The sequence below is a fragment of the Zeugodacus cucurbitae genome, chromosome 5 (assembly GCF_028554725.1).
Source record: "Zeugodacus cucurbitae isolate PBARC_wt_2022May chromosome 5, idZeuCucr1.2, whole genome shotgun sequence".
Classification (NCBI taxonomy): domain Eukaryota; kingdom Metazoa; phylum Arthropoda; class Insecta; order Diptera; family Tephritidae; genus Zeugodacus; species Zeugodacus cucurbitae.
Window position 1 is genome coordinate 57,764,319 of NC_071670.1, and position 270,830 is coordinate 58,035,148.

At 34.9% G+C, this 270,830-nt stretch overlaps 18 protein-coding genes and 2 long non-coding RNA genes across 27 annotated transcripts; 11 read left to right on the plus strand and 9 right to left on the minus strand.

The window, feature by feature from the left end:
• Positions 1-1,724: 1,724 nt before the first annotated feature.
• On the minus strand, positions 1,725-5,369 carry LOC105210036 (uncharacterized). Of its 2 annotated transcripts, none has more exons than XR_008471444.1 (4): positions 5,067-5,369; positions 4,158-4,970; positions 3,803-4,092; positions 1,725-1,896 (listed from the first exon to the last, which is right to left on the minus strand). It is a non-coding gene; the product is annotated as an uncharacterized LOC105210036 (long non-coding RNA). The 2 variants fall into 2 exon arrangements; XR_851622.3 differs by lacking the exon at positions 1,725-1,896 and adding an exon at positions 2,648-3,729 and having other exon boundaries at positions 5,067-5,367.
• A 257-nt stretch (positions 5,370-5,626) lies between these two features.
• On the plus strand, positions 5,627-111,347 carry LOC105210035 (DENN domain-containing protein Crag). Of its 2 annotated transcripts, XM_011180754.3 has the most exons (19): positions 5,627-5,953; positions 6,533-6,837; positions 6,894-7,440; positions 7,505-7,655; positions 7,715-7,816; positions 7,881-8,050; positions 8,120-8,333; positions 8,401-8,556; positions 9,180-9,582; positions 9,657-10,959; positions 11,034-11,330; positions 12,009-12,089; positions 14,314-14,683; positions 14,774-15,190; positions 15,256-15,434; positions 15,500-20,144; positions 76,201-76,314; positions 107,547-107,590; positions 110,686-111,347. In XM_011180754.3, exons 2-16 carry the CDS (start codon positions 6,537-6,539, stop codon positions 15,816-15,818), a joined length of 5,010 nt encoding a protein of 1,669 aa, XP_011179056.1. In that variant the 5' UTR covers positions 5,627-5,953; positions 6,533-6,536; the 3' UTR covers positions 15,819-20,144; positions 76,201-76,314; positions 107,547-107,590; positions 110,686-111,347. The 2 variants fall into 2 exon arrangements, with proteins under 2 accessions (XP_011179056.1, XP_011179058.1); XM_011180756.3 differs by lacking the exon at positions 12,009-12,089.
• Positions 20,760-29,336, minus strand: LOC105210031 (uncharacterized). Its single transcript, XM_011180745.3, has 9 exons — positions 27,653-29,336; positions 27,356-27,568; positions 27,107-27,292; positions 26,515-26,580; positions 26,088-26,452; positions 24,574-26,029; positions 24,005-24,508; positions 23,022-23,942; positions 20,760-22,571 (listed from the first exon to the last, which is right to left on the minus strand). The coding sequence occupies exons 1-9, from the start codon at positions 29,144-29,146 to the stop codon at positions 20,853-20,855; spliced, it is 6,924 nt and encodes a 2,307-aa protein (XP_011179047.1). The 5' UTR covers positions 29,147-29,336; the 3' UTR covers positions 20,760-20,852.
• LOC105210032 (uncharacterized) lies at positions 34,351-41,798 on the minus strand. Its single transcript, XM_011180746.3, has 3 exons — positions 40,922-41,798; positions 35,735-35,929; positions 34,351-35,233 (listed from the first exon to the last, which is right to left on the minus strand). Exons 1-3 carry the CDS (start codon positions 41,642-41,644, stop codon positions 34,895-34,897), a joined length of 1,257 nt encoding a protein of 418 aa, XP_011179048.1. The 5' UTR covers positions 41,645-41,798; the 3' UTR covers positions 34,351-34,894.
• Positions 76,218-142,035, plus strand: LOC105210033 (homeotic protein ocelliless). 2 transcript variants are annotated; one of them, XM_011180748.3, is made up of 5 exons: positions 76,218-76,314; positions 107,547-107,590; positions 125,227-125,465; positions 130,321-130,475; positions 140,851-142,035. In XM_011180748.3, exons 2-5 carry the CDS (start codon positions 107,574-107,576, stop codon positions 142,033-142,035), a joined length of 1,596 nt encoding a protein of 531 aa, XP_011179050.1. In that variant the 5' UTR covers positions 76,218-76,314; positions 107,547-107,573. The 2 variants fall into 2 exon arrangements, with proteins under 2 accessions (XP_011179050.1, XP_011179052.1); XM_011180750.3 differs by having other exon boundaries at positions 125,227-125,456.
• A 43,970-nt stretch (positions 142,036-186,005) lies between these two features.
• LOC105210026 (antigen 5 like allergen Cul n 1) lies at positions 186,006-187,092 on the plus strand. Its single transcript, XM_011180741.3, has 3 exons — positions 186,006-186,272; positions 186,347-186,735; positions 186,804-187,092. The coding sequence occupies exons 1-3, from the start codon at positions 186,150-186,152 to the stop codon at positions 187,057-187,059; spliced, it is 768 nt and encodes a 255-aa protein (XP_011179043.1). The 5' UTR covers positions 186,006-186,149; the 3' UTR covers positions 187,060-187,092.
• A 1,679-nt stretch (positions 187,093-188,771) lies between these two features.
• LOC105210027 (antigen 5 like allergen Cul n 1) lies at positions 188,772-189,850 on the plus strand. Its single transcript, XM_011180742.2, has 3 exons — positions 188,772-188,984; positions 189,043-189,431; positions 189,495-189,850. Exons 1-3 carry the CDS (start codon positions 188,862-188,864, stop codon positions 189,730-189,732), a joined length of 750 nt encoding a protein of 249 aa, XP_011179044.1. The 5' UTR covers positions 188,772-188,861; the 3' UTR covers positions 189,733-189,850.
• Positions 189,851-192,578: 2,728 nt separating this feature from the next.
• On the plus strand, positions 192,579-193,574 carry LOC105210028 (antigen 5 like allergen Cul n 1). Its single transcript, XM_011180743.3, has 3 exons — positions 192,579-192,781; positions 192,844-193,232; positions 193,300-193,574. The coding sequence occupies exons 1-3, from the start codon at positions 192,659-192,661 to the stop codon at positions 193,535-193,537; spliced, it is 750 nt and encodes a 249-aa protein (XP_011179045.1). The 5' UTR covers positions 192,579-192,658; the 3' UTR covers positions 193,538-193,574.
• Positions 193,575-197,715: 4,141 nt separating this feature from the next.
• Positions 197,716-198,829, plus strand: LOC105210030 (antigen 5 like allergen Cul n 1). The gene is made up of 3 exons (XM_011180744.3): positions 197,716-197,926; positions 198,017-198,405; positions 198,482-198,829. The coding sequence occupies exons 1-3, from the start codon at positions 197,804-197,806 to the stop codon at positions 198,735-198,737; spliced, it is 768 nt and encodes a 255-aa protein (XP_011179046.1). The 5' UTR covers positions 197,716-197,803; the 3' UTR covers positions 198,738-198,829.
• A 3,690-nt stretch (positions 198,830-202,519) lies between these two features.
• Positions 202,520-203,664, plus strand: LOC105210050 (antigen 5 like allergen Cul n 1-like). Its single transcript, XM_029038857.2, has 3 exons — positions 202,520-202,782; positions 202,873-203,261; positions 203,333-203,664. The coding sequence occupies exons 1-3, from the start codon at positions 202,660-202,662 to the stop codon at positions 203,586-203,588; spliced, it is 768 nt and encodes a 255-aa protein (XP_028894690.2). The 5' UTR covers positions 202,520-202,659; the 3' UTR covers positions 203,589-203,664.
• On the minus strand, positions 203,447-210,965 carry LOC128922023 (uncharacterized). The gene is made up of 2 exons (XR_008471292.1): positions 210,810-210,965; positions 203,447-204,733 (listed from the first exon to the last, which is right to left on the minus strand). It is a non-coding gene; the product is annotated as an uncharacterized LOC128922023 (long non-coding RNA).
• LOC128922022 (antigen 5 like allergen Cul n 1-like) lies at positions 206,761-207,864 on the plus strand. The gene is made up of 3 exons (XM_054231301.1): positions 206,761-206,996; positions 207,076-207,464; positions 207,533-207,864. Exons 1-3 carry the CDS (start codon positions 206,874-206,876, stop codon positions 207,786-207,788), a joined length of 768 nt encoding a protein of 255 aa, XP_054087276.1. The 5' UTR covers positions 206,761-206,873; the 3' UTR covers positions 207,789-207,864.
• A 3,288-nt stretch (positions 210,966-214,253) lies between the features above and the next one.
• On the minus strand, positions 214,254-215,545 carry LOC105210024 (antigen 5 like allergen Cul n 1). Its single transcript, XM_011180739.3, has 3 exons — positions 215,211-215,545; positions 214,753-215,138; positions 214,254-214,677 (listed from the first exon to the last, which is right to left on the minus strand). Exons 1-3 carry the CDS (start codon positions 215,331-215,333, stop codon positions 214,422-214,424), a joined length of 765 nt encoding a protein of 254 aa, XP_011179041.1. The 5' UTR covers positions 215,334-215,545; the 3' UTR covers positions 214,254-214,421.
• A 448-nt stretch (positions 215,546-215,993) lies between these two features.
• LOC105210023 (glycine-rich selenoprotein) lies at positions 215,994-217,383 on the plus strand. 3 transcript variants are annotated; one of them, XM_011180738.3, is made up of 3 exons: positions 215,994-216,169; positions 216,912-216,996; positions 217,056-217,383. In XM_011180738.3, exons 1-3 carry the CDS (start codon positions 216,151-216,153, stop codon positions 217,297-217,299), a joined length of 348 nt encoding a protein of 115 aa, XP_011179040.1. In that variant the 5' UTR covers positions 215,994-216,150; the 3' UTR covers positions 217,300-217,383. The 3 variants fall into 3 exon arrangements, with proteins under 3 accessions (XP_011179040.1, XP_054087278.1, XP_054087277.1); XM_054231303.1 differs by lacking the exon at positions 215,994-216,169 and adding an exon at positions 216,189-216,603; XM_054231302.1 differs by lacking the exon at positions 215,994-216,169 and adding an exon at positions 216,636-216,811.
• A 27-nt stretch (positions 217,384-217,410) lies between these two features.
• On the minus strand, positions 217,411-227,352 carry LOC105210022 (zinc finger FYVE domain-containing protein 26 homolog). Its single transcript, XM_011180737.3, has 8 exons — positions 226,955-227,352; positions 226,084-226,889; positions 224,962-226,018; positions 221,422-224,523; positions 221,101-221,359; positions 218,693-219,867; positions 218,504-218,634; positions 217,411-218,443 (listed from the first exon to the last, which is right to left on the minus strand). The coding sequence occupies exons 1-8, from the start codon at positions 227,024-227,026 to the stop codon at positions 218,017-218,019; spliced, it is 7,029 nt and encodes a 2,342-aa protein (XP_011179039.1). The 5' UTR covers positions 227,027-227,352; the 3' UTR covers positions 217,411-218,016.
• Positions 227,353-227,582: 230 nt separating this feature from the next.
• LOC105210020 (glycine-rich selenoprotein) lies at positions 227,583-228,636 on the plus strand. Its single transcript, XM_011180734.3, has 3 exons — positions 227,583-227,759; positions 227,820-227,904; positions 227,972-228,636. The coding sequence occupies exons 1-3, from the start codon at positions 227,741-227,743 to the stop codon at positions 228,192-228,194; spliced, it is 327 nt and encodes a 108-aa protein (XP_011179036.1). The 5' UTR covers positions 227,583-227,740; the 3' UTR covers positions 228,195-228,636.
• A 112-nt stretch (positions 228,637-228,748) lies between these two features.
• Positions 228,749-231,850, minus strand: LOC105210021 (alpha-(1,3)-fucosyltransferase C). Its single transcript, XM_011180735.3, has 2 exons — positions 230,691-231,850; positions 228,749-229,335 (listed from the first exon to the last, which is right to left on the minus strand). Exons 1-2 carry the CDS (start codon positions 231,449-231,451, stop codon positions 228,879-228,881), a joined length of 1,218 nt encoding a protein of 405 aa, XP_011179037.1. The 5' UTR covers positions 231,452-231,850; the 3' UTR covers positions 228,749-228,878.
• A 544-nt stretch (positions 231,851-232,394) lies between these two features.
• LOC105210049 (putative sugar lactone lactonase YvrE) lies at positions 232,395-236,098 on the minus strand. The gene is made up of 4 exons (XM_054231300.1): positions 235,833-236,098; positions 235,010-235,447; positions 234,800-234,950; positions 232,395-234,726 (listed from the first exon to the last, which is right to left on the minus strand). The coding sequence occupies exons 1-4, from the start codon at positions 235,942-235,944 to the stop codon at positions 234,534-234,536; spliced, it is 894 nt and encodes a 297-aa protein (XP_054087275.1). The 5' UTR covers positions 235,945-236,098; the 3' UTR covers positions 232,395-234,533.
• Positions 236,099-237,948: 1,850 nt separating this feature from the next.
• On the minus strand, positions 237,949-243,424 carry LOC105210018 (regucalcin). Of its 2 annotated transcripts, none has more exons than XM_011180733.3 (4): positions 243,280-243,424; positions 238,507-239,092; positions 238,305-238,443; positions 237,949-238,238 (listed from the first exon to the last, which is right to left on the minus strand). In XM_011180733.3, exons 2-4 carry the CDS (start codon positions 239,090-239,092, stop codon positions 238,046-238,048), a joined length of 918 nt encoding a protein of 305 aa, XP_011179035.1. In that variant the 5' UTR covers positions 243,280-243,424; the 3' UTR covers positions 237,949-238,045. The 2 variants fall into 2 exon arrangements, with proteins under 2 accessions (XP_011179035.1, XP_011179033.1); XM_011180731.3 differs by lacking the exon at positions 243,280-243,424 and adding an exon at positions 241,439-241,687.
• Positions 243,425-247,435: 4,011 nt separating this feature from the next.
• Positions 247,436-263,437, plus strand: LOC105210017 (zinc finger protein hangover). Of its 2 annotated transcripts, none has more exons than XM_054230817.1 (9): positions 247,436-247,694; positions 247,748-247,980; positions 255,516-255,809; positions 257,615-257,758; positions 257,826-258,924; positions 258,987-259,388; positions 259,569-260,536; positions 260,600-261,166; positions 261,512-263,437. In XM_054230817.1, exons 2-9 carry the CDS (start codon positions 247,834-247,836, stop codon positions 262,913-262,915), a joined length of 5,025 nt encoding a protein of 1,674 aa, XP_054086792.1. In that variant the 5' UTR covers positions 247,436-247,694; positions 247,748-247,833; the 3' UTR covers positions 262,916-263,437. The 2 variants fall into 2 exon arrangements, with proteins under 2 accessions (XP_054086792.1, XP_011179032.1); XM_011180730.3 differs by having other exon boundaries at positions 247,770-247,980.
• The last annotated feature ends 7,393 nt before the right edge of the window (positions 263,438-270,830 follow it).

Consider the following 270,830-nt stretch of genomic DNA (forward strand, 5'->3'; position numbering starts at 1 on the left):
AGGAGTATTTGTGCCAAGTTTCGTTAAGATATCTTAATTTTTACTCAAGTTACAGCTTGCACAGACGGACAGACGGACGGACGGACAGACATCCGGATTTCAAATCTACTCGTCACCCTGATCACTTTGGTATATATAACCCTATATCTAACTCGTTTAGTTTTGGGTGTTACAAACAACCGTTATGTGAACAAAACTATAACACTTTCTTAGCAACCTTTATTGCGAGAGTATAAAAATTTGCTGTGCTTAGTTTAATATAAAATTATTGAAAGCACCATTTTTTTATAGCTTTAATGCTTTTAAGCTCCTATTATTCTTCACATATTTTTATTGGCTATTGACTATAAAAATATTCTATGCATTTTTAATGCTTCCAAGCAATTTTTAGTCTAAAAAATATTTCATTTTCATACAACAGACTCATAAATTTTAACATTAGACTCATTGTGTTCATGCCAACATCCTAATAATACTAAGTAGCCTAATTGTATTTCATATTTATTATTATCCCTCACACATGTTTTACGACACTACGTATATCAAACGCTTTAGTTTTATTTCTTCAGCCATTTTAGCTTTTACTTATTACGGACAGCGTTTCATTACGCTGATCCTTTGTGTTTGCGGTTTTATGATACGATTTTCGTTTGCTTTAATGTTGCGTATACGCCTAGTGGTCGTCTATAAAATGCACCGACGCGGAATTGAGCTAAGCGAAGATAGTTAAAAATGCGAAATAAAAATTGTTCATCGTAAAAAATATTACAACAAAAATGTCTCAAGCATTTTCTACAGTCTTTAAATTTTTCTTCTTACAACCAGAATTAAATTGACACTTCTAAACTTCAAGCAAAACATATAATAAAAATTCTTGTTAATACCACATACTCTATATAAATCTCAAACCACAAATTTAAAAGTCGCTGGCACTGTCACTTTGGTGGCAATAAAAATCGTATTAAATACCTTTCACATGCCACTTAAGTGTGTTAGTAACCATATGCATGTGTATGTGTGTGTGTGTGTGTTTCCAAGTAACTCCCATCCTTTTATCGCGGTGAAAATGCTATTAGATAAATTTGGTGCATGTCAGATTGGATTTATTGCCAAACACACATACAGACACATTAATTCAAAGACGCGTGCTTCCCGGTAACTTAAAGCGAGCAGTCAGTCACACCCCTGCACTCAAGTTGTCGCCAATTGTTGAACCGTATATGAAGCGAGAGTTAGCTACAGCGTCTCTTTAAAGCACTCGTGTGTGTTACAACGGCGTGTGAGTGTGTGTGTGATTGTGGGTGTGGGTGTGTCAGCTACTGTTGACTTCTTGCACATTTGTTGGTTATCAGTTTTTTGCCAGCTTGCTGTACTCCCTTGAGTTGTTCCGTCTCTTCTTCTTCCCTCTCTTTCCACCTCTTTTGTAATGCTGGTAAATATTTTTTTGTTTTTATTATTATTCCGTTTTCCTGAAATGAGGGTAAATGAGGGTACTCTTCAAGGACGCCATTGCGAGTAACATAGCAAACTTTCGCAAAGTTTGATTTTCTTTTTATATACATACATACAGACATACATACATATCTACGATTATTTGTATGGTTACCAGTTTTTGTTTTTTGTATTGTCTTCAAATATTTACATATATTTTGCTTTCTTTTCAATATACTATATACATATACATACAGCTACATCTATATGTATCTATTTGAGCGACAAATATATATATATATACACTCGAAGTTAGCAAACTTTGCTAAGTGCTTGTTTTGCTATTATTTATGCTACTGCAATTGTTGTTGCTGCTGTTTTTGTTGTCTGGCTGCTTTGGTTGCCCTCTGGGCTTTGGCTGGATGATGAATGATGCGGTTCCGGTTGCGGTTGTTTAGCTCCCAGCTGCACGTAAGGACAAATATAATGGAAGAAAAGGTTTTCCCAGAAACATTGTTGGTGTAAATATATATGTATATCTGCAGAGACTTATAAGGAAATACATATATATATTTGTTGATATTGCTTACAAGAGTATACAAAATATTTCCTTTCACGCTATTTAGCTAGTATTATCTTCAAGTTTTGTTACGAAATCAATAATTTATCTCACTTTAAAAGGTAAATTATACATATTATGGACAATGGATACTCAAAAATTATACTAAAATGATTAATGGAAAATGTAAATAAATATTTTGAAATAATTCTGCTCATTTTTTCAGTTTTGTTGTAAATTTCGGTCAGCAATTCATTGAAATAGATTAAATACACCTATATTTAGCTCTATTGCTTTTATGTTATCAAACTCGATATTTACCATGTGTGTTCAAAAAATAACGGGAATTTTGAAAAAAATATTTTTTGAAAAAAAAATTCTTTCTTGTCCAGCCTGAGGTTAAATACACCTACATTTTGCTCTATTGTATTTATGTTATCAAAACCGATATTTACGAGGTATGTTGAAAAAATAACGGGAATTTTGAAAACAAAATATTTGAATTTTTTCAAAAAAAAATTAAATTTGTGTCCAGCCTGAGATTAAATACACCTACATTTTGCTCCATTGTTTTTTTGCTGTCAAAACCGATATTTACGAGGTGTGTTCAAAAAATTACGGGAATTTTGAAAAAAAAAAATGGATTTAAAAAAAAAAATATATTTATTCGTGTCTGGACTTATACCTGCGCTTCTTCCAATAGTCGAAACACTTCTCAAACTCGATTTTTGGTATAGTCTTTGGCTCTTTAAGCGACTTTTCATAGAACGACGCCCCTTTAAGGTTCTTCTTATTTTTGGAAACAACACACGGAGTCATGTCTGGTGAATTAGAAAGCTGTGCCAACGCCACAGTATTGTTTTTAGCCAACAATTCAAAAACAAGAAGCGAAGTGTGAGTTTCCAACAAAAGACTACTGGAGACAATGTAAGCAATGAATACAGCTGAAAATTTATCGTACCTCAGGAGATCATAATTAAAAAAAAATTGACAATTAGACTCTCCAAAACCGTGAAATTATATTTAAATATTGCTATTCCCGTTATATTTTGAACGCACCACGAACTATTTCAGAATACAACCTAACCTAAATCAATGCAATCTAATCTAACCTAAACTAACTTTAAACAAAAAAAATAAATTTTATAGAATTCATAAAATTTCTTACATAAATGTCTTTCAATGTCCTACCCACCATGAAAAGCTTTAATATTAAATTCTTTCAAATCCTCTCACATTAAAGCACATATGACATGCCTCAAAAAAAAAGACAAAATTGTAACCACGTGTGTTTTTGTTTTCAGGCACATATGTTGGCATAAGTCATAATTGTTTTCTCCTCCCTTTTTTGGGTGGGTGTTTGCTGTTACTGACAAGCCTTCGCCTACAATTTATTGCTTACTTTTCATTACATATGCTTATGGAAGTGTAACATAGCCCTAGGCGCGGTCTTTTACTGCTAGCCTGTCGCTTTGAAAACAAAACAAAACAAAACACGACTACACAAACATAGCGCACACACAATGTCCGCTTAAATAAGTAATTTAGAGACTTGCAGTCAACTGTGCTGGAATTTCAACCATTTGCCTGGGGCTAATGAAGCATATTTTTCGGCGCAACACCAAGGGAAGGGTTGTGCTGTGTTATGTGCCAATTTATTATACACCAATGGGTACGAGCACATTAATACTCGAGGCAGTTGCCGCTATCGGCTCATCGGCAAATTTTCCAACCTTTTTCTGCAATTTAACAGCGCAAATTAAAAAGTTTTCATTTTATTGCTTTAAAAATTCTTTTAAATTTTACACTTACCACTTATTGCATTTGTTGGGTGCATGCTTTTAATATTTATACGACCCAAAGGTATCATTTGACGACACCTCTCACTGTTGTATGCTTTTTATTGTCAGGAGTGTGGTAAAGAATTGTCGAAGATTTTATTTGCTTTTCAGAGCTTTAGTTTCCTTTGCCGCTAAAATTTGCGCCAAAATCTTCAAATCGTTACGTAAAAATCCCTCAGTGGAATGTGTTTACGTCTGTTACGCCGCATATATATATATATCAATATAAAGTCCAACGACATTATACGCTCCCGTGACCTGCTGATAAAGGATACAAAATGCAACTAAAGGGAATAAAATCAATTTGTTTTGATAACAGCTCTTACTTTTGATATCTTGGGACAGTTATGTGTGGGTTGTAAATCTGCCAGCCAAATTTTATACTCTCAAATATTGAGCAACTCAATATTCGCTGCTCATACTCTCTCTCTCTTTACTCACTGAGTGACTTTGATGATAGGTAAAAGTCCTACACACACAATTACCTTATGATTGTCTGCTGTTCTCCCTCACCCACACAGTTTTTTATTCTTGTTTTTATGTGATACCACCAAACACTTGTTAGCCAATGTTTTTTGCGGAAATTTCCTGCATCTCTTCATTGCTTTATCTTTTTGTGCTAGTTGCAGCTGTGCGTGTTGTGGTTATCATAGGAACACACGTGCGTATTTGTTCGGACCGCATGTGTACGTGAATTTGTCACAGTAGAAATTAAAAAGGCTCGGAGGTGGAAGACAATGGAAAAAAATTTAAATTTGCACATGTCTCACTTGAATTTGTCAGGTAGGTTTACGTGATAGCTTATAGCGCACATAAATTGGGTAAACCTCAAGATACTCAATAAGTCAGGTAAAGTAGCTTTCACACCGATATAATGAGCATTATGAGACGAAAACCGACCACTTAAATTTTGCACTTTTAGAACTTATAGAAGTTTAGTTGAACTTCTCCTACTAACAGAGAACTTCTCCTACAAGTTTTAAACTGCCTTGGAATGGTTGATTGTGTTTCTTAGAATATATTATTTTCGCCCGCTGATTTTCTATTCTATTATATTTTGTCTTGGGCCATCTCTTGTGATGTTCTTTTAGCGCACGTTCCTTAATTAACCGATCTCTTGATATGATTACTTACGCGTGCTGATTGTTCACATTTCGATGCGGTAAAGGAGAATTCAAAGAAAAAAAATATGTACACTTTATTAATAAAAAATAACAATAAACTTATTTACTTACTTCTTACACAATAATGTTTACTAATAATCCATTTTGCGTTCTTAATTTAACATTTATTCAGAAAGTTGCAGCTTCCAAACAGTTTCTTTGTTGCAACGAATTCCTTATATACAAAAGAGTAGTAAAGAGAACAACGATATAATCATACACGCATTCGTATTTTATATTATTTTATAGCAACAGTAACAGAAAATAATGAAAATGGAGCGCAAAAGTAATTTGTAATAATAATAAAATAATTTATTGACGACTCAACAGCGTAAACTGATTTTTGACAAATTTAAATGAATTCTGTTCGAATTATGTCAGTTCCGGTGCGTTTAGTACAGTTTATAACAGTTACCAAACAATGCAGATGACAGTTTGTAAAGGGTTGCAACGAGTAACACAAATATATTTTTAAATTAAATAAATTCTTTAATAAATTCATTAAAAATTGCAAGATATTTTACCTTGTTTTTAAATTTATAATAATTTATAATACAAATATTTATAATGTTTAACTCTAAAGTACACCAAGCATTACATTTGACATTTCCGAATTGCCACAGCTGGCAACACTCATTGCATTTGGCAGTCACCGAACCAATGGATTTTGCAAAGGAAAATAAATTCCAATAGTGAAGCATTTCTGAATTTTATTCTTCATTAGAATATTTAAATAATCATTCATTAATCATTTATTTATCAACGGCGATTAATTGTAACAGTATTTAACTGAGAAATGGTGATGTAAAACGTCAAAACATTTTTTACGCAGTGCTGTGAAAATTTTTCTACTAGAAGCACACGACGAAAAAAGGAGTACAAGGCAAAAGTAAAAGGCAGCAGGCTAGTTAATGAGCAAATTGAATCGTAAATTGCAAAGCCTAGCAAAATCAATTAAAGTGAGTTGTGTTTTTTAACAATACATAAACAAATTGTGTGTTTGTAATAATAGTAAATTGAGCCGCAAAGTAGAAATTTTCATTGGCAACGGGTGGTCTACGATGAGGCTAATAGCAATTTGACCCCGACAGCAAATTGTAGCAATACTAGAAGAGGAAGTGACGGGGCGGTGATTCATATGACAGTGCAAAGCTGCAAGGGCGAACTTGTTTGAGCCCGCTCCTTGTAAGAAACTAGATTTAAGGAAGGCGTTAACAAATATACATATATTGTACAATGTAAATCGAAGGATTTCATTAAGTGGGAAGAACAGGTTGTTGTGCGTTAATCAAAAAAAAAAGTGTTTTGACTCAATAAACAGCAATTGCAAGTAAATGCATTTTGTGTGCACTATTGTGAACGGTGCATAGCAAGATCTGATTGGATTGTGGTTGCTGTGTGTTCGTTAGTGACCAAAACAAAGGCGATGAAAACGTCAAATGAAAACAAAGTGCAATTGTTATAGATATAAAAAAGCGTTGTATTCTTAGTTACACGATATCAGTGTTTGTTATTCTGAAACATTTTATTATCTACAGCGCAATGGAGGAGAAACGGATTGCTGACTACTTTGTAGTCGCTGGCATGCCAGAACAACCGCAATTGTTGCAGGAGAATATATTTAGCGAATCTGGGCATTTACGTGCCGCCAATACTATTGAACCTATCACAGATATTGGTGTATACTTTCCGTTACTCGATGAGGAAGTGCCCGAAGGTTATGAGGTGTTGGAGACAACGCCTACAGGACTGCCTGCGAATCTCAATCATGGCTCAATGCGTTCAACAGAGTGTTATATTTATTATAAGCGTGGTAAAGATCGACCGCCTTTGGTGGATATAGGTAAATACTTATATTTTTCTATTAATGCAATAATATAATCTAAAAAATCTATATAGGTGTACTATACGATGGACATGAACGCATCATGTCTGATGCCGAAATCGTCGCCGAAACACCGGGTGGACGTATCGCAAATGTGAATAATTCTTCATCGAAAATTTATCTCACATACCGACGTGCAAGACCCGATATGCCGTGCAACGAGCTGGTCGTTACCGATTTATGTGTGATCGTACAAAGTAAAGGTGAAAGACCACCGCATGCATTCTGCCTCATCTACAAAACGCTGAATAAGGGTTATATGGGCAGTGATGTATATTTATGCTACAAAAAATCTATGTACCGTCCGAAATTAATCAGTTATCAACCAGAAATTTTACTGCGTTATCCGACTGTCGATCATAATGACTTTCCATTAAATCTCTGCCCAAGTGTGCCGTTATTTTGTCTGCCGATGGGTGCCTCCTTGGAGGCTTGGCCACATGTAAAAGAGGGTGAAAAACGTAAACCCACGAGTCCTGTGTTTAGTACTTTTGTGCTGACTGTTAATGATGGCACATACAAGGTGTATGGTTCTGCTTTAACATTCTATGAAGATTTTGAGTGAGTGGCAATAGTGTGTGATTAATTTGATAAAAAAAAATAATAATTTGTATTTGCTTTTTAGGGAAGCCGCTTTAAATGAGAAACAGCGTGAACTATTGGGTTGGGATGAAGCGTTTGGCAAGCAGCACTCATTGCATATAATCAAATCTATTTGCCTTTTATCACACTATCCATTTGGTGACACTTTTGATAGATGGCTGCGTTACTTGCATGTAAATATAATATGAATTATATCTAATGAAGGAAATTTTAATATTTTTACAAATTTTAGCGCTTAGCGGTGCATGGTGTCGATTTACCAGTATCAATTGAGCGTTACGTAACGCAATTGTTGGATGAAGTACAATTTCCAGCGCCCAGCATACATTTACAAGTAAGTTTTTGTTAAAAATAATATTAAATATTTATTAAAAAAATATTCTTCTATGAAGCTACAGCTTTCCAGCGAGGCGAAAGATCGCATATTACTTACGCAACCCGAAGACTCGCCTTTACCACGCAGCGGTGCTGGCTTTCACATGTTACTGCAGAATTTGGGCACTGATAACTGTTTACATGTTATGCTGTTGGCGTTGATGGAGCAAAAAATCTTAATACACTCCTTAAGGTAAACATATATAAAATTCAACTAAACAATTAATATTAAAAAAGAATTAATTTAATTTTACTTTCTTAGACCCGCCACATTAACAGCAGTTGGTGAAGCCATCGTTTCGCTGCTCTTTCCCTTCAAATGGCAATGTCCGTACATACCATTGTGCCCACTTGGCTTGGCGGAGGTTTTACATGCGCCATTACCGTATTTAATAGGTGTTGATTCACGCTTTTTCGATTTGTACGAACCGCCACAAGATGTGACTTGTATCGACTTGGATACCAACACGATCAGCGTAAGTTGACTACATACGTTGATATATGATTTTGTTATCTACCCCATGTATTTATTTTGCATTACAGTTGTGTGAATCACAAAAGCATTTGACGATAAAATTATTGCCTAAACGTGCTGCGCGCATTTTGCGACAAACACTCAACGAATTGGAAGTTCTAAAAGCCACACACATCGAATCAACAAATAGCCTTGATAAGGATCTAAGAAAACGAAAGCGTGAGGTATCTTATCTATATCGTATTTAAAATAATTACTTCATTTAGTATTAGTATGTGTTAAATGAACGCTATTGATAACTGATAACAAAAAAAAACAAACAGATAATTTTATATTTGCATATATTTTTTTTTTACATATATTTTTTTTTAATTTTGTTTAATGTTTTGATAATTTTTTTTAATATTTTGATCATTTTTTTTTTAATTTTTTATAATTTTTTTTTTTAATTTTTTATAATTTTTTCTTAAATATTATTTTTTTTATATTTTTTATTTTATTTTTTTTAATAATTTTTTTTTTAATTTTTTTTAATAATTTTTTTTTTAATTTTTTTTTTTAATTTTTTATAATTTTTTATAATATTTTTTTAAATATTATTATTTTGTATTTTTTTTATAATATTTTCTTAAATATTATTTTTTTTGTAAATTTTTTTTTTAATTTTTTGGAAACATATTTTTTTAATTTTTTGTAAATATATTTTTTTTTATTTTTTTTGTAAATTTTTTCTTAATATTTTTTTATTTTTTTTTTTTTGTAAATTTTTTTCTTAATATTTTTTTATTTATTTATTTTTTAAATATTATTTTTTAATAATCTTATATTTTTTCATTGTTATTTTCAGCTAGATCTCGAGCAACGAATTCAAGAGGCCTTTCTACTATTTATGGCATCGATTTTACGCGGCTATCGTGACTACTTAACGCCCATATCGAAAGCGCCCTCTGTCGGCGCCACTGATCCGAGTGCCTTATTTCAGTTGAAGGCGTTCTCACGTTCACGCGATAAGGCGCATCAGAGATTCTTTGAACTACTCATGAAAACACAAATGTTCATACGTTTCATTGAGGAACGTTCCTTCGTCTCGGATGGCGATCATGGTCTGACATTCTTCGATGAATGCGCGGAGAAGGTGGGCGCCTACGATGACACACCGTCGGATTTGCGTTTGGTTGACTGGGAATCGGGGCAGAATAGTGAGCGCACGAAGTATATATTTCCGCCCGATAGCGTGGGGCCCAAACAAGGTGGGAACTACTAAATTATAACCTCAAAATATTTATTAATTTTTTTTATTTTATATCTTTTTAATATTAAACAGACACTTCGGGCGCTGTTTACAACTATGCCAATTTCACACTGAACCCCAGCCTTCTGAAATTATCGAAGAAGACTGCGCTGAACCACTTTCTACAACAGCAACTGAATGGATCGTTTGCGCCCGGTTCGCCAATAGCGCGTCGCACAAAACACGAAATCAAGCTCTCGCAGAAGATGGCGCGCCGCTGTCAGATGCATCCGGAGGCGTGGTCGAAATATCTACTAGCCACTTGCTATTCGATTTACTTCCTCATATTACCGTCCATGGTGAATGAGACGCGTCAGACGCACAAGGAGCACGATACATTGCGTGCCGCCTACGATATGCTGGTGCGCGCCTCCAAACTGAAAATCACCTGCGATGAGTTTTGCTACCGCATCATGATGCAGCTGTGTGGCATACACAATTTGCCTGTGCTGGCGGTGCGTCTGCACTACTTGATGAAGCGCTCGGGCGTGCAGCCGAATGCGCTCACCTACGGCTTCTACAATCGCTGCGTGCTCGAATCGGATTGGCCCAGCGACAGCACGACGCTCAGCCAGCTGCGTTGGAATCGCATTAAGAATGTTGTACTCGGCGCTGCGCAATTCCGACGCGCCGGCAAGCGGCATGCCGCGAAGAAACCGCTCTCCGCCTCTTGTGAGAATAATCTCAACACGCTTGAGACTGTGGATGGCACTTCGCGCACCAGCTTGGATTCATCGACATCGTCGCATGTGGAGCGTGGCGCCGGCGATGCGCATGCCTACAGCGCGACACTGCTCGACTTCTCTGCGTTCGACAAGCTGCGCGGCAAGCTGGGTAGTATTGTGCGCCAGTCAGCAATGGCAATGAGCGCGCAGGATCCAGCCGGTGATGTGATCAGTTCAACTGCCGGTCTTTTGATATCGGGTGAGAATAAAGCGAGCGGTGAAAAGTCGACTGGTGATAAGAGCGCAACGCCGGCGAGCACATCGGCGCCACATACACCGAGCAGCCCACACAGTCCCGGCTGTGATCTGGGCGTGGTAGGCGCTGGCGGCAAGCTGCAATTGACGAAAACGGAGAGTTTTGGCGGCGACGCGCAGCTGCTGGACAAATTGCAGCGCAAACAGTCGCTGCCCAACGAAACGAGCGGACCGCGCTATAAGATAATGAATATCGGTGATGGCGAAGAGTACATAGCGGATGATGCAACGACGCTGAAAGAGCACGAAATGGAGCATGAGATCGCGAGTTCGCAAGAGGAGCTCGACTTTGTGGCGCACAGCGCCGATATGAGTGCGGAGCAGGAGCAAATCAGCAATTTGCAGAGTCCAACGAAGTAAGCGCGCGTCAGCTGTTATGACATAACCTCAAATTTTCATATATTTTTTTAAATATTTATTGTATTTGCAGAATATCGCCACGTACGCCAGTCACTCAAAACGATCCACTCGGCGCTTTAAATGAAGAGCTGCAAGATCAGACCACGCCCACAAACACCAAAGAGCCAGCCGGCGAACAACCGAATGCTGGCGCCAATAACAGCACTATGTACACGGATAAGCCGATATTATTCAAGGGTCAACGCAGTGCCACCTTTGACGAATCGACGCATTTGAGCAAGAGCATGCAGCGCTCGGAGACAATGCCGGGCTCAAGTGTCGCCTCGAGCTTAGCCAATTTTGGTTCATCCATCAAATTCAGTATCGGGTAATTATTTGCACAACAACAAACAAACATACATACAAACTTGTGTAGCTTGATTTGTAAGTAGCAAAGCGCTAATTAGCTTAGCCATAGCAAACTAGTTGTTTATCAATGAAAAATTCGATTTCGATGAGCCGTGCCAAAACTGTTGACACAATCAAAAAATACATACAGACAAATTCAGTACAAATTCATTTTTATTTTTTTTTCTGAGTATTTGGCAAAACATACGTGTCTATCGCAAATTTAATGCATGCAACAGCAATTTTTTTTGATTTTTCAAATAATTTTTTTTTTAATAATTTTTTTTTTATAAATTTTTTTTATAATTTTTTTTTTAATAAATTTTTTTGAAAAAATTTATTTTCTTAAATTTTTTGAAAAAAAAAAAAGTTTTTCTTAAATTTTTTGAAAAAATTTTTCTTTCTTAAATTTTTTATTATATATATATATTTTTTTTAATTTTCTTTTTTTAATTTTTTTGCTCTGCAGTCATTGCTACCTCTTCAAATTTTTATATGTATTTTTTTGTAAGCTATTAGCGCGCGCTCTCAATTATTATTATCTCTATATAGTAGTCTACTTTTATTTGCTACATTATCATTTTATTATTATTATAATTTAATTCTCACTTCCCCTCAATTAATTTTAATGATACAAATTTGTACCATGTTTTCGTAGACGTTATTCACCTGCACGATTCTCATTTAAGAAAGACAGTTTCAAGCCCAACATTATTATAGAAAATATTTCGAATATAAGGTAAGTGCCACCCGTCGCCAAGTCACAGTTATATGTGTATATAGTATACATACATATATGCTGTGCGGTGTGCGCGTTCAGTTCAGTTGTTTTTGTTCGAGTTTTATGTTCTGTTTTGTTATTTTGTTACGTTCGGTTACGGCGCCACACACTATCCTACTTTGGATTTGCTTTGTTATGGAAAAATTCCACTTTGTTTTCTAATTTTCTCTACACAAACAAACATACAGACACATATACAAATGTATTTTCGGTGATGGTTTTCTCTCATTTCTCGGCTTGTTACGACCCAAAAGTTCTATGTTGGTTTCAAATTAAACGTCAAGGTTTTACTGTTTTACTTCTGTTTATTGTGTAACTAATTATTGCAAATTTAAGTGCTAAGCGGTGTTGGTTACCATTTATTTATTAGTTTTATTATTTATTTTATTGTTTATTGCAATAAAAATACCGTTATTTTGGTTTTGGAGACAAATTCTCGCTTAGATATTTAGTTTGAGAAATTTCGAAATCGAAAAGAAAAGTTCGAAATCGAATAAAAACTTCGAAATCGAAAAAAATAACGAATAATATTGAAAAATGATAATTTTTGAAAATTTAATACTAATAAATTATTACTTACTTCATATTTTCTAAAATTTACTTTACTACTTTTATTTTTATTTTCTAAAATTTTTACAAATTGTTCTTGACATTCTTGGTTTAAAGATAATCTGAAATCTGTATGGTCAAAAACCATTTTAAAAATTTATTTCTGCTGATACTTTTTAAAATAAAGATTTTTTAAACATAAATTATATATGTAAAAAAAAACTGGAAATATTCGAAAATAAAAATTTTGAAATCGACAAAAAAAAAATTTTTAAACATAAATTATATATATAAGACACGCTAAGTCGAAAATAAAAATTTCGAAATCGAAATAAAAAATTATAAAATTCATCTTGGTTGTCCGAAAAAAATCGGAAAATATAATTAGATTTTTTGGTAATGAAATATTTTATAATTTAATTTAATATTTCTATATTTTTTTATTTTTTCGATAATTTTTATTTTTTTTTTTTAGTAAAAAGTTTTCGAATTTTAATAATTCGAAATTTTTGCAACTTATCGTACCAGCACCCATTCCTTACATTATTTTTATATTGTATGTAAAAATGTATTTGTTCTGAATTCTTTTTCACAAATTGCTTTATAGAAAATCTTAAATTATTTTTGTCATTGTAGTATGGTAAAATTCTTTTTAAAATTCGTTTCTGCTGTTACTTTTTATAATAAAGATTTTTAAGCATAAATTTTATATGTGGGACACATTTTGTAATCGAAAAAAAAAATTCTAAATCGAAAATAAAAATTTCGAAATCGAAAAAAAATCTAAAATTAAATATTTTATAATAATTTATTTCATAATTTCGATATTTTTTTCATTATTTCTTTTCTAAAAAAATTCGAATTCCAGTATTTCGAAAATTTTCGACTTACATTTTCATAGTCTCTTGACATGTATTTGTTTCAAATTCATTTGCACACTGTTTCTTTGTATTATGGTCAAAATTATTTTTTTAAATTTATTTCTGCTGATACTTTTTATAACAAAGATTTTTTAAATATAAATTATATATGTAGAACACGCAAAGTCGAAAATAAAAATTTCGAAATCGACAAAAAAAAATTAATTTCTTTTTGTCCGAAAAATTTTGAAAAAAACTGGAAATATTCATAATAATAATTTTGACTTTTTTGAAAATGAAATGAAATTTCATGATTTCGACATTTCTCCACATTTTTTTAATGACTTTTCGAATTTTCCTACAATTAAAAAAAAATTGTTTCTTCATATATTTTTATAATAAAACATTTTGTAAATATTATGCTTAAAATTAAAAAAAAAATATATTATTACATCTTTTTATATCTCTATTATACTATTTTTAATAATGCACTATAAAAAAATTCGAAATTCATATTTTTCGAATTTTTATATATTAATTTATATATTTTTTCTAATCACATTTATTTAATTGCTTCTTTTAACAAACAAATCTCCTTTTTCCTACAACAAATAACGCTCCAATTACAACAATTTACTAATACAAATACACCACTTTTAACAAAACTTACAATTTGCTTATAAAATTACATTTTCACTGCGCTTTAAAGTAGTCTTTTTTATACTTATAAATAATTCGCATATAATTTTTACCCGCTTGCTAACCTCTTTCAGTCCAAGTTTAACCAGTAAAAAATCGAATGAGATCATACAAGGTAGTCTGAGTAGCATAAAGTACGCCGCCAATTCGTTAACACGTAAATTCGATGAGATTAAGGGCGCGTTCTCGACCCAAACGACGCCGGTGAAAACGCCCGGCAGCGTAGGACACGCCGAGGGTGCGACCGATGAGGATATGATCGCACATGAGGATGGCACACTGAAGATGCGACGTGTCTCCAGCGATTTAGATCCCTGGGGCAGGCTGAGCGAGTCACGCAAGTCGAGCTACAACAATTTGGTGCCGTTGGGCGAGAATTCTTCGGCGTTGAATTTGAGCGCATTTCCAGTGCTGCCAGAGAATTTATATACAACGTTGACGGATGTGAGTTTCGAAATTGAAATTATTATTAATTGTTGTTATTGTTTTTATATTTTTTATTTTTAATTAACATTTAATATTCCTCAATCACAGATAGTGGAGCGTCCCGACTGTGATGTACTCATACAAATCACTTCGTGTTCGCAATGCCACAACTGTTCGGTATTACTCTACGACGAAGAGATTATGTCCGGTTGGTCGGCGGAGGATTCCAATTTGAATACAACCTGCCATGCATGCAATAAATTAACCGTGCCATTCCTGAGCGTACAAATTGTGGTGGACGACTCCTTGAAGGCGCTGAAGCAATCGGATAGCTTGACAATACCATATCTAAATCCGTTGGTATTGCGTAAAGAGCTCGAAAATATACTGACACAGGAGGGTGACATAGCGCTGGTGAAGCCAAACTTTGTGGAAGAGCATCCAATCATCTATTGGAATCTATTGTGGATCATGGAACGTATTGAAAGTAAAACGCACCTACCGGAGCTTTGTCTGCCCGTGGCGGTGAGTAGTTTGCGATTGTTGTCAACTATGCTTTTTATGTATCTACATCTTTTCGCCATCCACAGTCTGATGAGGAATGCGATCCACTCAGCAAGGTGAAGACTGTCAGCATCCAATGCTTGTGGGATAATTTGCGTCTACACAGCGAAGCCGGTCCGCCCATGTATATACTGTATAAACAAAATCAGCCAGCCAGTCCGCTGTTGAAAGCGCTACTCACCGATCAGGCGCATTTGAATAAGAAGTAACGGATGCTTTATTCCGTTTAGTACTATCTTTTATTAATTAATTTTTCCTATTTCTCTTCAGCGTCATTCAACAAATCATTTCGGCCATACGCTGCAACGATCTATTGACGCCCGTCAAACGCTTGGCCAACGAACGCCACAAGTTGCAGAATAACGGCGTGAATCGCACACACTCCATCTATCGTGATATACTCTTTTTGGCGCTCACCGCCATCGGCCGCTCCAATGTCGATTTGGCCACATTCCATCGCGAATACGCTTCAATCTTCGACAAGTTGACCGAAAAGGAATGTAAAATGTTCTATCGCAATCAAGATTTGCCACCATCGGCGGCTACCATCTTCTGTCGTGCTTATTTCAAACCGTTATTGCTTCCTTGACGTGAAATCAATTATTTGCAACATGATTTCCACAACAACAACAACAATGCGAAGACGGCAAATACAACGCATGCGAGTGAAGACGATGCAGACGTTGTGACGGATGTGTTTGACGTTGCTGCAAATGAGCACTCTTTAGAGTAACCGTTACATTATGCATAATGAGTGTAAGGAAGGAAGCGCGCGCAGTTGCTGTTGTGTAATACGAAATTGTAAATTGATTTATGATATATGATATGATAATAACGTTAAAAACAAGTAAGATATACAATGATGCTGTGGATTTACATAAATGGAAATGGCAAACTTAAAACGGTACATATTAACATTTCAGGCTTATGTTCGATGAATATGTGTGTATTTGGTGTGTGTGTGTAAGGTGTTTGTGGCGCATGCGTGTCTGTCGAGAATTCATGCATACACTTTGAAAGTTGAATATATAGTTTATGCCACATACTGAGCCATAACGGTACTTTTCGCTCATCTTTACTGTATTGAAATTAGTTTGAAATAATTGTTTTGAAACGCTTAGCGGGTTTTTAATGCTCGGTATTTTTATGTATAACATAAAGCAGTTTGTTAGAAAAGACAATATTAATATAGAAGCTGCATAAATGAAGTTAACGGAAATCTTTTTTTTATTGTTTAAAAATTTTTTTTTCAAACAAAAAATTGTTTTTAAACAAAAAATTTTTTTTAACTAAAATTTTTATTCAAACCTTTTTTTTACAACAATTTTTTTAAAACAAATATTTTTTTTTAACTTTTTAAAACAATTATGACAAAATTTTTCTCATTAGCACCGCAATCATTATTTTGTTTGAAGTCTCGAAAGCTCTAAAATAAGCTAATTACAATTTTTTCAGTAACTTTGTTGCACATTTACTTAATTTAAGCTATTTTCTTTGTCTGCTATAATTTTTTAATTTGTTCGAAACATTTTAAATGTTAAAAAATAATTTCATTTTTTACAGAATTTATTTTCTTAATAAATAGTTGCTTAGTTGGTTAATTTAATTTAAAACTGCAAAATTATACACTGGTGTTCTTGTTGAATAGAAATTTAAAATTTCTTCAATTTTTTAATACATTTTACCAAAAAAACACTTTGTTGTTGCTTTTAACTACATAATTTTTGTATTGCTCAATGTTCGAAAATAGCAATATTGTTCAAAGCTCATCTATACTAAATTTAATTTAGCATGAATGCTACATATTTTTCGCATACACTTAATATGTATAATTTCTTTTTATAAAAAAAAAAATTAATAAAATAGAAATTTTCTTAAAAAAATATAATAAATATGTATTTAAGCAAGTTTCGTGGTGTATGGAGTTCGAGTATGAATGCACGTTAATATTAGTGAATGAATAATAAATTTACACAAAAAAATAACAAAAAAACACAAGCTGGTTATGGTACGATTTTCGGTAATGGTACTTAAGGAGCATTAAACAAAAAGAAAGAAATTCCTTCACGTAAACTTAGCTTTAAAACGCACTATGTACTACGTCATTTCCTACACAACTAGCAAACACGCCGCAAAGCGTTGACTGCCCCCAAACAGCAGGCTAGTTTTAGTGACAATACACTTTCGTGCTCATTTTGGTATTTTGTACTTTTTCGTAAATATGTAGCATGTACTCCGTATGTATGTATGATTATGTAAATGTAAGTGTTTTTTTTTTTTGTTTTTGGAAATGCACTGATATCACACTCAGTCACTCGCTAAATACCCGTAATCCGTTCATGCGTAATTTGCCTTATTATGGAACGCACCAGACACTAGCAGCCGAGATAAGAAAGCACTTATATAAAACTATATACTAATTAATTTAGCAATACAACTTGTGTGTGTGCTGCAATGTCCTGAAATTTGATTAAAATATAATTAAATATGAATGCAATGAAATCAATCAACCAAATGAACAATATTAATAATAACAAATTAAAAATTGATTTATTGTTAATTATTGTAAGCATAATTATGTATTTTAATATCATATACAGATTAAAAAAAAGCACGGCGTACATACCTACATACATTTATAATATATTAAAAACTAACTTTGGTCGCCCAAAATTTCGGTTAATAATATACTTGTATACTATACAAAATAAATTAAATTATGTTAGACATATGTATGTATGTATCTCCAAGTTAGCGTTTATGAGCAAAAAAAAAAACAAAAAAAATCAATAAATCAAGAAGTTCATACTTATATTACAACATTAACAGAATGAATATCCTTTAGAAATGTTTTACAACTAAATACGTTTACATAAAATAAATAAAAATTGTCACTATACGAAAATTTCAAATTGATTGTAATTATTGAATGGGAAGTAACCATACATTTCTATATTAATAATGATACTAAAAGAATTTATTAATGATAAAAATACTTCCAAAGTCGTTGAAACGTTGGAAGGCGTCAAACACAAGTCATGTTTAACCTGCCTACATTTAGTATTTCAAGGTGCCAGCATTATATGAACCACATAATTTTTAATACCACAAGAATACAGACTTTAACGGTGTCATCCCATGTGACTGCCTGTTTGTTTGGTGATTTTTAAGAATTTTTTTCTACAAGTGTTGCGCGCTGCGATCAAGTGAATATGCCAAAAATGGGATTCTGGGTAGACTTTTGAAAAAGTTTTTTGCTATAAAAAAATCGAAATTTTTGGAATTTTTAATTAATTTTATAGCGTTCCATACGTTTACCTGTGCTGAGTGCACCCAATAAATTTCAACTCATTCGGTCATGCCGTGTTTGCGATACGATGGAGGAAAGTTTGAAAAACAGTTTTGAGAAAAACGCGGTCAAAATATCCAGCTGCCAACTGAGTGCTTCGGACAGATCCTTCTTCTAACTGCTAAAACTTAATATTGCTTCGAATTTCTAAAAATCACTACTACCGATTTCTAGACATGTTAATAAAGCAATTTATGATAAAAGAATGTTTAATTTTTCACATACCCCTTCAGTCATACATGATTATCAATTACACTAAGCGTGTCTTAAAGGCGCACTCACTGCACAAGAACCATACTTATACATACATATCTTTAAATGCAAGACGTCTTTGTAATTTGAATATTTTAACTAAATAATAATCATCAGATGTTTTCAACACCGCGCCGCTAAAACTTAGGCTCTCAATAAGGTATGAGTATTTTTGAAACACGTTTATTAACTTCACCTGTAAGTTATTTTAAATTCATTTTAAAAATCTTTATACATATTAACAAAAATTAATTAAATTTTAAACTTTAGTAAATGTCAAAAAAAAAAATCACGACATTTAATTTTGACAATAGCAACCTTACTCGAGGTCAAAGCTTTTACGCACGGCAAGGAAATTCGCACAGGGTGATACCGGATAAATCAAAATACATATCCGTACTGTCAAGCGGAAAACATATTTTCATAGTAAAAGTTTAATGCTGTTTCAACAAAAACTAATATTATTAAATTTAATTTAACAACTCCAATATAAAACTTTAACACAATCATTAAAGAGCGCCACTAAAACGAATGCAATAATCAAAACAAAGAAAAAAACCAAAATAACTGGAAGCTTAGCATAACGGAAGTTAACATCTGACATTTCATTTCCATTGATGCGCAAAATTTTCAGTTTGCCGGTCAACATATTAAAATGCGGATGCTAAAATTTAGTTGTGCTGTGCGCGTATAGTTTTTAGAGGAAATGTTTTATTAAACGCCCATTATATTAATCTGTGTGTTGATAATCGTTCAAACGTTTTGTTTGCGGCGGTAATAAAATGAGAATATTTGCAAAAGCCATATCCAAAGCAAATTGTAAAATCGTCATCATTTCGCAAAATAAATATAAATGTTAATGAAGCTATCGTTTAATTTACAAACATACAATATATGTATACAAATTACATATAAAGTGTTGGAATCTACTTTTTTCCTCAACGGAAAAAATTTAAAGACTTCCACAAAACTCATAACCAAAGAATTAACCTCAAAATAAAATGCTTTAAGAAAAGGGAAATGTTTGCTTAAATGCTAAATATATGTATGTGCAATACATTTGTGTTTTAGTGTTATTTGTGCATAGATTCCTTTTTTCTTTGATGGCGTTAAAAATAAGTGAAATATTTAACCAAAAAAAGTCGCCTACTACAAAATGGAATGAAATGAAGTGCTACGCCAAAGAAGCGGTGTCTATAAAAGTGATCAGTGATTAATATTTTTATGAATGAAAAAATTGTGTATATAATTGTTGTTTGAGAAAAATAGCTGGCAAAAAAGAACGCAACTTTGATAAATACAAACCTCACGTCGGTAAGTTTAACAAATTTCTAATTTATTATTAAATAAATATGTACAAATGTCGATCGTGTGGTGGTCACAATGAAATTTTTTATAGTGAGATTGGCGTGAGTTATCAAAAGTAGCTGCTCATTAAGTCTATCTATGGTATTGGATATATAAAGCTCTACTCCTCTACTCCCAGCATGAAACCAAAACATTCACCTAAAATATTTAAAATCAACTTTGCATATCCCTCCGTTTCCTATTAGCTCCAGTAAAAACTGGTCGCATGTCTACTCTTGCATTAACATAAAAAAATCCACAATAATTAATTAAAACAAACAAGTTTTAATAAAAAATATATACACTTTCAAAGTATTTATTTGTAGTATTACAGTTTTTGATAATTCAAGCACTTAAAATCTGCATTCTAAGAATATAGTTATTTGCTTACATATGCTTTTAATTTAAAGATATTTTATTCAAATTATAATGTTCCTTTGTGTACCTATGTCTAAATATAAAAGTTTTTAACAAATTAATCTCTTTAAAGTAGGAATTCATATGAAAAATTTAATGTTGTTGTGTAAGAAAAATGTGAAATTAAAAATAATGCATGTTAAGTTTTTAAAATTTAGGAATATGCAACTTGTGGCATTTGAGCGCGACCAACACCACGCCTAAGCCAACAAAAAAACAGCACAATTTATATGGCTTGAGATTCGCTACCACACGCGATCAAAGTAGCTCCACAGTGGGATCGTGCAAATCCTCACTATTTACTATTGGTGTAAAGGTTTGGAATAAATTGCGCTCATCATCAGAGTCCTCATCGCTGCTATAACTGTCGTGTTGATTCAGTGTGGCTGTCTTTTGTAGTATCATTTCTAATTGCTGTTGTGGCAACAATTGCTCCACTTCGGCTAAATCTAACGCATTCAAGTTGTACGTAAGCCACGGATAACGCAACGTTTGTTGCAACAAACGTGGCCATTTCATAAAAACACCCTTAACCAAACGCACAACCACATTAAGGCCGCGTATTTCATGTGAAACTAATGCGGGCTCAACTAAACCGATAAAGTTGAGCACTAATGCATGTGGCACTTCTTGTATATTGGCGCAGAATATCAATGTATCTGCTGTTACCTCTAGATAGTAATCGTCAATATCGGGCGCATGTATAACGAGATAAATGAAACAGTCTGTATCGTACCAGCTGACTTGCGGACGTTTGTGTTTCGCTTGTAATGCCGGTGGTGGCGTAGGAGCATTTGTCGATGTTGAAGTTGTGTCCAAAGCGGTGGAGGTTGAGTTAAGCGTGGCATTGGTATCGCTAGTGCTGCTTGATGTTTTGGTGGACGATAGTAGTGGCTCTTCATCACTGCCGCTTGTGGCTGGTATGGACTTCGATTTTAATGGTTTATATTTACCAAGCGGTTTGCTAATGCTCTCTTGAAATTCTGCAAAACTTCCGACCGCTTGCTGTTTAGCCGGTTCAATTGCTTGTAACGGTGTTTTAGTGCTCGCACTATCTAGCTCACCCATTTCTAACTCAAAGGAACGTTGTATGCATTGTAAGAGCTCATCGAAATTACATAAATCCTTAGACGCTCTTGGTACGCGTGTATGCTTTTGCAAAAAATCTTCGTCTGTATCATCCGCAGTGGCAACACCATTATCTATTAATTTAGTGTTAAACAATTCTAACGTTTGAAGATTTTCCTCCGTTTCATTCTCATACAACAGTATTTCATATGAGTTTATATTGAAATCCGCTATAGTGGCCGATAATGCACAATCGCTCGGCTTTACTGCATACGCGAATAGATAATCTTTGCTGACTTTAAAGCGTTTTGCAAATTTATTGAAATTTATGCCTGCTAGCCGGCAGTGTACGGCTTGATAGGGTGTGAATGTCACAATCTCATTGGTGGTTGGATATAAGAAATCCTTGTACAACTCATCCGGTTTAGCCATGACGAAGCAGGCGTAATCACACAAAAAGAAACGATAAATTGTTGAAGTTGCGGCATTTGGTGTAGTGCTATTGCTGAAAATGCCATATAATTTAGCGCGCAAGTAACGATCATCATAATGTATTATACAATTCTGCATTGGTTTGAACCACGAGGCGGGGAACGGCATTGCCGGCTTGTTTTTCATTTTGACGATGTGTTTATTAATCAACGCCAGTAGTGCATCGAACTTATCCAAATGTTCGGTGTCGATGTTTTGCAAGTAAATATCACTCCAGTTGCCATTCTCATCCTCATTACCGATTTCCACTTTAACAATTTGCTCTAAAGGCAATTCCAACCAGGTTTCTTTAGCCATTGTAGAGGTTAGTATGTCTGTTGAAATGTTGTTATTGTCCGTTGCTTCCTGCGCTGTTGTTGTGTATGTGGCCGTTGCATCTGTTTCGATCTTAATTGTTGTTTGTAGCGGTAAATAAATCTGGAAAATGTAGTGTATTAGTGCCTTGATCGTGCGTACTTCAAATGTAAGGTTATGTGCTAAGGCTCCACAGTCGAAAATCACTAGTTGGAAGTACTTTGTTGAGTATTATAGCAAAAATGTTTACGTAAATAATTATAGCTATTATTGAACATAATACTTTGAGGAATTTTATAAAATTCATTACACTTTAATAGCTTTCAGTTCAGTTATATTACGCTAATTCATATAATGTTATGTAATATAATGTAAATTATTTTTATAATAATAATGGAATCTTATTTCGACTGTGTCGCACTAATTCTCTGCAAATTCTCATCAAATTGTGTGTTATGTTTTTGTTGTTGTTAAAAAACAAAAAATGTAAGTGCATCACTTCTGATTGAGTAAACTCCTTCTTTGACGATGCCGCAACACACGTTTGCTAAATGGCAAGCGTTGCACACTAACCTCATTATCGTTCTTCTCATTATCATTCAACTGCGCATCCCAATCCTCCACATCATCCGCGTCTTTAGTTTTCTTCACTTCTTGCATGTTTGCTGCATCTTTCTCTACTTGCTGTAGCTTCGCACTGTCGGCGGTATCATCGTTCGAGGAGAATTTTATGAGATTACTCATATCATTCTCACTGAAACTCTTGAATTCACCCTCAGAGTCACTGAGCATGTCTGCTTCGTCGTCATACGCCAACAAACCCAACTCTTCGGCTATTTCACGTATACCCTGCCGCTTGCTATCGCATACATCGGCTATATTTTTCTCCATTAGTGAACGTTTCAGGTTCACACGGTAGACATATTGTCCCATTTGCGCCAGTTGCTCCATCACAATCACATTGTTCACCCAAATTGTATCGATTAGCGTGAAATTAATGCTCACATGCACACATTCATTCTTCTTTATGTCGGTCATTATCCATTTCTGCACCGTTTTGGTGGACTTAGTGTCCCACGAGCGTTCGTTGTCGAAGGGCACGACGCCGGATAGGCGTATATTAATGGCTTGTGCGGGGAAATCTTTGAATCTAGCATCGCAAACGTATAGTTCATCCGATTTAACGCTCGATATAATGCTGCCCTCATCGATTAGCTTGAGAGTCAGCTTTACCGCCTTAATAAGCGCGGTATTTGTCACCTCTGGCAACTCAAGTATACGCGCACGTTGATAGGTATCCAAGTATTTGTAGACACACAAATCACCGATGTGTAACGGCCAGTGTAGATTCCAATTTTCTTGCTTCAGATAGTGCAAATTCAATTGCATGCTGAAATTACAGACCTCCTTAGAGCGTCGAATATCATGCCATTTGCTAGAGTTGGCTGAACGTTGTTGCAGTAGACGTGCAGCATAGTGTGTAGGTGAGAAGACCTGAAAAAATTGGTATAATTAATATTTCATTTTCAATTTTGTTGCTGCGCTGCGAGATGTACCTTTAATATGAGTATGCGCATATCGCCGTTTGTCGGTATATTATCCTTTTTGGCGATGGCATCGAAACGAGTGAGGTTATGTCGAAATTCACAGCGCGGTTCATCACATTCACCGAATTCCAAGACATAAGGACACATGCGTGCGGCTTGCAGAATACGCGCCTCTTCGCGCTCGACCAAGACACGTTTGGACACGGCCAAAATGTCGGGATGTATAAATTTCAATTGATCATGTTTCTTCATAAAATCCATTAAACGCGGCAATTGCATGCTATTCTCCTCATCAAGCAGTATGAGTGAGCGCGCTGTCGGACGGTCAATGCCGGTGGGCATATCGAAATTCGTACTCACATAATTATCATAAGTTTGCGCTAAAGCGGAGAAGCGTGCTGTAAATTTGGTCCAAGAGGTGGGCATTGAATAGTGTATGACATGTGACACATTCTGTATTTGTAACTCCGGAAACGAGGAGTCGGCGCAGACTAGTATACGCGATGACATAACCTAAATGAAAAAAAAAAAATTATAAATTTTTGAACACTTCATCACTTCAAATATGCTTTTGCTACCTTCTTCTTGCGCCACTCTTCGATTATTGTGCGCACATCTGCTGAAGCGTGACTGTCGTAGGCAATGCAGACATACGCCGAAGTGGTTAGCGCATCCACTACCTCATAGACATCGTCATCGCTGTTGCACAGCACTAGTATGCGTTCGTTTTCAAGCGAATTCTGTTCGATGAATTCCAAAATGGTGTTGATCTTGCGCTCACTTGGACACAGCTTGATGGATATCATAACTCTGCCATAAACGGCGGCTTCAAGGAAATCACCAATTAGAAGTAACGGTTGATTGGATTTACGCATCAGCGCCACAAGCAAAGAATCCCAATCGCGTGACGTCACCACCAATTGCCAAATCGCTGCAGCTTTCGCTGAACCTTTACTGGGTTTGGATAGTTTAAATAAGGACTTCAACACCAATTCGATATCCGCCTGTGAACGCGAAAGCATTAAATCCAAATCATCGATGACCAAATGCTTCAAACGCTCGATGTCAATCAGCGATTCCTTCTCATTGTCACGCAACAAACGCAGCAAACTAGCCGGCGTTGCCACTAAAATGCCACAACTGTTGAGCAATTGAATTTTAGCATCAATCGCATTGCGCACACCATACGAGGCAACTGTTGTCACTGTCGGACGTACGCCTAACAGTAAACGCTTGCAATAATTCTGCACGACTTCCACATGAGCCGAGGTCGGTTGTAAAATAATGGCTACCGGCCCATACGTATCGACGAGACGACCACTTTGTATGCGATAAGCAACGAGACTACAAATGGCCGGCAAATAACTCCAAGTCTTGCCCGTCTTGTGTGGATTCACAACAAACATTGAATTGCCACGTAGCAGATGCGGCCAGGCGTAGGCTTGTATGCGATATAGCTTTGTGACACGCATATTTTCCATTTCATCGTGTATTTCCTTTAGAAAGAATGCTTCCCTTATGCTTGTGAGCGCTGTGAGTGGCACATTCGAATGCGCCAACACCAAGTGATCGATGAATTTCGTTTTCAACTTGTGTTCACCCTCAACAATGCGCAGCTCTTTAACTTCGGGCAAGTGTATGCGAAATGTTTCGGGTTTCGGTGCATGCAGTTCGTTAGTTAATTTGTCTTCGATTTGCTTCAAATGTTCCTGTTGTGCTGTCAGCTTCTTCAGCAAACGATTTTGTATGAGTGAACGTTTGTTGGATGTAGTATTGTGTTCGAAATCAACATCTTCATTATCCGTTGTAGTGCAGCCATTGGTGCCATCGTCGGCCGAATATAACTCGGTGGTGTCGGATTCATCTTTACAACCGCTCGAATTGAAATTGTCCAAATCGAGTATGTCACTATTCCCGCCGGCTTTTTCATCATATGCCGAACGTAGTATCTCATCGATTTTATTCATTTGTTGTGCGGGCGTTTTCAATGAGCGATAGCGTCCATATTTCTTCGGTGCCGGGGGGCTTGAAAAACTAGTGATTTATTAGAAGATTTTTTTTTAAACTGTGATGTTTTTTTTTTTAAACTTACTTGCTACTGCTGTAGGGTGACAGCTCCTCTGACGTAGTAGACTCTTTGCTTTTCGACTCCGCAGTTATACGCAAATCCATTGGATCTTCGTGCAATTCCGGCACTGTTGTGTCTAAAATACTGGCGTGCTTTGTTGTTGTGTTTGCTTGAGTTTCAATTGCTTTGTTGTTTTGATGATCCTTGTATTGTGGACTATCTTCCTTTTCCATTACTGCCACATCCGCATCGTGGGGCATGTAATCAAAGCGCGTACTCGCCTTGCGATGCCAATGATTTTTCTCGTCTTTGTAGTGATTTAGATTTGTTAAATCAAAGCCGGCCGGTATCATGCGCAAACCATGAAAGGTGTTGCTTTCTTTGAGAGTCTTTAAGTATATAAATACAAATTTAAATATTTTCCATTTTCCAACATATTTTTCGTACGCACCTCAGCAGCCGGACGTAAACGTGTATTGGTTAATTCGAAATAAGAATCTGGCTTTTCCTCCCTAACCTGAAATAGATCGTTTCATATTTTTACCCTAGTATTACATTAAGTGCTTAGCTACTCCAGCATCAAAATCAAATACGGACGATATTCAATTTTTTTTTTTAATTTATAGTCATACACATGTGTGTAGGCATATTTATTTAAATTAATTCGTAAATTTTATAACATTGCGTTAGTAATAAAATAAGTTTATAGTTAAAAAAAAAATCATATATATTTATTGCTAAACGTGCTTTTTGTTTAAGAAGATAATATACTGTATTTCAAGTATTTTTTTAATTATATTTTTTTTAGAAAAAAAATTGATTATGTGAAGACGAACAGTGCGCTTAGAATATTGCCAAAAGTTAATAAGTTACCTCTTTGTTGAGTAAAAATGCGCGTTTAATAACTATTTTCTGTTTCTGTGCCTCGCTATGCTGCACAAAGTGAAACCAAATCATACAAATGCATTATTTTATATATATAAATACTATTTTCTTTAAAGTCACTCAAATTAGCTTGACTGTTGAACATTTTGGAGTATTACCTTTTTGCGTAAACTCAACAAACGCCCAATATGCGCGCTGGGCTTAGCAGTAGCTGGCGGCACTGCTTGTTTTTCAATCAACTTATTTGAGGGTGCTTGTTCTTGCGTTTTGGGAATGGGTTCTTCAGCGGAGCTCTCTTCTTTGAGATTTTCACTCTTTTGCGCTTTAAGCTTTTCCAAACGTTGCTATGAAAATTTATAAATTTTTGTATTTTACGTTGAGAAACAAAAAAAAATTAGTTAAAATACCTTTCTGAGATATTCCATGCGTTTGGATGCAACGGTTGTGGTTTGTGGTGTAGTTTCATTGGTGGATGTGCTGTCAGTGGTAGTCTCTTCCTGCTGCATCGACGCACGCTGACGGTTGAGTAGATGTCGTTTTACGCGCGAATTGGTAACGCTTGCAGAAACGACGCTAACATTAAAATTACTGTTTTCGCTTTTCTCAAGTGCAGATTTTCGCTTAAAAATGAAATAATATAATTAAAATATAAATATATTACCAATATATACAGCATAATAAAAAATAATTTCTTCTACACCTACCAATGAGCTATCAATATCAGATTCCACCGTAGTACTTGCATTGGATTTTAGGTCAATAAGATTATTACTATTCTTGTTATGTGCTAGTTGTAGCGACACCTCTTCCGGCTTGTTGTGTGTAATTGTCTCATCAGTTTGTTTATTGTTGAGCTGTTTGCGTTTTTCCAGCAACTTTTGTTTCCGCGAAACTCCGGTTTTCACCGATACTAATGATTCAACACCGCTGAGCAATTTTTCTTTTTCATGTGGCTTCACATTTTCTTTATATAGCTCCTTTTCGGAATCTGCGCTCACATCAAAATCAATAATTTTTGGTATTGGCGGTAATTCCTTTTTACCATACTTTTTCTCAAGTGATCTCGTCAATGTACCCGCCATGCCCAATTTCTGTTCAGTCATTTCACAATTACCTATAGAATTTACCGATTCCTCGTCACTCAGTAGTTTTTCAAATGTTTTCACAACACGATTCATTTCAAAATCGTCACCATTCGCGTGTTTTTTAGTAAGTTCCCCGGTGTCAGCAATATTTAAGGTGCAAACTTCAAAATCTTTATTCGACACTGAATCGTCAAATTTGACACTGTCCAGCAAAATGTCCTCTTCGAAATCTGCGGTTTCTTGCAGGTTGGCTAGCTCATTTCTGGTACACCAATCTTCGACTTTTTTCTTTGCATAAGCATCCAATCCGGTGTTAACTATTTGTTGCAGCTTTTTATCATCACGCACTTTACCTTCACACAAGAAACCCTTATTTGCACTAAATTTACTATTACCACTATTTGTCATCCAGGGCAAAATTTTGGTGGCTTTTAAATTTAGACATGTCTCACGAAAATTCGGTCCAGCTTCAACGGCCAAACTTATGCCAATCAAATAATCACGCATATTACATTTATAACCCAAATGCGTAGTCACTATCAGATCACCCCATGCATGTTGATCGGTCTCAAACTTTTCAACAAACACAACCGACTCCGATTCGTTCAGTAGTTTGTCCATTAACTCACATGCACGTTGACTCCAATTCTCCTTGACACTCGTCACGGCGCAATTCATGCGAAAGTCAAAATCTTTCTCGGCCGGTGTTAGGTCGGCCAATCCTCCGCGTCGTATATGTTTCACTGTATGCGATAACTTGTCAGGTAAACGAAATATTTGTTCAGATTTTGTTTGAAATGGAAAGCCGTAATCAATGGCCCACATTATAAATTCACCACCTTGCGTATTTTTACTAAAATTTGCAATATGTTCAACACGTGCTCTTATCATTTTATGCCAGGATAGGAATTTTACAGCTACCAGCATATCAACTGCCGGCTTGCGTATCGCCTGTGTCCATGGTTGATGGCTCTGATAGTATTGTTCGAGTTGATCTTCCAGCTCTTTGATTTCATGATAAGCGGGATTGGGCACGCTAATTTCGTGAAACCAAAACAGTTGCGGATTAATGAAGTGCGTCACAGAGACATGTTTATCCTTTTCCGCAGCCATGTCGTATTCTTTGCCACAAAATAGAACACTAAGCTTTTATAAACCTCATCGGACACCATAGAAGTTTTTGCAAATAAAATTAATGCTACTGGCTCCAAATGCCGTTAGTACAAGAACAAAGAAAGGATTTTTTCACACAGCTTCCGAAAATGCAATAACACTCGCCGGTTATGATGCGCATAAATCGATTTATTTGTTTTCGATAACTATGTTATCGATGCCTAGTACATTTAATATGTGTTTACACTTGAATATTATTGGTCAAGAAAAATTTAAAAAATAAATAAAACGGATAAATAAATTAAATTTTATAGAAAAGAAGAAGAAGAGGAAAATGCTTGTATTACAAGAATTTTAGGAAAAAATTGTTTTCAATACATATTTTTAATAAATATTTTTTTTTTTTTTAATTAAAATATTTTGCATTGTTAGTTTTCTTACAATTTGCATGCTGAAAATCTTCAGTAACTAATTTTACAAATAATATTAAATTTTTTTTTTTGTAATTAAAATCAAATATTGAATGATGGCGACTAATACTTCATAATCTACAAGAGTAATCCACATTTAAGTATCAGTATTAAAATAACTAGCAATATAACAAAATCAGCTGTTTTACTTAACATCACAGTAGTTTGACTCAACTACACCTTCATCTGCTCTCTCTCTCGCTCTTTCTCTCATCAATGTCACAAATTACTCTTAATTACACTTCATTTGACAGCTGAGAGAGATAGAGAAAGTTTTTTAATGCAAAATGGTATTAGCAACACTATTTGAAAATACAAAAACAAAAACTATATTCAATTACATCACTGATGTTGTTTATACTCTGACATTATACGCTGCTTGCCTATATAAGCAATGTGAAGGTGTACAAGCTCAGATGTTTAAAGGCGTCATATGTGCAATTCGTGCGTAGCTATAATATTTGAGCAAATTTATTTCGAGTATATGTTTTTTTGGCAATGTGCTCCACTTTACTGATCTATGTTATTTATTTCTGATTTACATTTTTCTAGAAAAAAGTTAAAAATATAAATAAAGAGTAAAGATTTTTTTTCACAAAATGGCGGCTCTGTAGAATATTTCTTTAAGCGTCTGCTGTCAAACACTGTAAACTGCAGTAGCTGTCAAAATTATTCTGTATTTCTTAAATAAAAAACTCTTGTATTCCAATTATTGATTTATTTAAGCTTAAAAAATTAAAATGAAATATTTAATTTATTCGAGATTTTTGAACATTTTTCAAAATTTTTGATTACAAAAAAACAAGAAAAAACGTTAACTTCAGCTGTACCGAAGCTTATATACCCTTCACAGGTACATTTATTTTAGTAACTGTGTTATATTATTACATTAAGCAGTAATCCATCTCAAATTTCGTGAAGATACCACGTCAAATACGAAAATATTCCATACAAGCCATTTATTCCGATCGTTCCGTTTGTATGGCAGCTATATGCTATAGTGAACCGATCTGAACAATTTTTTCGGAGATTAAATTATTTCTATGAACAATAACTCACACCAAATTTCGTAAAGATATGTAGTAAAATGCGGAAGTTTTCCATACAAGCCCTTGATTCTGATCGTTCAGTTTGTATGACAGCTATATGCTATAGTGAACCGATCTGAACAATTTTTTCGGAGATTAAATTTTGTCTATGAACAATAACTCACACCAAATTTTGTAAAGATATGTAGTAAAATGCGGAAGTTTTCCATACAAGCCCTTGATTCCGATCGTTCAGTTTGTATGGTAGCTATATGATATTGTGGTCCGATATCGACAGTTCCGACAAATGAGCAGCTTCTTGAAGAGAAAATAACATCTGCAAAATTTCAAAACGATATCTTAAAAACTGAAGGACTAGTTCGTATATATACAGACAGACAGACGGACGGACAGACATACAGACAGACGGGCCTCCGACGCTTCCTTTTGGGTGTTACAAACTTCGTGACAAACTTAATATACCCTGTTCAGGGTATAAAAATTTATTGTGGAATGAGGCATGAATGTGTTTCAAATGAAATGGTATTGAAGTGTCTTAAAAAAACAATTAATGAGTAAATGATAATCACAAAAAAAAAAATAATTTAAAATAGTGTCGCAATGGCAAGAACTACGGTAAATGAATAAAAATTCACAAAATGGCGACTGCCATTTTTTTTTGCTTTTTCGAATTATTTTAAATAAGTTCCATCGTTGGAGACGTCTATAAAGAAGACTCTCCAAAGATTTTAAGTAAATCAGATCGTTTTGATAATAATTTAATAATAATAATTTCAAATTGTAACACATTTCTCCAATTAATATAATATTCAATTTTGTTTCGTGATGGAAAACTCATAAATTGTTTACAGAATGACCAACCAGGCGTATGAGTAACATTTAGTTCATTAACAAATGTATTGTAATTCTGTACTCATATTTATGTCTGCATATTTATTTCATGAATAAATTACTATTTTTACAGCGTACTGACCTTTACTACATTTCATTTACATGGACACATACCATAAATATCAATATACATATAAACATAAGTACTTGCGCCGGCTAGCCATTGCAAATGAAATATGCTAATGGTTGCGTGGCGATATGTTGCAATGAATGAATGAAATTTTGAATGAAAATATAAAATCCCAATGCAATTTGTATTATGTGTACAAGAGTGTGCGCAAATTTTAGTTATGAACATATCATATTGCCAATGAAGTAACTTAGATTATATGCATACATATATTTTATATAAATATTATTGAATATTCAAAATTAAAAGCACCTTTATTGGCAATCAAAATAAATTTGAGGAAGTGAGGGCATGCAAAATTCTGCTGTTTTGCGTTTTGTAAAATTTTGGGTTTGAAAAACGGTTTTCGAGATTGCAAGTAAAATATATTAGAATATTGTTAAATAGTATTGAAAAATTAAATAAAATTTTTTCGAAATCTTTACTACTCAAGGTCTGCAACGTGTGCCTTCAAGGCACAAAAATGCTATATGAGCGTTAAAAAGCAAATAATTTGCACTTGCCAATGAAAAGGCACAACAAATATTTATTTATATTACATTATTTAATGCATTGAGAAACAATAAAAATTTTATATATACATATATATATTGTAAATATCACAATTTTCAGCCTTCTAGCTGATATTATCGATGTTTATAGTATCTGCGCTTTTATGGTTTACTTTCATGTTTATATTAACACTGTTGTTGTTCTTTTGTTTTTCGCTTTTGTTGTATTAAAGTATTTTTATAAGGCGCGGAAAACTTAGTGCCTGAAATGTTGAAAGAAAAATCTTCGTGACTTGCATATAAAAACATTTACAGCTGTGGATGCCCAACTCACTGTACATATAATACTATATACATATATATATATATACAAATATATTGTACTAATTGTATATTGTTTTCTGTGGAGCAACAAATGCGTTCGATGGGTTGTTTCTATTTTTTAAGAATTTGCTGGCGCAAGTACGATTTTAAAATATATATGTTTGTTTAAAAAAAATAATGCACATTCTTTGTATATATATATAATTCTTTATATACATATATAAAGTTATATATATACTTTTAATTGAAAGTAAATTAATTTAAAATTGTTGCTGTGTATTTTTAGCTAAGTACATGCGCACTTGTTGAGAACTGTGCTTTTATTGTGGGCGTGAGAAAATGAGAAAAATAATAATATTTTCCGTTTTTTTTTTAATTTTTTAGTAAAAATATACCTCACTAATGTTGACTAGTTAAGCAGTTGAGCATAATTCTTCAATTTTGATTTTCTTAGAAGAGTTCCATAGCTTTCTGACACCTTGAGTGCTTTCTTCAAGTTAAAGATGCCTAAGATTACTACGGAAATATAATGAGGACCCTTTTTATAGAACAAATGGTTACCATATATTGGTATTGCTTTGCTCTGAAGTTCGGATGGTTTATGAGATACAGTAACTACCCAAATAGCTTTCGGGAGAGATAGAGAAAAAATTTATGTTTAATTCAAATACAGATTATGTCAGTTTATCAAGCGGTTTTGGAATAGAACATCGAACATGTTTCGGTAACTGCTCTTTTGGTATAAATGTTGTTGTAGCTGTTGTAAACATTTCCCAAATAATATTGAAGAATACTGTCGGAGTCACAATCCTTAGGTTTAATCCACCAATCACGCTATGCGTGGACAAAATTATTTGATTAAATTCCTTATACTCCTGACGGATCTCTAAGACCCTTATGATACGACAAAGCGCTTGGACTCTATTATAAAGTTCATTAAGTCGGCTAGTGTCGATTCAAGTCACTTCACTGGATATCTTCCTATCGAGGTGCTTTAACATAAGTCAGGCGAAAGCTGGACATTGAAGGAGGAAGTGCTTGGGTGATTCCTCTTCGCCTTCCTCCAAACAGCTTTGGCAACTAGCGTCTGGCCAATGATTGCGGACAGATGAGACTTGCAACGCGACAGCAACTGGAAAAACCGGCCAGAAAGACCTCGTTACTGCACAGATGCTGGTTGTTCTCCAGCGTTTGGCGAGCTCACTCGAAGTCAGTGTGCTTAGTCAGTGTCCAGCGCTTTTGCGCATGCGGCCCACGTACTACCCACACGACTCCACTCCGGCGTCAATGTTGCTAGAGTATCTTCTCTTGCAAGTTGATCCACTTTATAGTTTCCAGCGATTCCGCGGTGACCGGGTACCCACACAAGTCGGATTGCACTACTTGATCTTATCTCTTTTAGTAGGGACCAAAATCAACTTTTATTGATTTCTCGATATTTTTTGCAATATTCTACGAGATATTAGAAAGAAGTTTTTTGATGTTTCTTTGATAGGAGTTTAAACCCACGGTTCACATTTGTTAAAAAAGAATCTGCAAATGACCGAAATTTAGAGTTTTTGTTTAAAGGTTTGTCCATATGAGAATAAAAAAATTGATATTGGACGGGATTTAAGATTCTGACCTTTAGCTATTACACTACGGTGACCACCCAAAAAATTTGGTCTAAAATTATTTATAAAAACATATACATATATGTATACTATTTATAAAAAAAAATATTTTTGAGTATATTCAATCCTAAAAAACACTTCATATACTGTATTAAAAAAATACAAATACATAAGCAAATTTTATATAAAAAATTTAAATTTTATTTAAAGAGTGTTTTTTTTTTTAATATAGAGCATGTAAACATTATACATAGACTTAATGAGTATTACTAAATTAGCATTACGTCTAAAATTAAAAAAATAAATATTTTTTTACAAAATTATGTACATGAGTGCGTAGAAAAATAGCATAAAAGTGTATAGAGCGCAAGACAGCCATGAGAAGAGTCATAAAAAGGACGGATTATTATAAAGTACAAAGTAAATTCGATTTTCACACAAAGGAGATATAAATAGTTTTAAATATTTACTTGTTTTTGTTTGTTTAAACTTACATACAAAATAGTTTTTGTGTTTATCCAAATAAAAACGGCATAATTATGAAGTAATTAATGAAAAGGATACATATATAATTACATACTATTTAAGGCAAAACGCAGTGTAAACACACTATTTTTGAAACATACCGCCAATATTTTCAATAACATCGTTTCCTGTCGTACAAACGTTTTGCACATTTCCTGTTTATATCAGTTTTCTTTTGTGTGTTTGAGTGTGTGTTGTTATTGTATATGTGTATTGTGTTGAAAATGTAGTACCGTTATGTTTTACGTTTCACTACTACGGCGCTGAACCGGTACGTATCGGTGGATGCGGCAGCACCAATGCATCCATGCGCTCCAACCGCTTCTTCTTGGACTCGACAACAATTTGTGATGGCGCCGCTGCTGTGACGGCGATCGTTAGCAGATTCGCTGACGGCTGCAATGCCGGCGTACGCGTACCGAATAGTTTCTCACGAAAACTGGGACGATGACCCAAACGATTTAGTTTGGCCGCTTTCTCTTTCTTCTCTTTCTCCTTCCGTTGTGCTTCCTCTTGCTTTTTCTTTCTGAGCAATCGCGCCTTTTCGGCCAATTCGATTTTGTTGCGTTCCATTACTTCTTCCACGTGTTTCTCCTGAAATGAAATGAAGAAAATTATTATGTTAATAAAATGCAGAAAATAATATTAACAATAATAATGAAAAATATTTTAAAAATTAATGGGAGAAATTGAAAAATTTACTTTGATACTAAAATTGGCTAAATAAAGTTTCTTCGGAGGTGTTTGAACTTTTTTCGCATTAAAAAAAAAATTAACTAAAAGTGTTTGTTTTTAAAATCATTAAAAAAAAATGATATTGAAAATTCTTTGTTTTCTAATTTCATGTGTATTCTTCATTATTTAAATATTATATATCGCCAAAATCAATGTTTGAGATATCTTAAAAAGTAAGAGAATTTTCACTATGTTCCAGAATTGAATATGATTTGATGCCACAAATGACGAAATCGGGTATTTCTTTGCCTCTTATAACCACCATAACCATATTTTTTGTTATTGTTGGCTGATATATAGACTAAAATGCGATTTCGAATTGTATATAATACTCGATTGTATTTAAATCCTAATACTTACATATAAAACTTGACGTTGCTTATCGCGTTTCGCAAGCAACACCACCCAGCCGCCATAGGACACCATAATTATCGCCGGCACCAGTATGCCCGCCAGGCCATTTGCTTTCTTTAACCACATATTATAGAGTCCCACAAATATAACCAGAAATGCTACAATGACTGCTATGAGACGTCCATTCGCTTTACGCTCTTCCTGTAATTAAAAAAAAAATAATTTTTAAATTAAAATTTTCAAATTTGATAATCTGAAATATTTATTATTGGTAAATTGTATATATAATTAAAATATAGATTTTTAAGTGACTTATAGTTGAAATTCATTGTCGTATTATTTATACCAGTTGTTTGTTCGATTAACCACTCTCTACTTATTGCCTATTCGAATAAAACTATTATGATTATTTGAGGTCGTAAAGACTTGTACTCTATACATCTCTCGGTTCATATTAGACAGGTTTTTTCAGCTTACTATATCCTATGGTTCCATATTAGTTAGTATATAGATCTGTTTAGAGTTGTCCTAGGGTTATAATATCTAAAATACATATATCTATTAGCTATAGGCAAATGGGTTACTTGGTTGACCAGCATTCAGTTGGTTGTAAGCTCGAAATCTGGTTGCGAGAATCAGAAGTATCTCAAAGAACATATTGTAGATCTAAATTTTGCTCTTTAGATTCGGGATTAACGAAGTAGATGTTCCAAGGTTCATTGTCATCGCTGCCTACTTGATTTTTCAGAAGATAAAGCTAATTAAGAGCTTCAAGAAATAATTTTGGAATCACCGAATACACGATTAAAAAAATGAGTGTTTTGTATCAATAATTCAAAAAAACACACCCTGCTTTTTTGCAATCAGGAAGTTAAAGAAACCATAGGCGAAATGGAAACCCATTAAATAACCATTAATTTCATTTGTTGAATGCCACATGCGGTCATTGATTTTCGCTGCCTGCTAGTTATTGAATGCGTATAAACAAATATAAAAGTACGGAGCATTTTAAAATCGCTGAAAACCGACTAAATGGTGACTAATCACCCACATCAATTGCACACGTAACCCAATCAGTATTACAAAGAAATTATTTAGTGTTTAAAAATGTGTGCTTGGTGATAGAAGTTATGAATAGGCCACTAGTTCTTCTAGCCAAGCGCAGTATTGGCTACCGTGTATCGGACATGAATCATGCAAATCTATGCTACTATACTCACGCCAGTTTCACACATTTTATAGCTTCAGTTTAATGGATAAATAAAAAATTGAAAATTTATAAATATTTTCGGAAATTACTTAGGATGGGAATGACTCAGAAATTATTAAATGTATTACTTTTAGCTGGTAGACTAGTATGTATGAAGTATCGAAAATATGCTGTTGTTGTATGTGCTTAACCTCGGAAATTTTACAAAAGATCCTATCTCGATTTAGTCGTTTTATAATTTAAGGCGAGTTCATGCTTGTTTTTTGATTGCAATATTTAATTGATTTTTGAAATACAGTGGAACTTTTCACCATAATCCACAAAAAAACTTCTAGTTAGAGAGACTTCCGAGTTACAGAAGGTAATTTCTATGAATTTTGACTTCTATTGCCAATTCAATAGCTCGAATTATGGAGAACTTCGAGTTAGAGCAGTTCGAGTTATGGAAGTTCAACCGTATTATTTTACATGGTAAATAGTTATTTGATAAAAATCCATACAATACTTTTTTGGGAAAATTCTATTTAATAGAGTTGCCAACTGCGTTTAATAAAAATTAGTTGAAGATAAATAATAAAATTTAATAAAAAATTGGCATATGCCGTATTTTTCAAAATTTTCAAGCATTTTTTTGAATAGGGTTGCCACATTAATTAATATTTAATTTAATTAAATAATAAAATTTAAACAAATAATTTTAAGCAAAATAATTTATGGTAAATATAGACACTTTCAGGAATAATTTTGGGGTTGCCACATTATTGAACTTTTAGTTGGTTATAATCCGCAAAATTCAACGGAAGAATATTATTATGAAATAAATGATATTTCAAGATATTATTAAACATTTTTTTGATGTTGCCACCTAATTTGAAATATAAAAAATAATAATTTGAAATAATAATTTGAAATGTGCAATAACGTATAATTTTGAAAGGACTAAAAATTAATAGTCAAAGCTTTATGGTAAATATAGATAGTTTCAAGAATAATTTTGAATAGGGTTGCCACATTATTTTACTTTTAGTTTGTTATAATCCACAAAATTCAACAAAAGAATATTATTATGAAATAAATGAGAATTAAAGATATTACTAAAAAATATTTTTTGATGTTGCCACCTAATTTGAAATATAAAATATATTAATTTGAAATTTTGCAGCAATGTTTAGTTTTTAAAGTATTAAACATTACTTTTCAAAGCTTGGAGTTTTTGAAAATATTTTTTTTCTACTGAATTTTTTTAAAAAGAATTCAAATAAAGAGTATTCGTAAGAGTTGGATACTTTTTAGCTCGGAGAAAATAATAGTATAGCTGGAATGGAGCTCAGGTGAATTCAATGGAACGAATATAGTACGTGTGCCTTAAAATGTATCGTCTCTTCATTCGACATATAAAAGCTAATATGAAAATTTTGTTCGAATATTCGGTGAATTTCCGACACGTACGAATTTTGTATCAGACAAATTACATTTCTTTGTAAAAACTTTTCCCACTAAATATTTTATGTGCTAGTTCAAGGGAAACCTATAACACAGCATACTATAAACAAATATAATATGCATATATGTCTGATCATGTATGTATGTAGAATAAATAATTAAAAATCGATTTACCCATAAAAGCCGTGAGGAGACGTAAATAATAACGAGCTCTTTTCTGATTGATGAAGAAGGTCATATTTAAATCGTTTCCAGCAACAATGTCAAAAACACATCAACAACAATTACACATGGAAATGGAATTGTAAAAATATATATCCATCTCATATATACAGATCATACATATTTATTCCACGTGCATATGTATATGAAAAGATACTTAAATTTTTCAAAAAAACAATTTTTACGCAGAATTTTAGAAATCGCACTAATTTAATTATCTGCACGCGGTACAAAATACATACATAAAACGGTAAAATGATCGAAATGTGAAGCGTAACAACGCAGTAGAGGTACACATGTATAATTGTAGGTTTGCCGTTTTTCATGCTTTACTGCTTCACTTTCATTATCATAAAACAATGATTTATTATTTAAATCGAATTCCCCATTATATACACACACACACCGTTGTTGATGTTATTGATGCGCTCATACTAAATTTATGGCTTACGAAAATAGGTATTTTATTCTCTATATGTATCTAGTACAGTTGTTGGAAAAGAAAACAACAACATTGCAAGCAAATCAATTGAGTTTTCAATAACTGACAGCTTGCATATCTTAATCTTAGCGTTTTTGACTGGTCCATCATTTTGAAATCCTCCAGACATGTGAGTGCTATTTATTTACTGTATGAAATGATATAGTGCGAGCGATGTCTAGCATGTGTACATATGTATATATAAATAGATAATAGGTATTATAATTTGTTCGTCTGTTCATACGTACTCGTGGCCAGTACTTCATATAGCTGAGCAAGCGTTTAGAATATTAATTTTAGCAGAGTCTCTTAATATTTGGAAAAATAACAACATTTGTTATTACATGGATATACATATGTACATGTAGGTGTATATATATAGATATTTTCAATATTTACACTCGTGCATCCGCACATTTTTATACCGGATGGGCGCTGATTTTCATAATTAGCACCTTTGATCTATAAATTGTGAAATCGGCGTGGCTGCAAACGAATGTTGTTGTTGTATTAATAGATATTATAGTCTGTAGAAGTTGATCAAGCGAATCCAGCAGCATTGCTTGCCAATTTACTTAGATCACTTAGAGTGTAAATCTCTAAACTCTTCAATTATTTTCTTTTTTACTTTCTCAAAGTCTAATAGAACCCATATAGTATTCTCCAAGACCGTTCCCTGATCAGTTGAGTCTATGTGACAGGAACGTACATGAACTTATGCCCACAATTGATAGAGCTGAGATAGTAGTAACCTCAAGAGGTCGGTTGGGTTGTATCGTGCATGAAACATTGTGCTTAAGAATGCTGTCGACACAACAGGAGTGTCTTTGCTCACACCACTTCACAACAGTCTTTAAATCTGTTTAACTGCAATAAGATGCAGTTTCTGCATCATACATGCCTGTCGACGTGGAAACATGGATCTACTGGTACACACCAGAGGCCAAGGAACTGTCGAAACAGCTTAGAAGGACGACACAACTATCCAATCGGCCGTAAGAGTGATGGTCTCTATTTTGTGAGATTCACAAGGTGTGATCTACATTGACTAACTGGAGAAGAGCGAAACGGGCACAAGTACTAAGCACTTATAGGACTGTCTTCTTAGTTCGTAGTCCTAAATTTCACTTAGAGCATTTTCTTTCAGTTTGATGTGGAACTATTTGGCTAATAGCTTTCCAAGTTTTTCCTTTGTGTGTGTGGCATAATTTTTTCAGGGACTCCCTAGCCAAATTTTTTTCAAAAGTAATGATATAAAGTTACTACATAATACCGAGACATCCTTTTTGCAAAATTATACTCTATTCAGTCTTTTTATGGCTCACAACCGCTATTTCTCGAGGTACAACTTCGACTAAACTAATGGTGATCTTTATCTCAGCACACTTTCCAATGACTAGTGGTATTTTCGGTCCTATCCTCCCGTAAGAAGACGAACTTTTTATCTGTGTCATCCATATTCGGTACCCTATCCCTAAGATTAGCTAACCTCACACTTGATAAGTACATCTCTTAGATCTTAGTACACCTCAGCACACATCGGCTCTATCTCAATATCCGTAAGAAGACGAACTTTTTATCTGTGTCATCCATATTCGGTACCCTATCCTTAAGTTTAGCTAACCTCACACTTCATAAGTACATCTCTTAGATAGACTAGAGTCTCAAAAGATTAAAACGAGTATAAAAAACTTTAAAGCGATTTCTTGACCCATTTCTATCTATCCTACGACAATTAAGGGGTTGTTTCTTCATATTGCTATACACGTATACTCTCTTTATGAAAAGACTTTGAAATCCACTTAATTCATTAACCCAACTTAATTTAAAAACTCACTCGATTTTTGTTTTCAAGTAACTCTTTTAGATTCTCCTCGATGATCTCCTCATCTGTCATCGATTCCAAACTTTTCTTCGCATGCGTGCTGCCTGCTGTGCTGCCGCTTGGAATGTCTGTCGTTGAGATCGTTTCACTTCGCAATGTCGCCTTGGAGTCACACTTATGCAGCGGTTTGCCCAAATTGTTACTTTTCAATGTGCTGTTCGACGCGTGACGCGGCAAAGTGCCCGAAAGTGATTTCAAATCATTCTTTGAATCAGCGCTGCGTAAAGTCGATTTCGAATCGGCTTTAATAAGAATTCTATGATCGCTTCTCAGCGAAGTTTTCGATTCGGCCTTCGAGAGCGTTGAATGTATGGGTACACCATTTTTTATATCTGATCTTCGTCGATGTTTTGTATCGTTTTTAATTTGTATAACAAAATCATTATTTGTGTCGTTAACGGTTAAGATTTTTGAAATGTGTTTGGGATCACTTTTGGCGACAATTTCATTAAAATGCTTTACACCATTTTTTGGTAGAGTTTTGGGTAGTGTTCTACTATGCGAATGATGTGTGGGCACTATAACGGTATGTATATTATTTTGAAAGCGCACACGATCCTTTGACAGATTATCACGTTTTTGCGCAAGTATATCATGTTTCGCATTATTATATGGTTTCACTAAGTTACCGTTATTTTTCTCATTTTTCACCTCGAATTTGATGTGTCCAGTCATTGTTTTTTTGTTTAAAGAAATATTTTTTTTAATTTTTTTTTTTAATTAATTTACAAAAATAAAGAAAACAATTCAGTTAAAAATTTATAATCGCTACACAATCCGTTTTTCAAAAATGTGTATTGTACGCGCCGCTTACTAAATTGCTACTGAAATCTTTTCGAGATTTCCAAACGAAAAGTGCCGATCTTTCGCTAATTTGCACACTTTCTCGTGTACAGCTTCGGCTTTTGTTTTTTTCTTATTTCACTCTCCTTTAACACTTGGCGAATTTCGCACGGCAAAAAACTTTTGTAAACAAAACTGGTGAGAAAATCGAAAAAAAATTTCGAAAAATTAAAAAAAAAATTTTCGAAAAAAACAAAAAAATTAAAAAAAAATCGGAAAAAATATAAAAACAATCGAAAATTTTAAGAAAACATTGCAAGCGCTCACTGGCATATCACACTCGTCTATATTCAATGGAGGAGTCCATGAAATTCGCTTGTTTGTTTACCTTTCAATAAATTAACCAAAGAGGGATCGGCTGTGCGATCGTCGCCGAACAGTACATACACTTATATAGTACGTATGTATGCTTTGCTTGTTGTTGCTACTAATTGGCATTCAATGGCAATTTGCGAAGCAGCGGGTGTCGTTTATGCTTTTAAGTGCTCGTCGCTGCCACATGCATGTGTGTGTTTAGCAAAGCATGTGCAGATTTATTTACAAATAAACATGAATGCGTGCATGTGCCTGCGTGTGCACAAGTGCGTATACGCAACCAAAACAGCGTTGTAATACAAGAATTTGAAATCAGTGGGCATACTGCTACGCACGATTTCCTTTTTTTATAAAGTATAGCATTACTTTTTAGTTTGTGGCAGTTTAATCAATGAAACATTGCCTACAGCTGATTATATGTAATATATAGTTTAAGTAAATGTACATATATGTACAGTGTTGGGCAGCTAAATGTTACCACAAAATTTTATTATCTATTTTTTAGCTGATTTTTTACTATATTGTAAAAATATTTTTATAGATACACAAGCTTATTTCATAATATACAACTATTTTTTTTCTCATCATTTCATTATATTCTTTCAAATTTTTTTTATAATTATATTCGAAATTAGTTAAAGTTTTTATATTATGTTTTTATAGACTTGTAATACAGTTCAATTTGTTCATAAAATCTCCAACTTAAAAAAAAATCAAACATTTTAACAATAATTTAAATTGATTTTATTTATACTTTTATAATTGATTTTTTGATATTTTTTAACATATCGAAAGACATATTCTTGAAAAAATATATAATACATATAACAAATCTTTTGAAACTGATATACAATTGAACTTCCTTAAGTCGAATCACCATAACCCACAAAAAAACTTCGAGATAGAGAGACTTCGGAGTTACAGAAGGTAATTTGTATGACTTCTATTGCCAATTCAAGAGTTCGAGTTATGGATGTTCAACTGTGTGTATATTTATTAAGAAGCTATAGCAGTGGAATCCACTAAAAATATACGATTTTCGAGATTTTTTTAACAGGAAGTACTCGAAACAAAAAATATATATAAAAGTGTATTGAAATTGAAGGTATTTCATATATTAGGTTATCAAATATCTCCCTTCCGCTTTTTTTGCTCTTTATTCAATGCTTTATAAAAAGTGTTAGAATTAAGCGTGGGAGCAGCTCATAGTGGGTGATTCCCTTCCGATCCCACCAAACACACCGCAAAACCTTCCTGGCCGTCACTCCCGGCTTGGTCACTGTTTGGGACGATTCACCGGCCTTTGACCACGACCGTTTTCGCTTGATATTGTCGCATGTGTCCGCTTCAAAAATGAGTCGAGTTCGTACGGTTTCAGCAGCATATCGCAGGCATTGATTCGGCCCAGAATGTTTTTTTTTCGTAAAATTGTGCGGCACCCAAACATCAAGCTTTTTTGTGTATCCAGCCTTCTGCAGATGGCTTGAAAAGGTTCGGTGACTTACTCCCATCTCCTGGGCGATGTCACGAGAAGCCACATGTCGGTCTAACTCGATGTTTTCCATGTTTTGAACGGTATTCGTCGTCACAGGTCTTGCGCCGGCTGGATTATCCATGGTATCGTTTTCACCCGCTCTGAATCTTCGAAACCATTCCTCCGCAGTTCGAAGTGATAGAATAGCATCCCCAAAACTCCATTAATCTCTCGGAACGCTTCTCTAGCGAATTTCGGCGTTAGTGAACTCCATGTTTACACGTCTATAACTGTTGAACGCAATATCCAAACTAACCATGCATAGCGTGGTTTTGTAGGTTATGTTAAGACATTTCAAAGATGTACAGTACTGCCAGATACGGCTCTGTAGCGATTTATACATAACCGCGATATTCAAAAAACAAAATGGCGGAAGGGAGATATTTGCCAACGTAATACAAGCACCTACGAGTTTTGAAAAATATCAATAATTAATTGTTACACTGCTACATTAAGGTGTTTACATTAGATTTGGAATGCGATTTATTTTCACATTTACCCATAGCATGCCTAGTCTCTCTCTATTCATCGCTCAGTTTTCATCAAGTTTTACTGGTTATTAGCTGAACATCTAATCCGAGTCCACGCCGAGATTGAAAAATATTTCAAATCTTATTTAGTTTAAAGCATTTATTATACAAATCAAAACCATTATTAAATATTTTAGTAAGAATAAGGTTAGGGTTTCCATTTAAAAAAAAAAAAATATTTTAATACTAAGGTGAAAGAACTATAATATTTTTGTCTGAGGAAATTTTTAGTAAATATTTTTTTTTTTAACATTACAAAGTATTGTGCGGAACAAACAACAAACAGATCAAAGAGAATACAAAAATGCAAAATATGTACATAGTATGTATGTAATTATAACTATTTTTAACGCATAAACATTAAACTCGTAATTTATGCCTTATAAACAATATTTTGAAAAAATTTTACCACCTTGTTACACCCGTTGTTTTACATAAGTGTACATACATAAGAGGTGTGTTCAAAAAATAGCGGGAATTCTAAAATTTGAAATTTCACCTTTTTTGAGAGTTCAATTATCAAAAAAAGTTTTCAGTTGTATGCTTACTTTGTCTATAGCATCCGCTAAGGTTAGACGTTTGTTAAACGATATTTCGTTCTTGCCAAAAACAATACTGTAACGATGCCCCAGCATACATATTCGCCAGACATGACTCCGTGTGACTTTTTCCAATTTCCAGAAATAAAGAGAATCATAAAGAGCGGAAGTTTAACAAGCATACGAGAAATCGCTGAAAGACTAAAGGCTATACCAAAAATCGAGTTTGAATATTGAATGAGGACTATTTTAATTGCAACAAAACTAATTTAGAAATTAATAATAAAAAAAACGAGAAATCCCGTTATTTTTTGAACACACGACGTACATCCAAATAAATATATAAAGTAATTTAATGTATTTTAATTGTTGCCTTACTTAATGTTTACAAATGAATATTTGCTTGAAATGTTGAAAGGTGTTTTCGTGTGTGGAAGATTCCGTTATTGCGGCTCTCCAAAGTCTGCAACATGCCTTTGTTTTCATATTTGTGAGTAATTTACGACGTAAACAAGAAAGGGCCATAAAATAGGCAAACATGAAATACGGTTTTTGCGAATTTTCTTTTCTCTTAGCTCCCGTTATTCGTGCGGAAATCTTAACAGAATTTAAATGCATAAGTTATATCCATGCAAGTGCATGGGTGTGTATATAGGTGTATGCATATGTATGTACGAGTATATAAAACATATGATTTGTATATCTACAGCTGTTACCGAAAGTTAAACTTACTTTTGTTTATAGCAACATCAAATGTGTGTGTAGGTTTGTAGAGAATTGTAAGATTTTAATTGATTTTTGGAATTAAATTTTCTGACAAATTATTGAAATTGTTTACCCGTATTTAAGGCCTATCTAATATATATATGTAAATATACTCTCTTACGATTCATACTCAAAAATAAGAAAGAGAATATTGTGAAGAGAATCCCTAAGGAGATATTAAATCATGTCAACTTTAGCAAAGTAATATCATATTGCCTTTGCGGTATTTTTAAATCAAATTCTCGATTTTTTTTATTCTTTTCCAATCAATACAAAAAGTTTATTTCATACATACGCTTGAATACGTGCGTTCAGTGTTTAGGAATGATTTCCGGTTTATGTGGAATCTAATGTTATCTTCCAAATGAAATTTCGAAATAATCAACATACAGATGTCGCTAAGATGAACATCAGATGATTTGTATGCGCACTCAAAGATATTCATATAATTGTTGCATCCTATAAGTATGCTACGGTATACTGCTGATTCATGCTATGAATAAAATTGTAGATGGAAGTTTTATCAATATTCTATAATAATTTTGAAAATTTTAATTTTAATTTCAATTATTTACAAATACAACATTTTATATGTTGTAAGAGCTTACAATATACACATTTACTTATAATTCGCATTTCTTCCATAAATGCGGAGTGGAGGTCTTCATCTTCCTCTGCTTCTACCAGCGGGTACTGCATTGAACACTTTCAAAGCTGTTGTTTTTTCGTCCATTCAGAAAAGATGACCTAACCACCGTACCCGTGTCTTTTTATTCGACGGACTACGTTTATGTCGTCGAATACCTCATACAGCTCATCGTTCGATCCTCTGCAGTGTTCAAAGATTCATAAATCTTCCGCAAAACCTATTTCCCAAAAACACCTACTGCCGTCGCATCGGATGTTGATATCGTCCACGCTTCATCACAAAGCAAGACGGGAAAGATGAGGGACTTGTTGAGTTTGGTTTTGGTTCGACGAGAGAGAGAACTTTACTTTTCAATTGTCTGTTTAGCTCTTTGGCTTTTATTATTTTCTCCAGCATTTGGACAAAGAAATCGTACGATAAAAAGTCTCCCTGTCTGAAACCTGGTTTAGAACCAAAGCGTTCTTTCCTAATTCTAATTGTATTCAATAATTTAAATAAGTCTACTAGTTTGCGAAATATAACGAATAGCTCCATATGAAAGTTAGCTAGAAATTGTAAGCTTACTGTATAAATTTATCATCTCTTCTGTTTTAGCATTAGTAAAGGATACATTGGAAGTTGTTTATGTTGTTAAATTTATTCCTGATTTAACTTTAAGGAAAAGTTCTTTTGAGTTCTTTCTTGTATTTCTGAGGCTTTAGAGCGATTGTCACAATGGGCCTCCCAAAGGTCTAGGTGCGTCGATTGTCAACCACTTAACCTAACCTAGAGCGATTGTATTATTTTCGATTGATGAAATTTAAATATGATCGGCAATAAAAGAGAATACTAAATATCATTGGTAGAAAAACTTTTGAGAAAAAAATTAGCTTCTTGTTGTTTTTGCAGTACAATTATTATTAAAACCACCAAAATTTTCTTTTAAAGATAAAAGTTTAATTTTTTACTTCATGATTTCTAAAAGACTTATCACTATATATTAATATCGTCTAGATTTTTATTTAAAAATGTGTACTTAAAATTTATTTATTTGTATATAATAACTATAAACACTTTATTCATATTCTTATATAAATTCTATTTTGTCCAACATAACTTATTACAAAGTTGAAACGAAGCATACGTTTTACTAATGATTTGAATAAAATCTACTTTTATTCGTCTTCAATATATATTTGTATATACACATGGATGGTTAACACCTCTTTCAATTTATACTATATGCGATATGTTTATGTCAACGAAAAAATATACACAATTCAAATCAAATAAATACCTTTATACTTACTCCTTTGTATACAAATATCAACAATAAAGACACGAAGCCGAATCATGGATAATAACTGAATTTATAAATGTAAAGCTATCTATCTACACATAAGTAAATATATTTGTGTAAATGTGTATTATCAATTCAATATAAATTTATTACTCGAACAGCATAGAAGTAAATAACTTTTACGAGATTTGCAAATACAAGCAGTTATACAAAGTTGCATGCAAACATACAATTGATTGCATATCTACTGTACATATGTGTTTATAATATATAAATATATATTCACCAATATATAAAATAACAAAATCTAAATGAATAGGTGTTAGTGATTATGACCGTCAAAATTAATAGCTAGTACATATATACCGATATGTGTTTACAGCATTTCCATTAAAAAAATTTTCCAAATAAAATTCATGGGAAAATTGGAAATAAATGAGGGGCAATGTAGTAGCAGCAAATTTTCACTGGAAACCCCACTATATAACACATCTTCCACGTATTTTGGGGGTGGATTTCATTATAAAAACTTTGGACTGCTAGCTACTCGCATATATTCTTAAATAGATATAAGAAAAACCAACAAATACACACAACAGAAAATTTACCTCCAACGGGGTCAATGGATGCTCGCAGCGCAGACACCATATTGTCAGGCTCATCGATATGTTCCACAGCTGCTATTGGATAGGCAGTGTAGCGGTGTTAAAGAGCAGTAAGAATAGCTGCGACGTTTGCTCATGCAGCAAACACGCCCACACTAATGCTTGCTCACTCTCACTGATGGGGGCGACTATGTGATATGAGTGCAGCAAGACCAGGTATACACCAAATGACTATAAGTGCTTATACACAAATGATGCCACACCGCATGTACATATGTATATAAATATATATTTATAAGGTAGCTCCAATGTGCCACAACAAACATAATGTATATATATATATATGTATTTATATATATTTGTACAATCAGGTATCTATCAACGTAAGATGGAATATATAAGCATACATATATATACGTCTTGAAATTTACTGAACCAACTGGGACTGGGATTAATGATGAGTCAATTAACTCTACATTCTTGGAAGCCATAGTTACTGTTCCGACTACACGTACACTTCCTTCTCATTTGCCAGCAGCGCTCGCAGCTCATCTGCTTTAACTGTTTATTTTTTTTTTTTTTGCTTTTTGTTTTTTGTCTTTAATTAAATTGAAAAAACGTTGCTTTAATAGAAATTGTCAGAGTCAGGGAGAGTAACGTAACAAATACGAACAGGTGTTTATGTGCGTATGGCAGTTCTGGCTGGCGACTGGTGGCTCCCACTGTTGACCTGCAGAAGATCTGTCAGTTGACAAATAGCTACGAAATTTTAATTTCTCAAAATGAAACTTGACAACTTCAACTTTTTTGACAACATACAGCCTTGAAGGCTAGTGCCTACATAGTATGTATATAATTTTGTTGTTTGAAACTATGTGATTATGAAGCACACAAACTAACATAATTGCATATATATGTAAACATTTATGTGTATATAACCATTTCATTTGCTAATTCTACTAGTTTTTTTCTGTTTGTAATTTTAATTACAATGTTTACGTCTACTTGATAAGTTGGAAGAAGAAGAGGTCAGCATTGGGTTTGAGTGACGTGTTGACATTTGAAGGTGAGCAATAATATGTGTCTACATAGTACAAATGTACATTTGCATACATGGATATGCAGATATATAAATCTAGGCATTCATCATTCATTACAAATAAGTTTGTTTTCAATTTTATGTAGTTTTCACAAAGTACGCCTGAATGACTTAAAACAATTAATGAGTAAGGTTTAGAGCTAAATTTTCTCATATCTCGTTAGATAAAATAATATGATAATTAAAATTTTAATTTACTGTATATATTTAAATTTTTTATTATATTTTGCTTCTCCTGAGCTCAAGTCCTAGCAGAAATAAAAAAGTAAGAATCTTTTTACCTAAATCCGAACAAAAACTAGTAATTTATTTATTTATTTTTTTGAATCAACAAAGTAATGTAAATATAAAACTCCAATGTGGAATTGTTCTTGCCAACAAGTGTTCATTAGGACTGAGTAGCCAATTGATAACTTCCGACCAACAAACGGGCCGCTCCGCACGCCCTTTCTAATATACATATTGTGAAGAAGCATTGACGATGGTGTATGTATGTATGTGATTGGAGTTGAAACCGTTAGCCGATTATAGCCGAATCGATGATAGCGCGCCACTTCTCTCTTTCCTTCGCAGTTCGGCGCTAGTTGTAGATCCCAAGTGTAACCAGGTCGCTCTCCGCCTGGTCCCTCCAACGGAGTGGAAGCCTTCCCCTTCCTCGGCTTCCTACGGGTTTTCGTCCATTTGGACAACATAATCTAGCCAGCATAGCCGCTGTCTTTTTATTCGCTGAACTATGTCAATATCGTGTTATAACACGTACAGCTCATCGTTCCATCACCTACGGTATTCGCCGTTACTAACATTCTGAAGACCATAAATCTTGCGCAAAATTTTCCTTTCGAAAACTGCTAGAATGTTGACATCGTCCAAGCTTCTGTGGAGTTCGATTTTGGTTCGTCGAGAGGGGACTTTACTTTTCAATTGCTTACTCAGTCCAAAGTAGCACCTGTTGGCAAGAGTGATTCTGCGCTGGATTTCGAGGCTGACATTGTTAATGTTGTTGATACTGGTTCCCAGGTATACCTACAACTTCAAAGTTTTGACTGCCAAGACGCGAATGCGCCGACTGTTTGCTTGATGACAGGAGATATTTCATCTTGTCCTCATTCACCTCCACACCCATGACGATGATACCAGTCAATTAAACGGAGCTTTGGAGTGTTTGAGAAAAGATTACAACCGAATCAATTAAATTCATTTATTAGTTACTGAATAATGCCATGAACTCCAATTAAATTATAAAATATGCGCTCCAGTCAGCGTGAAGACTACTTGAAGTACGTCTTACAGCACAGAATCTGGCCTTGTTCACTGCCTTAACCAATACCGAAACATTTTATCTAATAGCAGGGTTGGTACTATTTCCACTCGTGCACTCCTCAGTCGGATTGAAGCGCTTTTTGACCCGTGTTTTAGAAGTAGGAGAAGAAGCAAGTTACAATCAGAAAATATATTTTTTTACTTTTTTTTTTAATTTATGTTACCGGTTTTTATTCAATCCAATTTCTTTTCTTACAATTAAAATTTTAATGATAGATTCAAAGTAATTTATTAAATTAACTTAATAAATTTAAATTTTTTCCAAATCTATTACTACATTTAAAAGACCACTTTCAGATTTATGAAATAAAATGAAATCGAATCTAAACTAGAAAAATTCATAATATATATAAATTTTGTGACTTTCAATTCCATATGTATGTATTTTCCGATTTTAAAAACATTATTAAGTTCATAAGAAAAAAAATAACGGGTGCTTTTTAGACGTGTGCTCTCTAATAAGACAATAACTTTTTCGAAGTTGGTCTTTTTGACTGCTGGTATTTGATTTATATTTAATTTTTTTCTATTTCCATAGCTCCAATTGTTGCAAAAAATTGTTGGTCAAAAATTGGGCCTGTCGACTGGAATTTCTTAGAGCCAGCCGCGACGGTCATTTGCCAGAAATGATTTTTCAAAACATAATGGCAAACGCTTATATTTATACTAAAGTTTGGCCATAACATTAAAATATTTGCGTTTTATTTCTTCTCGAAACCCACATGTCTAAAAAATTATCCTTTATAAATTCAGTTTTTCATTTTAAAAACATTATTCTAATTTACAAGTACCAATCTCATACCGTTTGCAAAAATCAGATAAATTTTAGTTTAACTTATGGTGCGATTCACTGTTTCGGTTTCCATTAAGAAACTCTTGCAGAATAAGCTAAATAAATATTTAAAATTATTATAACGTTATATTTACACGATTTTTAATTTAAAAAATTCGGTACTCCAATGATCTGCTGTGCTGCATTCTTATACACAAACATATCTACATATGCATGCATATTTCAATAAACTTATGTATGCACACACACACATGTATGCAAGCTCACTTCAATGAGTGTATGCTTGTCGAAAATCACTTTAAGGATTTCCACTTGATTGCAGATGAACAAAGAAATCACAACCAAATTGACAGGCAACAACGAATTACAAAAACAAACAGCACACACAAAAATATTATATGTATGTATGAATGTCTGTATGTATTTACATACTTGTTTTACTACTTAACTACCTACAAATAAATAAATATTGTAAATGCAAAATAAGAATAAGCCGTTGAAAAACAAAAGACAGGACAGCAATGCTTTTCAATTGCATGCCAAATTATATGTACACAGAATGGACAAATGCCAAAGAGGATGCACGCAAAGCGTTCATGTGTATGTATGTATGCACATAAGCGTTGATGGGCAGCACAATTGTCTGCGAAAGGTAAAGTCCTGTTGGCGAGTAATTAAGACCGCATGCATTCAATATTTCTGCATATGTGGCATGTGTGTAGATGTGTATGTTGCGCTGAATGGCAAGCCATCGAATAATGAAAGTAAGAGAGAAAAAAATCGCAAAAATGAAAATTCGCCAATGCCCAGCGCAAATAAGTGGCCTTATTGGCATTCAAGTGAAATTTACCATGGTAAACAATGCGCTGCAAATAATTTTCATAAAACAACAACAAACGACAGTCATACACGAGCGGGGAAATTTTGAGATAAAAGAAAATGCTGAAATTGAAAAATTATGGATAACACTCAAATGGTTTGTTTGTTTAAGAAAATAAAAAAATAGAAAAAAATTAAAATTAAAAAAAAAAATGGAAATTTATGAATAACACTCAACTTCTTGGTGAAGAAAAAAAAATTAAAAAAAAATCTAAAAAATTAATTTAAAAAAATCAAAAAATTAAAATGCATATAAATTATATGTATGCATGTATATATATATGTATGTATGTACACCCGCATGCATTTTATTCAATCACTCCAATCAAAATAAAAAAACGCTATGCAACACAATGCCGCCGCCAAACAGAAGCGAAATTTCATAGTAACATTAGACAACGAGACGCGATATCGTCGGCTGAGGGATCGGCTGACTGGCAATGCATTTTGGATACGCGATGGTGCTGGCGATAGTGATGGCGGCAAACACTCCCAAAATGATTCTAATTGAAAGCGATGATCTGGAAATGTCGAAATAGGGTGCAGTGCAGCGGCGGTGCTGCGGTGTTGCTCCAAATGTGGAAAGGTTCCACGCTTGTACGTGGACATACATACATATAAATACACATGCATACACACATACATGTGAATATATAATAGTAGTACTGTTGTGCGTACGTGGCGGTTTTTTTGTTGTTGTTGTGCAATGCTGTGCAACAAATTATCGGCATTTCGGTTTTTGATAATTCAAGCTGAAGGAAATTTGAAATTTCTACCTTTAAAATTTCTATGCTCCACTATACATACATATGTATGCATGAGTGTGTGTGCGTGTTTATTGAGTATATGTCTTTGATTGTCTCTGCTACCGCACTGCCGCTGCTGTTACTGCTTCGCGTATGAAATTTGAAATCAAGCTGATGAAGGTAATTTCATTTATTACATAACTTCATTATATTTATGCTCCTTTTGATGTCAGTTAAGCAATCGAAAATCACTTTTCATTTTTCACCGCCTTAAATCGTGGTAGTAGTAGGAGGAAATTTCTAATTATTCGATTTATCCTTAATGAATGGTTTTCCAATAGGGTTGTTACGAGGGCGTGTAAATATATTTCTGAATATATGCTGATACTATTTGCTAGAGAATATGGAATAAATATTTTGAGTGAGTCGACTGGGGTGCATATGACTAACGATTTGGTAGATGCAGTTATGATTTTGTAAATTAGTAATTATTCCACGCTTGTTTCTAAATTTGGAAATTTATTAATAAAAAAAAACAATATATATTAAAAGAAATTATATTATTAAAAAATTAATATTATTTATAAATTAATATTATTTTAAATAATTATTGTTATTTTCAGTTTATTTTTATTTTAAGAACATCTGAGGCATATTTTGGTATTTTTATTCATATCCATATACTCAAAGGGTATTTTTTTATATCCTTTCACATACTTTGAAGAAATATTATATTACATATTTACAGAACATCAATAATTTTTTAGAATAATTTTTTCAAAAGCAAAATCTATTCTCATTTCAAAATATTTACTCAATTAAAAATAATTCTCAAGCTCCTCAGAATAACTTTTCAGTTCACTGACGTCCTCTTTATTCGAAGAAACACTTCCTCAATATATAGTTTAAATCTTATATTTCTGTGTGCATCGTCATGGCCTTGTCGTTGTTCTCTTGAATTTTATAGAGTAATCGATAATTTTTTAAAGGTTTGTCGATAAGGTCCGAGTGTCGCCAATTTGATGCTGTGATTGTATACTCGTTTTTGTGGCCTAAAAACGTGATTACGACTTATCTTCCCTACTTAATCATTCGTCCTTTCCAAATCGACCAGAGCAAAGGTTGTTGTAGAGATCTTCTTCTTAGTATTTCTATAATTCTTATATGAAAATGATAGCTATGTATAATACTAATCGTAAAAAAGTATGTTAACTTCTTGGTGATGTTTGGGGCATCGGAGGATACTATATAATATATTTCTTAATGAAAGATAGAACATAATTGTTTGGCAATTTGACATTTACTGGGTAATGAAATACAAACAAATTTTAACCAATGTTCGAATTAAATTGCTCTTTTATATAAAATTTAAAATGTTTCATTATCTTCGTGGCTGAGTTGGGATTCCGCATAAAACGCATAAAATTTGCAAAATCTCATCGGTTCTTTATTTGAAACGTTAGATTGGTTCATGACATTTACTTTTTGAAGATAATTTCATTTAAATGTTGACCGCGGCTGCGTCTTAGGTGGTCCATTCGGAAAGTCCAATTTTGGGCAACTTTTTCGAGCATTTCGGCCGGAATAGCCCGAATTTCTTCGGAAATGTTGTCTTCCAAAGCTGGAATAGTTGCTGGCTTATTTCTGTAGACTTTAGACTTGACGTAGCCCCACAAAAAATAGTCTAAAGGCGTTAAATCGCATGATCTTGGTGGCCAACTTACGGGTCCATTTCTTGAGATGAATTGTTCTCCGAAGTTTTCCCTCAAAATGGCCATAGAATCGCGAGCTGTGTGGCATGTAGCGCCATCTTGTTGAAACCACATGTCAACCAAGTTCAGTTCTTCCATTTTTGGCAACAAAAAGTTTGTTAGCATCGAACGATAGCGATCGCCATTCACCGTAACGTTGCGTCCAACAGCATCTTTGAAAAAATACGGTCCAATGATTCCACCAGCGTACAAACCACACCAAACAGTGCATTTTTCGGGATGCATGGGCAGTTCTTGAACGGCTTCTGGTTGCTCTTCACCTCAAATGCGGCAATTTTGCTTATTTACGTAGCCATTCAACCAGAAATGAGCCTCATCGCTGAACAAAATTTGTCGATAAAAAAGCGGATTTCACATTTCGAACCGAACACTGATTTTGGTAATAAAATTCAATGATTTGCAAGCGTTGCTCGTTAGTAAGTCTATTCATGATGAAATGTCAAAGCATACTGAGCATCTTTCTCTTTGACACCATGTCTGAAATCCCACGTGATCTGTCAAATACTAATGCATGAAAATCCTAACCTCAAAAAAATCACCCGTTATTATATATTTCTTTATATTAGATTAAAAGCTATACTATAGTGCCGGAAACCATGAGCTGTTGTAACAATATTGATTAAATTGGCAGATTCTCCGATATTGTATGACAGATAAAGAGATAAACAAGTAAGGAAGGGCTAAGTTCGGGTGTAACCGAACATTTTATACTCCCGCAATTTATTTATTTAACTTTATTTATATTATATAATATTAGGTTAGAAGCACCGAGGTCCTCGTGTTCGATATATGGGGCCTTAAAAACCTATGGTCCAATTTCGGCGATTTTTAGAATGGGGCTGCCGCACTATAAACATAGTATTTGTGCAAAGTTCTGCAGTCAAGTAGTTCCTGAGATATGGTTTTTGACCGAAAAGTGGGCGATGCCACGCCCATTTTCCATTTTGTGTTTCTGATGTGAGTTAACCCACTTTTAGTAATTTTCAACCTAATCATTGTATGGGAGGTGGGCGTGGTTATTATTCGATTTCTTTCATTTTTGGACTGTATTAAGAAGTGGCTAAAAAAACGACTGCAGAAAGTTTGGTTTATATAGCTCTATTGGTTTCCGAAATATGTACAAAAAACCTATCTGGGGGCGGGGCCACGCCCACCTCTCCAAAAAAATTACATCCAAATATGCCCCTTCATAGTATGATCCTTCATACCAAATTTTATTTCCATAGCTTTATTTATAGCTTAGTTATGGCACTTTCTGTGTTTTCGGTTTTCGCCATTTTGTGGGCGTGGCAGTGGTCCGATTTTGCAACCGAAAGCAACCTTTCTATGGTGCCAAGAAATAAGTGTGCCAAGTTTTATTAAGATATCTTAATTTTTATTCAAGTTACAGCTTGCACAGACGGACGGACAGACGGACGGACATTCGGATTTGAACTCCACTCTTCACCCTGATCACTTTGGTATATATAACCCTATATCTAAGTCGTTTAGTTTTGAGTGTTACAAACAACCGTTATGTGAACAAAACTATAATACTCTCTAGCAACTTTGTTGCGAGAGTATAAAAAGTATACTTGGGAAAACACAAAGTGTATTCAACAAAGTGAACTAAATATTTGACATACCCTTGTTTGACAATAAAACTGTGAATAATTTATGTATTTGTTTACATTAACCCGTCTTTTTTATCTCAAAATATACATTGATAATTTTTTTTGCAATTTGTCAGTTGAAGCACAAAACATTAGTAAATTGCTTACATGAGTTGTTTTGCACAAGCAGAAAGTATTCGACATTTGCTTTTATTCATTTAAAAAGTATTTTCTTTGGTTTGAAATTTGTTTACTTTTGAATTTCAAAATTTGAATTTTTGAATAAATGTAAGGGTTAAATCAATGGCAACAAACATGTCAAATGGACTTTGTTGAATACACTTTGGGAAAATATAGTTCCAATTCAAAAACTTGACAATTTTATAAACCTTTTTCAAGAAAGAAAGTAGGTGTTTAGGGGTAAATTGTGGGCGAAAATGTATTATAAAAGTAATGTCTTTGTGAAAGTGTTACTCATCAATTTATTGTTGTTTTTAGCATACCAATCAGCTCAATAGCACTCCTGATGTTCGGTCTTTGGAGTTCTGTTCAAAACCGTCCCAGCTCTCGTTTAAATATGTGAAGGAACTATGATTGTGGAGTTCAGAACGCTGTTTTTCTATCCTTATTATATTAGCTTTGTTTGACTGATCATAAGTTGAATTGAAACCAGTTTAGCTATTAGTTACATAGTAACTAATTGTGACTTTCCGAGTTTAAAATAATAAGTGGAAATAATTTCGAAAATTTTCCTTTAATTGTAAAAATTTACAGTTATTTAATATACATACATACATATGTCTCAGCAAATATGCTACACACCTATCCATACAGCACAGCCTCAGGCCGCTCACTTACACCGGAAGCTGCCATTACAAAAAAAAAATAATAATAACAATAGAAAATTCTTTGTTTAGTGTGCAGCGAATGTTCTCTTCTACTCCTCTTAACCACGCATTCATTTATTTGTATGCTTTGTATGAAATATATTTTATTTTATAAGGCAATGTCCCGAAATGCGACCATAAAACTATATTAACTTCGATGCATGCAATAAAAAAATGCATATTAAAGACAGCTACCGACTGCCGTCTACCGCATAGCAATGCCTAATAAATGATGCATTAAAGAGAAATTGAATTTATACACAGTAGGCGCGCGAAGGTGAGCTGAGAAGCAAATATGTGTGGAAAAAAGATACAGACAAAAATTAATGAATATAAAAGACCAGCGACATTGTTTACCAGCTAGCTGCTGGTCAGTTGAGAATGGCGGCGAGGCATACCAGGAAATTACATGCTAATTCATTTTTCTAATTTTAAAAAGATTACAATTATGTAACGCATGCGCAACGCGGCAAGCGAAAAAGTGTTACAAACGAAATGTTTGAAAATGAAAAATACAAAACCAAAAAAAAAACAGAAATAAATGGAAATTGATATAAAAATTGTAATTGAAATGGTAATGGAAAGCGCTTGAAGCTGGGAGAAAAGTGCTGTGAAATTATGTAGATATGCACATATACACAAATAAACATACAAATATACATGTATATACGTAGTTCCAACCTAAATTCATTTAGAAAATAATTTATTGACGCTGTCAATTGTAACAATAATGCGCTGCAACTGGTGTTCAACGCGCAACAACAACAAGAAACAGCTAATGCAACTCAGTGCAACAACAATGAGTGAACTCCAGAAGACCTGCCAGAGGTCACTCACATCTCATATCTCGGGCAAAGACTGCATCACTTGTATGCGCATGCGCAGCGCACGGCAGGGAGTATCCACGGCGGCGACTACCCAGTTTGCGTGTTCTAAAGCTACACTTTCATTCATATTCTTATGCTAGCATTTTCATTCAATAATATTTCCCTACACATTTCTATTTTCCTATTTTTTTATTACAATTTCGTCGTTATTGTCTCGTTTCTTCATGCAATCAGGTGCAATTACGCAGCCGTCAAGGTATTTTCCACTAATTTGGGAAACGATTTTTCTTTGATGGCAAACAATGAGTATGGAATTTCGTTTGTTCGGCAGCGGGTTCTTTTTGGTAGCAGCGACGTTGTTGTTGTTGCATTTTTAAAGGCTAGCAGTTAGTATGCGCTGGTCGGCAGTAGCCACTTAGTCTGCTGTTGCGCAGGCGCACACACACAGTCAAACTAAAAACATACAGCGTAGACAGAGGAGCATGCATTAGACACTTTGAAAGCAACAATAACAACAAGAACAACATCATAAATTATAACGCCAATTGATTTCCGTTTAAGCATCGTTTTTTGGGCAGTCTTAATTGTACTCGAAAAAAGCTGGCTTTGACCACACAGCTACTTCCTATATAAGAAGGAAGCGGGAATCGCTACTATTCGGTAGCTGAAATGCTAACTCCGCCACGCTTCGTGTGACCTTTCGCGCTACCAAGGTCTGTCAAGGTCCGTCCGGCAGACACTCTCACTGCACTGCTTTGTTCTTTGTTATAAAAACAACAACCACTCTGTACAGCGCTACTGTATAAAGATTCTTTGCTCTTCATGCCTTCTTCTCCCCACAATTTGCTTGCCCATGTGGTTAGGTGTGAAATTGCTCGGTTGCAAGGGCCCTAAATCACATTCGCTTGCCGGAAAACGCGTAGCCAACAAATACAAATAGCTGGCCACAAATAATGTGTAACAAATGAGTATGTCCTGACAACAGCGGTGAGAGGAAGCGCTCCGAAAAAAACTGTCTCCGTCGTTCGAACGGATGTATGTGCCAATTTTTATTGATTTTTTTTCTTCTTCCAATTCGTTCTTTAGCTATTTTTTACTTAATCTTTAACGCGTTGATTTGGTAGCTTCCTGTCTTGGTGGTCCAACATCGGTTCCATAAATCTTCGCTTTATTAATTAAGTAATTTTATAAGCTTCAAACACACACATAAACACTTAATTTCGATTTGAACTCATGGATGTTCATTTTTTGATTTAGACTCGGATTAATGCCAGACAGACAGACAGACAAATAAATAGTTATTCAATTACTAAGTCAGCTGCAATTTTTATATTTATTCAACACTTATTTAATGCAAAGTCTGATTTACACCTGGCACGAGCTGTTTAATGTCGAGGGTCGTCTGGTATTATTTTTTTTAAATACAGAGAAAATAATGATAATAATGAGTAGATATGTAAGTAAAAAATAATAGGTTAATAAGTTTTTGTATGTACACACATACTCACTTATTAAATAATTGATATTGTAGTAATGCTGTTTATATGTACATATGTATGTACATACGTGTAAATATGTAGGAGTCACATATAATCTTCCTACGATTTATTTTAAAACTACTGAACTTGCTGAATAAAAATTAATATGTGTGGAGGATACGGCATTAACTGATTTCATTTTCGAGTTTCGCTAACCTTTTACTACATATGTGAAAGGACATTTGCTTTCCTAATTTGAACAATATATGACGTAAAATGCCCTCTACTGGAGAAGTTAGGATCTCTATATTCATGGTATGGGACTTAGGAGTGAGCAGATATTGGAAGATGAAAGCGTAAAGTCAAAAAGAAACGAAAGAAGGAGTTATAAGTTAAAAAAATGAAGGACTGTCTATCTCGGAATCAGCCAAAAATATACCAACAATCTTAACCTGGAGCTCAAGCGAGGAATAACTCTTGTCAAAAGGTTCTATTCTGGGATAGGTTGGTTGAGAAGCGAATCCCTCTCTCAACGAACAAAAATGAAAAAAAACTCAAACGATGATAAACCTCGATGAGAAAGCACTTGGAGCATTCGAGAGAACAGTTGTTGGAGCCGCCTCAGTGCCGAAGGACAAGGAACCATAAACTGTATGAGCTCTACCGAGACGGATATATTTAAGCTACAATTTCAATGAATGCGCTGGTTCGGACATGCTGTACGCTTGGAAGATGTTGTTTTATGACAAAAATTTTCATGCCAGAAGCCGACTCGGAGTCCTCAAAGTATTACCCTAACTAAGACTGACTGTTATTTCAAGTTTTTATACTCTCGCAACAAAGTTGCTACGAGAGTATTATAGTTTTGTCCACATAACGGTTGGTTGTGAGTCCTAAAACTAAACGAGTTAGATATAGGGTTATATATATCAAAATGATTAGGGTGACGAGAAAAGTTCAAATCCGCATGTCTGTCTGTCCGTCCGTCTGTCCGTCCGTCCGTGCAAGCTGTAACTTCAGTAAAAATTGAGATATCTTAATGAAACTTTGAAGACGTATTTCTTGGCATAATAAGAAGGTTAAGTTGGAAAATGGGCGTAATCGGACCACTGCCACGCCCACTAAATGGCGAAAACCGAAAACACTTAAAGTGCAATAACTAAGCTATAAATAAAGCTATGGAAGTAAAATTTGGTATGAAGGATCGCGCTATGAAGGGGCACATGTGGATGTAATTTTTTTGGGGAAGTGGGCGTGGCCCCGCCCCCTACTAAGTTTTTTGTACATATCTCGCAAACTACTAAAGACATAGAGTGATTTCTTTTAGGTGCTACCTTATACAGTCCAAAATTGGAGGAAATCGAATAATAACCACGCCCACCTCCCATACAAAGGTTATGTTGAAAACTACTAAAAGTGGGTTAACTCACTAACGAGAAACGCCAGAAACATTAAATTTCACATAAGAAATGGCATATGGAAGCTGCACTCAGATTTTTTTTTATAAAATGGAAAATGGGCGTGGCATCGCCTACTTATGGGGCAAAAACCATATCTCAGGAACTACTCGACCGATTTCAATGAAACTTGGTTTGTGAAAATAGGCCAAATCGCTTCACAACCACGCCTACTTCCTATATACCAGATCTTTGAAGACGATCTGAATCGTTTACATTACAATATAACGGGTGATTTTTTTGAGGTTAGGATTTTCATGCATTAGTATTTGACAGATCACGTGGGATTTCAGACATGGTGTCAAAGAGAAAGATGCTCAGTATGCTTTGACATTTCATCATGAATAGACTTACTAACGAGCAACGCTTGCAAATCATTGAATTTTATTACCAAAATCAGTGTTCGGTTCGAAATGTGAAATCCGCTTTTTTATCGACAAATTTTGTTCAGCGATGAGGCTCATTTCTGGTTGAATGGCTACGTAAATAAGCAAAATTGCCGCATTTGGGGTGAAGAGCAACCAGAAGCCGTTCAAGAACTGCCCATGCATCCCGAAAAATGCACTGTTTGGTGTGGTTTGTACGCTGGTGGAATCATTGGACCGTATTTTTTCAAAGATGCTGTTGGACGCAACGTTACGGTGAATGGCGATCGCTATCGTTCGATGCTAACAAACTTTTTGTTGCCAAAAATGGAAGAACTGAACTTGGTTGACATGTGGTTTCAACAAGATGGCGCTACATGCCACACAGCTCGCGATTCTATGGCCATTTTGAGGGAAAACTTCGGAGAACAATTCATCTCAAGAAATGGACCCGTAAGTTGGCCACCAAGATCATGCGATTTAACGCCTTTAGACTATTTTTTGTGGGGCTACGTCAAGTCTAAAGTCTACAGAAATAAGCCAGCAACTATTCCAGCTTTGGAAGACAACATTTCCGAAGAAATTCGGGCTATTCCGGCCGAAATGCTCGAAAAAGTTGCCCAAAATTGGACTTTCCGAATGGACCACCTAAGACGCAGCCGCGGTCAACATTTAAATGAAATTATCTTCAAAAAGTAAATGTCATGAACCAATCTAACGTTTCAAATAAAGAACCGATGAGATTTTGCAAATTTTATGCGTTTTTTTTTTTAAAAAGTTATCAAGCTCTTAAAAAATCACCCTTTATAAAGAAAGCACTAGTGAAGATAGCGATGCAGAACTTTGCAAAAATACTATGTTTATAGTGTGGCAGCCCCATTATAAAAATCACCGAAATGGGACCATAGGTTTTCAAGGCCCCATATATCGAACATGAGGTCCTCGGTGTTTCTAACCTAATATTAGGGTTTCCAACTTTCAATGGACTTTATATGACGAATATGTGGGTCAAATTGTGTATTATATAAATAAAGTTAAATAAATAAATTGCGAGAGTATAAAATGTTCGGTTACACCCGATCTTAGCCCTTCCATACTTGTTTTTTTTTTATGTTTTTATTTTTTTTTAACATCGCAATTGTTCAATTATCTATTGGATCAAGATATTTCGACCCTATCAAGGACTTGAAAAAACACTCAAGACTTGAAGACTCGTCCAATAAAAATGCCTGTAATTTGTACAAATATCTGGCGATTATGCCACTTCGGTAGGAGAAGATTTATACGAATTTTAAAAACTTATCTGCCTTGCAGTTTAAGTTTGGGCAGAGGATAGCAGCATGTTTTATGTGTTTATAATCGTTACATTTTATGATATTTTAGCTAGTTATGCATATACCTCAGCTCTAAAAGAACAGCAGTAAAAAAGACATTTAACGAGCTTTCTACAAATTTTATGTGCGTCGGAATTTGCATAAAAACAGAAGCTACTAATTTTCGTCTGAATTAAGAAATAAATTTTGTATGTAAAAAATCCAGGGGAACATACATACATTCAAAGATAACTATAAATATGTATATATATATATACATGCATACATAAAATTATACATGTATAGGCATATTTATAGCCATAATGGCGAAAGCTATAAAAAGTACAATAGCGAAACGTAAAAAACGAAAACAACAAAATGTTGATTTAGGAAGTATAAAAAAGAAGTTCATACATTAACAAACACATGCATATATACATATTTAAATATATATGTATATGTATGTATGCATATACTTTTTATATCATTCAATGCAACTGCTGCAACGAATTCGATCAAAAAAAGGGTAGAAGGTGGTAATGGAAAATGTCATTGTTATCACTAGCTTCTGTGCGGCTGACATGTTTGTCTATATGTATGGGTGTAAGTATCTGCATTTGTGGCACTGCGGCAATCAAAGTGTCTGCGCTCACCGAAGTACAAACACTGCGCTACTGTATGCTGGCTGTCCATCTAACTGTCACTTTATTGATGCGCAACGATTTTTATATCATTCACCAACCGAACTAAGATCTTACAATGCAATCAACGTAAACAACAACAACAACAAAGTTAACAAAGTTACAGTGGCACTGGAAAAAAAGACAAGAAAAAATCTCGACTGACCATTTATTAAAAAAAAAGAAAACATATTTTTTATATTCGGTTGTTGTTGTTATTTACTCCTTTGTTGCCACTGCGCGTAGACTGACAACACAAACTACAGTTCTTAACGCATTATTACCACCGACCGACCGAACTGACCGAGGTAGCAATGCAGTCAAGTCGCCCAATACACTTCACAGCATAACCACGCAGAGCCATGGAAACACCACCAACACAGCCACAACGCGTTGCACAGAAGCGCATTAAGCCACATTTCAATGTTCGTCGATAATTTATTATGCGAGAAATCTGTGCTCGTGACTTATTTGCTTCTTTAATATTGTTATTATATGCACACACACTCATGCACGCACACTCACGAATTTGTAAGAATATTTTTTTTCGGCCTCAACTACCTAACGCAGCAATAATTCTTAGTTACTACACAAATACCAGTCATCTAAAGTGCCACCACCACCACCACTCCTCTCGCGCACTAAAAGTGCTCATCACTGCAGCCCCTCACACCCCTCACTGTCGTGCAGCCCACCCGACGCATTGCTAATGTCAAACAAACAAGAGGTAACAGATGTTAAACTGCTGCTGCAGCAGGCGGTCGTTGTAGCGCAGTCAGCGGTCGCGGTATGCCCGCTGATCTGTTGCTGGTCAACTCCCCATACACCAACCACACTGCTTACCTTACCATCAGCGGCCACCACAAATCGAATGGCAACGAATTAATACCGAGATTTCTTGGACTTGCTTCCATATATACTCGTAGAGTTGGCTATACACACATCCAAGTACAAGCCAGCAAGCCAACAACAAGCACGGCAATCACGGCCTGTCCGTCCATCAATGAGTCAGTGTTGATGTGGGTCCATGCTGTGTTGCTCAAATTAAAGTCGGCCAACCACACCTTTTCTACTTCTGTTTGTTGTGCGGCAGACACTTTAAGCGACTTCTGCTGCTGCTAATGCCACAGCAATGTGTTTGTGTTGTTGTTGTTGTTATTATTATTGCTTTGTTCACTTTTTCGATCATATTTAATGGTCGCAATATAATTTGAATATATACATAGCTCATATTGCGCTGCAACGTTAGTAGGTCCATAGTAATACTATTTCTGCTGGGAGTGCTTTGGAGTGGAACTTGTTAGAGTGTAGTTATGATAACTTATAACTTTTTTGTACTTTCAAATATGTACTTTTACCACCTTGAGGTTCCTGAGTCACAACTATTACTAGCAAATTTGTAGCTCCAGCTTGAGAAAGCTTAATAGTATAGAGTTCTTTAAATGTGAGCTTGTTTCACGAATAATCAACTTGTTAATAATTGAGATATCATGTTAATATGGGTTGACTTCAGCAATTATTAAATACGCGAAAATCTATGAGATTAAATATAGTTGCACTCTAGACTCAGCGACTTGAAATCTTAGAGAACCCATTCCGCAGACAGTTTTATTAAATATTTTCTATTGCAACGAATCAATCACATTATTTTCGAATTTGATACCTAGACTCAACATAGTCCCTAGTTATGACTTTGAGCTCTTATCACGTTTTTATTTTCACTCAGTGATTGGTGGACGTAATCAATAATTTCATACAATTTTTGTTTTCCATAAGGAATATTCGAATACTCGTAGGTTTGTTAGTGTTTATTTTCTTGACTTCCTACAGTAATACTACTACTTTAACGACTGGGGATAGACTCAGAATCATTGTCGAATTCGAAACTCGCACAGGATCTCGATTTCTATGTAGAAACCCCCAAAAAGTGGAAGACTGCCTCAAACTCATTGACTACAACTCTGCCGTTTAACCCTAGATTGTGTGTATAAAAGAAGGTTCCAAGCCTTCTGTTTAGTTAGTAAATCCATTAACTTTCTAGCTAGATAACAATTTAAGCGTTCCAATATGTCAACATTAATTCTTACTGCCATAAGCAATAAATTCTTGGAGATAGTCCACATTTTTTGGGACTCCGCTTACATAGTTATAAAAGGTTCGAAAAAGGCTGGGTCCGTTTAGGTGAAAGTTCCTCACACAAAAAGCTTTGAGGTGCTCGGTATCACTTGGCTGGCGTCCTCAAGTTAATTGGCAGATTTCGACCAAACTGGACGAAGTATCTATATCGCATACGCTTGACGGAGATTGTGACATCTATAAATGGCAGACTGCTTTGTTTAAATACACCGTAAATATAATTTTGCCAAAGCAAAATTCCCCAAGAATTGTTTTCATCCCTTGTAGTACAGTGCGAAGAAGCTTTCTTCTTATTATTATTTGTTTCTACAACCTTGGGTGGGTCTTGACCTAGAACACAAAACTTCGCCAGTTGTCTCTATTATTTGCGAAGTCACGCTAGATGTAAATCTCAAGCGCTGATAGATCGCTGTGCACTTGGTCATTCCATTGGATGCGTGGGGGTCTTTCCTTCCGTAATGCACCCATCGATCTCGAGTATAAGGAACTTTTCGCTGGAGTCTCATGATTTGTTTCAGTTTTATGCCTTTAACTATATCCATGTCGCCATAGATCTCATACAGTTCATGATTACATTTTCTTCGGAACTCCTCTATCACGGGGATCTTCAAAGATCTTCCGGAGAACAGTTCTCTCGAATGCTCCAAGTCGAAGTAATAGGACGGGAGTTATGAAATGGAGCGTAATTTTTATTCATCGAAATAGGGATCTGCCTCTTAATTACCTAATGATCCCAAAGTAGCATCTGACAAGAGTTATCTGCACTTGATCTCCAGGTTTAGATTGTTGGTGGCATTTATGGCCTTTGAAGAAGCTTTACTAACTTAATAAAGTGGATCGATTGATGCTCATTGACATCAGAATTTATAAACTAATAAGATTTATTTTCCGAATAATATATAACTCTAGGCAGGATTCATTTAAGAGACTAGAGAAATATTTAGGAGTACAGATAAACTAATAAGATTTATTTTCCGAATAATATATAACTCTAGGCAGGATTAATTTAAGAGACTAGAGAAATATTTAGGAGTACAGATAATTATGATAAAATCTATTCATAAAATTTTACTTTTGAAAACGTAGTTTTTATTCAATAACTTACTTAGGTTTTTTAATTACACTATCTTCATATTATTTTATTATTGCTATTGCCATTATCTAGTGAATTCACACGTATTACTAATTTCAGTTGAAATGTTGAAATTTCTCAAAAAGCAACAACAATTCAACCACACGACAGTTATGCGCCGCATTAGCGTTTGAATCAGCAATCTATTGGGCAATGAAGTTTTCATATTTAATAGCTAACCAACAAATATAAACTATGCAGGCACGTGTTGTTGTTGTTGTTTACTGCTATTGGTTGCCTGAATGTTTAGTGCTAATTTTGCGGCATCGCCTGCCAACCACACCCCCTGTCAACATAAAAAGCATGTATCATGGCTAACTAACAGATTCCAAGTGAGGTGTGGAACACACACACATATATACACATACAAACATATATTAATATTGAAGACTGGCGGTGGTCTCCGGCATTGAAGCACGACTAAGGGCTTCATTTCATTATTATCACTTGCTGAAATTTATGCGCATTCCTGCCGAGGTACACACACACACGAAGTCGCAAGTAGAAATCGCTGCGAAGAATCTCCGCGCGTCGCCACCCCGCTGCTATCAATAATATCGGCAAGCAGATGGTGAAGGATGCGCTGCGCTGCCTCCACCAGAGGCTACAGTGGCCACTTTTGGCGTTAATAAAAGAGTCAAAAAGTCGATAAACCGCAGCGTGGCTGTGTGTGTGTGTGAGTGTGTTCAGCGCTATGTATATTTAATATTGTTAATTTTTTGCCGCTCCTGCTCCTTGTTGATTGTTTGCTGCTGGTATTCCTTTCATTATTATTGTTGTTGTTGCGCCATTGGTCATTATGGTTGCGGCCGTCGCCAGAAGGGTTATACCATATTCTCTGCCAAGCAAAGCAAATGCCTTCTGTGCAACGGTCCGTCCGTCCATCCACTGTCTGTCCGTCCGTGTGCCTGCCAGTCACCGCACTAAAAAGGCACCGCCACACTGTTGGAGCTCTTAACAAATTTGTTAAGCAACACGCCCGCCTCTACTTAAATGCGTAGCGGCATGGCCCTAATTACGAGCGTGCGCGTGTATATCACAAATGACCATATGTGTTGTTGTTGTTGTTGTTATTGTAATACATGATATTATTGCATTTGCGCTTCTCACTTATGAGTTGTGTATTATGGTCGCTGACTTGACGCTGATGGTGACACAGTGGCAATGCGGTCTTTGGCTGGCCGTCCGAATGCGCCGTCGTCCATACGTTGCATCCACAGCAATCGTAGCTCACCGCCGCGCTTCCTCACCCAATCAGCTCCCCACCTCTCGCTCTCTCTCGCACACCTCCACGTCGCAGTGTGAAATGCGCGCGCCTGCGCAGCTGTGAAATTCATAAAATATTCGCAGTCATGTTCGTGCCTTTCGTTGTCGTTCGTCGTACGTGTGTTTATGACTTCGATCTGTTTTGTTACGCTTCTGGTTTTTTCATGCCATTCCCATTATTCTACGCATTCCCATTTGGTTTTATTTATTTATTCTTTATTTTTTACAATTTTTTGCTTTCTGGATCTGAATGTGTGGACACACCGGTACCCACGATCGATCGCTTGTTGGCCACTGTTGGCTTGATCAGACTGCCTGACTAGCTGCTAGTCATTTGTTAAACACGCTTTTATTCTTCTTCGTCTCTTTAAAGTCATTTCGGTATACCATATATTTGTTTTTGTTGTTGTTGTGTTTTTATATCGATCGTTTTCGGTTGCATCGATCGCTCTGAAAGCGACAAAACGTTCACCCGATATGCCAAGCACACAATTCACAACATTTTTATTATTATTGCAATGAAAGACATAAAATGATGAACAATCGTATAACATTCGCATTGAATTGAAGAACTCTTTCGGTTCATCTTTTATTCGTTTCCCAAAAAAAGAAAACAAAAAATGCGCATATAAAAAATGTAAATTAAGTATAAAATGAAATGTTTTGCAAATTCGCCGAATACAAGTGGTAGCACTGGCTTAATGATGCAATTTGTTGCAAGCCATATTTGGTTTGACGTGGAATTTGTGGAATGTTGGGTTCATGTCACTGTGTGCATATTTGGGATTAACATCAATATTAGCTTGTGGTTTCGTGAACATAAAAAATGTATTTCTAATCGATTTCCATTTTTAACTCTATGTGAACTCTGAGTTTCTAGGAATAAATCTAGTTGCCGACAAAGAGAACTAGGTCAGCAATTAATTGTTTCGTAAATTTTTTATAGGACCAGGAAGTTTTAGTATAACAAGGAATGTTGGGTATACGAAGATTTCGAGAATCTTTGAGAACTTTATATGTTCTTGGATAAAATCCTTGATCTCAGAATTTTTCGTTTTCGTGCCAGAAAATGCGTCAAATTTTGCTAAGTCATCGGTTTATGAAAACTTGTAGATTTCGATGTCAGAAGCTACGATATTAGACGTTTCACAATAGAAGGGTTGACTTATGTTAGGTTAGGTTAATCTGGTAGGCCAGTGAGCCACACATATACCGATTTTGTCCGTTGCGATACCAGATGGAGTGTCGTCACGTAGTCTATGAGAAGTAGTCATCGTTTAGGATGCCTGCGCTTGACGAGAATTTCAAAAGGTGATGTGGTTTCACTAACGATATCTCTTCCAGAATATCGTAATGTGAAGCCTCCAAGTACTGAAGTCGTTACCCTGACACTGCTGGACTAGCACATAAGAGATGATCCATTGTTTCTCTGGAACCTTGCTCCTGACATTTCCTGCATTCTTCGCTATCTGTCAGCGCCACACGCATGCCTACAAGCGCCACCACCAAACTGTGACCAGTGAGTATACCAAAGGTTGACTTAACATTAGAATTGAATATTTGTATTTTAATATTCGCGTAATGATGGAGGAACTCCAGAAGACATGATGGTCATTGAAAGCTTGCTTGACTATTTTATAAGGTTGGTGATGACTTTCTTTGATCCTTTGATATGTAGGTGGTGTTGATACTCCTACAAGATAATAATGGGAGATAGTAAATATTATTAGCTAATAAATAGGAAAATATTATAAAGGATTAAGTTATTCAAAAAGAGTTTCTTCAAGAAAAAATAGTAGTAGTAAACATAAACATATATATGCTCTTTATATTGTTATGGTGACGATTCCAAAAGAATCGCAGCAATTGCTGAAAAAATAATAACATTTGGTTTTTGATGTAGCCGGAGGTGTTCACAGCTTCGACGTAAAATTGATCCTTGATCGCCAGTAGGTAGACCCAAGAAAATCAGTTTCAAGACATGATGATGTTCGGACAGATAAAAAAGTATTGTAGAGTTTGGTACTATCTACTGACTTCGATGACACTAAACATTCGGTCAAAGCCCGTGCTTTCTTTCTATTGTTTGTGGAGCGCGAGAAATCATTCCCACAATAATTTTGAGAAATGTTGCCAAATTGAGTTCCGTTCCTGGTCCGGCTTTTAAAAAAATTGTAATACTGATCTCCAGACCCACCTTTCGAGTTAGAATAATGAGCTCTTTAGCTGAGTAGTAGGGTAGGTCAGTTTAGTGGATGTCGGATGAAGCACCTAGACCTTTAGAAGGCCCATTTTGAAACCGCCGGACTGGAATACCTACACACTTCCATTTGGTTCCGAACCACTATGTGGTCTTGATAAAGCTTATCAATTCAAAAAGTTGAATATATGCAACATCCGATACACCTTAGGCAAATCGTGATCGATAGTTACAACTCTTTTTCTATACAAATCCTTGCAGCCGCATAGAAGATGTACTACATTATCTTCTAATCCTTTATCGCTTCTACAGTAGTCATTATAAGGTATCCCCTGTCTACTGCCATGCTCGAGTTTTCATGATATTCCCAATAAATTTCAATAGTCAAAAATGCAATGTCATGGATTGTCTCCAACGGAACTCAGCCAAATCGATTACATATTTATCAATTAAGTGCCTACAAGTGGTCAGGGGCATTTATATTCATTATTTATTGGAATTTAATATAGTTTATCTACTTCACAGTTTTCTGGAATATCACTGTGTCCAGGGACTCATTACAGGTTGATCGTGAAATAGGAATCTTGTCCCACTAATTGTTGCAGGCATTATTTCACTATATTAGAGGATAGATTCACTATCAATCTACATATCTCAAGAGGAGTCTGAAAGAACTACATATATGTAGCATGGTGTATACTAAGTTAAAGAGACAGGTTATCTATCACACGGAGCTCTCATATTGGTTATTGCGCAACGAAGCCGAGTCTATCAAATATAGCGAATTATGTATATACATATGTAGGTCTCGATTTTCTATGCATTGGGCTGTTAGGTTAGAATCATGTAAGGAATCTTTAAAAATAATCTCATTACATTTATGAATAATTTGCTATACACTTTATTTAATTTAACCTAACCTAACATTAACTTTTCCTATTCAAAAGAGATTTGCAACGATTTACTTATAAAGACATGTTTGCATTTAGTTTCCGTTAAGCAAATATTGCAGATTGCTCTTTTATATACGATATCTCCCACCTTCTTGCAAATTGTGGGAAAGTTACTGAATTCCTCGTTTACCACGTCATTGTCTTAGGAAATCAAAACAACAAATAACCGTTGGCTATAACAATCACATAGCATTGCATTTGTAAGTAGCTAGTCTTTGGAAATCCGGTGAGAAACCCTGATTAAATACATTTAGAAACACTTTAACGCTAGACTGAGCAGGGTAAATAGCAGTCAGTGCTCAACGCACTCGAGTTGAATTGCGCAGTTGCAACGCCAATCTAAACAATTAACATTTTTTAATAGGAAAATTGAAATGTGTTTGAAATCTTAGGATACGCATTGGTAAAGTACGGGAGTCTAATGCGACTTATAAGCATATGTGTACACCTTCCTGTAACAAACAAACGCCCATTGTTGTGTAACCATTTGATTGACACAGCAGCAACAGTGTTTGGCCATAAAAAATGATGAAGAAATGTTGAAGAGGAAGCGAAAAGCAGATTGCTTCTGTTTTCTCAGTGGTTCGTCAAAATATGAAAATAAAATTTCTATTTAATATGCTACCAACAAATTGGTTTTTTATAGCAAACACTACACACAAACACACATACATGTATACAAATATTGTTCAGTATTCATATACTCACAAAGGTGTGCTCCCCCCAGCTATTGATCCCGTTTTGCGTCTTGAGTTCAATTTGGAAGTATTGACGTTCGCATCTTGACAGCAAATAGATTTTTAGGCCACACCGTGTTCAATGATGGCAAATAAATGTAGCTCTGCTTTTTCCCATAACAAAAAATGTTCGCATTGCATTGGCGGCATAAATACAACCATGAATGTGTGCTCCTCACCAATATGTCTGTTGATGTGTTTTCATTCCATTGGTATTGATTATTGCTAGGATAATCCTTCTTTTCAAATACTCGCAGGCACACACACACATAAAGCAACCAACAGGCGTAGCGAGTGTTGGCCAAGCCAAAAGGCAGTCTGAGAGACACGGTAAGGGCAGGAATTTGTAGTACGAATAGTCCAACAGGCTGCAGGAACTACTGAGGAACTCACAAATGATCGCAGACTTAAGCTGTCGCTCACACATACGAGTACTCAGAAATGTAGCAGAAAATATCGCCTGAACTCTTGTAAATTGGGATTGACAATACTGTGCGACGATTGAAAGTATACACTTGCATTTAATGATAACACAGTCACATAAAAAAATAATTTTTGCTATGATTTTGGGATCTTTCTATGAGTACTATATGTTTTTGGGGTCGCTGAATCCGAATCCGTCCATTTAAACCCATCAGATAAGAGTTTTGACATAACCCCAAAAAACTAATATGGCGGACAGCGTTTTTGAAAATTCTTAGGTATCGCTAGAAACTCGTCACCCAAGGGTTTTCGGGGTCGCTGATTACAAATCTGCTGTCGGTTTTACATAATTTGAAATGGCGGATCCAATATGGCGGACAGCATTTTTTAAAAACTCATTGCAATCATTGATAGAAATCATAGGAAGATAACCTAGTTCAGTATTTCATATTCTGTATGTCGCCTTTAATAGTGGACTATTCCATGATGTCGATCGTTTTGATAGACATCTTCGTACAATGCAAAAACAAAAAATGATGAAACCACGACACACTCGGAAGTTGACGTTCATCAGATACTACTTGATTAAGAATACTTCTTTTCAAGGGCAATGCAGAAGATCCAAACTAGTTTTTTGAAAGTCCGTGATTGGAGATTTGCAGCATATAAAGCTTCAATCGATAAACCAGAAATTTTATATTATTAAGGGGAACTCAAACACAGCGGTACCTAGGAGGTGTAATTATAGACTTGTGGGACCGGATAAGGGACCATAATTTATATAACCGAGGAGCAGATCCCTCATGATGACTTTCTTCACATTCTTTGCCAACAAATGTAAATATTCTGATGTTTCTAAACCTTTAAGTATTAACTAGAGTAAGGAACCATGAATGCATTATATTGTCAGATATGATATGAGTGTGTTACCCAAACAATATACTAAATACTGAAAAAGAAATCAAAAATTCGTTATAAAGCGAGAAGAAGCCGTTGGCTACTTTGAATTGCGTAAACGCAAACCGTACAGTATGATAATGAGGGTAGTAGATAAAAAGAAAGACCTTAAAATACTATATCTAGGTATATTCCAATGTCGATAAAGATATCAATTGAAAACAAGTAAAGCTTTCGGGAAACCATACTGTTAATATTTGCCCACCATTTTATACATATATGATTTATGAGTAAACCATCAATTGACGCGAAGTGTCTTCCTGTACACATTACTCATATCGGTATGTATTTATGTACTCTCTGTTGTTCAAATAACTACAACATTACAGCGTTGGCGTGTAGCAGAGCCATGGAAGATGACTACTTAGAAAATTTTGAAAACTTTGATGGCAATACAATGTTCTGTTGAAAGGATCATTGGCATATTGAGACAAATGCATTGATTTGTTATTTCCATTGTGTCCATATGTACATATGTCTGTATGTACTCACAGCATTCAGTGCATTCAGTTGTAGTTAGCTATTTCGCATTGTAAACTATTTCAGTTGTTTGTTGTTGCAGCGGCGTGTTCAACAACAATGCGTAAAGTATACCAAACGGTAGCAACACTTCAAGAACAAAAGTGAAAGAATCGAAATGCAAAAATAATGCAATTGAAATAAAAGTGGAAAAATGGAAATCGTCGAACATGCAGCTTATAGAAAATAACAACAACAAATACAACAATATGGAGGATTTCAGTGAAATTGTATTTTTTCGTTGTATAGTTTTGTGCGCCAAAGCAAGTTGGCTGTATGTGTCTCTTCATTCTACAAGCCGTATGCCTTCGATTGTTTATTGCGATTCTATTGAATGTAGTGCAATGGCATGGAATTGTTTAACCAACAACAAACAACAACAACAATATCCTTGCGTGCATACAAATTTACAACAACAACAATGCGCCAATATTCCTTTGCAATCTTAACCTTTTCATTGCATTCAGTTTACGCTACCACTCACACACACACTTTCGCTTACTGCTTTATCCCCATCCTCTTTTTTCAATATTGCCATTCTCCTATTGACCTATTCTCCTTTCATATTTTTTCCTTCATTGCCATCTGCAGCCGCCTTCAGTTGCTATTGTTATTTTTGGCAAATTAGGCTACGCCAATTGCCAATTGACGATCGTCGGCTTCGGCCGATGTGAAAGATCAACTGTGGCAACAACAATAACAATAAAGTATTCCTGTTACAATTATTAAGTGAGGGTCTCTTTGATAGGCATCGAAATTGAGATTGAGCTCAATCGACTTTTACGCCCCAAATGCAAATATAATTAGGCATTTCATTCAAATTTCTACTCCCTCTTCTCGTCTTGTTTTTTTGGCAATTTGAGTGTCTTAAGCGGCGTAGGCACTAGTTTATTGTGCGATCTGCGCCTCAGGTGGTAGATTGGCGCTAATCATTTAAGTGATAAAGTGTAACTGAAAAGCGCAAGTGACTTAGCGTTTGTGGTTTCTTATCGTGGTGTCATTGAATTAGGAGTTGTCTGAATTTACAAGGTTAATGAGACTTCAATTTTTGAATAGAAGATTACAAAGTGACATTTTCATGAGGTTGGAGGATAGGAAAAAGTCTTTGTTGGTCAGTTTCGTATAATGTGGTGCATTCCGAACGATTTTGGTGGAATTTTTATTCTTTATAGTGCTAGAAGAAGAATCGATTTTATCTATTTTAAGGAACAGGGGACATTATTTCTATCTCTTTTTTCGGCATAAAGTAAATTGTAGCTCCAGAGCTTCTCATATTCGGTGTCTGGGAGCTAGTAAAGTTATAGACCGATTTCGACCATTTTAAAGCTGAGAGATGTCACACCTCGTCACTGTTTATCCTATTTCAATATCTTCATTAATGTTTGAGTTATCTAAGTCAAAGAATCGGGTGATTTTTGAAGTTTAAGAGAAGTAGGCGTGGCTGAGGTGCATTTTTCCCACTCTCAAACTGAATCAAAGGCATATCAAAAGACAGATAAGTATCAAATTTTTCTCAAATTGTTCGAGTAGTTGCTGAGATAAGAAAGTTAACTTAAAAATTGATAATGCCACGCCCATATTATTATTTATATACCGATTCACATACAAACTTACTATAAACTTACTTACCGTTACAGTTACTTATAGTGTATCATAATCATACTGTTAGTGAAATCTAAATTTTTTAATCCAGTTATATTATCATAAAAGCTATAAATATTTTATTCACATTTATTTTTAACTAAAAACTGCACCTAGCGTGTAATTGATCGTTTTAATTGCAATAAATGTTTATGAGTGCCACTAAAAATTGCGCATGGTAAATTGCATGCAAAAAACAAGCATTTGTGAGCGGGTGCCAACATAGATTCATTTACGCTTCGTTTGCTGCTAAAAGAAAGTATATATAGTCAATCAACCGTACAACCGCACCGTCGGACAGACCGACCAATTACGCCGACAATTCACCAAAGCTCACATAAAATATACATACATATGTATATGTGTACACTTGCAGCTATATATGTATGTTTGTATGCTGTAGAGGTCGTTATCTCTGGTCCAAACAGGTCATACGAATTGGTATTACGTGAGCAAATGCAGAAAATCCGTTGCCAACAAACAATCATTACATCGGCGTAAATTGCACGAGTTTCAATTACAGTGGCTCATAAATGTTTAGATGCCTTTTTTCGTTGGTTAATTAAATAGAATTATTGTTGGAAATATTAAAACTGTAGAAAATAATATTTTCGCCATTATAAATCATCGAGATATTCTCATAAATTAAATCATAACTTATTTAATGGTAACTTGAGACTTTGTAAAATGGATATCCTTACCAAATAACATTGAAAAATATGGATTCAATACTGGAAAACTTTGTTTTGAAATGGACTTCTAATAAATTTATTTAGAGTTTATCTTAAAAATATAAAATCTCTTCTAGTGGTTCATATATAAGCTTTAGATCTCTCCAGAATAATTAACTCAACTTGAAAAAACATAATTTTCTTTTTCAAACTGTTAATCTTCAGTTAGTATATGAATAATATAAAGGTGATATATATATTATAAACATATATTATAAACAATCTGTTTCTAACATTTACTGAAGTTTTATTCTAATATCACTTTTCAGGATCGGCATCGTATTTTATTGCTGCTCTAAATGGGGTTCGTCGCTTTCAAGAGTGATTCATTTAAAATATATAATAGCAAGAAGATTATTTTATGAATCACTTCTAATAAATTGGTAAGTCATTTTACATAAATGTAGTCTTTAAATTTCAAAATAGTAGGGTTCTCAGCTTGATTAGATTGGAAACCAATATGTGATCTATTTTCTCAATCTTTGACACAGTTGGCGTTCAAAGGGTCGCTTGTTTAATCTGAAAACCTAAAGAAGGGCCACATACTAGGCGTAAAATATCGAAGTAGTAGTACAAAGCTCTCAGAGATTAGAAATTGGTTAGGATATAAAATATTTTTTTTTTTTTTTAATGAGAAAAGCAAAAATAAGGAAAGGAGCGTAGTAGAACGAAAACGAACAGAATTCTCTCAGAAACTTTCAGAATTTTTATAGGGTAACAGGAATAGAAAGTCTGTATACTAGACATATGGAACCTTGACGAAGATGTTTAGCGACTTCATCAAGTTAGGGACCAAAATTACGATATTTTTGGAGTAATATGCTCATTTTGACATAAAAAGAACTGAAGCTACTGAAAGAATATCTACGGTAGACACGAGACTAGTTGAAATGGACTGATTTTGACATTTTTGTCACCAAACCACAATGTTTCAGCCGGTAGAACAGGGAACCAGTTCAATTTTAGGCTATATTTCCCGTATTTCTGGCAGATAGTTGTCAGATGTGAGGTAGACTACATATGACTAACCTTAATAACTATAATACATAACTCTCTCCACTCAGAATTCCATTTATGTCGTTATTAATTAAAGAATATTTATACTGTTGGTAATTTGAACTTTCTTCAGGCATCATTGGTCAACAGAGGTCCTCAGTAAGTCATTAGTTTACTTATATTCCTTAATTCGAATTATTTTTCAAATATCGCCACGAAAAATTAAATTATTAATTTTCAAATTAAATTCATTTAAGAAAAAATAATTCGTCAAATTTTATTATCTCAAGAATTCTAAGAGATCGGACTCAACCATTTTCATGTTCATTACTCCGATTCACTGTATCCTCAATGGTATTTGGTCATGTGTTGGATGGCTTTTAATTAACTTGTTTTCTGGCCACTTAACGTCGTTACTGCCTATTTGTCAGAGTAGTATTTAGTAAGTACTCACAAGTTGTTTGCACATTTGTCTATTCGCACATGCGCGCTTACGCACAAACAAACGCACATAATTGAAGAGAAAAAAAAACAACAAATAATGAAGAGTTTATACAATGGACGAAAAAGTTGGCGTACAAAAAAAATTTAGTTGCTTTTTGAAGCAGAATAGAAAAAACAATAATAATAGCGTCAAGACCAGTAGCCACTCAAGCCACAATAAGCACACAAGGCAGGCGGAGTATGTAGTAGTGTTAGTGTCCACCATACCATACGTAACCGTAACCATAACCTCTTCTACGCCATAACAAATACAACCAGTCAACAACAAGTTTTTTTTTTGTTGTTATTTCTACTTTTTTGTTTGTGTGTCCACATTGAGGAAGTGGGTTTGCATAAGTTGTTTGGTATGAAGTGGTGCTTGTGTGCGTGTGTGTCTAATTTGCAGGCGCCTTGCCTAATTGGAAAACTGTTTTTGACCACTTTATACATTTTTTATATGTAGTTAGACACTGTAGTGAAGCTTTTGTGAAATCTTCATAAATATTTTTATTAACTTAAAACAATCAAAATAAATTAATTATTAGCAATAATAAACTCTACTATAATATCGACTGTCAAATAAACTTGTCGAAATTAGTGAAACCACACAAAATAAACATAAAAACTACAATTCATTATTTTCTTTTGTTTTCTACTAATTTTTGAAAAATTTGTTGTTTTTGTTATTTTTTTAATAAAAAAAATTTAGTGGAATTTCGAGTCTTCAAGTCAGGGTCGCACAGTTTTATAAATAGTCAAACATATTTCTGTATTATATTTTACATATTTACCTGCACATATAACGCTCAATATATGCTTCTTTATATGTATATACAAACACACATTTCCAAAAATATTTTTAAACACAACTAGTCTCACTTTATCAAAACGCTACTGATTTGTATTAAACACATACCGGTATTTATTAATAACTCATGTCGCTGCAGTCTTCTTTCGCCGCGGGTGACTGCCACACCAACGCCCTCCACTATTTAAAGATAAACACACACACATCTGTATATACTTAGGCACATAAGTCGTCGCGCTTAAACAGTAGCCATTTCTGTCGCTATAGCTGTCATAAAATCAATGAAAAATTAGAAAAATCCCTTTTGTATTAGTTTCGAAACAAAAACCACATCACATTTATTAGTGAAACTATTTGAATTCAAATTGTTATTGTTCTTCTTACTTATTGAAACATACAACACAGCTACAACTACATCAATAAAAGCTTTAATCTTCATAAATCACATATGTTTTGCGGTGTATCAAATCTATTTAGTTCCAAGTCAATCACAGCAGGTGAATAAGTCCGTATAGAAAAAAATGATGGCGAATATGCAAATGCAACTCAGTCTCTTGTAGTCGCGCGTTGGCATAAAGCAAATAATTTAAAAATTCGTGCTGGAACCGGTAAATTCTTATATATAGCGTTCAACTTATATTATCTTATGCCTGTATATATTTTATAATATCGGAGCGGTATATGTAAATACATATAATCTCTATATATGATTATATATGTATTTGGAATAGAGCTGCAGTTAAAATCGCTAAAAGTTAAACTTCTCTCCGTTTATCGACAGCTCCATCCTGATAAGAATACTGGTTTCTCACTGAAGTCAATAGCCAATAGCGGTCAATTGTTCACATGTGTATCCGTTAGTCAAATATGTAGAGGCTAAGAGAATATATATCAACCGTTAGGTTGTCTATACGGGCTAGGTGAACTCATTTTAAAAGAGCTATATATGTATCAGTATAATTTTATATCATAAGATTCAAAATGGGGTCTTATGGTAAATTCCGTACAACCGAGGAGATAATTTTATGGTTAAATTCACCATAATGTGGTCTTTCTCAATTTATGCGATTTTCACTTTAAACAAAAAATATAAAAATATTAAACGGACTGCCCTTGACAACAACATTTTAGCAATGAACCGCTCAGAAATGTCGCTCATTAAAAACCCACATTCCGCTCAAGGTCACCGCTCATCCGCTCATCGCTTTACCGTCCTTTGCGTGGCCTTAGCCATAGAGTACCAATCTTAGTAAGAAGAGGGGTTCATAAGTTATTCATCTCGATGTCATGATTTCCTGATGGCGAGCTTTATAAGTATTATGAAAAATATTTTTCCTCATATTCAACAATAAAGTTGTGGTCTGGTGAATTTCGTCGAAATCAAACCAGCACAAATGATAAACCCCGCGCAGGAAAGTCGCATAGGGAAGAAACGCCAGAGACTTCTTGAAACTTTGTTGGTCAACCATGAAATGAAATTAAGTGAGTTAGTCAATAGCGTTGGTATTTCAAAAAAAAAACTTGTAGGCCATATCATTGACCGATTTTTATAAATGAAAAAGCTTTGCGCGTATAGTTGCCTCGTTGCCATGCGCAGAGCTTGCCACAGTATAAAGACTGGTTTCGAAATGTTGGATCGGTACAAAAAAATGTATGTGTACTCTAGGTTTTAGGGAATTTAGCTGAAGGATAAGTCATATGTTCATCCAAAAACTTTCTCACATTGTTTGGTCAAAGAGCCATGGATACATTTATACTACTAAATATGTAAATTCATCTTCTAATTTTTAATGAGATTTTATCAATAGTTTATTCGCTATTTCTAAACCTCTTGTGTAGTGAAATCCTGAAAATCGTCGTTTATTTATTGAATATGGTCTTTAAAGACTAACAATAAGTTATAAAATCTTAAATTTATTTAAACTAGACTAGCTCAAGAAAGTGATTGGGCTGTTTTGATGGAACGTTGCTCTTTAGTACCCAGACATTTATCTTTATTTTAGGCGTGTTTGATTGCGAAAATGTACTAAAGCATTGACCAATGGGTTGTAATAAAATTATTTGGACTTCATATAAGATTCATACCTTATTTCAGTTAAGTTGTGCAATTTTTGGTATCTCTAGTTACCAATTTCAGGTCAAATAAGCATCGATCTATCAAAACTTCTTCCATTTCTCAAACATTTAAATCTGTTCAAGAGTGTCAAAGAAGTTCCCTGTCTTTTTGTGATTGATATATTATTCTTGTTCGCTTAGTTCTTTATCGAAGCCAGATACTTCTAAAATTTAGTTTGGTTTCTAGCCCAAAGGTCGAGTTTCTGAATTTTTACTTATACAACTAACTTTCTTTGGTGCCTACTATGAAAATTCTTCAACGGGTTTCCATTCGAAAATAGCTTTAATTGTTCAGCTCTCTTATTATATTATGAAGAAAGGATGAGTGAATGTTATCGTTCTTCACCATTTTCATACATAGACCCGTAACTACCGCTTAAAATAAAAACTCTATACCAACCAACACTTTGAATTGAAAGAATTGACAACCTAATATCACTATCCCAGTGATTTCATAAAAAAATATTCCTGATAATTAATCAAAAAATCTTAAACTAACACCTTATAACTCTTCAGTGATAAATGTTCTAGTACAAAGCAACTACGGTAGCCTTCGAAAGCCGCAGGAATCTCCGTAATAAACTGCTACATGTTTTACATTTCGGTGTGATTAAGTCTATCTCAATTAGAAAGCTTTCCACTGTTAGACATGGTCGAAGGTAAGAGCTGTGAACAAACAGTGATTTTCTAATTAAATGCAGGCCAATAAAAAAGTGTCCGACATCCATAAAAATTGTTGACAAACGTTTGGCCACTAAAACAGCTACTGTATCGGCATCTAACCTAAACACATGTTTATGGATGTATGTACCATAGATATCATTTGCATATGGCATCACAACTTAATTGTAAATCAATTCATACCAAAATGTTTATTTGACGCTTTTTTATGTTTATTACACGCTGCATACAACAAAACAACAATGGAGAAGATATACGAATGAATAAAATTGAGAATAGAAAATGTGTGAATGTGTATGTATGTATGTATATGTTAAAGCTGTAAGTATGAGTTTAGTAGCAACTATGCTGGAATATTTAATTTTATAAGCGAGCATTGAGGTAATTGAGAGGAGTTGGAGTCATTAGATAAATATGTACACCCATATATGTATATATATGCATAGAGTAGAGCTGTATAATGTTCGGATTTTATTAACAAACTTTGGTCAGCCATCAGGTGCATATACACACTTGGCTGCATGCATATAACTGTGTCTAAAAATATGCTTACTGCTGCTTGCCACGCATCTTCCTTGCCTTGCTACATACATACATAATTCAATGTGCATTATTATGGAGCGTAATTAATTTTACTGTGGTAGCCGGCTCAGGCCAATAAAATCGCCTACCGTACGCTAACACACACACTAACACACACGCACATCTCAAATGCTTATATGCATTTAATAAATGGTTAAACGCTACGAGAAGTCTGAAAGTTGTGTATAAAAAAAATTTAAATCACAAAACAACGACAACATCAACAGTAGCTACTGGAACAACCAACACTGCACACACGCAGCAAGAGGAAGCAACACTAACAACAACAGCAACAACGAAAGTCGAAAAAAGCATATTGAACAAACAAACACACATTTATCGGTATTTCTATATGTATATATGTATGTGTGTGTGTACCGAAAAAATATGAAAATTTTAAATAATGAGACGACATTTCGAACGCATAAAATCGTCATAATAATTTTTGATATATGAAGCAGCACAGCAATTCGAGCGAGCGCTAAATTTCAAACGAATTCTTTATAAGATAACCGCTGACGTACACGGTTGGACAAAGGTTTTAACAGTGGTGTAGGTTGAAGACTTTTTCAAAGGGGTTATTGTGCTCATTTCTAACATAGAGTTAAAATAAAATTGAGGTTATAATATAAAAATAGTTTTTTTCGTTGAAGAAGCTTATTCTCGATAGTTTGTAGAAAAATATAGAAAAAGGAAATAAATAATTTTCGAAATTTTTGTAGCTCTAGGAACGCTTTTAGAATTTATTGTGATTACTATAAGCAGATCCAGTCTTTATATAAGTAGCTGCAAAACTTTCGAAAAAAAAACATTGCCTACATTTTGGCGCGTAGCCGTAAAGCTGTCGGTATAAGATGGGTAATCAAGTATAAATAAAATTCTCTGAAATTTTTTTGAGCACATTCTCACACTCATAATTGGCTGTAATTAAATCTAGTTTACTTAGAAGTAGTGAATACTATTTGAAGGTTTGAATTACAATTATTTGAGAGCCATTGACGACCTAGCTTAATGGCATAGTTTTAGGTGGACACTGATTCTGATTTTGATTCCCAAATCCTTTACCAGTTCCATTATGATGATTTCAAAATTTCTAGAGAGATAATCAGTAATCTTACCGGAAGATCGTTAAGGATCTTTTCTCTTTTATGATTATAGTGTAGGCGTCTTAAAAACTAGATTCTGTACACAATATTTCGTAGAAAGACCTTTATGAAAATTTTCACAAATGGTTCTTTTTCTCTTTGGACCATTACATGGGTCTGAAAAACTAAATAACTTGGATTTTGTACAATTTATTTCATTGAAAGGCCTTTATTGAAATAAAATGGATTATTTCGGTAATCTTCAAAATTCGTCGATACCGATATTTTCAAATTGGAACGATACTAAAGGGACGTCATTTGGTAAATAATGGCGAAGATCTCCGAGAGAAACAATACAACGATATATTTCGTGAATAAGTATCTCAAAACAATCATCCCTGGGTCGAATGACGTCATCAAAATCAAAATTGTTGTAAAATTCGAGATTAACTAAACCGGAATCGATCGAATCACTAACAATCGATAACCCTCAATTTTGATTCACTTTCTGTGCCCATATTCTTTTAGTCCGGAGCTACGAGACGGTCAACTTTCGGGTAGAAATCGGCTCCAATAAACTCCTTATAAACATTTTAGCTAGTATGAAACCCTATAAACCTAAAATGGGAGTTCACTTAGTATCGACAACCCTCCGTTATGTCTCCCTTACTACGCCCTTGTGCTCTTAGTCCAGAAGTGAACTTCCAGAAGGTGGACACTGTAGCTAAAACTGAAAATTTACTTTTGTTAGTTAGTCAACTGCTGAGACACGCTGCCGCCGCCTTCTACTCCTTACTCGACTTCACAGCAAATAATCAACCAATACACACTCATACACACACACGCACACACACACACACAAGTAACAACGAAACTTTCGAGTCGAAAACAAAAAAATATCGAAAGCGTCAGCAAAAGGGAATATCCACACATTTTAGGTATCGTCAATATGTAAATATGTATGTATGTATGTGCGGCTAAACAAATGTAAATATGTACGCCTCGAAAGCTGGTAGCTGACCACAGATGTTACTTATAGCTTTGTTGTTGTTACTGTTGCTTTTTATACTTTTTACACGCTTTATGCAGATTTGCTGGCTGGTCGGCTGGACGTCGGTTAGTGGAACTGTCGATCCACCGCTTGACTGCGCTGCGCATCATCGCCGCCTCTGTCGGACTGCTACAAGTGATTTTCCGCTTCGTCTTGTTCTTGTTCATAAAGAGTAATGAAAGTAAAAGAATCAAAGAAAAATAAAAATAATAAGCAACAGCAATGCTTACAATAAGCATAAACAACAACAACAACAAAAAAGACAAAGTAAAGCTCTTCTTCTCACATAACGATGAGCATAGTTGTACATCTGTGGTGTTTTTACATACATATGTATGCATTTTGTTATTGTTGTTGTTGTTGTTGTGCAGCATACAACGTGGAATACAATAAAAAAATTAATCGTAACAATGTTATTAGTCGTACAACAGGGGATTAGGCTACTGGCGATTTTCGTTTTGGGCGACTTTATGGACTCCGTCGGCAGGCAATACAAACGCACAAATATTCCCTTATATACTTACAAACATACATATGTACGAGTGTAGTTACCACTGGTAGCTTCCCAATCGACAGCTGGTTGGACCACGCAACTGCACTGCGGCATATTGTAAATCAAGCATCGAAAGCTAGTCTTCTACAATTTCAAACTTAAAGCGCAAAGAGCAGCTACCAACACTCAGCCCATAAGTCTAACCAAAAGGCAGACGCTGCAGCAACAATAAGAACAAGTGATAGTGTGTTGGCGAGGTTGTGGTGCGGCGTGGTATGTTCTAGTGTACGCTACGCTTAAGCCTGCGTGCATATGGCATGTAGCTTTTCGAATCACATTACAACACAGCAGTTTTGACCACAAAATTTCTTTAAGTCGAATTTTATTCGATCGAATGTGTTTTCTTTTTGTTGTTTTCCATTTTCTTTTGCTCATCATGCGCTGTTGGTTGCCTGTCATAACTTAGCGTGACGAAAGTCAACTTTGTAGACATAAATAAGTACATGTACATTAGTAATGATTGTCTGATTTAGTTACAAATTTTGCAATTTTTTTTTGAAAAAGTTCTTACATTATTAATTTGGTTCAGTAGACATGTGCAGTGGAAATTAGAAGAATGGAATGTTGTCTAGCGCTTAATAAGGTATACGAAGCAAAGTTCAAGAATGATAAAATAAATACAGTGGAACTTCCATAACTCGAACTTCTATAACTCGAAGATCTCCACAACTCGAACTTTTGAATAGACAATAGCGTTTAGAAATCAAATTTCATACAAATTTCCTTCCATAACACAAACTTCCTTAACTCGAAGTTCTCCATAACTCAAACTCTTGAATGGGCAATAGAACTAAAATTGCATACAAATTTCCTTCCATAAATCGGACTTTTTGACCAGGGCATAATACAAAATTTAAATTTTACTATCGAGGCAAAATTTTAAAAGAGGCCCTCTTTATCGTATGGAGGAGAATAAAAAATATGATATTACAGTAATGGATTTAATAAATCATGTAACAAAGCCTTGGGATACAGACGTCAAGAGCCAAACAATAGCAAAGTGCAACGAATAAAATTACAGAATCCCTGTTTTAACGTATTTAAATAAAACGTTATGCGAAGTAAATAACTAAAATAAAATACTAAAAAAACGATATTTTACAGTTTTTTTTAACAATTTATGTTTTAATGAAATTTTCTAACTCGAAGTTTTTTTGTTCAGTATGGTGACTTGAGTTAGAGAAGTTCCACTGTTTGTATCTTTAATTTAGCAATTTTGTGTTTGAAGAAAATTTCCAAATATACCCTATCATAAAAGAATCACAACTCATGAGGAACCCCTCAAATGAAAAAGTACTCTTCTTGATCAATTTTTTCATTCACTTGTTATAGACCTTATGTACCACAATCCAAATGGATCATTAAAAAATATGCGATATATGGAAAAAAGTGAGAAAAATGTGTGTGTTGAATATTAAAATTTTTTGCCCTCATTGACCATAACCATTGCTAGTAAATATTTTTCGAGTCATATGTCTGAATATAAACTTGTTGATTTAAAGGAGCAACAAATCAGCTGATCTGGAAACGACAATACTATAAAATCAAGATGGTTCGAAAGACCCAATTTTGGATGGTTAATATAAGTAGCCAAGTTTATACGATAGAGATTTTCTCCCTATCTCGGAATCAGTTTTTTTTACCAGTTTCAACCTGTTGTATGCTTAATGTTTCTAGTGATGAGCTGGGCGAACAACTCCATATCAATCTTCGTACAGTGCAAGATAGTGTTATAATGAACATTGTGGCCGTCCTTTTCGATTTCAGAGCGTTAAATATCGGAATTTCGGAATTATAATTTTACGTATTTGTTATAAATTGTGTGCCGACTCTCACTTTCACACATGTTTCTGAGTATATACATTGTATGTTCAAAAAATAACGGGAATTATGAAATTTAAAATTTTTACGGGTTTGGAGGGTCAAATTTATTATTTTGATACACATGCATGCCCATGAAGTACGATAAAACTTTCAGCTGTATTCATTACTTACTTCCGTCTGTAGTAGCCGCTAAGCTTGGGCGTGTTTTTATGAGCTTTCCGATTTTCGTTTGGCTCACACTTCGTTGCTTGTTCGTGGATTTAACGATGCCCGACTCTCCATATTCGCCAGACATGACTCCGTGTGACTTCTTTCTATTTCCAAAACTAAAGATAACATTAAAAGCCCGTCCTTTTACAAGCAAACGAAAAATCTTTGAAAGTGCCAAAAGTTATCCCAAAAATTGAGTTTGGGAAGTACTTCCATATTAATATAATAGTATAGCCATATGAATAAGTAACACTTAGCTATTTAAAACGTTACTAGAATTAAAATTAACAATAAAGTATCACACTGTCATCCTTCCCCATCTCCTCAGTCAAAACCTTTCTTCATAAATAAGCCAAAAAAATCAACTTATTTATATATGCATAAAAAACTATTGATGTTTTGCAATTTTTTTTCTGTTTTTTTGTTCATAAATACACTCTTGCGTTAGCCCGTTTGATTAAATTCATAGATTAGAATTACTGTTGTCACCTTATTAAAATATTGATTTAACGTCTGTCAATAATAAAGCGATGCTTTGCAGCGATTATACTAATGTACGAGCACAATATACTCGTATCTACATAAGTGAATGCAAATCAATTTAATTGAGTGATTTATTTTATTTGAATGCCAGAAAAAAATGGCAGCAAGCAAAATGCAAGTTATTATGTTTTCCCAAATATGGCGATTTAAGTAAATTTGTATGTGTGTGTGTGTGTTTATTTATGTGCGAGTTTGATTTCACGCAAATCCAATTATTGGCTTTATACATGCATTTATACATGTATGCTTATATACTCATATATTCATAAGAAACATTTGAAATATTACTAATAAATTTATATTTGCTCAAATGATGATTTTATTCGAGTATACACAATGCAAATGAATAGTATTAAGCGAATTTAAAATTGTAAAACAAAATAAGCAACCAATTAGTTTGTATAAAATATTTATTTCATTATTATTATGTTGTTATTATTATTATTAATTTATTTTTTCATTTAAATACTCAAGGTGGTCAGGTGAAGCAGACAAATTGCTGGTAATCAAACAAAAACTTTAGAAATCTATATATATATATAAATACAGATATACATATATGAGTGTATATAACTAAAGTAAGCTGACAACCTTTAATTCTATATTAATTTATATATGTACATATATGCAAGTATATATAAAGACGTATTTTCATGTTCAGTGATCCGTCAACTAATATTTTCGCAATTTATTCTCGTTTGTAATTGAATATGTCGTTGCTTAAAGCACATATGATATATTAATTATAGTTGAGATTGATATTTTCTTGTGTAAATTGCTTAATTGTAGAATGACAAAAGTATTTATTTCATTTATTTATATATTATATATACCCACTGAATTAGTTTCAACAGTAATTTCAGGAAATGCATTTAATTAAATTTAATTGTTTCATAGTGAACAATATGAATTTTTTCCTTGTTCAGGTTGTTGAAACATATACTGTTGATTTTAGATTAGAGCTCTCTGCTGATGTTAGGCTAGATTATTGTAATTTTTTTGTTAACCCATCTCTATGATCTAACAACGATCCTGTTAACACTAATCTCCTTAATTTTGAAACACTTCGGTTCGATAGTAGGAATATGGTTTTTAAATTTTTCATCTTAACCTTTCGGAAAATCAATTTCAGTAAAGTTAATCCCTCGACTAGCCTTAATTTTCTTAGCATCTATAGCATCTTACAGTTCTGAAGGAAATTTGTTTTGCCACATCTGAAAACTACAAACCTGAGCCACAAGATGGATGGATGGAAAGTATATGGAATTCAAAAATCATCGAAATATTAAGAAAAATATAACTGAAAATAGGTCACCATACATCTTCAGCGATACCATTGTTGATCCACCTTGACTGTTAGAAGTATTACCATAGAAAGATTAAGAAATAATTCACGACCCCAAAATCCATACTCTTTGAGGATTGAGGATCCGTATTATTTGATATCGTATCCATCATATATAGCAAAAAAATGAAAAACCAAATTTATATTTCAATAATTATAAAAAAAATTACTCTATAACTCAATCTTACATTTCTCTCAGATACGAACTTGGGATAGAGCGTTTCGCCGAAACATTCAGTTGGCTTAATTCTGAACCACTCAGATGCGATTGAGAGAAAGGTCCGATGTTTCCCCGATAAGTCTAAATTTTCAATAGGTTTTTGTTCATAAAGAGATCCATATTTTTAGGATTCTTATAATATATTCGCTGAGTTCTTACAGCTTTTAAATTATTTTATATTAAAGAAATGTTGCATGGAAACAACAATAAGGATCAATATATTGCGTTAGTACCAAAATACAAGAGATTTCGAGTTATGGAAGGTAATTTCTATGAAATTTGATTTCTATTGCCAATTCAAGAGTTCGATTTATGGAGAACTTCGAGTTATGGAAGTTCAACTCTAAAGAGGAGAGCAAGATTTCTTCATTTATCACGATCTTGTGCTAGCTTCTATAGCTGCTATATCCAAATTTCTTCTCCAGGTTAGAACGGGTCGGCATTTTCTTGGCCTACCTTGTGGATTCCATTCGGTTGATCGCGTTCCGGGTGATTGTATCTGGATCTCGCCTCAGAACATGTCCGAGCCAGCTCCTTTTTCTTTTGAGAATCTCGGCCCATAGAGGTGTTTGGTTTGTACGTGTGTGACGAATTGTTTCTAAGAATTTCTCACTTAAAACGCCTAAAATAGTTTATAGGAATAGTTCCAAAAATATGTAATAATTGCTTTGTTATAAAACCCATTTTGATTTCGCATTAATGCAGCTGATCAACACTGTCAACTCAAAAATACTAATAAATATTTCCATTATATCCTTTTCTCCAAAAGTAGCACTACCATAGTAACTGAAAATAGTTGCTGATATACATAAAAGTACCACAAGAAAACCGGCACGTGCACTTGTTGCCGCAACGGCTATCAAACCTGGTCCACAGCCGGTGGCAAGATTCGCCGCAAAGATAACGCCAAAAGCATACGAGATGACAGATCAGGCAAAATAACTGCAAGTCAGAGGCCAACGGCCAACACAGCCACAGTCGACAATGAACGAGTAGTGCAAAAAAAAAAGATATAAATAACAAAAACAATAACAAACAAAACGATGAGTCGACTGACGCAGCAAGAGTGAAACGTAAAGGCCACGGAGTATTATGATGGCAAATAAGCAACAAAAACAACAGCAATACTCATATAATTCTGAACAGCTTTGACAGTGGCACTGGCACTGACTGCCTCCGTCCGACTCAGCGACTGACAAGACTGGTGATGACTACGAAAATAAAACAGCCGCTACATTGCGGTGTGCACTCATGCAGAAGTCCATGTGGTGGTGTCTAAGTTGATCTTTGGCGATCTAGTTGCTCCACTTGTTGTTGCATTGATGGTCATTTGTTGCTGCTGCTGCGACAAGGATACGTTAAAGCTAACGTCTGTACTTGCATTAGTTTGTCTAAGTTACGCATGCGCATTTGGACAGCGATCATCGTGGCACCCTTCTATACATATATTTAAATATATTTTTAACTGCGCATATTTTTGCTTCTGCTTGCGTCAGCGTAAGCGGCATGCAAATAAATCATGGCCGCATGGCCTATGGTGTGTGCGCGCATAAAAAAATTAGTTTCATCAAGACAGGATTAGTGTCAGAAACGTGTTAAATGGACTGAAGGGTATGATGGACGGCTCTTCTGCAATACACACTCACCAATATATGTATGTTTGCACGCTGTCAGTTGCAATGCCATGCGCACACTTACACGAACACAGAAATATTTACGTAAATGCAGAAGCTCTATAATTTTCGGCTAAAATGCTCGGAGCCCAATAAAGTTTGATCGCATTTAAGCGTGTTTTTAAAGCGCGCTTCCACTGCTATATCAACTGAGTAAATAAAAAAATATACTCTAATATATTTTTGTAGTCGCTATGTGTTTGTGCACCGATCCGTGGCGGAATGAACTTCGCGAACGGTTGTGCAACTTGCCGCCACCAGTCATCAGTGTTGGTTACAACGCTTAGCGCTTTGCCTTAGCTATAGCAAAGCAATGTTCAGAAGTGTTGCTCAGGGTATTTTAGCATTGTTCGACAAACGGTGGATTTTAGAATGTCATATACCTGTTTATAGATATACATATATGTGACCTGGTCTATGGAAAGGGGGCTTAGGTGTCAAAAAATCAATTTTCACTTTTTAGTTGATTCGGATGGAAGATGAGAGTTGTTTATTTTTAACAGCTGTTTCCAGGAAAACTAGTTTTCGCACGTTAGCTCCCTTTTCGTAGGCCAGGTCACATATATTATATTTAAATCCAAATATTCTGATTCTTTGATGATTGTTAAAGCGATCTGTCCTTTCATGTGTCAATAACTCAACAAAACCTTGACAATTTTTTAAGAAGAAGAGTGAGAATTCTAAAGACTACCACCTCCGGGTCCCTTATAATAAGATTCTCTAATAATGTGACTTTTAAATACCAAAATCTAGCAGAATGATCAAAAGAAATTGTGAAATTTTTTAGACAATTTTTTGTCGGTGGCAACTTTTCGACCGAGCTCGTTACAAAATCGTTTTGAAATATTCTTCAAATGTTAACATATGTTATAAGTTGGAAACCACGCCCATTTTTCATTAAATGTGATTATTTTATAAAATGCATTATATCCCTCAATTCAATTGCAATTCGGCTAGACGCTGAATAAAAAGCTTAACTGGGTGATAACCACGCCCCCTTCAATATAATGGCACATTTTAATTACCACTGAATGGATTATAAATCAAATTTATTTTTATACATAATATCTCAAATTGTTAAAATAACTTTTTTGAACTCAAATACTTTTTTCGGTGCCACTCGAACTTGACCCCACCTTGCTTGCATGATTTCGAAATTTTTCTTATTTTTTTCGTTGCTACTGATTTATTTACCTTTGTAATTTCCCGTCATTTTTATTATAAATGAATATCTTTTGTTTACTCTGAGCGGACAGTCAGCCACTTGTGAGTTGACGGATTGCCAAATTGCTCAAAAGGTAGCAAGTGGCTGTCAGATCGGCGGCATTTGGTTAATTAGAACTGAAATAAATGTGCTGCTTGCCCTTATTAATACTAATTACACGTTACTTTACAACACAAAGCCGCTGATGTATGTACATATATACATGTGTAACTGTAAATATACAGTGTTGCCTCGATTATCGACATTAGTGGAAATTTAATTTCATAGATTCCTATTTTTTAATTAAATGGCTACAATTTGATAAAATTTTGTACGGAGGATACTTGAGAATCTAGGTCAGTAAGGAATTTATTAAACGAGGTGCGTTCATAAAAGAACCATTTTTTCATTTTTTGAAAAAAATATTTATTCATTAGTCTACATTAATGTTGTCGTCTTTAAAATAATCCCCTTTCGATAGTATGTACTTATGTCAGCGCTTCTTCTAATCCTCGAAACACTTCTCAAACTCAATTGCCTTTGCCTCTTTCAACTATTTCTCGTATGCTTGTAAAACGACGGCCTTTTAAGGTTCTCTTTATTTTTGAAAATAAGAAATATCACACGGATTCATGTGATACCAGGCTGGGGTATCGGCACAGTATTGTTTTTGGCCAAGAATTCACGAACAAGCAACGAAGTGTGAGTTTTTACCAAAAAGAAAATCGACAAGTTCATAAAAACACATCGAACCTTAGCGGCTGCTACAGAAAATTTTGAAAATGTTATCGTACTTCAGGGGTACTTTTGAAAATTGTACGCTCCGAACACATAAAATTTTAAATTTGACAATTCCCGAAATTAAAAAAAAACACCATGTATATTATAAAACTTAATATGATGTGTGAAAAAACGAGGGAATACTGTACTGTAACCAAACCCAAAGCTTCGTTTTGTGTTTAAACATATAAATACATTCGAGTATACATATATATAAACATTTAACAAAGCGATGGGAATTTCTTTAAATTTTAAATCTACTTAGCCAAAAATGAAGTGTGAAATCTATAAATTAAGTGCTTAAGCATTTTTATTTCTTAATTTATTAGTGTAAATAATATAATTAAATGAAATCCGCGGAAAATTTAATAATTTAATTAAGAATTTAAGCAATTTAAGTAAACAAAAAGTATAAAAAAAATGGGTGAATGCGAGATTTGGTGATGAGCAAATGTCTGTGTGTTTATGTATATGTTTCTGTTAATATGTATTTACAAGTATAAAAGTCGCTGTCATAAATAATTTATTATATTAAAAATATGATTCGCCGCATTTACTAGCTTTTCAACCATTTAAGTGGTTTTGGCAATTAAAATATTAATGCCTGAGTATGTCACTTAGTTTATCAGCAAATATACATATATGTAGCATATGAGCGTACTCTTTATATATATTTTTTATTTTAAGAGTACTGTGCGAATATGTGTGTGATATAAATTAGTAAAAGTAAACCAAATTGTGCTATTAAAGGAAAAAAGGAGACACTATTGTAAACCACTCTTATGTATATATTCTCTACTACTCATACTATGTACTATAGATCAAGGTGCTTTCGAGATCTTTATTAATTCTTGATTTACACATCAAAATCCACTTAACTACATTCAATTATATATATTTTTTTGTTTGAAAAGATTTCAAAGGTCCCTTCTCTAAGAGTATATTGCCAACCAACACCTGTCGTCCAAAGAGGTCCAAGTCAGTATAAAATATTAATGATCCATGAAATCAAATTGCTTCTCATTAAACAGTGCAATTTATAAATAAAAGTTTCTTTCAATTATTATTATAAATATTTTTAATTAGAAGTAATCAAAGCTGCGATTTTAATTGTAGTAAACATATTCTTATAGTGACTTTTGTGACCTAGACAGTTTATTAACGCTTGGCAACGTGAGAAAAGTGGAGTTGTATGAGAGAAAGCTACACTGCAGAATTTCCTATATATACTATTGAAGGATCCACTTTATAAGTCTAAATTTTCTGTTCATAAAATATGCCAAATTTTTTTACATTTATTTGTGTTCTCGAGCGATTTTAATGGCCAAGTTTGTGGTGGAAGAAATGCAGTATTATTTAAAATATTCTCTAAATAATTTTGGACAGGGACAGTTCTGGGTCTGAAAAAAATGCAACTATGGTTCGCGTTATTCGAACTAAAAATCTTCGAGCTATTTGAAGGATCGCACCGAAATATACTATTTTAACAACTGAGGAAAGAAATATGCATATCTACAAGGCTCCCTTTGAATCGAAGAACATAATCGGCTAATTTCCAATCCCTTCTGAACAAACAATCAAAACATTATTTAATGCATATTTTCCAGTCAAATCTCGCTCTTATATGAGTAGAGAAGGAGACGTTTTATTTATGCTCAGTTTATGAAATAAAAACTGCTTTAAAATTTGTGAGAGATGATGGAACCTTACTACTAACCAAAGACTGAGACGATGAAAACATTCATGTAGAATGCAATTACGTAGAAAAAGCACAACAAAGACGTGGGCTCGTCAAACTTAAATTTTAGAAAATGTGACGTTTTTTAACAATCAGTTGAGAAACAACTTTTATAAACCTTTCCTTGTGATGCGAAGAGAATGACTTGCAAGCGATTTTCAGTTTCAGAGTTTTTTTGATACCCTCCCCTGGGAACACTTTCCATAAAGTTAAGATTCTAGCAAAATATGTTACTCAGGGTGGACATAGCTTTCCAATGGTGAAAGAATTTTTGACATAGGGGCAGTAGTTTTTGAGTTTATTCAAACATACATGCAAAATCTTTCCTCTTTATAATAGCAGTATAGATTATTACAACAACAACAACATGAGAAAGTAGTTCCAAAACGTCATCGATTAGTTTTAAACCTGTCATCGGCTAATATTGTAATTAGAGTTCTCAAAACATGTTGAACCTCCAATACATATATATATCGTAGCAGTATATTAAAAAAATAACTTTTCCCTTAATTAACTGTTGGAAAATCAGTGGTTTTCGAGATTTTGTTACCGCCACAGTTAATTAGTAGATTAGACAGTTCAAATTTCCAGCAAAAAAATATTCAAGTGAATTGTCTACTATGTATATCTGTAAGTACACCAGAATGCATAAAACCACGCGCGGGCACAATCATAATTACATCAGTTTAAAAGCCATTTACAATAACAGCACTTTACTTGGAACTGCATGAATGCACAAGGATAACACAGAGGATCATACAGGACTCGACTGTCGACTGCATTGAGATTAAGTGGGTATTTGCAGCGACTAAATCGTTATATTGTAATCCGTTAAATGTAAATGATGCGCAGTGCCATTCTTCGAGCAGACAAACAAACACATGTATACACATGTACACAGCCCGTGCAACCGGTGCAAGTGGCTGCTGCTTAGCGCAAGAACGCAGTTAACCCTTTAACCCAATACAATAGAGCTGCTGCGGCGGCGCGCGTTTTCGCAAAAATGCCGTGAAGCCGCAACGAGCACCTCTGCGGCAACACCCACTGCTTCCCGGACGCGCGCTAAATACCCTCGCACTACAAAGGTGCTCGGCGATTCGTTCCTATTTAAGCGCCATTGTTTCGCGCTGCTTCGTTGCAAAAGGCACCGAGGCACCAGTAGCAACCAGGGCGAAGGTTATCTCACCGATGGCGGTAACGGTTGCGGGGAACGCGCACTACTTAATCTGGGGCAAGCGAGTAAATGCTACGTTTTTCCATTTAATTTTATTATCTATTGTTTGCGAAAGGCAAATTTTCAAATTTCTGTATGTATATATTTGCAAATCTAGTATATATTGTATATTGTATACATACAAACACATAACGTTTGCATACATACGTGCATATATAGATGTGTATGTGAATAGTGGCCACTAACTTGTTGCCTGTTGTTGGTATTGTTGGCAGTTGCTAAGGTGTTCAATAATAAAATCTTAATCGCTTGGTCTTTTCTATTCTATCTGAGTGAAGTATAAATAAATTAGTTAGATATAGATATATCCGAGAAGGATTTTTTTTTAATAATTGAAAATTTCATCCTTCTGCTTTCAAAAATCGTCGTGAATCTTCATTACCCGAAGTCAAAAATATTTGAAGATGAGTAGTACACAAGTATCTATATTTGTATACTCTTACAACATGTTTCACAGATTTGTAACGCTGTTTCTAAGTCCTGAATTTAAATAGTTAGATATAAGTCATATCTGGATGATTTTTTTAGGGCGTGGTCCCTCCCCATATCAAGTGCTTTGTACATATCTCGTAAACTACTAAAGCTATATCAACCAAACTTTTTAAAGTTATTTCCTTTAGACACTTCATTATGCAGCATGAAAATAGATTAAATCGGTTTATAACCAAACCTGTTGAAAACTACAAAAAGTGATTTAATCACGAAGAAAAATCACCAGAAACCTTAAATGTAGTTTATGGTAAAGATGGTGCAGAAAATATACACTGAAATTGGTACAAAAAATGGCCAATAGGCGTGGAGTCCGCCACTTATGGGTCAATATCCATACCTAAGGAACTACGCAACCGATTTCAACAAATTTCGCTTCACAAAAAGTCTCTGATATCCCAATGGTTTAGTTTGAAAATGATCGAACTCGATTCACAATCATGCCTACTTTCCCTTATGCCTTTCCTTATATCACACTTTTGAAATCCATCTGATTCGCACCAGTGAACATGTCGAACCAAAACTTTGCGCAAATACTGTTTTTATACTCTCGCAACAAAAGTTGCTAAGAGAGTATTATAGTTTTGTCCACATAACGGCTGTTTGTAAGTCCTAAAATTAAACGAGTTAGATATAAGGTTATATATACCAAAGTGATCAGGGTGACGAGTAAAGTTCAAATCCGGATGTCTGTCTGTCCGGACCTCGGTGCTTCTAACCTAATATTAGAGTTTCCAACTTTCAATGGACTTTATACAATATATATGACGAATAGGTGGGTCAAATTGTGTATTATATAATATAAATAAAGTTAAATAAATAAATTGCGAGAGTATAAAATGTTCGGTTACACTCGAACTTAGCCCTTCCTTACTTGTTTTAGTATGACATCGCCTGTCTAAAAATCGTCGAGATTGGACTTCAACATTTCAAGGCCCCAGATATCGAACATGAGGACCTCAATGCTTATGGCTAATTTTTTACCGAAAATACCAATAAATCTCTCAGATATTCTAAAGAAATACAAAAGAGATGCGTTTCCTATAATAGTAGGCCTCTGTGTCAAAAATGAGGCAAATCAATAATAATGATCTCTGATTATCCAAAGTCTAAGTATGCATTAAACTTTTTGTTATGTTTTCTCTATCAAATCAGAACCAATTATGTTTCGGGTAATACCATAACCTCATGATGGTTCTTGTTTTGGCATTCTTCAAGTCACTACTCTTTAATGAAGATCAAAAAGAGATCTTTGATAGCATATATTTATTCTAAGAATCGCACATAAGTCTAAAAATGAGCTAAAGTCTCATAGATAAAAAATCGAAGCAAAATTATTAACCATTTTTAAAGTTGAGCTGAGGTTCTGTGGTAGTTTGTACCGTCATATTCCCATATAGATTAACGAAGTACTAAAGCACTGAGAAGCTTAAAGGAGATGTCAGAGAAAGCTAGCATCACTATGGTTATATACTATAATTCGTTTCTAATGTAATGAAGTCCAGAAGACTTTGTGTAAGATTACTAGTGATTTAACGAGGTTACTTTGAACTAGAGTTGTACAAGAAATATTATACAGACTACCATTACCTATGAAGAAGTAAGATCGAACTAGCTAAAAAATACGAAATCAATTACTTTTCATTCGAGAATTATTCTAGGAAACCCTTAGGTAAGGTTTGAAAATGTCTTGAGAAATACAATGATGAAACCACACGTAGTATTAAGTTCGCTTACACGACATATAAACTCTTTACTGGGTTAACATGCGTTAAAATAGCAATTCAAAATTTGCATGCCTACTAATATAACCCTTAGCATAGCTATAAATACTATTTATGGCAATATATGTCGACAACAACGAGTTGGGCAAAATTTGAGGCTGGAAATTAGGTTTCGCCTCAGGCTGGAAGCACCTTTCGAGCACACTTGCTTACAAACTCTTGCATGGCTACATAACTCACGGGCATTCAATCCTGGCGAACTGTGTTCACTTGTTGTCAACTTGTTGGTGGCCACCATCGCGCACCAGTCAGAACATAGCATGGCATGACTGCGACGTCCCAGATTAATGCCGCCCAGGTACTGATGTTCAGTTGCTACTGTTTTTATTTTCAACACACGCTGAAACAATGCCGGCGATTAAGGCGGCAATTCCGTAAACCGCAATGCACACACACTTACACACATCCATACACTTCTACATAGTGAGGTTAAGAAAGGAGCTGCAACAAAGGCAAGCGAAGCGACGATAACGGCAATGGTAACGGCGGCTGAATGCGGTTAATCCCCTTGCTGCTAATTCGGCTGTGCATATTTGCATTGCGTTGTACATTTACGCCGACATTTGCATGTGTGTGTGCATGTGTTTGTATGCAGTTTGCTTTTGTTTGGCTTTTCATTTGCAAGCATGCAACGTTATGTACGCGTACCTACTGACTCTGGACCCGTGCAGCCGACAACCGACTCAACTCAACTTCATTGTCTTTGCCCATTGTCTTTCACCTGCCCAGCGGATCCGCCCGCCAGCGGCAGTGTATGGAAATTTACGTGGCATATTTGACTGAAATTAGTCGGCACAGTGGGTTGTTTCAGGAAGAAAATTGGCAAAAAAATGTTGTGGGCTGGTTTTGCAGCAAGTTAGACATTTATTCGTTACATATTATATTAAGGGGAAAAGTAATTCTGTCATTAAATAAATTTAAAATATTTTAATTAATAAATAATATTTTTAAAATTAAATACATATGCATAAAATATATTAACCAAAATATAGTTACATCATATAACAAATTATCAAAATATTTTATCAAAAATCAGAGGTTTTAAAAATATAGTCTTATGGGAAACTCATATTTCAAAATTATAAAAACAAATAGATATCTACCCAAAATGACTTAAGTGACCTAGCGCCCTAAAAAGGCAAATATCTTCCTTCCGAACTCGACCCATTTTTAAAGCGGATGGTGACTGGCGACGAAAAATGGATCACATACAACAGTATCAAGCGAAAACAGTCGTGGTCGAAGGCCAGTGAATCTAAAACAGTGGCCAAGCCGGAAAGACAGCAAGGATGGTTTTGCTGTGTGTTTGGTGGGATAGGAAGGGAATATTCCACTATGACCTGCTCATATATCTACTGCGAACAACTGGACCGCTTGAAGCAGGCGATCGACCAGAAGCGTCAAGAATTGGTCAACAGGAAGGATATAGTGTTCCACCAGGCCAACGCCAGACCGCACACTTCGTTGATGACTTGTCAGAAGCTACGGGAGCTGGGATGGGAGGTTTTATCGCATCCACGTATAGGCTGGACATAGCGACAAGTGATTACCACCTGTTCTTGTCCATGGCGAACCCCATTCTTAGCAAATAAGGAGGGGGCTTCTACGAGGGGGGTATTTTGAAGTTGCCGTCTAGATGGAAATAGATTATCGAACGAAACGGTTCATATTTGAACTAAAACCAATCACTGTAACACTTTTTATAAAGCATTGAATAAAGAGCAAAAAAGCAGAAGGGAGATATTTGCCAACCTAATATCAACTGAATAAATATAATATTAATTTTGGATTCCACAATCATTGACTGGCATAGGCTAAATAATAAACACGGAGGCTTGTTATCAACGTCTCAATAAGGCCAAAAAAGGGCTTCAAAACTCCTGATCTCAACAGTTTCCATAATATTTTGAAGAACTGAAGCAAATCGGGGATTAGCAAACAAATAATATAATAATATATATCCATATAACCTCATAATATTGGATATCTTAATATTATGAGGTTAGGATAGTAAGTAGGTGTTTTTATTAAATTTCGATTCATTGAATTATAGACAATGTATTCCAATGACATTAACAGGTTCAAACAGCTTAAAGGTTAAAATTCTCCGCCGTTTTATATATATAATAGTACAATATACCGTTATTCCTTCTAGCGTCGCATTTTGTAACCGAGTGAGTGGCTTCTTATAGGTTAGATGTGGGTTGATGGACGAAAGTGAACAAAATAATCAGTAAAGAAGTGATTTTCCCTTCTAAAAGACACATTCTATATATGGGAGATAGAGTTAATCCTTTTCTCAAAATACAAAGTCGGTTGTAAAGTTTCTTAAAACTGCTCAACTGATGTTGATGAGTTTCATATAGGTTATCGAAAAAAGATTTACACCTATTCTGGGCAAAGTTTTTTTTTTCAATTTTAAATTGGGACCATTTTTTTCATTAAAGCCTTTGCCAAATATTCAATTCTCTTCTTTTCTTCCAAGTTTTGGTTTAAAGTCTTTACCAAGTATGTATGTATGTGTTTTTCGCTTAATACGATTCCGCTAATAGTTATGCTGTCAACGCGCCGGGCCCATTTCTCGAGGGTGATGTGACAGGACAGGGCATTAATATATTTTTTTCAAAAATTTCAATAATTTCTCATTAAATGTCTATTCCCGGTTTTTTTTTTAAGAAATATTGAAAATATGCCGCTTTTCGCGGCCATCATAAGTTTGTCTATTTTATATGCAAATTGTCCCACTGTACCGCACACTCCTTAAACGAGCGATGTGTTAGAAGGGATTAGTCGCAAAAAATAGGTCGTTTGGAAGAACTACGTTGCACGAACTATACGCTAACTCGGTCTTTTGCAAACACAATACTGAACTTAATCAGTCGTACATACGAGCAAGTGACCGACGGTGACAACGATAGTCAACGCTTGCATATGAGAGGCACAGGCGGGTAGACCAGTCAGTCAAACTGGAAGTCAGTCAGTCGGTTGTTCGATGCTACATGCAGTCAATGCAAAAAATAACAACAAGTTACTGCCTGTCTACCGGCTTTCCATCAGCTAGCCAGCGCGTAGTATGAGTAAGATTTGCCTTGATGACTATCAGCAGGTGGTTGATGAGTTCGGCCTTTTGCATGCCGGTACTTGCGATATTTCCCTATTGTGTATGTACACAAGTAAGGTAAAAACAATAACAAAAACAAAGAAGTTCATCGATTGATGGGCATTGCAAACTGCGAACTGTGAACAGCGAAAAGGTAACGCACACTGTTGAGTAGTCGAACGCTTGGCGGCTGAATGGTGAAAAGCGCACCGCCAACCGGTCAACACGTGACTCAAATCTTCCAGAAGTAGTATTTTGCGGTTTTGCGCGTTTAACCACCACAACAAGGCAGCGGCGGCAACCAGCGAGCTCAGCCTATGCGCCCAGCCGCGAGACGGACTAAATAAAAACAGCATGCAGCTAAACAAGAAACCATACAAAATCGTCATTCTTCACCTTTCTATTATGCTGTGCACTTGCTTTTACTTCTTCATTATCGCCATAGCGCTCATAAGCATTAGTGCGCAGAAACTCCCAAAAACGCCTCGAACGCGGTTGGCTACGATTGACAGACTGGTCTGTTAGTATCTTAATTTGAGAACTCAAAATTAGTTTTTTTCAGAAAATGTTTTTTTTTTAATATTACTGCAGCTCGAGACTTGTATTTAATATATATTTCCTTAACCCTTATGTGACCCACATAACATTTCCAACCTATTTTTTCCAAATTCTTATATTAAATGTCAATCAATTTGCCTTCATTCCAACTAATTATTTGTTTTCATTAATAAACTCTCATTTTCTTCATCAGCTTTACAAACACCGCTATTTGGTTGACACATTAGACATTCTGACGTGCAAATATGTATACATAAGCGCTTATACATATATACTTTCGTCCATCAACTATCTGCCCTTGTGCCCATCTTCATGTGCAAACAAAGCAAATTATCAAATTGTGAGGATTAAATTTGTCTAATCCTTGGCGAAATATCTTAATCCATTCTTACATAAATATTGACTTCCGCTCATTGTCTGGGAAAGTATGACATAAAGTTTTCCAGCAGCCTCTGTTACGAAAAAATCATATGCCACTGTTGTCAAAATAGTTTCAAATTTCAATCGTCGGGGTCCAAAGATTATGAGATGCAAAGAAAACAAATATAAGTTCAGAAAAAAATCACAATAAATAAATAGTAATGCCACAGTAAATTATCACTGCATAAATTGGTTTTTGGTTATATACTTGGTTGATTAGCGATGTGATAGAATTCAAATTGCAAATTCGAAGATTGGAAGGTTAGTTAAAAAGCAAAAAAAACTAGAAGTCTATATTTTAATGGAGGGGTATTGTGAATTGAATGTGTATTGCTTATGTGAGTAATTCTTCATCTTAATTATAATTTGAAACGCCTTTTTGTTCCAGTCCGAGCTTGATTTTTCAACTTTTTGAGAAAATAATTCTTTATAATATTATTTAAACGGAATTTAAATTTTCGAACACCAAGGATATTTTGATACTACGCATAAACATTATCTTTAAACATATCGCTCATTTACTTGAATAGTGTCACAACTCAAAAAAGTCGATTTTTCAGGAGAGCGATTTAAAGTTTTCAATTGTCTCTAATTTAGCAAATATAGAAAAAGGCCATCCATCGTTTATTGACAAATCTAGTGGCCTGTAATATATTAAATACAATGTTCAGCATAAATGGACCAAATAGAGGATACTAATGCTTTTTCTTGGGCACAAACGTGACCCATTTTGAATTGTGTCGTTATTTGTGAAAAATATAAATCAATTTCGCCGTCATAAGTCAAATATGTCGTTTTTGCAGAAAAAAATCAATACGAAAAATTTAATTACTTTTCACCAATTTCGTTGTAATACAAAATATGTCGTTCTTTCTGAAAAGAAACCCAAATGCACTCTATAACAATATGTGTTGTAACACAAAATATGTCTCTCTTTCAGATAAAAATCCATGCCTAATTCTGGCACAACTGAGTAGTGTCGTTATTGTAGTTAAAAAATAATGCAACATAACAAGTTTAATAAAGGCACATTCTTATTTCACGGTTTATTTTTCTACGCATCGGATTGAAATTTTTATACAATATGGACGCTGAAATTGTGCACATTTCTGCATATTCAACTCAAAAATCGTGATTTTTGAGTTGTGACACTATTCAAGTAAATGAGCGATATGCTTAAATGGCATCGGCGCGTCTATAAGTTCCATAGGAAAACAGAAGCGTAGACCTTACTATAGCAAAAACATTCTTCAGCTCAACTATATAATCCTAGGAACCATAACTCAGGTTCTTTGCGAGCTACAATTCAATCTCCAAAAATTATTAATTTATGGAAGACCAAGGCCCCTATTAAGATTGTATTCCGTGTATGCGGACATTAAAGATACCAAACTCGGATATGCTAAAAGGGCGTATTTGAAGATTTTGTTATTCCAAAGTAAAGGTGTTATGATTTAACATAGGCTTAGATCACATTAAAATTATCTGTGTAAAAACATCAGTTTAAATATATATATATATATATATATTTAAATATATATATATATATATATATATATTTGGCGTAGGAACCGCTTTAAGCGATTATAGCCGAATCCACCAGAGCACGCCACTCGTTCCTCCTTTTTGCTTTTTGGCGCCAACTGGAAACACCAAGGGAAGCTGGATCACTTTCAACTTGGTCCTTCCAACGTCCTCTTCCGCGGCTTCCTCCAGCGGGTACCGCATCGAACACTTTCAGAGCTGGAGTGTTTTCATCCATTCGAACAACATGACCTAGCCAGCGTAGCCGCTGTCTTTTTATTTGCTGGACTATGTCAACGTTTTAAGGACCATAAATCTTGCGCAAAACCTTTCTCTCGAAAACACCAAGAGTCGTCTCATCGGATGTTGCCATCGTCCACACTTCAGCGCCATACATCAGGACGGGAATAATGGGTGATTTGTAGAGTTTGATTTTGGTTCGTCGAGAGAGGACTTTACTTATAATACAGTAGAGTACAATAAATAAGCTATACATATTTGGTTCAAATTATTATCTCAATATTTTTTATCAATACCCTCTCTGGAATAAGATCTGATATCATTTGGAATAACTTGGAGAAATGAAAGTACCCGCAAAATTAGAAACTTATGATGATGGGAGAATTGGAATATTTACGGTTTATTTTCCATATACATAATGATAGGATGATAAGAAGGTAATACCGTAGCCAGAAATGGCATTATTTATTATTTCTATCAATTTCTATATCAATTTCTTAATACAAAAGTTTGCTTATTTTGTTGAGAAATGTAATAGAACAGATCTCTGACCTCATCCAGTATAGTATCTAGGCGGAGGAGGATTTACATTGAAAAATCATTTTAAAAGTTTTAAGTTATAGATTTTACATTTCTTGGACTATCATCTTCTCATTGTATTTTTACGTCTTTTTCGTATTTTTCATTTAAAAATATGTACCCAAGCTAATAAGTAATAACAGATTTTGTTCGACATGACTGATTGCTGCTAAGAACACTCAAATATTAAAAAAGGACATTTATAAAAGTATATATTTCATAACTATATAAATTCTTAACTAAAATTGTATGAATTACAAATGACGGATGAACTTTTGTGAACTTCTCTCAACTAGTGTCTGCACCAACACCTGAATGTTCCGGTTGTTAAAGCTTTTGTATTAGGATATGTCATACCAAGAGACTAAGGTCCCTATAAAAAATGTCAACCATAGCTAAGAAGTTTCAAAACATAACTATAGAGAATACTTTGGACTATAATAATGGAGAAGAATATATAATTTCCTTTCATGTTGGAAGCATCTGTCGTTGGGTACTTCCAAGCTACAGATTTAAGCAGTTCTTTTCTAAGTATGTTCTTAAACCTGGTCCAAGTATCTTGAACACAAATTAAATTTTTAGGAAAACTGAAGAAAATCATATTTTTCTTCGTAGTAGATATCTGTAATACTATGTAGCAAATTCCTAAATTGTATTATATAAGCATTTGTATATGTGTGCATTTTGGCTTTGTGTCCAGGCATATAACAATATAATACATATGTACATATACATAAAACCTACAACAATAATAATGTACACTTCTGTACATATGTACATGTGTTTTTGCAAACAATGCGAAACGTATAAATAATGCTGCGACAACAATCCAATAAAAGTAGCGTCCACAATAACTACAACAACAGCAAACAAAAGATTGAATCACTTTTGCGTTGGAAGCTTGCATTTTCATTTCGTTGCCATATTTGTAGCAAATTTCGCTTGTTGTACTTTATTGTTGTTGTTGGCTTATTTATATTTTCACTCACGCATTGTGTGTGTGCATGTGTGTGTTAAGTGTCTCGTAAGTTATTGTTTTTGTTGCATTAATAGCATGCATTATTTATGCTGATGTTGGCGACAACATTTGATTGCCAGCAACTGTGGGAGTTGGCTATTCATGCAACAACAACAACAACAACACTGAAAGTGATAAAAACCTATGATATTCACTAGAAAACAACAATCAACACACACTTACATACATACATATGTGTGCGTTGGTAATAAAAGTTGCAATTGAAAGGACTTCCAATTCGACTTCTGCTGATTACATTTGCTGTTGTTGTTGTTATTATGGCGGCAATGTTGTTGCGATTTTTCATTTCGTGCTTTGTGTGTCTGTGCGTTTGTGCGGTTGGTCGCTGTGTTTGCTATTTCACTCGCGACTTCTGCGCCTTCTTGGTTCGCTGCTTTTCATAGCTCGTTTATTCCTTTGTCTTGTTTCTATACACACTTTTGTTTTTTTTTGCGTTTTATTATTATTTTTTCTTATTTGTTTTTTTTTTGCCACATTTTAAACACAAAAAAAGCAGAAAAATAATAGCGTAAAAAATGCAAACAAAATGTCTTCTCAACTTCTTTGTGCGGCTGTATCGCCGTCTTGACTTTTGCTGTTGTTGCATTCTGTGTTGGTCGAAGATGGTCCGCGCTGCGCAGCCATTCGAGCAAATATTTGCAGTCGCGCACTTTTTATGCGCCCGTGCATCTGCCTCACTCATTTCCGCCCCTTTTTGGAGTGCTTAGGCGAAACTTGGGGTTTTTGGCTTTAATTTCGCAAAATTTTAATTTTGACTTTAATTTGGCGTACTTCAAGACGTAATGAAATTTTAGGCCAGAAAAATTAATTTGCGCTTATTATTCGTAAGAGTTTGACTTCATGTCAACTTCTAGGGAAAGTGAAATACTTTCAGATGTATTGAATAAATTTATTTATTTATTCTATGACTTAGCAAAAGGTTGGCTATAATTTCAATTTGATTCAATTAAATTTTAAAGGGAAAACCACACATTTTATATTTATTATTTTTTGTAGGATCGATATATCGATTGTTGTCGAGTTAAATCGACGTTGAAGCCGATTCCGTTTGAAGAAAAGAGTTAGTGTTTTAGAGTGAACGTTATAAATTCCGTATATTGAGTTTATATAAAATACATTTACGTAAATGGTTATATATATATGGGTGTGTGGGTTGACAATATTTGTAAATTGTTTTTTATATTAATTAGTTATAATTTATTGTTAGTGTATCGAAACTATGTAGTTGTGTTATTCACTCGTTCTTCTTTCTATGTTGTTGTTCACAGGGTAATCAGTGATTAGCGAAGTTGGGGCGGTTTATATCCTCTGCATTACCTCTCTATCACTTTTTGGAGAGTAATGAAGAGGAGTATTTGTTTGGACTAAACAATGGTGTTGTTAGGAATAAATTACTGTCATAATTAAAAATATTTAACAACAGTTTCTATTTTATCGCAATTTATTCATATTTTTAAATTTATTGGCAATTATTTTTATTTGAGTGTCTTGCATTACAAAAGTGAAATTAACGTTTATCGAAAAAAACGAATCCTGTAAATTTAATAGAACAATTTATATTGAATTTTAAGCCCCTCAAGTTGTAAATTAATGGGTTCCTAAATAACCTTCAACAGTTGCCTTCGAAGAATACTATGCAGACGCACGCAACAAACCCCACTGCGTTTCGAAATTCTCAAACGTAAGTGGGCGTGGATCGGGCACACTTTGCGCAAACCGAAATAAAGTGTATGGCATGTGACAGAAATGATTGAAACTGTTTTACTGTGGTCCTATGCTCCTTGCAGGAGTAACAGGAACTATATATAAATAAGTTTATTAAAATCGATAATATAATGAATCATTTTCCTAAAAATCTATTTAAAACATTTAAAAAGTTAATTAGGTTATATATGTATGTAAGATTTTTTTTATCAATAGACCACATAACTAACTAACTAACATAACTAAATAATAAACTATTAACTTTAATTTAATTGACCAATATAATAGCAAGCCACGTTTTCGCAGTCCAATTACAAAAAAAAAATAAAACAAAACGAATTTCTTGAAGAAAGAAATGTCTTTACATAGAATTACTACTTTTGGTTTGTTCGACTGAAAGTGAGATGCGCTCTATAACAAAGTATTACGACAAAAACTCCATAATCCGCAATTTTTCGTTTCTATTGAAGTCACTCAAAAATAATGACACTTTTTAACACCCGTCATATAGTCAAACGCTTTCTGGTTTACCTGCCTAACATTTTAGCGCTAAGTCATAAAAACGAGCGCAACTATAACGGCTCTGCAATGTGCGTTCTGCCAAAAGTCAAGGATATGTTACATATAACATGCCTTTGTACCTCCCTCTTTAGAACTTTAAATGGAAAATGGTATACAGTAGTACTTTTATTATTGACTTTGCTGTTTACATACATACATACAAACAATTACATACAATTCATAGCTATGCAAACCATTAAACTTCAGACTAGCTGTCTTGTCTTTGAAGACGGCGACTTTCTTAGTTCTAAAACAGGTATTTTTGGTCGCTATTAATTTCGCAATAGTTACAACAACATTGACGTTATGGCATTTGCCACAACTCTGGTTAAATGCATGCAAATTTACATCATACAAAAGAGGTTGCTCTAGTTACTAATTTATGTAGAGCAAGAAATTAATTTTTCCGCTGTTAGTCAATAGTTTGCGTGGCAAAGAGTCAACTGAAGATTATACATAGTTTTTCAAGGTCTTTTTTTGTTTCTTTCATAGGTTAACCTCCTACGGGGTAAGCGTGTAATGGAACATGCGTACAGGTATGTATACATTTGTTTCTTTTATCTATGCATATGTATGTTTGTATATATTGTATTAATGTCATACAAAATATTATTTTTAATATCGTTGTTTAATTTCTCTTTATTTTAGTTGATTGACAACAATATCTTTTTTATAATTTTATACATACAAAATTTTAACATTTTCCAATTTTCAAAAGGTTCTATAATATAATATTCTATATTACATAAATTATAATAATATTTTTAATAAATGCTCGCTCCGTTTATATAAAATTAATAATCGCGTGCTATAGAAAAGAAAGCGCAAAATCAAACGAGGAATATATGTATATCGAATCAACATATATATACACTAGAGCATATAAACATTCTCAAAGAGATTAGATTAGATACAATTATTTACTTCTGCCGATACCAGTAGTTTGAAAAATAGTTTAATATTCTATATAAACTCGATACATATGACTGTAAGATGATTAACATTAAAAATCGAGTCAAATAGCAACAAAATATAGGGTTCTGTACCTATATATATTTTTAATTTAGGGTATTTTCAATATTTTTACTCTTTTTATATTCTTAAACAATGTTGGCTAAGTGTATAAAATAAAACTACATAAAATCAGCTTAATAGAGAATAATGAAATTTCGAAAAAGCACAAGGGTAGATCAGGATAAGTACTATCAATGAGTTTTAGATTACCCAAGATTTATAAATTGTATATTTTTTGTTATTGTTATTATTTTCTAAGTCAGAATTACACTCTGAAAATGAGAAAATATAATTATTATTATATTTAATATATAAATATCATTATTATGAGAAAATATCATAGACTCAGTTATTTTTTGAGGTCATTGATAGGAATACTTATATTTTAATCATATATTGACTGTCGCCAAAAAGTGAATCTTCATCGAATCCTTCAAAAGCTTAATTTTTACTTTGCTTTTAATATTCTTAACATAACTTTGTTATAGAATAACTGGCGTTTTTAGTGGAAATTGAATTCAATTCTTCTAATACAGAATAGAAATTTGAAAATTAATTTTTTTTTTGAAGTATTTGTATATAGATTGTATTATCTTGACCAACGAAAAGTGATGATCCCGGTTTTGGAATCGTTTTTGAATTGTTTTACAAAAATGTGCAATGTTTTTCAACATTTTCGAAGAGTCATGGTTTTGTAATAATTGCGAAGAAGAGTTCTAAAAACGCATTTAACGTCATTAACCAGCTTCCCTACATTCTTAGTACACATCAAACGGTAAGTAACAAGGTCTAAATTTTGCTACGTTTCTCATCATATTTCCAGTTCACAACATATACATTTAATGTGTTTAAATTACAATTGTAATCTCTTGATTTAATCAATCACATTCAGTAGTTGTCTATATACACATATTCATATTAACGATGCTCAGCAAAAAACAAAATCTGTGAAAAACTTCCAAATTTATTAGCGCCAACTATTCGATTTCGCTGCAACGTAATTCATGTGTATTTTAATCAAAGCTCCATTCAGCTTTTCACGGTAGCTGAAGAGCCTGCGTGCATATTTTATTCGCAATTTTTTTTCGCTTTTATAGCAAACAAACATACATACTTGTATATATGTAGTTAAAATAAGTAAAATAGTCGAGTGTGGGCGCGCTTGCTTGCAGACTTTAGCTAGAGATCCTTTGCATACATATAAATATGGAGAAAATATATATGTATAAATATATACTTGAAAAGCTATATGCACATATTTGTAGGCTACTTGACTGTATGTTATTTGTATATGTATGTACTTATCTGTATATGTTTTTGTGTATGTAAATCGAGCCAAAGCGTCGCAAGATGGCGCGTGCTGAAATGCATAAAATATAAAACAAAAAATGTTTCAGCCGACATTTGTGATGCTATAGGAAACACACACAAACATTCACAAACACATGTCATAAATTACATACATAGATAAATTCATACAGCCATATGTACATATATACAGTACATTTTGGCTGGGCTCCAATCCTGTGTGTGACAAACTGTATGACACCACTTGAGCCTTTTCTAGCCCACCACAACAGCGCACATCGATCGACGTCGAGCCAAGGCAAAGCAAAGCAAAAGCGACAGCAACAACAATAACAAAAAAAAGCAAATCAGCAACATAAAAACAGCGTTACTGTTAGTGATGAGGTGTACCTACAATAGCGTTGGTAGCTACACACATTGAGGTGGCTGTTCACAACCCACTCGTCCTATGCGTTTGTGTTGTTGTATGTATATATGTATGTGTTTGTTGTATAGGCGACCATTTGCTGCAAAACAGTGTAACTACAAAGTTTTCGGCAGAGAGTCGCGCTTTTTGGCTGCTACCGCTGCTGCTATTGCTGATGATGAGGCGAATGTACGGCTGTTGAACCGACGTAGGGGGTGTGGTTATAGGTGCTTTGGCGCATAGTACTCATGAGTGTGTGTGTGTACGCTAGCTTTAAGCTTGTGCTACGCTATTTGCTGGCATGCTTATATGTATGTAGGTGCTTGATATACCGCTGATGGTGGGTGGAGCGGTGTGGGTGAGCATAAGAAATGTATGTAAGTAGGTGGTTGGTGGGGGGCAATAAATAGCAAATAACCGCCAACTGGGCTTCCAAATGAATACATTCATGTGTATTTACATCTGCAAAGCATATCGACGAGCTTATAAATATTATCTACAAACAGCGATAGCAACAACAACCATACAAGCATTCATATTGCTCAAGTGTTGAGTGTATAGCGTAGCGCAGTAATAACAACAATTTATGCCAAGCAAGGCAGCCATCTACAGATAGACATTTTATATAACTAGCTCTTTCTAACACATGTGCAGTGCGCTTCCTCTACTCTGTGTCGTGTTGCTTGAGCGCGTACTCAGTCGCTCGCTGCATATTTTGTCGCTCATACACACACTCGATGACGCTCAATTGAGTTACTTATCTCTTTCGTGCACGCATTTGCTAGGCGTTACTCAATAGGCAACACTCTAATGCGCGCTCTTTCGCACTTCCGGCATAGAGTATATAGTCAACCCCTCTGTTATGTATAGAGCTCCGCCACTAATCGTTCATTTCGCTTACAGCTCACCTTCGCTAACGCACTTACGTTCGTTCCCTGAGTCGGCTGTGACTACTACTGCACACAACACGCACACAGTTGGCAAACACACAGCAAACAGCAACAACAACAACACTCATGCACGCACACACACCGGTTTAAAAGAAATCGAGTTTTTCCACACCGACACACACCAACACCAGCCACACACACATCAAGTACAAAGGTGTTGCTGACTCGTAAGCCGCACCACAGTCAGTCCAAAAGTTACGTTCATTCAGTTCACTCGGTCTTTGTGAAGCGTTTGCGTCGTAGTCGTTGTCGTGTTGTGCGCTACGCTTATCCATCGTCTTTCGCCTGTTGCCGCAGTATATCCGTAGTGCTAATAATAATCAAAAATAATATTATTTTGTATACATTTTTGAAGAAACGTGTTCGCGCCTGTAATTTGCAAGCAAATTGTGCAGTTTGCAGCGAACTTGGCGTATAATTTTCGCAATAGCATTATACTAAATCAATTGCGCATGCAAATCAATTGTAAGAGCGTCTGTATAGCGCAAAAAGTGTGAAAAAATAAAGCGTGTGGGATACGCAAAACCCATTGAAAATAAAAAAAAAAAATATTGCAATAAAAACAGCAAAAAATAATTGCAAAAAATATGTGCAAAGAGAAATGAAACAGTAACGCAGAAAAACAAACAACAATAAAGCTTAAATGCAGTGCATAGCAGTTTAAAAAAAATCATAAAGCAGTTGCTTCGTCTACAATTGTGTTCAAAAGCGTGCAAAAAAAATATTTTTTGAAAAATAACAAATCTTTGTGTACATTTCAAAAGTTATATAGACCAAATAAAAACATAAACGAATTTCAATCTAGTTAAAAACTCAAAACTATCAGTGATTTTCATATATACCATTGGATTACAAACATATGTATTTACTTAGCTGACTTATAACTTGGCTTGAAATCAATAAAATATACCGCAAAAACAACATCTACATTAAGTGTATTTGTATCACAGCGCGTCAAATAGTTGTGCTATTAAAATTTGCAAATAAAACGGTTTGAAAACTTATAAATTCTGTGTGTAAATAGTGGCATTTCAGTCATTAAATCAGTGCACTGATGCTACTAAATTTGGAATACTCATAAGCTATTAGCCGTCGCAACAACAAGCTACAAACGCTATCAGTTAGCCAAGTGCAAGCAAAGTCGCTTTAACGCGAGACATAAAGTTTTGGTAAGTAATAGTTGATCATATAGTTCATAAAAAGAAATGAAATAATTTCATTATTTTGAGTTTTTACTAACTAGATGACACAAATTGGCATTTTTGTTTACTAATAGTTTTCAAAACATATGAAAATATTTGACTGATTATATACTATACAAATATTAGGTTGGCGACAATATTTATATTGAATTTTTGGCCCTTTTATCATATTCGTGCTGCCATTTGGCCGATTTTCTCGATTTTTGTTAATCTTATGTTTCTTATAAAAATAATCTGCAAATATGTCCAATTCTTTTTTGTAATTTTTCTGAAATTTTTTTCCCATTCAATTTCGAAAAATATTTTCAAACAATATTTGTACGTATACTTAGAGCAATTAGCCATATCCATAAATAGCGGAGGACATACAAGGCAATTAGGAAGATCCCAAGTGGTAAACGATTCCATTTTTGCAAATTATTATAACAAATTCTCTAGGAACATAAGCGCATCTTTGAGATATTTTGCGTGGCATACAATTTTTATAATAATTTTAATTCAATTTTAAAAATGAAGTTTTAAGCAACACTTTTAATTTAATATCTTCATATATCGTGGTTACTACAACATTTGCCTGCAGTGAAAAGAAGAATTACTTTAAATATAGCTTCAACATCCTATTTAAATTCTCAATTTAAATTATTGGGATAGATAAAATCCTACAAAAACTATTCAAATTTTAAATTGAAGACTAATTACAGTTTTTGAAGCTTGGTATGTTTGACTTCTGCTCTAATTATATACATTCAACACTAAAGCGTTTATTTCTTCTTCAAAAATAATTATATTTTTAATTATTAAAATACGTTTAATATTTCTCATAGAACTAACCTTCTGTAATCAAGTAATTAACAACAACTATTATTGACTATTTTATTGATTTTTGCAACAACCTGTTTCATAAAAAGCATAAACATATAACAAATATCTATATGGTAGTGCAGGCGGTTAACATTATCGAAAACGAGAAACAGTAACACTTCAAAACTTATGATCAATAATTAAATTAAATTAAATGATTCAGATAAATAATAAGTCTGAATATTAGGTCTCAACTGATTCCAACTCAGTGATAAGACTGAATATTGGAAACTTTCATCAATATGAAAACATTTTCGTGCTATCGATATGAATGAGAGCTGTTTCAAATAATATAAAATATAGTTTTACAGTATAAATGGAATTACCTTTATCTTAATTTGATTTAATTTAAAAATGTAAAACAATTTCCTTCCCTTGTACCTGTCAAAGAAAATGTATTTTTCCAAAGAAATTAAAATTTAATAATTTTGAAAATAATTTATTTAAAAAACATAGTTTATTATTTTGCTACGCTATACCGTACTTTTACAATGTCAAACATAACATCAAAATAAAAAAAATTTTGCATAGTCTTAATTTTTAACATATTCCATACTTTTTTTCACTGCACTACATTTAAAACTAATTTTAGCGCATTGGGTTATAAATCAATTTGAAAACATTTGTCATTTGCTGTACGCCAACTATTGCGGCTTCAACTTAATTAATAGACGCTTTGGGACGCAAAAATTCACAAATACCCATGCTGTGTGTGTTACCTTCAAAACAGTAATAAATAAATATAAATTAAGCGCCGAAAATATTAAAAAAAGGAGAAACTGGCAAAAAAATAAATTAATAGCGTTTACGCATGACCATCATAAAGAGCGTGCGGACTCATAAAATAAAATTTGAACGCAAAAATATGCAAATCTGAGCATTTGCAATGGGCAATTAGTCATAAATATTTCGAAGATTTTCTGTACCAATTAAAACAAAAACGAAAATGAGCAATGCAAATGAAATGATAAAAAAAGTATAATAATAATAACAAAAGAGAAACTATAATAACAACAAAATATTATAAAATTTAAAAATTTATTTATTATTAAATTTAACAACAATAACAAATTTACTAAAATTTAAAAATTCATGTTTTATCAAATTTAACAATAACAACAAAACGTCAAATCAGAAAAAGCACAAAACAATACCGTTCGTTGATTTTTCGCCTTCACCCGCCGCCGCCGCCACTGCGTTCACCGCTGCTGTGCGGCTGCGGTGCAGCATTAAACAAAAATCCAATAATATTAACTAACCATCGCTTAACATATTAAAATGCCGACACATTATTCACACGTTTTTTGTAAGTAGCAGAGCCGTCCGCAACGCTTACCAGCTACACCACAGCGCTGCCACACAAACAACAGCAACGTCCAATGTCCGTCCGTCCCCCAACCGCTGTGCGTTTCCTACGTAGGTCCCACACTACTCTTCGCTTAACGTGTTTATTTCAAAATGTGTGCTTTTGTGCTTTCATCTTTGACTGCATGTGTGTGTTGATCACACGGCGCGTTGTTGTTGTAGCGTTGAACACGCTGAATTCTTAATAGCTGCTATAAATTATTTCGTATATTTCTGCCAAAGTTACAATATTAATGTCTTGTAGTATTTTGCTTAGCAGCCGCCGTGCGAGCACAAGCACCCAACCAAGTTCACAAGCGCCCAAGACAAGCTTCCAAGCAAGTAAGCAGCCGACAAACACGATCAATATATTCTTTGCTTTATTAATTATTGATCATGAAAGCATAACAGCAGCAGCAGCATCACTGCGCTTCCTTCCCCGCGCCCGCCCGCTGCTCCACTTCACACTTCTCACTTCTTACTTCTGTCTGTCTGTCTTATTACTTGTATTATTGCTCTAACTTCCACATTGTGCTGCTGCTTCTTCTACTTTTGCTGACCGCCGATTTGCATATTGAATAAATTAAATACAACAACATGCCCATGATACACATGTTCGACGCGCTACAGCTTCAACGGCAACTTACAAGCGCACATATTAATATACATGCATACAAACCGATCTTTATAATGACTACATACAACAAAAACAACAAAAAACAAGCAAACGTACAAATTACTCTCAGGCATTTGGTTATTCAGTGAGAAATGTTAATTTTCATAAGAAGGGGTTTCCTAATAACATTTCGAATTTCGAACGCTTTTGGACATAACAATAAAACTGGTTAAACACACGCACACACACTCATTCACAGTTAGTTAAAGCGTTTTGGCTTCTAAATACATATATTTGTATATTTGTATAATATTTTATTGTTTATGCGTTGGCATTCTCTCTATTCTGTAGTTCTATCTAACTAATTTACTTGTATTGATAAGAATGAATTGTGTGCTGGGGAAAACCGCAAGCCACTCTGCGTTATGTTGTTTGTATATTGGTTCTAATAGCAGTTTGACTTTTCGATATTTATGTGTTAAAAATTTATGCTGTTTCGAATAGGCCAAATTTTGTTCGGTTTTGAGAAAGTTGTCGTTTTTAGTAATGTTGGTTGTAGAATGCATATACAAAAAAAATAATTGTTGAGAGTGTCAAGTTGGAATTTTAGGAAAATTTTGAAAATTCATTGAATAGAAAAAAATTGTTAAAGAAATTAAAATCGAAAAAATTCGAAAAGCTCAAATTATGTGACAATTTTTGTAAGAAACAAAATTAAAAAAAAAATAGATAATTAAAATATTAAAAATCTATATATTAATTTTCAAATATTCTTAATGTAATTATAATGCTTTTTTAATAGCAAAAATAATTTGCTTTAATGTTTGGAAACTTTTTCAACCGAAAATTAGTTTTGACTCAAATGAGTTTCAATTCCGTCGCTTCGGTTGCGTAAACCAGAAATTCTATAAAGTCAGGGTCGTATGATTCTAATTTAGAAATTGGAAACAAAAAATATTTTTTCTGAATATCAAACGATGTTTTGAGTTTCATAATATTATTTTTTTTTTTAATTTTGAAAAATAATTATATTCAAATTTGAATTTGTTTTTGAAGATCATGCGATTTTTTGAGTTTTACAACAACAGAAACAATGAGATTTTTTTTTGAATTTTGCAACAACAACAACATTTTTTAATTTAAAAAAATGTATTCTTTAAAAAAAAGAATTTTTCATTCCAATATTTTCAAAAAAAAAAAAATGGTTTGCTAGTTACTGTTTCAATATTTTTAATAGAACTTCCACAACTCGAACTTCCATAACTCGAAGTTCTCCATAAATGGAACAATTGAACTGTCCATAGTAGTTGAATTTCATACAAATTACCTTCCGCAACTCGGAAGTCTCTCTAACTCGAAGGTTATTTGTGGATTATGGGGATTCGAGTTAGGGAAGTTCGACTGTATATTGTTTAAAGGTAACTTATCTTTTCGTCACCTCATAATTTTCCTTAGATTTGTTACGAATCCAAAAGATTAATATTTAATTTCCAATTTATACAATATGGATGAAAATACATTTTTTCAGATGTTTTCCAAACATTTTATACCAATAAATAGACCTTGCTTTTCACATATACTCGAATTTAACTTTTTGTTTATATGTTTTTTATATTTGCAATCAAAAAACTCATATTTATTGCATTAATTATACATAAAACATATTCACTTCTTAAACTTTATACTGTGTCATGTAAATGTACTCAACACACATACACACCCAAGCAATAAGTTTACCACTGAACTTTCTCAACTTCAAATCAATCAATCAGTGCACAAACCTATTGAACTGCAAGCTACTCAGCCAACAACAACAACACACACACTCCCACAAACATATATGTACTTAAGCAACTACAAGCCAGCAAGCAAACGCTGCGGCTAGTAGTAGAATTCCAGCGGCAACCAGTTTATTGGCTGTCAAAAGTGCTACAAACAGCCACCCACGCACATAACAAAGATCACAGATTTATTGAATGGAAATTTAACAACAACAACAACACCGATATACGAAAAAATAATGTAAAGAAAACATATTCATTCATCGCATAGATACGCATATGTATGCTCCGTGAGAGGCCATATCCGGTACCACAAGCAGCAACAATTTTTTTTGCCGCTTCATAAAAAAGCAAACAAATTTGATAAAAATGCTTGTTATTGAAAAAGCTGGAAATCTTAAAATAATAACAACAACAACAAAAAAATCGCATTATCTTGGGCTGGGCTTGAAAACGAAATTAAATTTGAATCAATGATTTCGAGCGCGCACCAAAGCACATAACCACTCATACTGCGCAGCATATAAGTGGCAACAACAACAACGCGCGCTGCCGCGAGAATAATAAATAAGTGAATTTTAAAATCATAAGTCAATCAAGTGATTGAAGGCTTGAAGTGAAGCTCGATATTTGTTTTTTTTTTCACATTGTGCCGTGGTTATATTGTAGCTGTGTGAATATGTGCCTGTAGTCTTACCCGTACTTAGCTTTTTTGTGTTGACTTTTCTTTATCAGCCAAATGGCTAGACTTGTGACGCGTCGCAACTTTAATTGAATTGATAATTATAATTATTATTTTTACTTAATATTTATTGTAACATTTGCGCTTAATAGCAGCAGTACACCTTTGAAATTTTGTGCTTTAAGCACAATTTTTTTGTGATTTCCTAATAGCTTTTTTTATTATTTATCGCTTATAATTCTATAAGATTTGCTAACACGCTATTGATGACAGTTTTTCGAGTTTGAATTCAATTTGATTATTTTTTTTTGTAATTGTTGTTGTTGCTTGAATCAATTTCTTTGCTTTTGCTCGTGTTTTTTTTTGGCTGCCAAAGTCTTTCAAATAGAAATGATCATTCAAGTGTAAAGCGTAACACTATCAAGATCGTGCAGCAAAAAGACATAGCATACAAAAATAATAGATATAGAACAACAACAAATAATTACACATACAATCATAAGTGAATTGAAAATGAATGGAAATGACGCAACGTTAACTTGACTCCACTCGCCACAGTCACTGTTGTGTTTTAGCTCTGCGCTGCTATGCCGTATATACAGATATGGCAGCACTGATATGCATATCCACGCAGACGTTTGTCTTGAGCCGGTGCACAGCGCAGCAATGTTGAGCCTGTGCGCTAGTCAGCGCCTGTGCGGCGGCGGCAAGTCCGCAGCAGTCGGTTCAGCACTCTTTCTAGCCTTCAATGCTGATGTCTTTGCGATATATTTTTACCTTAATTATTTGCTTGGTAAATTGTCAAGCCGCGCTTTGGAGTGCACAAAAAAAATTAACAAAGAACTGTTGGCGACACTGTCATGTAATTTTGATTTGTTTGTTGTTTTTTCGTTTGCTTTTAGCAAAATAAATAATAACAAAAAATAGAAAAATATTAAATGAAAAAAAAATAATATATAAAAAAAATTAACATAATCACGCTTATGAGCGCTGGCGCATATAATAGTCAAAATTAATAACCTGAAATATCAACAGGAAATCAAAAATGGAACTTATTTGTATGTCTCTTCTATTTTTTATATAAATTTATAAATAAAAGGTCTTGTATGTAAACGAGATTTATCATATCTGAAGTAGAGTCATAGTTTTTGAATTGCTGATTGGCGTTGAAAATACTTCCATAGCTGGAGGTGTAAGAAAATAAATAAATAAATGAGCAGAAAAAAGTCGATAAGGAAAAAGTTAATAAGACAATATAGCAACCTTTGTCGAGAACCTTTGTTGTGAGTGGGCGTTTAAGAAATTTGATATGAAAAAAAAAATAATAATTGCTAGGTGTAGTCTACATTTCCAGCTGAAATCAGCTCTTTTTATAGATACTATAGAATAGAAGAAGAATAAAAGAAATAATTATTATGTAAGCGTAATAACAATTTCTTGGCTTTTTCGAGATAAAAATCTAATAGCTCAATTTCATAATTTTTTATTAATTAAAGAAAACTGTATTTTTTTGTTGTCTTCAATTAATTTTTTTTATTTCAGCATCTACTTTATTCATATTAGATGCAAAACTGTCAATTATATTTAATTATTTTTCTTTAAAATAATATTTAAAATATATTCTTCAAAAAAACGAAATATATTCAAATCCTGGACTGGTTAAAAAAATGTTGGCCAAATTGATGTCAAAAGTTCCAGAACTATAATACAAAATTTTTTTATTTGCATTAGAGGGACCTTAATCACATATTAGATATAATCCCATTGAAGTGAGTGTCTACCAGAGTCTCATGTACCATCCAAAAATGTAGGAAACTCATGAAACTCCTTTAAAATTCGCTCAATAATCGAAAACTAGGCTTATATAAATAGAATAAATGGTTTTTAACTAACACCGTTATCGTATAACTTTTCTAGCGTGAAAACATTCAAAAATCATACTCTACAAAAACAACAAATTCTCAATAAAAAAAAAATATTTTATTGTTGTAATTCGAAATTTGCATTTAATATTTCGCAATTTAACCAGCTTGCCAAATAAATTAAGGCTAATAATATCACCAAATGATGAACTCAGATCACAGCGCCTACCTTTCACCTATACTAAATAACTGAAATTTTCAATACACTCCCCAACGCTTAGCAACACAACACAACAAATACAAGAGCAACAAAAACAAAACAACAAATACATGAAAAAAGAAACCAACTGTCTGTCTGTCCGTGCATTATTAATGAATGCACTTAAGCAGATATTAGAGTCTGACTGCGCGCTTGGCTACTGGTTTAATATACACAAATATTTTTCAACTTTCGTGGACGCGCTGCTGCATTTTCCGCGCCACAGAATGCCACTGCAGTAGTGCGGCTGTTATTTTTGTTGGCTGGCGCGCATAATGAGCTGTGGTGCTCCCACTGTTAGTTGGGGGGAAAATAATGCGGCTTAATAAACTTAGTAAAACAGCGGGTTATCACAGCGGAGGCTAACACGGACGGCTGGCTGAGCGCATAAATACATACATATAGATTTACATTTGTAAATGTTATTGCTGTTGTTGTGTTATTTGTACATTTCCATGTGGCATTCGCATGTGGCATGCAACATATGCACCTTTTTGTTGTTGTTGTATTTTTTTGTAAAATTTTTGTTGCATAGTTGTTGACGTTGCTTTGGCTACGGGAAAATGATTTCATCTTGACCAAGTTGCGGTTTGATTTGCTGTGCTACAAATTAGAAATGCTCGAGTGTATGTATTTATATTTGCTTTAAACGCTTGTTAGCTGGCATTTCCACATTTCCTTTTCAGTTCAAATGCGTGCTGACATTTAATTCGAATTTGCATTTGCAACAAATTTATTATTATTATTATTCCATGTTGTTGTTGCTGTTGCAATTGAAATGTTCAAATGCCCGCTGACACTGACGATTGCATGCCGCATGTGGCAGCGCATAGCAATTTCTATTTATAAAGCAATTTTTCACAATTTTCACATTGAATGGTGGCGGTGAAAAAAGTGTGTGGCAGTTGAAGCCGCACTCCTTGCAGTGTGTGCATTGTGCGTTGTGCGCAGCCGCAACGGCATTTGCAATCGAAACTGCGTGATGAATCTGTTAGAAATGCAACGTGAAGTTTAATTAAGACTCAAACCGAAAATGCGTAAAATATTTAAATACATACAAACACACATACGAACGTAAGTGAGTTTGTTGACGATTTTGACAAGTTTAAGACTATTAACTGTACAAGGCATGCAGCAAATTCAAGGAAAAATCAAGCAAAAACAGCACATATGCCAAGTAGATGAGTTGGCCTAGAAATATATATAATAACACAGGCTGCAATGCGGCTACTACTTAGTTACTAACTACTTAATATACACATATGCATATATACATATATGTATATCAAATATAGCTTCATGCACTACACACACTTGCCGCTGCCGCTGCGTCGCTTGACTTGCGCGAACAAGTTGTTTGGTTTTAATTAGTTTTTTGACATATGCAAATGCATAAATGCAAAATGCAAATGCAATTTTTCCACGCCGCTGCCTAACGGCTGTCTGTCAAATGCGTTCGCCTCAAACAGTTGCTGACGTTTGCGAATTTTCACATTGCGCCGCTGTCTTAGCCACACAACATACATGCTTATGTCTGAATGTGTGTAGTTGTTTGTGTATTGACACTCACTATTGCATTGCAATAAGTCATAAGTTGATAAATTAAAAACGCATTAAAAATAGCAACGGTACTGGCATTGAATGCGTCACTTCTTCGGTAAAGCTGCGCCAAAGCTCATTTGATAAGCTGTGGATTTTGGTGGCTGTTTACATATATTTACATATTTACATACAAACACACATTAAAAATGCGTAAATATGTAGTTTAACCAGCTTAGAGCGCCATAATTGTCGCTGATACGCCCAAAAGTGGCAGTTAATTTTTTTCGGCTAGTTGGGGCTTAACTTAAAATAAATATAAGCACACTCGCAGTAATAAAATTGAAATAAAATTAATAAAAAAATTTTAAGCTATTTTTGAAAAAAAAAAGTTATAAAAAAAATATTTTTAAAGATAATAAATTTTTGAATTTAATTAATTATAGAAAAATTAATAAATAAATTCGTAAAATAATATAATATTTAAAAGAAATTGTTTCTAACTCCTGAAAAATCTAAAGAGCTAATGTCAAACGTCTAAGAGTATTACTAACTAAAAATAGTGGTCTTAAAAGGCCATGAGCTATTTGTACAAAAATAAAAATTAAAATAATCCTAATAGAATTTATGGGACCAGAAATTCTACCAAAATTCTACTGTATATGAAAATATCTGATTTTTATATAGTCAAAAGTTAATATTTTTGAGGTTTTGAGTTTTTTAATTTTTTTCATCTTCGAACTATTTTGTCTAATAAAACTTGAATACTTTATTTTCGTGAAGAACTCACTCTCTTAATCAACAAAACTTAGTCTTCAATGTTACATTTACCATTTCCCATATTAGTCATCAATATTGATTGCTCTCCACCAGTTAATGATGCTGCTGTAACAACAACTACTCCGAACAACAACAACAAATAACTCGTTTTGCTTAATGATGTCTCAAAAATAAAGCATATCTCTAATATATTCCCATATAGCGCCGTGCCATTAACTCGTTGACTGGCTGGTCATTTGCCCTGACTTCCAATGCTCCGACGCACACATTTCCCAGGCATGTATATTAGTAGTATTTTTCTTAAACGCACACTCGAGTGCCACTCAAGACATTTTATCATTTGACATCCTCATCTCGCGGCAATGCATAGCTAGGAGCATTGCTCCAGATGGCACTTACAGCACCAAACCAGCTGACCATTAGTTAACGCACACAGAAACCGAAGCTCAAGTAAATATGTATGCAATAAGTGTTCCAGTGGAAGAACTGATTGACTGACTGTCTGCTCTTTTGGCGCTGTGTTTATATTTTCCTTAGGCATTTTTGTTGATGTTGATGTTTACCAATAACGCTATTGCTACCGTAAATAAATACAAAATATTATTTTGACCGTAATTAATGAAAATGTGCTCAAGTCAATAAGCGTGTGAGTTGGAGAGCGTGAGTGTGTGTGTATAGCAAATGATTTGGTAAAAATATGCGGGTGTTGAACAGCATAGTGACCGTCACTGACCGCCAAGTGGCGTGTGCAACTTAATGATTTCATATGATTTGGCAATTTATTGCATAGTTTTTGTGTAAATATAACTTCGTTAAAAATGTGTATGTATGTATGCTTGTATGCTTTTAATCATTTGAGCGCAGCAGAAGTCATGTCTCTCTCTCTTCTATAAATAAAAATATAAATTTTTGCTTAATTTATTTACCGTCACAATTACAGCTTCTGCCGCAAATAAAATTATAGCATACATAAGTGAATGCCTACATTTTAACAACTCGTTATGGTTCATTTGTAGCAGCCAACAACACAATAGGCAACATGAGCAGTTGTGATTTTTCTCGACTTCATTTTTTATTTTGCAGTTTTTGTTTGTTACACCGGAAACTGAAAGTGAAAACTTACATACAAACATACATTTATTTGTTGTTTTTGTTTTATTTTGTTTTACAACATACTGTAATGCGCATGCGTACGTGCTAAAGTTGCACTAAAACGATTTAGACGCAAACAAAAAGCCAAAAATAAAAATAATCGAGTGCCATTTCTCTTTTTATTACAATTTGTATTGTTGTTGTTGTTGTGGAAAAAAGACAAATGTAGTACGTACGTTGATTAGTTATATGAATGTCTGTATATATTTTATGCCTTTGATTACTGTCATTGATGGTTGCTTGCTGTGGCATATTCATTACTTCCGAAAAAGTTGCCAGTTGTCTTATGTCAAATTATATACATACATATGTAGGTACATGTGGGCAATATATGAATTTTCCGCCAATTTCCGAAAAAGTCACGTACATTTACTAGTGTCTACAAATGCTCACTTTTTCCTACAGCTATTTGACACTAATGAACTATATCATTGTGATTGAAAAAATGAAAGCGTGTTATTTTTTTGTTGTTGTTGTCACATTTCAACTTATGTAATGCGATATTTGCTTATTTTTTGCTCTCACTGTATACTAGTGCATTGTATATAGAAGTAAATGGGTGGTTATTAGGGTTGTTCGATTTCTTTTACTAATTTTTAGTTTTTAGTTTTTGTCCATAAACTCATTTTATTTGAAATATTTTTGCTATTATTTATTATTTTCATACATTTCCACCTATTTGTTATACCTTTGCTTGTAAAACCCTTAAACTACAGATATTCATCAAATTTTCGGCTTGTCTGCCATTTAACAATAGCATGTCTTCAGGCCGCAAGAGCATCTTCAAATTTTCATCATCAACACTTTGTCGCCTCATTTGCGGTGGCCTTTTTGATCTTTGGCTCATCATAATTTCACATTCCTTTGTGCGCATTCAAAAAATCAACCACATAGATTAGGCATTTCACACACTAACTAGACAAATAGTGCATACAATAAGCATATACTGCATAATCTTGCGACCTGGATTAATTTTCATGTCTCCACTCATACCTGTAAATTCCAATATGCACAATAACTGCAAAAAATATATTGCACATGCAGCATGCTACTTAAATGCATTTTTAAAATAATCATATGGTTGCAACAAATGTCCTGGCATCCTTTCGCACATACACACACATTGTTTGCGGCACGGCTTTGCGATTTTCCATTAACTTAAAATATACACTGTGCCACACACACACACAATTGCCGGCTTAGGCTGTACGTGCAAATTACTTATGTCTTACGCTCGTGCACAAACAAATATGCTTGCCGCAATTACATACATATATACATACATATATGTGGGAAATTTTCTTTCGCATCAGGTATGCAAAAAAAATCCATATTTTAGACTGAAAGCAATTGCACTTCACATATCCACACCTTCGTTTCGCATATGCGATCACTATTTGCCGCAAACGGCAGTACTTTTCATTTTTCGTCCGTCCGTCCGTGCGTTCATCCTTTCGTCCATTGTATTGCATACGGCTGTCAGTTGGTTGATCCTTTGCCCTGATTTGGTCTACCGCATGCATGCACGCTTAACATACATTTCGTACCCTCAATGGGTCTACGCCTCTAACAGCGGTAACAGCGGCTATAAGCCAAAGCAACACCCTACATAGTCTACATGGACTATATACATATGTAAGTCTGTAAGTATTTTCATATTTTCCCTACTTTTCCGATGAAATTTGCGCTTTGTTTTGTCAGATCGTTTTCACGTTTCATTGCATTCAAATGCATCGGTTACACACACGAGTGTACCTACATAAGTATTTATGTACATGTGTGAGTGTGTGTAGTCGGCATTCCACTCAACAACTTTCGTCACCCGAGAAATCAGTCAGTCACCATTCTCATCATCAGCACCTCATCTACATCATCATTAAGCATTATCAGCCGTAACAGTGAACGTTAGCCATTAGAGGTAACCATATACACTCGACGACCCCAAATTACATGCTCACGCGCACACGTAAATTAATAACACATCTGTCTCAAATTTAAATTTATGAATACACAACAACAACAACAACGACAATAGTATATACAGCAATTGTTGCAAATACAACGAAACACACGTTCGTCTGCACATAGTTAGTAAATGCAAGCATTCGTAGCGTACGACCACCCCTCGTGTAGTTAGTCTATGCCGCTGCATAGAATTCGTGCGCAAAATACTTTACATTTATTCGCTCACGCAATTCCCAACGGGTGTCACATTGTTTGGCTATTTGTTGCAATTCGTCGTATGTTACTATTTGTCGGCTGCTGACCAATACAAAAGCGCGCTGCATAGATTGGCGCATATATTGGTAATTAGTATGAATTACTGCGTTAATTATTTATTTGATAATTTATTTTTAATTCACACTTTTATTAGCAATATTTTTAACACATTATTTTCTACTTTCTCTTCCACCAGATTCCCAACCGTTACACACACAGTTATCACAGTGGCGCTGCATTCGACAGAAGCCTTAATGGCTGCGGGTTTCTTGAAATCCGGCGATTTGGGCCATCATCCGCACAGCTATGGCGGCCCACATCCACATCATTCGGTGCCGCACGGGCCGCTGCCACCAGGAATGCCAATGCCATCGCTAGGACCCTTCGGATTACCTCACGGTTTAGAAGCTGTTGGGTTCTCCCAAGGTATGTGGGGTAAATATCGAACCGATTTTGGTAGCAAAACTTAGCTTGATTTACAAAAACAAAAATAAATGATAAAATTGCGATTTGAAATGTGTGGATGTGGGTAAAGTGTTCCAAAAAAGTTTTTAAAGTGAATTGTTGAATTTGAAATAATTTTTTGTTTCCAAAAACTAAAAAACATATTTAATAAAAAAAAGTTTTTATTTTTTCAAAAATTAGAAAAAATTTCTTCTTAAATTAAAAAATATATATTTTTCATTTAAAATATTAAAATTAATTTTTATCTTAAAAAATTCCAAAAAAATTTTTTCACTCAAACAAATGTTATTCTAATTTTATAATGATGTCAGCAACACTTTGCCTACCAACAAAGGAATGCTAAAAATATATTTTTTTCAACAACCAAACATCTGTATAGTCTCATTAAGAAACTGAGCCCCTTTTGATATAGACTTTAATGATACCAACAACATACTATTTTTTATTTAACTGTCAATTTATGTTTTGATAACAGTTTATTTGATTTCAAAACAAACAATGAGTTATAATTTCTACAAATATTTCAAAAAATTAGCCACTTTTCTTTAACTATAACTATTCATGTACCTTTTGGAGCATCATCCCTCTCTCTCTTTCTCACACACAAAAAATCCAAAAACTGCATATCATTGAGGCAAGATGAAATAATTTAGATATGCCAAAAGATATACCACAAACCGACAATCAGGTGCATTAACCCGTAAAATCATAAACAAATTGGCTGCATTTGACACGAAACGAATACACAAAGCACCGCTACAATAAACCGTTGGTGGAATTCTATTGAAAGCGATGGGCACATTAACACAAATATTGTTACCAAAAACTGATTTGACAATGTCAGAGATATAGCCGATACCACAACAAACACCACAAAATGCAACAACAAACTGTAAGCAATAAGAAAAAACAACAAATACAATACGGTTAATAATGACAACAAAAACAAAACCTCACCTTACAACAGAATTTTATTGAGTTGCTGCATTTGGAGTGAAAGAAAACGAAAACTTGAAAATCATGCACATCGCAAGCATTGTGATGCATTTCTGGTGAAGAGTGTAAATCTCAGAAGAAGAGATAAAAATAAAAAAATTAAAATAATAATAACGAGCAATGTGAGATACTACTGAGAATCGAATGAGTATGGTTGCAAACGGTAGATACTGTTCGATATATAAATATAGACAGTAAAAAACAGCAACAACAACTCGATACAACAGGCAGACAGTCAGTCGTCCACTTCGACTGGCCGGCAGTCACACATTAGTGTTTAGCGAGCAAGTCAAGTGTAGTGAAACTGATTCGCAATGAAATTGAGACGCGTACAAGAAGGCTTCAATGAATGGGCCAAGCACGCTTGCTTGCATTTGCACAAGTGTAGATAGCAGCAAGCTTCCCTTTTCACTATAGTATATAGTACTGTAAACTCGCAAGCGTGCAAGTAATGACAAATGAGCTTGAGTCTACCGCGGCCGGCTGCAGTCAAAGCGCTCTAACTCAACCATGTAGTTGTAGTTGTCTGCAAGACTGAGTGAATTTTGTGCTACTGATATGCCAGTGATAACTTAATTTAAATAAAAATGACAAGAGGATTTCAACTGGAAAGCAACACCAACTGGCACGCCGAGCGGCCGTAAAAGCAGAAGAAACTCTGGCCACAACTGTGAAAAGTGTTTGTAAGTATGTCTGTGTTTATGAATATATTTTGTCATCACATCATGCAAATCATTGTGGCAAGCAAAAGCAACGCAAAGCAAAACAAAAATGAAGAAAGCAAGTAAACACACAACAATAAATGTTTTCAATATTTTACTCACGCCATTCACCGATCGACATCATTATCAATAATATTGTCAAAATGAATAATGAGCAACAGCAAACTGTGGCAACTAACCAAGCCTACAAGTCATATGTATGTTTATTTTGAAAGTGGCCTAAGTCAAACTTGATGATTTGTAAAGGCAAAAATAACACAACAACTAAATTTCCTTTAAAAAAAGAAGTAAAAATTTGGATGAAATTTTTCGAAGCTCGTCAACATATTAGATGATCATGATATTTCAAATTTCATTGGAAGAAGACGTTGAAATAAAAAATAAATTAATATTGAATTCGAGGAAATTTTCATTAAAAAAATAGTCAAAATCTTTATAATTGACTTAGTCCCTTTTAAATGTTAATATTTCATATGCACTACATGCACTCATTCGCGTATTGAATACATACATACATATGTCTGAAAATAAGTGTGTTACAACGAAAGAGTACAACAGACGACTAATGATGATAAGAGAAAAACTTTTTGAACGCTCAAGATAACAAACGACAAATTGCTGAGCAAAGTGGAGAAAAGTTAAAAAAAATTATATTAAAAAACGTTTTAGCTTTCATTGCATATGAATTGATAAATGTTTGTTGACTAAACAAAATGTAAGAAATAAATAAGTGAGTATACCTTACATGGAAATCGAAATTCCATTTACAAAGGCAGTTGAAGACTATGTGATATTGGTAAAAGAAACTTAAAAAAAAAACATGGGAAACAGTTTCAGTATCGTAAATAGTTAGTCATAAAGATGCTCAAGTTAATTATCTTATAATTTTTATAAAAAGAAATCGTCAGCTGTAAAATTTGAAAAACCGACTTTCGCACTTTTTACGAAAAAGTGATGAAAACACAAGAAAATACTTTAATTATAAAATAATTTCATTTCGTTTACAATATACATTCACGAAACATTGAATATATTGATTCATGACTGACTCCATATGATGAAAAAGTCAATCTGTAAGTCATTTCCCAAAAGCGCATAATAACGCAATATACTATTCACAGCCACTTTAATTAAAACTACATAAGCTATCTTAAATAATTACATTTTTTTTGCTTGCATAAGCACCCTTTAAGCGACGGCCATTTTTCGTGGCAGCTGCAACTGCAATTGAATTAATAAATTCAACATTTAACAAACGGGATTATAGGCAGTGATCTTACGGCATATACATATGTACATATATAGCTGCCAGCCACCATATACATATAAAAGCAATGACTTTCACATTAACAGTATTAAAGCGCAAGATCCTCCATTACGAAAATTGAAAAAGATCGCACCCTCCCGCTAGCAATAATATTTGGTAATTTTGCCTTCGTGTTTTGTTGTTGTAACGGAGACACTAAGGTAGCGTTAAAAAAAACGTATAAAAAATAGTGAAATAAAACCAGCTGGGAAGTTAAGGCGGGTGAAAAGGGTGTGCAGTCGCAAAAAGAGAAAAACATAAAAAATTATAAAAAAAGCAACAACAAAAAAATGTCGTATAAAACAAAGTATTAAGTATGTAACGTGTATATCCCCCTCCTTACAATAAGCATACAAACAACAGCCCGTCAGCCAGCCAGCGCAAAGGACACAAAAGGACACGCATACAAATACAAAACTTATCTTTAATGTATAACGAACAATAGCCGAACGGCTTAGGACTCGCATACGTTGTGTTGTAACTGCACAATAGAGATTGGGCGCAGCATAGTCACACACAAACACACACACACTTATATATGCATATAAATACTGTAGTATATAACAATAGCATGACTGCTGACTGCTTTAGCGAACGAACCAGTCAACCAACCAACCATTTGACTCGTTTCGGCTGTGCTCGTGCACCACCCGATTGATTTATACACGCATGCAGAGGAGTGCTTGCGTGTTAGACACAGCAACCCAATTGAGAATTTCACAAGCATGCTGGCTTACATACAAACATACAGAATACCAAAGTAGTATATTTTCTAATGTCGCGCTAATAAGGGTTGCTGGGTATAATGCTTTCGCTGACAATTCGGGGGTTGCAAATAATAGAGACAGCTTTCTAATGCTCGTATATAGAGGGCTATATAAAAAGTTATAAAGGCATATACTTTTTGTATGAATATCGCCTTATGTACCTACTTTTGGTTTGTATATACAGTGTTGAACACAAATATAAGTTCCAAGTAATATTTGATTTGAAAATATTATTTTTCTAATTTTTGTTAATTTCAATTTCTAATTCTGCATCGAAAAAGTTAATTTTTTTTTTGTAATATTTAGGACATTTCTTATATTAAACGCCTTTATGGTCTATAGACTTTTTGTTTTGCTTTATATACAAGTATCTTTGTATACAGTTGAGTTTAATTAGTTAGCTTAACGCCTTATGATTTTTTACTTTTACTTGATTAATTTTCTTATAACATAATCGTTTACAATTTTTTTTATAAATTTTTTAATATTTTTGAATTAATGTAATTTTTTTCATTTTATGCTGAAAAAAAGTTATTATTAGATATTTAATAAAATAAAAAAAATATTATTATTTAATATTTATTATTCATTAAAATTAAATAATAAAAAAATGTAATTTATTTAATTTATTTTTTTGTGCTAGAAAATATTTTAATAATAGATTTAATTTGTGCGAGGGACATTGAATATGCATAATTAAATATACATAAATGTTTAGCATAAATTTATAATATCTCAGAAATTCTACAAAACTCGCATCCAGCCAGGAAACATTAAATTGAGCTCAAAAGAAGGCTATATTCTTATTCTAAATGCAGCTATAGTAGCAAAATAATTTTTTTTAACTAATTTCACTTGAAATAATTTATGTTTCATTGAATATTCAAACACTTTTAACCTAAAGCTAATTACCCCAAATTAGAAAACAACAAATTATATACCAATAATAAAAGCATTCCTTGACACATTTCAACGCAAACCATAGGCAAATTTTTTACACCTGAACAGCATTTACTAATCATACTCGTCCACAGGTGTGAATACAAGAAAGCAGCGACGTGAAAGAACCACATTTACACGCGCCCAATTGGACGTGTTGGAGGCATTATTTGGTAAAACCCGTTATCCGGACATATTTATGCGAGAGGAAGTGGCGCTGAAAATCAATCTACCCGAATCCAGAGTACAGGTAAGCAAACAAAACCAAACACATTATATAAGTATATAAGCTTACAGTAAGTTTAGTGTAAAAGTCAGTTAACTGCAAAAGCAAATAAACCAGCAAATATACACATATGTTATGTAAGCACGTGAAAGCAAATAGATACTACAAGTGCAAGCATTCAAGCTGTTTTGATTTGAAGCATAAAAACATATGTGACTGCATATTAGCTTTTGGCGGGTGTTACGCTGGTATGCGCCTAAAAGCAGACAACGCGCAGTTAATGGTATAATCTAACGACTTTATATCGTTAGCTAGATATATGCGTAATGCGTAACGCATGCATGGTAATTATTCATTTGTAAAGTATTTTTGCCTTCTGCGTAGCGAAGAGCAAATAATTTCCAACAATTACGCTAATGTCAAAAATCCGGAAAATCCATTCGGTAAACAAGACTGGGACTGTGCACATCTTGATATATGTATATATATAGCCTTCAGTCATTTATGTATATTGAAGATAGTTTTCTAACGCATTTTTGCAATTTAACTTCAACTCTTCACTCGCCGCCCTCCAGCTAGCGTTGTGGCAGCAGTAACTAAATGTCGCTGCATATCCTGCTGTGCAAACAAGGCATACACACACATTCACAATGACATGGGCATACTGTCAGCTTGTTTGCGGGGTAAATGCGATTTGTGTGCCACTGCCATTTGTGATATACGGTAGCGGAAAGCTACAAATTGACTGACAGCGCAGGAAAATCTACGCTGGCATCGGTGACAATAGCGGCTTGAAATCATTTTTTTTTCGCTTGTTGTTTTTGCATTTTATTTGTGTGATGACATATTTTCCTGCCTACTTTTATGTGTCAAGCCAACCCTCTCCCATACATTTGCGTACGTTCATTGGTTTTCCAATGCGTGTGCGGGGTTCGGGGGTATTGAGCTGCAGCATCAGCATTGCTCGTTTGTTTGTTTTCATTTCATTTTTGGGCTTGTTTGTTTTGTTGTTTATACGGGAGCGTTGACAAATTTTTTGGCTAACAATAATAGCAATAGTACACGGAGCGGGAAAATTGAGGCGGGTTTTGTAGTAAGAGACGGTTTGCTTTGATGAGTTATGAGCAGAAACAGCATACCAATATTTGAATAGTTAGATATCTATAATTTGAGTTATTAGAATAGAGTTATTCCTATGTTAGACTCTCCTTTGGAGCCGCACCTTGAATCAAAATGAAATTAAATGATAGATACTGAGAAAAAATGTCCTTAACTAATAGATTATACTAGATTATAAATTAAGAAACTACTAAGAAACCCCATTTATTTTATTACCAAATCTTAAAAATCACTTATGATATTTTACAATAGCTTGTTGGGGAAATTTGAAACTTTTTTAAATTTATTGAAAATTTTTTAAATTTAATTTTTTTTTAATTCTGTTTTAATTTTTCACAAAAATATAAATCTTTAAAAAATAAAAAAAAGTAGATTTAGAAAAATATTCCAATAACTTATAAAGCAAATTTTTTAATTAATTTTAAATTTAATTTAATTTTTTTCTACTTTAATTTATTTAAAATTTCACATTCAAATTTCTCTCAGTGTAATGCTCCATAAGTGCATTGAGTTTGCAACAAATTGTCACACAACTTATGTATATCGGCCGCTATGACCTCTGCCCTTCTTAGGTCTCTATACACCCCTCAAAGACATGACTACTGCCGAACATCAGTTTTGCCATTTTTCTACGCAAACAACGCCACAAAATTATGTTGTTACTTCCACCATTTCCGGCTGTTCCGTCTATTTATTTAGGCTTGTTTGCTATGATTTCGGCAACTATTTGCTTTTGTATTCGACGTTAGATACATACACATACACACCAATGCTGTTTACCTTTACATAAATTATTTGTTTACCATTGAAGCAATTGTCACCGATATACAAATGTATGTATGTATGTCAGTCTCTAATATTGATATATCACATTATGGTTGTTAAATATGCCCAAATGGGTGCTGGCAAATTTTCGCCTTTGGCTCCAACAAACAAACATGAAATTATGCAACCGAAAAAGAGCAAAATTTTGAGCGTCTCATAACAAGCAACTCATAGTGTTTGTATGTATGTATGTATGTATGTGCCAATTGTTTGCTCAAGAAATAAAATTGATTATCAACACAACGGCAGGCTGTCACAAAAGCAAAATCGTAGAATCTGCACGCTTAACGACTCATGTTGCATGCAACCTTAGAAGGCTAGCATGTTGACAGTCAGAGGCCGGGGCCAATATAGTAAGCACTATGTAATTGAATGCTCTTATTGCTGCAAGAATTTCTATAGAATTGTGGTTGTTGTTGTACATTTTGGTGTAATAATGAAATATCATTAACTGAAAATTGAGTTGGCAACTGAGCTGAGTTGTTGGTAGTTTTCTCAAATATTGTTGTTGTTGTCACTGTTATTTGAACTGCGTTTTTGCTTGCTGCTGCTTGCCGGTTGCATGACGTGCAAAATATTGCAGGCCTTAAGCAAACAATCGATCAGCAAATGTGCAGCACGAAGTTGACACCGAGAGAGTTGTATTAACAACAGTTAGATGGACGGACAGATAGGCAGTTTGTTGATTTTGTTAGCGTGATTTACGACAGAGCTGACAAATACTTTATGTAAATACAGCCGGCAATAGGAAGCGGCTACAAATTTACGACAACATTATTATAATGTAAAATATTTTTAAAAAAAGGTTTCGAGCAAACATGGTTTAGAAGAAAAATTCAAAAAAATTGTGTTCGCAAAATAGTTTTTTAATAAAATAATACATAATATTTATGATATACATATGTATGTATATGTACATAATTGCAAGTGAAATAAGAAAAAATATTTAGAATTGTTGTTGTTGTTATTAAATTTTATTTTTTTTTATATACATATGTAAACTAAAAATAAATTTAACTATCTTGATAGTAAAATATTTGTGCAACAACTTGCATTTACAAGCAAAAATTCGCAACAAAGCAACAACAACAACAAAATTGCAAATATTGATTTTCTGTAATTTAAGGACGTGACATTGAATACAAGAGGAAAAAAGAAAAGCAAAACAATCAGAATGGCAAACATACGCCTGCATATGCAATAACAACAACAACAATACACCAACTGCATGACAATTGCAATTGCACATTTCCACAACACTGCTGCCGCTGTTGCTTGTTCTTCCTCCGCTTACGCTTTTACTTGTACGTCTGCAGCAGGTTATGTCTCCAAAGGAAGCCATTTAAGGCGTACGACTTGCTGCCGACTTGAGCACGTACGCGCGACGGGGTGGTGGTGCATGTGGGGTTATTCAAACTAACAGTAATTGTATAAGTTACTAAACACATGTGTTCGCATGTGTGTGGATGTGTGAGAGTGCGGCGGGAACGTGGCAGAAACAAGTGAAAAATGACACGCCGTACAACATGTGGAGGTGGACAGCAGACAGACGCCTCCCTATTGTCGTTGATTTTGTTTTGTTTTTTTTTTCAACTTTTTGTGGCATTTTTAAAAATTACAAACAAGTGTGCGTGTGTATGTGTCTGTCTATTTATGCAACATGCATACTAACGTGCGTCTACAATTATCAGTTACACCAGCTAGTTGTTGTTGTCCGTTTTTGTAATTTTTTCTTGCTGAATTCCTACACTACAAATCAATACATTTTCGCTGTGCGCTGGTTTTTTCTAAGGTATCCGCTGCCAGCATTTCTCATTTTTCCCTTCACACACACACATATACCCACGCGCACTTTTCTTTCAACGCATTGACTGCAAAGTGACTTGTGTTGTGATATACTTTTATTTATTTTTCTTGTTTTTGCTTTTCCGCTTCATTTGTTGTACTTTCTTCTGCACATTTGCGTGCACATTGCTAGAAAAATATTAAATTACCACGCAGTCAAATGCATATATCAGTTACTGTCTGTCTTGCAGTGCACCTTTGTACCTGTACGGGCCGCTAGTGTATGAAGGCAGACACGCGGCCGTCGTGAGCCATTGGCCTTGACGCGCCGCCAAACGAGCGCGCACGAAAACACCTTCAACCGCAAAGCGCTGGCCGTACGGTGTTTGAGGGACAAAATGTCTTAATTTTCGTTTATTATAGAATTCTATGAATGCTTAGGATTTGTTCTATATCCATTAATGTTATCCTTTACTTTAGCGCGTTGTCCCTGAACTAGAAATTTAAATGGTCATTTTGATGGCAATGTCCGCAAAGTTATTACTACATTGTTTGTCAAACCATTATAAGGGACTTTTGGTAGAGTTAATATTTTTTTGTCATTCGCTTGACTGCAGAAGTCACAAGGATAATTGTTGTGTTCTTTGATTTTTGCACAACGTGGCGACAAGGTCAATTTATTTTATTTTTTTTCGTAAAAATCAAGGTCTAAATGTTTTGAAGTTATTTATTGAGTATATTTTAAATTAATAACTGCAATTTATATATTATTATAAATATTTAATTAATTAAAATAATTTTGTTTGTACTAAATTTCAGAATTTCATAAGATTATACAAAAAACAGAAATATTTTAAATATCTATATATACTTACCGTAAAATATTATTTGACCAAAATATGTGTCCAAAAATTATCCTGGAATCAATTTTGCTCGCTAATTATGTTTCTTATAATATATTTTACTAATTAGCAGATCGCTAAATCCCGACTATTTACTTGTAACCTCAGTCTATCCCTTTCTATCATGGGTAATGCCTATCTACTAGTACTCATAACTCCTCCCAGTGGGTTTTATTAGAAGAGGATGAACAGTTGCTATATATTAATATGAAATGCAGTATATTATTATGAAGAAATATAATTAAATTTATTTCTATTTCAAAAAATTATTTTTCTTTAAAGATAATTTTTGCAAAATATATTAAATAATATAATAAATTTTATTTATTTAAATTTCACATTTCACTGATTTTTTTGTAAATTACAAATCATCCACATTTTAGCGCATACATTTCTGATTAAACTGCTGCACGGACATGAAATTGAAACATTCATTCATGAATATTTATGGGGCAAGTCTGCGCGTGCATTTATATTATTTTCCCAAAAATCATATTCATAAAGGCCATTCCCATAACCAGCAGCAAGCAACCCCTCGCTGAATATTGAATACTTTTTGCTACTTATGTGCATGTATACATACATACATCTGTATATGTATAATTCTATCAGACCGCAGCCGCCAAGCCGAGCACACCAATAAATAATATAACACAAATCGTTACTGTAATATTAATTGAATGATATTCATCTTACTAACCGAAAAGGCAGCACACACACAAACACCGAAACATGCATACAAGCAAGCGCACAAAGTAAATCCGCAAATCAAAGTAAACGTATTCCTTTCATTGCATAGCGCAACTACATACACAAATACATATGTATGTATATGCAGCGTGTGTTTGGCTGACATTATTGATAGGGCGGGCGCACATTTTGGCCGAAAATTAGAAAGGTGGAAAAAAATGGAAACTGACATGAGAGCGATATGTATTGTACGCAATGAAAACTGAACGTGCTAAAATGCAGTGGTGCTTGTTGTTGTTGTCATGCCTAGCGACCAATACAAATAATGTAATAATTTTCCACAGCTTATCTGCACCAGCGCAGCGCAAACATTTACGCCCTGCCCAACAAGCAAGCACGCACCTCATGTACATACATATATGCATGTATATATTCTTACATATATATTAAAGTACCGTAAATGTTGGTTTGTGCCTAATAGAGGTATAAATATGAAATTTTAGAGGGTTTGCGCGTGCTAGGGGTGGCCAACATAGAGAGATCTGTTGAATGGATGCTGAGTCGCCTGATCATAAATCAAAATTAACCGTCGGGTGCTGATAACCGACCCACCGAGTAGAGAGCTGTCAACCGAAAACCAACGGTGTACAAATTGTTGCGGCAACTGTGTCACCCTACACACCGCTATTTTTATAAATTTCATTCAACAACATTTACAACTGCATTTCAACGTTCTCTCACTTTCTATGGCTGTGTGTGTACGCGCGCTTAACTCTTTTGTTTGTGCGCCTGTAATGCTGCTACGCATTTATGCACACTGCACATGCACATTGTCAACACACACACACCAATACATACATTGACAATTTATATTGCTTAAAATAAATGTGAATATATTTCGTCAACGCTGTGCAGCTGTTTCCCGTTTTAATTTTCTCACTGCGGATTAAAAATTTTCGCTCACTGACTCCGCTCATTGCATAGCGCTCTGTGCGCTCGAAAATTTCCAACACCTTTCCAATTTGGTAAATTTGGATTTTTTTTTTTAATTTTAAATATACAACTATGTAATTGTTGTTGTTGTAAAATCATTTCCATCACTTTGCGTCGCGTTGTCACAAATTTGCTGTGTCGTCAGCGTAATTAATTGGCTTAGCGTTTATTATTATTAATTGTGTACTCTGCAAGCGTCTTTTTTCCTTCCGCTATTTTTCTCTTTTTAATTTTTTTTTAATTTTTTCTAAATATCATTTTATTGATAATTGATTTTACTGTTAATTGAAATTCATTTCATTGCTATAACTTTTTACATCATTTCCCAATTTATGCTTATTTGTTGTCTGTTTTCTTTTTACTTCTATTGCTTTTACACAATTTTGTGATTTTTTTTTTCATTTTTGTTAAATTTCTTTCTTTTTGTAATTTTACAAAAATAAATTTTCTTTTTATGTTCTCTTTTCCAATTCGCTTCATCACATATTACATAAAATTGCAATTTATTGCCGCATTTATCGCTTTTCTTGTTTTCATACGCACTTTGCACGTCTGCCACAAAGCTTTCGAAAGCTTTTCTTTGTTTTCTTTTGTTTGCGGAATCTTGCCTTGTCTGTTGAATATTATTGCTGTGCGTAAATTCATTATTTACTTCCTTTGTGATTTCTTGTTTTTGTTGTCACTTAGCAACAATTAATACGTGTGTTAATTGTGAAATGCTTTATTGCAAGAATACAAAAATATTTCATATACTTCCCAGACACCTTGTGGTTTTAATAATGTGCTTTTGTTGTAATTGTTAGTGAAGTAATTCTTCTATTTTCGCAATTAAATTTATTTTGTTGTATTGTTCTCATTGTTGTGGTTGTGTCATTAGCAGTTGCATAATACTATTAAATAATTTTGTGTGGCTACTGAAAGAAAATCGAAATTAATGAGAATTGCGTAATTCAGTTGAAAAATTTGTGGTTGTTGTTAATAACCAATTTAAAAAAAAAAATTTGTTGTTGTTGTAATTGATTGCCATTTTTTAAGAAGAATTCCTTTTATTTAAATTTTTTAATATCAAAAAAAAATATTAGAAAATAAATTATAAAGCTTTTCTTGTTTCAAAAATATTTTTTTAATATCTAAAAACTATATATTTTTTAAATAATTTGTTCAAAAAAAAAAATATTAGAAAATAAATTATAAAGCTTTTCTTGTTTCAAAAATATTTTTTTAATATCTAAAAACTATATATTTTTTTAAATAATTTGTTCAAAAAAAAAATATTATCTTTTTTTTTAATTTAATTCCGTTAATATCACATAATTAATAGCAAAATATTTTAAGGCGTTTTTTTTTCTTATAAAAAATAGTTACTTGCACTAATCATTTTAAAAACATATTTAATATTCGAAGAATATAATTATATTAGTGGAAAAACTATCTAGCTTTTTAAAATGACAATTATCGTTAAAAATGCTTCACAAAGGTTTGCATTTTTTAAATTAAATTAAAAACAACAATAACAACACTTTCATAAAAAAAACCTAAAAAAAATCCATCAACAACTCATCATTTTGCCATTTTCCCACAGCAATTACCATTTGAATTTTGAATGTATCAAAATGCAGCAGGCACTTGGATTGCTATCCACTTATGTACATACACACTCCCCCATTAACCGCCACAGAGTGTCGAAAATGTAAAGTGTTCGCATACAATTTGTTGCCAGTGTGTTTATTTATTTAGTGCGAGTGCCATTGTTGTTAGTGTTAACGCAACTATAATAAAAAAGGACGAAAAACCAACAACAACAACAACAACGCAAGAATGTGAGCACTCTCAACGTCAAGTGTTAAACAGCAAATAGCAGAGGCCAACCAAACGGAAATGGCATTAATGAATAAATTATAGCGGTACACTCTAGCGAAGAGAATATAAAAAGTGTTTTCTTTGGAACGCCGGCGCCGTTGGCAGTAGCAGCAGCAACAGCAAGTGCAAAAAGTCACGCGCCACATTGCGCCGCAAGCAAAACAAATAAACAAGCAAACAAACAAGCCGCCGACAAACGCCAAACACCAACTTTTTCGCAGCACATTGATGAAGTTATTCAATCAGCTCACGGCTAAAGGATAAAAAGCACTGCTTTAACGGTGCACTCAATTGTTGTGTGTGTGGTTGTGCGCTCGAGCGCGTGCTTAAGAAAATTGACTCGATTATATTGTTGAGTGCGCCCTCGCCATGCATACATACTGACTAGTACCCCACCCACCCACATATTTGCACCCTCTTGTGTGTTGCTTGCTTCGTCAACATCCCATTAACTTCTGTAACAGTCATCAAGCGGCAGGCGGCGGCATTCACTTATCCTTATTTGTTATGCTAAAGGGGAGCTGCTGCCGCTCGCGCGCTGCCAAAAAAAAAAGGAAAAGCGAAGTGAATATCCGCAAAGTGCTGCGCTACTTGTGTCCTTGTGACTGATTTCATTGCTGTTGCCTGACCACACGCTCGGTTCTCAAGCATTCACCACTACTCATATACATACATACATACTCACGCACATGAATAAATGAGCGCTTAAGCAGAGGCAACGCATGAAATCCTCTTGCTTCGGTCCGCAGCTGTGCTTTCAGCTTGCTGCTTGTATTATTTCTGTGATTTTGGTATACTTTACATCGCCAAGGCACACACACATGTACCTTTATTGACGCCCGTTAATGGTTAGCATTGGTAAACAACCGAATTTATTACGCATCCCCCACACCAACAACCTCTACTTGAGGAAGGAAATGAGTTCACCACTTACGCTAACCAATACTCAAACATTCTAACTACAAGGTATACATACATCATACATACAGACACATTATCACCCGGCCTTGTGAAGTTAACACTTGCTGTTACCTTAACTCCATTCACCGCACACCACCCACCACAGTCCACCGCACGCCACAAAAAACAGCACTTTTTAGCGAGGAATCGTGTGCACTCGAGCATTTCATTGAAAACGGTAAAATAATTGAGGGCGTTTTATTTGACATAGTGTGTCTGTCTGCCTGCCACAAGATTACCGTTATATGAAGGTGTGTGTGTGGAGGAAAAACGCATTAAACAAGGCGTATCAAATTTCATTACCCTCTTAACGCCCCACCACATGCGATTTTCATGCATTGTTGCCGCATAAAATTTGTTTAAAGATACAACAACAACAGACACAACAACAATAACTCTTGCAATGATTGAAAAGACTGGCAAATTGCTCACATCTCATCATCGTCATCACCACTATCACACCATCACACCCACTAAGCCCCCCCCCCCCCCCATGAGACGCGCTGACAAAGACGAAACGCTAAAATACGAATTATATTACCGTTTGCTTTGAGTTGGCATTCCATTGTCAAGTGTAATGCATTGATTTTGAGTTTTTTTTATTATAAAGGGCTCGGATTTGCTGCTTTAAATGTATGCGAGTGTGTTGATGAGGGTGGCACCCTTCTGTCGGCTTGCTGTGTTCTCGCCATATTTCCGAAGTTAAATTTGCGTTTAGCCTCGTTTACTTGAAAGTAGTCACTTTTGAAATGATTTAATGAACAATGAAATTGAATTTTAGAATTGCATAAAACCGTAATTTGCTTTCAAGTTTTGATTTTTTCCTTTACGTTGAGTGTTCTTTGCTTTTGTCAGCGAAATGAGGCCATTGAAAAATATTAAATTGACATTTTGCGGATTTTAATTATTTTAGTTGCGTGTGAGTGAACAATAAATGAATGAAACTGGGTTGGGAAATGTTTTCGAAAATTTTGAAAATTAAAAAAAAAATAAAAAACTATGTAAAAATGTTTTCGAAAAATTTTGAAAATTTTTTAAAAACGTTTTCGCAAAATTTTGAACACTTTTTAAAAACGTTTTAGAAAAATTTTTAAAAATATTTCCAAAATTATTTTGAAAAATATTTTTAAAAATTTTTTAATCTTTTTTTCGAAAAATCGTATGAAAACACCATAAAACCACTTCTCAATAATACCGTTAATTTAAATTCACCAATCGAATAACTGTAAACTCATATTTCAACATCGCACCTTTATCTTTTCCAGGTTTGGTTTAAAAATCGTCGCGCCAAATGTCGCCAACAACTGCAGCAACAACAGCAATCCAATAGCCTTAACAGTTCGAAGAATGCCAGCTCCGGCTCTGGCTCCTGCTCTACATCGCGCAACACATCGAATAGCGGCAATAGCAGCAACAACAATTCCAGCTCATCAAATGCCAACAAATCGAGTTCACACTCCTCGCACTCAACGTCTGGCGGTAGCGGCGGCAATAAGTCGGGCAACTCATCAGGCGGCGGCAATGCGAATAACTCGAATAATGCCGGCGGTTCATCAGCAGCAGCAGCCGCTGCCGCCGCCGCCGTCGCACAGTCTATAAAATCCCATCACAGTTCCTTCCTAAATGCATCCGCCTCGGGTTCAGCGGTAACGCCCACCTCCGGTTCGGTCGTTTCGTCGCACGCACACTCAACACATCCGCATCATATGTCCGCTGGCGGTGGCATAAATTCGTTGGCGTCCGGCCCGTCGGTGGCCACCGTGAACTCGCTGAACGCCTCAGTGGCTGCGCATCAAAACTCCTCACCACTGTTGCCCACACCCGCCACCTCGGTCAGTCCCGTTAGCATTGTCTGCAAGAAGGAACACATCAGCGCTGGCTACCCCGGCGGTCCAGTCGGAAATGATGCCTCCTTGCGTTCCACCTACGACACATTGAAGGATGGCGGCGGCGATATCAGCAGCAGTGCCATACATCATCACAGCATCTATGGCACAGCGGCAGCAACGAATCCACGTTTAGTGCAACCCGGTGGCAATATAACACCGATGGATTCGAGCTCTAGCATCACCACACCATCACCGCCCATCACACCCATGTCACCGCAATCGGCCGCCGCTGCAGCACATGCCGCACAAAGCGCACAGTCGGCGCATCACTCGGCCGCCCATTCGGCGTACATGCCCAATCATGATTCATACAATTTCTGGCATAACCAATACCAGCAGTACCCGAACAACTACGCACAGGCGCCGAGCTACTACTCACAAATGGAGTACTTCAGCAACCAGAATCAGGTCAACTACAATATGGGCCACACCGGCTACAGCGCATCGAACTTCGGCCTCTCACCTAGTCCCTCCTTCACCGGCACCGTATCCGCGCAGGCCTTCTCGCAGAACAGCCTGGACTACATGTCGCCACAAGACAAATACGTGAATATGGTGTAGAATCTGCTGATGCAATATTGCAATAGCAATAGCAGCAACAACAGCGCCGCAAGCGGCAGTGGCAGTGGCAGCGGTAGTGTGGGGGCTGGTGGCGGCGCAGGCGTTATGGGTAGTGGGAGCAGCAGCAGCAGCAGTAACTGTGTTGGTAGCGGTACGAATGGTGGCGGCGGTGTGAGTGGCATGTGTGGTGAAAGCATCAAACATTTCAGCGGCAGTGGCAATAATTACATTGGCGTAGGTGGGCGTGGCACTTATGGGTTGCTCGATGGCAACGAAGATTATGCGATGATGCCACACTATGCTGGCGGTGGCGGCAGTGGTGGTGGTGGCATTTCCAACAGTCGTGGCAACTTGCAACATCAATATGCGGCAACACATCAACCGCACCAGCAGCAACATCAACATCAACACCAACAACAACAGCTATCCAATCAATATCAACAACAGTATCAGCACCAGCATCATCAGCCACATCAATTGGCTATAAAACTATCGCCCGGCACCACACCACCACCAGCAACGACACCTGGCGCCGCAGCAACCACAATAACAATGGCAAGTGCACCGCCTCCTTTACCGCTGTTGCATTTGCCGTCGACGTCCGTTGCAGCAGCAGCGCCCTTATTGCCGCCACCCGCACTGCCATCACACTACTACGAGCCAACGGACGAGTATGCGTGAGCTGCAGTGGGATCGGGCGGGAGTTGGCAGCACTCGAGAGACATATCCGTTAGTGAAAGTGCGAGAAAGCAGTTCGCGTATGATCAGTGCGCGGGGTAAGAGAGAGAGGGAGAGTGTAGAGGAGTTATTACTGCTGCCCGGTGTAGTTAAGTGTAGTTATTAAGTAGAAAGCAAAGAGCTAAGCAGCAGCAAGCAAAAGCAGTTGCAGCCAGTATCAACGAAATAATGAGTGATAAATTAGGAAAAAAAAACAAAAAAAAAACAATTTTCAAAAATCTCTTTAAGTCATGAGTGTACGTATGTGTGTGTGTTTGTACAGAATTTTATCAAAAACAAAAAATGTTTAAACGAAAATATATAGTAAGTGAAGTACACAATTATACCGTTATGCGCCAGAGTGTTGCCCCTTTATTTATTGAAATTCTGACAAATTTTCCGTTTCTTTAAATAATTAAAGTATTAATTGATTAAATTTTTAATTTGTTTGACTCCAAAAATTAATCAAAAATACTCAAAAAAAAAATAATAAAAATTATTTTGTTTTCAAAATTTGTTAAATGGGGTTATGCACTTTATGAACAAAATTATCGTTTTTAACGGGTTTTTTCAACAAGTTTAGTTATCAAATTTTAAATGTTTTGGAGTTCTAAAAACACTCTTTTGAAATTATAACTGTAAAATAGTTCACCACAATCTCCGCTTGCTTATCATTTATATGTTAAAGGTGTACATAATTTAAATTAAAATATATAAAAAAAATATATTAAATGATAAATAATATAATAAAATATTTAATAAATAAATAACATAAAATAAATAAATAAATACATATTTAATTGGTAAAAAATACTTATTTGATATAACAATTAATATGAAAGTGTATTTTATAAACTATTTAATTTTTGATTTTCAATATATTTGCGTGTAATATAAAATTGTAATATTTTAAAATGATATCAAATAAAATAAAACAAAAAAAACTTTAAAAAATTTTGTAATTTTTTTTTTTCAATTATAACTTTTAAAATTTTTTTATAAATTTAATTTTTTAAAAAATAATAAATTCTGCAAAGATATCTCAAAAAATATATTTTCGAAAATCGTTAAGAGAGTATAAGATATTTCTGAATATACTTTACTGATTTTTGGCATAAAGTTGCCACATATCTGTACCAACAAATGTACCAAGTTTCATTGCAATATATGCATATCAAGTCGTTCGCGTATAGATTGCTAATTAAAATTAGTTCTTGAGATCTTGAAACTGCATTAAAGAATTAACCTTATATAACAAATTTAATTGGGATTCTTTAAATGGTTTTCGAAATAAATTTCACCAAAAAGAAGGCGGTGCCACGCTTATTGTACATTCTTCAAATTTCTAATCTTTCTGCTTGGTTTAACGAGTCTATGGGATACCCCATAGAATCACAACTCCTCTTTATTACCTTTATGAGACAGACGACAATTCTTCTTCAACACTCGAATAATTTTTTTAGCTATCTCGATTATTTTTACTTGTTTAAGTTAACTAAAGTAAAATAAAGTAAAATAAAATAAAATAAAATAAAATAAAATAAAAATAAAAATAAAAATAAAGATAAAAATAAAATGAAATAAAATAAAAATAAAAATAAAATGAAATACAAAAATTATAATATTAGTTAAACCTTTAACATACAAATCAGTTACCATTTTTTTTTAAATGTGCAGTTTTCATACACCTAAGACCTTGTATAAATATTTTATGTATATTTATTTATAATATTGTTCGGAATTAGTTGATTTTTTTTTTAAATTTCACTTGTTGCAACCACTTTGCATATCATTAAAAAATATGTTTAGCATGCTGCCACCACATTAAACTCCCTGCCACACAAAAAAAATAAATATTTTAATTTAAAAGCATATCTTTTGCTGCATTCTAGTTTAGTTTAGCATAATTTAGACGGTAAGTTGCAAAACACAAATTGTATATTTAAGTCAGCACACCGAAAAAACCCCGCCACCCGTCCCACAATTACCATGCATTGTAAAATAATAAAATATAAGCGTTAAGAAGAGCGAGAAGAAGAAAAAACATTATTGAATAATTAAACAATGTTGTATAAAGTTTAACTAATATCGAAAATATTTCATATCAAAAATTCAGATTTTGCATATATTTAACGAAGAAAACGAAAGAAGTAACTATTTTATAAGTGCATTTCTTTAGCAGTGTGTGTAAATGAGAGATATATACATATATATATTGATTATATAAAAACCAGACAATGTAAATTATTAAAAATAAATAACAAAAAACCACAACAACAACAAAAATCAATTTAGGCTAGTAAAAGCGTTGCAAAGGCGTTTATTGGTTGTTTGCGCTCTGCAAAATGGCCTCTAACAACCGTTATAACAGCGTTAGCCGTTAGTTAATTTTATTTAGACAGCTAAGTGATTAAATTAATTGTTGCCCGTAAGCAAAACCTCCAAAATTAAATTAATTTGTAAATAGCAGGAAAAACAAAAAATTTAAAATAATAATAAAGAACAAGTAAAAAATTAAAAATAATTAAATAAGTTTGAAATATATATAAAAGAAAACAAACAAGTTGTAAAAACATATGCATAATTAATGCTGTAATTAACAGTAAATGTAATTACAGTAAATAAAAATAAAAAAAACAACAACAAACTATACATATATACATATATAATTAGCTAACTAATAAGTTGTTTAATCTGTGTACAAATAATTAATGAAAAAACAAAACTTGTAATTATTATTACTTTAACAATTAAATTAAAATAAAACAAAAAAAATATTATATATATATATAATTGAAAGCAAATAAATAAATATAATGTAATGTGTATTGAAAACAACAAAAAATTGTATTTGTTTGTGTATTGGTGTATATTCGTACCTATTATTCTATTAGGCATACATGAAAGCTATAAATAATAAAATTAAATTTTTATTTCCGTAAATTTTATGTTTTTGCTTTGTTGTTGTGCTGTTGTATTGTGTTTTAATGCGCTTACGTTTTTCGCAAGTTTGTGTTCTTTGATTTTATTTTTTTTTTTCAATTTTTTGCAGTTAAATACATTTCTGTGCATGAAATTCGCGCGAAATAAATTTAATAAGAAGAAAAAAAACAAAAACATTATTAATTTCGCATTTTTGCGGGCAAAGAAATATGCGCGCAGTTCGCAATTTATCATCATTAAATTGTTGTCTTTTTGTTTTATAGCAAAAGGCATTGTGTTTTTGTTGGTAGCGCAGAAGGGAAATATTTGTGTTTCAAATGGCAGCCAGCAGAGATTTATTAATTTATTTTTTATGTTTTTGGTGTTCATATTTTATTTTCAGCATTCCAGTATATTAAGTAATATTAAACATAATATTTTTTAAATTTGGTTAAGTGAAAATTGAGGAAACATTTTCAAGAAAAATTCTAAAGTAGCGAACGGAGAAAAAGCAGATGGTATTTTAATGAAAGAATTTTTATGTTTGCAATTCAATATTTTTTTTAATTTTATTGTTTTTTTTTTTAATCAAACAATTATTAAAAATATATAATTTGAAAAAAAAAGTATTCAATTCCAAACATAAAATTCAAAGGTTTTTCATTTATGTAAATAATATGTTTTTTATAATTATTTTATTGAATTTTATTACTTTTCTTTACTTTTCATTAAATATTTTATGCGTGATTAATTATATTTATTATTATAAATATTAAATTTTATTTATTTTTTTTTATTTTTATTTTCTTTTTTTAGTAAAAAAATTATGATTTTCTTAATTGTTAAAGAAAATAAAACTAAAAATATTAATTTTCATATTATCTTTTTTGATTTAAAATTTTATATTTAATTAATAACACTAATATATATTTTTTTTAAATGCAAATGATTTTTTGGAGTGAATGTACGAAGTTACGAAGTATGGAGATTGACTGTATTTCAATTAACAGTTTTACTATTATTATTACTAATGCCATATTTTACATTTTTTATTTATCTTTTACAGACTTTGCTAGACTTTTTAATATTATAGATTTCACTGTTTAAAACCAGTTTTATTTCTAGTTTTTATTTTTTATTATTTTTGGCTTTTAAATTAGAACTGAAGTTTATTTTTATTACTTACTATCGTTTGATAACTCGTTCTTTTGCATAACCATTTTAGCGACTATGTAGGTACTCAGAAAATATTGACTTTTTTGTTTTTTTGTGATCAAACAAAAGCCCTTCTGTTCGGCGGCGCATGTGAATTCCGCACACTGGAATATCTGAAACCAAAAATTCCAACGGGATTGGAAGGAGTATGAACTAGGATTATTAATTTCGCACAAAAATTAAAAAATTGGCGGACCTTTAAACATATTTTTTTTTTGAAAATCGGCTTTTCTCAGCCACAATCTTCAGTAAAGAAGATCCTCACCTAGTTCATACCATAACTATATATGTATAGAATATTGTATTAAAATTTGGAACCGACTGGATTAATAGGTTTTTAGTAACCTTATGCGCCAGTCGTGAAAACACTGTTTCGAGAAAATCGCCTACCTTCGTTCAATCTTCAATCGGCTATATCTTCAAGGGTTTTCGAAATTTTCACTTGAAATTTTAAAGGAACATTATTCCCCTTAAGAAAGTCCGGGGAATTGATGTATACCATACGCAAATTGTTTACCGGAATTTTTTACTCCGTTCGCTACTTTAGAATTTTTCTTGAAAATGTTTCCTCAATTTCAACTTAACCAAATTTAAAAAATATTATTTTCAAAAATTTATAAATGTCCATATACATTTTTTTTTACTTTAATTTTTCGATTTTTTGTCCACTGAATTCTATTTAGTCATCTACCTCTACGCCAAAATTAATTACAATGTCTATACTGAACTATTATGAATTATTATTATTCTCTTCTTTAATTTTTTATGCTTCTTCTAACATTTAGAAATAGTAAAAAAAAGTATGCTGTTTGCAGCCTTACTCCCTTCTAGCTGCTTCCCGCTTAATTTGCTTTGCATCTCAGCTGCCCCACACGCCTGCACACCCCGCCCACACTTCAAACATCTTCCTGTGCTACCGCCCGCCACCAAGCCACCAAAACTCCTATCATCATTGTTGTTGCTGTTGTTATTTTGACTTTGTCGGCATGCCTGCCAGCGCCTTTACGTCACATTCTTCACGCATTCTTCCGAATTCCCTTTTAAGATAAAAAATAGTAGCAACAACAAAGATTTGTTGACCGAATTCGCAAAAAAGTAATTAATGTCCGAAATTATGTGACTCTACACATTTTCGGCATAAAATCGTTGGAAAGGAAATGCCATGCCGACGGACTGCGCGGCGGTAGCAATCGCTGTGGGCCGGTTTCATTGTGCAGCCACCTGAAATGCCGCCGCCGCCGTTGCCACCACTTTATGGGAGCTGCTGATGCTAAGAGCTTTAACGCTGACACCTTCGGCGCGCAACGCACTGTGGCGGCTTCGTTGACTCCGGTTGATTGGCTGGTTCAATGGTCTCTCCGTTACCTGTAGCAAGCACATACACATGCCCATCTATATGTGTGTGTGTGTTTATTTAGTAGTTGCAGTTGGCGAGGCCACCCTGTATGGCTGACTACCGCAGCGTAGCGAAAGGTTTCGCCACTAGTGGCAGACTTTGTTTTTTATTTTATATGTTGTTGGTGTTTTTGTTTCTGCTTCGCGCTTTCGCGGGGTGATCGTCGCTTCCCAATATTCATGTGCATATGTTTTCTACTTTTTTTCGTCATCATCTAAGACCGGTTCGGTTTGGTTGTCATTCAACTGCCGCGTTGCTTTCTGTTTTTGCTGTTACTGTTATTGTTGTTGTATAGAGCAAGAGCAGCTGCCGCGAATTCAGTTGGACTGTTATGCCATTTTGTTTTGGTGATTCGCTGAGGTTTAAAAAGAAATATTAACGCTGTAAAAAATTACCGAAACTATGGCGTTATGTCGGCGGCACAGTGGGGCAAGTGAGATAAAAAAAGTGTTATCAACAAAAATAATTTAAAGGGTGTAAATAGCAAAATATATATGTACATATACGAAAATATACCCAAGCTTAAGATTCTGAAAATGCAGTTAAATTTTATCTAAAACTCAGTAGCATTTCCTCGATCGGTTAACCGTTATTAAATTATTCTGAAAAACTCAGAAATATCTTTTAAATTATTACAATATTGAGATTTGCCATTTCACCGAACTAGATTTTCAAGACTGTATTAGTCCAGGTTTTCCTTTGGTAAAGGGGACCCAACCATTCTCGGTTTCAAAAAATCAATTTTTTTAATCTAATTCAAACCTATAACTATTCAAGAATGTTCCTTTAAAATTGCATGTGAAACTTTCAAAAAATTTTGAAGATTAGCCGATTTATGCTGGAAGCTTCAGGCGACGGCGAGAGCGCCTCAAAACTTTAAACACGTTTTTCTTGAAACAGTGTTTTTACGACTGGCGCATGAGGTTACTCAAAACGGTTCCAAATTTAAATTTGTTATTCTATACATACATATATGGCTATGGTATGAACTAGGGTAAATCAAATCGGTGAAGATCTTCTTTACTTCTCAACTTGATTTGTGGCTGAAAAAAGGCAATTTAAAAAAAGTCTCAAAAGTCCGCCATTTTGTTAATGTTTGTGCGAAATTAATATCCTAGTTAATACCAGAGCAAAATATGTACTTTTTCAAATCCCGTTCGATTTTTTGGTTTCAGATGTTCGCCTGACGTTCATCAAGTATCATGGCAGCGAGATCAAAATTAAGAATTATTAGCTTTCGACAACTCCTAGTAGGCTCAAAAGAAAACATGGCCTTTCTGATTTCTGGAACCACCGGTTTTAGTAGCAGCATTAATTTGCAACAGTAGAAACACGAAGCCAAAAGCTCAAACGAAGCAAAAAGGAGGCAGAAACTAGCCTTCAAGAACCTTTCACAAAACTTCCCCTGGTTTTACAATTAAGGGTTCAAGTAGTCATCTGGGAAAGTCATATAAAATTCAATCAAAAAATTTCTCTATTTCTGATGTTAGTTTCAGAGGTTCATCCTGATGACTATGCGACTGTAACATGTCGAAATTACTACAGTCGATCGTATTGTGAAGAAGTATCATAGTTAAATTTAATGAGTTCCCGATAGTTGCTATGCTGTCTGAGCCCTTCAACGACAAAATGTTTAAGGATAAACCGATTTTCTATTATTTTAAGATTTTTTAAATTGGATAATTTTTCTTCGCCTTGTATACAAATATTATGACAAACCCTCCCTGTCCTTCTGATAACTTTTACTTGATTTATATTTATATTTATTTAGTTTGGTTTGCCATTTCATAATGAACAGACTTACTCCGGTATAACGTTTACTGCTGACATACGGTCTCAATTTTTGTAAAAAGTTGACGACAATTGGACCTATCGGCTGGAATATATTCGAGCCAGACGCGGTTATCACTTGGCCGAAAAACCGTATCTTTATAAAAAAAGCTATATTTTTAGTCTACTAATAATCTCCAAAATAATTTTCATTGTTCTCCAAGTTAAATAAACTCAATGAAATACATCTACGAATAAGTACGTATTAAGCAGTATATCCTTGATTACTCGCGCTATAAATTTATAAGTCAATACTGCAATAGACACATTTTTACCATTTAACTATCATTATTTAAAACTTTTAAATCACGAACAAACAATACTTTAATACTAAACGCATGTAAAGTGCCAAAACTACCCACGCGTGTGCACAAATATCTATGTAAATATGTGAGTGCATGTACTTATGTATGTGTGTGAGTGTGTGTGAACCTTTCAATTCGCCTGAAAGGATAATCAACAGCAATAATCAAACGGAATAAAAATAGCAGCAAGCACACACCAGTACTAACAACAACAACAAAACAAATCACTAGGGAACCACAACAACAACAATGCTCTTGTCGACGACGCAGGGGCGTACAATTGGCGCGTGTTGCTTATAGAATTACGTACTAATTTCGTATTTATGAGGCTTCCATTTGCTGTCAGTTTCTTTTCACAACGTCTTTTTTTCGCTCTCTCTGCTGCCTTTTGCTTTTTCATGCGCTTACGCTTGCCTTTTTTATGAGTGACTCTTGTTGTTGTTGTTGCTGTTGCTGGCAATTTTTCCTTGCTGGCAAAAACTTCTTTTGCTACGAAGCAGAGAGCAAGCACATTTATATTTTATGCCACTTTGCAAATGCACGTAAAAATGGGCAATGAAATAATAATAGCAACAACAACAATGCTGGTGATGTTGATGATGATGATGCAGCAGCAGTGCTCATGCAGCAAGTAAGTGAATAAAGCTAGTATTTATCTACTCGAAAGTAAGAGTGCGTGCATATATGTGTGTGAGTGAATGTATGTGTGTGCGTGTGTGTTTGTTGGTGGCAAATAAATATGTAAGTAGCGGAAAGTGCTGAAATGTGTCCGCCTGCTTGGCTACTGATTAAGAAGCCTCAAAATGCCTTGAAATGATGCAGCTGATTGTGGTTGTTGTTTACCAGTGTTGTTGTTGTACGCTCACGCGCCCTCCTGTTGTTGATTGCATGTCGCCGGTGTTCGCCACTATCGCTGCTAATAGCTTTCAGCTACTGCATGTGCAACCAACAACCTTTTTATCTTTGGGTCTTCTTCATCTTATTTTTTTGTTGTTGTTGTTGTGGTGGTCATAGTAAACAATTTTATTTTTCGGTCGTAAGCATACGAGTATCCCATTAATTTGCTATTTATTCATAAGCGCGATCTATCAGTACGCTCAGCCAGCCTTGTTCGCAGCGACTAACTGCCAATTTGACGCCGCGTCGTTGTGGCACGTGTCGCAACGACGTTCTCACACAGCAGCAGCAGCACCGTGCGACCGCACCCGCACACCAATAGCACACACACAACGGTCGGTGAACAAAGGCGAAGCGAAGGTTGCAACCAACCAGCCGACCGACCAACCGATCGCTGGCTAATCGGCAAGCGGCAATCGCCTGCAAATATTCACACACACTTATATATTTATATAAAGCTAATAATCGCACTGTCAGTATTCAAGGAATTTGTGGATTTCATTGTTTTGTGGTTTCATCTTTTCACTGCCGCTCCGATACCCTTTACGGTGTTGCGGGCCAGTGCGCTGTGTTTATCGCTTATCGTCCATCTTCCAGCTACCGTCGTCGTCGCACATTCCATTCCTTTTCAATCTGCCACTTATCTTTTCATTTATTCGGTCGGCATATTTGCTATTTGTTCTCGTCCTTCTTGTTGTTTTTGCTTTTTCTTTTGTTTTTTTGGTGGGTCGCTCAACATTTTTGGTGAATTAGTTGAATTAATTTGTTTTGGGGAATGATGATGAAGTGAGATTTGTTGTTGTTGTTGCGCGTATTGCCTTCAATTCTATTAATTGGCTGCATCGTAGTGATTTTTTGTTGCTCGTAATGAGCATGAAAAATGACGGCTAATGAATTTGTGTACACACCCCTCACACAATCACAAGCACACACTCACATGGACACCCTCATTTTCTTTGGCACTTTGACGCTTGGCGTTTGCCTATGAAAAAGTATCGGATTTCCTAAGTACCATTTGACGGTTTCGTTACAACTGACATTTGACAGATTCCTGACTTGGAAAACCACTTGTGAAACGAGATTAAGACGCAATGAAAATTATATATGTATATTAGTGCGCTAAATAATGATTCAACTCAGGGTTATTAAGGATAATTTAATTGCTTTGTTATTAAAGGTTGTATTTAGGCAAGTGTTTAAGTATAGTGTAAATACTTGTAGGTGAGTAGGAAACGGAGGAAAGGTGGAAAGAAAAGTAATAGGTATAATTACAAGCAAAATTTTTTTTCATAAATTTAATAACAATAATTTCTAAATACTTAAATATCTTATAAATTGGTTTTCATGAATTTGAATTTTAAATAAATTGACTTAGTCATCGTTAGTAAATAGTAGAAATGGCGAAACTGTTTAGTGTAGTCCACTGAAAGACATTGTAACCAATCGTGAGTCATATTCTTAGGATTGTGTTAGATGTCATAACTTAGTGCTAGTATGTTTACATCTACCATCCCCTTCGCCGATTGAAGGGATTTAACAATTCTTCTTCAACTTGACATTGTTAGATGAGATAAAAGATAGGTCAGAGAAAAATAGTGGCATATTATTCAGCCCTGATATAATTTTTTTGAAAACTTCAAAGGGTTTTAAATATGAGAGTGTCGAAAACTAGAGATTACCAATGATTTCAAAAAATGTATAATTTTTGCTGCACCAAAATACTTTCTTTTATTTTTTTACTCAAAATACCAGATATAGCATCGGACAAAATAAAAGTATCCTCTATTCTGTTTTTTGAAATTGTCATTTTTCTTAAAACTTCATTTCCTTTTTTATAACTATACATTTTAAATATTTAGTATTTTGAAATCAAATAGGAAAAATATATTTTTCAAAATACTTGTATGAATTTCTCCAAATATGAGAGGATTATTTCGGGAACTTTGGTCTATGGTATTTTATATACTTTTCAATCGAATCTTATATTTTATTATATTTTTAGTTGAAACCATTGCGGCACAAAAATCCATTCTTCGAATCCAAAATTCACCACTGGAATTGATGTTATGTTGATGAAACCTTGGCTTCGGAAGTAAAAATTGCATTATTTTAAAATTATTAAAGTATACCGTCGAAAGCTTTTAGATCTTCCCTCTCCAAACAGAGTCTTATTCAAAAAAGTATGTCTTGTTGAAAAGTTAATTTTATTTTATCATCAGGGTTCTCAAATTGCTCGTGGAAGAGTTTAGGCTGTTGGGATACATTGTTTTTTGGCTAGACCGTCCTGATGACATACAGCATAGATATGTATAAAAGTATATCTCATATCGTTCACAAAAGTTAGCAAAAAGCAGTTTAACGGCCTTGATTTCCAGTTCCCAAAATCAAGGCGTGCTTGTATATTGTATTTCTCGGTTATTACAAGTTGGCATCAATAAATTGATCAATATATGGCTTGTTGCTCTATTCTACTGTTACTATTTAGCACTTGGAGGATTAATATCCTTGAACCAAAAAGTCGAGAATTAGTAGTGCTTACTATATAGATAATGTTGACTTAATCTTCAATTTAAAAACCGTGAACATTATTAACTCAAAAAATAACCAGATTTAGGGGAGCTTGACAATGTTTTAGGATTGTATTTACTTCAATTTATTTAACCCGTTAAACCATTAATGAAAGCTCATTATTACGTTCGGAAATAATGTTCTGATGTTAGTCTTTAAATCAGGGACCGTAACTCTTATGACTTTTATCAAAAAAATCAAAAAATAAGAGTTATTTTTGATTTTTATTTTTTTAGATCAAAAATAAAAGTTATTTTTGATTTTTATTTTTTTAGATCAAAAATAAAAGTTATTTTTGATTTTTATTTTTTTAGATAAAAAAATAAGAATTATTTTTGATATTTATATTTTTAAATCAATAATAAGAATCAATTCAAAATTTTTATTTATTTATTTATGCCGTATATATTACAATATGCTGTATCATTCCAATTTTTATATGTCACAAATTTTGAATTGATTTTTATTATTGATTTAAAAATATAAAAATCAAAAATTATAACTTTTATTTTTGATCTAAAAATATAAAAAATAAAATTTAAAAATTATACAATGTTTCGCATATAGTTCACCTAAAAATCATGATGGTGTAATCAAAACTTTTCTACGATGTTCCTTTATGTATGATTTTTTTTATTAAAAATTGTAAAATAACTATTATTTCCGGTCCCTGCTTTAAATGGAAAATGTGTCAAAGAATCCTAAATATTAATATCAAACACATCTGTTTACTTTGAAGTATGATTTGTCAGCTATACATCTAAGAAATAATATATGTGTATGTATGTATATGACAACAATCTTTTATAACTTCAAAGCTTCTGTTTTACTTTAAACTCTCTTCATTTTGTAATTGCGTACTTCATACAGAAGAGATCGCATCTGTATTTCTGCATGATTCCCATCCTTCCTATACTGACAATATGTAGAGCAATCGTGAAAAGCTGTTTTCCCCCCAACTACAAAATCGCTCATCAAAAATCAATAAAGATTTCGTAATTAAAATTCCATGTTAGCAAGTCGGTACTATGTACTCGATACACTCATTGCAGATAGTACGCTTATGAGTAAGTAAACATGAACGGTTTTTCGGCAATTCGAAATAAATGAATTGAAAGCAAAACACGATGCCATCAAGCAGGTGCCTATCTACTGCACAACTGCAAAGAGATGGCATGGAGTTGGTACAGATGGCCAGAACACACGCTAAAAGTGATTTGCTATGCAGCGCAACGGAGCTCCGTGCACTTCCGCTACTTTAGTACCCTCACGACGCACACAGCCAATTCAACGCGACGCAAAGTTACGTTCCACCAATTCCAATTGAAAGGGGAAACAAGCTGGCGTACGAATCGCTTCACCTTGTCTTCTACTTCCAGTGCAGAGCAGCACGGCAGCTGGGTAATGTGCTACAGCGACTAGATCGCACCCTTTCCTGCCACCCAAATCTGGCGCTGCGTACGCTCGAACATTGAAGGCGGAGCCAAAGTCGCTGCCGAGTAAACTTGGCGCCATTACACGCACACGGCTCGCTGCCGTGAGTGCAAATGATATGGCCTCGGCTGCTGTGTTGCTGTTTGTCTCTTTCTCGCGATCAAGTCTTGCCAAAGCGTGCTTGTACATTGTCTGCTGAATTGTATTGCGTTTATATGAAGGCGCGCGCGTGTGTTTGTGTTTGCATGCAGCTGCTTTCCGGTGGGTTTGTTTGTTGGTTTAACGTTTGTGTTTTTTGTTTCAATTATTTTCGCCTCCCTTTCATGTCCACGCCTGTGCTGCGCTGCTGTAGCTGGAGCGTAGTATAAGAAAATGTCCGCTTTAAAGTCAAAACGTCGCGTTTCTTAGGCAACGTCAACGGCAGCGAGTCAAATTGGAGTCTTTAAGAGCAAGCAGCGCAGTGTTGTGGTTGTCGTTGTTGTTGTTGTTGATAGTATGCTGCTGCTATAGTACCTTTTCAATTACAGGGAAGCGTATGCACATACATATATACATACTTATATATGAGTTAGTATGTATGCTCACAATCGAATGAGGCTCCTATAAAATTACTAGGTTTGTTGCAGTGTCGTAGCGAAGTTGCTTGCAGGATATGTGGAGGCACATACAAACTTATGTACATACTTATGTGAGATACTACCTAACTAATTTTATGCCTCCATGAACCAATATTACATTTATAATGTAATGCAATTTTGCTGGTATATCCAACAATGCCACTAATTTCCTAATGGAATGCTGGATATATTATACAGGATTGCTTGGGGCACTGCTAGAGGCTGTCAAAAGTCACATATTTTTTAAGAAATGAACAATCCGATGTAGTTATTATATATTTTTGTATTATATTATTACATACAAATTTATAATATGAAACTGGTCATAATTTTTTTCATAGATTTTAATTTTTTAATGGGTGGTAACCTTATTAACAATATTATTTTGAAAAATCTATAATTAAAAAAAAAATTAGCTCCGTGTTTTTGGTTGAATATTTGAAAAAAAAATGGTTTTTTTTGCAAATTTTTAATATTTTCTTCGACTGTTCTCTCAAAATATTCGACAATGAGTTTCTGGGAATTTCTGAAAATGGAAATATCTAACATATAGCTAAATCTTTTCGCTATGGTTTCATTAATATATTATATTTATATAAATAACATTAATGTAGTAATATTAAATTAAATATTTTTAGTTTTTAAGACAAAGTAACTCAGTTCAATTTGGTAAAAATTAAAAATAATTAGTTTTTTTTTAATTTTTTCTTTGATTACTTAGAGTACTCGATACCTCGGGACGGTCATGTCTATACATCGCAAGAGCAAGCAAATTACTGTCCTTCTGAGCCATACTTAAGGGATACACTAGTGGAAGATGTCTTCTATTGAGCATAGTTTTGTAACCCCCCGGTAGTTTCGGTAGATAAATGGGAAAAATTCGTAATATATAACACTTCATTTCAAGAACTCACGAAAAATTTAAAAGATATTGGAAGAAATAAACTGACATCTTAGTGGAAACTGGCAGAAATACTGTAGATGATAAGGTTTTTTTACTAAAGACAGCCTAATCCATTGTATCTTGGACCTAGAAATAGGAATATTTCAGGTATGGCAAGAGTTAAAGCTTTGTCTTGGAGGGAAAAGGAGGAGAGCTTTCCTCTTTTATTAAAAAAATAGACACCATTCGGCGATTAGTTGATGAATTGAATAAACAAAGTTCATCTAAAATTCTCTAAACAATGTATGAAAACACAAAATATAAAATAAATTCAAAATAATAATAAACAGATTTTACTACATTGTTTTTAACCGTCTGCTCTTTTCCGACCAAAATTTTTTAAAATTATTTCCTGTTTTTTAGTAACGAGAGTGGACTCGATCATACAGTTTCTCTAAAAAATTTAGATTCTAAATCACACGAAAAAGATGGTTTTTTGATTGTCGAATTACTTCTAATGCAATATATTTTTCAATAAAAATAAAGAAATGTAATCTGTAACACTTTAGGTGATGCCAAGGGCAAAAGATACAATGGAGAAGTGAAGTATTATTTGAACGGAACTTGATAAAAAGAAACTAGTAAATTAAAATAGATAGATGTAGTAGAAGGAATTCTATATATAAACCTCGTTGGATCACTTTCTCGGCTCCATTTGCTAATAAGCTTTATGAAGAATCAACAAGAAATATTAACAATGTATTCACAGAAAGTTTAGCTCTGGAGTGCAGCAAAATACACTAACGATCAGATCCCAAGCAAAGCCTAGTTCGACAAATCTACGACTGAGGCCGAGGTATGTTTGTACTATATTGGCTGTGGTTTTTAAGATAGTAATCAACAGATATCAGCCGGAATAAAAATTTGCTTATTATATAGAATTATAAAATAAATAGTTTTAACCACATAGTTACGAATTAATCATTTAATGCATATTAAATTGAATTTATAAAGAAAATAGCAATTAAAGGTTATTAAATTATGATTTGTAGCAATAGATTATAACAAAATATTTTTATATGTATGTATTATATATCTATTTCATTTTATATGAAAAATACGCGTATTTGCAATATATTTTCCTGTTTTGATCTGTTGAGAGAATTCGGGAACGAAATTTAACTACACCCCACAAACACACAAAATATATTTGGAGCAAGTACACAGAGAATACACGCTTATATGCATAAATATGAATGTCTGTAGGCATGTATGTATGTATGTATTTGGTATGAAATACAAAGTTGTGCTGACACAGCGGTTGTTTGGCTGAGTGCTTATCAAAATGTACACACGCACACAGTCAAAAAATTCGGCAACAGTCAAAACGCTGCCATTTTCTTTGTACAATTGTAGATATACATATATGTTTGTATGTATGTGCTTATATAAATGTATGGAAAGTTTGCGTTAGTTGGGGCATTGTATATCATGCTAGTAGATATATACATATGTCTGTATGTTTACCTGTGGAGGCAAACCTTTGTAGCAGTTGCATAATGTTACCGAAGTTGGCAACGCAAACAACGCGTAGCAAGTTTACCAACTGCGCACTGCGAGCATACAGCTCCAACTCGGGTAGTGTTGTTGGTATATGGTCGCTATGCGTATACATATATATTTGTATGCATGCATGTATGTTTATGAATTTATATTTTATGTATGAAATACATATTTGTATGGAGCCATTTTTGGAACACATTTTGAACAATTTTATTCGTATCTATGTATGTGTTGGTCTTATTTTGGCCAACTCATGGATACATCCAATTTTGTCCAAATATTTATGCGTTTACTTGAACAGAAATTGTGTTCTATCGCCACAACATTGAAGCGAAGCTTAGCAGCAGCCGGGGTATAGAATTGAATCGCGGTGGGGTTGGGTTCAACAAGCATGATTTAGAATTTATGATCATATTAAATTAAACTTCAACGCTTGTGCACCTGTACGCGTTCTGCTGCTACATACACACATACATATACACATTCTACTTTATTTGCATTTAGTTTTAGCTATATAAACATATATTTATATGAATGGTTGTACATTTATATCTACATAGAAATATGTATTTGCAAAATTGTCATATCCACGGGGTGTAGTCTAAATTATTAATTTTATTGAGTAATTTCTTAATATTTAAATTATTAAATTTGAACTTAAATATTTTTTTATAATATAATTTTTAAATTTTTTTAATATCCCGGAGTATCTTATTTTTTAAATGTACAAGAAAAATTATTTTTAGAGCGCTAATCGTCTGATTACTTGCAAAATTTTTGGCTTCTCGAACATCTTAGAACTTTGGAGTGGTGTTTAGTGGAGTTAATTTTTGCCTAACCGTTAATGGGGAGGACAAATTCATACTAATACTATTTTGCAACTATCTCTCTATACCTGGTTCCTTCGCAAGATCCATCTGGCCTAAGGTAAATCGCAAGAGGTCTAGGGAACTCTTCGCCCTTAGTAAGATCAATCTTTCCCTAGTCATAAGGGATCTAACTCATACGGACAGACAAAAAACCTGCTTCGAGGAGGATGAGAATCCTCCCAACATTTTCTTCTGAAATTCCCCGCCTTTGCGAGATCTAAGCAATATTTATTTATCATATTTAGTCCACAATCGGAGTGATATTTACTATACTTCCGATCTTGGAAACTTTGATCTATGAATGTAATTGAGAAGTTATGTTTCCACTCGACAAACAAAATGAACACTTTAAGTCCTTCTGGATAGAATTTATGATTGTGTTCTTAGTAGCGAAAGTCACATAAGAAAGAATGATGGAAAGCAAAGCTTGCTGAGACATAAACGAATGGATGTGGAGTCTTAAGCTCTGAAAGTAGTCGAAGAAGTGAAATTACGATATGAAGAATATGACTATTACAAATTATGGATTCAAACTCTATTCTCTAAGTTGTCCCATATAGCCGTTAGGATATCATCAGGATATCATCTTCTCCAACTTTAATTTTGGACATTCTTTCACTTTAAAACCAACCCATAAAGCATTTAAGCAGCTCCGGTAAGAGATAAGGGACCCGACGGGTAAGGGTTTTGTTATAAATGTGCAATATTACGAACGAAACTTGAAAAACATATTCATACCGGTATGAACTGATAACAATATGAGCAAAAAGTATATAGAAATCATTGTCCTGAGGGCCGGTGTGGTTCTGGACGACTTTGCAACTAAAAATATGTGGGTAGTTCGGCCCATGGTTGTCTACTGTAAGCTTATCTGTAGTGTATTTTCCAAACTAAATGTCAGTCACTTGACCTACTTTAATTAAATTGTAAATAATTTTTTTTTTTTAAACTCGATGCAAATTAATATTACTTATATTAAATTAAGTATATTTAAGTACTGACTAAATATATGTATTTACATATTTATACAGCGAAGTGTCTTTAGCCATATATACTCATATTCCCAGTACACATCTACAAATATAGTTTTTCACTGGAATTTCTTTGTGTGCGTTTTATGCTCGTTTTTCATTTTAATTATTCAATATTAACATTAACATTTCATTTCATTTGACTTTTCATCACAAACGATAAGAATTATCCACACGCTTTTAAGTTAATTAAATAGAAGCGCAAGCACACACACAAACGCAAATAAACAGGAATAAGCGCACACGCACACACACAGGCCAACAGCAACAAATGATGCATGACAAAAGTAGCAAAAACAACAACAACAACAGCAGCAAATAACACCAGCAACGCAATAACAATAATGATAATAATATCAGCAAAAACAACAACAACCAGAGCGTTACATTATCCATAATACCAACAATGTGGCCGGGCCGAGCTAGTCAGACCCAGTAAAAGCAAATACATGTGTATGAGTGCAGGGAAAGGGGTGAGGTGCAATATATGAATGTTTGTGTGTGCGTTTGCATGTGAGCGCACGTAGTTCAGCTTTGGTAATCATTATCCACGCCGCAAGGGTAGTTTAAATCGCAGCCTTTGAATGTTAAAAGGTGCTCTCCACAACAGCAGCAGCAGCAGCAGCCACAATGTGCCGTTACACGCTTGTGTAGCAAGCTAGCTTTTGGCCAAACGCATCACCATTGACTGCGGCTGGCGGAGGGAGGGAGGGAGGGCAGCGATTGCTAGCGCTACGCTGTTATGCTAATTGGCATATGCTCAATTAAATAAATTTACCGGTGTCTATCTAGCAGATGAAAATCATGAAATTCACCACCTTGCCACGACCAACACTCACCTGCTGTCGCTCAAAGCGGGCCAAACTTCAACGCCCACCCATGGGGCGCGTCCATGACAACAGCTCACTCACTCGCTCACCAACTGATTGTGATTATGATGGGCTTGCGAAATTCTTTTTCCGCTTTGTGGGCAAACAGACAACAATAACAAAAAATGGGAAAATACATTAAATAAGAATAACAAACAGCAAGCGAGAAAGCCAATGTAAATCCATAACCGGCGGCTATTAAACGGAAACAGCAACAACAATAATAAACACACATATGCACTGAAAATCAGACACACATACGGAGATCATATCTAACTTTGTTTTACCGCCCCCTGCATTTGCTACCGCTTGCCATCACTTTACAACCCCCTCCTCAGTCCCGCTGATAGTTTGTAGCTGATTAGATAGCAAAGCGTTCAGCATTTGTTGTTGTTGTTGTTGCAACTTTGATGCGCTGTTGCTGTTCTACTAGATCTGGCGATATTGAAGCTGTTGTTGCTGTTGCTACTGCTGCTGTGTCTATTATATCATTCAAGTGCTGCTAGGCCTTACTCGCCGCTTTGTGGCAACAACCATTTAATTTAGCACACAATATGCCACTTGCGGTTGCCATGGCGCATGGCGTTTACAAAAAAAAAAACACTCCAATTCCTCACCGTTGATCCTTTGCATCGAGCGTGATGAAATGTCTTGCGCTAATGATGCATTGCTTACAGCAAGCGCAACAACAACAACAGCAACAGGAGCAGCTAAAGCAGCAAAATAATGACGTTGAGCGCACAAAGATGCCACGGCAACGCGGACAACAAAGCCATGTGGCGTAATTCTTTTCGTAATGATAAGCATAATGAGCCGGCACAAAAGGCAATGCATAAATTAAATGACCGATTTGTCAGAGACAACAAACAATAGATAGCGTGTATGTGCTTACAGAAAGTTTAAAGGTTATCATTGTTTTGCGAAGTTTATCTGAAATACTTATATGGTACTTATGAGTTCATCAAAATGTTAGAGGTGGCACGGTGTCCAGGCTTCTAAATGTCATTAGAAATGGTATTTTGGAAAGGAAATGACGTCGTTGTTTCGTATATTGGAGAGAAAATTCGATAAGTCATAAAAATAATTGGAATACATACTTAATTTTGTACTAAAAATTAAATGTCATGTACTTAGTTCACTTTGTTGAATACACTTTGGTTGTATACCAAATTCCCATGATTCAATTATAAAAGGTTTGGTAAGTAGTGACAGCTATGATTTGACACTGCGTTACAAAAGGTGGTATTTGCGAAGGAAAGAAAAGAAGGAATAATTTATTCGCTTTTTGTGAAAACGTAGTAGGCTTATTTTTTAGCAGAAAGACAGGCTGTGGGATTTTCAGCAGTTTTCTCATTAATATAATCATGTATTATAATGTTCAATCGATTCTGTAATTTTAACATCATTTAACCACATTACCATTCGTACTACCATTGTATCTAATAAAGTATCAGTGGGAGTAACTTTTCAAGTTTTCAATTTCGTTTGAAATTAAATAAGGAAATTTTAAATATGCTTTAACTAAATAAATATTCCTTAAATTTTTCATTTAGATATATATTTTTATTTTATAAATCTTTGTTTTATTATTGTATGGTAACAAAATCAAGTTAGTATTTATTTAGAAATCTAAGAAAAATCTCAAAATTTATTATCAAGTTATTAAATGTTTATCTAATATTATTATCTTTCAATCAAATATTTAGTATTTTTCTACTAGACTTGGTAGTGTTAATTTAGGGAATGTGTATAGAACCTATGAAATAAATCCCCAGTCTCCTGAAAATTACTTGGTACAGACATGCATAAATGTATGTCTAAATATTATGGTTCCGCTTCAAGAAGAAAGAATATTGAGATCAGTAAAATGGCATAATTGTGATTGATTACTTTACCGTTTACTGAATTACTGAGAATTACAAAAAACACAATGGAAGAACTATTTTTTCAGATATATTCCTAATTTCCTTATAGGTTAAGCAATAAAAACAGAATAAATAGTGAAGTACGATGAAAACTTTGTATTTTAAACAGTAGATATGTAAGTAAAATTTATGATAACTGGACTTTATTTAACACTTGCAAAGCAAATTTTCGCAATAAAAGTGTCTACACATTCGTTCAACCGTGGCAGACAAATTAATCTTCTTATAACTGCATTTCTCAAATTGCTACTTTTTGTTATGAACTCCCTTGACACGAAATCTTGGTCTTCAATCCCGTAATCAATCTCCAATCTTTAGAACTGCGTCATTTTGGCAATCGACTGTTTGGTTTTTCTTCAATCGCTCAATATCCAGATTTAATAAAAAACCCAAATAAATTATCGCTTCGATATACATAACCGTATATGTATATAAACCAAACAGTCATGATGGTTTTTATATGAAAAATATAATTGAATAGAACAATTTATTTGAATTTCTTTAAAATAAAATTCAAATGTCAACAAAAAAATCGAAAAATACATACCCTTGCATTGGTAAATATCTGCTACTATTAAAAACTTTTTGAACAAATTTCTGGATATATTTCGAAAAAAACATTATTGTTTTGCTAACGCAGAAGGGTTGTCAAAAAAGAGTGAGAAAGCTGTTTACTTATCAAACCTTTTATAATTGAATCATGGTATACACCAAATATCTAATGTAATAAGAAATATAAACAAAATAAACTTTGAACAAGGTCTAGCAAAAGTCGATTGATCAATCTCATATACAAATTGCAGTCGATGAAAGCATATCTGCTAGTAAATTGATAACTGGGAAAACGATGGTTCCGTAATCCGATATTCCCAATTATCTAAATCTTCAAGAAACTCGAGTGAAAAAGATCAGGGTAACTTTCGACAGCACGATCTATGTAAGAGCGTAACGAGCTTGTTAAGAACCAGATTTCAACCTTGAAGGAACTAGGACAACTAATATTTTATTAAAAGTAAAATCCACGCACGATTTTGTATGGTATCCAGTATAAAAATTGTCTGAAAAATGGCAAAGTGTAATAATTTCAGCAATTTCTTGTCCAATCCGCTTTTGGGAGAATTGGTTTACAAACATTGTTTTTTACTCTTTTCGTCATCCGGAAAACTATCTGGTACCGTAATATATCGGCTTAGCGAAAATGTAATTATTTTAAGACATTTCAAAGTTTTACTCGGTTGTCATGAATATTTGGCACCACAGAGGACATGACTGTACCAAGTCCCAAAGGCGCTCTTCAATCAGGTGAGTAAGAAATTCAAACTATACTAAGTTAAAACGAACCCAAAATGACATTGTTTTTCCATGATCCAGAAGACGGAGAAGGGAACCGACACTCTTCTGACACTCGAAATAAAAGAAGCTGTATGGAACTTGACGCATTGATAATAAAAAAAAATTATATGAAGCGACGAGTTTTGGGAACTGTATAAAGACTTCAAAATACAATTACAACTTTTGCTGGCCATCAGTTTTATGGGGTCTCCTAACGACTGATCCATTTTTTGACTACCTTTTTCATGTAGAACGACCTCATGTCTCTCGGAATGTGATCTACATGTCACCTTTTCAATGGGAAATATCAAAATAGCTGATGCGATCAGAGAACTAACCAAAAAGAACGTTTCGTAATACGGGAATGTATGCAGGACTTATCAAAGTAAAGTATTGATGAAAAATTATCAAAATTTACTTAAAGAACCAAACTGTAAAATTATCAAGGATCTGTACGATGTAAAGACTAGGTAATGGAAGAAGCTACCCTTAAAGCAATTTGCTGGCCAGAAAATTGGAAGAACAACTACCATGACCCATCCTACTATATGTATGGCTAGCTAATTGTAAAGAATATGTAAAGGGTCTTACGAAGGCCATCCTTTATAACGCCAATCTATTAAACTTATTATTTTGGTAGCATAATCATTGAAAGTTAAGTCTCTTGATACAATTAATCGGAAATGAGAAATATAGAAGATGCCTTCCAAACAAGGAAACAGATTTGAAATGGGAATAAAAGTTGTTAAAATGATAATTCAGTTTAATTTATTAATCTCTTCACTTGATATGTTTCAAAATGAAAAATAAGCTGATTCAAAAGACATACCGAAACCCGATGAAGTTCATGACCCACTTATTAGTAGTCTCGCATTTAATGTCACGCTGGACTAATCATTATTTTAAAGTCTTAAAGAAAGAAGAAAGATAAGATGAGGGACATTTTCTTATATAAAATTGTTTTTATTATAGTTCAACCCTACTAATGAAGGATTGGTAATCAAAAATCGACTGGGTTAGAAAAAATTATTACACATAGCAATATATATCTACGAGTACAAATGCAAGAAAAAACAAAAACAAAAAATTGTGTAATAGAAGATTCTTCTAAGGCACTTTCTTTGATAACGAGCAAATTTCTTAACCTCAAATTACAACATTTTGGACGAAGCTCTTTAATCAAAGGCAGCTCAAAATACATTACTTAATCCAAAAATATGTGAGATCCTAGATCAAGATAGGAGTACTACGGTAGGCTCAAATAACTTGTGCCAACGCTAAGAAGACTGATAAAAGGTCAATGTAGAAGTAGAAAAAAGCAAGAAATCAGCAGGTAATTTGTAGCGCAACTAGACAATGTGTCTGGTTTCCCTTTTTAAGACTGAGTACGAGGTTAGAAATTCTTACAGATATATATAAAAACCGATGTATATTAAAGGGACATTACACAGTCATTATCTAATTGAAATGTTTTCAATGTCAACGCGCATTGACCTGAGCTATTTTGTACTCTAATTTTTTTCGGTTTTTTTTTCAAGATTACAAAAAAATACATGCTGCTAAGAAAGGCAGGACTACTCGCATAAGAGCTGAGAGGCGCAAAGTGAAATGTGACAAAGCAAAGGATTATTCAAATATTTATGCATGCGCTTGAACTTTTCATTTCATTTCCTTCGTTGAATGCATTTTTAATTGAATACAATAAAATTGAAACAAAAGTCTAAATCGCATTTTCGTTGACAGAAGGTCGACAGGTCTACGTTGGAGACTGACGAGTCGACAGTTGTGTGATGGAATTAAAGGAGTGTGTGCATGTGTGTGCGCGTAAATTTGTTAACACATTTGAATACACATACACACACAAATATATGTAATTTTCTGATATTTACAGTAGTGGACCATACAGAAATATAAATAAACAACAAATACAGTATGTACATATGTATGGTTGTATGTCAGAGCGAATATACGAGCCGTAGGTGCCAGCAGCAAGTCAGTCAGTCACCGTAAGCAGCCAAAGTATTAATTTTAATCTCTTCCTTTATTGTCTACAGTTGCATGTCGTGGCTTCGACTCAAAACAGACAGCCCGAGTCGCAGCTCAGCAGCAGCACACACATTGCCCAACACTCAACATATCCACCAATTTCGAATCGTTGAAGTCCGACACCAAACTCGAAAACTCGTAGCGTATATGCCAAGACAAATGGAATTGATCATATACAAATATTCATACTCTATACTTATGTATATATGTATGTATGTGCATGTGTGACAGTTTAGAAAAGCTTCAAGTCCGAGTTGTGAATAGTTGAATGGCTGACAGACATATGGCAGAAGGGTATACACACGAGTATTTACATTTGTGGATAGACGAATAGTCAATCAGACAGTCTCACACCTTGGATGAAGACTTGCTTGGAAGAAAGCTTGTTGGGTGGGTGTGGGTCTAAGCATGTAATTTAAAACCGTTTGGTGAATGAGTGAGTTCGTGTGTGTTTAGTGTATATATTTACACTTACACTAGCTGTCAGCAAATAGTTTAAGAAAATAGTAGATTCTATATGAGTGTGTGTATTGTCTGTAGACTGTCTATAATCCATAGTTTCTAGTTTTTGATTACATCAAATTCACATTTAGTATGCAATATTATCGATATTGACAGATTTTAGAGGGCTAAACAAGTTAGTAACACACAATTTAAAACTTTTAAAAATTATTCCGAATAAAATTTTTGGAATATATCGAGTGCTCTTTGAGATATTTATGCAGTATATGACACTTAAAACAGCAACTCATATATAAGTGATACTACAAATATGACCAACACTGTAACATATATCGACCCGTAGCAAAGAAATAAAAATGTGTCAATGAATTTTTAGTTTTGCAGTCGTCTGGTTTCCAAAACTCTTGTGGACACGTCTAGCTAGACTGTTGTATTGACTGTCAATAGACAATAATTCAAGACAATGGAGTTAGAGAAAATACAACCACAGCTGGTTTAAAATTAGTTAAGTAATGATCGAAATTTGATGAATGATTTGATTTGATTAGTTCTTTAAATATTTGTTATATTGAATCATTACAGCTAGAACTCATTGGGTACCCAAGTAGAAAGCTTTTCGATTAATAACCAAGCTGGGACTCATCTTCACTAGCAGGAAACAGTTTTTAATTCCTCTCTCTCTGTATCTAAGAAAAGTAGGCGTCGATATAGCTAATCTGGACATATTTATATGTTAGTTAGATCCTTCCGATTGGGGAGCCTTTAACGTTGATCACTAGAGCTTTTGAAATAAAGTCCCAAAGAGAAGTATTACAGCTTAATGTCAGTCAATACTCATAAAGAAAGAGTTTTTGAAGAAAAGTACAGTAGAAACATCCTTATATCTCGTGTAATACCAAAACTTATTTAAGAGGAATTTTAAAATATCAACTCAGAACAAATTAATTATTTAAGAACCTTCTATTAATCTAGTATATACATTTTTTTTAGTCAAAAAATGTTCTTCTATATTGCGATCTTAGACTTCGAATTAAACTCCACATATTATTGCTCTAATAAAGAGCAAATATATGAAACTACATCTGAATATGCCCAAGAATATGCAATCGCGTTAATAATTTTCCTATAAAGAAAAAAAATTCACAATCATTCCATACGCACATACATATTTACATATATACATTCATCTATACAAAAAAAGAAACGGAATAAAAGAATAATGTAATTGAAGCGGGTAACACACGAGAAATGCCCTAATTGACAGTTTTTAGATTTTAATCGCATACGTGAATTTGATTCCTCCCGATGTCAATACAAAAACAACAACAAAGAAACCGAGAAAATAACGAATGGACCAATGCAAGAGTGAAATGAGTAGAAATATGAGGGCAACTGTAACCGTGCGCCTTTTAAATGCAATCTTAAGCCTATACAGGGTGTTCATGGAAGGAGAGCATAAAATAATTAAAGATATTCGACATATATTTAATTTAAAGATTAAAAGCACTGATGAGAAACAGCGGAGAAGTGATTAAATAGGGTTTGCTCCAAGGACGAAAATCTGGTCACAGACGATCGAGTATATAGAGATTTTGAAGAACTGCAATATTCATTTGCTGAGGTCCAACGGTGGAAAGAAATTGAGCAGTTTCAGAAAGGGCAATAACAACGACCTTTATTCAGTATCTGATTTATTATTACCAAGATCTGGTCGGTCTGTCGTTCCAGACCTGTGAAGACTGCACATTCTGTCAAATTATTAATAAATCTATAAGCGAACACATCGGAGGATCTTATACGTTTAACTGTTTTAAAAGGAAATTTATTCTGTGCTTGCTTTTGACCGACCCTGACTGAACCCATTGCCAGTTGATTCTTTGTTCCAAAAGTTGGCAATAATTCAGAAAATCCAGTATTGACATTAAGTGAGGTCTTAATCTCCGAACCGTGCAAAAATCTTTATAAATTTTTACGACAGGCGTTTCTTTAGATTGGGAGAACGGTTTTAACCTCATAATTCAATATTGAGCTTCTTTACAGAAAACCCGTTGATATATTTTTTCATTAATACCTTTAGTTTTTTATCAATAAACAAATAAACCGATACACCCTGTAAGCAAAATTATTTCCGCTCAATGGTTGTCTAATTCTGGCGAGGCGTGGAGCGCAGCATATCCGCATTATACCGATTAGAGAGTGACATCTTGGGCATTTACGGCCAATAGCTTTTAATATTTCGGTTGATTTCGATGGGACTTCAGTGCAATGGCGGCGAAGTCAACGTGCAACACTGCAATACACCAACTGCACTGCACTTCACGCCACTTCCATTGCGCTGCGATAACAGTTGGCTAGGGCTAAGTATGAGGCTGAAACTGAGGCTCCGACTCTGACTGTAGAAAGCGTTTTAAGTGCTGCTGTCAAGCAGACGGTGCCCTGCTCGAATCGCACATGGGTGGCATGGATTTGAAATTTGAGTTGCGCTTTAAGTTCATGTCAATCGGTTGGTTGCTTGACGGCGGTGTTGCCCACCAACGGCGTGTGAAATGGCATTTATCATATGCTTTTTGTCATCATGTGGTAATGGGTAATCAACAGGAAGCTGCCTATCACAAATTGATCAGCTGAAACCAGCTCAGCCTACGCGGAGTGACGATCCACGGTTTAATAATGGCAGCAAACAAGTGGGGGAAATGAGCACTTGACCAAGTAAAGGGTCGTACGAAATTAAATGCCAACTGCCGTGTAGGCAAACATATAAGTAGAAAATTCGCAAGTAAATTTTAAAGTGTCTGTATGTATATGTGTGTGTTATATAAATGAAAAAGTCAAAATTTTAATATAAAGGACCTCATGCGGTGCTTATTAGTATATTAAAGCATGTAACAGTAGTAAGAAGAATCATACAAACACACACAAAGCGTTAGTTTAAAGTCTGAACCCATTGAAAAACACACCAGCCACACCCACTAAATTGCAGTAGCGCCTCGCTCCATTGTGCTCGACCACACAAAGGTGTGTAAACACTAATTGTTCGCATTTCGAGTGTTCGTATTTGAAGAGGACCGACATGCACTCAACCGCCTGGCCCGGTTGGCTGTTGGTTGTTGAATTCAACATTGCATTCATTCCAACCCACTTATGGATTCATCAAAAAAAAAAAAAAAGAAAACGAGAAAAAATAAGAGGAAGAAGTGGTGGCGGAAGTGGAGGCAAAAAGCCGAGTATTACCCAATGCACTGCGGCAACGCAATAATAAAAGTCTTACTTAGTTCATAATGAAAAATGGTAAAGGTAATAAAAAGCGCACAAACACACACACACACTAGCTCGTGAGCGAAAATACAAATTGAATAGCTTGACAAGAAAGTCGCTCACAAGGGGTTGCATTTTCTTTATGAGTACCGTTATGCCATATGTACACGCACACACGATCACATACTGCTGGTGCTGCTGCTGTTTCCTCCTCTGAATTGCTCATTTAGAAAGGCACACTTCAGCGCTAAGGAGCACAACAACGACAACAACAACAGCGAAAACAACTCGTACATCAACGAAGTTTTGTTGTAGTGCAGCAGTACAAGGAGCGTAGGTAAATAGACGAGCGCACTGACGAGCAATAAAAAGCGGCAAAAATATAATGGGGAAAAAATGTCAGGAGTGGCTCCACTTAAGTGTCGACTTATGCTTTGCCTTGGGAGTCAAATGCGTTCTTTTTTCTTCACAAAAAGTAAAATAAATAAATGAAATACGAACTAAACTAATACACTCGGTAGAAATGTGAAGGAACTTTAATCTTTGTACTTCTGGTTGAGTGGCACGGATCTTATATGTATCTATCACGCTATCACCAGATATATCTGAGATAAATCCTCGAGAGTTCTATGCTTTAGTTGATTCGTTGTTGAGCGGTTAAAACTGTACAAACTTTTCGAGAACTTGTGTTTGTGTGGATAAGATTTCTTACTTTTAGAGTAAGATATTCAGCAAGCTATATATTGAAAAATCTAGCCATAAGAAGCGAGAGAGATAGAGATGTTAGAGACTTTTGACGATTATATGTAATTCCCAAGTTCTTTCAAATAAAACATATATGTATGAATTAATTAAATAGAGAGTTACAGTAGAATTCGATTGACGAACCTTCCAAGAATTGAGATCACTATGGTCTACGAGTTGTTACGAGTTGTGTTCTCCAATATTAGAGAATAGGAAAATAGACTATTGATTATTAGATTATTTTTAATAATATTATAGAAGACTTAATGCTCTACAAGAATTGAAACGGATAGACTATAATATTCAGTAAGTGATTTAAGGTCACTATAATAGTACAAAGGTACAAGGTAATGTTAACCAAACTTAATGATGAAATTCAGGAGTCAATAGATCTTTATATTAACATAACTGTGCGATCAAAAATAGATAAAAATATTTATTTCATCAGCTCCCACCAACATTTTTAGGGCTGTTTCACATGAAGGTTTCAGTGTGTATTATACTCTCAACCGAGGCTCCAAAAAATATATTTTTAGGCATCGATCTACGCAAGATCATCAATTTTGAATCACGCTGACGACTTTCTACTCAGCCCTTCTTTATGGAGATTTTAATTCATTATTTCTTTCAGAATCTACTATTAGAACCAAGTATGGAAATGGGCGTGACTTTTTGATGATTGGGTTGGTCTGTCATATTTCTTGAGTGTTTCACAAAAAAGCTTTTATGATGATTAACCCCAAAAAGCTCCACAAAATGATCTTATCGTCCATTGTGTTCGGGTTCTCGAAAAAGAGCAAATACAGCTATATACGATTTGTGTTAAAAAATAACGGGAATTTTGATTTCTTGAAAGAAATAAATGTTTATTTCCCCTTTCGATATTATTCACTTATGCCAGCGTTGCCTCCAATCGTCGAAGCACCTCTCAAATTCGATTTTTATGATATTTTTTGGCTCTTTTAGCGATTTCTCATATGCTTGTAAAACAAAGGGCCTTCAAAGTTCTCATTATTTTTGGAAATAGAAAAAGTCACGAAGAATCATGTAATAAAAAATATAAAAATTAAAAAAAATATATATAAATAAAAAAAAATAAAAATATAATTTTTAAAATTCCCGTTATTTTTTTAACACAACTCGTACACCAGAACAGTTTTAAAATCATTTTGATCGTCTTGAGATATTTCTTTAAATAATTATGAGTTGAAATAATTATTTATTCTTCTTTCATCTGCCCCAGAGAAAAAGACTTCTGATTGTTCACAAAAAATAACTAACAATTTTCGTTTCGATTTCGTACGAATATTCCGATTCTATTCGCCACTAGGCAATAAAAACCAATAAGTATAAAAAATTCAATATTTTTACAAGAAAATAAAAGTCTGAAGAAATTTTTCATGTTTGCGTTTCCTAGCAATTACATGCCGGCAGATCCATAAACGACAAGCATTAATATTCCTTAAAGCAACAACAACAAAAGTGTAGACACAAATCAAATGAACTTGTTAGACAACAAGTGAAACAGAATTGTGGAATAATTCTTAAGTATTTATTTACATATAAAATCTATTAGAAGTTCGTCAATGCTAGAGGTAGCAGAATACTGCACCTTTGTTGATTTAGTTTAATGTGGCGTCGCCTGCTTACTTACTTACTTACTCGCTTACTTATGTCTATATGTATTGCAGATATTCCAAAAATACGGAGTAAATTCATGGTTGGACGGTGTTAATGCGCTGCCTAGACAACATTGCTCGGTGAAGAAAAAAATACTCCAATTGTTGTTATAGCATTTCACCGATATAGCAACAACAATAACAACAACCATAGCAATTACAATAACTGCAACAAGCAACAGACGTGGGCTGGGTTGGGCGAAGTTAGTTCAGTTGTGGCTGGCTGAGCCGATTACCAAATTAAGCTGCGTGTTGACATGGATTCCTTTTTCATTGATTACCCATTTAAAAGGGGTTAATATAAATAATTGTATGATATCTAATAGATTCTTTCCGCTTTGTTGCACTTCATATTTGCAGTGCTCAACACGAATTTGTAACAAGTGCAGCGTTGAATAAATACATACATATATACATCTACAAAAACAATAAGAAAGCGTATAATAGAGATTACTTTCAATGCACTCAAAGAGGGGAGGGAGTTGCGAAGGAAATAAATTCATCAAAGCCACGCACTTGCCACTCCCTTTGAAAGCCCTTGCTTTCTTTGCTTATCAGCAAATCTCAACAAACGCATTTAACTTCCAGAATTTAATAACGACATTTGTTACAAAATGTGCACGAAAATATGGATATAGTTAACAAATACATATATGCCATGGAGTATCAATCAGTCAACGCACGCATCAATGGGTGGTGGTCATTTGTGGTTGATACTGTGTGTGGGGTAGCAGGCAACCAGTATATTAGGGTGGTACTTTATTTTGCGGATTTTTTTTTACTTGAATATCGAAAGAATAAAAAGTTTTAAAAGTTGTTGGTAAATATAGAAAAAAAAACTTTCTGATTCAATAAGCTCGCATCTATCTGAATCATATCTGAGTGAAATGGTTCATGATACATATTAGGTTTACAACTTTGCTGCCGCCGTTTTACAATAGATGTCTCTAGGGTCAAGCACTGGTCGATTAAATCGTTTTATATCGATCTTGGACATTTGTGTCAACATTAACCCAACAAAATATTTGTAGAGATCTGTTTGCATCCCAAACTTATTCTCAACTGAAAATGTCACCTTTTGAGCCGAATTCTCGACATTTGCGGGAAATTTTGCTTTTCTTTTTTAATTCCAAGTAAAGTGCGGATGAGGCTCATCGACATTTGTAACATCGATATTTGTAACCGTTTTTATACAAAAAAAAATTAATAAAAAAAACCGCGGAAGCAAAGTTGTAAACTATAACTCGATAACGGATTTTTTTCAATAGCTGTAACTAATTTAAAAAAATTTGACAAGAATTTTAAAAAGTTTTAAATTTTATACTATACTGTGGTTTACTTTATACCCATAAAGTAAAACATGGAGTATTGTAGAATTCATGATGAGGGTTTCCAAAGACACTTATACTACCGAATACACAATAGACTGTAGCACAATGTATTTGATTACATTTTAAGGCTGCATTAACCCAGAAATCGGTGCCCAAGAAACTTAATTTGCCTCCGAAAATGAATCGGGTAGATTTTTTAATTTTAGAGAACCTACCCACTTGTTATAAAAATATATACCATTATAGATATTACCATGACTGGACATTAAATCTAAGATTCATTTGACTGCTGGGGAAGATTATTTAGATTCGTGAACATCGGAAAAATTCAAGAATTTCCTTCGGAACAGTTTGAAATTGAAACAGTTTTATGTAAAATCTGCAAAGACTAAAATTAATAAGCTTAAACGGACGTATCTATGATATTAGAAGACCCGGAACTACTAGCTGGATATTTCAGGAAAATTAACGATGCTACTGTGAGAATATTACCAGAAAAAGTTACTTTTGCATGAAAAAAAGTATAAGAAACATTTATGTAAAACCCCATTTACTTAATTCTAAATCTAATATAAAAAAATATTCACGTCCTAAATACCTCCCACCCTAAAGTTATGGTATATCGAATTGAGCATGTGGTTAGTGTGGTATAACCCGCAGAGACAGTCAGTTGAAGAGACCGCTTTGGCGCACTTCAACAACTGACAACCGACAACTGACTACATTCGCAGTGAGTCAAACATCGTGGCGGCTTACGCAGCAGTCATCACTCTCGATCAATTCCACTGAGACCGTGGATATGACGGACTATTAGGGTTAGCTGTCTTAATCGAAAATGCGAAATTCGGCCAAGCGTGTGCAGCGGTTATTGTTGTTGTTGTTTTCTCTTACTTTTACGCTTTTTTTTCAACTATTGTTGTTATTGTTCGATGCTGACATGTCTTAATGCGAAATCTATTAGCGCCTTCTGTTGCATGCCACACACAATGCCTAAACGCCTTGATGGATGCACGGCCTCTCTCAAACGGTTTTCTATGCAACGCTAGCACGAGTAGGTGTAATACGAGAAACCTGTTGGGCTGGGCCAGGCAATCTGGTATGAAATAAGCGAGCTGTGCACCCATCAGCTGACCACCCCCTTCATACAGCCGCTTACCCTTCGCTCTATTTAAGTAATTGCAGTGAAAAATATGTGCTTTCCAATTTGTTTCATATTCGTACTCGGACAAGTAGTATCTACTTAGCGTAGAGATACACGCTCATGAGCGATTGTTACTGGTAATTGTTGTTTTTTTTGTTTTTGGTGTTGTTTTTGCAAGTAGTGTTGTCTGCCGCCTGCTATTTGCCGCATGTCGCTGTCATACTTATTACTTTTTTATGTTGACGCAAAAGTATTGAATTACCATTACAACGACGCTACGTAACAAAAGTGATGAGCGAGGAAAGGAAGGGGAGGGTGCTGGGTAAAATTGTGCAAGCTTTTATTTGGTATATTTGTGGCTTCGGTTGCAAAGCACAACTAGTTGTTACTGTTGTTGTTCTTTCTACATTTGTTATTGTTGTTGCTTGTTGTCGGTTACGTCAATAGCATGAGCAGGTGACATGCTGGGTGGTGGTTAGCCCGAGTTAATATGCCATTTCCCACAGGACTTGTGAAAATTCATTAGTTTCGTTTCAAGATTTCAACGCTTCTCTGTCACTTGTCTAATATTTTTCGTATTCACTTTCATTTCATTTCATTTGTTTGTACGTTTGTACGTATGCATGTATGTTTGTATTTATATCCATTATGTTGAGAAAAGATACGAATATTCTCTTTGTTGTTGGTTCCTTTGAGCTTCCTTTCTGATACATTATAAAAACTTCGCGGAACTTAGACCATTGTGGGTTCATTTCTTCATTCATGTGGAACACTGGCAGTGTGCTCGAGCGTGGCAATCTTTTATAAAGCAAATATTTTGCTGTGATTTTTTAATTAAATTTACATAATTTGAATGGATTGGAGTAACTTATGGCTCTGTAATATTATGGAAGTGAAATAAATATACAAATCTTAATCTTCTTCCACTCCTAGCTTCAAGTTCGATAATTTCAAATTGTATCGAGCGAAACAATTCAGATTATTTTCTATCAAGTTTACCTAACGAGGAACTTATTATCTTTATGTTCAAGGTTCTTGTGTTCTTAATATTAATATTTTTTGGAGAAAAAATGTTCGAAAATGATGCTGTACCAAATAGTTAGATATACTTTTTGACAACTTTTTTTTCATTTTTTTTATTTTTTTATTTTTTTTTTCTGATTCATCAACATCTCAAGAATATTGTGTTAAAGTTTTAGGTCATTCGGAGAAAAACTAACAAAGTTACAGCAGGTTGAATAACGGTACCTCCAGCTACCTGCGCTGTGTGTACAAAACTTTGAATCGATTTTCCCAAATATGTCATTTTTAAAGTCTGTGACCAGCCTACAGAAAAAACTACTGCATCGATCGTTTTGAAATTTTGAACAAATATTCTACATATACATATCTAACTCTCGAATGATTTTTTCCAACAATTTTAATTACTAACAATTTTACAATAACAAACAGGTCGATTTTTTCGTCTAAAATCGTAATTTTGGCTTAAAAATGGTACCAAAAATTGAAAAATTTAAAAATTAAAAAAAAAAACTCGACGTCAATTGAAAGATAAACTAATAAACTAAAGAAAGCTTTTTGATTTTTTGGTTTCGGATGATCCAATGATGCTGTAGGCTGGTCACCGCACAACAACTTCTTTTCGAGGTGCCTGCAGAGATCGACGATAAATCCGTTATTCCTCGCTATTTTTCGATAAAACTTTTTTAAGTATCCTTCAAATGTTGAACTTTCATATAATAATAAGTAAAATAAACTTACAGCAATATTAAAAAAAAAATCATGAAAAAGGCGACGAAACAAACCTTACCCCCCCTTAAGGCTCTTATAACAATTTGCGAATGAATTTGCGGAATATTTTTGAGTTCTTCATACCTTAGTAGTTAAGTAAAAAAAAATCATCTTGAACCTTTATAAATTATTTTTGAACTTTTTGGTAATATTTTAAAAAGCTTTCTGGACCCTTTATATTGAAATCCTAATACTGAGTTTTGTTCTAAAGAAAATATGACTTGTTAAAATATGTAAAAAATCGTAAATAAATATAAATAACTATTTTACCGTAAGTTATTCTACAATGAACATCTCAGAGTATTTTAACCATTTTAGATCATTATTATACTCTCGCAACTGCTAAGAGAGTATTATAGTTTTGTCCACATAACGGTTGTTTGTAAGTCCTAAAACTAAACGAGTTAGATATAGGGTTATATATACCAAAGTGATCAGGGTGACGAGTAAAGTTCAAATCCGGAGGTCTGTCTGTCCGTCCGTCCGTCTGTCTTGGAACACGTGTTCCTTGGCACCATAAGAAGGTTAAGTTCGAAGATGGGCGGAATCGGACCACTGCCACGCCCACAAAATGACGATAACCAAAAACACATAAAGAGCTATAACTAAGCCATAAATAAAGTTATGAAAATAAAATTTGGAACATAGGATCACATTTGGGAGGGGCACATTTGAATGTATTTTTTTTGGAAAAGTGCGCGTGACCTCGCCCCCAAATAGGTTTTTTGTATATATCTTGCAAATCAATAAAGCTATATAAACCAAACTTTCTGCAGTCGTTTCTTTTAGCCCTTTCCTTATACAGTCCAAAAATGAAAGAAATCGGACCACGCCCACCTCCCACACAAAGGTTAGGTTGAAAATGACTAAAAGTGCGTTCACTCACAAAATGACTAAAAGTGCGTTCACTCACTAACGAGAAACGTCAGAAACACCAAATTTTACATAAGAAATGGCAGAAGGAAGCTGCACTGAGATTTTTTACAAAATGGAAAATGGGCATGGCGTCGCCCACTTATGGGTCAAAAACCATATCTCAAGAACTACTCAACAGATTTCAATGAAATTCGGTATATAATATTTTCTTGACACCCTGATGACACTGGCGAAATCGGTTCACAACTACGCCTACTTCCCATATAACTCAATTTTGAATTTCATCTTATTCCTTCACTTTATAATATATACGTAAGGCACCAATGAAGATAGCGAAATAAAACTTTACACAAATACTGTATATGATATGTGGCATCACTTGTGAAAAAATTGTCGAAATCAGACTATAACTTTTCAATGCCCCGGATATCGAATATGAAGAACTCAGTGCCCCATAGTAATTTTTCACCGAAAATTTCGGTAAATCTCGCAGGTATCTTAATTTAATTCAGAGGAAATATTTGTCTTCTAATAGTGTGTCTCTGTACCAGAAAAGGTTAAAATCGGGTCATAACTTCCCTTATATATGAATTAATGAGAATAATAAATCGGTTAATATGTGAAAAATATTTATTCCGAATATATGGGTAAAATTGTGTGTTTTCATAATAAAAATATAGCAACAAATTGCGAGAGTATAAAATGTTCGGTTGCACCCGAACTTAGCCTTTCCTTACTTGTTTATGTATATAGATTCTTTTACTCCTTTTTCAAAAATACTCCCATACAGCTCTCTTTGGAGAGAATTCATGTAATAAAAATACATATACACTTTTTTTCAGAAAATTTCGCTAAGTGATCTCTATAAAAGGTTAAGCTTGAACCAAGAATGTAAGAATTATGTTTTACCATGGAAATCAGAAAGCAATATAATTTTAATAATTTACATATTTTTTAGCAACTATAAAATTTTAACTCGCCTGAATTTAAACCATTATATATTTTATTTTCCCCGACATCATTTATTGCATTTACTTTCTCCTTTTTTACTTCCTTTTCACATCCATAGCACTTGTTATCGATACTGTCAATAATGTTTGTTATTACTGTTGTTGTACGGTTACCTAAATTCATTGTGGCATTTATTATTCCGTTTGACAGCATTTGTAGTTCATTAAAATTGTAGCAGGTTTTGCCGCAATACTATGCAATGCATTACGTGTGTGCGCGCATAGAAAGTGAATTACATACATGCATATACACACATGCATCTTATATACCCTTACGACACTCCGCGTACATTTCTTTGCGTCACAAAAGCCTGCGATGTCGCAACCCACACATGTCACTGGAGTTCCAACCGTTGATAGTCGCTATTGGAAAACTCTCAGCAAAATCGCTTGTGAATGACACACAGCAATACAATAGTCGTTTACTATACAGCTACTAACACCACAGCCATCCTCATCTCATTGCTGACATCAAAGGACATAATAGTGGCTTTGTCAGTTCTTCCTGCCTGTACGTATGGGCTTTTGTATTATTTGTATTTTATTTTATTATTTTTTACTTTTCGAAACTATTACCACTTTTTCCGAAATCTTTGAAATGCTTTATAATGCAACACACACATGTGTTTGTGTGTGTGATTTGGTGATTTTTATTCGAGGAACTGCAGTTTCCCACACTCTGAACGCAGACGATGAGGCATGCAACAACATTACCTGTCACATATTAAAACGGCACAAAGGAAGTGTACTCCAGACGCTCGCCAGGCGTTCCAAAATATTTCCTTTCACACTTCCTATGTGAAGATATGTAACCAATAAGTGTGTGTGTGTGTGTTTGGAAAACTACCTGCAAACGTTGCGCTAATTTCGAATTGGCTTCTGAATTTCGTTGTTCGTTCACCTCCGCTCATTATTCTCTCCCTCATAAACACACATATATACATTTGTATCTGTGTTCAGCGGCAAATTAGCTCGGTCCATTAACGAACTGTCGCAATGTGTAATGTCTCGCCTCAAATTTTTTTTCGGCCAAAACTAATTTGACAATTGTCACCTCGCCGAAAAATCAAAGTCATTCCGACAAATTGGTAACAGCAATGTAAGGTCACCACGAAAGCAGACACACACACATACACTCTCTCACATGCATACGATTGTAATCAATGTTGTTGTTCTAACTTCTTGTTGTAGCTTTGTGCGGAGAAATCGTAACCGATCTGCTTTTCATTCGTATTACCAATCGTATTTCCTAACTACCACAGAGAGTGTGAAATCGCTATTGACGCGGTTGATCATTTGCCGCCACACCCTCTCTTTCTCCCTCTCCCGCTGCCGCCCATAATTGTAGCTGAGATAATTGCTTCGTTATGCTGCGTATTGCGCTGCGTTGCGTTGTTCCGCTGCCTCCGGGGTCATCGTCGCACTCGCACTTTGTTTTGATTTCTATTTTGCTTCGGCTCATTCTAAGCGGCTCCGCTTTCCATAAACTCAATTGCCGATCACTGATCTGTTTCGAATTTGTTTGGTAAATTTTCACTGCAGTCGCCTTTGTTCGCGCGCACACACAAGCATCGGCAGGAAGCATTACAAAGGAAGATGTTCCCACTGCAGGAAGGAAATTCGTTCATTGCTCTTATTCTGTTTCCACTTCCACTTTTCTTCTTCTTTATTAGAGGTTCGGTTGTGCGCTATGAATTGAATTTATTGCCTGTCAACGGTTTATTATTATGACAGTGATTTGTTTACATGAAGTCAGCGAAATGCATTGTTCATGCTCAATGGCGCAACGGCGTAAAAAAGGTGAAACGTAAATGAACCAATAAATAAGCATAAAAAATATTTTTTGGGTAATACCAGTGCAGCGAAAAGAGGGGGTTTGATTTTAACAAATATGAATGAAAATCGAAAGGAAAAAACAAAATTTTGATTTTTGCTTTATCGATATTTGAATAGTATAGCTTTCAGTGGGAGTCATTAGATCGCAGAAAAATCAGTTTTTCTTTCCCTCAATGTCCAACTTTTGGCAGGCTGTGGTTAAAACACCTTGGAAGGCTCACCATCGGCGAACCTATCAAGTTGCCCAGAATTTACATTAGCCGTCACAAGAAATTTGTAACAGAATCCAAGCGCTTTGCCGAACCATAAGGGTCTTTCCGATTCAATAGAAGATTTTTGGTATTACAAAGGACAGCGCTGAAAACTGTACAAGTGAAATCTTCCTGCATATGCAGAGATTTGCTTAGTGATCTCACAACGACAAAGTTTTTACAATGAAATCATACAACGTAAATGTAGTAGATTTTGTCCCTATATCCCTATATCGCATTATCCAATAGTAGGTCTCGTACCAAATGAGCTAAGTATTAAAGAAAGATTGTAACTCTTCTCCCCACACTTGGGGTCTAAGTCATTCAAATATCAAAACCATATTCATCATTTACTTCGAATACCGCAAGTACATTATGAATTGGTTCCGGAAGGTCGAATCGACAATATGTAGTACTAATTGAACCCCTCGGACCGTATTTGTCGAAAGCTCCGGGAACTTTCATGGATTTTCTATAACAAATGCAACGATGAAATCCATTTGAATTGTAACCGATTCTTTCAGGAGTCATCAAACAAAAGTTAGTGCTGACTCAGCTTATTTTGATGATTTAGCTTCCATTGAAGCCTGGAGTAGGTTCATGGGCAATTATATAGCTTAAAGTATCATATGTTCATTTGGAACTAACTACTCGCATGTAGTCAAGAATCTTGAACCTGTTCAGAAATCTTTAAATCACATTATTATCAAAGATTTATTAGGCACAATGAAAAGGTCGACGAAGCTGTCTTGGAGAGGGAGCCTATAATTGCATATGTTTTATACAGTGAAAACTCTCTTGAACAGACACTCACCGTCGAGTGATTTTTGTCCACCCAAGAGAAGGTCATTTGTTCTAAAAATTAAGCTTGATACATGAAAAATGCCCGCTCAAGGGAGTTGTCCGTTAGAAGGGGTTTCTCTGTAGTTATACTCGACCTTAAATTTTTAAAATTGGTATTCGAAAGTTTGATAACCAGAATTTCTTGTGATATTGGAATATTATATTTTGACGAAAATTTACTGTTGATACCAAAAAGTTTTACTTAGTTGATGAGTGGGGTTTGGATTCTGGACTCTAGGCTAACAGTCATTCGAAAGTGGTTTACTATACTCCAAGGAGCACATATGAGCTCCGAAGACGCAGTGGACGTTCAAAGCAAACTATTTCGAACGTAAGCTTCAAAAATACATGAAATGATTTTAGATTATCGCAAAATGTAACTACAGGTATCAAAAGAATATGTTGGACATAATATTTATTAATGGTTGGTGAACTGAAATCTCCGGAGTTGAGACGTATTTTAAAGAAAAAACACTAATCTTACTACATCTATGATATCGAAAAGTTAAAATATCGCTATAATCGGTGCTCCCGTTGAGAACTATGTTGAATAATAACGACGAATTCTTACAGCCTTTACTAACTCATATCGCAGTTAAATTATTTATTTGGGATTACCCAATATATACAAATTTTCATAAATAAATATGTACTCATATACATATACATAGGTATGTGCATTTATGTCTGTACATAATCATTTGACTTATTTCATTGTTATGCCGTACGACAGCGAGGCAATTATTCTTGATTACCCAATACCAGCGACTGACCAATGAGCAAAAGGCCAAAAACACAACAAAAAATATAAAAAAAATATTTAGCAATCAATATTTCTTTAGCGGACATAGTAATTAATTGATCGTACAATTATTGCAATGACTAGCAGTTGCCAGCTTAAAACTTCAACCAAAACAGTAATTTGACACAAAAGAAAATATTTGTATGCGCATACAAACAAACACATATACATATGTACTATACATAGTGAGTACTGTATTTTTTATATATTTTTGTATTTGTTGTAACTAATTTAGCTGCGTTAATTGTATTGTATTTTATTTTATTTCATTTTCGATGTTCTATTGCATGTCTAATCTTAAAAGTAAACATTTCCAATTTAGCGTCTGAGCAATGAAAATCACTCGCTAGTTAACTCCAGTGCCTAATTATGGAGTGACAAGCATTGACATAAATACATATGTGTATGTATGTATGTAAGTACTCTTGTCTAATTAACCAAAAAGTCATATCATCCAGTGGGATGTCAATTAGAGTGAAAAGTCACAAATTGATTTCTTGTTAAAGCGTAAATGTGATACAATGCTTGGGTGACTAGATACACTTTGTAGCGTAAAATTTGTTGATTAACTATACATATATGTATATATGTAGATATGTATGTACATGATTTTTATTCATAAATTTTTTTCGTGCATACCACATGTTACTCTTTTATATTTCGTGTCATATATATGAACGATCCTTTGGCCTTCCCGAGTAGTAAATTTAAATGCAACTCTGTTTAGTTTTAACTACTAACCTTTGAACTAACTAAAGGCATACTTCATTGAACCAATTTTGGAAAGGACATGCTTAATATACTGCACTGTATCAAAATGGCGCATCTAGCGCTAATTGAGCTCGGAAAGGCTGCACTCATCGTCGTGTAATCCATCAACATCAGAGAACTCGGAACTGGAATTAAATTTCCACAGTATGTATGCACGAGTAATATTGGGCGGTTAGCTGAAACTGTTGAGGAACCTATAGGAAAGCTAAAGGGAGCCTTCAATGTCTCATATAATTGTAGTGAAACAAAGAAAGATATGGGGACTATCAAATACAACCTAACATTAAATTTTCAGCACAATCTTATGAATATACTATATTAAGATTTAAGTGTTGGTTGGAAATTCATAAGACCTTTTGGTTAAAAATGTTCGCGCTATGTATAAAGCGCTACAGAGCTCGTATCTGGCAATATTATACATATATTTATATATTGAAAGGTCTTGACATATCCTACAAAACGACGCTATGATTAATTTGAATATTGATTAATTTGAATATTGCGTTCAACAGTTATAGACGTCTAAACATGGAGTTCACTAACGTCGTAAAAGGCAAATTCGCTACAGAAACGTTCAGTGAGATTAATGGTGTTTTGGGGGATGGTACTGTATCACTTCGAAATGCGGAGGAATGGTTTCGACGATTCAGAAACGACGAATACCGATCAAGACATGGAAAACATCGAGTTAGACCGGCATGTGGCATATCGTGACATCGCCCAGGAGATGGGAGTAAAGTCACCAAACCATTTTATTCCATCTGCATGATTTGATGAAAAAAACCTTCTGGACCGAATCAACGCCTGCGATATGCTGCTAAAACGGAACGAACTCGACCCATTTTTGAAGCGGAAGGTAACTGGGGACGAAAAATTGATCACGACAATATCAAGCGAAAACGGTCGTGGTTGAAGCCGGTGAATCGTCCCGAGCCGGGATTGACGGCCAGGAAGGTTTCGCTGTGTGTTTGGTGGGATTAGAATGGAATCATCCAATATGAGCTGCTTCCATATGGCCACACGCTTAATTCTACCATATACTGCGAATAACTGGACCGCTAGAATTGGTCAACAGGAAGGGTGTAGTGTTCCACCAGGACAACGCCAGGCCACATACTTTGTTGATGGCTCGTCAGAAGCTACGTTAGCTCGGATGGGAGGTTTCATCGCATCCACCATATAGCCCGGACATAGCGCCAAGTGATTATAGCGAACGCCCTTGGTGGTGTCAAGTTGAACTTCAAAAGAGGCTTGTGAAAAGTGGCTGACCGAGTTCATCGCAAATAAGGAGGGGGCTTCTACGAGGGGGTATTATGATGGAAACAGATTATTGAACGAAACGGCGCATATTTGAACTAAATCTGATCACTGTATCATATTTTAAAGCATTGAATAAAGAGCAAAAAAGCGGAAGGGAGATAGTTGCCAATCTAATATAAATAGTTTCTGTTTCCAGTAGAAAAATTATATAGAGATAATTATATATAGTGTATTTTTAAAGACTACATTTGACTTTTATTCAAATGATTTTTTAATTTAATTTTAATATTAGAATTTTAGTCTTATTTAACAATAAAAGGTTTTGAATAAATTTTGCAGAATATATTTTACAGATTTTATTTTTACGATACGTTCGTTAACGTTTCGGGTTTAAATTTTGTTCTTCAGAACCTTTAAATTAAGTAATTTTAAGTAATTAACTCCATTTCAATATTTCCTACAAGGTACTTTAGTTTTACTCCATACTTTCAAAGATAAAACGGTTGCTAACTTTGCTAAATACACTTTATCTCTTTGGTTCATGTCTTAAATATTTAGTACTTTTTGAAGCAATAACATATACAATACACGAACAGTTTTAAAAGCACTGGTAAACAAACTATATTTTGTATATAAAACAAGTAATCAAAGAGAGAATAGTAACGAGGGCTTGGTGAAAAAAAAAATTTATTCCAAAAAATATTTTTTTTAATATCCACCTCCCCAGAAAAAAAGTTTTAAAATGTGTACTCGAGAGTCTAATTTTCGAATATTTCCTAACAAAGTTCTTCCCCAATGAGCGCAAGAAATGTTTTTAAATTGGACTAAAACCGTTGAACCGAGTATTGTTTAATTGAAAAAAGTGAAATTTTGAGTTATCGGTCACGATTTAGTTATACATTGTACCTATCTACATATAATTACTTTTGATGTAATGCAAGAAAATGTATTATCGGCAATATTCTCAATCATACTCATGCATGAAATCGTGACATTTATCTATATATCTATATTATATAGGTCAATATTCACATTAGGATGGGGATTTACGTCAATACTTATATTTTCATATAACGTTTTGAACTGATCAAGTCAGATATTAAATATACAAATACAGAAACGAAGTGTTTAGTACGTGACCAACACTCGATTGATGGGTTGCGGGCTCAATTTCCGGAAGTAGAACAACTATAGATAGCTTTGAAGCTCTTTTTTACACAAGAACAAATTCGCTCAAAAACTCATATTGGACGCTGAATATTATGCGAGACGTGTCGAACTCATAAAAACTATTGGACGATAACCAAACGGAGAATTATCTTTCTCTCTCTCTCAATCTTAAACTCTCTCTCTTTTTTAGCACTAATCTCATCTATGCAAACAAAGTCAAGACCTCATGGCTGTGCTCTAAATGTGGCTTAAGTTACTTTCGATACGCCTAAGACTAAAGTACCACAATAAGAAATCTTAAAAATTGTTTAGGCAGAAGTAATTCGGGCTTTGAACTTTGTTAGCGATCCGTACTAATTCATAAGATTTGTCTAATATTGAGTTACATATATATTATAACTATTAGATAACTGTAACAATATAAGCGACATTTATCGCTTACCATTTCCCATTTGTAGAACTCATCAGTTGAAATGGAGTTGGCGTTTATACTTTTTGCTACGCTGCTGGCGTTTCTGGACTCCGCGCACAGCACGGACTACTGCAAACCGGATTTATGTCGCAAAGGAAAGCATACCGCCTGCAACAACGATGGGGTAAGAACTACATAGTGACAAAGAACTAGTAAATACTTCGGACCTTTGTAACGCTCATCGCTCTTACTTCGTAGAAATTCAGCGAAGATTGCGTAAATCCGAGGGAGATACAATTCACACCCGTGCAAAAGGACGCTCTCATTCAAATGCACAATGAGAAACGGAACACTGTAGCGGGTGGTGACACGAAATTGAAGCCAGCTTGTCGCATGGCCACCATGGATTGGGACGATGAGTTGGCCTCTCTGGCAATGCTACATGCGAAGCGATGCGAAATCGATCACGACCCCTGTCGCAACACCGACACCTTTCTGCATTCGGGTCAAAATATAGCTTGGATGAATTTCTATGGCACACCAAATATAACGATTATGTCGAAGCGTTCGATTGATTTGTGGTTCAATGAAATTATGGACACTGAACAGGCATTTGTCGATAAATATCCGCGCGGATATAATGGACCGTGAGTAAATGTGCTTGTGTTAATTCGTTAAGTTTGTAGCGTGTTTATGCGGTGACTTTGCATTTTAGTGCCATCGGTCATTTCACCGTTATGATGGCCGATAGAAATATTCGCCTGGGCTGCGGTGCGGTCATCTACAAGGAGCAAGGAGATAATTTCGAAGGTTTCCTGCTCATTTGTAACTATGCCACAACAAATGTTATTGATTTCCCCATTTATAAATCGTGTACGGAACCTGCGACCGAATGTAAAAGCGGTAAAAATCCAGTTTTTCGAAATCTTTGCTCAACAAGTGAAACATACGATGTCAATAATTTTGTGTAGTGCATGTGAGTTGTAATAAAATACGAAAATTTATTGGGCGCGGTCGTTTTTGTGGGATTTTGGTGATTGTGGTAACGTAAGATTAAAGGTTTGGGGATTTTGGGATCAGTGTTTTTAGGATTTAAACTTTAATCTATCATTTTAGATTTAGTGTGCATTGTTATCTTTATTGAGAAGGTAGGAGCTATGGTAAGTATAATATCTGAACCCTCCTCCTGTCAATCGGCATACTCTTGCTTCACATAACCTCGAGCCGCTCATCTTCATCGTTATAAAAATTGAAAACATTGACATTTTCCAGAAAATATCTAAATAGTTAACGGATCAGCTCGTATGATCCCGAGGAAAAAGGTCATTCTTAAGGGACTTTGAAGAGTTTACCGAAAAAATTAATCAGAGAATCGTTATAGGTGAATGTTAGAGAGTAAAAATGCCTTGAGACGTTGCTCAAGTTAAAACATCCAAAAATATAAACTCAATATTTACTCGTATTTTTCGCAAATATCGACTCCTTCAAAAAAAGAGATTTCGTTAACTAAAAAAATTTTAATTAATAGAAAACAGCCCGACTGCCAGGGTTTAATACACACGTGCATTCAAAATTAGAATTAAAATTTTTGCAAAATAAATATTGCTGTTTATTTGTATGTATGAAGTTGACGCCAAACGCCAAATAGCAAAACCAAATTGCGCATAAAATTTGAAAAAATACATAATTTTAAACCGTCGTATGGGTTTATGTATTTACTTAAATATGTCTGATATTGTTTAAAAAAATATACAGTAAACACTATATAAATTGAATTATTTTAATTATAATCAATTTTTGCTATCTAACATTATTTTAAGGATCAATATGACCCAGTGTATAAAATATTAGAATGGAAGAAAAATATTAGTCACGAGGGTTAACAGAGCTACCAAGTGTTTGTAGCCATATTATCTGGTACTCATGTAAGACCCCATTCGTTTTTTCTAGGACATATCATACAGGCTTCATATCATGAAATATATCCAAAAGACAAAAGTATCTTGAACTCGTATGCAGTTTGGCTTTCACATGTTGAGATCAAGACATTCAGAGTTAGTATATGCTTACTAATGAATGACTCGTGGTTTTTGGATTTCTTAATTCATAGCACTAAAATCTCATTTCTCTTTCTCTCTAAAACCGCTGATTTTACTACGAAAATAGTATATTTTAAGGTCACAATTTTCGACAAAATAGAACTTAAACGATATAAGGCTTTTTTAAAACTACTTTCCTTCTGAGTGTCTTCAATTAAACTATATATGTAGTTCTTATCACGTTTTAACACCACAATCGAATTTAGTCTTCTATGTACTTCGTTAATGCTCAATGCAGTTCTCGTCTGTCTGGGTAAGTTTGCAGAAACCCTAGAAACTAAATTACTTTCCTTAGTCTTCAGAATTTTTGTGGAAAAATTTTAAGAACACAAAAGCTCTCGCTCACAATATGAAGAGCTTTTGGAGACGATGAGTTCTCATAGATATTAATTAATGAGCTGCAATTTAGGGGTTCCACTGTGGCCTTTGTAGAAAATTATGTATTCAAATTATGTATGTATGTAAATATTTACGAAATTCACAGACCTCGATATATAGCAAATATTTGTATGAATACTTCTGGGGAAATGTGATCTGTTTCTGTTAAACTTACGAAAGAGCTGCACTATAAAAGCAACTGTGGCCTTCAATAATGCACACAGTCTAGCACTTAGCACTCTGCGAGGTGTATCCGTTTTATTATTTTAACGATATTATTTATTGAAAAAATTTTAATGGAGTTGAGGCTAGTATTTTTAGTTATTTCTGTGTCGGTGCTTGAAATCGTATACGCGGTAGACTATTGCGACCCATCCCTTTGTGGTTCCAGCAAGCACATCGCATGCAATAATAATGGGGTGAGTGGCTTAGGCTTAGGCGTCGAAATATTAATTAAACTCTCAAATTTTTTGGTAGCGATTCGCAGCGTCTTGTCGTAATGCCGTCATGCTGCCCTTAACGAAGAGAGATAAGAGTTTTATTGTCCGCCTGCACAATAATAAACGCAACTATGTGGCGAGTGGTAGATCGAAATATAACGCGGCATGTCGCATGGGCTCCATGCAATGGGACAATGAATTGGCCGCAATGGCAGCGCTGAATGTCAAACAGTGTCAAATGAAACATGATGCTTGCCGTAATACGCCGAGATTCCAACATTCTGGACAGAATTTGGCTTGGGGCAGTTGCCCTAACAACCCGAGTGTACGGAAACTGTTCCGACAATTCAACAATTTGTGGTACAGTGAAGGGCGCTACGCGAATACGACGATCATCGATAAATATCCGGATAATTATATTGGACCGTTAGTTTAACAGGGCATTAGTATTGCAATATGATATATTTTCAATGTTTTTTGTTATTTTAGCGCCATTGGTCATTTTACAGTTATGGTTGGTGAAGCAAACACTCGCGTGGGTTGCGCCTTCAGCACTTACTCCGTGCCGGGTCAACCATATAAGGGGTGTCTCTTGGCCTGCAACTATGCAACCACCAACTTGATCGGTGCCCCGATGTATAAGTCGTGTGCAGTTGGAGCGTCAGGTTGCAAGACGGGCAAAAATAGGATCCTTCCTTTCCTATGTTCGAGAGCCGAAGTTTATTAATTATTGATATATGCATATATGTGGCGACAAGTGTGGTGTTTGTGTTTATAAACTTGATTTGATTATGATAAATATATGTATGTATATTTTAATTAGGTACTTATTTACCCGGAAGCATGTTTTTTGTATATTTTTGCCTTATCTGCTAATTTATCATAAATTTTCTAGCGGAAAACGTTTCTAAAAACATAATAATCATTTTTAAACCTTAGAAAAAAAGTGATCGAGAGAAAAAGAGATTTTCGAATAGTATTCACCCTCTATATATATTTATTTTTTTGTTCCGATCTCTCAGCGAGAAATTTTTCAATTTAGAGTACTACGAAGAATTAGTAGATATCAGCAAGATATTTAGCATGGATTTGTGGTGTTTTTTGTGTTAAAACACCCCCTAAACTCAGAGAAAAATATATGTTTGTTGATATGGGTCTGGAATGAGGTTATTCATCAAAAAAATCACATCAAATTATAAGCAATTATAATGAGTTACAAGATTTTTGTTGTTATTCATATAATTCAAACTTTCTCTACATTTGCACAAGCAGTATCGCTGAAGTGATTAATTGAGGATTACACGGGATCTCACATTCCATGTTATATTTTCCTTGGTTTTTGAAAGAATTCTTCTAGTATTTCATCAACTGACAGATCAATATCCCTATGAATATTCATTGATGCCAGACCATTAAGCCTATCTTGACCTGTCGTATTTCCTAAATAGGTTTTAATTATTTTTAAACTTGAAAAACATTCTTTTCGTAACACTCCCCCCAAAATACTTTTCTGGATCCGCCACTGACAGTTAACAATGAAAGCAAACTATTAGTCAAACTTCCACAGCGAGCTTTGTATGACAGAAAATAACAGAAAGATACAGATATGCCGACGATTTTTTTTTATAATCACAAGCGAATTCATCACGATCTCTCATTTCCAGTTGTGATGCTCCAAACTCAAGCGGGTTTCCCAATTTATCAACGCCTGAGCAAATTGATGAATAAAACATGTGTTGTTAAAAAAAACATGAATAAATATATAAACAAAAAAAAACAAATACAAATATAACAATTAAAGAATAACTCCACATGTGTCGAACTAATAAATATCGTTGTGAGGTACATATACTATAGGTCTTGCCTAGACAATTAAACACAACGTAAAATATACCAACAAAATTATCTAAATTTCTGTCTCACAATGGAACTGAAGCTTCTACTAAACGCCTTCTTCATTGGCGCACTTCAAAACAGTCAGATTGTGATTCATGCTATTCTGAATCCAAGATGCACATTGTTTGATTGGGTAAAACCGAGACCGATAAAATTCACACCCGTGCAAAAAGACTCTCTAATCCAATATTTTTTAGGATTGTGCAAGATTCATTTAAACTTCAATCCATCGTCTTAGAAATTTGTTGGCATTTCCATCATCACTGAGCCTTCTACCTATGGTAAGTATAATATTTGGAAAATCTTCCTGCCAGTCGGCATACTCTGCACACTTCTCATAACCTCGAGGCGCTCAACATCATCGAAATACAAATTGAAAACAAGTAAATTTCCGGAAAAATTTTTCAAGATTTATCGGAATGGCTCGTAAGATCCCGAGGAAAAAGAGTATCCTTAATGGACTTGAAAGAGTTTATCAAAAAAATTAACCAGAGAATTGTTTTATGTGTACGTTGGAGAGTTAAAATGCGCTGAGACATTTCTCAATTTTAAACTCACAAAAAAAAAATTGTTTTCACAAATGTTTACATCTTTCTAATAAAGTGAATTCGTTCACTAGAAAAAAAATATATAATAGAAAACAGACCGACTAATAATACACCGACTTTATAATACACATATGTATTTGAAACAAGAATTAAATTTTTTGCAAAATAAATATTGCTGTTTATTTGTATGACGTCGAAGTCAAATGGCAAAACCAAATTGCGCACATACATAGTTTGAAAACAAAAAAAAGTTTTAACCAACATATGGGTTTATATACTAAAATTAAAAAAAAAAATATACAGTAGTCACTAAATAAATTGTAATCAGTTTAAATAAAAAATATTTTAATTTTCATTCATTTTTGTTTTCTAACATTATTTTAAGGGTGAATATGACCCTTTGTCATTGCCTACGGTTATCTGGAACTCATGTAAGACCCCATTCGTTCGTCAAGGACCTATCATACAGACTTCAGATCATGAAATATTTCCATTAAGGAACAAGAGTACCTGGGATTCGTATGAAGTTTGATTTTCTCATATTGAGATCAAGACATTAAGATGTAGTGTTATCACTCGTGGCTTTTGATATCTTAATTAATAGCATTAAAATCACAATTAAGTCTCTTTTCTTGTCTAAATCCCTGATTTTGCTACGAAAATAGTATTTCTTAAGGTCACAATTTTAGATAAAGTAGATCTTAAACGATATAAGGAGAGCTTTATTAAAATCGCTTACTTCCCGAGTGCCTTCCAACACACTATATAGTTCTTATAGTGTTTTAACTCTACAATGGAATTTAGTCTTCTATATACTTCGTTAATTCTCAATTCAGCTCTCTTCTTTCTGTTTCCTTAGTCTTTAGAATTTCTGTGGAAAAATTTAAAAAACACAAAAGCTCTCGCTTACAATATGAAGAGCTTTTAGTGACGATGAGTTCTTAAAGAAATCAATGAATGAGCTGCAATTAAGGGGTTCCACTGTTGCCTTTATATTATAGTAAATTCTTGTATGCAAATATTTGCAGACCTCGGTAAATAGCAAATATTTGTACGCGTACTTTTGGGGAAATGTGATCTGTTTCAGTTAAAAGTTATGAAAGAGCAGCACTATAAAAGCAACTGTGGTCTTCAATAATGTACAGAGTCTATCAACCAGCACTCTGCGAGGTGTACCAGCTTAGTTATTTTATTTGTTGAAAAATTTCAATGGAGTTGAGGCTAGTATTTTTGGTTATTTTCGTGACGGTGCTTGAAATCGCTTGCGCGGCAAACTATTGCGACAAATCACTTTGTGGTTCCAGCAAGCACATCGCATGCAACAATAATGGGGTGAGTGACGCGCTTAGGCGTCGAAATATATTTCAATTAAACTCTCAATATTTTTTTTGTAGCGATTCGCAGCGTCCTGCCGTAATGCCGCCATGGTGACCTTAACACAGGCAAATAAGAATTTAATAGTTCAAGAGCACAACAAAAAACGCAACCTGGTGGCGAGTGGTAAGACGAAATTAAAGGCGGCATGTCGTATGGCCACCATGCAGTGGGACAATGAATTGGCCTCACTGGCAGCGCTGAATGTCAAACAGTGTCAAATGAAGCATGATGCTTGCCGCAATACGAAGGCCTTCAAGTTTTCGGGACAGAATTTGGCTTGGTCCAGTTACTATGGCGCACCGAATATACCGGATATGTTGCGAAAATTCATCAATATGTGGTACAATGAAATCAAGGACACTACTATGGCGCACATCAATAAATATCCCAGCAATTATCGTGGACCGTAAGTATTACAGGGCGTTAGTATTGTAATATGATTCATTTTCAATTGTTTTTTTTTATGTTTTCAGCGCCATTGGTCATTTTACGGTTATGGTTGGCGAAGCAAACATTCGCGTGGGTTGCGCCCTCTCCACTTACTCAGTGCCGGGTCAACCATATAAGGCGTGCCTCATGGCCTGCAACTATGCAACAACTAACTTGATCGGTGCCCCGATGTATAAATCGTGTGCAACTGGAGCGTCAGGTTGCAAGAAGGGTAAAAATACGGCCTTTCCTTTTCTGTGTTCGAAATCCGAAGTTTATTAATTCTTGAAATATATGTACATACTATATTTGCGGGCAAGTGTGGTCTTTGTGTTTATAAATTTGATGGGAGAAGTATTATATTTATATTTTGTACCCGGTAGTTAATTTTTTAACTGCTAATTTATCAAAAATTTCTAGAGGAAAGTGTTTCTTAAAACTAACAGAAAATAGAGGGAGAAAGAGAAAAATATATTTTTCGACTAGTATTGACTTTCTACATTAAGTTGTTGTTCCGCTCTCTTTGCGAGTAAATTATACAGTTTGACATATTTCTTCTTCCCAGATATTTAGCAGTAAAGAAACAAAGCTGTACTTACACCGTAGACAATACATATGAATCAAGCTTGCTCAGCTCAAGCTTAAAGAAAAAACACTTCCGTAAACTGACGATTTTTTTAAATCAATGACAAGTGAGAAAGTAGTGGTGCGTAAGAAAATTCACCACGATATCTCTTTCGAGTTGTGTTGCTCCAAAAGAGCGAGGGAAACTCGCAAATTATCAACGCTTGAACAAATGTATAATAAAATCTGCGTTTATAAAAAAATCATTAATAAATTTATAAAAAACAAATACAAATACAAATGGAACGTTTAAATATAACACCAAGTGTGCCGAACTAGTATTTTCGTAAATATCTTCGTTTACATAAACGTTTTGGTAGGAGATACAGTCGTTGTTAGGTAAATAGCAACAGTGAAAAACAAAATATATTATAATTAGAATATAATTATAGAACATTATTTAATTTTAACCAGAAAACAGTTTGAGAATAGTTGCCATTTGTTTGATACTTTTTCATTTAATTATATTGTCAGTAAATTAAGTATCAAGCTAATATTATTAAAAATACTACGAGTATATATTTCTAATTTTGATATTTTTAGAAAACTTTCCCATCTGATGAAAATAAAATTTAAAAATAAATAAATTAAATAAATAGTATTTAAAAAATTTTGATGTATAATGTATGTGATTGGCGTTGCAACCGTTTAGCCGGTTATAGCCGAATCGACGATAGTGCGCCACCTCTCTCTCTCCTTCGCAGTTCGGGGCCAGTTGGAGATCCCAAGTGTAACCAGGTCGCTCTCCACCTGGTTCCTCCAACGGAGTGGAGGCCTTCCCCTTCCTCGGCTTCCTCAGGCGGGTACTGCATTGAACACTTTCAGGGATGGAGTGTTTTCGTCCATTCGGACAACATGACCTAGCCAGCGTAGCCGCTGTCTTTTTATTCGCTGAACTATGTCAATGTCGTCGTATAACTCGTACAGCTCATCGTTCCATCGTCTGCGGTATTCGCCGTTGCCAATGTTCTGAGGACCATAAATCTTGCGCAAAATTTTCCTCTCGAAAGCTCCTAGTGTTGTCTCATCTGATGTTGACATCGTCCAAGCTTCTGCACCGTAAAGCAGGACGGGAATGATAAGCGACTTGTAGAGCTTGATTTTGGTTCGTCGAGAGAGGACTTTACTGTTCAATTGCCTACTTAGTCCAAAGTAGCACCTGTTGGCAAGAGTTATTCTGCGCTGGATTTCGAGGCTGACATTGTTCGTGTTGTTGATGCTGGTTCCCAGGTATACGAAATTATCTACGACCTCGAAGTTATGACTGTCAACAGTGACGTGGGAGCCAAGACGCGAATGCGCCGACTGTTTGTTTAATGACAGGAGATATTTCGTCCTGTCCTCATTCACCTCCAGACCCATTCGCTTCGCCTTCTTATCCATGCGGGAAAAAGCAGAACTAACGGCGCGGTTGTTGCTTCCGATGATATCAATATCATCGGCGTACGCCAGCAGCCGTACACTCTTATAGAAGATTGTACCTTCTCTATTTAGCTCTGCAGCTCGTATAAATTTTTCCAGCATCAAGTTAAAGAAGTCACACGATAGTGAGTCGCCTTGTCTGAAACCTCGTTTGGTATCGAACGGCTCGGAGAGGTCCTTCCCAATCATGACGGAGCTTTTGGTGTTGCTCAACGTCAACTTACACAGCCGTAATAGTTTTGCGGGGATACCAAATTGATGTATAATACATAGAAATATTTCGAACAGCATTTAGCCCATTCTAGTTATCTACCTACCACCCCCAAATACGTTTTTGTTATATATCGCAAAGAATTACAGCTATGTATATACAGTCTACAGTCATTCCCCTTATGTATTTCATCATACCTAATGGAAATGGCTGAAGTCTGATAATAACCGTAAACGTAAACTCTCTAACGAAAACGTCAGAAATACTAAATTTTACAGAAGAAATAACAGAAAAGAGACGGTCGTGATGTCACCCGTTTTTGGAAACACTCGACCGATTTCATTCAAATTATATTGCCACAGGATAATTTTTTACCGGTAATACCGGAAAATCTCTCAGATATTTCAAATAAAGTCAGAGATAATCTTTTTCTTCTAATAATATGTGCTATCATATTATAATAAAATTGCATCTATAAATTACGAGAGTGTAAAATCTTCGGTTACAATCGATTTACCATTATTTTTTACTAAACAACAAATTTTTTGAAATCTCCATTAAATGAAGATTAAATTTAATTATGATTAATCACAGATCGAAGTGGAAAATGCGTAAGGTGAAGAGGTAGGACAAGGAACAAGGAATTCATCTTATTTTAGCAAAAATATAGAAAACCTATGGTACCAGCTTACGAGCCCATGACAATATAGAATCCCTAATATACTACAACTTTTAAAATCCGTTGGTCGTGAGGTTTTTTAAGCTTAAGGGTGTTCCACAATAAACAGAGATGTTAGTCTTAGATATTGTCGCTATAGAAATTTTAAGGCCAAGCGATAATTATCGTAGCAGGTAGGTCAATAGTAGTCTCTAATACTATGACAGCAGTCTGAACCGTAAATGTAATAAGGAACTTTATCATTTCAGGGAAGAGAAATTCAGCATGATTGATCAACCTTATAAGGAACTGTTGAAGTGGTTCGATGTTGAGAATATGGTCTTCGTAGCATAAAGTTTATATCCTATACTTCAAAAGGATCTATGTGGCAGGGACATAAAAACGTGAACGGCTTACATTTTGCAATAATTTAATCAAACCTCAATGGGGTACTCTTTTGTAAGCAAGAAAATAAAAGAAAGATGAAGATCTACCTATGAGTCTATAATATTTTCAGTGAAAGTGTACCTGAATCGTAGCAAAAGATTATAAGAGGATAATGATAAGTTTTTATTATTACAGAGAGAGTAAGTATTGCTGGGTAAGTTAATTCACCATGAACAATCTTTAGAAACTCCAGAAAAACAAGGGAAAAACCTCAATTTTATAAAAAAATTGGTAATAATTTAACTTGCGTAGTTAAAAACAATTTGCGTAAAGCTGACGTCAAAAGCACAACAAAATTAACTAAAATTGTAAACAAAAAACAAAAAGAAGTGCAAAACAAAATAGAACAGTTAAACAATAACTCCAACTGTGCTGAACCAAAGCAAATATTTTTGAAACAAATATATTTTTTCATTTGTTACATAAATTAGTTATTTGAAAGAACAGCCATGGCTAGCTGAATAGAAACAGTGGGAAATATTTTTTTTATTAAAAAAATGTATGAAAAGCATATATAAGCTATATAAAATATAAAAAAATATAAAAATATAGATAAAATATAGAAATACTATGACCTAAAAAGGTTTAGGAAACCTAAATTATTTAGAGACAAAGACGCATTTAGACGCATGTCTAAAAACACAATGCCATAATTTGTCTAATTATTATATCAAACTAGAAAGGTTTAAGAAGACTTTCAATATAAAATATTTTTTATTGAGAATACTCGTATTGTGTAGTTGCCACTTGTTTAAAGTTTCTGATATAATAGATAAATCCAAATGAATGGTTATGATATGATCATCAAACTGTACAGGTTTAAGAAAACTGTTGAATTATTCATATCGCTTGGAGTTGCCGATTGCAATTATACCACGAGACGTTTCCAAGATTCTTTGAGAAACTTTATCGGACATTTAATAAAAGTAACGAAGAAAATTAAATTCATAGGACTTAAAATGTATGTATGTTCACCGTTTCTAATCAGTTGGCCGTTGGTTTCTGCGCAATGTATTTATTAATTAGTTTAGGTCGTGGTTATAATGTTATCTACTATAATTAAATTACGGAGTAAAACAAGTATATAAAAGTAGACGGAGTAACGGAACTTCAGATAGTCAATTATTACACTGCGACGTGGTGTACTATAGTGCTTGCCTACGCTTGTCTTAATTTTGGTCTAACAATGGAACTGAAATTTGTGCTAATCGCCGTCTTCATTGGCACACTTCAAATCATTCACGCTAAGGACTATTGTGATTCATCCTATTGTGGATCCAGGAAGCATATTGCTTGCGACAACGATGGGGTGAGTGAAAAAAAAAACTTAGAATAAAGCAAAGTAATTATTTAAATTTTATTTATATTTACTAATAAACAATTATATTTGTTCCATTAGAAATTCGCGGCGTCTTGCGAAAATCCCGCTATGATCACTCTTACGCAAACTGAAAAAGATTTGATCGTCGATTCGCACAATAACAAACGTAATACTGTGGCTGGCGGTAAGACGAAATTGAAACCGGCCTGCCGTATGGCCACCATGCAGTGGGACGACGAACTGGCCGAACTGGCGGCTTTGAATGTCAAACAATGTGACATGAAACACGATGCCTGCCACAATACGGATGCCTTCAAATATTCCGGACAGAATTTGGCTTGGATTACTTTCTATAATACGCCGAATGCTACCGCATTGTCATTACGATCCATAGATTTGTGGTATGATGAGATCGAAGACACCAAAATGGAGTATATTAATAAGTACCCGAATGGGTATCGTGGCCCGTAAGTGTTTCACACATGGATTATTTTTATATTCGAAATAGTCTCTGAATTTATATATGCAATTTGTATATTATAGCGCTATTGGTCACTTTACCGTTATGATGGCAGATCGTAATATTCGTGTGGGTTGCGCTGCTGCTTCTTACGACGAACCGGGTGAAGAATATAAAGCTTTCCTATTCGCCTGTAATTATGCAACAACAAATATGATCAACTTCCCAATGTATAAGAGTTGTTCGGTAGGAGCCTCGGAATGCAAGGCTGGCACAAATCCGAAATACACTAGTCTTTGTTCGGTCTCGGAAAAGTATGATGTTAACGAATGGTTTTAAAACACTGTAGTTATAAATGAATTTTGATTTCATTTGATAAAATTAGAAAAAAATTCAATAAATGCAAGCTTTGAATTTAATAAAAAAAAAAACATGAATTTTTATTGGCAGATCTTAACATGTATGTGTCCACTTGAAGCTAAAAGAGATATGGTTATTGTTCCTTAAACTGTATTGAATGAAATAACCAATACAATATCAATTATCAATATAGAACTCATGCTGTATTATATAGTACAAACTGAATCTTGAGCAATGAAGGCATACACAGTAAAAAACTTGTCAATAAATGTAGGGGATTTCTTGAAAAGCTGATGAATTCAATATCGTCAGTTATGCCTAAGACAGACATATGAGTTCTGTACTACGATATGTACTACAATAAAAGCTCAAGATACCATATACCAGCATAGTGACACACATGTAGTATTGTACTAGGTTTACATCCATCAGCTGATACAAATAAATTCAAGTAAAATGTAATTATGAATAATAGGCAGGAAATTGATCCTGACTTAGTTATAACTCCAAGCAATCTTAAAAAAATTATTGTCCATTATAATTATTACATATTACATATTACATATTATTACATACATATTACAAATTTTTTACATAATTTTTTCAAATTTTGTTTTTTGATTTCAATTTATTTTGAATTTAATTTATTTTCTGTATGTCAAAATGTCAGAAAACATATGATTGTGGCAGAAGAGCTTAAAGCTTTCGGTGTGTTCAATGCAATCCATTGTAGTACATTTCACAATACCACAAAATTTCAATTGTTTCTAGAACTCTATTGTAGTACGGAACACCATTTGCTTTCAAACAAAATTCGGAAAACCGGTGATACACATATGGTTTCTGAAGCATACTACAATATATACTACATGTCTGTCTCAGGTATTAGGATAAATCTGAACACCCCAACTTAACCTCAACTCATCTCACTCGTCACACATAACCTCAACTCAGAAAGCTGGCTAAAATCGTAGCGTACGATATTTGAGATTGTTTGAGCCCTCGAAACTCTAGAGTTATCTAGATTGGAAGATGGAAGGAAGGTGTAACTGATTCTCTACCCAACTCTAAGCAAAAGAGACGAATTTTTCCTTTATAGTTCGGCACCGCTCTTTATTGGCAATGCGGAGAAATGGTTTACTGGGTATTTAAAAGCAATTTTTTTTGAAATTGAATCACCTGTGAGTGTTACGTCGAGAGATGGGTGTTCTGTACATTAGCAACATTGCAAAACTGATAAGAATGTGTAAACAAAGCCAAAATATTTGCGCTGGTAATTAAGTTATTACTTGGAATGATAGTAATTCTATTTTCGTATGCTGTGGATGGTTACGTTTGAGATCATGAATGAATTTCTTACGATAAGAGTATGCCTGTATATGTATATGTATGTATTTATAAACAAATCATTTGAGGAATTATCAGTCAAAATAATGAACGGAGATAATACTATCTTTGTTATGGTTTTCGCAGACTTATTCGTAGAATTAAAAAAAAAAATAAATAAATAAAGTTAATCAAGTAAATATTAAGCTTTTTTCTCCATCGGCCAACATTTTATCTTTATATGGAAACAGGCAGTAAAGATAGCGAATGGATCCCTGCGACACAGCAGATCTCACTTGGACAACTAAAGTCTTCAGTTCGTTTGTGATGCCGCACACTCCATAAAATGGGTTGCCAAATTCCTCAAGTGACTACAAAGCGCTTTGAGCCTTTTACGAATTTTATGAGGTAACTAATTTGCATTCGGGATAACTTAATCTACGAAATTCGTCCGGCAAAGATGTTTAATTGACACTTGCCGCACTGGTTGCGCTGAATGTCAAATGAAACATGAAGCCTTCCGCAATACAAAAAGGCCTACAAGCATTCGGGTCAAAATGTGGTACAAATAATCGTGTCCTTGATTATGTCGCACATAAATAAATATCCGAAAAGTTATAGTGGACCGAGGCAAACATTCGCGTGGGTTGCACCGTCTCCACTTACTCAGTGCCGGGTCAACCATATAAGGCGTGTCTCATAGCCTGCAACTCTGCAACCACCAATTGGATCGGTGACCCGATGTAAAGGTCGTGTACAACTAGAGCGTCAGATTGCAAGAAGGTTAAAAATACGATCATGAGGAAGTAGTGGTGGGCACGCGAATTCATTACGATCTCTCTTTCGAGTTGAGTTGTTCCAAAAGAGCGAGAGAAACTCACAATTTATTAACGCTTGAACAAATTGATAACTTAACGGCGATTGTAAATATCATACATTATCTTATTTTGTTCGAATACGCTTCGATTTCATTTGATAATTCAATCGATAATAATCCAACCCACTTAGTAGCAGGAGTCGATAGTAGTCTCTAATGCTATGAAAGTAGTCTGAGCCGTAATAGGAATGCGGAACTCATACATGAGAAATTCATCAAAATTCATGGTGATTGTACAGAACTGATGAATTATGAGCAAAGATATGAACTATATGGTTCCATGGACGTTTTCTTTGTCTGTGCTGAAAATGTGGTTTACGTAGCATAAATTTTGGATCCCATACTTCAAACGAATCCATGTGGCCGGGTCATAGATAACTGAAAGACTAACTTTGTAGCAGAATTTTAGTGAAAGCTCACCGAGGTACTCTTCTGTAAGCAAGAAAATAAAAGTGAGATGCATATTTTTAGTGAAAATGCACTTGATCTGTAACAAAAGCTCATCAGTGGGTAATGAAAAGTTTTTATCACTGCTCAGTGAGAAGTTAGTTTTCTATAGAATTATATTGCTCCAGAAACACAAGGGAAACCCCTCAATTTATCAACAAATTTTTAACTTGCGTAGTTAAAAAAAATTTGCGCAAAAGCGACGTCAAAAGCACAACAAAATTAACTTAAATTGTAAACAAAAAACAAAAAGAAGTGCAAAACAAAATAGAACAGTTAAATAATAACTCCAACTGTGCTGAACCAAAGCAAATATTTTTGAAAAATATATTTTTTCATTTGTGACATAAATGAGTTATGGTATTACGAAGAACAGTTATGGCTAGCTAAATAGACCCAGTAGAAAATAATAATTATTTTTTATTAATAATTAAAAAAAAAAATTATAAATTAGAGTAAATCAAAAATATTGAGGAAATATGGAAATACTATGGTCTAAAAAGATTTGGGAAACCTAAACTATTTAGAAAGAATAACTGCCGCAGCCCAAAAAATAATGCCCTAAATTTAAAAATTAAACCAATTACAATCAAACTAGAAGGTTTAAGAAGATCAACAGAAAATATTTTTTAATGAAAATACACAAAAAACACAACAAAAATTGGAGTTAGAGAGACTATGAGTTATGGAGGGAAATGTGTATGAAGATTGTATGAAAACGCTATTGCCAATTCAAGAGTTCGAGTTATGGAAGGGACTGTAGTACTATAATCGCCACTTGTTTGAAATTTCTCATTTACATATAGATACATCCAATTCAATGGTTACGATATGGGCATCAAACTGTACAAGAATAAATAAAATTTATGTTGGAGATTGAAATTATACCAAGAGACGATCCGAAGATTCTTCGAGACAGTTTATCGCACATTTAATAAAAATACCGAAGCAAATTAACTTCATATGCCTTAAAATTTTTGTCCACCGTTTCTATTCAGTTGGCCGTTGGTGTTTGCGCAAAGTATTTATTAATTAGTTTAGCTTAAATAAATAAATAAAAACAAAGTCTTGGTTAAAATGTTATCTATTATAATTAAAGTAATGAGTTAAACAAGCCTATAAAAGCGCACGGAGTACCGAAACTTCTCACAGTCATTTATGATACCGCAACGAGGCATATAATAGTGCTTGCATACGCAGATAAACACAACGTGAAATACACCAACAAAGTTATCTCAATTTTATCTTACAATGGAACTGAAATTTGTGCTAATCGCCGCCTTCATTGGCGCACTGCAGATCGTTCACGCTAAGGACTATTGTGATTCATCCTATTGTGGATCGAGGAAGCACATTGCTTGCGACAACAATGGGGTGAGTTGGTGCAAAAGCTTAGACTAAAGCAAGCTAATTATTTAAATTTTATTTATATGTACTAATATACAATTATAATTCTTCTGTTAGAAATTCGCGGCGTCTTGCAAAAATCCCGCTATGATCACTTTTACCCAAACACAAAAGGATTTGATCGTCGATTCGCACAATAACAAACGTAATACTGTGGCTGGCGGTAAGACCAAGTTGAAACCGGCCTGTCGGATGGCCACCATGCAGTGGGACAACGAATTGGCCGAATTGGCGGCGCTGAATGTCAAACAATGTCAAATGAAACACGATGCATGTCGCAATACGGATGCCTTCAAATATTCTGGACAGAATTTGGCTTGGATTACTTTCTATAATACCCCTAATGCTACGAAATTGTCATTACAATCGGTGGATATGTGGTATGATGAGATCGACGACACCAAAATGGAATACATTAACAAGTACCCGAATAATTATCAAGGCCCGTAAGTATTTCATACACAGATTTTGCAATTATCGAATTAGTTTTAATAATCATGTCATTTGTATATTATAGCGCTATTGGTCACTTTACCGTTATGATGGCAGATCGTAATATTCGTGTGGGTTGCGCTGCTTCTACCTACGACGAATCGGGTCAACCATATAAAGCTTTCCTATTCGCCTGTAATTATGCAACAACAAATATGATCAACTTCCCGATTTATAAAAGTTGTTCGGTAGCAGCTTCGGAATGCAAGGCTGGCAAAAATCCGAAATACACTAGTCTTTGTTCGGTCTCGGAGAAGTATGATGTTAACAAATGGTTTTAAAACCGTGTAATTCGAAATGGAATTTTGTTTAAATTTTTTAAATTATAAGAGTCAATAAATATAAGCTTAAAATGAATTTAAAAATCATGAAATTTTAATGGCAGATCAGGGTGAGAACAATACGTAATATGACTGTGTATGTAGGCGCCTTAACTTGTGTTACCTTGAAACCAAAAGAGATGCGGTTTTTGTTCTATAAACTGTAATGAATGAAATAAACATTAGTTTTCGACCAAAAGTCATTAACTTAAGGTTATACTAAGACATTCTTCTAATCCTCCTAGAGAATTAATTAACTACGTTTAGATCCAGACAAAATTCGTTTCGTACAATATCGTCGATGGGCGATTATCAATATACAGAATTACTATATTTTACAGACTAATAGTCCTCTTAGGAGCCTGCTACCCGTTCAGCATTTATCGTGTTATTTCCTGTATCGCGATATTTATTGAACGTGTAGCACGAAAAAATCAACAAATACATTTTTAAAATAGTTTTTCTTGTGAAAACACAACTAGCATTGTATAAATATTGATGTAATATACATTGAAAGTCTAGCAGTCGCGAAGTATTCACCCGCAATCCGTCAATATTCAATATAGATCGCGATCCTAATATCACGTTAAATATTGAACGTGTAACAGGCCCCTTAGAATGCGAGAGTTTCTCTATAAATGACATAACATTTAAAATTATGGTTGGATGTGGTATCTGTTGTAACGTAACACTTAACTTAACTTTCCTATCTAAATTGATAGATTACTTAGCGAGGATATAACTAACTAACTCAATAAAATTCTTACGAAACTTTGTATACACAGTTAACCAAATAATAACAAATAACAACTGAACGGTAAGATTCTGGTAACAGCTGTTTAATTAGACTTAGGTTTATAAGTTTTTGCAGGCCTACGTGAGTCAATATAGCAAAAGCCAACTTTAAACTATGTAATAAACAACTTGTCTTATCGCCAGCAAATTTCCTTATTACGTTGTTCAAATATTCTATTTTTAATTTTTCAAATATATATATCCGAGTCACCAGAGCAAATTATACATAATTTTTGTTTTTGTTGCTGTTGTTTTTTGTTGTTTGAAGCCTTCTTTTCGGCGGCGCATGTGTTTTCCGCTCACTGGAACATCTGAAACCAAAAATTTCAACGGTATTTGAATGCTCGAAAAGTGTATGAAAAAATGAAGCGACTTGACGAAAGTTTCAAGACCGGAGCATCCTCATGTAGAGACCAAGGTGGTAATCTGGTAACCGATGTCCAGGACATACTGGGATTATGGAGGGAACACTTCTCTGACCTGCTGAATGGCAGTGAAAGTAAAACACCAGGAGACGGCGAACCCGATTCCCCAATCGAGGACGATGGAACAGATGTTCCATTACCCGACCATGAAGAAATTCGAATAGCAATCACCCGCCTGAAGAACAACAAAGCGGCGGAGGCCGATAGATTATCGGCGGCCGATAGGTGCATGCATCAGCTTCTTTGCAAAATATGGTCGGAAGAAAGCATGCCTGACGATTGGAATCTCAGTGTGCTCTGCCCAATCCATAAAAAAGGAGATCCCACAATCTGTGCCAATTACCGTGGGATAAGCCTTCTGAATATCGCCTATAAGGTTCTGTCGAACGTACTGTGTGAAAGACTAAAGACCACCGTCAACAAACTGATTGGACCTTATCAGTGTGGCTTTAGACCTGGAAAATCCACAACTGACCAGATATTCACCATCCGCCAAATCTTGGAGAAGACCCGTGAAAAGAGGATCGACACACACCACATTTTTGTCGATTTTAAAGCTGCTTTCGACAGCGCGGAAATGAGCTGCCTTTATGCCGCGATGTCTGAATTTAGTATCCCCGCAAAACTAATACGGCTGTGTAAGTTGACGTTGAGCAACACCAAAAGCTCCGTCATGATTGGGAAGGACCTCTCCGAGCCGTTCGATACCAAACGAGGTTTCAGACAAAGTGACTCACTATCGTGCGACTTCTTTAACCTGATGCTGGAAAAAATTATAAGAGCTGCAGAGCTAAACCGAGAAGGTACAATCTTCTACAAGAGTGTACAGCTCCTGGCGTACGCCGATGATATTGATATCATCGGAAGCAACAACCGCGCCGTTTGTTCTGCTTTTTCCCGCATGGATAAGGAGGCGAAGCGAATGGGTCTGGAGGTGAATGAGGACAAGACGAAATATCTCCTGTCATCAAACAAACAGTCGGCGCATTCGCGTCTTGGCTCCCACGTCACTGTTGACAGTCATAACTTCGAGGTCGTAGATAATTTCGTATACCTGGGAACCAGCATCAACAACACGAACAATGTCAGCCTCGAAATCCAGCGCAGAATAACTCTTGCCAACAGGTGCTACTTTGGACTAAGTAGGCAATTGAACAGTAAAGTCCTCTCTCGACGAACCAAAATCAAGCTCTACAAGTCGCTTATCATTCCCGTCCTGCTTTACGGTGCAGAAGCTTGGACGATGTCAACATCAGATGAGACGACACTAGGAGCTTTCGAGAGGAAAATTTTGCGCAAGATTTATGGTCCTCAGAACATTGGCAACGGCGAATACCGCAGACGATGGAACGATGAGCTGTACGAGTTATACGACGACATTGACATAGTTCAGCGAATAAAAAGACAGCGGCTACGCTGGCTAGGTCATGTTGTCCGAATGGACGAAAACACTCCAGCCCTGAAAGTGTTCGATGCAGTACCCGCCGGAGGAAGCCGAGGAAGGGGAAGGCCTCCACTCTGTTAGAGGGACCAGGTGGAGAGCGACCTGGTTACACTTGGAATCTCCAACTGGCGCCGAACTGCGAAGGAAAGAGAGGAGTGGCGCGCTCTCATCGATTCGGCTATAACCGGCTAAACGGTTCAACGCCAATCACATACATACATACATGTTACAAAACAAAATCAATAAAAAAAATCATTTAAAAATGAAAAATTGATTTTTTAAACCGGTAATCGAGGGGGATCCCTTTAAATTCATATGTCTTTTAAATCGGTTGGCCGATGGTGTATGCGCAAAGTATTTATTAATTAGTTTAGCTTAAAATAAATAAAATACAAAGTCTTGGTTAAAGTGTTATCTACTATAATTAAAGTGATGAGCTAAACAGGCCTATAAAAGCGGACGGAGTAACGGAACTTCTCACAGTCATTTATAATACCGCAACGAGGCATATAATAGTGCTTGCATACGCAGATAAAGACAACGTGAAATACACCAACAAAATTATCTCAATTTTATCTTACAATGGAACTGAAATTTGTGCTAATCGCCGCCTTCATTGGTGCACTGCAGATCGTTCACGCTAAGGACTATTGTGATTCATCCTATTGTGGATCCAAGAAGCATATTGCTTGCGACAACAATGGGGTGAGTTGGTGCTAAAACTTAGACTAAAGTGAACTAATTATTTATATTTACTAATATACAATTAAATTGGTTCCGTTAGAAATTCGCGGCGTCTTGCAAAAATCCCGCTATGATCACTTTTACCCAGACGCAAAAGGACTTGATCGTCGATTCGCATAATAACAAACGTAATACTGTGGCTGGTGGCAAGACCAAGTTGAAACCGGCCTGTCGGATGGCCACCATGCAGTGGGACAACGAATTGGCCGAATTGGCGGCGCTGAATGTCAAACAATGTCAAATGAAACACGATGCATGTCGCAATACGGATGCCTTCCAATATTCTGGACAGAATTTGGCTTGGAAAACTTTCTATAATACGCCGAATGCTACCGCATTGTCATTACAATCGGTGGATATGTGGTATAGTGAGATCGACGACACCAAAATGGAATACATTAACAAGTACCCGAATAATTATCAAGGCCCGTAAGTATTTCATACATAGATTTTGCAATTATCGAATTAGTTTTAATAATTAAGTCATTTCTATATAGCACTATTGGTCACTTTACCGTTATGATGGCAGATCGTAATATTCGTGTGGGTTGCGCTGCTTCTACCTACGACATATCGGGTCAACCATATAAAGCTTTCCTATTCGCCTGTAATTATGCAACAACAAATATGATCAACTTCCCGATTTATAAAAGTTGTTCGGTAGCAGCTTCGGAATGCAAGGCTGGCAAAAATCCGAAATACACTAGTCTTTGTTCGGTCTCGGAGAAGTATGATGTTAACAAATGGTTTTAAAACCGTGTAATTCGAAATGGAATTTTGTTTAAATTTTTTAAATTATAAGAGTCAATAAATATAAGCTTAAAATGAATTCAAAAATCATGAAATTTTAATGGCAGATCAGGGTGAGAACAATACGAAATATGACTGTGTATGTAGGCATCTTAATTTGTGTTACCTTGAAACCAAAAGAGATGCGGTTTTTGTTCTATAAAGTGTATTGAATGAAATAAACATTAGTTTTCGACCAAAAGTCATTAACTTAAGGTTATACTAAGACATTCTTCTAATCCTCCTAGAGAATTAATTAACTACGTTTAGATCCAGACAAATTTCGTTTCGTACAATATCGTCGATGGGCGATTATCAATATACAGAATTACTATATTTTACGGACTGATAGTCCTCTTAGAATGCGAGAGTTTCTCTATAAATGACATAACATTTAAAATCATGTTGGATGTGGTATCTGTTGTAACGTAACACTTAACTTAACTTTCCTATCTAAATTGGTAAATTACTTAGCGAGGATATAACTAACTAACTCAATAAAATTCTTACGAAACTTTGTATACACAGTTAACCAAATAATAACAAATAACAACTGAACGGTAAGATTCTGGTAACAGCTGTTTAATTAGACTTAGGTTTATAAGTTTTTGCAGGTCTACGTGAGTAAATATAGCTAAAGCCAACTTTAAACTATGTAATAAACAACTTGTCTTATTGCCAGCAAATTTCCTTATTACGTTGTTCAAATATTCTATTTTTAATTCTTCAAATATATGGATATATAATATATCTGAGTCACCAGAGCAAATTACATTTAAACCGGTAAAATTGCCACATTCATTTCATACCTCATAGAGGACCCATTAAACCAAAAGCAACAAATTGACAAATGACTATAGACGACTATTAGATGTTGAGAAGTCTACACCCGAAAAAAATAAATTCCTGATTCGATCTTAACAATTGTCGATTTCAGAGCATACCCATCATAGAAAGCTAAGTTTTTCAAAAGAGAAATAGAGAGTAAAAATCATACCCAATAAAAAACTTGCCAGTAGATATTGATATCGTATACTTTCTTGTAAAGTTGACGAATTCGGGATCGTCAGTTAGGATATAACTCAACACTGCAACATAACCTCAACTCAGTAAGCTGACAAAAATTGTAGCGTACGATATTTGAGATCGTTTGTCCCCTAGAAACTCTAGATTGGAAGATGAAAGGAAGGTGTAACTGATTCTTCACTCATCTCTAAACAAAAGAGACGAAGAAATGGTTTACTGGGTATTTAAAAGCATTTTTTTTTAATTGAATCACCTGTGAGTGTTACGTCGAGAGGTGGGTGTTCTGAACATTAGCAACATTGCAAAACTGATAAGAATGTGTTAACAAAGCCAAAATATTTGTGCAAGTAATTAAGTTATTACTTGGAATGATAGTAATTCTATTTTCGTATGCTGTGGATGGTTACCTTTGAGATTATGAATGAATTTCTTACGATAAGTGTAAGTATACATGTATGTATTTAAAAAAAAAAAAAACATTTTTTGAAAGAGGAATTATCAGTTGTTCCTAAAAAATGTGAGCAGATAATAATAACTTTGTTTTGGTTTTCGTAGAATTGTTAAATGAGTCTTGTTTTGAATAAACATAAAATTTTTTTCAGTCGACCAACGTTTAATCTGATTTGGAAACAGACAGTAAACATAGTGGACGGATCCTGTGTCACAGGAGATCTCACTTGGACAGCAACAAATTTGTATTCGAGACAGTTCAATTGGTTTTACGACTATCGGCCGGACAAGATGTTGCAGCTGCAGGCTAGCGAAAGATGGACAATGGAGGAGAAAGTGTCTTGATGTATCAATCTCACTTTCCTTTATGCAACTTTGACAATTTGCATCCGGCAGAATTTTTAGTCTCCCCGCATGTAGTCCCATCGTGCAATGTTCAGTAAGGATTCCCACAATTGCTAAAAGCAAATAGCTCAATAGATCTCCTGCGATCCACCTTTGGCCAGAATGATCTCCGCAGTCGTTATCCAATGCCTACCGTGTTCATACGACGACCATTGAGCCAAATCGAAGATGCAGGAGGATTGAGAGGCACTGTTGAGACTGTTGCTAGAATTCCATTAAGCGCAAGCTATCAGCTCCGAAGTTTCCAGCGTAAAATACATTGTAAAAGATTATGTAAAAGATTATGAATTAAAGTCTTCTGTAACAAAGAGCTTTTATTTTTGCGGAAAGTTTTACGAACAGATTATCAAGTTGGATGTAGTTTATTTTCATTGCTAGGAATTAAACAGTTAAATTACCGTAATACAACATAGCAAAGAATAGAGATAAAGACACGACATCTTTACTTTGGCTGTTCGAAGCTTAATGCTATGCTATGTGATTTATAGCACCGCAAAGTTTTAACAAGTATAAAAGGGCTTTATAATAGGTAACACAAATACATAATATGATACCTTTCATCTTTGATAAAATACTTTTTAAAGCCTTTTACTGCGGTCGCCTGCGACATTTCACATTTTTCGCACTCTGAACTGGCAATATATTTCAATATTATTTTTCAATATTTTCTGTTTTTTTTATTAAATTTTTCAAATTTATTGCTTTTATAATTTTATTTTATGAATTAAAATCACTTTCAATTTCGAATGACACTGTTTTAAACCCATTTGTTAACATCATACTCTTCCGAGATCGAACAAAGATTATGGTATTTCGGATTTGTGCAAGTCTTACATTCCGATGCAGCTACCGAACAACTCTTATAAATCGGGAAGTTGACCCGTTTGTTGTTGCATAATTACAGGCGAATAGGAAAGCTTTATATTCTTCACCCGAGTCGTCGTAAGAAGCAGCAGCGCAACCCACACGAATATTACGATCTGCCACAATAACGGTAAAGTGACCAATAGCGCTATAATATACAAATTGCATACATAAATGCATAGACTAATTCGATAATTGGAAAATCTATGTGTGGAAATTAGTGATGAGCGATATTGCTACTTTTAAATCACTGTGATTTTATATTGCTATTGCGATCGCAATAGTCTGTTGCCAATGTCGCGCTGACTGCCGTTATGATGAGTAAGACGAATTGTATTGTCGTCATTGCAGTCGGTAAACGGTAAACGGGAGATGTTGTATTTCGTACACTATTCAGGACTGATTCTCTTTCAAACTACACTGCACTTTTACAATCGCGAGACCGTAACGCGTTAATAATTATTTACGTAAGTAAGAGTAAGTATAGCATTTGTTGCTCGTTAATTAGAATTTTTCAGTATGGAAACTATAACTTTATAGTGAGGAATTTATTCAATTAACTGCGTCAAGTGGAAAAAACAGAACCTAATATTTAAAGCCGGTTTCTTAATAAATAAAAAATATTTACTATAATTAACACAAATTTTTGGTATAAGATGTCTCTCAGTTCCCATTAAACAGCATGTCGTATGAGTAACCAAAGAATTAAAATCTGAACAATTCCAAATAAACGTATCCATAAATATTGATAGACAGTTATATAGTTTACATTAACCTCAATTTCGTTTGTTCTGTTTTATCGAAATTATGTTTTTTTAAATATTTTATTCGTTAAAATAATAAAATTCAAAATATTTTAAATATTTTGCATAAAAAAAGGCACATAAAAAAGGTACACTATATCCAAAACTATACGCTCACTTAAATTGGATATTAACCCATACTCGTATATGAGGAATAAATTCCACCGGAGCTTTGAAAATCCGTATAGGAGGGAAATTATGACCCAATTTTTACCATTTTTACTAAGTTCGGGTGTATCCGAACATTTTATACTCTCGCAATTTATTTATTTAACTTTATTAATATTATATAATACACAATTTGACCTACATATTCGTCATATATATTGTATTAAATCCATTGAAAGTTGGAAACCATAATATTATGTTAGAAGCACCGAGGTTCTCATGGTCGATATATGGGGCCTTGAAAACCTATGGTCCGATTTCGGCGATTTTTAGAATGGGGCTGCTACACTATAAACGTAGTATTTGTGCAAAGTTCTTCACTAGTGCTTACTTTATATATTGTAATGTAAACGATTCAGATCGACTTCAGAGTTCTGGTATATGGGAAGTAGGCGTGGTTGTGATCCAATTTGGACTATTTTCACAACATATCATTGGGATGTAAGGAAACTATTACAAACCAAGTTTCATTGAAATCGGTCGGGTAGTTCCTGAGATATGGTTTTTGACCCATAAGTGGGCGACGCCACGCCCATTTTCCATTTTGTAAAAAAATCTGAGTGCAGCTTCCATCTCCCATTTCTTACGTGAAATTAAGTGTTTCTGACGTTGTTCGTTAATGAGTTAACCCACTTTTAGTAATTTTCAACCTAACTTTTGTATGGGAGGTGGGCGTGGTTATGATCCGATTTCTTTCATTTTTGGACTGTATTAGGAAGTGGCTAAAAAAATTGACTGCAGAAAGTTTGGTTTATATAGCTCTATTGGTTTGCGAGATATATACAAAAAACTTAGTAGGGGGCGGGGCCACGCCCACTTCCCCAAAAAAATTACATCCAAATATGCCCCTTCATAGTACGATCCTTCATACCAAATTTTATTTCCATAGCTTTATTTATGGCTTAGTTATGGCACTTTATGTGTTTTCGGTTTTCGCCATTTTGTGGGCGTGGCAGTGGTCCGATTTTGCTCATTTTCGAAAGCAACCTTCTTATGGTGCCAAGTTTCATCAAGATATCTTAATTTTTACTCAAGTTACAGCTTGCACAGACGGACGGACGGACGGACGGACAGACAGACATTCGGATTTGAACTCCACTCTTCACCCTGATCACTTTGGTATATATAACCCTATATCTCGTTTAGTTTTGGGTGTTACAAACAACCGTTATGTGAACAAAACTATAATACTCTCTTTAGCAACATTTGTTGCGAGAGTATAAAAAAAGATTCCCTCTGAATTATTATACTTAAAAATATTTGAGAGATTTACCAATATTTTCGGTGAAAAATTACCCTTACACACTGAGTTCTTCATGCTCGATATACGGGGCCTTGAAAAGTTAGAGAAGTCGAGAATTTTCCCACTAATGATGTCACAGCTCAAATACAGCATTTGTGAAAAGTTTAATCCGCTATCTTCATTGGTTCCTAATATATATATTATAAAGTGAACGTATCAGATGGAATTAAAAAGAGGTCGCTGGAGGCACTGGACAGGACTCTAAAATATTTATGCGAGAACCAAAACATTTTTGGTGAAGCCGTTGTCCATTCTGTTGTCAGGTGATTTTCGCCAGACATTTTGTTAGTGTTTTACAACAAGATCAAACTGCGATTGTGTTTACGGAGCAGTCGCTAGATATTGGAAATGGTAAGATCGCAGTTGACACCACGACCGGAGTAATAACATTTCCAACATATTTCTATCACTTCACAGACTCCAAGGAGAAGCTTATTTAGTGCGTTTTCCGGATATAAAACCACAAAACAGGAGCCATAATTGGCTGAGTGACCGAGCAATATTGGCGGCTACGAACAAAGATGACGATGGTCTCAATGCGATAATTTAGAATTTCCTTCCAGGAGAGTTGACACTGCTACATAACAGACTATCGGAGTCAATTGTCCCACAGAATTTTTAAAATCATTAAAACTGCCAGGACTATCATCGCTTAAATTGCGATTAAACGTAGGATCAGTTGTCATCATGCTGCGTAACATAAAGCAACCTCGACTTTTCAATGTAAGGAAGGCTGTGAAGAATATAATCAATATCGTCATCGTAGCCAAGATTATCATGAGAAAGGGAAGAACCCACTGGGACAACTAAAGTCGCTAGATGATACCGCACACTCCACAAAATGAATGCCAAAGACCCTGAAGTGACGACAAAGCGCTTTGAACCTTTTACGAATTTGTTGAGGCAATTAATTTCCAATCGGGATAATTCAATTGGTTCACCGAAGTTCGCACAGGTACTGGTCATTCGACGATCACTGAACCAAAGAGAAGATGCAAAAGGATAGTGGGGCACCAACTTGATCTGATGACATTGCAGCTAGGATGCCCTTCGCGCAAGTCATCGGCTTCGCAGTTGCCACCGATACTGCTATGGCCTGGAACTCAAAACAGGCTGATACTAAAGTAGCTAGAAGATATTGATTGTGAGGCCACGAACTTCTTGACTAGCTTATATTTCTGCGGAAAGTTTTACGAACAAATTATCAAGTTGGTTATAGTATTTTAATTGCTAGGAAGTAAACAGTTAAATTACCGTAATACAACATAGCAAACAATGGAGATAAAGGCACGGCAAATTTTCTTCGGCTGTTCGAAGCTTAAAAGCTATGTTATATGATTTATAACACCGAAAAGTTTAAACGACAAGGAAAGGGCTTTACAAAAGGTAACAAAAATAAAATACGGTTAGTAAGTTTCCGACTAACATTGATAATATAACTTTACGGTATTCACAGACGATATTACACATTTTTCTCAAACCGAATTGTCAATATAATTTATTAATTTTAATTAAATTTTAAGCATACAATTATTGTCTTTTCTAATTTTATCAAGTTCCATTTCGAATTACACGGTTTTAAAACCATTTGTTAACATCATACTCTTCTGAGGTCGAACAAAGATTTTTGAATATCGGATTTTTACCAGCCTTGCATCCGGAAGCTGCTACAGAACAACTCTTATAAATCGGGAAATTGATCATATTTGTTGTTGCATAATTACAGGTGAATAGAAATGATTTATATGATTGACCCGATTCGTCATAGGTAGAAGCAGCGCAGCCCACACGAATATTACGATCTGCCACCATAACGGTAAAGTGACCAATAGCGCTATAATAAATAAATTGCATATATAAATGCATAGACTAATTCGATAATTGGAAAATGTGTGTGTGAAATACTTACGGGCCGTTATACCGACTCGGATAGCTATCGATATACTTCATTTGGGTATGCTTCATCTCACTTGACCACATATTCACCATTTGTAATGACACTGCGGTAGCATTCAGCTCATAGATCGTCCTCCATGCCAAATTCTGACCGGAATATTCGTAGGCCTTCGTATCGTGACACTCATCATGTCTCATTTTACACTGTTTAACATTCAATGCCGCCAATTCGGCCAATTCATCATCCCACTTCATGGTGGCCATGCGACAGGCCGGTTTGAATACATTCGTACCCCTAGCCACCCGATTACGCAACTTATTGTGTGCATTCACAATCGCTTTCTGTATATCTTTGGTTAGTTCCACCATGGCAGGATTTCTACAGTCGGAAGCGAAATCCTGTAAGAGCGTCGTGCAAATTTCGAATACTGAAAACAATGAATGCAAAAATATATGCTACGTCACACTCACGCCATCATTGTCGCAAGCAATATGTTTCGTATGACCGCAAAACTCCGGATCGCAATAGTCTGTTGCCAATGTCGCGCCGATGACTGCCGTTATGATGAGTAAGACGAATTGTATTGTCGTCATTGCAGTTAGTAAACGGTAAACGGGAGATGTTGTATTTTGTACAGTATTCAGGATTGCACTGATTGCGTTTTCAAACTGCACTGCACTTTTATAATGGCGAAACCGTAACGCGTTAACAATTTATTTACGTAAGTAAGAGTAAGTATAGCATTTGTTGCTCGTTAATTAGAATTTTTCAGTATGGAAACTATAACTTTATAGTGAGGAATTTATTCAATTAACTGCGTCAAGTGGAAAAAACAGAACCTAATATAAAAAGCCGGTTTCTTAATAAATAAAATATATTTATTATAATTAACACAAGTTTTTGGTATAAGATGTCTCTCAGTTCCCATTAAACAACATGTCGTATGAGTAACCAAATAATTAAAATGCGTTCAATTTAAATTAAACGTAAACGTAAACATAAATATTGATATAGTTTACATTAACCTCAATTTCGTATGTTTAGTTTTGACGAAAGTCTTTTTTAATTCTATTTTTTCTCATCAAACTCATAAAATTCTAAATTTTTCAAATATTTTGCATATAAAAAAACGCATACATATGCATTTTATAAATTAAACAGCGTGACATCTATATGTCAAATAGCAAAAGTACGCAGATAAACCAACTAACATAATCACACACAAACACACATGCATTTTGTATGAAGCAAACGTCATTTCGCCATGACAAGTCAGTTGTTGTAAACCGAGTTTGTATTGCAAAATTTTTCCTAAGCAGCACAGATTGCTTTTAATTACGTTATGTTTTAAATATTAAATTTCTAATTAGAAATTACAAGAAACCGTGAAGAACACAAAGCCACCGCAATATGGTTTATATAGATCGAGGTATAAACTGCAAAACAACAGCTCTATAATAAGCTGCATAAAATATGTGTCAACTTCCTGCTTGAGTTGCTGATAAAACAATTTTGAATTCGTTAAAGTACACGTACTGCAATATTTACCAGTTTTTGTTTACTATTTTTTGCTTTTGACAAAAAGTAATACTTTTAAGAATTACAAAAATCAATCGTGCCAAATATATGTGAACCTTCTATATATGTATGTATGTACGTATATTGGCAAATGAGGAAGTTTAAATTTGTTAAAGTACACGTACGAACTGCATTGTTTTAAAATGTTCATTCACTCCGACGGAGTAAAATGTCGAAAATTTCATAAAATTAATGAAAATTGACAGCAATGCACTATTGCTTGCGTTTATTAATACAACAAAAAGTTATAGAGTTTTAACTGATTATGTATGAAGAAAATTCGATGTATAGAAATATGGTTTTTACTTCTTTTTATAATTTTTCTTTTTTTTAGTGTGATTTGAAATTAAATTACAGTTGAACTTCACTAACTCGAATCACAATAATCAACAAAAAACCTTCAAATTATGCAAGCAAATTTGTATGAAATTTGACTCCTAAACGCTATTGCTAGTTCGAGTTATGGGTAACTTCGAGTTATGGAAGTTCAACTGTAATTTCTATTAAAAAAAATAGTTAATTTTATTTCTTTTAATTCAATTTATATGTTATAACCATCAAATAAATTATCAAAACCTCTTCTCACTTCACAGATGGCAGCGTTTTGCAACGCCGACCTTGGAGCGTGTCTCGTGTGTTGGAGATTTTTACGGGCCTATGGTTCATTTCGATCACATTGTAAGTAATGCTGTGCAATGCAATAATCAATATATTGTATTAAAATGCTTTCAAAATAGTTTCAGAGGCCTAATATCGCCATTCATGAAAGATCAGCAAAGTAGCAGTGGTGGTAATAGCCGTAGAGGCGGTTGGGGTGGTGGCTCTGGTGGTGGCGGCGGTGGCGGAGGAGGCGGTGGTGGTGGTTCTGGTGGTGGAGGAGGTGGCGGCAGCGGTGGTGGTGGCTTTGGACCAAACCGTCGTATTGGACGCATCAATAATACATCGATGGACGCGCCAAGCTGTGGCAGTTGTTGTGGTTAAACGAATTTGTTCAGACAGCATTAAAAACTAACAAACACTGCCTTGATATTTAAACGCAAAACGTAGAATTTAACAAAACTATTAGACTCTCTTTGCAACAAGTTGCGAGTGTATAAAAATATCAATATTTAACAACATTTTTTTATGAAGTGAAGTTTTTTGTGAAGCATCTAACAGCTTGTCAAGTGACGTGAAATCAAATAGTGTATGCATGTAATGCAAAAAATATTATTTTTAATATACATATATTATGCGCATTTATACAAAAACATTAGTTTGTTTAACAGAATTACATAACGATATTTTAACTAGTGTTATATAATATCAATTTTTATAATATTGAAATTGTGTACAAGCTGTTACAATGAAATAACCTATAATCTCTTTTAAAAAAAATATTTCCAAGCGGCTTTAACTTGAAAGACTTGGGAGTAATAAATAAATAAAAAGTGAAATATATAAAATTGCCTATACTTTATTATGTAAATAGATGTATGTATGTACATATATGTAAGTATGTATAAATTTGGTAAAATCTTACAATGAGTTAAAAATAATAATAATAATAATAATATAGAATCACAATAAAATATTTAATCAATTAAAAGTGTTTATAACAGTATGGTAATACGTATGTATATATATGTATGAAGGTATACTTGTGCTACGGTTCAGTCGAGATGTTAATATATATAAAGCATTGGTATATTGTGAAAATCATTCATTCCGCGCCGCGGCATTCACATTCAATTTTCTTTCACACAATTTCTTAATATGCACCTGATTGGTGAGTTCGGCTTGTCGCAGTATACGACGTATATCACCGATACGTTCATACTTATTCGCTAAGAGGTATGCCGATTTCAGCTGGCCAATGAAGATGTGACAAGATATGCGCAATTCCACGCTATGAATGCGTTTGACGAGATTGTCCAGTATAGTCTTGACCTCCGGATCATTAGAATTGCTAGCCGAATTGATGGCGATCGATAAGATCTCATCAATATCACGCGTTTGTATGCCATTATTCGAGGTTATGCAGCTGATTAGCTTTTCTACTTCGACAATGCGTTGATTGCAAGCCAGAAATTTGGCTGACGCACCGAATACTTTCACCTCCGGCAGCTTGTAGTGGTGTATGATTCTACAGAGTGCCAAATATTTATGAAATGACATTTCAAAGTCAAAAGGGACGCCCACTCACCTGTAGGCTAAGCCAAAACCTTCCTCGGTATTCTTGCCGCACAGCAAAATCAATATGCAAACTTGTATGCGCTCCTGCGCGCCATCAAAGAGTGTGGGTAACTTCAATTTGCCCGCATTGTCCAGACGTAACTGTGAAATACATATATATGAAATGAGCAACAACTTGAGCTACACACTTTTCATCTACCTGCTTGAGCATTTTCAGCGTGTTCACTTCATCCGGCGCGCTCAACTCACGCTCACAATGCGCCAAGAACTTCGCCACTTCCAATTGCATGGCGATCGTGTTGATGTGACTGTTGAGCGCACGCGCATCCATATGCATTAAGAAGCTCATGCTCGTAGCCGGTGTATTCGCACCCGAACTCACGCTCGTGCGCCGACTGCTCACCGATCCTTTACGATTGCGCAGCAACGGCTCGAAATTCACCTTATCCCACTGCGTCAACTCCAATTGGCTTTGCAAGTGCTGCTGTGCGTTGTGCAGATGCATGGCGTTCGCATGCAGATGCTGGAAAGTCTCACAATTGGCCGAGTAGAAGCGCACACATGTCATGCTCGCGCGCACTGGATCGTGCAGCAGCAATTGCAACTGATAGAGTGAGTTGAGATGATTTTGTGTCTCCAAATAGTGACAGGTCTGCAGCAAAGTCACACGCCAAATGCTTAAACTCGCGTCCATCTTCTGCATATGCTCGATTAGTGTCGGCAGACTACCATGGCGCAGGGCGCCGAGGAAAATGTTGTGTATAAAATATTCCGATTCGAGATTTTGTTGTAGCAAATACTTGAGCGCCGCATTGAGTTCACGATGACGCATGAGAAATTGCAGCACATCTGTGTGTGAGCCATAGGTCAGCACATAGTAGAGGCATTCCTCGAAACCGCGCGTGTGTTGCACATACTGTCGCGACTTATTATCGAGATTTGTGTGCGTGCCACTGAGATTGTTATGCAGTTCGTTGTACTGACCCTTCGCGATGTGCTTCAAATTGGCCAGTGTGTTGAGTATGCCCAGCGCCGGCTCGTGCATGCGTATGGGACATGGGTCCTTGCGGCGCGACAGCATTGAGGCGAGCGAAGTATTCGAGCTGCGTATGAGTGAGGCGCGCTTCAATGTCTCCGGCTGCGGCTTTAGGCATGGTGTGCTCTCGATGGTTTTCACTATCTCCTGCAGTAGTGGGGGACCGCGTTGTGGGCGTTTTGTTATTTGTATGTCCGGTTCCTGGTGAGAGGATTCGAATGGGTTGTCATTCGTGTCCGTATCGGGTGTTGTTGTTGTGGACATTATATATTTGCAGATTTTCTCATTCATATACTCGCTACTCAACTTGGTCATGCAATAGGAGAACTTCTCGCGTGCTGCGAACAATTTTGAATTATTTTATGTTTTTTATGATTTAAGTATTTATGTGCGAAGATAATTTGTTTTTCTTGAAGCTGTTTATTAGTAAGCATCCAAATAGTGCAGTTTGTACAATGAAGTGTGGTTAGTTTTGATATTTGTTGATATATAGATGTAAGTATATATGTAGATTTGTAAATATTGATGAAATCCTTAATTTTATTTTTTTTATAATTATATAATATTTTTATTATTTTTATTGAAACAAAAAATCCAATTTGCGTCACACACATTAAAAACACATTTTCATTAAAATTTTGCACATTCACTGCTTCACAAACACACAAAAAAATTTTGAAAAGGTCAACCAAAAACCGTTAGAAATAAAAAAAATCAAAAACCGTTAGGAATAAAAAACATGCTGCTTATAACTGAAAACAGATAATTCTGTTATATAAACATTTAAATTATAATTGTAAATATATTTTTTTATAATTAATGTTACAATCTTGTTCGAACAAGTTCCACAACCCAATTATACGTAAATCAAAATATTTTTATATAAATGTGATGATCGAAAATGGATAGTTTCTTAATTTATAAAGAATACTGTTATATTCAGGGATCTGCGAAAGCGTTCGAAGACAATCGGGGCTATATAACCCGAACAGACACGAAATTTATCAGCTCAATAATTGTCAAATCGTATGCATTCTTCAAAATAACTACATTAAGGAATGTTTTCTGACCCTACAACAACAACATAGTCAGGCTTACAAGGATAGGTCTCATCTTTCGACGCTCTAAATACAATATTTGACGGATCAATGAGAGTAAAGCACAAAAATATACAAAAGCAAGAAAACAAATAAAGCCAAAATGAATTAGAAACCGAAACATTTATAAAGTGTGTTCAAAAATTAACGGGAATTTTAAAATTTACAACTATTCAAAAGTCCAATTGACATTTTTTTTTCGTATTATGTTGGGTCGTCATTTTACAAGCACTGAAGGAGCTAAGAGCAAATGGAAACAACTTTTCAAAAAAAAAAAAAAAAATCCCGTTATTTTTTGAACACAACTCACATATAAAATTCCAACACCTTCACCACACTTAGGATACATATAGCATATATACAAAAATTTGAGGCCGCTTACTGATGTTTAAAGGAATTAAGTTGATTTCCATGTTTTAGCGAGTATGGTATAACTGTATGTAGGGTATAATAAAAGCCTTGTGCAGTACTCACCGGTATCAAAACATCCAGCGCGCAAGCAAGACAAACCATGCGCCGCCATAACACCGACTGTGGGAAAGCCACACTTGAGATGCACTTCAAAAGCGAGATCCCATTTCTCTGCTTGCACCAGCGAATCGCCCAGCTTACGTAGGCTGTGATTATTGAGCGGACCTGGTGGTATTAACGACTCACAGCCGTTTTGCACCACAGACATAATGATCATTGAGTGTTCGCGTATGGTCTCAATTTCTGGAGGACCGCCGCGCACCTGCAAAAGTTTCAAATAAAAACTTGTATAAATAAACTTTCTAAATTTTTATAAACATGCACCTTTGCGGCCAGCGCGAGACAGTTCATCATCTTGGCGACCAGCTCGTAGTCCACCTCGGGATTTGGCACAAATAGCTTTTCCAATTTATGACAATGATACAGCAGCAGGTCGACACACTTCTGCTGCCCCTGATGGAAGGCGAGTATGGAGAGACAGAGCGCCACGCTGGGCGCATGCTCATAGCAGAATTCTTCACGCAAGAGCTTATCATGCGTAATATTGCCGCATAGCTGCCACTTGTAAGCGTCGCTATCACGCGCACGCTTACCACTCGCGCCGGCATTGTTGGCACTGCCCGCTTTCGCCTCGGCATTCGCATCTTGAGCGCGCCTGCGTTGCACCTCCTCGGTTTTGCTAAAGCAATCGTTACACACGCGCACCTCCACATCCTCATACAGATCGGGTATGCGCATGCGATGTGCCGAACAGGCAAAGCAGACAACACGTCCACAGCGGCGACAATGATGGCGACGCATGAGCATAGTGAAGGCGGCGCGATGACAGCACATGCAGTGCGTGGCATCATCGTCGCGCACCCAGTCCTCACGCGTCGGCGCCAATGCGGGCATTTGAAAAGCGCCGCACAGCGAGTCCAACGACTGTTGCATGTCGGTGGTCTGTGAGATGCGCTCCGACGAGGAGGCCACATCCGAGACGTGGTAGTCCAGCGCCTTCGTACCGTAAATGCGCAACAGCAAATCGATGCATTCATTGGAGATGACATGGTGCTTCTGGTACAAATTGAAATTGAGCAAAATGAACGCCGAGTTGTTGGTGTGTCCCGTATCGGTGCCCAGTTGGAATTTCACCTTGTGTGGCGAATTCGCACTGCGCGTGTGAATGTCATAGATGTGTCCACGCTTGTCGAAGCAGAAGGCGCACACTTGCGCTTCGGCCTGTGCAAGCGCTGTACGCACGGCGGTCAGCACTTTGGTGAGCGTCTCAAATTTCGTATTCATCACCAACTGTTCGATGATCAACAGTGGATGTGTGAAGAGTTTCCAAAACGGCGCAAGTTCACCGGGCGTTAGCTGTTCGAAAATTACCAAGGAAATTTTATAATTTCGATAGCTTTGACTTTCGTGCGGATTGCAACGTGTCAGATAGTCAACGGAGTAGCGCATTAAGTGTACCGTACGGAACTTATCTTTGTGTGTATCCAGAAATTTGGCCACATCCGCTGTGGGAAATGTCTCGAGTATCTTCAGTAAGTATTTGTTGACTTCGCCATCGGCTTCGCTACTGCCGCTGCCGCTGCTACCGTTGCAACTGACATCGTCATGCAATTCCAGCAGCGCGTTCAGTAGCAGATCCAGAAAACGTTGCTTCTGCGCCGCAAAGCGTTCGGCCAGCTTGACCACGCGACACCAATTATAACACAGTTTATACAAATGCGATTGCAATAGTTGCTCGAAGATAGCTGTTGGTGTCTTCATGCCGAAGTCGTAGGCTTGCGGCCACGTCTCGAATTGCAGCACCTCAGACACTTTCGCATAAATCGTTATATCGGCCAGTGTGGCCTCCAGTTGGCTGCGCAGCGCGGACGGTATGCGTTTGGCGGCCGCTCGATTTTGCAGCGTGTTCTCTATGAGCTCTTTGGCCAGGCGTGTGGTAGCGATTTTTGTGAAATTCGCTTGTATCAATTTGGCGCGTGTGCCCACATCTTGTATGCCTCCCGCAAAGCGTATGTTGCGCGCATCCTCCTCGATTAGTTGCAACAGCAATTGATCGGTGCGTCTTTGCTGCAACGCCTTTGGTTGGTAGCCCAAATCGAGTGTCTGCAGCTTCAACTGTGTCAATTTAGACGCCACATCCGCAACGAGTTGGCTGGGATCGTAGTCGGAGCGCAAGGCTGCCACGAATTTGTTGTCATTGAAGAGCGTTGCCACGCGCTCGATCTCCGACAGCTCGAGTAACGCCTGCAGATAGCTGGTATTTAAATTTTTCGCTGGCAGTGGCACACCGGTCGCGCTAATAACACCCTGCAAGAGACATGCCAGCAGCGCATTCTGATTCGCCACATAGTTGAGTATGCTTTCCGACTTCTGTGGCTCAATTTTGCGGCGCGCCAACTTGCCCACACCGTCGCCACATTTGCCTGCGATTTCAGGACACACATTCAGCGCTATCACATGCACCAAATTTAAGTTCAAGGCTGCCACATTCGCCTCAATCTCCAACGGTGTCATATCACAGTCGAAAATCAATTCGCCGATGACATCACAAACGTTAATCTTCAAGATTGCGCCCGTGTGATACTCCAAATTGCGATCACGCAACTGCATAAGCTGCGCCAGCTGCTGCACATAGGCGATGAAGCGCTGATAGTAATTGCACTTGGCTTGCAGTTCGTGAAAGAGCGGCGCATGCGTCTTCAAATCATCAATGTGTCCGATTTCGCTGTCCGTTTTGTGAAAGACCGCGGCAAAAGCGCGTTCACGCTGCATTTCCAACGCCAATTTACGCGGTTTCAGCGAGTAGTAGTTATCGTTGAGCAGCCGACAGAGCCGCTGCTGCGGCTGCACTTGCAGGCATTCACTGAGGCTTTCCAATAACGCCAGCGCGCCGATATCGCTGTACAATTGCTGCTTGTTGGCCGCACCGTCGTCACTGCGTAGCGAACGTGACATGGCGCCACTCGCACCAACCTTCAGCTGTTGCTGTCGCCTTACGACCGTTAGAATATTTGAGGTTATCTCGCGGTTGAATGGCAAATTGAGCACCAAATCGGTGATGATGAACGCATTCAAGTTGTCTGTGTCGAAATTGCGTAGAAAGGCATATTGTGGATTGCTCATGTAGCGCTGGCATAATTGCTGCTGCTCCGCGGTGGGTTCGATGCGTTGCGTGAGCGCAAAGGTGTCAATGACGCTGATTATGCGCGATACATCGAAACCTTTGCCGGCCACATTGCGTATCTGCTCAACAGTGGCGGCTGGCTGCTCTGCAACTGGAGCGCCGCCGTCGCCGACGCCGCCCTTGCCACTTTGCACCTTCTGCAGATAATTTTCGTAAATAGTTGCCAATTTCTGTTTGATCTGTTGCTGTTGCTCGACAAACACCAACTCACGATTGAGTGCGGTGTTCTGCAAGTGGAAAGTCTGCAAGAAAAAGAAAACAATTTTATTTAATTTGAAATTATTTTTAATTATAATTTATAAATTTTAAATATTATTTTTAATTTTTTTATATTTTTTCAATAGTTGTATGTGACATTCGTCTTGCTCTTGGTATTTTGCTGGTCTTTGGTTGTTGTAAATGGTTTCTGGATGAAGCCAGTTGAATTCAAGTACCATTTTAGTGAAGAATTTTCTATGACGGATCGAAATAGCGAAAAATAACGGATTTTATACAACTACATATACATTTAATATTTAAAATATTACAAATCTATTTCATGTTAATATATATTATTTAAATATTATTTTGAAATTTTATTAAGAAAATCTAGCATTTAAATAAAATATATGTAAATAACTCGCACAATTATTATTTAACGGTATTTCAACAAACGCACAAATATATAAACCATAACCTACCTCAATTATAAACTTGACATCGCTGAAATTCTTCAAAGACAAAGCCATTATGGCTAGATTCTCCGGCGAGCCCAACATCTGCGGTATGATACTACGTTCGGTCAAGCGATTGAATTCGCGTCGTGATTTCAAATCCTCAACGGCATTGCACTCAGTGTCTTCTGCAGCGTTAACACTGTTAATCATCAAATCAACTTTGGCACCAGCTTGCACCGCCGGACGTGCAATGCCGGCGGCAACACTAATTGTAGCGCGTCGTTTCTTACGCGCTGCTTTGCGACGCGACAAACTAGCGTGGTTACTGCGATCACGACTATCATCATCACTGGAAGACTTCTCGATTGCATCGATATGCGCATGTATCAATTGCAGCAACTCCTCAGCCTCAAGCCCGAACTTCTGCTTGCGACTGGCCGACGTAAGCGAATTATCAAATTTCTGCAAAACTGCATATTTCCACAATGCCTCCGTTATTACATCAATGATGCGTTGAAAGCGTAGCTGCACGCGGCCCGAGGCCAATTTGTAATCTTCCGAATGTATTTTTTTGGTTATGAAATTTTTGAGAAACGCAAAGATTGCATGTAGCGCCGGGCCACGACAAATGAAACCCTGACGTCCGCTATCAGCAGAAAGTGGCGTTGAACGCATAGACGCTGTGGGTGTCTCCACAGCAGCTTCGGCGGTGCTGCTAACGCCACTTGACTGCGCTGCCGCGTTGCCGAGATGTGTGTGAAACGCTGTTGCGTATATGTTTGAGGCGTGGCGTAAATGCTCCCAACGCAGGAAGATCAATTGGAAAATATCCTCAATGAGCGCACACAGCATGTCGACATTAAGTATTTTACGCAGCATGCCGTTAAGCTGTTGTATCTTGCACTCGTAGTAGGTATCCAAATTGTTTGGGTTTGTGTTGGGTAGCATTATGTCGCACACCGTTGAGAGCGCTGTGTAGTAGTTCAAAGTTTCCATTTCGAGCTCATAAATAGATTTCATATTGGTTAGCTGCATTTGCCACTTGCGTGTGGCTTCCAGTAAGCGGCGTGTCTCTTCGAAGCTGTAAGTTATTGAAGTATTTTTACAATATTTCCACAGTGCATAAAGCAGAAGTAGTTAACTCACCTGGTATCAATGTCATAGTCGTAAAGTAACTTTAAAATGCTTCTGCTATTTAATATCGCTTCTAAAGTTATGGTTTTATATAGCGCCGAAAAACGTTTTAGAAAGTCTACAATTATAGTTATACGCTGAAAATCAGCATAAAAGAATTTATGTATCTCCTTTAAATGTAACGGACTCTCGTCGACGTTATACTCCGACAGCCACTTGTTTATGTTACCGAGTTCAGACAAAGTTTGTTTAATATTTGAGAATTCATCGGCAATCTTTAATATCAACATATTGTTACGTAAACCTTTATTTTGCACATTGCTTGCATTTTTTAACTGTTTCGCTATCAACGGCGCAAAATGCTGCTTATTTCGTAGTGTTTGTTGTAATATAAATTCTTTATTTGGCACACCATTTGAGCAATTTCGATATTGTTCCTGCGATTGTTCGAGCACCTCCACTAATAAATTGGTTTCATGACGTGCCAATAGGGCCAGGCAAACGTCATCGGCACTTCTGACTTCCGTAATTAAAGTTTTAATCAATTTGCAACGTAACGGTGGATTGTCGAGTACGTTTAGCGGACAATTTGCGATGAAATTAATGAATTGTGTTCTGTTCTCAGTTACATTTTGTTGCAATAGTAATTGTAGTGCTTCAGCGCATACACGACTGACTGGAAGTTTATATTTTTCGCGACACACATTCAATATTTGCAAGACCGGGTATATATGGTGCAGCAGTAATTGTGTTATATTTTCATAATTGTTTGGTGCAATATTGCTATTGCTATGCGGTTGTAAACTTTGCAGCCAACTCTGTAAAAGGTCAAAGTACGTGATGAAGATAAAATGTAATTAATGTATGTATAAGGATTACCAACCTTGAGGAAATTGCTTTCGGAAAATGGTAGCACTTCCAAGTACTGTTGAATCTGCACTTCTAAATCATCCATTATTTTCGATATTCCAGCAATTTAATTTGGTTAAAATGTGTAAATTGTAGTAACATTTAGAAACAGCAACTGTATGCACCGTTTATATGTATAATAAATGCATTAAATTTATGTAATTGCATAGTTACTGTAACTTTCCACTCAAGCCTTTCACTTGCTGCCAATTAGCCTATTGTTATATTTTAAAAGACTTGTTTAATAAAAGTGAATGCTATGCAAGAGAAATCGGAGAACTTAATGCACTTTTCACAAATGTATGTAATTTTCCTTTGTTTAATTTTCACAACTGTTATCAGCTGATGTTGTTTTGAAGGCGCACAAAAGCATAAATGCAGTGCTGCCGTGCGTTATATTTATTTCAAATTCATTTATCTAAATTATTAACAGAAATACAAAATTATGAAACAAAACAAAAATGTAGTATTTAAACATAGAGAGAACACAACAAAATATTTATATAAAATACAATAACTTGAAAATTAACTGGAACTGGTGAAATTTCACATAAAAGGGCAAGCGCGTCATCTGTTTGTGATTTATTGTAAAAATAGTAAAGCTAAAGTACACGTCAAATTTTGTAAATAATTATTTTGTCATGTAATTGTGCTCTTTGATTTTTGGAAGTGCCAGAATTCTTCATTTGTTTACAGCGCAAAATTTTACTAAATTTACTATAATTAGTGGAGCAATCAGCGATTGCAACGCCATCGTAGCATGGTGTATATAGATCGAGGTAAATTGCTTTTAACTATTCAATTATAAAATTGTTTAAGAAATGTAATTAAAACTACAGATGGTCGTATCTTGGAGCGGAGACCATGGAGTGTGGCACGCGTGTTGGAGATATTCACAGGCATCTGGTTTGTGACAGTCACCTTGTAAGTACATTACTAGAATGCGCAATTTGCTGTATAACACTTACATGTTCATATTAACATATTTCAGCTTCCGAACGCTTATGGCTCCCTTCATGAATAATGACAATCCGAGCAACAATACGCGTCGAAGCGGATGGGGCTCAGGAGGTGGAGGTGGACCAGGTGGTGGTGGTGGCCGCGGCGGCGGTAGTGGTGGAGGTGGCGGTTTCAATCAGGGCCTACGTCCAAATCGTCGTATCGGACGTGTTGTGAATACGTCAATGGATTGTAATATACCTGGTGGCGGATGAGCACGGTAACGTGTCCAAGCAATTTTAGACGTTGTGTAAAGTTTTTCAGATGAAGAAATACTTTATGTACGCTTGGACACAGCAGACTTAATCATCACCCATAAAGCACTGTTTAAACTACTCTAAACCGTTGACAACAACACGCCTACAGTGCGTTATACGTTGTCGATTTTTGGCATTTATTGCCTCTATGACGAGCAGCTTTGCAACCCAAAGTTGGGAGAAGTTGTTCTGATATTTACAAATCGACAGCGTATAAATATTAAGGCGTTCTAATAGCAAAATATACACATAACTGTAAATATAATAGTTATCCATAGCTTAATACATAGTCAATAACATTGCAATAGACTTGTTCTCGAATTCAATTGTAACCGCAGGGATTTTTGTGAAAATAATAAATTTGACTCGCCTCAATGGAGTTTGTCCATATAACAGTAAAGATGTGAAGTTTCTTATAAAAAATATTGTGGGGGGGGTCTTGGAACCTGATACATAAGTTTAAAGGAAGAATCCGAAAGAAAATCATATAAAGAGTAAGAACACACATAAAATTCGTCGGGCTTTTGGTGGTCCCTTTTATTTATGAACATAACCGCCATTTCCTTTTCAAATAAATTAAATAAACTACTTAAGTAAGTAAAACATAAATTACAAAACAATAAATTGTAAATTGATTTGAGCTTAAAAATCTATTCGAGCCTCTTTCTTGCATACGTTATGGGTCCAAAAACCATTTATATCTTCATAGGTTTGTGTACGTCTAACAGATGGATGTGTGTGTATGCGCTGACATAGCTCACAATAAGGCAGCGTTTCAACGCCACCATCGTAAGCGTTGACCATGTAATAGCGTCGCCACCAAAAATACTTGGCATACTCTAAGGGATTCGCATTCAAGTAGTTAAGATAAGCTGCCAGGGATGAGACGTTTTTGAAGTCCTGCACGTCAATGTATGAGTGTGGCGGTGCAAAACGCGTATAATTTGCGCCACCATACACCACAGGCACAATGTGCCGCTGCAAAGCATTGTAAAACTTCTCCGTCACATAATCGGTGCAAAGTGAATTTTCAAAACTGAAATAGAATTTGTAATCCTTGTCGAGCATCTCATCACAACTGCTATTGAAGCGTTCACATCTGTAAGAGGAATAAAAGATATGTATATAAGATAATAAATAAATGGTTTAAGAAGACTTCGGTAAGTTTAAGTTTAATGGACCAAAAATCGTTTCAATGGGTTTATAATAAATGTAATCTCTTAAATATTATTTATTTAAACTTATTTATTATTGAAACCTATTAGAAATCGATTTAGCTTGTTAATTACTAATATTTGTCAGATTCAGGTTTTTAAAAAATGTTTGAGGTTATGTTTCACACTACATGGAAGTATATGAAAACGGGTGGTTTACGGTTACTATGACTCGGTGGACGATGAAACGGGATTTCGGTGTCTTCTCGTCACTCTAGTGTTATAGTAGTCACAGCAAACACATCCCAAAAACATTTCCGAGACAATTCACATGCTTAGGCCAGATAAAATATTCGGCTCCGTTACGACTGCGTGGAATAGACTAAGTTGGGAATGATATACATACTAGTATTTATAGACTTGTTTCAGATGAACTATCATATCTCAGAAACTCCTTGACAAAAGTGAATAAACTCCCGAAAAAATATATATTTCTGTACTATTAGTCCAGCATATATTTCTATGAAAGATATATTCTGGTTTGAATTCGACTGTTGACTAATTGGCTTTACGATAGATTACCCAGGTCTTAGTGAAGACATGAAAACCTTTTTCCTTTATAATTCCCAATGTCTGACTACTATATTTCGACCGATTAAACGGCATTGGTATCAGTATCGGTCAAAAATTGGGAGCTGTTTGGACACTAGTGATAACTGTCTACGAAAAATCTCAAAGAAAAACACACGTAGACTATAATAGACAGTCCTTTGTGAACCCTGGATACCCCCTATATTGGCAATTAGGAGTCGACAAAGCGCACTGAACCTACTACAAATCTGCAGCGATTTTTCACTTCTATAATCGCTATTTCGCGAGCTTGTTCGAAAAAGCGAGATCCGTGAAATCTTTTTCTTGGACTCGCAAAGGCGGGACATTCCAGATGAAAGTGATGAGATGATTCCACCTCGTTCTACTCCATGCAGCTTCTACAGCTAGCATCCAATAGACAAAAGGACAATGGCCAGTAAGAACCCCTACGACTAAGTAGGGTAGGCTTTGAGGCTTTCCAGCGATTCACCTAACTGCTTACTCTTTGATAAAATTCGAGTTTACTAGAACTTAGAAAACTATATAAACTAACTGTATTCGAAATAGAAAGTTATCTAAACTTTACCACCATCACAATGTAAACATATTTTATCTTTTTCTAGCAAAATATCAGTTAACTCTATTATCACTGAGTACCTCTGCGTGTACGACATTATCAGACACACTGCAACCACAACAAACAATTTACCTCATGGTGCCACATTTGCCATACACATCCACCTGTATGTGCGCTTGCAGCGCCTTCACCAACGCCTCCCGCTTCGACGGCACCTTACAATTGGACACAAACCAAGCGGCCATTTTACGCTTCCGCTCAATTGACAAAAACAAATCAGCATCACTTTGTGTCCAACTCACATCCACCGACGGCCATATGGGATCCCGTGTGGGCGCAACAATTTGCCGCGATGAAATCATCTTTACCACATTGTAACTCCACACAATGTCCGAATCGAGGCGATAACTCATCGTGAGATTATAGAAATTCCTTTCGGCATTCAAATTATGCCAGGTGTGCTCGGGAGATTCCAATTGTGCGAACACATATAATTGATTGCTGGCACGCTGACGTGGTGTGCCGTTAAATAACGGAAATGTGCGTGCTGTGTGAAAAACAATTGCCGCATAATCGCTGATGGCGGGCAAAAAGTCACGTTGATTGGTGAAAATGCAGTTAACCTGTGCGCACTGCGCATGCAACGTGTCGACGGGCAAGGTCCAGCGTGTGTCCTCGAAGAAGCCATTCCAGAAGAGCACGACATTGCCTTCCGGCGATGGTAATTTCGCCAGACGGAGTGCGTTTGACGTTTGTTCGTTGTTGCGCATGAATAACACCAACGAGATGAGCACCAGAAAGAATATAATGCCGAAGATGGTGCGCAAGGCCAACTTCAAGATGCGCGCATTACTGTACATTTGCGGCGTTGTTTTAAAACGACCAAAGGACATCACACACGAGTGGGATTTTTTTTTTATATTTTTAAATTGCCTGCGCTTACAACGTGCCAACCGATTTTCAAATGTAAAATTTTATTTAATTTTTTTTACATTTACAAAATTTCGCCATTTCGACAGTTGTTAACCGTTAGTGTGTACAGCTTACAGTGTTTTAAGACAACTGTTCGTGTTTGAAGCTTAAATTCAAATTCAAATTTAGCCACTACAATTAGCGCTAGCATGCGCTCACGATTTTCAAATAAAAAACAGTTTAAAATTATCTAGCGATTTTCAAAAGTTGCAAATAATTAAATTTTTATTTTTTTTAGATAAATTTTTTTAAAAATTCATTTTAAATAACTTTATACTTATAATACTGAAAATCTCTATTATTTTTCTAATACGCGCGCGTATAAACCCAATTTCCTTATTGGACAATGTAGACTAAATGCTATTGCTAGAAATGCTTATCATAGTTATGCCACAATTGGTAAAATGATCAGGCCGTAAACCCCTTATTGGTTATTGATACTTCGGCGTACAGTTACATAGGCATTTATTTATAAATAAATATTATATCTTCAAGTGCATGTCTACTCATAACTACCTTTATTTCATTTCCCACCTTTTGGCGTTCCTGTGTTGGTATGCTTATCAATTGACGATAGAGATAAGGACTACAACTCATAACTATAAGGCACGAACCAAATTTATTTGATTTAATGTTGTACCTAGTACATGAAGAACACTACAGTTGCGCAGTAAGGTGGTGCAGAAAAAGTGAAATTACTTTATCTATTTCACCGAAATGTAATTGAGGTTGTTATAGAGGGTACTTTTTTAGAGCATGCTCTAGAGACGCAAACTCACCGATGAAATGAGACGACATGATATCCCAAAACAATGAATTTTACTATCAAAAGTTGATGGTCTAGCGTTCTCCAGAACTGTCTAGCTGTCTAAGCAGCGAAATATCAGTTTTTATACCCTGAACAGGGTATATTAAGTTTGTCACGAAGTTTGTAACACCCAGAAGGAAGCGTCGGAGGCCCTATAAAGTAAATATATAAATGATCAGTATGTTGCACTGAGTTGATTTAGCCATGTCCGTCTGTCCGTCCGTCTGTATATATACGAACTAGTCCTTCAGTTTTTAAGATATCGTTTTGAAATTTTGCAGATTTTATTTTCTCTTCAAGAAGCTGCTCATTTGTCGGAACTGCCGATATCGCACCACTATAGCATATAGCTGCCATACAAACTGAACAATCGGAATCAAGGGCTTGTATGGAAAACTTCCGCATTTTACTACATATCTTCACGAAATTTGGTGTGAGTTATTGTTCATAGAAATAATTTAATCTCCGAAAAAATTGTTCAGATCGGTTCACTGTAGCATATAGCTGCCATACAAACCGAACGATCGGAATCAAGGGCTTGTATGGAAAACTTCCGCATTTGCCGTGGTATCTTCACGAAATTTGACATGGATTACTGCTTAAGGTAATAATATAATCTCCGAAGAAATTGTTCAGATGGGTTAACTATATAACCTTAATGTTTCTAGCAAACAACCCGGCTAAAAAGAATTAGTAAAATGTTTTCTTTTTTTTTACTTACTTTTTCTTACGTATTTAGATTTGCTTAAACACATAAAAGAAATGCACCTGTGAAGGGTATATTAGCTTCGGTACAGCCGAAGTTAACGTTTTTTCTTGTTTTTTTTTTTTAATTTTGGACATGATTTCTCAAACTCTATGCCATTCTTGCATATTTCTCGAAACTTTTTTGGTTTTCTATATTCTCCAAAATCGTTTCTTTGCTAAACGGTTTCACATACGAGATGGTTCAACCGTCCATAAAGCTCGTGAAATCATTACTTTATTCGAACAAACTTTTGGTGACCGAATAAAAACAAGAAAGAGGCCGGCAATTCGCTAACTAGGTCAATGATCTATACTAAGGTAAGTAGGTAAAGCGGAAGTCTTACGGCGCACTTAGGCCTTTAGGAGGCCTATTGTTACACCATTTGGACTAGAATCCCCGCACTCCACCATGTTCTCGCTGAGCCATAGTGTGGTCTTGATAAAGTTGTTCAATTCAACAAGTTTTATAAATGCAATTACGGAGACATCGTCATGAAAATCGTAAACGATCGTTGTATTTCTTTTCCGGATCTTTCTAAGATGTACTACTGTCTCCGCCTCTACTACATCTTGGCTGCTTCTGCAATAGTCATTATATGCTGTCTCCAGTCCACTGGCATGCCTATCAATCAGACAATGACCTCCTAACACTTATACTCAAGTTCTTAAGTCGTTTCTTTTAAATTTCAATATACTGCATACCTTATACCATTCAGGCCACGTTTGTCTGCTTGTTGAGCAAGTCAGAGATTGTTTCCACCGAGACTTAGGTACATTTGGTTTTGACGTATTTGTAAGGTGGAACCTAGTCCGATTAGTTCATCCGCTTCACAGTTTCCAGGAATGTCACTGTGTACTGGAACCCATTGTAGATTTATCATGAAATAGTCAGATAGTCCCAATAAAGCTCAAGACATTCTTTTACTTTCTTCGATGAAACTCTAAAAGATGATCTATACTGATAAAACCATAAAAAGTTTAAGATAAATTGGACTGAACGGATGAACTTTATAAGACTCAGTGACAGTGGACATATTGCCGATATGAAAACACTAAATACGATTTAAGTGCTTCACTTGTTATTAAAATTCAAAACCTCTAAAAAACAACCCTTTATATGTAATCGTATGATATGAAATCAATCAGTTTGACGATTTCCGTTTGTGATATGCGTCCGTACGTTCATGCTAGCGATAAGAATTTGGATATCTTGTTGAAACTACCCCAACACAATTTGGTGTAATCATTGCTTTTAATAGCGTTACGATATGATATGAAAGTGTAGAAATAGAGCAAATTAAACATTAAAATAGACGAAGCAGGCTAAACCCGATTTAGTCAAGACATAAGTACGATTAGACTCTGTAGCCAAAACATTCCATATTCAAATAAAAGTTCCATACCTCTTCATTCCTTTAATAATTTTGTAATTATTTCTTTACAAATCCCTACAATTCTATCGGTTCATTGGGTACTCCACGCGCAGTGAAACCGCTGATTCGAAAGATCTCGCCACAAGGAGTTGTGCCATTTGTCAAATCTACAGAGGTCACATAGAGTTCATTGCGTTTGGCGCCACCAAACGTAGCCGACGATATAAATCTGCAAGGTGTTTCAATGCGCTCAACTATAGTCCACTTCCTGTTACGAGTTGGAGAGATAAGATATAAATTATTGGTTAAGTAGCGATAATTTCAACAGCAATAATGATTACCTGGTGCAAATTTTTAATATTTTATTGCTACCGAATACAACCACATATAGATAACCGGACGTGTCTTGTGTCATGCCGTCCATGACGATCCAACCGCTATGATTGGGTGGGAACTCACTAACATCCAGATGAAAGACAACATTTGGATTCACTGCAAATCAAAAAAAATAAGTAATGTATAGCTTGATAAGAATATATTACGCCACCTACCCGTGCGTCCCGATTTCAAATCGTAATCGAATTGTATAATATCATTTCGACCACTATCGATGTAATAGTACTCATTACGTGTGTAGTTCCATGCCATGCCGTTCGAGAGGTTCACATTTGCCAGTATCCGTTCCAGTTTACCGTTAGCGAATTTATACAGATTTCGATGTGGTCCATGATCGTTCACACCGGCATTGGCGAAATCACAATTACCCGTGCCGGTAAAGAGACGTCCTTTGGCATCACATTTGGCATCGTTCAGACAATTGTTGATGTCACGTGGATTCGTCGTCTCCACTTCAAACAACTTCTTAACAACGTGACACTTCTTGGCATAACCATCCCAGTAAATTTGTGCGGCCAAATGATTGAGGCCAACAGCAAATAGTTTGTCGGAATTTTTATATGGTATAATGAAGGAAACACGGCGGTGATTTACTGTGGAGAGGAGTGTTATGTGAGTTATTAATAGTGATTAATGAAATGTTCTATAATACAATATTTTAGTTCACTTAGCAAAAGAGAAACATTTTTTTTCAAACTGCGAGAGTCCCTAAGGACCCTTGTAGACGATCAAATAAACTCATCAAATCCTTAAGTGTATTAGTGTCGTCGGCTTTTGTCGGCTACAGGTACACTACACCGACTTATCGGCTCTGCTTGATAAAAATCAAAAATTTCTGATATTCTAATTTGACGGCCGCAAGTTGGATCGCCTCCACTCATGCTTGACAAACGTTCGCCTGCCTCCAAACTTAGTAAGAAACAGTCTCACTTGCTTGCTTTTTAGGTTAATTCAGTTTTGATATTATACTATACCCACTTATTTGACATTTGTAGGTCCTCCTTGTAATGGAATCATATCGCACCACTTCTCCAGTATCCAAATCCACATAATATAAATTGGGGTACTTCCAATGCGGTCCTTCGCCCATACTCACTCGTGTGCCATTCAGCGCTTCTATTTGGTAGTTGGCCTTCAGTGCGGTAAAGAAAATAATTAAATTATTTTATTTAAATATTATTTTAAATAAAAACTTACAGCATCGCTACGGGTGTACAGCTGAAACAATAATGTCACTAAAAATATTTTAAATTTTTTTCTCTGAAATATTTTTTAGTGAATTATTTAAATATTACCCATAAAAATAATGCAGCGCTTCGCAGTTTCTGGCATTTTTAGGCAAATTAAAAATTATATCAACAGCATATTTTATAAATTCCACACCTTTCAAGTAGTTATATACTAAATCTTGAATTCCGGACTTCTGGCTTTTTATATTATACGAAATATCAAGATTGAGGTGGACCTTGTAACATTTATATATGTAATTGCGCTTTCCATTTTCAGCGATTTCAAAACACATGTGTGTTTTGTTGACCTTCTCAAAATTCATACAATAGTTGATTATTCATAAAAACTTTTTTTAAAAAGGGCTGAGGCTTATTCGCACTTTTCTCTCTCGTCGAACAGGGCTAAATTTTGCCCCTACTAAGTTTTTTGTACAAATCTCGTAAACTACTAAACCTATATTAACGAAACTTTCAGTAGTCGTTTTTTCAGGCATTTCCTTATATAGTCCAAAAATGGAGAAAATCGGATTATAACCACGCCCACCTCCCATACAAAGATTACGTTGAAAACTACTAAAAATGCTTTAATTCAGTAAGGAAAACGAATAGAAGCCTTAAATTCCATTATAAAGAAGGCACAAAAGAGCTGCATTCAAAATTGTACACAAAATGTTAAATGGGCGTGGTTCCGCCCACTTATGGGTCAAAAACCATATCTCCGAAACTACTCGACTAATTTCAATGAAATTCGGTTTGTAATATTTTGCTTGCATCCCAATTATATGTTGTGAATATAGACCAAATCGGTTCTCAACCACGCCTACTTCCCATATACCAGAACTTTGTAGGCGATCTGAACCGTTTACTTTACAATATATAAAGTAAGCACTAGTGAAGATATCGGAACAGAACTTTGCACAAATACTACATTTATAGTGTGGTATCGCCCTTCTAAAAATTGCCGAAATCGGTCCATAAATTTTCAAGGCCCCTTGTATCGAACATGAGGACCTCAGGGCTTCTAATTCTTTTTTTTTACCGAAAATATAGGTAAATCTCTCAGATATTTTGAAGAAATTCGAAGGGAATATCTTTATTTTAATAATATGGCTCCGTGCCTAAAATACGTGAAATCGGGTCATAACTTCACCTAACTCCCATATACCAAATATTAGGGTTTCCAACATTCAATGGAGTTTATACCATATATATGCCGAATATGTGGGTCAAATTGTTTGTTACATTAATGAAATTAAATAAATAAATTGCGAGAGTATAAAATGTTCGGTTACACCCGAACTTAGCTCTTCCTTACTTGTTCAATATACCTTTTTTTAAATACTTTGGTTTCTGATCGTAAAAAACGATCCCGAGTTGATTTCATAAATGAATCCGCTGCCCGATAATTACACATCTTCCCTATCCGAAAGCGAAACTCAAGCTTAAAAGATAGCTTTGATAGAAAAGTAGCTTAATCACCTTGAAAGTGAGACAGTCTAACTATTCGAACGTTTAGAATAAGTTTGTAGCCATTCTTTCTTTCAAACACTCCATGAACCATATTCTCAATGGACGGCAAAAATGTTTAGGAGGATCTCATGATGTGAGATTCTCTCATTTGTCGAGTCTCAATTACTTACTCAGTTCAAAGTAAACCTTTTGATTACCTCGGGAATACTCATCAACAACTTTAAGAGTTCGAATGTTAGAGTTCTAAGCTCGTCAAATTCTTTAAAATTAGACAAGTAACAACTTTAATCGTAATTCTGAAAGATTAAGACCATAAAAGGAGCAAACGAAGAGACTTGTGACTCTTCTGTCTCACGTTGAATCCCTGTCGTAAAATAATAAGAAAAAACTAGACCTTTAAACTTGTTAAAAATCATATTTGTATTTTTTTATGGTGTAAATTTAATAAGAAACGTATAAAAATTCTTTACATAATGTAAGTATGTAGTATGATTATAGCTGAACCTTGCTCATAGGCAAACCCTTAGCGCCCAAGCCAGTAATCTTGTAAGTGGTGCCAGCCGGAGCGGGTTGATCAAATTTGGCCGATGTTGTCACATATAAGATATCGAGATTGGGACCACCCCAGGCGGCAGATGTGATTTGCTTGCAAGGCATTTTGATTTCCAAAAGCACTTTGCCGGTGCTGAAAATATAATAAAATCATCAAATTTAGAACTTCCCACTTAAATGCAACAATATTGAGACTAACCTTGGATTGACCTTGTATACGGTGTGACCATTGAAAGTGGCTACATAGAGATTACCATCACTGTCTATGGTCAAACCGTCGGGCAAGGTATTGCCCTCCGGCTCCGGTCGGCGCAAATCGAAAACGACTTTTGGTTTAGCTAAATTAATGAAAATATGAAAGTAAGAAATTTTTCAAAATCTAAACACGCTCATATGCTTACTTGGTACACCAGCATCAAAGTCATAATCGTATTCCTTCACTTCATAGTCCGTCGTATCAATATAATAGAACTTATTCGTCTTCTCATTCCATGCCAAACCATTGGAGATGCCCACATCCGTCTTCACCACCGACACCTTGCCACCCTTTTCATACTTGTACAATTCACCCCAACGATCTTTGAACTCATCGCCCACATAACGCATGGTGCCGGCAAAGAGACGTCCACGTGGATCAGCTTTGCCATCGTTAAAACGATTAACCACATACTGTTCGTCCTGTTGCACTTCAAAGAGTACACGCTCTACTTTGCTTGTCGGCGAAACGCCATCCCAATTGACAATAAGTACACGACGGCCAGCACCAATAACGAATTTGCCATCCTGCGCCTCGATCGGCACAATGAAGGCGGCCAGTTCAACGCCTTCAACTTTGCTATGGTAAACCTTATCCTCTAGGTAGTCATAGCGCAGTATCTTGCCAGCTTCGATATCAACATAGTAGAGACTCTGCTTCTCGACATCCCAGTGTGGACCTTCACCGAGGTGCGCATACGAGTTGGGCAATGGTTCGATTTTGTAAGACATCTGTGTGTGGAGAAAAGGGTTAAAGTATTTTCGTTATGAGTAAGAAACCTGACATATTTTTGTATTAACTCTGTGGGTATGACGATTTTGTCTCAGTTCATATTTTATTTGACGAATTTGAGAATAAAATAGGTCTTATCATTGTTAACATAATAAATGAATAAAAAGGGTGTATTATTCTCTGTTCTTTCGTTATAATGTATTATAGTATTTTTATTCAGTTGCACAGACAATTTGTGTAGGTTATCAGCAAGCTAACCTTTCAGAACAGTTGTTTTAAATGTAAAAAAACGTGAAAATCGTTTCAGATTGCTCTAAATTTAATTTTTTGTGTTTTCAATATGCTAGATTTCTTGAGATTTTTCGTAGGCAAACAAAAATTTAGGTTAGTTTTTTATAGAAAATTTATTCAGAGAAACCTCTCCTAACCTTTATTAGAGCGGACATTTTTTCATGCAGCAAGTTAAAGTTTTAAGCGAACACCTCTCTTGAGCGGACAAAAAACTCTCGACCGTGAGTATCCGTCCAAGAGAGGTTTCATTGTATTAAGATGAAAACAATGTAAAAATTTTGTTTCTAAAGAAAATTGGACTTGTAGATATAACTATCTCGACTCTTTTCACGTTCCTGATTATTATACTCTCGCAACAAAGTTGCTACGAGAGTATTATAGTTTTGTTCACATAACGGTTGTTTGTAACACCTAAAACTAAAAGAGTTAGATATAGAGTCATATATACCAAAGTGATCAGGGTGACGAGTAGATTTGAAATCCGGATGTCCGTCCGTCTGTCCGTCTGTGCAAGCTGTAACTTGAGTAAAAATTAAGATATCTTGACGAAACTTGGCACAAATATTCCTTGGCACCATAAGAAGGTTAAGTTCGAAAATGTGCGGAATCGGACCATTGCCACGCCCACAAAATGACGAAAACCAAAAACACATAAAGTGTCTTAACTAAGCCATAAATGAAGTTATAAAAGTAAAATTTGAAATAAAGGATCGCACTAGGAGGGGGCATAATTGGATGTAATTTTTTTGGGGAAGTGGGCGTGACCCCGCCCACATCGGTTATTTGTATTTAACTCGCAAACCAATAAAGCTATATAAACCAAACTTTCTGCAGTCGGTTCTCTTACGTATCCCACCACACACCATGAAAATAGTTGTAATTGGGTAATAATGACGCCCACCTCCCATACAAAGGTTAGGTTGAAAAATTACTAAAAGTGGGTTAACTAACTAACGATATACGTCAGAGACACTAAATTTTGCAGAAGAAATAGCAGAAGGGAGCTGTACTGATATTTTTTTACAAAATGGAAAATGGGCGTGGCATCGCCCACTTATGGGCCATATCTCAGGAACTACTCGACCGATTCGAATGAAATTCGGTATATATTATTTTCTTGGCACCCTGATAACACGTGTGGAAAATGGATGAAATCGGTTCACAACCACGACAACTTCCCATATAACTCAATTTTGAACTCCATCTTATTCCTTCACTTTATAATATATACATAAGGAACCAATGAAGATAGCGAAATAAAACTTTACACAAATACTGTATATGATCTGTGGCATCACAAAAATTGTCGAAATCGAACTATAACTTTTCAAAGCCCCGAATACCGAATATGAAGAATTCAGTGTCCCATGGTAATTTTTAATCGAAAATTTCGGTAAAACTCTCAGGTATCTTAATTTAATTTAGAGGAAATATTTTTCTTCTAATAGTGTAACTTCCCCTACCTCTCATATACCTAATTATAGGATTTTCAAATTGGGTCAAATTGTGTGTTATCTTAATAAAAATATATAAATAAATTGCGAGAGTATAAAATGTTCGGTTGCACCCGAACTTAGCCTTTCCTTACTTGTTTTGTTATAATTTTGAATAAGTCTCACTTCCCTTTCTGCTGCTTACAAGCTTCAATCTAACGTTAATATACCGTAACGACATTTCAAATTGATGAAGGGTATAAAAAGTGAAAGAAACCGCCACTGAGTGATGACCGTGAGTTTTCGACGGTCGTAGAACAGCACAATTCATCACTTTTGTTGCAACAATTGGCAACAAATCAAACAACTATTTAGCTCATAAAATATTCATTTCTACTACTGATGTTGTAGAATCGAACTTTTAATTGCTTTTTTCAATGTGATTTCCTTGCAATGAGCAAAAAGTGCTTTCTGAGCTGTTTCGAGTCATTTTACGGCTTATCCATATTGCACACTAATACGGAAGTGCAGTCGTTGTTTAGACTAAATATTAATGGATTTATGCTCTATCTGAATTGTATATGTATTTATAAAATCATCAATAATAAAAATTGAAAATACCGTTAAATTATTTCCACGTATAAACACTTCCATGGATACCTCAACTTTTCCATCTGCCTCCGATAACTCATCACTATAGCCAAGTAGGCAAACGTTTAGACACACTAAAACCGTAACAATTACAAAACTTAGAAAACGCATAGTTTCTTTGCAAATTACAAATTCTTCAAAGACACAAGTAGCTGTCTATTTTTTGTATCTATAAGTTTGAGAATGCGACTAAACATTCAACACAGTTAGCAGCCCAAAACACGACTGAAACCTTGACTACGGTTGGCGCGACACTTTATAAACTTTCATGGAGCGGCACGAAAGTATCTGGTACAAAGTGTATGTTTGCAAGAGTATACCGCTAATTTATTGGCAATCGCCGAAATCAGCTGTTCGAAGAGCTAAACATCGAGTGATGCAAACAAAGAGTTTTTGAATGAGAACGAGTTAAGCAATGTTTACAGATGTGGGTATGTAGGTATATAAAAAGACACAACATGTTGTCTTTTGACGTGTTCGAAAGCAACAAGTGATTTAACAAGAAAAAATCTAAAACAACTAGAGCAGCGTTTCCCAAACATTTCCCTTCATTTGTGCACTAAAGGAAACTGAGTTCTACATTTGAGTGAAATTTTTGAGGTTATGGTAAGGCTGCAAGGAAGAGTTCTTCAGATAAATGACACTTTTTTGGCCCTGAGGAAGTCGTACCTAAAGACTGTGCTGCCTTCGAAATCCTAACGAACTCAATACTGAACATTCAGGATCAGAACCAGCCCATGAAATATTTTTCGAGCGAAAAAGTCGAGTTGAAAATTATTCTAGAAATAAGCTTTTGAAAAATTGTGAGACTATAAAAATATATGAAATCCCTGATGGAACTAATATCCTTTAAATTCTCTTTTTTTAGTAAAGAATAACTCAAAACTTGTTTTTTTTTCATTTTTTTTAAATGGAATATTTTTAGAAACTGGCTAATTATATAAGTCAATTTTCATAAAAATAAAAAGTAAATGAATTATGGTTAGATAAAATTAAAAACAATATTATTAAAATAAAAAAAAATGAAATTTAAAAATAAATGGAAAATTATTTAATTAAATTAAAAAAAATATTAAAATTCAAATAAATACATTTTTTTTTCACAAAATAGTAAAATATTTTATTTTTAATAAAAAAAAATTAAAATTAAAATAAATAAATTTTTTTTTTCACATAATAATAATTTTTTATTTATTTTTAATATTTAATTTAATTTTTTTTTTAATATTTAAATATTTAATATTTGACTAATTTTTGCTCTCAATTATAAAACTGTTTTAAGCTACTCGGAAAAGTTTGACGAACACTGCCTTAGTGTGTATGAAACTGTGACACTCAGAGCACGAACTACAAGATTTATAGTTTTCTAACAGATTACTATGACGTTGGTGATCACGCTTTTGAATACAGACATACAAAGTATATTTATATGTCTGTATAATTCTGCACATGCTGCGATAGAAGAATGCTGCGAGTAATTGAGGAAATTATAAACTGATACATTTAGACTTCATATACGAGCACACACATCTAGTGCAAACATACTAATTCAATTACATAGATTACTGTATTGAGAACGACTTAAAATGCAGCTGCGAGTACACAAGTGGAATTGAGAGAGCTTTAAAGCGCGCTTAAGCTTTGCTAAGAATTCTTGCATACGCGATGATTTAATAAACATTGGCACACATTTTTTTCTTTATGAGAAATTCTACTTCAAAGCAAGTGACTACACTTCATTTAATTTTTAATAAATATTTAAAAAACCAAAACACTTTGCACAAAAAATAAACAAATTAAAATTTGCGTACCTTTGGTAAATATTACTTGGATCACGCTGCGCAGCAGAGTACAATGTAAGATACACAGAAAAGAAAAGACTGAATGTCAATGAGCAGAGCAGTTCTTTTTATAGTCGATCTGCCGGTAAAAAAATATTCCTAAATACGCTACACACGTGCTTAACGGTAAGTTTGGTGTGCTACATGACTTCGGAGATGTAGTGATATCGGAGAGGCATAAGCTGTTTGAGATTTCTTTTTTGATAAAACTAAATTAAAGAAATGGAATTTGGGCATCAATAATTGAGAAATTTAATCTATAGGGAAATTTTAACAAAAATAATTGAGTTTTTGATTTTTACTTCTTACTATCAACCGAGGAGAAAATATTTTTTTTACATTTTCATGACAAAAAAAATAAATAAGTAAAATAAAGCAATGAATATGCAAATCATCAGAAATATGGTTAAAAAATTATATTTAAAGCAAAATATGTTTAAAAGCTTAAGAAGCAATAGTAGATAATAAAAAAAAATTTAATTCATGAATTTCATTTATTTTCATGAAAAATATTTAGCCCCTTCTTCACTCTACCTGACGATTTCTTCATACTTTTTGAAGATTTTGATTTTCTTATAAAACGCTATGTATGTATGTGATTGGCGTTGCAACCGTTTAGCCGGTTATAGCCGAATCGACGATAGTGCGCCACCTCTCTCTCTCCTTCGCAGTTCGGCGCCAGTTGGAGATCCCAAGTGTAACCAGGTCGCTCTCCACCTGGTCCCTCCCCTTCCTCGGCTTCCTCCGGCGGGTACTGCATCGAACACTTTCAGGGCTGGAGTGTTTTCGTCCATTCGGACAACATGACCTAGCCAGCGTAGCCGCTGTCTTTTTATTTGCTGAACTATGTCAATGTCGTCATATAACTCGTACAGCTCATCGTTCCATCGTCTGCGGTATTCGCCGTAGCCAATGTTCTGAGGACCATAAATCTTGCGCAAAATTTTCCTCTCGAAAACTCCTAGTGTCGTCTCATCTGATGTTGACATCGTCCAGGCTTCTGCACCATAAAGCAGGACGGGAATGATAAGCGACTTGTAGAGTTTGATTTTGGTTCGTCGAGAGAGGACTTTACTGTTCAATTGCCTACTCAGTCCAAAGTAGCACCTGTTGGCAAGAGTTATTCTGCGCTGGATAAAACGCTATACTTTATATATATCGACCTTGTGCAGAAGATTAGCGCCTTCTTTGCTTCGACTATGCCGGTTCTTAAGAATGTTTTCTCAAGTCGCTTTCTTTTGATAAGCGCATATCAAGTATGTGTATTATTTTTGCGCTATATATTTCTATAGGAACTTGTGCAGACGCTCGTACAAATCCACTTATATATATTTATAAATGATTACGGTACATACATAGATACATATGTACACACATACATAATTGGTTATATTTTTGCAAGCCGGCTATCAATGATAAAGCAATCGGCTTCATGAATAAGTACAACAAGTGTCTCTGGCTCTTTAGAGATGCCAAAATCGCTGATTCTTTACGGCGAAGGAGTACTCTTATAATAGAAATTGCGAAATTCTTCGACATGATTTTTGATATTGGAGATCTTTGTTAATAATCGTTATAAAAGAAAGCCGTGGAAGGGATAAAATATGATTAAAGTGATAAAAATAAAATTGTAAACTCTGTGTTAGGCGGAGTTACTTTCCCCATATATATTATTCAGCCGATCTGTGTTGACCGCGATTGCTATTAGAAACAAAAATTGCCTCGAGTTTGGTCCGAGAAATGCTAGCCATGTAATAATTCTTGACAAGATTGGTTCTGTTCTGGGTTCGTCAATGCCAAATGATATTTGAAGGTTCCAATCGTTAAGAGATAAGAGATCACTCCCAAAAAGTGTTATAGACGTTTGACTATTTAGAAAGCCTCTCAAAATATCACACCTCAGATTCTAGTGTCACTGAAGTCATGATCCTGTGGGGTTTAAGATTCTTTAATTAATTCTAGAGAGATGGTTAATAGATACACTAAAATTGTTTCCTAATACGGAAAGTGGAGTAAATTTAGAGGTATCGAGATACTTAGAATTCATAAGATCTCATTAAAAAGTAAATTATGTCTTGGTAACTCTATATACAGCCTGCGAAAAATAACCATAACTCAAGAACTCCTAGCTGTTTCCTTTTTCCTGGAGATACGGGTATCTTTAGTCTGTTATTTGCGTGCCATGTCTCAAGCTTGACCTTTGGTTATGATTTTGATTAAAAATATACATAAATAAATTAGAATGATTTATTAGCTACAACCATGTGGATGCTTAAATATAAAGTATACCCAGTTCCCAAAAGAATTGCATTAGTTCAGTTAAAAAAATTTATAAAATATTTAAACAATAATATAATGTAGAATAATAATAGTAATTAACTTGTAGCCTTCTAAAGGTTAATATCCGCTCCCTAAGTAATCCGATTTTAAAAATTTTACATAAAATTGCATGAAAATTATTTTCAAAATTAAAAAGCCATCTAAAACCTCTCAATTGTTTATTGGGTATATGGCACACAGTTTTTACCGCATTTAGCAGTATTTATTATGGATTTTTTTTGCATTTCCTAAAACTAGTAGCAAATATAATGCTTATCATATTAATTGGCTTGTCATTCATGTACTTAGATTTTAATTGTTTTTACGACATTTTAATTAATTGCCCAAATTTATAGCTTGCTTAATTAGTAAAGTTCAAAAATAATTTTTAGTTTTCATAATTTCTTGACTTATTAATCAAAAGCAAATTTAATTTATTATAATATTATTTTAATCTACTATACCGCTAGGTCAATCCTTTAATTGTGTGCAAATTGTACATACATACATATAATATATTCATGTTATCTGACCTTCCATGTGCAAGTATTTTTGCCGGCCGGATTTTTATATAAAAAAGGAGGCGTGATAAGTGTTTCTCTTAAACAATGCTATTGCATTTATATGTATACATGCATCCGTACTATAAATGCACATAAAAAATAATAATTCAAAAATAGTATTTTTTGCACTGTTTGCAAATAATATCCGCAGGGCGATGATAAAAATACTTATTTTTATAATAACAATTTTTTTCATAACTAAACAATTTGTATATGTATGTATGTACATAAATGTTTTTATCACAGTTCAATTTGATTCATTTGAATTTAAAAGTTACAATAACGCTCGTCAGTTGCAGCTGCTTACAAATGCACATATACACACCTAAACATACAATACGAAATCTAATTTTTTCATACTGGGAATGTGTAATTCTTAAAAATTATAAAGAAGTTTTGTAAACTTAGAAATTATATGAAATTAAAAGAACTTACACAAGGACGGGCTTCCGTTATATGTAAATTGCTATTTCATAAGATACTGGGAGCTGCACCATATCATACGCTTCAGATATCCATAGATCTGAATGTACTATTGTAAGTTGAAATTTTTTCATTTCCGATGAATATAATGCAGGAGAACAAAGTCTGAGACTGTAAGCAGCTCTTTGAGAAAACTGCTGTTTTCTTAAAAAACTTTAAATTAGCGTTTGATAACACAGAAATAAAAAACTAATTAAGCCAAAATGAACAGGTAGCAGCGGGAAATAAATACAAATACAGACGCAACAATGTAATTTCTTCTTGCTTTTGACATCTCAATGTCATTGGATTTTGACATTTTTGAAACGAAATAATAAAAAATTAAATAATTTAGTTACACTACGGAATTAATTAGATTTTATGAATAATAATACATAATGAACGTAAGATGTCTTTAGAGTATTGTAAGTTCTAATGTTATATAAATTTCCTATTATTAAATTACAACATATTCATTATTATTTAAGACAAAATTTAGTATAAGACATATAATTTCAAATATAATATCGTACATATACATATGTACATATATGTGCTTATGTTTATGGATTATTAGAATTATAAATAATAAACATTTGTATATTGTGAACAGCTCTACGAGATTTTTTACGCCTGCCCTTCTTTTTTCATCACCGGCTAAAACAGCTGACTTTTGTTTCCACAGCGTTGCTTTAAACATTAGCAGTTTTTTCGCCACTAGAGTTCGATTTTTTCCCGCTAGATGACGCATGTTTCCATTTTCACTTTCGTTGCTTCCACTCTTCGCGAACGAAAAATCCCGGTAATGAAAAAATTAATCAACTTCATTCGCTGAATTCAGTTTTATAGAAAATCCCGTCGCGTTCGGACAAGCAAAATTAAATGTAGTCGGGAAAAGATATGATAAAAACAAAGAAGTTGGGAGAGAAGTGGAGAAGCCGATAATTGCAAAAAAAAGAAAAACATTAATAAAAAGTGAAAAGAAGTGAGAAAAAATCATAAAATATTAAAACTGAAAGTGAACTTAAAACTTCGTTGCTGGTGAATAACAGATTTCAAAGCAATTAAAAATCATATAATTACATTATATATAGAGAGTTATCTGCTCGTCAATAGGTTACGCTTCAGTGTGAAATTTCTGGGAGGGAAGAGCGGCGTCTGACGGAGTGGTCGTTACAAAATGTCGGACGGCAGCCCAGTGCGTGCGCGACAAAATTGCTGTCGCCTCTGCTTGGCTCCGGGCAGTGAATGCATATCCATATTAAACAGCTATGCGGCGGACAAGGAACCGTTGGCTACTAAGATACAGAACTGCGTCAGCATCAAGGTGAGTACATACTATAGCTACCTACACATTTATATATAATGAGCAAAACTGGGTATGACCCAATCGATCAGTGATGGGGAAGTCTGGTTCGTGCACAGGAGCACACATAAATTTCAATATTTTAATTATAAGGAATTTGTGAAAAACTTTTCAGAGTAGCTCAAGGAAAAATATAAAATGTGATCAAAGTTGATTAATAAAGAATGTGATTGAGGTTAGGATGAGCGTAATGACGAACAGGCAGCCAATGCGACTGATTGTGCAAGATTTGCGTCCGTGCTCCCACATGTCATGCCACGCCATGCGGAATTGCCAAGTCACCATATTGGTTAATGGCGTTTGTTGGTTAGTTGCTGGTGTAGCGTTGCCAGCCCGTGAGCTCTGAGCAATCTGAGCAAGCAATCAATGATGGTGCCGTCTGGCCCGTTGTATGTGCGCGCGCTCTCTTCCGCTGCCGCTCAATGCCTCCACGATTGTGACATGACATGGCTGGCGTATTATGGTGTGCCGTTGTGTGGAATCGATTCCATTTCGGATCCGGATTCAAAGTGTTCACATCGTTATCGCACTCGCGTTGACTCACTAAGACTCGTGGTTGGTTGGTTGGTTACTTAGTTGGCAGTTGTAGATTGTGTAGCTGAGTGGTTGACTGGCTGAATAATGGTTCACTGTGTGTGGATGTGACCGCGAGGTGTAGTCGCTTAGTCGCTACGACCACAGTTGTAGCTACAACGATTGCTGCTTTCATCGAGGCAGTCGTCTGTAATAATATCGCCAGATTCTTTAGTGAGCTGTCACGTTGCCTGCTGCTGTTGCTAATTGCTCAAAGAACAAAGCATGCCCACTATTTTCACAGTAACAACCGGATGAGCAGCTGCAAGAGCAGTGTATAGACCTTTTTTTTCTTACTTTTGCTCACTTACTCCTGATTTTATTATTACCCAATATATAGCAGAAGTTCAGTTATTTTATCTGTTTATGTAGAATTGATAAGTGATAACATAATACTAACAAGGAAAATAATAAAAATAGACTTTATATGTATTAAACTTTAATTACATATTACGAGCAGTGATCACCACTTCCCACCATCCTGCTTAATTAGTTTGCACTTTTCCCTATAATATGCAGTAGGAATATTTGGCCGATCAGATGAAATTTGACCTGCGTTTTCTATAGAAACCATGGCAAAAACAACAAAGCCGGTAATAACAATTGTGTACACACACATATATATACACCCTCGGTTACGAAGGAGTGGAAGACATAGTCCGCAATAACGAAGATATGTGCAAAGAAGCCAAGAAAACAATGCAATTTTTTATTACTTCGTACATAAAAACAAAATAAAAATGGTTTTGAAGAGCATTCTGAATTTATGGAAGATTAACCAACTATAAGGTTGAATTTCATTGTTTTAGGAAACTTTGGAATTTGCGCATACAAAACGGTGCACGAGGAACACGACATAACCGTTACTGCCGACGCACATGTGCTATTCAGTTGGAACGCCACGATTGACAGGCAGTAATGCTTGCTGGTAACCGTGTGGTATTGGCTACTACGCTATCTCTTTCTGCCCTGTGCCCGACGCGCATTATCGGTGGTTGTAGTGCGTCGACTACATCATTGTTATTTCCCTCGTTGGCTGGCATGCTGTTTTGTGCTGGGAATTGACGACGCTCATGATTGTATCGACTACTTGGAATACGTTGTGACTTCGGTTGTTGTCATTACCTTATGTTCGTTCCATAGCCGTTATCGTCGTTGCTGTCTATCGATTCGCTCACCATCTGTGACCGTTTCCAAAAGTGGAGATGGCTTTGTTTGTCGTCTGGCCGTTGTTGGTACACGAGTACGCTTTCCACATGAATTACTGTTGGATAAGTGGAGTAATTTGAGAGCTCGTAGGTACAAAATAATGTAGGCTGTTATTTGCTGCACTGTTGTAGGGAATGCGTAAATGTGTATTCAATGCTTGCTGAGTCGCACGCTGGAACCAGGCAAACTGTATGCGACTAAGGCGGTGACGCGCTGCTTGGAGTAACTAAGCAGTTTCACCTTGAGAGTTGCATAACGTGTTTAAGCAGCTGGCAGCTGCTTACAAATTATCATGCGTGTTGCAGTGTTGTCTTTTGATTAAAAGATTTTGAGGTTATGAATACAATGGTTTTTTGAAACATCATCCAAGTGGGAATGTGTGCTCATGTTCATGCAATCAATAAGGGCTCATCATTATATTAGTCAGGTAAAAATGGATTGGTTATACTCTATGGAAAATTAATACAAATTTATACACCTACAAATTTCTACCAAACGCTTCTGTTCTATTTTAAACTCAATGCGTACTTCTCTATGAGATTTACTTCCTTCCTGCTCAACTATGCTAATGAATATGAATATCTAAATTGGAAAGTAGAGCATATTTCTTTCAAATACCAATTGAAAATCCAATATTTACTTCTTTAATGGTTAAAGTTTTGTCGGCCTATAGAAAACGCCTTTACAGGTTATATTTCAACATAGTACCTTGGCCAAACAGTATACGAATGCTAATAAAATAACAAAATCGAAACCACCTTCACGCTACTTGTATTGTCACATTTGCCAACGTTGTCATCCAAACACGCTAACGTTTACTTCGTTTCACGCTACGATTTGTTATTGAATGTTCGTCATGTGTTTATCAGGGCACGTTGGTTCAATTGTTACTTGTTCTGTGGCGAAAGGGCTGCGGTTAAAGCTGAATTCATACGCTTTTCTTAGAATCTTTTGTATTTTTCAAAAACACGCTGAAACTCCTACCATAGTTGAAAACTTGTGGTATTTTCAACTCTAAACACACAAAGTGTCGATCACTTTAGTTTTTGTTTGTATTTCTATGATAATTTGTCGCTTTTCGCTTGCCGTTACGCTGCTAACTACTTGGAGCGACGGATACCACGTCAGCGTAAATGTTAGCTAACTCACCCTCACCAAAAACCAGCGCTGACGACGTCATCACTCCTCAGTTATTTGGTAGATATACTCTTATCGTTGTATTGGAGCACAAATAGATAGGTGTACATGATATCATTGCATAGTTAGACAGGTACCCCAGCTAAGTTGTTGTGTGTGGTTTGGGACTTTGGACAATTAGCAGTTCAGCATTGTATGTTCACGTGGCTTTGAGGTTTCATATGAATGGCTCGGCTCGGCTCAGATGTGTTCAAAGATTCCATACGTATATGCATAACTGTATATTGCTTGAGTCTATTTTAGAAATTGTTAAATGGCGTATAGCAAATAGCAATTAATCTGGAACAATATTACTTATTGCGTTATGAAAGTCATATATATCGACAGCGCAAGGAACAAGTGAGTAAATGAGTTTTGAAACCAGTATTAATAAATTGTACTCATACACGATTTTTATGCTTTCAGATTATGAGAGATATACTTACTATGTATGACAAATGGCTTGCTGGAAGATTTTGCAGTCGATCAAAAGAGGCATTCTTATATTTTAAGCATTGCTTGAACGCCTAGCCGAATACTCTTTGCATAATTTCAGCATGAAATTTAAAGTCAAATGGCGATAATTAAATTTATCGATTCAATCAAATATCCACATGAATTCCACGCTACATTTAAATTTATAATTGTCGCTATTGAGTTTATTTAAATACTTATGTAATTTTTACTAAGTGAATACATACGATATACGAGCATATTGCTCGATGACGAACCTATTTAGTCAGAAACATTGTTCAAAGGGGATATTTCATTTCATAATGACGATTATTTCACAATAATGATTATTGACGTGGATACTTTTTTTTTCAATTATCACGAAGTGTGTGATTTTAACTGATTTTCGCCCAATGAAATCCTTCCGGATTATTAAGAAATATATATTTCCTTAAATGCATTATATTATTAAACTTTCATTATCGATCGCTTGCAGAAAAGCTGTATGATAACTATGAAAGTGTGGAGCAAAAAGCCAGTAGCTGCTGTCCGTTATTATGTACTCTGTAGTCACAGAGTAGTGAGTGAGTGAGTGAGTGAGTCGTTGAGTGGCGCTTTAGGTAATGCATTTGCCTCATGGAGCATGGGCAAGGTGAATGAACATCAAATGGACCACCGCCCAATCGGCGTATGGTTACGCACTATTATAACCGTCCAAAGCAATACTTAAAGCATACATACATATGTATTGCTTAGGTCTGTGTATATGCATATGTGTTTGTTTGAATGGTTTTCCTATACTCCCACCTGCATAATTAAAGGGTAATAAGGAGTTATAATTAAAATACATTTTCTTGCATAAGTAGTAGTGTTTCTTTATGTATACAAGCAATATTTCTGCTTAAGCGCGTATGTATGTGTGTGCGTAAGAGTGTATGCATTAGATTGGCATCTGTAATTTTCTTTATTCCGCTTATTTAATTATATTCGTTTAGCTTTTCAGTAAGGATAATTATAATTAACATTGTTGTTGTACGCATTTGTCGCTTAACTGTCGTCATATAATGTTTTAATAAGTTGTAATTGTACTATGGTATTTACATATTTGAGGTTAGGTTTATACATACATATATGCAAATTTCGGCAATAATATTGCGCTAACTTATCAATCTATATACATACATTCATACAAATCAAGTGAGATCTGTACATATGTATGTTTTAATTATTCCAGTTAACTGAATGTAAATACATATCTGTATGTATGTATGTATGTAATATATGCAATAATGTGCATGTTATTATATATAAACATACATTTAGGCGCCCTTTGTACAATGTATTCCAAGCCGACTTGCATTATGTACATTGTTTGATGTGTTGTATATACAGTCGTGTGCAAATCGAAAGCATAAGATCGGTTACTCTTTGTCTTATTTTGACCAAATTGACATAGTTGGCGATAATATATTTATAATATTAATGTTTATTTGTTGTAAACAACTAAAACTTTTGGCAGGAAATTCGGAATTTTTAGTTTATTTTTGTGGTAAAACTTTTATTACTAGAAAAAAAAATTAAAAAAATTATCCTGATACTTTTTTTCCATAAATAGTAAAATGTAGAACAGAAAAACTTGTTATAATTTTTAATTTTTGTTAAAATTGTTTTCTAAATTTTGTTAAATTTTTTTTTCTAATTTTTGTTATAAAAATTTTGGGACAAATGCTATATAATAAACCCTAAGGAAATCATATTTTCCGGTAAGGTTCATTTACGAGATGCAATGTAAAGAACTAAACTGTAAAACAGACAGAATTTCTTTTTCTATAGACCAAATTTCTTCTAAAGCCGTTTTGAAGAAGTACCAAACAAGAAAAAAAGAAAAGAAATACATGAAAAAAGAAGGAAAATAAAAAAGAAAGAAAGAAAGAAGGAAAATAAGTGACACGACTTTTGTCGAAGTGAATTCCTTAAGATCGCAAAGGTCTAATCTTTCTAGTTCTAACTAAAGTATACTGCTTTCGGATTTAACACAGTTGTACTGCCTCAGGACTGTCATAAGTATGTTTGTATGTGATACGCACGTATGTACATCGGTAAATGGACACTTAAGTTGAGAGCTTCCATGTATACATATACATACATGAGTACATAATTATTTGAAATGCATTTCGACGCACTTATTCGATTTAGTTACACATTGGCATACACGCATGAACGCATATTGCATACATGCCTACACATACAACTGCTTTTGTTTGTGTGCCTGTCTGTGTGTTTGTCTTAAATCATTATCCTTGTGAAATGACAAAGGTTTTGTGTTTAATCGGCTTGAGTGCCTTCATAGGCCATACAAAACAAGCTAACACTATTACACATATACATATATGTGCTTTGTCGAGTTGTGTAAGCGCATAAAAGCCTGCGCGCACAAGTGTGTGTGTTTCTCGAGATTGCATGCGTTGACAAATGATATTAACTTAAATATTAAATTAAAATTTCCAATTAAATGCTATTGTCTGCAGCTAAAAATCACATTTCATACAATTCACTGCCGCTGTATTATCCTTTTTAGTTGCTTATCACATTGTATGAGTATGTGTGTGGTTGCCACTTGTTCATAATCACACTCAATTGTTTGTCTGTTTGTTCGATTGTCTTGACCGCGGCGGGCGGCATGCATAATGATACATTACATATATGTACATAAACATTCATACAAACATATATATTCATAAATACATACATGCATATATATATGTATACTCGTATAGTGGCAATATCACTCAGTAAAGCATATACATAAACCCCACATGTTATATTGCGAAATCGAAAATTTAGAGTATGAGCACCCATTTCTGCGGGTCAAGTCCGGTGGTGTTTGGCTTATAAGCATATATTTATGCTCAAGCATGTCTACCCATATACCAATCTACATATATATATGGACAAGCGTACGCACAGCTCTGCTAAGATGTTTCCGTTGTCTACATATGTTTGTATACCAACTGTTGTTTTGAGCTGTGAGAAAAGGTCATTGACTTGTTCAATTGGAAATTGCTGCAGTCGGTGTTTCCTTGCTGTCTTGCCCTCTCATTATAGCTAACTACTGTTATGTGTATATATTTGCGCTACCGCTCCTGTTGCTGTTACTATTGTTGTTTTTGCTGTTGATTCCTATACTGCCATTGCTGTCGCTTCTAGCCGGCGGTAGGAGTAATTTGCGGCGACAATTTAAAATCAATTTCCCAAATAGAATTGTGTGATTTGAATATTTCATTCTTTAGAAATTAATAATTAAGAATTTCATTTAAATTAAAAATTCGTATACAATGAAGTCATGTGTGTGAACATTTTCGGTGATATGTGCATATGTGAAACATTTGTAAGCACATAAGTTTACATATACTAGTGTAGTTGTTGTTTTCATATACATATGTATGTATAATATATTATTTTTAATTTTGGCTAATGCTTCTGGAATTGCAATACTTGGTCGGATTTAAACTCTTTCCGCATCCAAGTTGACTTTTATATAGAAAATATTACTTCGTGTCAGTAAGTAAAGTCCTTCTCCTTTAATTTTTTAAATTTCTTTGCTTTGAAACGCTTCATGATTTCAATTTTAAAGGTTATGGACTCCTAAAAGTATGCAATATGCATAAAAAAAACTAAAATAGAAATCTTAAAGGTAAATACCAAGGTTCCAAGGTACCAAGGATAATTTATTATTCTTATCAGTTCGTTGTTATAATGGCAGAAGATATTCTCCAAAAAATTTGGATAAAGTCTTGCGAGTCAACAGTACTTGGAAATCCTATATTACTTAGTTAGACATACATATTTCAGTCTGAAACATCAAAATATAACGTTATTTGCGATGCTCTAATAATTTCGAATCGTTTAAAGAAATCCAAAAATAATTTTAATATTAAATCTCTTATATCTTGATGACCAACATTTATCTATCTTATTCTCTCCATATTAATAATTTATCCAATAAAATCAAAACTGATCCTATTCACCACAGCAATATCGACAACATTCACTAACAACAAATTTCGTTCTCCGCTCACTTTCAGATAAACCCCGAAGATCATCTATCATTGCGCATTTGTCATGCGTGCATCAGTTACCTGAATTCCTGGCAGAGTTTCAAAAATCGCTGTCTCGCCTCACAAAGTAAGCAACGCAGCTGGTTGGATACAAACAAACGTCAGCAGCTGCTCGACAACAATGTCAGCATATCTACGATTGGTGGCGATGGCATTACACAACAAGCGGACGAGAGCGGACAACAAACGGCGCCGAGCCTGTCCTCATCGATTTTGGATGGAATTTCGTCGTTGAAGAAACGCAAATCTTTAACTGTTTATGTGAGTCCTAAAGAAAACCCCACAGCTACTACTACTACTACTACTACCACCACTACTAGTACTACAACTACTTGTACTAGTACAACTAGCATCACGAGTGGCAGCACTGCTGCTGCCACCACTTCCATTACAACCACCAATACAACAATTACTCCTACTAGTAAACAGCAGTTGCTGGCAACCACAGCAGCAGCGAAACAAACGCCAGCACAGCAATTGCTTTTGGAGCCACATTTACCTTACAGAAAATACAGTCGTCAATTTGCGCCCACAGCTGGCTTGATAGCAGCTGCCGCGGTGGGTCGCGCGCCAACGGCGACTGTTACGGTGGCACCAGTGCAAGCGGCACCGCGTCGCGCTCGACATTATCATCGCAGTCAGCAGCAGCGGCAACAGCAGCAGCAACATCATCAGCAACAACACAAAGAATTGCAACAACATGTGCAAGCCGAAGTGGAAAAGTATCAGAGGCAACAGCAACAACAGCAGCAATTGTTGCTAGAGCAGCAAAAGTTGTTGGAACAACAACAACAACTCCAGCAATCGCATACACAATCGTTGCCACAACAAGCACAATCAATTGCCGTTGCTGCTGCCGCTTCCGCCACAACATGTCAGAGTGCCGCACAGCAATTGCGTTTATTTAGACGTTACACGTACAATAACGTAAACGTATCGGCAACAACGTTTTTGCATTTAAATACATATTTACTTCTTTATATATTACATATATATGTATATTGCAAATGTCTATATACATAAGTCCGAATTTAACAGTTATTTTTTTATGTTTTTCCTCTGATAATTCAGTTTTATGGGGTTTATGTGACCTTTTCGACATCTCAGTGATTTCTAGTCGATAAAACTAAATTTATATCCATTATATATTACTGAAAGACCTAAAGGAACGAACATCCACGGCATTCGGTCCCAAATATTCGGTACAAATCCAAATTTGTATCCTTCCAAGGACCCAAATTTGGTAGCATACCTTAAAATATATTGAAGCAATTATATAAATACTAAAAGACCTAAAGGGAACGGACACCCACTACACCCGGACCTACATACTCGGTACCAATCCGAATTTTTATCCTTCTAAAGACCCAACTCGGTAGCATTTCTCAAATTATTTGAAGCGGGTTTTCTGTGGGTTAAACAACTAAATATGTCTTATAATTACTCTAGTTTCTCGGTATTTACATACCCATGACATCCAGTTCCACATCTCTGATATTTTCCGAGATTTTACCCGTCCCTTATACCGAAAAAAAAAACAAAATTCGTCCAATTTGTTGCCACTGGATTTTGAAATATTTTATTGGCAGTCATCAATTTTAACAGTTATAAATAGCTAGATAGGTCTGCTTATCAAAAGGTATGATGTCAAAAATATGTACTTGACCTTAACCAAAGACCAAAGTCTTTAGGAAAAGAGCACCGGAAATCCAAAATATAAGAGATACTTTTCTTATCTTCGAAGATGATAGTTTCGCCTTGTGAGCACCAAATTTCTTCAGATAGCTGTAGAAAGCGGTATTTCTAGACATGGTAGACTAAATTCTTAAAATAATGACCAAAAAATATTTTTTTTGTTTTATTTATTTTTATTTCGTTATAAAAATTTAATTTCCCTTTTATCCATCTACTTTTTCCTAAAACAAAATATATTTTTTCCAGCGTATTTAATAAATTAAAGATTTTCAACTAATTAATAAAAAAATATGTATATAAATACAAATTATTGTGTTGAACCCTAAAAACAAAAAAATTAATATTTTATTATTTTCTCCGATCTTCCACAGCCATTGCCAGCTGTAGATATAAAAGATGAGCCGATAGATCCCGATGATGAATACAACACCAAACAGCATGATGAGTCCGATGATATGGTTGATCCGACACTCTTCTTGGAACGCACCGAAGTGGAGTGTGACGAAGGGCTCATGGTATGTCTTAGTTATATTATAACATTTTTTGCAATTAAAATGTATTAATTATACTCATTTAATGCAGGAGCACACGCCCTATCACTACGAACAACCGCGTCCGCACATTGAGTTAGCCGCACTGGTGGACACCAAAGAGGCATCGTGTCGCGCTTGCAATCTGAAATTCTCCACACGCGCCAATGCACGTCGCCACGAACGTAATCTTCATCCAAATCTATTCGAGCTCTCAACATCGACACCAAAAAATATGCCTGTGACCACACCTAGACCCGAATTGGTAGCAGCGCTCGAGTTGCAACGCGCCTCAGCGGCCGCCGTAGCCGCTGCGGAGGCGTCCAAAGCTGCATCTGGTTTGATATCACCGCTCAAGTACCGGCAGCACATCATGGACGCGGTCAATAAGTGTGAAATCGCTGGTTTCGACTATGAGCATCCGGAGAAGTATCAACACCATTTAACGGATGAGAAGATCGTTTTTCTACAACAGAACGATGACTTTTTGCGCCAATATCAGAATATGACTTGTCGTTGCTGCAATAAAAGCTATTCGACCTATAAGAATTTCATGGCACACATGCGCAAGAAGTATCTCACCTTGCCGCGTAATCTCTGCTTCAATTGCCTGAAATTGAACGACTCGAAGGCGTTGTTTATCTCGCATTTGAAGCGACGCAATTGCATTAACTTGTACCGCGTGTTGCATGCGCTCATGGCGAAGGACAGCAATTTCGCCGCTGCAGTGACGGCCACAGCTGCCGCGGTGCCCGATAAGTTGCGCGCCAAGGAGTTGCTCGTCAACAAGATGTACGAGTGCAAATTGTGCCCGAAGAAGTATCGGCTGAAGTTGGAGTTCCGTTCGCATGTCTATGACGAGCACGCCGATGTGCAACGCAAGGATATAATGCAAAAACAATGTTGCTACTGTGGCTTGGAGTTGGAAGATCCGGCCGAACGCAAGCGTCACTACAACAACATGGATTGTATTGTGTCGCTGCGCTGTGTGACATGCGATGCCAAATTCGATAATAATCAGAAATTCCTTGATCATGTGTACGAGAAGCATTTGGCCGGTTTCGGCGACCAAACGTCAACCTCGTTACAAAATATTAGCGCTATGAGCACAGAGAATTCGCCGGGCAAAAAGTCAAACGTCGGCTTGGGTGGTGAGTCGCATGCGTCAGCCATCAGCTGTGTCATCAGTAATTCTCAATTTCTTTATTTTTAGGCGCCTCCTCCACCGATGAGTCACGCAGCAGTCATCATGCCAACTCCGCCAATCAACCGAAATCACAATATTTCTCACGTATGCCACAAGCTTGCCCCATATGCGATCAGCAGTACAACAACTACAACAATGTGTTGCGTCACATGGAATCGAAACATCCCGATCAATTGCCACAGACATACAAGTGCGTCAAATGCGGCATTGGCTATCCGCGTTTATCGAATTTGCGCGAGCACATGGTCAGCGTGCATTCGGCGGATAAGACGCGTCACTCGGGCTTTGAATATATTGTGAATGCGGATGCGGTTAAAATTGCCTACGGCACACCGCAGAACATCTACACGGGACGCTATGATTATGTGATGAAGGACTTGATGTCGATAACGAATGGCGGCTCAATTGGTAGGTGTTGCCGGGAAATTAGAATAGTTTTTTTCTAAATTAACGACGGCTTTCAGATAGAGATTATGGCCACCTGCCATTTATAAATAAATATTTTTTATTATATTTTTGTCTTATTCATTATCATTTACTAATAAATTATTCATTATCATTTTCTAACCTCAAAAAATTAAAATGCAGCTGATGACGATGAGAACTCCAGCGAAAATCCAACGAAGAAAATGCGCACAGACACCGGTGCCGCTGTGACCACCAGCACTGCATCCACTGGCAGCGGATACAACAATCTGAAGGAGTGCCCCATTTGCAATGCCGTCTTCAGCAACAACATCGGCCTTTCGAATCACATGCGTTCACATAGTGCCGCAGCACAAAACAATTCGTTAACACCGGGAGCGCTTACCGCTAACAAATCCGCACCGAGCGGACTCACCATCACACCAGCGAAACCCACCACACCACCGGCCATGCAACACCAGACCGCTGTGCAAAAGGCGATCTTCAAGCGCAGCTTGGAACAGGCAGCCGATCGTCGCTTCCGACGCATGCGCTGTCGTCTGTGTCAGCGTCGTTTCTCATCGAAGAAATCGTACCGCTTCCACATGCTCAACGACCATCAAATACGCAATGTACAGTTTATTAAGTGCAAATTATGCGATGCGGAATTCGCCTACGAGAAGGGCTTGAAGGTGCACATGTTCAAGATACACAATACACTGATGAAGGACGAGATGATCGAGAAGCAATTCGAGTGTGATATCTGTTCGATTGTGTATCGCAGTGAGCCACAGCTGCAGCTGCACAAGAAGACTGTGCATGGCAGTGTTGTCGGCGGCGCTGAACAGGCCGATACTACATTCGACGACAGCTTGGCTGGTGGTGCTCGGGGCGCTGATGTCAGTTCGGCGGCAAATCCGGCCGATCGCTCGGGTCTGTCGACGCCGGTAAGTAATGTGGGCGCCGAACGTGGCGCGTTGGACAGCTCAACGAGCGGGCCGCTTTACTGGTACCAATGCAAGTACTGTCCGTCGAACTTCAATACGAACAAGAAGTTGGCCATACACATCAACTCGCATGACGAGTTCGATTCGAATGATTATTCGTGCAAGGATTGCGGCAATGTGTATAGCGGACGCAAGAGTTTATGGGTAAGTGGCGCCAAAGTGGCTAACAGATAATATTTACTGACTGTTTTCGTTTTTCTTCGGCAGGTGCATCGCTACAAGAAGCATCCACAATTCCCCGAGCCGTCGGAATGTGTGCTCTGCAAGAAGGTCTTCTTCGACAGTCAGATGTTGGAGAATCACATACCGACCTGTAATCGCAAGCCGATCAACGCATCGGGCGCTGTAGCCGAAAGCGCTGGACCGCCACCCATCTACAAGCATAAAACCGGCGATGACGATGACGATGCATCACACGATGCTGGCGGTGTTATAACGACAAGTGCTTTGGGTGGTGGTGAACTGGAGATCACACCGATACCGGCCAGTGGCATGAAGATTAAATTACCCGAAGTGGCTTGCACCATGTGTGGCCAACGTTTCACCGATCAGGAATTATTCGCCAAACACATACAAATGCATGAAATGGAATTGTATACGGACAATCCGTTGGCGGCCATGTTTGATACTGGTCCAGCGGATCCGAATCAATTCTATTTGGATCGGGTGAATGATAATGGCGAATACGCCTGCGATTTGTGTAATAAAACATTTACACAAATGACTGCACTTAAAGTGCATCGTAAATGGCATTTCAGAGGTGATAGCAAACAGGTGAGCTTTTGGGCTAGTGCAGTGAGGCTGGAAGCAAAATGTCCCATTGTTTTGGTGTTTGAAATTCAAATGTTTTAGAAAAATAGCGAAAAATACAAAAGACAAAATGTTGAATCCGTGTTAACGGTTTTACCCACTTGTGTGTGGTTGTGAGGTTAGGGAGAGTGAGAGAGTGATAGCAGTGATAAAGTTAAAGCTTTTTGCAACAATTTAGTCATCAAAATTTACAACTCGGCATTTTAGCATTTCACGCCGCGTCCTCCGCACCAGTCACAAAAATAAATATAATTTAATTGTATTATAAACCAGTCTCGAGCATTTGTATTAATTTTACATCTCCCATAGAACCTAGCCGACGTGGATCCATCGGTCAGTGCAGCAGCGAACAACCCATCATCCCAGATCCAGATCAACCATCAACATCCACTGGGATTACAAGCGGTGGGCCTTATGCCCAACCCCTATCATCAATCTTTAAAATCCCAGAAACGCAAACGCGAACTTAAATGCGAATACTGCCCGTCCACCTTCATCAGCAACAACAATCTGCGTCGTCACATTTACGAATTGCATAAGGAGGAGATTGGCAATTTGCCGGTGCCACCGAAAATCAACATCGACCTCTATTTGCAATGCCGTCGCTGCCAGTTGAAATTCGAAACGAAGAACGATTGGATCGCGCATAAGGTGAACGATGCACGCGTTACCAAACCATTCGGTCCCTTCCAGTGGGGCTGTGACTTGTGCGGTGCTTATGTGTCGCGCAAAGAGAAGCTGATCAATCACATACATAATCATCTGAAGGAGAAAGAGATTGTGCCGGTGGAGGAACAGCAGCAGCAGCAGACACATGATCAAAATCAGAATCGTGCAGTAAAGTCGAAGGTGGCTACAGCGAGTTTTGTGAAGCCGTTGTCAATTAAAGTCAAATCTGATGGTGAGTTGAAGGTGAAGCAAGAAGAAGATGACGAAGACGAGAAGGAGGACTTACATGAGGGTGTTAAGGAAGAGGATGAGGAGTCCGATGAGGATGATGGTGATGGTGGTGAGGTGGATGGTGAAGTGGACGAGGGTGAGCAGCATGAAAGTGCGGACGGACGACTTCAAATGGACACCGATGATGAAGCTGATGAGGATGCTTCCGAAGAGGAGGTGGAAGAAGATGAGGAATACGAAGTTATGGGCGAAATTACACAAATGGATATGACGGAGCACGCTGACGGTGAAGTGGCCGAAGCGGACGAAGATGACGCCGATGACGCTGATGATGCCGAAGACGGCGTGGAAGATGCCGATGCCGACGATGCCGATGACGTTGATATGGATAATGAAGAAGACTCCAATGATCATACTATTGCCGCACCAAATGGTAGTGCGTATCAGCGCGTGCCAACTGCCGCTACACAAGTCACCATCGAAACGAATCGCATATCGACAGACACAACCGAAGACTCGTCGCCGTCGTATGATGAGGATGACGATGATGAGAACGACAATGATTCGGATGATGAGAGTGATGCGGAAAGCGGCGATAGTTCGTCGCAGGCATCGAAGACCCCAGCGCCGGCGCCAAAAGCACGCTTTTCATGCGATCTCTGTCGCGTCTTCTTCGATTCGCAACAAGAGCTGCAGAAGCATGTGAAAATGCATTTCCTTAACGGGCCCGGCTCGGTGTCGTTAACCGAAATCAAGCCACGCACGGGCAACAAGTCGAGCCGCAGCAGCAGCAGTGACGTGGTGGCGGTGTAGTCGTGACGTAACGTCGCCGCCGCCTCCCTCGCTACCTGCCAATGCTAAGTAATCTTTTCGTTGTTTTCTGTTTACTGTCGCGTAACAGTAATGGCGTTAAAACTTTCTTCTAGTTATTTATGAATAATATAATTTTTATTTTATTATTATTTTTTTTATATTCAGCAGCGTTAATGCGCGCTGTATATCATTACACTAGTGAGTTACTGCCTAATTTATTTGCATCACATTTTACTCTCTGTTAAACTATAATGAAAATGTGAAGGGTTTGTTGGTTTAATTAAGAGTAGTAGACTATGAACGCAAACATTTTATAATAACTGTAAACCTTAACTATATAGCAATAATGCAATGCTAATGTATGTATTAAACTAAAATAACAGTTATACATATACACATACATACATACATCTCTATATGTATATAGAAATAATATTTTAAGTTCTGCCGCTCAGTTTGATTTCGCATGAAGCATGAATGAATAACGGCTTTTACTACAAATACATATATATATATTTATATCTGTAATTAATGAAATATGGAATATAAATATGTGCTGTAGCGCCGCATGGAATCGCAAACATTTCCAGAAATCAGGAAATAAGTTAATCATTTTTATATTTTCTTTTTATTTTACTTTAATTTTACTTTAATTTTTCTTCTATTTTACTTATATCCAAATGAATATACCTAAATGCGCGTATAATGTAACTGTTAATATGTTTATTTATTTCTTTACATTTTTTTCTTTGCTTTTATTATTCAACACAATTTATATAAAATAAATATACGGTATATATATAGAAATATAAACTAGTTTTAGTTTTAGAGACACTCTTACAAATACAAATTAGTTATAAGGCTTCAACTGTAAACACATGAATTCAAGCAAAATTAAATTCAATAAATATTTATGAAAAAAAATAGCATTATCTAAATTACTTTGGAATTTTTTTAGCTACACAAATAAAGTAGGCAAATATTGCTGTGATTTTGCTGATGTCAGTCTTTGGGCCCAAATAACCAGTTCCATTGCGGTCATCACATTTGAACTCAAAACTGAATGCTCGCCATAAAGTTCGACTGTTTTCGTCCGCTACTTTGCAATTTTCCTTTTTCCAGCACACTTTTTGCTGCGAATCTGATCAAGTCCTGCAGCTAGAGTGCTCAAGAAATGGGTATATGACCATAAAAATGGCTAACCCTATAAATATTCTGATAGCTTCTCTCATTAGGCAAAATTTCACGTTTAAGGATAAGACTAATGGATCTCGAATCGTCGTAAATTTTGTATATTGAAACGCGTTTATGGGTTAGAAGGCTAGCTGAGTTCTACATCCACTTGACGCGTAAATGTTACTTGGACCCGGAGGTTTTTTAAGATAGAGAACGCCAATGCTACAGTGTGAAGTACAGAGGCACATGAATTGATCTTATTCAAGGTCATAAACTACGTCGCTCCTATATATATGATCTCTTGAATGCAGTAGGTCGCAGTAAAGGAGGCTTGAACAGACATGTCAGAACACCGGTTTTCGGACAGCCACAGGTTACTTCTTAATGTCTCCGGTCGAGCACTTCCACAATGAGGCCCATATGGTTGGTACCTGGTAATGAGCATAATGAAATGCTCTCTAAGCAGTTTATGTTGGGAATTTCAGAAATTAACAGTGCACTCACATGCTGGAAGTTGAGTTACCTCCCATAGCCATCAAGTGTATCTCCCTGCAATACGTCGACGATCTACAGAACGACCGCACTTCGAACTCGACTGACTTCCCACAAGCACTGAACGCCATTCACTGAGAAGCTATTTACACCTTCCTTGACTCCCTCATCGTGAATGTCGTGCTTGGAGTCAAGTCACCATAAATCGCAGACAACTGGACACAACAACATGTTGTGCCGGTTTGATAGTTTTTGGCCGGATAAAAATGGGGGTCTGTTCCGATTACGTAGAACCGACTGTCGAGAGAACGGACAACAACATCATCTTCTTCAAGTTGGGAATCGAAAAGGATTCGATTGATCGAGGCAGCCAGGACAATGTTTGCTCTAAATTACTAGCTCAATGGCCCGACATCAAATGGCGAGGCAACCATCTTCCAGATCTATTTTTTGTACACATCTTTTGTTGAGAGGAGAAAGATGTTTAAGTGGAGAGAGAAGTGTAGATAAATTGAGGCAGATTGAAAAGAGATATATATGAATTTAAGGGTCTATACCAGTGCAACCCATTAAAAATTAGGCGATTTTCGTGAATCTTTTTAAAAGAAAGTACTCCATCGATTGTTTCGAAATTTTTTGCATACAATAAGGTATATTTTCAGCTACTCTGTATAAAATTACTGAAAAATAACGGAGTTATATGCTGTTTTCCGAGGTGCCAAAAAAAAAAACAAATTTTTCGGCAGAAAAAAATCAAAAAAAAATCGTAGGTCATTGTATAGTAAATATATTCAAGAATACTCAGGTTGAATTTGAAGTCGATCGGTCACTGTATCGTTGAGTAGAGATGTCAGCAATTTTGAGAAAAGTCATTTCGAGAAAAACGCGTTTTAAGTTTCGACTATAGCTGCTTATACCAGCGAGCGGCCGCTCTTTAGAACGCTGCCATTCAAAAACTATTAAAGATACGACCTTACCGCTTTCATAGGATATTTTTGAATGTATAAACTATTGAATAAGAAAAATAGAAAAAACCGATTTTTTTGAAAATGTCACACTGTTATAGCCCCTTAAATATTATATGATGAACATAAAAGGGGAGACTTCCTGGGTGTTTTATAGAAAATGTTTATCTAGCCTATGGCAAGAGCGGGAGAAAGATTACGCAGTGAGAAAAGAGAAAGAAAGAGGAATTAGAGCTAGAATTGCTATATATTTAGTTACCTTTTTAATTTAACAACTAATAAAAGAAAGTTCCAACGCCTTTATTTGCCATTCAAATTGAATTTTTATTGATATTCGTTAGTACATATATGTAATTTTATACTGTTATGTATGTATTTAAAAAGTTGTTTGTTTTTGTTTTTGATTTTTCTGTTTTTTGTTTTTGTTAATACGAGTACACAGTTAATTTACAAGTATCTAAAGTTGTTTGTTTGTTGTTGTTGTTTCTTGTTGTTTTATTGCACACATTATATTAATTAGCATTATTTAGTAATATTTAATAGTAATATTATTGTTGTAAATTTATTTTTTAATTACACGCTCTATAACAGTTACATATATTATATTTATGCACATACACACATTTAAGTTTCAGTAAGTTTCACAAGTGATTTTCATCATTATTAGTTAAGTTTTAATATGGAAATTATAAGTTTTTGCTTAATTTTTATTTATTTTTTCCATATTTTTTTTTAATTTATATAAATAAAAATAAAACCTTTATTTATTCAATGTCTTCGTTTTCAAAAACATTGCATTGCATTGCATACGTTTCCTTTCAGAAGATTGGTGTTACAATTTCATATCATCAGTTTTGTACCTAGTCACAATCTACATGTGTATGTATGTATGAATTGTTGCGCGTGTGTGTGTTTGAATGTATGTATGTATGTGTTTACGACACGCAATTTCAATTCTCTAACAGCAACCTATAAATGAGTCTCTACTTATGCATTTATACAAACACTTATTATTTAATATCTTATTTATTTAAGTTTTTATTTTTTTTTAAATATTTTTTGGAAGAATTTTTGTTGTTGAAATGTGGTTATATGCAAAACAAAATCACTCTGAAAGCAAATTATAGTTTCTTTTGTTTAAACTTATTTTCTTATTTTATAAAAAAAAAAAAATAAATTAAATAAAAAGTAATAAATTTTTTTTGTCGATAATAAATTTATTTTATAGAATTGCTTTTAGTGTTTATTTTCTATTTAATAATAATTTTTTTGTGATTTTCTATCAAATTATTTATTTGTGTAGAGTTTAAATTAAGATTATTTGAATTAAATTTTTAATAATACATTAAGAAAATTAAATTTAAATATTAATAATTAATTTACGATTAGATCTAAACACCAAATAGAGGAGTTAAAATGAAAAAGTAATAGTTTTCTTCAAATAATATTAAATTCTAATTATCACTTTAATGATCAGTGTGTTAAGTCATCAGCTATGTTCAAGAGTTCAAGTGATGAAACGAACGGACAACCATACTAAAACAGAGCTCAAATTTAGCGAGCAGAGAAGTGAAGAATCGAAGAGCACAATTTTCAGCGCTCTACATAAGAGCAACAACTATTGAGTCGTTCACAAAGGTGATCTTATTGATTTTTTCGCATCCAACTTCACACTTAGCCCTTATTTATTGGAACAGCTGAAATTTTTGGCAATAGTTTTTGTTTGGTGCCTTAAAAGAAGGAAGAATAGCATTTTCGGCATGTGAGAATATGTGTTCACTGAGCGCCAATGCCGAAATTGGTCAGGCAATTTCGATCTTGAGGATGCAGGGAGGACTCTAGGATTAATTCGAAGCTTGACATTTTTACTCGCGACTGGGTTCTCGGGGTCGCTGAATACTAATTTGACGTTACTTTTTAAAAATTCAAAATGGCGGACCAATATGGGAGACACATTTTTAAAACGTAACGTCAAATTCGTCATCAGCGACCTCGAGAACCCACGAGTAACGAGATTCAAGCGATTCCGATGAATTGTTTATAAAAGCTCCCGCCATATTGTATTCGCCATTTTGAATTTTTTAAAACCAACACCAGATTTGTATTTAGCGATCCCGAAAACTACCGAGTAGTTTTCTTGATTTTTAAAAATCTCTGTCCGCCATTTTTATTTTCTGGGATTATCTAAAAACCCTGATCTGATGGGGTTAAACGTCAGAATCGGATTCAGCGATCCCAAATTCATATGGTATACATAGTAAGAGCCCAAGGTCATGACAATTCTTTTTGGAGTGAAAAATGTTACTCATACGCCCGGGCTCACCAATATAAATTGCCTATGTAATTGTGGGAAGCCAAGTTATATGTTATATTCGAAAGAATTTCGGTAGCAAAAACAAGAAAAATATTAATATAAAATTATTGTAATCTAAATAATATATATAAAATGATGCAAATATTCCAAATTATTTATTTATTCTAAAAATTATATTTAAGTTAATACTAAACATACTGATATGCTAACAACTACAACGCCATTAATTAAGATTTTATTATAATGTATAAATAATAAACTATATTTCTTTAAATATGTTTATTAGTAGTTAGACTAAATTATTTATTTTTTGGTGTTTTTGTTTTAATTTTTAATCAATTTCAAGCTACTAGAGTTAATTGTTTATATAGTAAACTACATATGTATGTATGTATATATCTAGGTATACAAGTAATAATTATATATTTTTATTATTATTTTTATTTATTAATAAGTGGGTTATAAATATTATAGATATACTCTATTAATGTCTAGCAAGTAAATACATAAGTTATTAAGTATGTATGTATGTAGGTATTTCATTTAATAGACGCTAAGTACCCGTAGTTGGAAAGTATTGTAACAAACTGTTTTCATCTAGAGAATTTTATTTAGATTTTATATTAGACAGGTACGAATTGATTAAATACCTGATTAGCAAATTGAAATTATGCGCTACATTAGTTAAGTGTTTAGTTGGTAATTTTATATAGGTGTATTAGTTTTATTGTAGATGTTTTTATAATTTTAATATTATTTATTTTATTTTTTTAATTTTTATTACTTTATTTATATTTTTTATTTTTATTTTCATATTTTATTTTATTTAACTTTAATTTTTATTTTTTTTATTGTATTTATTTTATTTTATTTTATTTAACTTTTATTTTTATTTTTTTTTATTTTATTTATTTTATTTTATTTTTTTAATTTTTATTAGTTTATTTTATTTTTTTTAATCTTTATTAGTTTATTTATATTTTTTATTTTTATTTTCATATTTTATTTTATTTAACTTTTATTTTTATTTATTTTTTATTTTATTTATTTTATTTTATTTTATTTTATGTTTTATTTTATTTTATTTTAATTTAATTTAATTTAATTTTTTATTTTATTTTATTTTAATTTAATTTAATTTAATTTATTTTTTTTATTTTACTTTTATTTTTTACTTTATTTTATTTTTTTATTTTTTTTATTTTATTTTTTATTTTATTTCTTATTTTGGTTTATTTTATTTTTATTTAATTTAATATAATTTTATTTTATTTTATTTTATTTTTTATACTTTTATTTTATTTTATTTTTTATTTTTTTTTATTTAATTTTATTTTTTATTTTATTTTATTTTTATTTAATTTAATTTTATTTTTTATTTTATTTTATTTTTTATTTTTTTATTTTATTTTATTTTTAATTTTATTTTTAATTTTATTTTATTTTATTTTATTTTATTTTATTCTATTCTATTTTATTTTATTTTATTTTATTTTATTTTATTTTATTTTACTTTATTCTATTTTATTTTATTTTATTTTATTTTTTTATATTTTATTGTATTTTATTTAATTTAATTTTATTTTATTTTTAATTTAATTTAATTTAATTTAATTTTATTTTTAATTTAATTTAATTTTATTTTATTTATTATTATTTTAATCTATTTTATTTTATTTTATTTTATTTTATTTTATTTTATTTTATTTTATTTTATTTTATATTTTATATTTTATTTTATTTTATTTTATTTTATTTTATTTTATTTTATTATTTATTTTATTTTATTTTTTATTTTTTTTTATTTTATTTTATTTTTTACTTTATTTTATTTTTATTTAATTTAATTTAATTTAATTTAATTTATTTATTTTATTTTATTTTATTTTTTATTTTTTTTATTTTATTTTTTATTTTGGGGTATTTTTATTTAATTTAATTTTATTTTATTTTTTATTTTATTTTATTTTATTTTTTTTTTTATTTTTATTTTTTTTTTTATTTTATTTCATTTTATTTTATTTTATTTTATTTAATTTAATTTAATTTTATTTTTTATTTTATTTTATTTTATTTTATTTTATTTTATTTTATTTTATTTTATTTTTTATTTTTTTTTTTATTTTATTTTATTTTTTATTTTATTTTATTTTTATTCAATTTAATTTAATTTAATTTTATTTTATTTAATTTAATTTTTTTATTTTATTTTATTTTTTATTTTTTTTATTTTGGTTTATTTTATTTTTATTTAATTTAATTTAATTTTATTTTATTTTATTTTATTTTATTTTATTTTATTTTTTATTTAATTTAATTTTTTTTATTTGATTTTATTTTTTATTTTATTTTATTCTATTTTATTTTATTTTATTTCATTTAACATAATAGCTTATACTTTTAGAGTTATTTAATAGTTATTCATTAAGTTTTGACATCTGCAGAATTTTTTAGGTTATATTGATAAATCGTTGAGATATTGGCGCATAAGTTTAAATACATGAAACTGAGAAGCTATTTATTTATAATTATTAATTATATGTGTGTATATATATTTCGGCTATTTATTTTATTTATTTTTTCATTAAATATTTTTGTTGTAATTAATAATTATGCGGAAACCAGTCATTACGCACGTCTGTATATAAATCGCACGTAAATTATTTGTTTGTTTGTATTATTGTATAAATATGTTTGTTTGTCTGTTTGTTTGTGAGTGTTCACATAGTAATAGTTATATTATTAGTAAAGTATGCGGATAGCTGCAGGCATATATTTCAAATATATTATTTATTTATATATGTATGTAAGTATCTTTTTTGCTTCTCACGCTTTGAAATAACAAATTCTTAGTTTGTGTGAAATCAGGTAATTCATTGCAAAATCACTATTTGTTTCGAACGGAAGAAGTTTTGAAGATTTATTTTGTCGCTTTGAAGTGTGTCTCTATGCCACTGTGCGGTTATTC

Excerpts from the sequence above, each read along its gene's own strand:
- LOC105210027 (XM_011180742.2), top strand. The coding sequence starts at position 188,862 with ATGGAGTTGAGGCTAGTATTTTTAGTTATTTCTGTGTCGGTGCTTGAA. Across the intron at positions 188,985-189,042 it reads TCGCATGCAATAATAATGGG|CGATTCGCAGCGTCTTGTCG; the intron begins GTGAGTGGCTTA and ends ATTTTTTGGTAG. Across the intron at positions 189,432-189,494 it reads CCGGATAATTATATTGGACC|CGCCATTGGTCATTTTACAG; the intron begins GTTAGTTTAACA and ends TTGTTATTTTAG.
- LOC105210031 (XM_011180745.3), bottom strand. The coding sequence starts at position 29,146 with ATGGCTGCGGAAAAGGATAAACATGTCTCTGTGACGCACTTCATTAAT. Across the intron at positions 27,293-27,355 it reads GCATGGAATATCTCAGAAAG|CAACGTTTGGAAAAGCTTAA; the intron begins GTATTTTAACTA and ends AAATTTTCATAG. Across the intron at positions 26,453-26,514 it reads GTTTACGTCCGGCTGCTGAG|ACTCTCAAAGAAAGCAACAC; the intron begins GTGCGTACGAAA and ends ATATACTTAAAG.
- LOC105210022 (XM_011180737.3), bottom strand. The coding sequence starts at position 227,026 with ATGGATGATTTAGAAGTGCAGATTCAACAGTACTTGGAAGTGCTACCA. Across the intron at positions 226,890-226,954 it reads CCGAAAGCAATTTCCTCAAG|AGTTGGCTGCAAAGTTTACA; the intron begins GTTGGTAATCCT and ends GACCTTTTACAG. Across the intron at positions 219,868-221,100 it reads CGCTGGATGTTTTGATACCG|CACGCGAGAAGTTCTCCTAT; the intron begins GTGAGTACTGCA and ends AATTGTTCGCAG.
- LOC105210032 (XM_011180746.3), bottom strand. The coding sequence starts at position 41,644 with ATGACTGGACACATCAAATTCGAGGTGAAAAATGAGAAAAATAACGGT. Across the intron at positions 35,930-40,921 it reads TACTTGAAAACAAAAATCGA|GAAGAGCGTAAAGCGAATGG; the intron begins GTGAGTTTTTAA and ends TTTTAATTACAG. Across the intron at positions 35,234-35,734 it reads AGCAACGTCAAGTTTTATAT|GAGAAACACGTGGAAGAAGT; the intron begins GTAAGTATTAGG and ends ATTTCATTTCAG.
- LOC105210023 (XM_054231302.1), top strand. The coding sequence starts at position 216,781 with ATGGGTAACTTCGAGTTATGGAAGTTCAACT. Across the intron at positions 216,812-216,911 it reads CGAGTTATGGAAGTTCAACT|ATGGCAGCGTTTTGCAACGC; the intron begins GTAATTTCTATT and ends CTCACTTCACAG. Across the intron at positions 216,997-217,055 it reads TGGTTCATTTCGATCACATT|TTTCAGAGGCCTAATATCGC; the intron begins GTAAGTAATGCT and ends CTTTCAAAATAG.
- LOC105210017 (XM_054230817.1), top strand. The coding sequence starts at position 247,834 with ATGTCGGACGGCAGCCCAGTGCGTGCGCGACAAAATTGCTGTCGCCTC. Across the intron at positions 255,810-257,614 it reads GCAAATCTTTAACTGTTTAT|CCATTGCCAGCTGTAGATAT; the intron begins GTGAGTCCTAAA and ends GATCTTCCACAG. Across the intron at positions 259,389-259,568 it reads AACGAATGGCGGCTCAATTG|CTGATGACGATGAGAACTCC; the intron begins GTAGGTGTTGCC and ends ATTAAAATGCAG.
- LOC105210035 (XM_011180754.3), top strand. The coding sequence starts at position 6,537 with ATGGAGGAGAAACGGATTGCTGACTACTTTGTAGTCGCTGGCATGCCA. Across the intron at positions 7,441-7,504 it reads ACATTCTATGAAGATTTTGA|GGAAGCCGCTTTAAATGAGA; the intron begins GTGAGTGGCAAT and ends TTTGCTTTTTAG. Across the intron at positions 8,051-8,119 it reads ATCTTAATACACTCCTTAAG|ACCCGCCACATTAACAGCAG; the intron begins GTAAACATATAT and ends TTACTTTCTTAG.
- LOC105210018 (XM_011180731.3), bottom strand. The coding sequence starts at position 241,579 with ATGCGTTTTCTAAGTTTTGTAATTGTTACGGTTTTAGTGTGTCTAAAC. Across the intron at positions 238,444-238,506 it reads CTTTGATGCTGGTGTACCAA|CTAAACCAAAAGTCGTTTTC; the intron begins GTAAGCATATGA and ends TCATTAATTTAG. Across the intron at positions 238,239-238,304 it reads GTATACAAGGTCAATCCAAG|CACCGGCAAAGTGCTTTTGG; the intron begins GTTAGTCTCAAT and ends TTATATTTTCAG.
- LOC105210024 (XM_011180739.3), bottom strand. The coding sequence starts at position 215,333 with ATGACGACAATACAATTCGTCTTACTCATCATAACGGCAGTCATCGGC. Across the intron at positions 215,139-215,210 it reads TTGCTTGCGACAATGATGGC|GATTTCGCTTCCGACTGTAG; the intron begins GTGAGTGTGACG and ends ACGCTCTTACAG. Across the intron at positions 214,678-214,752 it reads CCGAGTCGGTATAACGGCCC|CGCTATTGGTCACTTTACCG; the intron begins GTAAGTATTTCA and ends TATTTATTATAG.
- LOC105210020 (XM_011180734.3), top strand. Across the intron at positions 227,905-227,971 it reads TGGTTTGTGACAGTCACCTT|CTTCCGAACGCTTATGGCTC; the intron begins GTAAGTACATTA and ends AACATATTTCAG.
- LOC105210028 (XM_011180743.3), top strand. The coding sequence starts at position 192,659 with ATGGAGTTGAGGCTAGTATTTTTGGTTATTTTCGTGACGGTGCTTGAA. Across the intron at positions 192,782-192,843 it reads TCGCATGCAACAATAATGGG|CGATTCGCAGCGTCCTGCCG; the intron begins GTGAGTGACGCG and ends TTTTTTTTGTAG. Across the intron at positions 193,233-193,299 it reads CCCAGCAATTATCGTGGACC|CGCCATTGGTCATTTTACGG; the intron begins GTAAGTATTACA and ends TTATGTTTTCAG.
- LOC105210021 (XM_011180735.3), bottom strand. The coding sequence starts at position 231,451 with ATGTCCTTTGGTCGTTTTAAAACAACGCCGCAAATGTACAGTAATGCG. Across the intron at positions 229,336-230,690 it reads GGCAAATGTGGCACCATGAG|ATGTGAACGCTTCAATAGCA; the intron begins GTAAATTGTTTG and ends TTCCTCTTACAG.
- LOC105210030 (XM_011180744.3), top strand. The coding sequence starts at position 197,804 with ATGGAACTGAAATTTGTGCTAATCGCCGTCTTCATTGGCACACTTCAA. Across the intron at positions 197,927-198,016 it reads TTGCTTGCGACAACGATGGG|AAATTCGCGGCGTCTTGCGA; the intron begins GTGAGTGAAAAA and ends TTGTTCCATTAG. Across the intron at positions 198,406-198,481 it reads CCGAATGGGTATCGTGGCCC|CGCTATTGGTCACTTTACCG; the intron begins GTAAGTGTTTCA and ends TGTATATTATAG.
- LOC105210026 (XM_011180741.3), top strand. The coding sequence starts at position 186,150 with ATGGAGTTGGCGTTTATACTTTTTGCTACGCTGCTGGCGTTTCTGGAC. Across the intron at positions 186,273-186,346 it reads CCGCCTGCAACAACGATGGG|AAATTCAGCGAAGATTGCGT; the intron begins GTAAGAACTACA and ends CTTACTTCGTAG. Across the intron at positions 186,736-186,803 it reads CCGCGCGGATATAATGGACC|TGCCATCGGTCATTTCACCG; the intron begins GTGAGTAAATGT and ends TTTGCATTTTAG.
- LOC105210033 (XM_011180748.3), top strand. Across the intron at positions 125,466-130,320 it reads GTTCTCCCAAGGTATGTGGG|GTGTGAATACAAGAAAGCAG; the intron begins GTAAATATCGAA and ends ACTCGTCCACAG. Across the intron at positions 130,476-140,850 it reads TACCCGAATCCAGAGTACAG|GTTTGGTTTAAAAATCGTCG; the intron begins GTAAGCAAACAA and ends TATCTTTTCCAG.
- LOC128922022 (XM_054231301.1), top strand. The coding sequence starts at position 206,874 with ATGGAACTGAAATTTGTGCTAATCGCCGCCTTCATTGGTGCACTGCAG. Across the intron at positions 206,997-207,075 it reads TTGCTTGCGACAACAATGGG|AAATTCGCGGCGTCTTGCAA; the intron begins GTGAGTTGGTGC and ends TGGTTCCGTTAG. Across the intron at positions 207,465-207,532 it reads CCGAATAATTATCAAGGCCC|CACTATTGGTCACTTTACCG; the intron begins GTAAGTATTTCA and ends ATTTCTATATAG.
- LOC105210050 (XM_029038857.2), top strand. The coding sequence starts at position 202,660 with ATGGAACTGAAATTTGTGCTAATCGCCGCCTTCATTGGCGCACTGCAG. Across the intron at positions 202,783-202,872 it reads TTGCTTGCGACAACAATGGG|AAATTCGCGGCGTCTTGCAA; the intron begins GTGAGTTGGTGC and ends TTCTTCTGTTAG. Across the intron at positions 203,262-203,332 it reads CCGAATAATTATCAAGGCCC|CGCTATTGGTCACTTTACCG; the intron begins GTAAGTATTTCA and ends TGTATATTATAG.
- LOC105210049 (XM_054231300.1), bottom strand. The coding sequence starts at position 235,944 with ATGGGCGAAGGACCGCATTGGAAGTACCCCAATTTATATTATGTGGAT. Across the intron at positions 235,448-235,832 it reads GACCTACAAATGTCAAATAA|TAAATCACCGCCGTGTTTCC; the intron begins GTGGGTATAGTA and ends TCCTCTCCACAG. Across the intron at positions 234,727-234,799 it reads ATATTAAAAATTTGCACCAG|GAAGTGGACTATAGTTGAGC; the intron begins GTAATCATTATT and ends AACTCGTAACAG.